Here is a 270,007-nt window from a genome sequence, read left to right on the forward strand (position 1 = left end):
AAACTTTAAAAAAAAGAGGAAAAACTAAACCAACTGAATTCCCACCATAGAGGTAATTTCTTCCCCCACCCCAAATTTATTTACTTATTTTAAGAGAGGGAGAGAGGGAGGGAGGATCCCCAGCAGCCTCTGAGCTGTCAGCACAGAGCCAGAAGAGGGGCTCAAACTCAAGAACTGTGAGATCATGACCCGAGCTGAGGTGGGAGGCTCAACCCGCTGAGCCCCCCAGGCACCCCCATTTCTAACTTAAAAATAGGTCTTTTGAATGTAAATGTATACTTGACACGCGCATGCATTTACACACACATCTGTTAGCCAAATAGGATCGTGTGATACATTCCATTTTTAGCCACGTATAAACTCACCATCCCTCGTGGCCATCGAGTGTTTCCTGGGGTGTCTGTGCCGGCGACCTAACCATGCCTTGCTCTGTGACCCCGGCTCTCACTCCAGGTGTCAGTCTCCCAAGCTGAGCTGGCTGGGTTTCCAGGCACACACTGCCCCCTGCTGGTCCGTGTGGGTGACCTCGGGGCCACCAGCAGGTGTTGCGACAGGGCTCCGCCACCCGCAGGGTCTTTTCCGGACCCCCCTTCCAGCGGTTTCTGAACAGGGACCTGATGTAGCCCTCCGGTGCGCTGACACCCACCACCCCCTTCCTGGCGCCTGGTAGGGGACCCTGGTGTCCACCTCCCACAATCTGATGGGCAATACGAGCATGTCCACGTGTGGGACTCCTCGCCCGTGACCTTCAGCCGGTCCACCCCATGGACAGGGTGCCTTACCTGGCCTCTGCGCTCGTCCTACCCGTCTGCAGGAGACTGTCATGCACTAAGGATGTTGACCTTGGGCCTGCGATTCATGCCACAGACACGCTCCCTCTGTTTACCCTTTAACTTTGCTGGCAGTGGGTTTATGGCTGCGGATACATCTGACACTTCCAGGCTCTCAGCCAGCAGTGCCCTTCTCTATACTTGGAAAGTCCCCTTGGGTCTCACGGGGGCTTTGCTGCATTTGATGCTTTTTGCATTTCCCTGTGTCGTCCGTCTGGGTTTCCTGTTGGTGTTTTGTGAGGAGAAGGCTGGGACCTGATCTTGCCCGTGGCCCCGAGGAGAGGCCACACGCCCCACGCTGGCTCCGTACCTCAGTCTCCTCTTGGATTCTTGCATGCCTTTGGTCACGGCCACCTCGTGAGACATCGTACATTGGTTAAGATTAATCCCCTTCTCCCAAAGTGTGGTAATAATAATGTCTGTGTGGCTTCCAGCCCCTCCCCCCCATGTCACATCCCCTGAGTGTGGCGGGAGGAGAGAGCAGGCGCCCATGGCTCCGGGGAGAACACGCAGGATGCTTTCTCAGGGACAGCCACACGGTGGTCCCTCCAGGTGGACTTAAATCGGCTTCTCCAGCTCCTTGCAAAAGTCTGGGCTCTCCAGAGACACGGAACCAACAGGATGTCCATATACAAGGAGATTTATGATGCAGTAGTGCGATGGGGCCCTGGCTGGGAGGAGCGCCAGGCCTGAGAAGTCCCACGACCTGCCGTCTGCCCGCTGGGGCCCTGGAGAGCCTGCGGTGTGACACAGCCCGAGTCCCGAGGCCTGAGAGCCAGGGGGAGATGATGGTGGAAGTCCGGGTCCTATGACAGGACGTGAGACAGGGACCCCCCCACACAACAGTGAGGCTGGGAAAGGGGATGAATCCCTCCTTCCTTCACCTTCAGTTCTATCTGGGCCTGGACTGGATGGGGCACCACACGGGGGCCGCCCCGGCTTCACCCGGCCACCAGCCACACGCCAGTCTCCCCGGGAACCCCCTGCACACACCCGGGGGGAGTGTCTGATCTGGGCGCCTGTGGCCGGTCACATGCATGCACGCAGGGACGGTCCCCCTCCCCTGTTGTCCTCTTTGGATCTATACGCGGTCGATCAGTACCCTCACTGAGAAACAACGTGTCACTGTCCACACACTCAAATATTCCTTCACAACACACGCACCTGCCCAGCTTCTGCTACAAGGCTAAGAAGGGGGCTTGCCCTTTTGGGGGGGGTCTTACCTCCAGCCCTAAGTCAAGGGCTCTGTCCCCACAGGAGAGGAGAGAACAGATATTGGGGCCATCCTGCTGTCTCTGCCCTGAGAGGTATTTTGTTTCATTGTTTGCCGTTTGGGGGATGGACCTTCCCTTGACGTCTCAGGACACACAACGGTCCCAGCTTTGGTTAGTCACAACACTATGGCAAGGGCTTTCTCTTGTGCTTTGTCAGGATATAACCAAATTCTATTCATGATGACAATATATGGGGCGCCTGGGGGCTCAGTCAGTTAGGCTCTTGACTCTTGACTTCGGCTCAGGCCATGATCTCACGGTTTGTGAGACGGAGCCCCACGCTGGGCTGTGTGCTGACAGTGCAGAGCCTGCTTGGGATTCTCTCTCGCTCTGCCCTTCCCCCGCTCACACTTGAGTTCTCTCTGTCTCTCTCAAAATAAATAAATAAGCTTAAAAAAAGTAATGGCAATATAATCTTTTCCTTCCCATAGTTCCTACTAATGTTTTAAGGATTAATGGACCATTTTAATGGGATGTTAGTAATGTTTTGCCAATACATGATGTTGGTCTAAATGCCCCAGATGGACAGCTGGGTAAACAGATTATAGTGTATCCACATCACAGAACACCAAAAGGCTATTGGAAACCACACTCCAGAAAAAACATTTAAGGTTGTAAAAAATGTTCATAGTGTGTTGTTAGGTGAGAAAAATATGCTATGTATATTTCAACCCAGATTTTGGAGAAACGTGTGTATGTATGCATAGATAAAGGGGCTGTAGGCCTCTCAGGACAGTGCTTATGACTCTGTCTCTCCCCTTTTACTATACTCTATGCCTCCAGTGCAGTGGGTGGGGTGCCCTGTGCCTCTGTAAACACGCTTCTGTGCCTTTGCATATGGCAGTCAGTTTCTGTTATCTATTGTTCAGTAAAAAAATGTTGCCCCAAAATGTAGTGGCTCAAAACAATGGCAGCATGTCATGGATTAGAAGAACAAATGTTGTTAAAATGTCTGTACTACCCAAAGCAATCTACAATGCAATGCAATCCCTATCAAAATAACACCAGCATTCTTCACAGAACTAGAACTAATAATCCCAGAATTTTCCTGAAACCAGAAAAGACCCCGAATAGCCAAAAAAAAATCTTGAAAAAGAAAGCCAAAGCAGGAGGCATCACAACCCCAGACTTCAAGCTGTATTACAAAGCTGTAATCATCAAGACAGTATGGTCCTGGCACAAAAACAGACACAGATCAATTGAACAGAATAGAGAACCCAGAAATGGACCGACAAACGTATGGCTAACTAATCTTTGACAAAACAGGAAAGAATATCCAATGGAATAAAGACAGTCTCTTCAGCAAGTGGTGCTGCGAAAACTGGACGGCGACATGCAGAAGAATGAACCTGGGCCGCTTTCTTACACCAGACACAAAAATAAACTCAAAATGGATGAAAGACCTAAACGTAAGACAGGAACCCACCAAAATCCTAGAGACGAAAGCAGGCAAAAACCCCTTTGACCTCAGCCACAGCAACTTCTTACTCGACACGTCTCCGGAGGCAAGGGAAACAAAAGCAAAAACGAACTACTGGGACCTCATCAAAATAAAAAGCTTCTGCACAGCAAAGGAAACCATCAGCAAAACTAAAAGGCAACAAACAGAATGGGAGAAGATATTTGCAAATGACACATCAGATTAAGGGTTAGTATCCAAAATCTATAAAGAATTTATCAAACTCAACACCCAAAAAACAAATAATCCAGTGAAGAAATGGGCAAAAGACATGAATAGACACTTCTCCAAAGAAGACATCCAGATGGCCAACTGACACATGAAAAAATGCTCCACATCACTCATCATCTGGGAAATACAAATCAAAACCACAGTGAGATACCACCTCACACCAGTCAGAATGGCTAACTCAGGCAACAATAGATGTTGGCGAGGATGCGGAGAAAGAGGAACGCTTTTGCACCGCTGGTGGGAATGCAAGCTGGTGCAGCCACTCTGGAAAACAGTACGGAGGTTCCTCAAAAAACTAAAAATAGAACTACCCTACGACCCAGCAATTGCACTATTAGGCATTTATCCACGGGATACAGGCATTCTGTTTCGAAGGGGCACATGCACCCCCATGTTTATAGCAGCCCTATCGACAATAGCCAAAGTACGGAAAGAGCCCACATGTCCATCGACGGATGAATGGATAAAGAAGATGTGGTCTATATATATAAGGGAGTATTACGCGGCAATCAAAAAGAATGAAATCTTGCCATTTGCAACTACGTGGATGGAACTGGAGGGTATTATGCCAAGTGAAATGAGTCAGTCAGAGAAAGACAAAAATCATATGACTTCACTCATGTGAGGACTTTAAGACACAGAACAGGTGAACGTAAGGGAAGGGAAGCAAAAATAATATAAAAACAGAGAGGGGAACAAAAACATGAGACTCTTAAATATGGAGAGCAAAGAGAGGGTTCCGGGAGGGGTTGTGGGAGGGGGGATGGGCTAAATGGGTCAGGGGCACTAAGGAAGCTACTACTGAAATCATTGTTGCACCATATGCTAACTTGGATGTAAATAAAAAAAAAATTAAAAACTCTTACAATTGAATAATAAAAATACAAACAACCCAGTTAAAAGATTTGAGTAGACATTTCACCAAAGAAGACGCAAAAATGGCCAATAAGCACATGAAAAGAGGCTCAAATCATTAGTCATCAGGGAAGTGCAAATCAAAGGACGATGAGATGCTATTTCACACCCACTAGTGCAAGGAAAAAGAAAAGCGTTGGTGAGAACGTGCAGAAACAGGAGCCTTCAGATGTTGTTGGTGAAAATGTGGTGAAGTCACCCTGGAAAAAGAGTCTGGCCGTTCCAGAAAGTCTTCTCAGGGTCTTTACCAATTTCTTTAAGAGTTTTAAGTTGTCAAGAGGTACCCTATTACACAGTTCTTCTCCTAGGAATCTGCCCACGAGAACGAAAAACCTAGGTCCCCACAAAGACTCGCTCACGATGTTCACGGAAGCACTATTCCTATGGCCCCGACTGGAAATGACGTGCACCCACCAGCGAGCGGACAGACAAAAAGCGGACAGCATCTCTGTACAAGGGAACGTTACTCGGCTGGCCCCGAGAGGAGCAAAGTACTCACGGGTGCTGCACAAAGGATCCTCAGAAACGTCGCGCTAAGTGGAAAAGGTCAGACACGAAAGATCACATCCGCTCTACCGCCGTCTACGTGAAATGTCCAGAAGAGGTCGGTCTGTAGAGGCAGAAAGCGGACAGTGGTTGACGGGGGCTGGAGGGAGAACAGGGGAAGTTTGGGGATGCTGAGACCGGCCTCCAGTTGTGTGGTGATGGTTGCACGACCTTACAAACGTACTAAAATCATTGAATCGGCTATGCTAAGTGGGGGGATTTTGTCGTGTGCTAATTCTACCTCAACAAAGCCGTTAGAAAATCCACCCGGGACACTTACGTGGTCCCGGAACGAGCACTTGATTAGGGCTTAGCAGGCCGGCTCCCTCTTCTCACGGCTCCAGGGTGGGAAGGGGGGGCTGGGCGCCTCCACCCGCTCACCCAGCCTGTACCAGTGCGGGGCGGGGCAGGTGGAGAGAGAGAACACGAGTCCACTGGATCCGCCTCAGCAAATCCCACAGACTGGCCGCCTTAAACAGTCGTCTGTCTCTTGAGGCTCTGGAGGCCAGAAACCTGAGGTCCGGGAGCCGGCCAGTTAGGTTCCCGGTGAGGACCCTCTTGCGATGCGCTCACAAGGCAGGAAGAGAGAGACAGACAGAGAAGGGAGGGAGGGAGGGAGAGCTGGGGGGCAGGGAGAGCGCCGGTGGAGCTGGGCGCCTGTTGTGACCCAGCCTCGAAAGCCACGTGGGCCACGTCCGTGGCAGCTGCCTCCTGGCTCAGAGGCGAGGACAGCGTGGGTGGCCATCGGTAGGAGGAGTCCAGGGGCCTTCAGGAAGGGGTGGGAGCCACAGCCGGTCCGAAGTCAGGAAGACCCGATGGGGGACCTGGTGCCGGACAGAAGCCACTGTCTGTGCACACGTAAAGTCTGGAGCGGCGGGCACGCCCCCCCATCCAGAGTGCCCTGTCCCTGTCCCTCGTTCCTGCCGTCATCCGAGGCCTTTTCTCTGTGACATGCAGGTAGGGCCCTGTGCACGTTTTCTGTCGGATCCCGGACCTCCGGTGGCGCCTTCGGAGCTGTGGGTTGGGTGTGATAATAACTCAGAGAGGGTGCTCGGAGCAGGAGGAGGGAATGAGCTCTTCTCCAGCAAACTTCGGGAAAAACCACAGTGCATGCCACGCACCCGGCTTTGTTTCAGAACCTTCGTCCCTGCTTTCGGGAAGTGGAGCATCGGCCACTGCGTCGAATGCTCTTTAAAAAATAATTTTCCTGGGCGCCTGGGGGGTCAGCAGGTTAAGTGTGCGACTCTTGGTTTCAGCTCAGGTCTTGATCTCACGGTTTCGTGGGTTTGAGCCCTGTGTCAGGGCCCGCTTGAGATTCTCTCTCTCCCTCTCTCTCTGCCCCTCCCCTGCTCACGCTGGCTGTCTCTCTCTCAAAAATAAATAAATAGACTTAAAAAAATTTTTTTTAACTTTCCTGACCCTGATGGAATTCCTTTGGAGGTGATAAACATCCAGAAAGTATGACATCACACACGCTGCAGGAACTGTGACAGTTGGTGCAAGTCGTGGTAGGCAAGTTTTTTTTTTAAGTTAATTTATTTGAGTTGCGGGGGGGAAGGGGTAGAGAGAGAGGGAGAGAGAGAATCCCAAGAAGGCCGAGTGCTGTCAGCGCAAAGCCTAACGCGGGGCTCAAACTCACAAACCTTGGGATCATGACCTGAGCTGAAATCAAGAGTCGGACGCTTAACCGACTGAGCCCCCCGCCCCAGGCGCCCCGAGAGGCAAGTTCTTGTGGGATGAGCTCCCTGGCTGATGCCTTCGAGAAGTCTGGCCACAAAGAGAGAAGGGACTCCAGCCCCGCGTGTCTGCCGGCGTCTGGGGTGTAAATGCTCCCACCACTGCCGACTTCTAGCTGCCCAGGTGCTGCCCTGACCGTGAGCCCGGCAAGAGGGACAAGTCGCATCTTCAGCGGCACCAATACAGCAGACACAGACAGCTCATGAGCAGAGAGCGTCCTCCAACGCATTCAACTTACCAGCAAGAGTACCGTGTGTTTATTGCCCTCGTTTTGCACAACAATTATTTGACTGTGAATTTATAGAATTTAATTTTTAGAAGGGGCCGCACAATGGGGTCGTATCTTTTGCAGATTTTTCTACCTGGGTCTTCTTTTTATTTACTGATCTGCGAGAGCTCTTTACGTGATAAAAACAAACAACAACGGTCTTTTGATAGATCTTTTGCGGAAAATAGACAAAGTTATGGATCTCATCTTTTACGGTTTGGTGGTTTGCTTGTAAAAGGCCTCTTCACTCCAAGATCAGAAACTTTTTTTCCAGTGTTTTTCTAGAGCCGTTAGAGTTTCATGTTTCACGATTAGATTCTTGCTCCATCTGGAATTTATTTTGGTGTAAAAAGTGAGGTAAAGACTACATTTTCGTTGTTTTTTTTTTTTTAGGTTCAGCCCGTTGTCCCGATACCATACTTTGGTGAATGCGGCCCCTCCTCCCTCTTCTCCGGAGAAAGCAGCCTGTCCCGGCCATATGCTCACACTCAGCATTGCACACACATCGGAGAATTAATTCGACCCTTTCCACGTCAGCGTTCTGGTGTGGATCACCATTCAGGCGCAAGTCAGGAGCGCGCCAGCCTCTCTTACTTTCCTCGATAGAACTTTAACACGTTCGAAAGTTACAAAGTTCGTTCCCAGGTATTTTATTTTTCTTTTGCTGTTCTAAACAGGACGCGAGCTTCCCTGTCATTTCCCACGTGCTGGTGGTTTGCGTGCAGGGTGCCACGCCCCAGCTCGCCCCCTGCCACGTGAGCTCCTCCTCACTCACCCCACCGTTCGACAGACTCACGTAGAGCTTCCCCTCTGACCAAGTGGGGCCACGAACGAACGGGCTCCCTTGTCTCCGGGCTTCCCGGTGGATCAGCCTTCTTGGGCTTGGTCAGGGCCCGCCATGCTGCTCCTTCCTTCCCGGTTTCTAGGACTTTCCTTGCCCTGCCTGGGTTTCCCTTACACCTGCCCTCAGGCAGAGGGTGCCACCTGTGCGCTGGAGGGACTTTTCTGGATACACTATGTTGTTATCAACATTGCATTCTAAACATGCCCACTAAGACCGTCATCACGTGCCTACCGGGTACAGCCTGTCTCCCCCTCCTCACGCCCCAGCCCTCCCCTCCCCTCCCCCTGCAGTGAGCAGCACAGTGACCACTGTCCTCATCTTCTTCGTCCAGTCTATTCGCCAACCCTGTTGACTCTTCCTTCAAAACCCTGGCCATCTACAGCCATGTCCTTCCTCTCCCCGCCTCCCCTCTGTCCATGTGCCCCAGCGTCTCACCCATCCACTTTTGCCCCCAGAGTGCTTTAGAAGCTGGAAGCAGGTGGCCCCTCCCTGCAGTGCTTTCCTGATGCACACTTAGGATAAGACGGGAGGGCGCCTGGAGGCTCACTCGGTTGGGCCTCTGACTCTTGGTCTCAGCTCAGGCCGTGACCTCTCTCTGGGGGAATGTAAGCTCCTTGAGGGCAGGAAAACTGTCTTTTCTTTCCTGTGTTCTCAGGGTTTGACGCTGGCTTACTCATCGTTTTTTTTTATTAAAATTTTTTTCTCAATGTTTATTATTTATTTTTGAGAGAGAGAGAAAGAGACAGAACATGAGCGGGGGAGCGGTAGAGAGAGAGGGAGACACAGAGGTAGAAAGGCTCCAGGCTCCGAGCTGTCAGCACAGAGCCTGACACGGGGCTCGAACTCACAAACCACGAGGGCATGACCTGAGCCCGGGCCACCCAGGCACCCCCAGGTCATCATTTATTAAGTGAACCAACACCTGAACGTCTGACTCACCTCTGTGAGGCTCACCTGGGATGTGTAACTTCTACAGCGGTGAGCCAGCAGCCGTGGTTAATGGGGTACGAACACCAACAGCCGGCTGTGCCCTTCCGGTGAGCCCACGCACCCCACGCACCCCACGCAGCGCGGCTGCCAAGTGCCCACGTCCCTGTTCCGATCCTCACGGAGCGTCTCAGCCGTGCCGCGGGGCCAGCCTTCCTATCCATCTCGGTGCCCACGCACCTGCCCTGTGCCAGGAGGCTGCCTGGGTCCCTGGGGACCGCTGTTCCTCTCCCCGTAAGAGACCTGCCTTCCTGGCCGCTCCCGGCCACCTGCCCTGCCTTCTGTGCAAAGTTTCTGCCCCTACCTCGGCACTGGGGGCTGGGACACACCACCGGCCCACCCAGGGGAGTGGGTGTGGCACAGGCCATCCGCCCCCTGCCAGGAGCAGAGGCTAGACAACGGCTCGTTCCACCCGGCTTCCCCGATCCGGCTCCGCGAGGAAGAGAAGGCCTGCGCAGCTGCAGGCTGGGGCCGGCTGAGGCCATCCAGCTGAGCGGTGCCCTGGCCGCGCACCCGACAGGCTGAGCCGCCCCAGACGGTGCACAGGAGCGGGCCAGCCTCTCCAGGTGAGCACAGCGGCACTCAGGCCCCAGCGTGCCCGCTGTGGCCCATCGTGCCCGTGACGCTGTGGCTCTCCTGGTGTGGGGATGCATAAGTGGTTCCTGGGCCAAGGGGAGCGCAGCAGTCCCCACACCTGCGGGGAACCTCTCGCCAGTGGGGCCACACCTGCCTGATGCCCTCATCGTGTCCCCTGCCTGGACACGGGTGTCCATCTAAAGTCAGGCTGAACAGATGAATGAGGTCCCGAAGTGCCAGAGGTCCAGACTGCCCAACTAGAAGGGCCGGAGCCCCGATCTGCAGGCAGAGGGGCTCTCGGTGACGATGGGTGGGACCCCGTAAAAGGGGCTTTGAGCTGGACCTCCTAGCACGTGCAGTACGACCGGATTCCATCGCACGGGTTGGAAACCCAAGGCTTTAATTCATCTGAAGAAAGGTGGCAGGCTAGGGTGCCCGTCAGATCCTCAGTACAGGTCTTCACCGAGTCCTTCTCCGCTCCAGGGTCTGAACAACCCCTCCTCAGGGGTCCCTGCCCCGCCACACCCAGGCCCCAGCTGTCCAGAGGAGTTCCTCTTCAGCTAAGTTCCTGCCTTAAAGAAACAGCCACCAGAAAGCAGACGTGCTACAAGCATCTGGGGGTGTCAAGCATGTGGGGGTGTGCACCGCCACGCCCAGCTTCCCTGGAGGGGCACGGCCCCGCCTCCCAGGCACTCATCCTGGGACAATCCACAGGTGGATCATGAACGAAGACTCGTTTTCAAGTACAGGGAATGACAATGCAAGTGAGAGGTCCCGGCCAGAAAGGTACCCCCATCACCAAAGTGTTACCTGTCGATCGTGGACAGTTTGGAAAATACAAAAGGCCACAACCTCATTACCACTAACACTCGTGTCCATATCGTCCCTGCTCGAAAAAACAAAACCAGCACAGACAGCATCACAGGTGTGGTGCTTGGCATCTTGCGCCTCTGCCTCCCCGACTTGAAGAGGTATTTAAGAACTTCCGCCGTGGGGGCCCACTTGGGGTGGCTCTGGGCCAGGCAGCGGGCACACACACCTGGGCACCTCCTCTCAGCCTCAGTTTCCTCAGCGGTAAAGCAGGGATGCGGACAGGACCGCCATGTCCGTGAAGGGCTCACCGGGGTGGCTGGTGCACGGGAGGTTTACAGCTCTGCTAGAGGGGGCAGCCGGTGTCCGGCCCCCATGTGCACTGCCTACTTGTCCCGCATTTCCTCACATGCCCCCCCCCCCAATCCTTGCCTGGGCGAGACGCTGGCGCACCCAGACACGAAGTGTCAGGCGGCCCACCCAGCTGACTGCACCCAAACCGCACGCTGCCCCACAGCACCGCACGCGACATGCCGAGGTCGATGGCTGTCAGTCTCCTGCCACCAAAGGGCCTGTCCTCACGCGAGGCTGCTGTGTCCTCTCTGAACAGTCCTGTCCCCATCCTCCACCTCACAGGTAGGAGGCCCACGGCGGGCACTGTGCCTGGCGGGAGCGGTCCCTCTAAGACAATACCCCGCCAGCTGGCTGAGGACACACAGACCCTCATGGCTTCGGACTGCGCCACCCCGAAGGGGCAGGAGCGGGGAAACACAGATTCTCTTGTTCTCTCCCGAGTGTGGCCTGGCTTTAAGCAGTCCCAGCTGTTCGTAGCTCCACAGAGGGCGCTCCAGCGGGAGGCGGGGCTCGCACAGAGGGGGAGTGGCCTGGGGTCCTCCGCAGGAGACACGGCACCGAGATGGTGAACCCCAAGGGCCAGGAAAGAAAGAGGGTTTGCTTGGCCTGGCCTTGTTTCAATAAAACTCTTTGTAGACAACAAAACAGGCAGGAACGGAAGGAAAAACCACTGTAATACCGTAGACACTGGGGGAACAGAACTGATGCCAGAGAAGCTTTTCCTTCATCCCAGGGCGGCATCTGGCCACTGACCCGGACCACCGCCAAAGGGACGGGGTGGGGACTCCTCCTTGGGCCCTGGAATCTGGACGTCCTTTCCCAGGGCCTTTCCCCACCCTGCCTGCCCCGTGGGCCGAGTGGGTAGCCCTGGGCATGGTCCCCTACCGGCCTGGGTCCCCAAGTCCACTGTGAGCTCCAGGGCCAAGAGCCGCCCCTGCCCCCAATTGTTCTCCATTGTCTCGCCTAAGGAACGCAGAGGGGCACCGGGGGGGGGGGGTAACAGGGGGTTCTGGGCACAAAGAGCACACTGCGGAGGGGCCTGGGGGCATCAGCTAGCTCCACACAGCGGGACAGACGCGGCGCCCCCCAGCGCCCCTGCAGGCAGGGCCCCCGGCGGGCTAGGGCAGGGCGACCGGCGGCCCCGGTCCGAGCGGCCCACCCGGCCCACCGCGCCCCGAGCCTGCCAGGTGGGGGGACCACGGAGAGTTCGCGGGGGGCGCGAGGAGCCCGGGGCCCACTGCGCAGGGGACACGGGAAGTGCGCGGAGGGCCCCCAGTGGGAGCGTGGGGACACGGGGCACGCGGGGCGACAGCGAGTGCCCCTGGGGGGCGCCGCGGACACGCGAGTGCGCGGGACTGCGGTGCTGGGCGGGTGCTGGCGGCCGGGGACGCGGGAGCGCGTGTGGCGGGCGGACCGGCGGGGTGCGTGTGTGGAGGCGACGGCGGTGCGGGGTGCGGGGTGCGGGGTGCGGAGTGGGGGGTGGGGGGTGGGGGGTGGGGGGTGGGGGGTGGGGTCCCACCCGGAGGCTCCCTGGGGGTGGGGCGGGGTGGGGCAGGCGGGGCGGGGCCTGTGCGCAGGCGCGGGCGCGCGCTCCCGAGGGTCGCGGGCCGGGGGACGCCTCTCGAGTCGGCGGCAGGGAGCGCGAGCGTCCCCGCACTTCCGGCCAGCGCTCCGCGGGCCTCGATTGGGCTCGAGGCGGTGAGCGCGCGCCCGCTCAGCCAATCGGCGGCAGCGGCGGGGCGGGGGCGGGGCGCGCGGCGGGGGCGCGCGGCGCGGGGAGGGGCGGGGCGCGCGGCGCGGGGCGGGGCGGCCGCAGCCTGGTTGCCGCCCGCGGGCCCGTCCGCCGCCCGCCCGGCCGTCCCCGCCGCCGGCAGCCATGTGACCGCGCCGCCGCCCTCCGCGCGCCCGGCCCGCCCGCCCGCCCGCCCGCCGCGCGTCCGCGGCCCGGCCGCAGCCCAGGCCGCCGAGGGAGCGGCGGGGCCGGCGCCATGGCCGAGCGGGGCCGCTTGGGCCTGGCCGGCGCGCCCGCCGCGCTCAACACGCCCGTGCCCATGAACCTGTTCGCCACCTGGGAGGTGGACGGCTCCAGCCCCAGCTGCGTGCCCAGGTACGCCGCCGCCCGGCCGCTTTGTTCCCGCGCGCACCTGCCGGACACCCGGGACCTGTTCCCGGGACCGCCTGCCCGGGGCTGTCCATCCGGGCCCTGCGCACCGCGCCGTCCCCACCCGGGACCGTCCGCCTCGCACCGTCCACTCGGGACCTGCGCCCTGGGCCGTCCCCACCCGAGACTGTCCATCCGGGACTCCACCCGGGACCTCGTGCTCGGGGCCGTCCCCCGGGTCCTCGTGCCCGGGGTCTCCACCCGAACCGCCCGTCCACCCGGGGCCCCCCACCCCGGGCCTCGCGTTTGCGCGCTTCACTCCGGCATGCGCATTCAATGGGAGCAATCTCTGACGCGTGGAGGGCCTCTGAGGTCCTGGCACCGCCGGGAGGGAGTGGCGCGGGTGTCTCAGGTCCCGCGGTCTTCTGAGGCTCACCTGGTTTCGCTCCCAGGCGGCATCATTGCACCTGTCCACTGATGCGGTGCTGGTGCTGGAGTTGACTCAGGGCGCCTCCTCTCTCCACTGCTGTCAGATTTCCTTTTGCGTGCAGCCACACTGTCAAGTCCGAGTGTCCTGGGAGTGACCCGCAGGGCGCACAGTGTCCAGAGGACACCTGAAGTTGGGACCGTGATTTTACTCTCTCATCCAGTGCACAGCTATTTTTATTGGTGGTCTTAGGGGCCTGGTGCTGCCGGCTCAGTCCTGCTGGCCCTTTACCTGTGTGCCCCGTGTTTCCTAGTTTAGAAACACCTTCGTGTCCATGAGCAGGGCGCTTTGCACCAGGCTGTTAGTTTTGCCATGGCAAAGGACTGCACCCCCCGCCTCGGTGGGGAAGTGGCTGGACCCCAGTGGGAACAGCTAGACCAGGTCTACCCACAGGCCAGTGCTGTAGCGAGGTCACCTCCACTCAGACTGGCAGCCTCCCTGTTTTTCTTGTCAGCTTGGCACTCTCTCAGTTTTTTCCAGACTCAGTGGTCCCTGACGATGAAGTTCTCAGGCTGGAGGGAAGAGGCAGACTTGCACTAGGGTCGGGCCTGGAGGGCTGCACTCCCTAGGGAGACCTCGTGGTGAGGACCTCAGGATTGCCATCCAGACATGGGGAGTGGGTGGTGTGTCGCTGAAGGGGACACAGCTCATTCTAGAGGTGTCGCAGAGCGAGGTGTTGGGGATGCCAGTCTGTGGGGTGTGCTCCCTGGGGGTGCAGAGCTGGGAGCTCAGGGCACTGGCTGTGCCAAGTGGAAAGGACAGGCCCTCCGTATACCTGCCAGATCTGCGTGGGGCCTCCTGGAAGACGCGGTGACCCTGTGAGACCTGAGGGTCGGTGTTAGCCGGGGTTGGGGGCCAATGACTTCAGACCCACCTGCTTACCTCTCCTTCTGGGAGGTCTCTGAGCCTCGCGGCCAAGCTGAGGAGCATCTCCTCACCCTTTCCCATCCTGGCATTTGCCCTAGGGTCGAGTCCCACAGCCAGGGGTCAATATGGGCAGCTCTGCCCCCCCGATGTGTCTGTCCCTCGGCACCGTCACCACCGCCACCAGCCCTTAGATCTCTCCTGCTGGCTGCCTTCCGTCAGTGCCCCCTTGCTACACCAGGTGCCCCCCGACAGAGTGCAGAGCGTGGCCTCTGTTTGCTGCACCTCTCCAGCTGCTTCCTGGGGCTCCCCAAAAGACCGCTGAAGTGTAACTGGAGGGTGGTGGGGGGAGGTTGCAGGAGAGGCCAGGAGGGTAGGAGCTGGATTTAGGGTCCTTGCAACACCTTGTGGAGATGGTCTGGGAAGCCCGCTCTGGTGAGCGTCAGGGGACGGGGGTGGGGCGTGCAGCCTGGGCCGAAGGGGAGGGGTGATGGCGGGTGGTGTTCTTTGGGGTGAGCACGACAGCCATCAGGAGAGGCAGGCAGAGTTCATGGGTTGAACATAGGGAACATGGGTTATAGCACACGCCCCCCACCTGTCCTGGTGAGTGTGGCCCCTCCCTGAGAGGCGGTGCCCGTCCCCTGCCCATACCTTCTGCGCAGGACTGTTTTTCGTACCTAAAGGGGTCATACTGTCTCTGTTCGTTTGCGTGTCTTGCTTTCACCCAGTCTTTAAGTTCCTGAGTGACAGCGTACCCGTGGCTGTCCCTGCAAGATGACAACATGGGTCTCTGCTCTTCAGGGGACCTTTCACCTGTTTCCAGCTTTTCAGCAATGTCGGACGTGCTGCTGTCGGCGTCGAGTCCCCGTCCTGTGCACGTGTGTGTCCGGGGGGCGGCCAGGCCGGCCGCAAGCACGTGCCCGTAGTAGGGTTTGGGGGTGTGTGCGCGGTGTTACTACCAGGAGGCTTCCCGCAGTGGCTGTGCCAACTCCAGCCCCCAGCGGCGGGGAGGAGAGTCCCCAGCGCTCCACATTCTTGCCAACACTTTGCCTGACTTTTAATTTTTGCCAGTCTGGTGGGTGTGAAACGGTCTCGTGGTTTTAATTCGAATTTCTCTGATTACTGACGCCGTTTGCGCTTCCTCGTCCGCAAAATTGCAGGCCACTTCTTCTGCCAGTTTTTCTTTCTCCTCCTTATTTTTATTTTGTCCCCCCTTGAGCCTGGGCAGTTTCTCGAGGGGACGGCAATCCTTCCCCAGCCACAAGCGTTAGGGCCGTCTTCTTCCAATGATGCGTGTTCCTTGGCGGTCTGCGAGGTGTGTACCTTTGCCTTTCTGGCTCCCGTCTCTCGCCCTTCCCTTCTTGGTCGTGGCGGAAGCTCCCTGCTCTCCCCGGGGCCTGTGCAAGGCGTGAGGCTGGAACTCCCGGGAGCCCTGAGTCGGTGGCTTTCCCCGAGGAGACCGTCACAGGTGCACTCTTCCCTGGTGGCCGTCAGCAGTGGTGTGGCGCCCTTCCCTGTCGCCTCCTGTCTGCGCCATGGCCGGGGTTCTGCGGGTGGCCCCTCCCCTACCCCTGGGCCCCAGCAGATTCTGGGTCACTTTATACCCTTGTGCGCCCCATTTACTTTTTCTTTCCTGTTCAGGTTATCGATTAGTTTTTAAATTTTGGGGGGCTGGTCATCCTTTCCCCTGCTTATTGTTCACTCCGATCTTTACCTCCGTGAACCCCTTGTTCGCATCCTTGGCCCATTTCGGGGACCGAATTGCAGTTTGGTTCACACGGTGGAGGGAGGAGGTTGTCCAGCTGGCAGGGGACGTCTGGTGGCTGTGTGCCCGTCGGCCACACCCCAGCAAGACGGGAGCGGCCGCTCGCACCTGCAGGCTAGTTCCGTTGTTCTGGGGCCTCCCTGCGGCGGGATCAGGCAGCAGGTGGCTCTTGGGCTCACACACGCCGAGTCCGTGTCCACGGCTCCCTCCTCTGGGTGTGCACGGTATCCCGCGGTGGGAGGAAACCGCGCCTTGTTTCTACCTGTCCTGTCGGCAGGCGTGTGGGTTGTTTCCAGGGTGAGGCTCTTGGGTTCACAGCTGCCATGGCCATTTGGGGCAGGGCTGTCACTTGTCCTTGGTGACAACTGGCCACGGTGGGGGGGGGGGGTGGCGTGTGCCAGTTTTCTGAAGTGGTGGCACTGTCTGCTGGTGCCACTAGCCGCGTCCTGTGTTCCGTCCTGTGTTCCGTCGTCTTGTGACTTCTAGCCATTCCGACAGCTGGGTGATGGCTTCTCCTGAGGGTCTTTTCTGGGATTATTGTGCCTGGATGTTGAATATAACCAAACAGGTTTTTTTTTTTTTTAAATTAAGAGCATCATCTGATTCTCCTTGACTTGCTGTTGTGGTACATTACGTTACGTAAATGGATTTTCTAGTATTAAACTAACCTTCTGTTCTTGGAAAAATTCCAGCCTGGTCGTGCAGTGTCACCCTTCTCGTTCATTGGCGGGTTTAGACGATGAAGATTTTGTTTAGGATCTGTGTGTGTGCGTGTGTGGTCTGCAGTCTCACCAGATTCTGATGCCAAGACACTTTGTAGAACACGCTTCAGAGTGTGTCTCCTTTTGCTGCTTTGTGGTGTCCTGTATGCAAGACTGGGGCTGCTTCATCGCGGAATGTTTGTGGGAAGCCACCCAGAAAGGACCCTCAGCATGGGATTGCTCTATAGGCACTGCCCAGATTCAGTGGCTTCCATAGCTGTAGGACACTTTCCCCCCTTTGAGTTGGCATTTTAAAATATGTTTTCCTGAGAATGTGTCCATTTTGTCCAGATGTTTGAGTTTATTGGCATATAGTCGCTCACAATATTCTCTTATTTTTATTTTCTAATGCCCGCAGGGTCTGTAGTGCTGTCCCCTCAGTTCGTCACACTGGCTGTCTGTGCAGGTGGACAAGAACGCTTGTCTCCGTCTCACCGAGGGCTCAGCAGTGGATGAAATGAATACTGGTTCTTTGTTTTCTGCCGTTTATGATTCTCAGGCTTACGTTGCTGTTCGTGTTGTAGTTTCTTCTGATAAATGTGTGGCTCCTCATTTTCCTCCTCGTTTCCTTTCACATAAGCATCTGTACTTTGGAAATCAGCTGTGCCTCACAGAGTCGTTCCACTTAAAATATTCTTCGTATTCTCCACTGTTCTCTCCGTAACCTGTCGGAATCGCAAGTTTCCAAGTTTCTTGATATGCAAACATACGGGTTTGTTTCCTAGTTTTCCATGATGCAGTTCGTCTCTCTTCTTCTGACGGTTCTTTTCTAACCTGATTATGTTGTGGTCAGAGAGAGTGGTCAGCATGACACCAGATCCATAATATTTTTTGTGACTTGCCTTATGGCTCAGTTTGAGGTCAGTTTTCATACATGCTCTGTTTGCACCGAAAAGGAATGCGTTTCTGGCAGGAATGCGTTGATGGCGTTTGATGTCTGTCCGCGCCCTTCAGGCTTGGTTCACTGCCGTCTTCAGATCTCTTCCCCTTTTTGTCTACCGGAGAAGTGTGTTAAAACCTTCTGATGGTGGATTGATCTGTTTCTCTTGGACTTGTGTCATTTTGAGACTAAGCTCTTAGGTACCTACGTGTTTGGATCATGATACCTTCCAGGGGTTTTGAACTTTGAGCACATATGACTGTCTGAACGTGGACTTTGGTGACAGGAAAGCTCTCTGAGCTTCTGGAAAGCACTCTGTGTTACTTCTTTTTCCACCTTTTTTCTTTAGACTTTCGTGTGTCCTTTCATGTGAGATGTATCTTTGGTTATTCGGCATGGATGTAGTTTCTGTTCACTCTGAGAATCTTTATTTTTTAACTGGAATAATTTAGGTCTTTTGCCTAAATTATTGACGTTTCGGTTCGCATCTACCTGTTTACGTTTTGTGCTCATCAGTTTTCTACTTTCTGTGTTTGTTTTTCTCTTTGGTCTTACCTTATTTTGAACGGGCTTTTTTCTCATTCTATTTCTCCATCATGTATTAGTTTGAGACTTACCACCGTTTCTGTGTCTCAGTGCTTACTGTGTACGTTGCAGTTTGCACACTGGCTGTATTTTCAAGTTAATTTACCTTTATTCTGTTCCTGGCAGACGCAAGGACGGACCTTACAACCTGTCACTCTGACCCAACCCTTTCGTGCTTACACGCTCCTGTTTGGTGTACGTCACTGTGCTCGTGAGCCCGGGAGGGGTTGTTCACTCCGCTCTTCTGTTAGCACTCGATTAACTGCAAAACTCACCACTTCCTTTCCTTTATTTCAGAACCCGGAATAGTTTTTCTCCTCTTTATGTCTGAGAAGGCATCTTCAGGATTTTCTTTAGCGAGGTAGTGTTGATAACTAACTACTTTTCTGTGTATCTGGAACGTTTGTCCTTTTTTCTGGAGGGTGTCCTGTGGGTGTGGACGTGCAGGTGGCATCTCCCCTCTGCACGTGGAGGGCGTATCTTCCTGACTTTGTGCTCAGTTTTGCTGTTGAGAAGTCGGCTGTCGGTCAGGTGAGACTCATTTGAAGGTCTGTCCTCCGCGATCGCCTCTCTGTCGCCTCCAGGTGTGGCTTTCTTCTGATACTGCCTGGTCATGGTTGGGGTTCTCCAACTTCGTGGGTCGGTGGTTTTGACCAGTTCTGGGAAGTGCCAGCCGCCCTCTCTTCAGCACCGTCCCTGCTGGCCTCTGGAGCCCCGTCCGGATGCGACCATCCCGCCGGGTGGTCACAGAGACCACCGCCGCGTAGGTTTTGCGTGTCCCCGTGACGGTGGCTGGTTCTCAGCTCTTCCTTCTACCTCTGCCCGCGTCCCACGGGGCAGCCGGTGGGCACTGTGCCGTCTTCCAACCAGGGCTCGGTGTGGACGTGGTGCGCCTGCTTGGAGAGCTCCCGGAGCTGAACGGGGGTGCTCTGCTCACGAGTGTGGGTTTTGTTTCGAGTGTGCGGGTGTGTGCTGGGGGAGCGGCGCAGGCCGGGCGCCGTGGACTTGGCTGGCGGCTGGGGCGGGGTGGATGTGTGCGCGGGTGGAGGGGGGGCCGCGGTGCTTGCCGCGAATGAAGGATGAAGGATGAAGTCGGCTCGGAGGGGAGACCGAGGAGGCTGGCCCTCTGTGGCCCGTGGGCTGGCATCTGTGGGGGGCACTTGGGCATCCAGTGCCTCTCGCTGCAGCCCACCCATGAGTGTGCACCTGGGCCGTGTGGTCTGCTTCCTGTGCAGAATTGGCCTTTGTGTGGCAGGAAGCAGCTGCCTTAAGGGAGCTCACAGCTGCTTTGCTGGGGGGTCGGGGGGGGGCAGGGTGGTCTCATGTGATGCTTGGGTGGGGACCCCTCGGCTGGGCTCCAGAAGCGGCTCTCTGCGCTCCTGCCCCACATGCTGGCCGTCCCGCCTGGGAGGGCCGGGTGAGGGCGGCTGTCCCTGGGGTAGGGAGACTGCTCCAGAGAGTGGCTGTTCAATTGGGAAAAATGATGTGTTTTTTTGACCCTGTGATGGGTCAGATCGCAAGGGTCCGTCGGGAGCCCAGGCAGCATGCGGCCCGGCCAGAGTGACCCATCACGGAGACGGGTGCTGCTATGCAGGCAGGGTGGGCAGACCGTGTGTGCCCAGAGCCCACGGGTTGAGCGTGCCCTCCCCGCGGGCACAGCCCAGTGTCATCCAGCATCGTGGCCGGCCCCAGGCTGCCATGCTCTGGGAACTGGCACATCCGTGCATCCCTGCTGGCGGTGCCGGGCAGCGTTTGGACTCGGTGCAGGGCGCGGCCAGCGCGCGGAACTGCCGGACCGCACCTGCGCCTCATCGGCTCCCGAGATTGCTAGGCGGCCTTGCAGTGGAAAGTCAGCCTTGGAGATGGTGTGGGCGTGTATTTAGAGGCCCGGCTCCCGTCTGCCCTCGAGGTGCCTCGGTCCAGGGGGACTGTACCCGAGCCGCACCGTCTGGACTTCCGTCTGGTGGAAGCGCTCTGTTTGTCCGTGTCTCCGGCCCCGTCTCCCTCTGGGGGAAGGGCAGCTGTGCACCTGACAGGCAGGGAGGCACGTGTACAAAGCCCAGCTGCTGCTCGCCTGGCGGTTGGCGCCCCATGGAGTCAAGGCCGCGGCTCCGGGTCTCCTGCTGCTCTGGCCAGGGTGGGTCCCCTGTGGCGGCGGGGGCACCAGGGACTGGCGCACCTGCCCCCTGGCCAGGCACAGGTAGCACCCAGCCGTGGTGCCGAGAGCCTGTGGGCGCTGTTGTCCCGATGGTGGGAGACGAGGGCCGGGGGCCGGGACAGGCGGTGGGCACACGCGGGGCTCTGCTGCCCCATCGGCAGGTGGGCTGGGAGGGGCTCGGGAGGAACCGGCCCAGCCTCTCCTCCCAGCTGGCTTGTGCTCCTGGCAGCAAGGGAGGTGCCTCGAGGGTCTCACGGCCGGCTGTCAGCTGGCTCCGTGTCTGCTTTCCACGTGGCAACACCACCGTTCCAGCATGCACCCCCCCCCCCCCACCGCACACACATCATGGGGTCTGGGGTGAACAGTGCAGTGTCTGTCCACAGTGTCACCCTCTGCCCTCTCTGTGGGTGGAGTCCTGCTGGCAGGGGGTTCAGCCCCTGTCTCTGCCCCCACCCCCGCCCCCACAGGCCCTCGTCCCTCCTCCACCACTGGGCAGGCCCTCGTCCCCTCCCTCCCCCCCGCCCCCCCCACCGGGCAGGCCCTCAGAGGCACCCCCTCTGCTCAGACGTGGTCGTACCCTTCACCGAAGTGCCGGCCCGGCTCTGCCCTGTGTGGGCTGCACGGTCTCTATCCTCGTGTGGCAACCACCTCCTTCCTGTCCCTGGTTGCTCAGCTCAATTCGTAGGGCACAAGGCAGGCCCTCAGGTGACCTCCGGGGTGACCTCTGTGAGTCAGAGCCTCGAACTGTGGACAGCTGGGGCGCCTGCCTCTTTCCCTGAGTTTTTTCTCCAGATAGTTTGTATTTCTTCTGATGTATTTGCTAGGATCCGTCATGTAATTTGAGTCTCGTGTTGCCGCGTGACTGTGGCAGATCTCGCACCCGTGACCGTACCTCCCGATTGTGTCCTGGAAGGTTGGGACCTCCCTGGTTTCGAGTGAGCGTCTGTGGCACGGCGTGCCCTCCCGGGTGGCAGGGGCTGCACGTGGAGCACGGCTCTGCAGGTGCCCCGGCCTCGCACTTCTGCCCTCAGCTGGGCGGTGCCTCCGTGCTCACACACTCATCCCTGCCCACCCGGGAGGGGACGTTGTGGGTCTCCAGGGCCCCCAGAAGTGCCTCAGGCAGGTGACCTGCCGAGGGCCGGCTCTGGTGACCTCGCCTGCGGCCGGCTCGCTGTCCTCTGGGGTCCCCGGGGGTCCTAGGCCATCGCAGAGGGTCCTTTAGGAGCGTGCAGGCTCTGGCTGGATCCTAGCTTAGGCTTCAGCCGGCCGTAGCGTAACTGGAGGTTAGTAGGGACAGATCGGCACACCCTCTTCTCTGGCTGGTTCTGCCAGGAAATGTGCGAGCGTGGGGACTGTGTTTACAAACATAGCACTTGTCCGATGGAGCATCCGGGGGCAGGACGATGAACTCATTTGTGGGTGTGGGGCCCCAGAGAGAGGGGTGAGGATGGGGGGCTGAGCAGGTGGCCGGGAGGGCGGACAGGGCCTGGTCAGGGCGAGCCCTTGGGAGGAAGGGAAGACGACGGGGCTTCCTGGGACAGAAGGGGCGTCGCGGGGGGTGACGGGCTGTTTGCACACAAGGGGCACCGGGTCCTGGCTCCCTACCAGGCTGCGCTGTGACGGTGGAGGCTGCCTTCCTGGTCTGAGTTCAGCATTGTGAGCACTGCAGCTGAGGGAGGGGCCCTGCTGGGGGGCCCCGGTGAGGAGGCAGGAGGCTGAGGCCTTGGGGTCTGGGCGGGGCGTCTGCCACCTTCGCCTCTGACTTGCCCGCGTGTGCCGGGAGGCATGGGCCAGACCCATCCGTGGGTTCTGGAAAGCCACCTGGCAGGTCATGGAAGGTTCCGGTTGTGTGTTTATTCGTGGTCTGGGTCTGGAGCAGAACTGTCGACAGCTGAGCCCCCTGAGGATCGCTGGTGGCATCGATCTCGGCAGATAAAAGCCGCGTGCAGCGGCAGGCCAGGCATGAGGGCCGCGGTGAGGGTTCTCCGGGAGAAGCCGGTGTGGACGCCGAGCCCTCTGCCCAGCGGTGAGGCCCTGCCTCTGCCTTCTTCTGAACCAGCAGAGTCGACCACAGCTGCGTTCCTCTTTCCTGCTTTGCCTCTTGGAGAATCACTTCCTCAAGAATAGGTGGTGACCACCCTGCCCGGGGCAGGCTGCTCCCATGGGCAGGAGGACATTCCATTCTGTGCCACCACGGCGGAGGCCCACCAGGGAGGGGACAGCTGCGTCACCAGCCGCCGCCGTGGGGGACGCAGGAAACTGCTGGCCTGGCCTCACGGTCACTTGAAAGCTGGGGTGTCCGCACGTGCCGTCCCTGAAATAGGAGCCCCGGGCGGGGTCTTCAGGCGGAGGAGGCCGGCCCGGTGGGTGAGAAAATACCACCCCGGGGACCTTCGTGGTCGCGCCCCAGCGCCTGTCTGCTCACAGGGAGCTCGCTGGGCAGTGATCTTCGTGTTGGGAACAAACAGAAAACGTGTCTGATTGGATTGGTTTAGGAGAGAGCTCCTGGTGAATTTGCTCCTTGGGGGTTTTCTGGTTCCCTCAAGAGGAGGGGAGGATGAGGTCCCTTCTCCCAAGAGCGCGGCCTGCGGCCCAAAGAGAAAGGCAGGCCAGCTCCTCGACCCAGAGTCCCACAGCAGGGGACTCGGCGGTGACCTTCAGGCCCCTCCCCCGGCTGACAGAGCCCTGAGCCGTGGTGCCGTAGGGCACGGTGAAGCCAGGGCGGGGGTCCTCGTCCTCACTGGCCGTGCGCTGTAGTGTAGAGGCCCTGGGCCCCCACGCGGCCCTGTCCCAACCCCCTGCTCCCTCCCGCCCGCTACTGACGCCCAGCTTGGCATTCTGGGCGTCATTTGAGATTTGCTCCCCAGCAGCTGTTGCCTTTCCTGCCTGGATGAGAAGCCCCTGGAACCAGGCCCAGCCTGCTGTCCCCTCCCTGTGGCCCCCCGCCCTCCAGCACCGTCCTGGGCACCGGGCTGGCTGATGCTTGTGGAGAGGACACGGGGTGGGAGTGTGGTGGCCTTCAGGAGCTCCAGGAGTTTCCGGGGCTGGGGTCCTCAGTGTCCTCTGGGCGGGGCGGGGGTGGGGGGGCGTTGCTGTGGTGTAAGCAGCCAGAGGGCCGCTTGAAACGGGAATGGCGGGGGATGTGGTGGGGCCCAGCGCTGTCCCCAGACCCGAGGCTCCCGGTGCCCAGCGGGTCCACAGCACACAGCAGGCTGCTTCGTCTGCAGAGCCGACAGGCGCGCCCGTGGCGCCCGTCTCCAGCCTGCCGGGCAGCGGACATCTGCAGCTGGAACTCGGGGCGGGTGCAGAGGAGGGGCGAGCGCCCACCGGCACCTGCATCCGCCTCACGCTGGCTCCACGTGGCACCCCACCTTGCCCTTTCCCTTTCGGGGTCTCGCAGCCCCTCCAGAGAGGAAGGGCCGTGAGGCAGGGCCCCCCTGAGCCAGCGCACCTGATCCCATGTGATGGCACCTTGGCTTTTTCATCCCGGCCACCCAGTGGGCTGTGGGCACGATCCTGGCTTGGCGCGGGGAGCTGGGGGCCCTGAGCGGTCACCGCTGTGCCCGCAGAGGGCGGTGGGAAGTGGCCGAGCCTGCAGGCCAGTCCGCCTGACCGTTGGCCTGACCTCGGTGTGACCCTGCCCCTCAGGTGACGGGGGCCCCGGCAAATCTGAGGCGGTCCCTCAGGGTGTGGCTGAGAAGAGGGGCCCAGCACGCACTGTCTGGAAGGGCGAGAACCTCCCTGGGTGCCAGAGACCAAGGAGGCTGCTACTGGGAAATGTGTGAGCACAGACCCTTGTTGGGACTATCCAGGAGTGTCTCTGGCTGGGGCTGAGCCTGCTGGGGTGCGGCCAGGAGACAGTGGGAGGGGTGGGCACCGTCTGGGAGAGGAGGGGGGTGGTGGCGGCTGGGGGGGGGCTTGGAGTCATTGGGAGGAAGGGGGTGAGGGGTGTGGCTTCTCCTGGATCGATCACCTGATTCTCAGACGTGGCAGAGCAGGGGGTGGTGAGACGGGGGCCCAGAGTGGGACGCAGACCCGGGAGCGCCAGAGCCCGCATGGCCTTGCCGTGGACCTGGGTGGGTAGTCCGTGGCCATGGCCAGCGTCTCAGGTGCACAGCTGCTGACCAAGTGGGTGTTCGCGGGTGGAACCAGTGGGGAGGAGGGGCTGCTGGGCTGGGGGCTGGCACGGGGTGAGGAAGGGGGTCCTGGTGCTGGCAGAGGCAGCGCGTGGTCTGTGTGTTGCTGGCAGCCTGGTGGCTCCTGGGCGGGGGGGGGGGGGGGGGGGGGCGCACAGCCCAGGTGGGCTGGATGTGCGAGAAGCCCAAGACAGGTTTGTGAGAGGGGTGGACGGGGCTTCCCGGAGACTTTGTCTCGTGTCCTTTTCCGGCCGGAGCCACGCGGCCTGCTCGTAGGCCTCTGGCGACGCGTCCCCCCCAGGGACCCTGGCCCACTTCCCAGGTCACCGCCGGGGCTGCGCCGCCTGCCGTCCTGCGCAGGTGGTCTGGCGTGGCTGGAGCTGGCCTCGGCTCGGCTTCCTGGTGACAGGCCCCTTGTCCTTTCTGTCCTCTGCTCGAATCCCACTCTGTCTTCAGCACCGCCTGGCCAGCTGTGTCCGCGGCAGCCCCCGCCCCGCCCGGGAGGGCCGCTCCCACGCACACACCCCCTTCTGACTCCCAGGTCTGTACTTCTGCAGCACGTGTCACACTTGCACTCTTGTTACGCTTTCTTCTCTTTGCTTTTTTGGTCATTTTTCTCCTAGGAAACCGATCAAGATTCATTTGCCTTCCTTTATTGGTGTCTCCAGGAAAGTTTTCTGTCCATTTGTCTGTTACTGGCTTGTACCGCCTTTGAGGGGAAAGCCGCCCCCTCCCCGCCACCCTGGCCCCAGCCAGACAGCCACAGGGGACGGCCTCGCCTCTGCCCCGCCCTCCCGGGGCCCTCGGACGCTTCTGTCTTCTGGCCTCTGCAGCGATTTTGAGAAGATGGGGAGAAGCCTGCTCGAGGTTCCTCGTGGGGAAGGAGTTCTCTCTGGTTGCTTGGAAGGGCTTCCTGTGGTTTTGGTGCGCACGGCGCGAATCCGCGGTCAGCGTCACCGCTGTCCCTCTCCTTGTCCCGGATCGGGCCAGCCTGTACATTACCGCCCTGCCACCCGGCCCCTGACGCAGCCGTCGCAGATGCAGCAGTCCTGGGGCACCTGGGCTTCCTTGGTGGAGGCTTCCCTAGGGACGCCTCACGGCACAAATGGAGCAGTGCCTGTGGGGGTCCTAGTCCGGCAGCCTGGGGTCCATCCCGCCCGGGCCTCACCACCCAGGTCCCACCTCCTACCGCCATGATGCCAGAGGTGGGGGGCCGTTTCAGCACAAATTTGGGGGGAAACAAAATTTAGTGTGTGGCACGCACTGCCCCCCCGGGGTTTTGGGGGGACGCCCGCAGCCGTGCACTCTCCTGCTCCCCGACACAGGCCTCCTGCAGGCGGCCTCGCGGCTCCTTATCTGCCTCGACCTGGGGCCCAGCAGAGCCCGGTGTGGGGGGTGCGGTGCCGGGGCTCTGTGCTGTGTGCTGGCAGGGGCTCCAGGTGGGAGCGCCCACTCGGCCTGGGGCTCTGCTGGGCCACCCCTGGTGTAAGGCGTCAGAGGTGCCGGGGCCACAGAAGCTCCTTTGCCTCATGACTCCCACCCACCCGCCGCCCCTCGGGGTCCCACGCCACCCTTCACCTCTGGGAGGTCGGGCTGCCCCGGGCGCACTGTTGTCATTAGACGAGCTGGAAGCACTCCATGCCCAGCAGGGCTGGTTCTGCCGCTCCACTGAGCCTGCCCGTGGGGGGGACAGCCTGTGGCACAGTGCCCCGCCGTCAGCGTGGGTCCCGCTCCTCTTGGCCTTCGTGGACACCCATCGCTCAGGGCGGTACTGTCCAACATGGGGCACTTGCCGTCCCCAGAGAGAAGGTTCCAGCTGCTTTCTGGGTTAGCCTGGGGACGTGCCTGGGGCAAGCCTGGCTGGGGGGTGTGAGCCCCTGGGGGAGCCTGAGGAGCTGGAAAGTGAGGCCGCCCCCTTCCAGGCTCGCCACCGAGTGTGCTCACACCCCTCCCTGCCCTTGTCAGGGAGGGGCAGGAAGCGGGTGGATTTTGGCCAGAGAAAGGCTGGCGCTTGACCCTGTCTGGACAGACCCTAGGGCCGGCAGCTGGCCGAGCATCACCTGCCTGGAGCAGGGCCACCCAGGACCATCATTGTGTCCCTGAAGTCCAGCCTGCAGGCCACTCTGGAGGGACACAGGGTTCAACCGAGGTGCCCTGGGGGCTCCCCAGCCTGCCGTCCCCACCCCATTGCCGGATGGCGTCCTTCTCTTCCCAGGCGCTGGCCGGGGCCGCCTCTGCTAAAGTAAAGGCCTCAGCAGGCGGGAGGGAGAGCGCTGGGGAGGGCCTCGCCTGCCGGAGACCATGTGGGGTTCCCCTCGTGCCTGAGGCTGCTGGGCTGGAGGATGAGGGGCCGAGGGTGACCTCTGGGGCATTTGGGTCACCCAGGTGGAGGACACTGGCCCAGGAGACCTCCCCGTGGCTGGTCCCAGAGCAGGCATTGGCCAACAGCCAATGCCCTCGTGTAACATGGTTGTATTGCTGGCTGGCTGGAGTTTTGGGGTCCCAGGCCCCCTTGAAGCTCTCCCTGACAGACACGCAGTGCTCTCTGCGAGTGCCCGGCTCCTCCCTGCAGGTGGCCACGCTGGCCTCTGACAGCAACACCTCGCTTGGGGACCGGCTCCTTCGCCCCTTCCTCCTGCGCCCTGGCCCCACCGTGGGCAGGCTGGCTGGGCTGGGGCCCGAAAGTGGGCTCACGGTGACCCAGCCGCTCCTCCTCCGTCCCCCTTGCAGGGCTTCCCAGCTTCAGTGACAAAGGCCACTCTGGCCCCACATGCCAGCCAGCAGAGACGCTGAGACGGCACCTCTGACCTTGCCTCTGGATTAGCAGGAAGCAGCCGTGTCCAGATAAGGCTCGGACAGCAGAGAAAGCTGAGCCGGGCCAGTGAGAGCGAGCGGCCACCCTGGGCTGCCAGGGGCAGGTGACCTATGCTCAGGACGTGGGTGGAACAGGAGCCCTTAGCGCTTTGCGGAGCTTGCTCTTGTAAACTGGCCACGGCTCGCCGTGGCTGGCACGTTTCTACAGGAAGCACGTTGGGCCAAACGCTAGGCTCCAGGCCTCCACGTGCCCCAGCCTTGCCCCGAGACTAGGCCGTGGTCCGGCTGCGTAGACCTGCGGCACGTTTGGAGCCCGCGTGGGGCAGGCTGGCCTTCCGCGCCCGCCCCGGCCCCGCTCCTGGGCTGGCTGCTCCCCGAGAGCTGGGCAGAGCGTGGGCGCCCCCGGCCAGCTGCCAGCACAGAGCCCCCGCTCCCACCAGGGCAGACGCGCGACCGCACAGGCGGGTCAGCTCCTGAAGACAAAGGGCCCCTTGGTTTTCCCTCCTGCCAAACGCAGAGTCGGCGCGTTTGGGACCCCGGAGGTGCGCCCCACGCGTGGCCGCGGTTTCATCCGTTCCCCCGGTGCCTGGAGGAAACCAGTGGAGGTCGCCTCCGCTCAGAGGGCCGGCCCGGCGCTGCTTGTTTTGCAGAAACCCATAAAGTGATCTCGTCCCTGCAGGCGCCGGGTGCCATCCAGAGGGCTGGGCCTGGCGGGGTCCCTGCTCGGCCACCCTGGAGCAGCGTGCAGGCCCTCAGAAGGTTGAGCAGAGTTACCACGTGGCCCAGCAAACCGATCTTTCCCGAGAGGGGCAGGGACTCCGGCCGAAGCCCGCCCAGCAGTCCGTCACGGGCGTCAGCCGCCACCTGGGGCAGGGTGGTGGTCCCCCCGACGGTGCTTGGAGGGCAGCGCTGTCTCACGCTTGGTCACAAGCCAGCGCCACTCACCTCACTCACCTCGTGCCTGGCATCTCATGTCCCCCGTCATCCCGGGCCGCAGGACACCACGGTCACGCGGCCTCCCTTGTGGCGTATCGCTAGGATTGTCCTGTTACGGCCGGCCACAGTCGTTGACCCCTTCCTGTGCCTGGTTTGTAAGTTCACCCTTATCCCGGCTGTGTGTGGAGAGGAGAAGCATGTGCGTCTGGGGGCCAGGACTGCCCGAGGATTCAGGGGGTCTCAGAGCGCGCCCCCCTCGGATAAGGGGGGACTCCTCCGAATGTTCACGGCACTACTCACAGTTGCCAGAAGGCGTGGACGACCCGCGCATCCATAGGTGGATGGTGCACAAACAAGACGTGCAGAGAGGGTTATCCTGCCCACGGAGGAATGTGGATGTAGCACGGACGAGTCTGGAAAAGGCTCTCGGTGGAGAACCAGGCACTGCGGCCGCCTGTTGTGTGGTTCCCTTTCTGTGAACCGTCCCAGCAGGGGGACCCTCAGGGGAGAGCAGACTGCTGGCCGCCAGGGGCTGGGGGAGGCCATGGGGGTGACGGCCGAGGGGCAGGGCTTTCTCTGCAGGCTGACGAGAATGTTCTGGAATTGGAGGCGGCGGCTGCTCAACGCTCTGCATGTACTAAGTGCCACCGACTCAAACACTTTAAAACGGTGATTCTGAGAGTGATTCTAAGACATGGGGCTCGGGTGGTCGTAGATCCGAGACCAGCAGCAGGTGAGCCCGTGTGACGCGTGGCCTGCCTGGACCCCGGCTGCCAGCGGGGGTGGGGGAGCCAGGCTCACGGCTCAGGAGCGGTGGCGGGCGGTGGGCTGCGGCGTGTGGCAGACGGGCGGGCGTGTGGACGTCTCGGGGGACAGCCCGCCACTCCTGGGGGCCACTCACTGGGGGCTGAGGGTCTTCTGCCCTGACTCATTTCACAAATCCGAGGTGCACACGGGAGGTGTCCCTCGCGGTGGGGGGTGAGAAGTACGAACTGCCGTGCCCTCGGGGCTCCGGGCAGCAAGGGGTGAGCAGAGCCCCGGAAGGTTCTGGAGCCTGAGGTCATTGGGGTCGTGGGTCTGCACTTCTGTGGGTCGCCTCTTCGTGGCCATCGCCCCCGTTCTGTGGATTGTTTGTCTCTTTGTTGTGCTTCTGTGAGAGGCTTTGTTCCCGGGACTTTGGCCCTTTGTGTGCTAGCAGCTGTCTTCCCGCATCTGTGGTCCATCTCTGACCTCTCTGTGCTGGCGTCCGCATTTCCCATCTCAGGAAGAGTTGGGGTCTTGCGCCTTCCTCCACGCGGCTTGGTGTCCCTGGCTCTCGTCTTCCTGGGCGAGGACCTGCCTGTGTGCGCGGGGTGCTGTTCTGGTTCCTGGGGCCAGTCCGGACGGTGGGAAGCGAACGTTTCCCAGCCCCGAGGGCCCTCGGTGAGGGGAGAAGAGGCAGTGACACGGCGGCAGGGCCCTGGTCGCCGCCCGGGGCGGGGGGTGGGGTGGTGGGGATCACGAGGCGGCTGAGCGCAGGCCGGCTCGGATCCTGGGCCGGCAGTGCAGGAAGTCTCGGTCGACGCTGCCCGTCGGGCCTGCCCAGAGGCCGGACGGGGGCAGGCACCAGGCTCTGGCAGCGAGGCATCTCCATACCAGCGGGCACCAGCAGGACCGCACGGGGCCACGGGGCAGATGCAGAGGAGGACAGAACGGAGGGCATCCAGGAGATGGAGAGAGGCAGGGGCAGGAGGCCTGGGCTTCACCCCTGGGTGGTCTGGAGGACACAGGCCACACATTGGAGAGAGGCTGCATTTTGGGAACTTTCCATCTTAGCGGGAAGGGTACAGAAGACCAGAGTGGGCACAGGTGCTGGTGTGCCCCCTCCTGAGGCCCGGCAGAGCCAAGGAGGGCTGGAGCCTCAGGAGGAGCCCTGGGAGGAGGACCAGGGCCACCAGGTCAACCAGTAGTGGGAGGGTGGAGCCGAGGCACAGACGCCCAGGGCAGAGGCTGGAGCCTGGTGGCCTCCTGGTCCCTGCTCTAGATTCTAGCAGCCACCGGCCTCCAGGCCCAGCAGAGCAAGGGAGAGTGGGTGGGCGGGGGGCAGAACTCAACAGTGGCACACGCCTTCATCTGTGAAATGGGGATGGGAGGGTCTGGTGAAAGAACATTCCAGAACATTCCGCCGTGGCTGCCGGAACTCCATGGCAGACGCAGAAGGCTCAGCACGAGGGGCCAGACGAAGCTGAGAAGAACTGGAGACTGGAGCTGAAACAGGTGGAAACAGACAAAAAAGAAACTGGAGGCCCCTTGGAGGAGCCCCGGTACCCCAGGAGTAGGCACAGCCTGTGGAGAAGACAGGGGTCTTGGTGCTCCTCCCGGCAGGATCCGTCATCTGGGCCCCTCCCCCGGCCATGCAGGCGCCGAGCTGCGGGCAGGGCCCAGGTGGGGACGCGGCCCCTGACATGTTGGCCCCTCCGCTCTGAGGGGTCAGTGTGTTCTCCACGCACTGTCTGCCCAGAGTCTGCAGCCAGTGAGTGAGCGGGTGAGCGAGCGAGCGAGTGAGTGTGGCACATGGGTGTCCCCACTCTCTGGACGGGCCTGGGGGTCACGTGGCGTTGTGGAGCCCTGTTTGTGGGAGAACCCTGCTGGCGAAAGTTTTTGACCAAACGTTAAAAACCAGAACCCCGTGCCCTGTTGGGGGAACGTGATTGGTGTAGCCTGGGGGTCACGGGGGGGTGCTGAGCACAGAGCCCCGAGCAGCCGCCGCTCCCGGCTGGGTGTCCCGAAGGAACTGGAAACAGCATGATGATGCACAGTAGCTGGGCCACGGAAGCGGCCCGTGTCCATCATGGGGTGAGTGAATAAACAAGCCTTAGAGACGGAGGAGATTCTGGCCCTGCTCACACATGGGTGAGCTGCGAGGACACTGCACTGAGGGACAAGCCAGTCCTAGATGACACAGATTCCACTCCTACGAGGTGCCTAGAGGAGTCAGGTCCGTACGGACACAGAGCAGGACAGAGGGGGGTGGTGGTGAGCGTTGAACGGGAACAGAGTTTCAGGTTGGGGACGATGGAAAGTTCTAGAGACAGACGGTGGTGATGGATGTGTGACAGTGAGAACGAGCTTAATGCCTCCCAACTGCACAATTAAAAATGGTAAATTTTATGTTACGTATGTTTTACTTCAATAAAGGGAACTGGACGTTGCCAAACTGTCCCCCAAAATAATGCTGTAGCGATTAATGCTCACAGAGGGAGGGGTCGGGACTTGAAACCGTGGTGTCGACCAGCTCTGACCCTCAGTGTCCGGCTGGACTCAGCTGGAGACCCAGAGGGGAGCCCACGAGACACGTGACAGGTCTGCCTGCAGACTGAGGTGTGGTCTCCAAAGCCCCAGGCCAACCAGACCCCCCACAGGTGGGGACTGACCTTCCTCTGTCCCTTGACCTCCTGGAGCCCGAGGGACCCCCGTGGTGCCCCACTCAGACCCCACCTTTGGAGAACTGTCCCCACGCAGCTCCTTGTGAGTAATTTGGTTAGTGGCACACATACCTCCTAGGCCACTGCATCTGCACGGGCTCCCGTCCCTGGTTTGTGTCACACGTGAGGATGTGTGTGTGTGTGGGGGGGGTCCCTCTTCCCTGTGCTGCTCCCAGCTCTGTGTCCCCCCCTTGGGGCTTTTCCTCCAGCTTGGAATTGAGGTGCTGGGGGGCGGGGATGCAGGTGCTGGCCCAGCAATGGGGAGCAGTGGGGCCAGCGTGTGGGTCCCAAAGGTCAGGACTGGGGGAGGGGCGGGTGGGCGTCCTCCCAGCCACCACAAGACGCTCTCCGGTGGAGGTGGAAAGGCCTTGCAGGCCTCGCGTGTATAAAATTTCTGCAAAATCAGGTTTCTGTGAAGTTTCTGTAATTTCACTTATTCTGCAACTCACTGAAACCAGGGGGCCTCGGGATCTTGTCCCCCACCTCGTGTCACCGCCCTGAGGGAACGGTGTTGGCCCCTGTCACCTGCCCTCCCCAGGGCACCTTACCTGACCCCAGGGCATAGCGCCTGACCCTGCCCCCCCCCCCGCCATGCGTGTTCTGGCCTGTGGGGCCATGTTGAGAGGCCCAGGGGGAGGCCCCTGCACCCCACTCTCACTTTCACAGGGTGCTCTGCTCCCCGCCCTGGCCTCCCTGCCAGCCTTCTGTCCCGGGGTCCCATGGCTCAGTTCACACTCACCCGGATCCCGCACTTGACTTGGTCCCCGCCCTCCAGGTCCTGTGCCCTTGCCAGTACAGGTCACCTCGAGTGGTCGTGTCCCACCCCCCCGCCCCGAGTCCCCTCTCCTGTGCAACCATCTCGCTTCCACCCTCGCCCCCAACTGCTGTCCCCTCTCACCTGCCGGTACCTTCCTCTTCCAGACGCCGGCCCTCACGACCCAGGTGTCCATCCTCCGCCCGGCGCCCAGGCCGGCCCTTCTGTTTGTGGCCTGGGCGTGGGGGGGCTCCCTGCAGCAGCCAGGAGGCCTGCCCTCGTTCCAGGGGCTCCGTCCTGTTGACCCCCTGGCCCCCCACGAAGACCACTGACCATAGAACACCCGGAAGCCGTAGCGCCCGGCGCTGGTGCAGAGACAGAGGCCCGGGGGCAGGGGGCCTGGCGCCTGCTCCAGCCCGATTACAGCCCGGCCCAGGCGTCCAGTTGTCCTGGGTCAGGGGAGCCTCTGCCGACTGCCTTGGCTGGCTGCCCTGTGGGTGGGCTCTTCCCTCATGGCGGGAACCAGAGACCCTGAGGAGCGAAGTGTGTGTTCAGGGCCTCGTACGCAGAGACACGGACTCCCCCTTGCCAGGAGCACGGGCGTCTCACGTTAACCGCCCCCTGCACACACACACCTAGGATGACCTTACCCGGGGCCAGGCCGGCTGCCTTGGAGAGAGAGGAGGAAACCGTTGTTGGGCGCACACCCACGCTTGAACAAACGCAAGGAGGTCCCCGGGAGGTCCACTTGCATGAGGGAGGCCCCAGGGCCGGGCTGGAGCCGGGGAGGGGGCCGGGGATGGCTGGTGGGCCCCAGCGGCACCTCCGTGGTGGGGTCGCAGGAAACGGGGGCCGCCCTCCCCAACCCCTCGCGGAGGTGGTGCGCGTGGGATGGTGGGGTCCAGAACCCCGTGTTGCTGCCCCCACGCCAGCGTCGCTCCCGAGCACTGACACCCCCACTCGGAGTGCAGATGTCGGGGACCTAGTGAGCGTCCCGTCACGGGCATGTGGAGAACAGCGTGAGTCTAAGACAGACAGAAAAATGGAGGTTGCAAAGAGCCAGCATCATGAGATAGAAACAATGGTGGCTTCACGAAGCCGGAGGCCCACTGCGGGGAAAGGCCGAGAACGTGGCCAGCCTTTGGCAAAAGGGGGGAAGAGTCGGAGAATGCACATACAGACGTGGTGGGGAGGAGCTGGCAGGGAAACGTCAGGGGTGCGGCAGACAACGCCGATTAATACGAAACCTGAGAGGGCAGTTGGTGAGACTATGACTGAGAAACTGACTTCGTGAAAGAGAAAACGTGAATTAACTACAGTTTAGTCAAGTTGCGTTAAAACCTCCTGTTCCCTAAACAGCATCGGATGGTTTTATTGGTGAATTTCACCAACTCTTTAGGAAGTAAGTCCTGTCTCCTACAAAGTGCTGCAGAGACTGGAAAGGCGTCCACTTTATAAGGGCAGTAGGACCCTGAAAACAGGAGTTCTGTAATGTTGATTGGTCCAAGATTAGCGTCCAGGGTCCGTGTCGAAATGCCTGCAGTAACAGCTGGAGTCACAAGAACAAGGGGTGTCTGTCTAGGAATCAAGTGGACGCGGGCTTTGAAGGCACGTGGCACTTGCCCCAGGACAGGAAACACCTGGGTGAGGGGTGCACAGACTCCACTGTCCAGACAGAAGTCAGCACACGAGGACCCAGGCAGGGAAAGACCCCTGCGAGCTAAGCCTACAGTTTACGTGGAACAGACCGGTGGCTTCAGGCAAGAGTGAAGGGTGTCCGTGTTGGCGGCATACCTTCCTTCCTCAGCAGACGGGTGTTTGTGTAAATAGGCTGTACTAATTAATACTGTGAATTTGGCGCAAGTACAGACGGATGAGCGCAGAATCACCCTTGGGACCACGGCAGGCTTCGGAGAGGGCCCGGGCGTCCGTAAGGACAGAACGAGCCCTTGAACTAGGGGACCGCCGTCTCTGCACACACAGCACGGCCCGGGGCGCCCGAATGCCCTGGGCGTCAAAGCAGGAGGAGCGGTTGGGAGGAGGGGGCCGGGCTCAGGCTCAAAGAACAGAGCGCGAGAGTGCGCCCCGAGGCCTGAACCACAAGACACGTTTATTAGGTAAGCACGCGGGAAACACCTTCGCGTGACCGCCTACGGCCAGGAGATGGTATCTGCTGTGAATGCCTCCAGAGTAGATGAGTCCTGGGCGGTAAGAAGACGCCACACGAGAGGGATGGGCGGAGGGCACGGACGGGCTGCAGGCCGTGCTCGTGGCCATGGGCACCTCCCGGCAGCAAGCGCAAGGGGGAAAACACAGACCCAGATGGAAAGACTGCTGCTTCGGGGTGTTGGTGAGCGTCCCGAGCCGCACTGCCTCCCCCTCGAATCACACGTCGAATCCCTAACTCCAGAAGCACCTCGGGGGCGAGTGTGGTCGGAGCCTTGCAGAGGTGGTAAGTTGAGACGGTGAGACCGTTCGTCAGGACATTTGGGAAACACGAGGCCGTTAGGCGGGTCCTAGCGCAGCACAGCCACGGACACGTGTGCAAAGGGAGGGGGTGTGAGGGCCACCGCCCGCGAGCCAAGGACAGAGGCCTGGGACGGACCCTTGTCCCAGGTGCGGTCCTGCCGGCGTCCTGGTCTTGGACTTCCTGCCTCTGGAAGCCGCCTGGGTCCTGGTGGCCGTCCCGGGCCCCCGAGTGTGTGTGCGGGTCAGCACCCCCCTGGGCCAGTAGGATGCGCGTTACTCCCGTAACCTGGGAGCCCTGGGCAGAGCCCGGACCACGCAGCCCCCTGCATGTGGCTGCCCCTTGGAGCACGTGTGGACCAGAGCATGTTGTGTGTCTGCAGGCACCCAGAGAGGGTGGACAGGCCACGTACTCGCGTGGTACGGGAGCACGCGTTTATCAGGTGGTCCAGCGCTGCCGCAGTCCGAGAGAAACCAGGTGTGGGGTGGAGAGGACACGTCACAGACATGTAGGCCGTGTGACGTGCGCCATGCCACCTCAGAAACCATGCCCTGCCGCGCGCGCGCGCGCGCGTGTGTGGTGACAACAGTGTGCCTGGCAGTCTGGCACCATCGGCGAACCAGAAACTGAGCCTCCCCACCCCCACCCCCCACCTGGGGTAGCCCCGCAGGTGTCTGTGGTCCAGGGACGGCACGTCGCGTCCATGTCTGGGTCAGGGTGGCTGCCTGGGCCCGGACACCGCGGCCTGGAGAAGGAACGAGCAAGGGGGGAGCCACACGTCACCCCTGCTCAGGTTCCACCACCTGGCTGTTCAGGGGCCTCACCTGGCTGCCTGCCAGGCAGGACTGTGGCCTCTGGGGGGAAAGGGTGGGGGGGGCCAGTTGGGGGACGGCTGGCCGACTCCTGGAAGGAGACCCCCCCCCATGGTGGCTCCCACAAAGGGGAAGGAGGGCCGGGGCAGGGAGGCACACGGCGGGCACACGGCGGGTGTCTGTGGTTCTGGCCGCGATCTCTTTAAAAAGATCTGAAGTCAACGCAGAGGGGTTATTGATTTCCGGCGTGGGGTGGGTGTTAGTGATGTCACTGCGGTGCTTCTGGAAGCCCCACGCTTCTGTGTCTCAGAAAGCCAGACAGCGCTCCTCCGGGGTTGGCTGTGCAGTGGGCTTTCCAGTCCCGAGCAGACGCCATCCCAGAGGGAGGAGAGGGCAGGCGGGGGGCCGGTGTCCCTCGGATGGGATGCCGGGTTTTCGCCCGTTGGGGGCACGGTGGGCGTACTGACAGCGCGGCCTCCTTTTCTGTCACTGCTGAGGCTGCTACGTTGCAGGGCGTCTGACACAGTAACAGCCCCAGCTTAGTGATGAATCATCGTTGGTGGGGTGTTTTCAGCGGATTTGCTCATGATTTCCTTGCGGGCCTGGTGTTATGCAATGAATCTCGTCCTTGGCTATAATCTATAACCCAGCCCTCAGGCCTTTCTCTCTGAACCCATCTTGTATAAAAACAAGTAATGTTTCTTCCATCTGGCTCAGTGTCTGTATGCAAATGACTCCTTGTATGCTTTTCATGTTGCTTGCACAAGTCGCATCAGCTCAAACGTATCTTAGAATTAAAAAAAAAAGAAAGAAAGAAAAAAGAGGGAAATCCAAACGGCTGTGATTGTCCTGCCCATCCGGAAGGCGTAACTCTGGAAGCAAGCCGGCCAGCGGCAGTGTGGACGGACCCTCCGACCGGCCACGAGTCGCCTGCAGAGGCTTCGAGAAGAGACACCCTTCCCTTCCCACAGAAAGCCCGAGGCTCTGTTCGTGGCCTCTCGAGGGGTCCCTGTGACGAGGACACGTCAGAGTGGGGTGCCACTGTACTCCCCAGACACAGTCGTCTCCGTCCCAGCTGTGGAAAGCAGATGCTGGGCCCGCCCCGGCCCCTGCCCAGTCTAACCAGTTGTCTAGAAACAGGCATCGTGAAAAGCCCCGAGGAGCTCGAGACCCAAAGAGGGGCTGTGTGGGCGTTTCAGATAATTCGTTTATTCGCAGCAGGACCCAGATAAGGCCTCCCTTGGGTCTCGTGGCACCTTTTAATTTTTGAAAACTTACTGTTTACAACTTACAGTGAAGCTCAGCCTGCCGCCGTGTTTGTCCACAGCTTTGAGGTCCCTGTTACCCCCTCAACCGGGCTCAGGACACTAGACAGTCCACCCAGAACCACCCCTGCAGCAGGGGTGGGGCAGGGACCTTGTTGGTTTTCATTTCCATCTTTTCATGGGCTGCTTTACTGTCTGTATGTCTTTTTTGCTGAAGCATCTGCAAATCTTTTGCCTGTTTTTTAATTGGATTCTTTCTTTTCCTACTGTTGAGTTTTGAGGGTTCTTTATATATTGTGGATTAAACCCTTGGTCAGATATGCAATGTGCAAGTATTTTCTGCCAGTCCTAGCCCCTTTCCATTTTTCACAAAATTTTGGTGAAGTCTAGCACAGTGGACTTCCTGTGTCTGTCCTGTACCTCCCTGCCTCTGCCCTGCGAGCAGCGTGCAAGTCCCTGCGGATCTGGACAGCCCTCACCTTCCTCGGTTCTCCTCTTCAGAGTCCTTTTTTTTTTTTTAATGTTTGTTTATTTTTGAGAGAGAGAGAGAGAGAGAGAGAGAGAGGGAGGGAGGGAGAGGGAGACACAGAATCCGAAGCAGGCTCCAGGTTCTGAGCTGCCAGCACAGAGCCGGACCCAGGGCTCAAAGTCAAGAACCTCAAGATCATGACCCGAGCCGAAGTTGGATACCCAACCGACGGAGCCACCCAGGAGCCCCTAGAGTCCTTTTGATTCCCCTAGTTCCTTTGCCATTCTGTGTGAACTTAAAAGCCAGCTTACTGGTAGCTACCAAAGAGTGGTGCTGGGATTTCACGGGTGCTAAGCCTGCAGGTCTAGTCTGGGGAACACTGATGCCCCATGCAGTGGCTCAGGTCCACTTGCTGAACCTTGGCTGGCCCCTTTCATTAGCTGGCACGTCCCACACTGGTCTTGTTACGTTTGGGTGTTTCCTTTTTGTTTTTGGAGTTCCTACAAATGGCAGTTTTAGGAAACTGACTTTCAGTTGTTCATTGCCAATATGTAGAAATGGGACTATTTATCTGTTGAACTTGTATCATATGATCTTGCTAGTGAGCTCATTAGTTCGGGGGCTTCCACATTTTCCCACATTCCTTGGGCTATTCTGCATAAACTATTGTGTTATGCAAACAAGAGCTGTGTTTTTCCTTTTCTTGCCTTATTGCATAGGCAGGCCTTCAGCTCTGTGCTGTGCTGCAGGGGACAGCCTACACCCGGTGAGGGGGAGGCCTGCCTCTCGGTCTCAGGTGCTGGCCCGTCCTGCCGCCAGCACGACATTGGCCACTCAGCATGTTCCCGTCTGCCCCTAGTTCGCCAAGAGTTTTGATCACAAATGGGATTGAATTTTGTCAATTTTTAAAATTCATTTGAGGAGATTTTATGGTTTTTCTTATTTAGCCTGTTGACGGGGTTAATTACACTGATTGGTTATAAATGTTGATAAGCCTTGCCTTCCTGGAACAGACCCAGGTAGTCGTGACATGTTATACTCGTTTCTTTCCATACAGGATGAATTCAGCGTGCTAATATTTTGTTGAAGATCTTTACGTCTGTGTTCATAAAGGAATAATGGTTTATAGGTTTCTTTTTTTGTATGTTTTTGTCTGGTGTTGGTATCAGGGTAATTGCTGACCTCATAAAATGAGTTGAGAAGTATTCCTTCCTCTTCTCTTTTCTGGAAGATACTACATGCAATTGGTGTTGTTTCATCTTTTGGTGTCTGGTTAAATCCACCTGGAGTTTTCTTTTTCAGGAGGTGTTTTGCTCTTCAGTTTCCCTAATGGATTAGGCTGTTGGGATGATCTGTTCATGGTCCGTGGCAGTTTGTAGGTTCGGGGTCGCGTCGCACACTGTTACGTATCGTTACGTCATGTGCAAGCCCCCAGACTTCCCGCTGTCTACCGGGGTCCTTGTCCCTGACACCCTGTGACCTTCTTTCATTTCTGGTATTGGTGGTTCTGTCCTCTTTTTTCTTTGTTAGGCTAGGGGTTTTATCAGTTCCGTTGCTCTTCCCAAAGAACCAGCTTTTCGTTTTGTTTTATCCTTTACTCTATGTTTTATTTCCGTATTGTTTTTCTATCTTCGATTTCTTGTTACTGCTTTTGTCTCCTTACTTCCTTGCCCGCTCGCTCTGGGTTCCGTTGGCTCCTTTCCCAAAATCTTGAGGTGGAGCCCAGCCTGGGCACTTGAGGCCTTTCTCACTGCCCAGTGTGAGCGAGCACAGGAGTGGCTGTAGCTGCCTCCCAGGGGTCTCCGCTCCCATCTCACTCACGACCCCCACAAGGTACTTCTGGTCTCCTCTGAGCTTTCCTCCTGGGTCCGAGCGCTGCCTGCTGTCCCCAGTGGTTGGCGTTTCCAGCCACCTGTCTACTGTTGATTTCTTTTTGTCTGTTTGGGTTTTTTGTTTTGGTTTTAAGTAGACTCCACGGCCAACGTGGGGCTCAAACTCACCACCTTGAGATCAAGAGTCTCGTGCTCCACCGACCAAGGAGGCCAGGTGCCCCTTTACTATTGATTTCTAGCTGAGTCTGTTGGTCAGAGAACACACTTTACGTGACTTCTGTTCTTTAAAGATGAAGCAATGACAGTTGTACGTGACGTCTTGGCAGTCTGTTTCCTGCAGACTCAGAGCTGCCAGCCGGGCAGAGCAGGCTGGGCTTCCCCAGGGCGCACGCGTGTCCGGGGCCGTCAGGGACACATCGCAGCCTGGAGCCCTCCTGCTGCCGAGTCACCTGCCTCGCTGCTGGGGAGGCCCTCACATCTGTCTCCTGGCCCCTGTGGGCTCAGTGGAGTGCAGTGCCGTCACCATCATCCGCCACGTGGCCCTGAGTGCCGCGTTGTGACAGGCTGGCGTTCGGCCCGGGATGGGAATGGGTGGCGTGTGCCGGTCTTAGCTTATCAGAGACGTGACTGCCGTTGAGAGGAGAGTTTACTGTCCTTCACCAGCCCCTGGAAACAGGAGGCAGCAGGTCCTGGGGGCTGGCCCTGGGTGCTTAGGGCACAGGGACATTAGGTTGCTGTTGAGGGTTGGTTAAGGAGGGGTTCAGAGTATGGGCTGTGGATTCAGGGGAGATGGAAGCGGTTCTGGCCAGGAGTTGGCCCCGTAATTAAAGGATGTCAGCTAGATAAATACAGAATCTAATGAAACACACAACAGCAGGGTCCTTCTTCATTTCATGCCCACAATGGCAGTGGGGTCTCAGCTCCATGCCCAGGACCATGGTGGCTATCTCTGCCCCGTGGGTGGTTGGCAAGTGCTCAGGGAGCCCACGGAACTTTCCAAGGCCACACCGTTGACCACACGCAGGCCTATATCCAGACCTGAACCCACCTGCCTCGCACGGTCGCTGCCTGCTGTCCAGATGTAGAAATGTGAGCAGGAAGAGTCTCCGAAGTCAGCAGATGGCCGCACCCATCGTCCTGGCCACGGCCGCACCTGTCCTGCCTCTTGGGGTTAGATGCACGCTTCGGGGACTGAGTGACGACTCAGCTGGGCACGGACAGAGTGCCTTTCCCAAATAGGGCCCGTGGGGTTCCGGCACAGGTGTCTGGGACTCGGCCGGCTCCCTGAGCTGTGTGGCCGGCTGCGGCAGCCCTGGCTGGTGGCGCTCCTGGGTGTGGTGCTGTCGCGTCAGCAGCCCACTGGCCTCTGGGGGGGAAACCGAGCCGGGGCTTCAGGGAGCTGTGGAGAGAGGTCCCGGCTGAGTTCCGTGATGCCCACCCCACCCCACCCCTGCCCCCGCCCCCGCCCCTCCCCGCAGCCCCGCTCCCCTGCCTGGACCCCCTGGTGGGGTTGTTCTGGGCAGGCCCCAATGCCTCCCGGGAGGAAAGGCTGCTTGGACGGGGTCCTGTAGTGTCAGGTGGGCGAGGCACATGCCGCAGCAACAGCAGAAGAAAGGGACCCCACTGACGGCGGGGCACAGTGCGGGCGTGCCCCCAGGCCACCCGGGCCCCGCTCTCGCGCCCCCCCCCCCCTTCCCAGTCCCCTGCTCTGGGGGTGGAAGGGTGAGTGGGGGAAGGGAGGGTTCCGGAAGCTCAGGGCCGCGGCCGGCAGGAGGCCTGGGGCGAGGGCGGGGTCGAGACGAGGGGGCGGGGCAGGGGGCGGGGCCTGCGGGGGCTGGAAGCTGGGACTGCAGGTGGGCGGCCGGTACCTGGGGGGGCTTCCCTGGTCTGCGCGCCCTTCTCGGGCTGCCCTGCCCCCAGACGTGCATCGAGCGCCCCCACAAGCAGGAGACCCGCCCCCTGCGACCCTCCGGAGCAAGGGGATGCCCAGTGGCACCCACCACCTGCAGGGAGCCTTGAGGGTGGCCCTGGGCCTAGCTGAGTTCCCTGGGGAGATTCGAGGGCCACATCTGGGGCTGGAGCTGCCCAGGGCAGGCCTTCCTAGGGCTCGAGGGGCTGTGGGAGGGCACTGGCCCTGCTGAGCAGCCCTTTGGCCCCTGCAGGTTGTGCAGCCTGACCTTGAAGAAGCTGGTGGTGTTCACGGAGCTGGAGAAGGAGCTGGTCTCGGTGGTGATTGCCGTCAAGATGCAGGTGAGGGCAGTCCACCCAGGGTGCCTGTGCCGTCCAGGAGATGGGGGCACGGCCACACCGCCAGCTCTCTGCCCCGGGTGCTTGACCTGGAGGAGGGTCCTGGCGCTCTGGCACGGTTGGACCCCACACAACCAGGGTGCAGTCCTGTCCGCGTGAAGGGCTGGCGGCTGGGGAGTGTGGAGGGACGCGAGCGTGTGTGTGCAGGTCACTTGCACAAGGGCCTTCCCAGAACAGAATTGTGCCACACACACCCTCACATGTGCGCCCAGTGCCCGCTGGCCCTTCTCTGCCAACCTCTGACCTGGGGCTGGTCTAGCTGTGCCCGCCTCTCGTCCTCAGGCCCCTCTCTGTCCCTCTGATCCTCACGGGATCTTGCCTTGAAACAAATCGCTCTTCCAGGAGGACCTGACCCGGGCCCCCACCCTGGGGGGCAGCGGCCCTCAGCACTGCCTTCACCCAGCCGCCAGCCGCCCTGAAGGAGGTGCCGTGTGTGCTTCCTTGACCCCTTCAGGGACACCAGTTCCTCGTCCACTCCCGAGTCAGGAGGGCTCTCAGCCCCCTGCTGCTCGTATGGTGCCTCCCGTGGCCCTTTGCGGACGTGTCCCCCCTACGGATGGGGTCCGCCCTGTAGGCACCTCCCTCCCCCAGTGGCCGTGCTCACAGGCAGCTGCGTGTGCTGGCTCCTCCTTCGAGTGGCCCCCTCAGCTGTGCCTGTCCTGTTGGGGCCCCAGACCGTCAGACGCCCCACGGGACGGAGTGCCTGCTGCACCCCCGTCCCAGGCTGCTAGAGCCCACGTTCACGGACCCCGTGAGCTCAGGCGACAGGGGTGCTGGTCCGCGTGCTCCGTAGCTCCGTGTGGGCTGGGAGCAGCCAATGCCATGTGGTCCACAGGCCGTCCGCCCCGACCCACAGCTGTGCCCAGGACCCCTCCCTCTCCGTCACTCCCGTCAGCTCACACGTCTGTTGTTTTTGTCCTGGACCCACACTCGCTGCTGCCCTCAGCTGCTTCTCTACACCCTCGTCTTGGTCAGACGCCACAGGAGCCCCTTCCCCCCGTAGCCGCAGTTCTCTCTTGTGGCTCTGAACCCACCTGCCCTTGGTGCCCCGCAGACGTGGGGCCACACCATGTCCGTCCCGTGGCTTCCTGCAATCAGCATTCAGCCTCCCGGTCTGTCCATGTTGGGACAGCTGTTTAAAAAAATTTTGGCGGGGGAGGGGGGCACCTGGGTGGCTCAGTCAGTTGAGCATCTGACTTCAGCTCAGGTCATGGTCTCCCGGTTCGTGGGTTAGAGCCCCATGTCAGGCTCTGCACTGACATTTCAGAGCCTGGAGCCTGCTTTAGATTCTGTGTCTCCCTCTCTCTCTGCTCTTCCCCTACTCGTGCTCTGTCTCTGTCTCTCTCTCAAACATAAATAAACATTTAAAAATAAATGAACTGTTAAAAAAAATTAAAGAAAACAATTTTTTTAATGTTTATTTGAGACGGGAGGGGGGGTGGGGAGGCACAGAATCCAAAGCAGGCTCCAGGCTCCAAGCTGTTGGCACAGAGCCCGACATGGGGCTTGAACTCACAAACCGTGAGATCACGACTTGAGCCGAAGTTGCTCGCTTAACCAGCTGAGCCACCAGGCGCCCCTAGGACAGTCACTTTTAAAATGGTTCTGTGAGAAACATCTTTAATGCCTTTGGGGTTTATTTTGGTAGAGGACTTGAGGTAAAGACCTGCATGTTTTGTGCAAATGACTTGTTATTTTCTTACCACAGGTATTTAGTGATTAGTTTTTCCTAGTGACCTGAGAGCTCATTATACACAGAGTTTGTGTTTTGTGCATCTATCTGTGCATTTTCGGTTGTGCTTCTAGACTTCTCATCTGGTCCCAGTGGCGGCGCTGCCGTGAGTTAATTATCACACCTTGTACCGCATTTTGCTTTCTGGGGAGGCGGTCACCCCTCAGAAATGCTTGGCGTCTGACACACCTGAACAGGTGCCGTCCGTTTACCCCCTGACCCCGCTGCGGCATTTTGGTAGTCACACGAGGTGTGGCAGGGACCATTCTTGGTCAGCTACAGGAGGACTTGGAGGGTCAAGGACATGGACGTTTTTAAGGCTCTTGAGAAGTCTCCCCAACGGTGCCTTTGGGAATCCCGTGAGCTTGTGCCTTCCCTCCTCCGACCTGTGGCTTTTCACCCCGATGTTTTCGGGGAGCCGACGTGATGTCCTTAGCCAGTTTCTCTTGTGAGTGAGAAGCTGTCCTGTTGTGTCCCAGGGCTCCAAACGGATCCTGCGGTCCCACGAGATCGTGCTGCCCCCCAGTGGACAAGTGGAGACCGACCTGGCGCTGACCTTCTCCCTGCAGGTGGGCCTGTCCTCCCCTCTGGCTCAGCCAGAGCCTTAGAAGATGCGTGTGCTTTGTTAGATGCGCTTTCCCTCCTGTTCCTGCCGTGAAGAGAACGTAGTGAGGCCTAGACTCACCCTCAAAAGGCCGTTTGGGGGGCCCCGGCTGGATCAGTCGGTGGAGGCTGTGCGTTCGAGCCCCACGCTGGGTGTAGAGATTCCTTAGATGAAGAAAGAAAAACGTTTTAAAAGGACTATTTCGTTCCGGTGTTTAGAAGAGGTGGGGGGAACATATGGACCCTCCGTGCTGCAAGTTCAGACCCCCGTGAAGTATGCTGGGTTTGGTGTGACCGCGGCACGGGCCCCCCCAGCGAGAACCAGAACCCCTGCCCTGGCGCCTCCCCCCACACCGAGGGCCGGCCTGCACAGCTGCTCTCCTGCCTTCCTCTATCTCTGGGGGGTTGTTTTAAGGGGGTGCTGCTGTCCTGTTAACACACTCGCTTTAAAGATGAATACCGTGTGGGCGTCAGCTCACGTCCCATTGAAAACCTCTCCTGGTGAGTGTGTCGCAGAGGGCTGTGGTTGAGCGAGGCCGGTGAGAATCCCGCTGACCCCTGCCTCCCGCCGGCCCCCCGGGCCTGCCTGGCTGTGCGCATGACCCTAATTCTGACGCCACCACAGGACTTCTGGGTTATGTGTTGAGTTTTTTCGGGGGCCAGTTTTATCAGAGAGCTGTTCACCCTCGTAAGTGCACGGCTCTGCGGTCTGGACAGCCGCGTGCAGGGGTGTGGCCTCTGCTCCTCGCACGTGAGCCCTGTTGTTGTTGCAGCCCTGGCGTGCTCTGCACGGCAGCCTGGACCGGCACCACTCACGGGCCCACGCCCTCTGCAGTCTGCGCCGTGGGCAGCTGTGCTGGGTGGCCACCGCCCCGCTGATTGCCCAGAGACCCTGGCTGTCCGCTCACATCTGCCAGCGGCGGCTTTTACCGTGTCCCGGACTGAGGCCCACGGAGGCCCAGCGAGGAGTGGCAGCTGGCACATAGGGCAGCCGTGACTTCCCTTCTCTGCAGTACCCTCATTTCTTGAAAAGAGAAGGCAACAAGCTCCAGATTATGCTGCAGCGGAGAAAGCGGTACAAAAACCGGACCATCTTGGGCTACAAGACGCTGGCGGCGGGCTCCATCAACATGGCCGAGGTGAGCGCGTCCCCGCTCAGCCGGCTGCCCCCCGCCCCGTGCGCCCCGACCCGACGGCCTGTGTGGCTGGGCTCTGCTGTGACGGCTGCTCTTTGGCCGAGGGTAGATCCTGGCCCGGCGTGGGTCCGTCCTGCGGCCTCCCGGAAAGAGCGTCCCTGCAGGGGCCCCCACCCCAGCTGCTCCCTCTCGGGACAGCCCCGTTCCCTTCTGCCGTCACTGCCGGGATGCTCTGGGTCAGGGGGTGACCTGAATGTCAGGAAGCTCCCTTGGAAACAAGCGCTGTTGGTCAGAATGGAACCCGACTGCCCGATGCCACCTTGTCCTGGGGGACCTGGTGTCCCAGGTGTGGCAGGTGTGGGGCTCAGGAGCCCGGGCCTCTGGGAGCTGTGGGGTGGGCCCTGGTGTCTCTTGTGTTGTGGGGCCTCCACCGTCATGGGGTGGCGGTTCGGGCTGTCCAGGCCACTTTGGTGCCCACACAGAGCTGTGCTGGTGCCCGCCTGGGGCAGGGCAGGGCAGGGCGCCACGTGTGAGTGGGTTGACCAGCCCGACCCCGTGCCCCTTGGCCTTTCTCATCTGGCCTGGGACCCCCATGCGGGGCTCGGACAGTGGCGGTACTGGGTTGAGGGACGGGTATGGGGCGCAGGCTTTCACCCGGGCTGGCGCATGGGGTGCGCGGAGGCGGTGCCCCTCTCCCTGGTCTACTGGAAATTTCTCCCGACTGGAATGGCTCTAAGGACTCACCGGCCAGGTGGGCCAGCCTGGCGGGCGTTGGCTTTGCCACACGAGACCCCCGGCCCACACTGCTGGCCGGTCCTCCTTGGTCCCCCACAGACACAGGCCCCTGGACTTGGGTCTCCGGGGTTGGTGGCCCACAGCCACAGCCTCACACGCTGTTCGCTGCGGCCAAGCCCCTCCCCTCTCTGACAGCCTCCAGTCCCCAGGGGCAGAGCCTAGTGCCGACCCCCCCCCCTGCCCCGTTCTTGGCCAGTGGCCTCCCGCGGCCCCCACACCCGTGTCCCGTGCCTCCCCTTGTCAGGCTGCCCCACGGTTGTGTCTCTTGCCTGCCGCGTGCCGTTGCTCACGTGCACCCAGAAGGTGGCGCTGCCCGGTGCGCTTTCTAGCGCCCAGCCCTGCCCCGCCCCCAGGTGATGCAGCACCCTTCCGAGGGCGGCCAGGTCCTGAGCCTCTGCAGCAGCGTCAAGGAGGCCTCCGTGAAGGTGGCCGAGATCTGGATCTTCTCCCTGTCCAGCCAGCCCATTGACCACGAGGACAGTGCCATGCAGGCTGGGCCCAAGGCCAAGTCCACAGGTGTGTCTGCCTTCCCGTCCTGCCGGGTTTGAGAAGCCGGGGCGGGGGGCTGAGAGGGTTTGTGGGTTTCCCTCTGGACTGCACCCTCACGGCAACATCGTGCCTGCTCTGGGAACCTAGGCTGGGGGTCCCATCCCCACGCCCTATATACCCCATCTCCCGCGTCCCGTCCCCATGCCCCGCACCCCGTGTCCCGCGTCCCGTCCCCGCGCCCCACACCCTGTGTCCCGCGTCCCGTCCCCGCGCCCCGCACCCCGTGTCCCGCGTCCCGTCCCCGCGCCCTGCACCCCGTGCGGCATGTCCCGTCCCTGCGCCCCACAGCTGCAAGCTCAGCAGGAGGTCACAGCGTTGGCCACGATGCCTTCCGGAGTCTGGCACAGATCCTGGCGTGGCTGTTGCCACCGTCATGATGGGGCCACTGTTCCCCTGAGGTGTGGGAGGGCACGTGGGGGAGCCAGTCAGGCACGAGATCCAGGCTGAATTGTCTGAGGCCCACGGGGGCCGCTGTGGGAGCCGGGAGGTGCGGCCCTGCCCCCACCTGGAAGTGCCCGTGGGGGCTGCGGGTGCCCAGGGCCCGGTCCTCCGGCTGCTGCCTCATTGCCGGGACACCGGTCGGAATCTCAAGGCGCTCCCTGTTCCATTTGCTCGTTCCGTAGATAACTACTCTGAGGAGGAGTATGAGAGCTTCTCCTCTGAGCAGGAGGCCAGTGACGATGCCGTGCAAGGGCAGGTAACCTGGGGTCTGGTGTGCGGGACGTGCGGCCACCTGGGAGATGTGGCCTCAGGGCTCCCCGCAGCCGCACAGCCCCCGGCAGACAGCCCTGGACCCTCCTGAGGCGCCCGCGTGCGGGAGGCACTGGGAGGGGAAGCAGAGGGGGGAGGGCAGTCCTCCCAGCCCGGGGCTCCGTGTCTCCCCAGGACTTGGACGAGGAGGACTTCGATGTGGGCAAGCCCAAGAAGCAGCGGCGATCGATAGTAAGAACGGCGTCCATGACCAGGGTCGGTGGAAACTGGTTTTACTAACACTGGGGCAGGGTGGGGGGGGGGTCGGGGTTGGGGGGGCCCTGGGTGGGGGATCGAGAGGTGAGGCGCCGTCCAGGTCCCCCCGATCTGGCTCTGCTGGCTTCCCCTGAGGCCCAGGCCACGACTCCAGGAGCCGCCGGCCATTGTTCTTTATTCTCTGGCAGGGGGTCCTAGAGCTCACCCCGGGGGGCCAGTGGCTCCTGGCCCTGGGGGGCAGGGGAGGAGGCGGGGCTACCCCCGTCCTGCTCAGGCCACTCCAAGAGCAGAGGAACAGAGCTGGGAGGCTGTCCCCTTCCCTGAGTGAGGCCCGTCCCTTGTTTCTGTTCAGCCTCTGGGCCCGCCCAGCACAGAGGCCCTGGGGCCTGGGCAGGCCTGTAGGCGGGTGGGGGGAGCTCCAGACCGAGGTGGAGGTCCATCACAGGACGCCCACCCCGGGGAGAGCTCCCAGAGCCAAGCCGCTGCTGCATGTGGGCTGAGGCCCCCCAGCACGGTGGGTGGACACGGGGTAAAAGGCCACGGGGCACAAGCCCAGACACCTCCCCACCTCCTCTGGAGGCCCCGGCTGGGGGCACGGCAGCACCTGTGTGAGCCTCTGTTTACACTGGGTGTCCGTGCAGGGGAGCGTGGCTCCCCTTGAGGGTGGCTGAGGGCGGCTGCCTCAGTCATGGCCAGAGCTCGGACTCTGAGGCCCAGCGCAGCGCTGGGCGCACAGGGAGCTTGGGGTCTCTGCGGAGCCCTCGCTGCCCCCCCTGCCCAGCCCGTGCCCACCCCTGGGTCCTACAGGAGGGAGGCGGTGCCGTGGCAAGGGGCCAGCCACAGGAGGCCGAGGGAAGAGCCATAGGGACGGCACACGCCCTCCCCGCGCCCCTCCTGGGTCTGTTACTAAGTCCGGTGCGGCTGTGGTTCTTAATGCTTGCGAAGGGTCAGCGCCGTTGGCGGGCGAGAGCCGCGCTCGCGGGAGCCCGTACAGACTGTGCGCCGGGCACCTCTCTCCTGCCGGCGGCTGCCCCTGGCGGCCCGCTGTGTCCTTCGCGGGGAACCCACCCCCTTCGGTTCTGATTCTGTCCCACTTGCCTTGCAGCAACAAAACTTCAAGCAGAAGGTCGTGGCCTTGCTGCGGAGGTTTAAAGTGTCAGATGAGGTGAGTGAGATCCTGCCTGCCCCCCAGGCCCACGGTGGGGTGTCCTGATGAGGCGAGGGCTCTGGGGGCACCCGGGCCACATCCTGGCTCTGCCTCTGACCGTCCTGTGGCCCCCTGGGCTCCCGTGATACCTCGGGGGTCGAGCAGCGGCTGCCTACGTGTCTCTCGAATCACAACCCAGGGAACAGACCAGGAGGGAGGCTGGACGTCATTCAGGCTGTGACCATGAGTTTCCTGTTGGTTCTAAGCCGACTGTATGTTTAGAGCAGCTTCAGGTTTGCGGAGTTGAGCAGAGACTAGCTTCTGTGGGCCCCATCGCCACACACCCACCCCCCACCACGGACGCGCCGTGGCACTGGAGCTCCCTCTCTTAGCTGTTTGCCACCCCAAGTGTGTGGTGATGGGTTTGCTCACTTTTATAACCAGAAGAAAAATGCTTTGGTTTTACCTTCCGTGTGGGCAGAGGAAAGCTAGTCCACAGGTTCTGGATCTCCCCGGGAGGGGTGGCAGGTAAGTGTCCCAGGTGTCACTGGCACACGTGGTTGTGACAGAACTGAGGGCGATGGCCACCCGTCCACACATGTGAAGCTCCGGGAGGTCAGCTGCTCTCCGACGCAGGCACTGGAATCGGGTTCTCCAGATCGCTCCACAGATTCGGGAGGGTCCCTGTCAAATCCCCAGCTGCCTGTTGGTAGACCAGCTAGTCCTAAAACTTACGTGGAAACGCAAGGGACCCAGAACAAACAGAATAAGCGATCGTTAGAAAGAACGAAATTGAAGCAATGATGCTTTCTAATTTCAAAACTCAGGAAGAGGTGTGGTAATCAAGACCGTATGATCAGCGAGACCGGAAGTGAATCCATTTAAATTTTTTTTAACATTTCTTTATTTTTGAGCGAGAGAAGGACAGAGCGTGAGTGGGGGAGGGGCAGAGAGAGAGAGGGAGACCCAGAATCCGAAGCGGACTCCAGGCTCCGAGCTGTCAGCACAGAGCCCGACGCGGGGCTCGAACTCACAGACCGGGAGATCGTGACCTGAGCCGAAGTCGGACGCTTAACCGACTGAGCCGCCCAGGCGCCCTGAATCCTTCTATTTGTGGTCAATTGATTTCTGGCAAGGATGCCAAGACCACCCGATGGGGGGGAAATAGGCTTTTCGGCAAATAGCGATGGTACCGCTAGATTCCAAGTGCTGAAGGGTGGAGCTGGACCCTTACCTCACACCATGTACAAACACCAACTCAAAATGGACCAAAGACCTAAATATAAGAACTTACACTGTGGAAGTCTTAGGAGAAAACAGAGGAGTGGTCTTGGCGGTAGGACACAGAAGCACGGGAGCCAAAGAGAAAACCAGGGGTCAGACCCCGTCAAAACATAAAACTCACGTGCTCCGAACAACCTTCCAGAAGATGAAATGGTGGCCGTGAGATGGAAGGGTTTTACAAATCGTAGATCCCATAAGAGACCAGTACCCGGAAGATGGAAAACGTACAACCCCAAATACGAAGACGACACGGGTAAGAAATTAGTCGTCCAGCGTAACAGCTGGTCAGAGGGTCTGACGAGACGTTTTCTCCGAAGAAGATACATAAACAGCCAGCAAACCCACGAGAAGGTGCCCGGCATCACGAGGCGTCCCGGAGGCGCAAGCGAGAACCTCACCGAGCCCCACGCGACGCCCGCCGGCAGCTGCGGCTTCGAGCGGAGCAGGGAGACGCTGGCGGGGGTGTGCAGCAGGCCCTCCTCCAGGCGATTCCACCAGTGATGGCATTCTTGGCGTTTACCTACGAGAGACCCGGGCGCGTCCACGCAGACTCAACGGTCACAGAGGCTTCGTCTACAGCGGCAAACCCCAGAACGTCCACCCCCTGGCGGTGGCTAGACCGTGGACGGGGCGGGCGGTGGCAGGGCCTCGCTGCGGGCAGACACAGCGCGCAGACGGGTCTTACCGCGCCGCGCCGAGTGGGAGGGCCGCAGAGGGCCGCTCTCCGTGCGGCTCCACCTCCTCGACGTTCCGGAAGAGAACGAACGCGCGGCACAGAAGTCGGTTCAGTGGGTGTCTGAGGAGGAGGAGAGGGGGCAGTGAGAGGCCAGGGAGGCCCTGGGGAGGGAACATCGCCCATGTGGCTGTGGTGCTGGCCTGTGCCAGCTGCGCGCTTCTGTGTGGAAGCCTGAGTCACAGGGGGAGGAGTGGCCCAGCCGTGCCGGCACCCCGTGACTGGAGGCCCCCGGGGTCACCCCAGCGTCTGGCACCTGCTGGACAAAGGGTGCTCGGTGGCTCTGCGTCCTTTTCCCACCTGTCCTGCCGAGGGGACCCCCACCCACCCCTCGTGCGTGCGCTCACATGTCCGACGTCATCGTAGGTCCTGGACTCAGAGCAGGACCCTGCGGAGCGTGTCCCCGAGGCGGAGGAGGACCTGGACCTTCTGTATGACACGCTGGACATGGAGAACCCCAGTGACAGCGGCCCTGACCTGGAGGATGATGACAGTGTCCTCAGCACCCCCAAACCAAAGCTCAGGTGAGCATCCCGTGGCTCCCAGATGTGGCAGGGGGCACAGGCTGTGGCGGAGGGGGGGGATGGGGAGGCTGTGTTCTGGAGGGATCTCTGTGGAACCCCAGGTGAGCACTCCGTGGCCCCCCACATGTGGCAGGGGACGCAGGCTGTGGCGGGGTGGGACGGGGAGCCTGTGTTCTGGAGGGATCTCTCTGGAATGCGCTTGGGAGCACGAAGACAGGAGACCAGTTTGGAGGTCTTGCAGGGTCAGGGATGGAGGGGCAGGGGCTCTGCGTGTGGAGGGTGCTCGGGGGTCTTCCTGAGGTCCCAGCCGGGCTGAGGCGACCATCACAGGAGAGGCCCTTCTGTGCAGTGGGGAGACGGGCTGCTGGGACCGCAGGGCCTCCCTGTGCGCAGGGGAGGGGAGCGGGCATGTCCCCAAGGAGCAGGGCATCTGCCTGGCCGGGGCAGGGGAGGGCAGGAGTGCGTGTGGCCCGTCTTGGGGGCATCACTGTGGGGTCCGGGCAGGCTGCCAAGAGGGGGCCACGTGGCAGTCCAGAGCCCCCGTGGCCTCCTGGTTTTGTTTTTCACATGGTGGTGGACGTGTGGTTGGATGGAGATGCGCGCGTGGGGGGAGGGTGGGCTTTCTGTGCAGCTGCTCAGCCTCTGGTGTCCTACTGTGGGGGCGCCTGTGGCATCTGCGGGCTCTGGTTCAGGTGTCCACCTCTGGCCTTCACTGTGGCTCCAGGGGCCCAGCTTCTTGCCTGCTGCCCACCCACCTCCCGAGGCCCCTTGGGCTTTGCCCCCGTCCACTGGGACAGGCCCTGCTCCTGTCGGCCGCTGGCTGACCCAGGCCACCTCCAGGTCACCGGCAGCTGGTGCTCACAGTTCTGGGAGTCTGCGTGGACGTCTCGGGCACTGTTTCTGCCCTCACTCCCACATTTCTCTCTCCCTGGTGGCTTTGGCACCAGACCGTGTGCCCCCTGTCCACCGTATCAGCTTGAAAGGCTTCTAAGTCTCTTCGAATCTATGAGTCCCCCACCCTCTCCCCAGCTGTCTGCTGGGGACAAGGTACTTGGCCTGGTCTGCCTAGGGTTGCTAGATCCTGCTGACCCCACCGTCATTGCACTGTTGAGCCTGTGTTCCTGCTAGCTGGCTGAGGAGCCTGAGGTCCCCTGGCTGGCCTGCTGGCCCCCCAACAGAACTGCTGGGTGCAACCCTGGGTGCAGGCCAGGAGGGGGCAGGGCAGGACCAGGGATGAGGTCCTGGACCGTGGGTGTCAGGCCAGGAGGGGGCGGGGCTCAGGGGTGAGGTCCTGGGCCGTGGGTGTCAGGCCAGGAGGGGGCGGGGCTCGGGGGTGAGGTCCTGGACCGTGGGTGTCAGGCCAGGAGGGGGCGGGGCTCGGGGGTAAGGTCCTGGGCCCTGCGTGTCAGGCCAGGAGGGGGTGGGGCCCGGGGGTGAGGTCCTGGGCTGTGGGTGTCAGAGCCAGTGGAGGAGCTGATGTGGGCCGCAGGGCAACCTCTCCTGGGCTGTGGTTCCCTTGCCCCATCCCAGCCCTGTGTGGCCACCAGACCCCAGGGCACAATGGCTGAGCCTTCAGCCTGGGGAGGGTCCTGGAGGGTGACCTGTCTCTGTCCCCACGCCCAGGCCCTACTTCGAAGGGCTGTCACACTCCAGCTCGCAGACGGAAATCGGGAGCGTCCACAGCGTCCGGAGCCACAAGGAGCCCCCGAGTCCGGTGAGCGGGCTGGACATGGCAGTGCCCACCCTTGATGGGAGCGCAGACCGCGGGTGGGCCTTCCAGGGTTTCCCGTCTCTGATCCCTCAGGGTGTTGCTTACACACCAGTGTCAGACCAGCCCAGAGCTAACCGTGCTCCTGGGTCTACGTGTGGCTGGACTCTCCCTGCCTGATGCCAGGTCACTGTCACGGGGTGACCTGAGCCTTCAGTCTAAGGAAGCCCTGGCTAGTCTTCCCAGGCTGCCCCCCAATCCCAGATCCCCCTGCCTGGAGGTGAGCCAGCCTCCGTGCCCACCATTAAATATGCCCTGATTCCCATCTGGTCCACACAGGCTGATGTGCCCGAGAAGACCCGGGCCCTGGGAGGCAAGCAGCCGAGCGACAGCGTCTCTGACACGGTGCCCCACGTGAGCAGGCCCAGAGCACGTTCGTTTGTGCAAGCACAGAGCCCACTAACACACTGTCTTAGGGGTCTGAGCCCGCGGGGCAGGGCTCGACACTCAGGTCCTTACCTTACACCCCTGGGTGTGGTCAGGGCCCCCTGGATTCACCCCCACCCTGGGGGATGGTCAGGGATCCCTGGATTTACCCCTACCCTGGGGGATGGCCAGGGTTCCCCTGGATTTTACCCCCTCCCTGGGGGATGGGTTAGGGTTCCCCTGGATTCACCCCCACCCCAGGGGATGGTCAGGGCCCCCTGGAATCACCCCCGCCCCGGGGGATGGTCAGGGCCCCCTGGATTCACCTCCACCCCGGGGGATGGTCAGGGCCCCCTGGATTCACCCCCACCCTGGGGGATGCTCAGGGATCCCCTGGATTCACCCCCATCTCAGGGGACTTTCAGGACTCTCCTGGATTTATCCCCAGGCAGAGGATCAGTCAGGGTTCCCCTGATTTGCTTCGATCCTGGGTGACAATCAGGGCCCCCTGGATTCACCCCTACCCTCAGGGCACGGTCAGGACCCCCCGGATCACTGGGGACAGTGGGTGTCCCCCTGCTTTGCTGTCAGCAAACACTGTCAGCAGACACTGTGAATGCTGGGCTCTGGCCGCTGTTCTCTCATGGAGGTTCTCAAGGAAGATGTCTGGGACCAGAGGGCAGGTTTTAGGGAGATTTGGAGGAGGTTTGGTGCTGGCCTCCCCAGCAGCTGACACCAGGAGCCCTGTGGTTGGATGTGGGGGTCAGCTCGGCTCCCCAGGCCAGCATGTCCATACCATGTGCAGAAAGTTGCGAACCCGAAAAAGGCCCAGACACCCCCACCCAAACCAGGGACTTGCCGGGTGTGAGGCCGGCCCTCGGGAGGCCCCCACAGGGTGCGCATTCCCAACGAGCCTCCTTCTCTGCACATCAGAGCACCCCCGCCCCTGGGGAGCAGCCTGCACAGCCGGAGGACAGCCCGGAGGTGGAGACCTCCGCCCTGGACATGTTCACCGAGAAGCTGCCGCCCAGTGGGCGGATCACCAAGACGGAATCCCTCGTCATCCCCTCCACCAGGTGACAGCATGCCCTGGGGAGGCTGTTGGCCGGGCATTGCCCACGTGGGCCGGTGTGGTGGGCAGGGCCCCGTCTGACCAGATGAGAGTCACTTAGAAGCACAGAGATCTCGGCCCACCTGGGGGTCCACAGTGGACCCCTTGCACCCTGTCTGCAGCCAGCAGGCCTGCTGGGGCTGAGGTGTGGTTCCTGTGGCCGTCTCACATTTTCCGCCACCTGTACCTTGTGGACCTGTGTGACACCAGATGCCGGTGTGGGAGGGGGTGCCCAGTGCCGTCAAGGTCAGGAGCCCCCAGACAGTGGCTCCAGGTCCAACACTGGAGCCCGGGGGGGGGGGGGCCTGGACCTGCCTCTCAGAGCCATCGAAGTGGGGGTCTGAGTTGCAGCTTTGCATGGGAAGATACTCTCAGAGGCTGTCTCACCTGCCCCCCCCCCACCATCTTGGTCAGTCTGGGGGTCGACTCTATGCCCCTCCCTGTGATGTGCCCTTCCTCACCTTGGGCACCTAGCCGAACTCCCAGCCGCGGTCGGCCTTGTGCCTGCACCACGGCCCAGAACCCCCGTTCCCACCCCAGGACGTCCCTCTGCAGGGCGGCCAGGTCCCGGAGGGACAGCGGGGCTGCTGTGGTGCCCCCACCCCTTCTCTGCTTGCACAAGTTTAATCGGGCCTCATGCCGGGTTTAAGGCACGTGCGTGTGTGCTCGTGGCCTCCACACTCACCCCACAGATGAGCCCCTCGCCCGCCACCCGCCCCACGTGAATCCACCACAGCCCCACCGCTGAGAGCCCCCTTCCCTGGGCAGTGAGCACGTGGGCCTGCCCCAGCCTGTCCTGGTCCCCCACAGGTCCGAGGGGAAGCAGGCTGGCCGCCGGGGCCGCAGCACATCCCTGAAGGAGCGGCAGCCGGCCCGGCCACAGAACGAGCGGGCCAACAGCCTGGACAACGAGCGCTGCCCGGACACGAGGAGCCAGCTGCAGGTACGTCTCCAGGAGAGGAGGCCACGGACACCTCCGACCCACCCGGCGGGGCAGCTCGGGGGTGGGATCTGACCGACCCACAGTGTCTACAGCCCAGTGACCTCTGTCCAAAGCAGAGCCAGGTTCCTGAGCAGGAACAGGACCGGGCTGTCCTTCCCCCCTCCCGGGTGGCTGCTGGGGCAGGGGTCGGCTGGGCGGGCGACGGGACGCGGCGCCCTTCCCACCTGGTGTGGACGGGCCTGTGTCTGCAGATCCCCAGGAAGACCGTGTACGACCAGCTAAACCACATCCTCATTTCTGACGACCAGCTACCTGAAAACATCATTCTCGTCAACACCTCCGACTGGCAGGGGCAGGTGGGGAGGGGGCTGTCCTTTCTGCGTGGGGGGGGGGGGTATCCTCCCTGCGGGGGCGGAGAGCACATGCCCCTCCTTGCGAGGCGTGGAGCTGACAGCGAGGCCGGGTGGAGCTTTGAGGCTCCGCCCGCCCCTCGCTCCCAGTTCCTGTCGGAAGTCCTGCAGAGACACGCGCTCCCCGTGGTGTGCACGTGCTCCGCGGCTGACGTGCAGGCGGCCTTCAGCACCATCGTCTCGCGGATACAGAGATAGTGAGTCCAGCTGCCACACGTGTGGCAGCCGGGTGTCTGTCGGGGTCCCTGCGCCCCAGCCTTGCCTGTGGCTCTGCCCTGGGGGCTGCGGGCGGGTTCCAGATGTGCCCGCCCACCGGCCCCCCACGGTCCCATCCTCTGTCCAGATCTGGGCGCTGGTGGGAGTTCCTGCGGTGCAGGGGGGCTCCTGGCAGAGACCCACCATCGGGGGCCTCCTGGGTGTGGGCAGCAGGCCCCCCCCCACCCAGGGGGCACGGTGCTCCTGCTGTCTGGGGGTCCTGGGTGTCGGCCCCCCCCCGGGGCGCAGGGGGCACGGTGCTCCCTTCGTCCTGAGCGGTGTGTGCCCGGGGCCCTGGGGACGCCCCTCGGGCGCAGTGGGGTGGTCCTGGCCTCAGGGACGGCGCCCTGAGGCCTCTGTCCCCTCTGTGTCCTGCCCTCGGGGCCTCAGCTGCAACTGCAACTCCCAGCCCCCGACCCCCGTGAAGATCGCTGTGGCGGGCGCGCAGCATTACCTCAGCGCCGTCCTGCGGCTCTTCGTGGAGCAGCTGTCCCACAAGACGCCCGACTGGCTGGGCTACATGCGCTTCCTCATCATCCCGCTGGGTGAGGGGCTCTCGGACGGGGTGGGTCCTCATCGTCCCGCTGGGTGGGGGGCTCGTGGACGCGGTGGGGGGCGATGCGCCACACGCGCCCCTCTCGTGCCGGCCCCGCACGCACCTCACGCGATGCTGTCGTCACAGATAGGGTGGGGGTGGTCACGAGCCCTTTTACGTCATCAAACCCTGGGTGACCGCACTCTTCGTTTTTGCTTACGCGATTCGTTTTATGACCAAATCCGTAAACGTCAGCGCGTCGGAAAGTGCTGGATCCTGGGGGGAGACTCATTGGTGCCCGAGCCCCGCTTGTGGTCTGCAGGACGCCCCCCGGCCCATGGGGAGGGCTCTGGCAGGGCCGCACAGCACGTCTGTCCGGGTGGACGCCGCGGACTCCGTGGCCTGACCTCCCCCCCCCCCGCCGTGCCTCGCAGGCTCCCACCCTGTGGCCAGGTACCTGGGCTCCGTGGACTACCGCTACAACAACTTCTTCCAGGACCTGGCCTGGAAAGACCTGTTCAACAAGCTGGAGGCCCAGAGCGCCGGTGAGGCCCGGGGTGAGCTGGCGGGTGAGGCCGCGAGGCTTCCCCGCCCCCGCCGCGCCTCTGTGAGAAGCAGCTGGGTGCCCTCCTCTGTCCACCGCGGGCCTCGGGGCTGGCCGCTGGGGCCCGGGGCGGGGGCTCCCGGGGACTCGGAGCGGCCTTGCTGCCCTTGCCCGGGAACCCTTGAGCGGGGAGGGCAGAGGGCCCCCTCTGGCGCCCTCAGCATGGCCACTGCTCCTGGGCTGGGCCCTGGGCAGACAGGTGGAGTGGGGGGAGAGGCGAGGCACCCCACGGACCCTGCCCGGCTTCCTCCTGCAGCGCAGGACACCCCGGACATCGTGTCGAGGATCACGCAGTACATCGCGGGTGCCAACTGCGCCCACCAGTTGCCCATCGCGGAGGCCATGCTGACCTACAAGCAGAAGAGGTACCTTGTTGGGCCCCGGGCTGGACAGGCCGTGGCCAGGGCTGGAGGGGGAGGGTGGGTACCGGTACACCCGGCTCCACGCCGCAGACACGGGCCACTGTGGCTGCGGCTCTCGGTCCCCTGGGCAGCACGCCGGGGGCTCCTCGGGGTGGCCTTCGGGGACAAACCCGGCTGGGCTTGGGGGAAGCCTCGGGTGGGCCTGGCAGCCCCAGGCCCTCCTCCGTATCGGTCAGAAGAAGGCAGTCTGGTGTTTTCCATTTCGTATGTTGGAATTTCTCACCGTGAAGGGTCAGAGGCAGCGGTCACACCGCCCAGCCCTAGCAGCGACCTGCTTGCTGGAACACAGGCACAGGCTCCTTCGACTGCCCGGCTTCCCGGCCGGCAGACAGTTCTCGCTCTGCCCCGGGGCAGGATGCCGGGCAGCAGCCGGCACTGGGGCTGAGGGCGGGCAGAGGTCTGGCTGCCAGGCCCAAGTGGGCGAGGGCCAGGGCCCGGGAGGTGGGGAGGTGGGCTGCAGGGTGGGCCCCGCAGACCTCAGCGTCTCTGCCGGTGTCCGAGGGGCGCGGGACGGCCCTCCCGAGGGGTCAGCCCGCAGCTCCGGCTCTTCCTGAGCGAGGGCCGTGCCGTCCCCAAGCTGCACCTGCAGGCACGTCCTGTCCCTCAGCACAGTAACGTGTCTGTGTTTTCTCTCTTGGTGGCTTTCTGAAAAGGAAAAAGAACTTTCATTTTGACTTTACCCTCAGGTACCGCTGTCCCTGGGTCTGCACCCCTGTCCCCTGTCCCCAGGCTGGTCTTTAGGGCTGTTTAGCAGCGTGAGCAGGTGGGGTGCGTCACTTACCCTCCAGCCACCTCTCTGTGGGCCGGGGAGGGGTGGCGCCTTGCCAGGCAGGGCCCCCCAGCTGGGCAGCAGGCAGGTGGCCACCCCCACCCCGGTCAGGACTTTGCTCTCGGGCCCCCACCCGGTTGAAGGAACCAAGACATCGGGCTGGACAGGCTTTCCTCTGTCCGTTTCAGTCCAGAGTCTGAGCCGAAGACGTGGCCACGTTTAGCTTCTCAGTGAGTGTCAGTGTTTCTGAAGCCACGCTGGCCCCACCTCTCAAATTAGAAGCAGGTGCATGGGGTACCACCACGAGACACTGTCCACTGATGCCACATCGGCCGCGTGCGGGCCTCCTTATCGGCTCAATGTGTTTGTGAACCTGGCTCGCGGGCTCCCCCCATCCCCCGCAAGGACAGCATGAATGCTGATCCTGCAGGCGGGGTATCCAGGCAGAAGGGTGGGGGGCCTGCCCTGGGGTGGCACGCACTCGGAGCCTCGCCCTGGCCTGGGCCCCGGGGCTGCGGACAGCAGCACAGAGGGTTTCCCAGCCGACTCTTGTGGCTGAACTGGACAGGTGGCCAGACCACTAAGACCCCCTATGTGCAGTGAAGGGCTTCCCCCCCACCCCCAGGTGGCTCCACCCTCTGAAAACCTGCACGTTGGGAACCAAACACCGGGACCTGCCTAGAGCTGCCGTTTCATTTGGGGCCCCCTTTCCTGTCCTGGCGGCCTGCCTGCCAGGTCCCTCCCCTGGGACCCTGTTCCCATCCCGGGTCTTGGGTTCTTTCTCTCCTGGGAAAGCCCAGCCAGGGCAGGGTCACCGGGCTCTAGGCAGTGCTCCTGCTGAACCCCGAGACAGACCAGGAGGAGGGGTCTGAGCCCCCACGTTGTCCTGCTAAACAAGCCTTTGTGACTAAAGAAAGGCCAGCCGCGGTGTGCCCGCCGACTGCCGCAGAAGCCCGCAGCCTGCTTCGCTGCCTGGCCACAGCGTCTCGTCTCTCCCACGCTGGCTCCTCTGAGCCTCAAGCCAGGGCTTTAGGGAACCCTGGCCCTCGTCCCGTGCCTCCTGCCCCCACCTGTGCGTCACAGTGGTGACACCGGCACCTGGGGTGGGGGCTCCAGACACCCTGGGTGGAGCCCCGTGAAGGCCCAGTGTGTTGGCCACCCTCAGAGCCCAGGACCAGGGGGTCAGCAGATGGTGACAGAGAACAGATGGGTCAGGAGACCAGCAGCAGGTGCGCGGTGGGCATGGCCCTCGGGGCCTGTCTCCACTTGCCCCTTGTGAGAACACCTGCACGGACGGGCTACACAGCACCCGGTCCGTGGCCTGTGGTCAGACCACAAAGGCTGTGTGTGGCCCAGGAGGCTCCCTCAGGGCACTGGGGTGGGGAACGCCCAGCGCCCCGTGTCCTCAGCACCCCTCAGCTCTGTGCCCCCAGTGTCCTGTTGAGGCACGTTTTGTGGCCTCATGAGCCAGACCCAGGGGCCCTCACCACGGAGGCACACGCGTGTTCGTCTGTGTCCCGAGTTTAGGCAAGCCGGTGTCACCCCTGTCGCGCTGGGCGCGTGTCGAGTGCTGAGTGTTGTCTGCATGGCCCGGCGGCTCAGCTTGGCTTCTCAGAGTCCAGCAACATCCCTGTGTGGCCGTGCTTCCTGTCTGCCCCTGCAGGCCTCTGTCTGCCTTCCCTGCGTGCTGCTCGTGGGGAGGGTCCTGGGGCCCTGTGGGGCGGAGCCTCCCCCACACTGGGCTGGGGACCCCCTGAGGACCCCGTCTTGCGCGATGGCATGCGAAAGCCGGCCGGGCACAGGGTGCGAATTGCTGTTCTCTGAAATGGATAAACTCTATTCCCCTTAGGTCAGAAAGGCTGGGGATTTGGTCATTTCAGTGGGACGGCCTGAATCTGTAGGTTCTTTTGTCCAGAGACGTCTGCCGGGCCTTCTTCGGAGGCATGATGGGCGATGCTGGGGCGGAGGCCCCCGTGTCCAGGTGGTGCCCAGGGGCCTGCCGGCTGCTGTCCCCTCACGCGGGTGCCAGGCCGCGGGGGGGGGGGGGGGCAGCAGCTCCTGCCGGGACCGCCTTGGGCGCCGTGCGTGCATTCCGTGCTGGCCCCTGTGCATGTCTAGTGGAGAGTGCTGGCCAGGCACGGACTTCTGTCCCCACAAGGGCGGGCTGGAGAGCCTGCCATCTGCAGGGACTTCTCCTGAATGGCCCTGTGCCCGGGGACCCCTTCCGGCCAGCGCCTCGGGCACAGCTTTCTGAGGGTGAGCTCTGAGGTTTGGGGACATGAGACTGAAGCAGAGCTGGGAGGATGGCCCGGAGAGGCAAGGAGGCTGCAGGAGGGACAGGAGGCCCGGGACTGGGCCTGCCCTGTGGGTCTTCCCCAGGCCAGGAGACGCTCTTAGAGACCAAGTGCACCTGGTGGCCAAGCCCTCTGGCTGCGGCCCAGGCCCCGAGGTGGAGGCCCATCATCCAAATGCCCGGTACAGAAATGGGCAGCAGGACGGGTGCCCGCCTGGGCCACGAAGACAGAAGGGGGTCCACATCCCCTTGGCTTCTGCCCTCCTCCCCCCGAGGGCCCTGGGACATGGCTGCCTTCACCGAGGATGGGCTGTGACCAGCGATCTCAGGGAAGCCGTGTGGCACCTTCTCTGCCACGAGTGCTGGCTAGCCTCCGACCACAGCATGGCCCTGAAGCCTCGGTCTCCCCTTCTGGCTGCTCTTGGGGTGTCGCTCTGTCAGAGCACGGTGTGTGCAGGCCAGAGGCCTGGGACCCGCCGCTGCCCCAGTCTCCTCTCTCTAGTTGCCCTGGACTTCACCCGGACTATCTGGAGAAAACCTAGACACCCCGGCTGTGGTCACCCCCAGTGTTGGAGAAAGACCAGTGTCCAGGGCGGGGTGGGGGGTGGTGTCCCGGGACACACGTGGGAAACCTCTGTCTGGGGGCCCAGCCGGAATGCAGGCCCTCAGGGCACCAGGCACCTGGGATGGACAAGAGATTCCCCCAGGAAGCTGGGCTCCCGTGGAGCTCCCTGCTGGCCTCTTGACCTTAGGTGCAGAGAGATGACCCTGGGGTCGGAGGTCGGGCCGCTGCAGGGACAGGTGTGGGTGTGGTGCGGGCACTGCCGGCCACACCGAGAGAGGAGTAACTGTGTGTTTCTTGTGTTCTTAGCCCTGACGAGGAATCTTCACAAAAGTTCATCCCCTTTGTAGGGGTGAGTACTTCTCTGCTGGGATGCTTGCACTACCTTTAAGTTCCAGAACCTTCTTCACCAATTTGAGCAGAAGATTCCTTAAAATCTGCCCCCCAGCCCTCTTTAAGCTTCTTGTTTTCTTCCTGTGTGGAGCAGGGCTGGGCCGTGAGCTCTCTGACCTGTGCACGCAGACAGCTCACCTAGAGGCGAGGAGGGGCCAATTCTCGGCCACTGACTGGGCACGAGGCCTGTGTCAGACTCGGCTGGGGGTGGGTGCCCCGGGAGGGGCAGAAGGATGCTTCTGTCCCTCAGGAGCTGTGGGACGGGGCTGCCTCCACGCCAGGCTGCTCAGTGGGGATTGCGGTGTGTGTGAATCGGGAAGTTCACTTCCTATGCGCCGGCCGGGCCATGCCACGCTTCACGGCCTCTTACCTCCCCATGTGGCCCCTGGCCCAGGCACCTGCTGCGAGAGCCAGGGGCAGACAGGGCCCAGGCGCAGCAGGCCAGCAGGCCGTGGTTTTACCCTGGCCAGGCGTCAGGGCCACTGCCGACCCTCCTGGGAGGGAAGGAGTCCAGCCGGTCTCGGGGAACCTTCTGTAGTGACGGGCAGGCCCCCCCGTGGACACTTAAAACACCGTTGTGTAACCGAGGCACGAGTCCCCGCTTAACGTGACTCCTGACTCCCGCGCTGGTTGGCCCACACGGCCGTCTGGAATGGCATCTGTCTGACCGGGCGCGCGGGGCAGGCCCCAGAGCCACCTCTGCCCCTCGCTGGGCAGGGGTTCCGCATACCAGTGCCCGGGTCTCACCAACCTCTGGGCCAGGCTGGCCACACATGCTCACGGTTTGCTGAGGGCCGGAGTGTGGAGCCTGTGCCCCCCACCCCCGGGTGGCGGGATGGCCACGGAGGGGTACCGCAGTTCTGTGGAGTCTCCCCAGCACACCCGTGCCGTGGGAGGGTCCTGTGCCACGGACGGGAAGCACTGGGTCACTGCCGCACCCCAGGAGCTCCCAGGGAGGGTGGGGCAAGACGCAGCGGCCGGGCGGCGGAGGGAGGACGTCACTGGGCCTGCGTCTGGAGCCCTGGCACTGACAGTCGGGTTGGCCGACGATCCAGTACCGCTGCCAGCCAGCGTCCCGTTGCCTTTTAGGTGGTGAAGGTTGGAATCGTGGAACCGTCCTCAGCCACATCAGGTGACCCCATGCTCCCTGCCCTCGGGGCCAGGAAGGGGAGGGACGCCCCACCGTGGGAGGCCCGGCGGCTCCTCTCCAGCTCGGGGTCTCCCACCTCCCCGCACGGGCCCTCTCCGGCCCCTGGGGCTGCCCTGGGGGCAGAGACACAGGGGCACTCAAGGCTGCCCAACTTCTTCCCAAAGGTGACTCGGATGACGCAGCCCCCTCAGGCTCCAGCGTGCTCTCGTCCACCCCGCCGTCCACGTCTCCCGCGGCCAAGGAGGCCTCACCTACCCCGCCTTCCTCCCCGTCAGTGAGCGGGGGCCTGTCCTCCCCCAGGTAAACGTGGCCGTGCCACACAGGTGCCCCGCCCCACCCGATCTGAGAGCACCCCCGATGGCCAGAGAATGAGGACAATCGCTCCCGGCCGCTGGCCGCACCTCCGGGATGCCAGGAAGCCCGAGGGTCTGGCCAGAGGGTGGGCTCAGAACAGCCTCTGGGAAGACACGGGCTTGCTTGGGATCGGGTGCCCCGTGAGGTAGGGGCAGCGCAGGCCCTGGCCTGGTGTGTCCCCCCCAGCCCTCATGGCGCCAGGGACCGAAACCACACCGAGTAAGTGAGTGGGGGGTGCTCCGCATGCACGGGGGCGGGGGGGGGGTTCAGGGAAGATGTGGCTGGATGTGGGTCCCTGTAGGGACCAGGGCGTGGGGTGTTCAGCAGCTCTCCCGGCCGCCCTGGGCTCTCTCTTGAGTAGAACTCACCCAAACAAAACTTGAGGGGTCTGAGGATGTCCTCACACCCACGTGGGTCACAGGGTCACAGGGCTGCTCCCAGATCCCACAGCTGGGGGGCGGGGGCACACCTCAGCTGAGGCTGGTTGGCCTCGGCCCTCTAGACTCAAAGGGGTGGCTTGAGAGGGCAGACGGGTGGCGACCCAGGCGCCCCTGGGTGACCTCAGCACGGCCGCTGTGCCCGCCCGCAAGGCCCAGACTGGGCTGTCCCAAGAGCCCAGGGAATGGACCACGGTGGGCTCCAGGACTGGGGCTCCACTCTGCTGGGCGCCCACTGCGGGTCGTCCCCCCTGCATTGAGCGGCACGGACGCCAGCTGGCACCTCCTCGCCCGTGCCGGCCACCGAGCCAGGACAGAGGAGTGAGGCCCCCTCTGCTTTCGCAGCCAGGGCGTCGGCGCCGAGCTGATGGGGCTGCAGGTGGATTACTGGACAGCAGCCCCGCCCGCAGACAGGAAGAGAGAGGTGGAGAAGAAGGACCTGCCGGCCACCAAAAACACGCTCAAGTGCACCTTCCGGTCTCTCCAGGTCAGCAGGCTGCCCGGCAGCGGCGAGGCTGTGGCCACGCCTGCCATGTCCATGACCGTGGTCACCAAGGAGAAGAACAAGAAGGGTGAGGTGGGGGTGGCAGGCTGACCGTCGGGGTAGTCGGAGGGGCGGCCCTGCAGGTCCCGAGGTCACCACAACCACAGCCACAGCCAGAGGCTACCTGGGCGGGTGGGAGGGCTGGCGGCCATGGCCACTGTGGAATGTGGGTGGCTCAGGGAGGCTGGGTTCCGAGGGCTGTGGCTGAGCCCGGCAGCCCTTTCCCTCCTAGTGATGTTTCTGCCCAAGAAAACCAAGGACAAGGATGTGGAGTCCAAGAGCCAGTGCATCGAGGGTATCAGCCGCCTGATCTGCACGGCCAAGCACCAGCAGAACATGCTGAGGGGTGAGTGCTTGGCGAGGGGGCGGGGCAGAGGGAGGCTCTCAGGACTCGTGAGAGGTCACCTGTCCACGTGTCCTTCCTTCAGAGGGGAACCCGTGGGGAGTCAGGTCCTTGACCCAAGGTCCCATCAGTCCTGTCTAAAGTATGAAAGCGAACCAGGGAAGGCTGAAGTGCTCTTGAAAATTCACCTCTGGAAACGCTTTCGTTTTGCCGTGAAATGCGTATCACACGTTTGGATAAAGCACTTGTGTGCGGAGAAGAGCTTTTTAAATTCTATTCTCGGAAGTAATTTCTCAGTCCTTTCTGTTCTCTTAAGAGATTGATTTGTGTATCTCAGACTTTTTATAGAAGATACTCTGCAGCTAATTAATTCAGCATATGGAGCCCGGAACGGTTTTCTCTCCAGGAGCTCCAGTCTGACGACCACTGTGGTCCAGAACTGCCCTGCCTTCCTCTGTTGCTTTTCTGCTTTAAGAGCACGGCGTCTTAATCCGTTTTGCAGACCCCAGCCAGGGCGGAGGGGCTGTGGAAGAGCAGGTCCTCGCGGTCAGGGAGAAGCTGGCCACCGCTGGTGGCTGGGAGCCGGGGGGGGGGGGGGCGGCTCCCCCAGCCCTGTCCTGGGGCGTGCTGGGCAGATGGGTCAGGCGGTCCTGTCCCCACAGTCCTCATCGACGGTGTGGAGTGGAATGACGTCAAGTTCTTCCAGCTGGCGGCCCAGTGGTCCTCCCATGTCAAGCACTTCCCTATCTGCATCTTCGGACACTCCAAGTCCGCCTGCTAGCCCCACCCCGGAGCCCTGGACGGCGCGCGCCAGGAGGGCCCAGCTGCTTTTCTGTTAACATTTCAGTTTACTACGGAGACACTTAAAAACACAAAGAGAAACAGTCTTAAGTATGAATGTGCTCTCAACCTGGAAACTCACGGGGAGGTTCCCCACCGGGGCCTGGTAACTGCCCTGCTCGATAACCAGATGTGCCGGCGGGGTGGGAGGTCAGGCGGACAGCGCTGAGCTCTGAGAATCACGAAAGGTGTGTTTTGGCCTCAGGACCTCCCGAGCCCCCCCCAGCGAGAAGGGTCCTCACCTTCGCGTCCTGTCCTTCCTGAAAGCCAGGACTGCTTCCTCAGGGAGCTGGGGTCAGGCGGGCAGCGCGCAGATCCACGGGCTGCCTACGGGCCCAGACACGGAGCTGGGTGGCCAGAGGCTGGAGGCCAGACAGCCCAGGCCTGGGCCCAGCCGCCCACCAGGCGGGAGACGCCCCAGCACCGCCCACTTGTGGTTCCCAATAAACTCCAGCCTCGCGGGCAGTGGGGGTTTTCTAGTAGCAGATATTTTTAATGCTTTTAAATACACGTTACAAGGTAGCTGCCAAAAGGACCTTGCTCTTCTGACGTCCCAGCGGCCCCCTGGGGCTGGGGCGGAGCCAGCCAGTGCTGTCATGGTCGCATGTCCTCGCCCCCCCACCAGAGCACCCGTCTCACCCCCCCCCGCCCCCGCCACTCTCCCTCTGGCTGCTCTCGAGCTGTCACTACGCTTCTGCTGGTTGCCTCTGCCCCAAACTCGGCAAGCACAGTGGCCCCGAAGTTGGCCCCAGCCCACTCAGCTGCCTCCTCCCGCCCAGCCCCCTGGGCCCACCTACCGGCTGAGGGGTGTCTGGGCCCACGCCCACTTCTGTGGCCAGCAAGAGCTCAGGTAGCACAGCCTGAGCACAGGCGCCAAGCCCACTGGAGCCGTAGGTACCGCTGGGAGTACCCCGAAGAGGCAGGGAGCCCTGGCTTCTCTGCGCCAAGCTCCCTAGAGTGAGGGTCTGGGTCTGGGTCCCACCCTGGGTGGTAGCCTTGCCCCCTGCCTTCCCGTGCAGCAGGAAAGGGACACCCTGACCTGCAGCCAGCGTCCAGCCCAGTGTCCACAGGAAGAGCCCACCAGTTCCCATCCTTTGGCAGCTGTGGCTCCGGGACCCTGCGGTAGCCCACCCACGGCGCCATGCAGGCTGTGCTGGGAAAACAGTGCCCGTGGCACAGGCAGGTATGACCCTGGGGGAGTGAGGTGGCCCACCCTCCTGACCTGTGACCTACCGGCTTCCTTCCTCCCCCGAGGCAGGAAGGGGTCCCTGGGCTAGCTAGGGAACGGGACAGGGCCTGACCTTGTGTGTGGCCCCGCCTCAGGGTTGCCTGCGGGCAGAGGACCTTCCCCAGGATGGCCTGAACTCCTTCTCTGACCGCACTGGGGACCGGGCCGACCCCTGGCTCAGAAGGACCAGGGTTGGAGGCTGGCCACGGAGCCCAGCACCTCAGGCAGCCTGTGCCTGTGCCAGATGTCTGCCAGCAGCCATCCTCAGAAGCAGGCCCTGGGACCGTGAGCCTCGCTGCTCTTGCTCCCACCACTGGGCCTCGGGGCCTTGGGTTCCTTCAGGTTCCTTTCCAAAGGTCAAACTCTGCAGGAAGGAGGTACAGGTGAGGCTCCTGACATAGCTTCTAGCCCCTAAAGCTTGCTTTGGAGGAAGGGACCAGAGAGAGCAGTCACATCCACCCTGTCGTGGGACCATCCTCCCCAAATGTGCCTCCCCATCCACTTCCGTAGCTGCGTCCTCGTGCACACGGGAGGGCACGCAGCGCCCCCACCCTATGCCCCTGGGCCTACAGAGCCCGCTTGCCGTCTGTCCTGTGCCTAAGTGCTATGGGGCTCACCCACCACACCGTCCCCAGGGCCCAGGAGGTCACACAGGCAGCCCCAGCCACCGTGACTCTCTCAGAGACCTGTGCCTCGGTTTTCCTATTGGTCACATGCGCCCTGCCTACCTCATGGAGCTGTTCTGAGGACCCACGTGAAAGCACTTTGTCCCTCAAAGGAAGATGACACAGAAGCCAAAGCCATCTGTGACCAAGTCAGTGCAGCTGCAAGCACACGGAGGGCGGTGTGGAGTGCGAGGCATGTGGGTCCTGGGCAGGAGCAGCCGCCAGTCACCACCGGGCAAGGCCAGGTGGGGGCCAGCCACCACCCTCCAGCCTGGCCCACTGCTTCCTCTCTTCTCCCACATCAGCAGCCCCGGGGGGCCATCTCCTCAGGGCTTGAGGGCCAGCATCCTGAGTCAGTGTCGTCGTGGCTGCAGCTCGGGGAGGGTCCCCGGTTGGCACTGTGCTCGCTCCCAGATGGGAAGACCTGGCCACTCTCCCGGGTCTGGCCTTTGCCCGCGGGCAGATTCCTCTTTAGGAGACAGGGCCACCTGCTTCTGTGGGCCAGCCGCCTGACCTGAGCTTGTCCCTCACCACCTTCCCCAGACCCACCCCCCATGGGTTGAGGGAGACCGCGTCCCCACATGTCACCTGCCTGGCCTTGGTTGCCACCGCAGGGTCCCAACCTGTAGGCCAAGGGGTGCCCCTCTACGTTTCTGCAGACCCCCATCCATCGTCGTGCATTGTTTAGTTTCTAGGATGTACGTGTTGCTAGGGTGTTTTTTTTTTTTTTTCTTTTTAAATGAAACACAGGATTAATGTAAATAACCTTTTTGGGGAATAGATTCTAATCTGTCACGTATGTGACCACGTGGACTATTTTAAGGTGCTGATGCAAAACACTAATAAACCTGGGGAGCAACCCCAGGCCTTCCCACGCCTGCTGTGTGATTCCTCCCGGGCCGCCCGCGCGCCCCAGGCCCCGTCCCGAGGGCCGCCAGGGAGGTGGGGGCGCCGCCTGGGACCCAGGAGGGGACAGAGCCTGTGGCCCGAACGGCCAGGGCCCGGGGAGGGCTCCGGACGAGGAGCCCCGAGCTCCGAGCGGCGCCTCGGACACGCCCCAGGGGCGGAGGAGGGCAGCATCTGCGAGACGACCCTCCCCCCCGCCCCCCCACGTCTGAGCGGCGCCAGGTCACACTCCAGACAGGCCTGGGAGAAGAGAAAAGATCCGCCCGCCCCGCGGCGGACCGCCGGGACCAGGGCGCAGGCGCGGCCCGGGGCGGAAGCGGAAACGGAAGCGGCAGGGCGGAGCCAGCCGCAGCAGAACTTCCGCTGGGCTCGGCTCCGCCCCCTCGGGGGCTCCCCGAACGACTGTGGGCTCCACCCCTATTCTTTGACGGCCCCCACGCGCGAGGGCGCGCCCTCCGCCCCCCACCCCCCGCCCCGCAGCGCACCCCATCCCAAGCTCTTGGTGTACCCGACGTCTGCCCGCCTCTGCTCCCGCAGCGAGCCCCACCTCTCCGCCTCCGTCACTCCTTGCGTACCTCACCGCGTGCCCCACCCCAAACCCCCAGAGTACGCACCCCTCCCCGCCTCCCTACCCCCAGCGTACCCCACCCTTCCCCGCCCCCTACACCCAGCGTACCCGGCCCCTCCCCCACCTCGCTACGCCCCACGTGCCCTGCCCCTCTCTGTCCCCTACCCCCAGCGTACACCACCCTTCCCCGTCCCCTACACCAAGCATACCCGGCCCCTCCCCCACCTCGCTACCCCCCCCCCCACGTACCCTGCTCCTCCACCAGTGACTGCTGCCTCCCTAATGGTCCCCCCCCCTCCCGACCTTCTATGCTGTGCCCTTCTGACCCCTGCCCTGATCCCCCCCCCCACCTCAGCCCACTCCGTGGTCCCCGCAGAGCCCCTGGAGGGTAGAGGGCCAGCCTTGGGGTGTGGTCCGGGCGGAGTCAAGGTGAGGTCACAGCGGGTGGGAGGAAGGAGGCAGGGAGAGCTGTGGGGCCCTTCATTCTGCGGTCGTTCCTGGCCTTCTCTGTAGGTCCCCAGAGGTCGGCTGTCGGCTGGGGGCACATACCCCACCCCCCCCACTGGGCTGGAGCCAAGGTGGGAAACCTGGGTGCCGGGAGAGGGGACAGGCAGGGCACTGTAGCTGCTCCAGCCAGTAGCATGTGGGGGGGGGGGAATGGCAGGAGGAGCTGAGGGACCCAGGTCACCCACTAGCCTGAGGCCTGCCCAGCACTGTCTGGCTGGTGGTGGGAAGGTGAGCCCAGCAGAGCCTGACGCTTTCTCCATCTGCTTGGGGGCCCAGGGAGCCCGGGAGGTGCAGACAAGCAGGCCGAGGGGCTGGACATGGACAGCCAGAAGCATTTGGCTAATGCCTCGCTGGGGAAGAAGTCGGGGCTGCCGCTGCCCCAAGAGCTCGGGCAGCCCCCTCCCCTTGTGAGTGCGACCACGGCTTGGGGCCAGCCCGGCGCCCAGAGTGGAGGGCAACAGGTACTGCAGACTCAGGACTGGGTAAGCGGGACCCCAGAACTGGCTTTGCAGGTGGGTTGGTCGCAGCGTGCGGTAGAAGGGGCTCCTCAAGCCTCACGGAGGGCTGAATCGCACCTGATGGGAGGCACACGGTATCCGCTGGGCGGGCACCATACTGTCTGTTTCTGCTGGGCTTGTCGGAGGGGCCTGCCTCAGTCCGCCCCAGCATCGCACCCTGGGCCGAGAGGGCGGCCCCCCGACAGCCACCCTGTGAGCAGGCAGGCAGGCAGGCAGTCAGCGGAGTTTGTCCCCAAACCGTAACCAAAATGTCGCTGGAGCCTCTGCCTGTGATGGCCCCAAACTGGAGGCATCTGTCTGTCCCCGACCTCATGCTGAGCAGGTGAGCAGCTGCCTGCCAGGTTCCAGGAGCCATGACGGGGGCCAGGGCGCTGCCACCTCAGCCCCAGGGGGTGCTTCAGGAGCAGAGGAGCCAGACCCCCGGAGGTTCTGTGTGGCTGCCTGTGCGCCAGGGTCGGACTCAGCAGGGTGCTTGCCAGGTGTGACCGGCTGGGCAGTGTGGTGAGCGGGAGCCTGTCAGGCTGTGCCCTTGGGTCTGTGTGCATGCGCACCTGCTGCGGTCGAAGGTTTACATAAAAAGTTGGCGGGAGAAGGGAAGCGGGCTTCCTCCCGGAGCTGCCGCCGTGGCCCCCACCGAGTGCCTGTGAGGGTCCTGGGGGGCAGGCAGGCAGACCCCCCGGTGTGGGGCTGACTCTCGGGACGGGCTGTCCGGGACTTAAACACACAGACGTGTCACTGTCACGAGGAGGGCGTGACTCGGGAGCCTGCGTCCCGAATAGGCGGTGGGGACTTGGGGGCACACTGGCAGCTCTTGGGCAGAGGCCACCGCTCGAGCGTGAGCTTCAGAGAGGTGGGCGGGCAGGGGCCGAGGGGGCAGCAGGGGAGCGGGAAAGAACTGTCCAGTGGGAGGTGGCCAGGAGAGAGGGAGTTGGGCAGAGGCCAGAAGAGGGCACAGATCCATCTCTGCGGACCTCCAGTTTTCTGGTTTGGGGGCACTGCCTCCCGCGTTGTCCTGCCGCTGCCCTCCTGTGCTCCAGCCCCTGGGGAACGTCAGCTGCCCACTGTGGTCTTGAGGGGCTACTCTGTGTCGATGTCTTGCCGGGTGTCCCTTCTCTTTGTTCCCCCCAGTGTGGAGTGCTCTTCCTCCAGACCTTCCCATGCCAGCCTCCCAGGGAGCCTCCCGCCTGGCAGACGTCAGTCAGCCTCAGCACTCCTCTCGTCCCTGTGTCATCCCCTCCCGAGCCCCACAGAACCGCCTTCATCCGCAGGGGTCAGCACGGTCCCCGTCGCCCCACATGGTAATGACATGCCCACAAGAGGTCATTGACCTCAAGTTGGGACCGAGGTCTAACGAGACTTCCCCTGATGGAGGGTCTGCCGCCACCCAGCCTCTCCCCGGGGGCTGGGCCGGCTGACGCATGCCTGCTTCCCAACAATCTCGCTGAAATGACCACCGAACAGAACAGGATGGGAGGGCTGGCCGACAGGAGTCACCTTGTGGTGGCGGATCACAGCTTGGGCAGAGAAAGAGCGTCCGCTCCGGGCTGTGAGATGGGAGGCAGCAGAAACAGGTCGCTGCCCCAGGCCCCAAGCCCTAGTCCACGTGTGCCCTGTGAAATAGAAGTAATGGCCAAGGGTACCGGGCATTTGAAGAAAACCTCTATGCCGCAGAAGGGCAGGACAGCTAGGGGAAAAAGGACCCAGAAGAGCCCCAGCAATAGCTGTGTCCCCATCCTCACGGTGACCTGTGCCATCTTGGAAGAATTAGTCCTGCAGCCAAACGAGAGGGACGTGAACGCGTCCGAGGTGACACCAGCACCAGGGGCGACGTGTGGTTGTGCCTGTTCGGTGCCGGAGAACTGGGGCCCGGGCAAGCGGAGAGGGCACACAGCTGTGTGCAGAGCCCGCGTGCTTATCGACAGGCTGTAGGAGATGAACGAGTGGGAAAGGAATACGCTGAACGGGAAACAGGCGAACCTGTTGGAGAGAAGCTTTAAAGCGCCCCAAAACATCACGGAGAAACTGACAGCAGGGAGACACCAGCACTGAGAGGCCTCCTTAGACATTTCACACTTCAGCATCATCAGCGATAAGCGTGCTAAATGTTTGGGGTGCTGGCTGGCTCAGCCAGTGGAGCCTGCAAGTTTTCATCTTGGGGTTGTGAGTTCGAGCCCTGGGTCGGGTGTAGAGATTACTGAAACGGATAAGCTGAAATAATGCTAAATTTTTGCCTGCTCTTTTTCGGTACGTCAAACTGGTCAAATGGAAAAATAAGCAAGAGTAGGTTCAGCCCCAGCAGATGTGAAATCATATTGCAAAGCGTTGGTTATCAAAGCAGTGGAGTCCTGGCGTGTGATGCATGGTTATCAGAACCAACTAGAAAGTCTGGAAATTGACTCAAATGCCCACAGACACCTAGTGTAGGGTTAAGATGGTGTCTCAAATCGGTGGGGGAGATGGGCTTTACGCTGAATCACGCTTGGCAGTGGCGTAGCTCTCCAGAAGACGGACAGTTGTAGCCACGTCTCATCCAACACCAGGGGCATAGGACGGCCTTTCTAACCTAGCCTCAAAGTCCCGGAGCCGTGAGGGAAACAACGGTTACACGTGACCACGTGTGGAAGACCGACAAAACTGAGGGGGGTAAAACGCACACCAGGAACAAAGGCAGAGATGGCTGATGGATGCGCCATGACACTCGGTGAGAAAGGGTGGGGGCGGTCTTGTCCTTGCTCGGCACCAGGAACGCTGGGTTTACACAAGCGAAAGAATGAACCCAGACTGTCGCCTAACACCACATGCAAAAGTTGGCTCAAAGTGGATCACACACCTACAACCGCAAAACTCCTAGGAGAAGACGGGGAAGCTTCATGTTGGACTTGGCAGTGATTTCTTGGATGCCGACAGCTCCAGCAACAAAAGTAAAAATAGCTAAATTAGGCGTCATCAAAATTAAAACCTTTTGGTCATCAGAGGACACGGAAAAGTCAACCTGTGGAATGGGAGAACATTTGCAAAGCACACATCTGATAAAGGATGAATGTCTAGAACGTCCGGAATGCATAACGAACTGCTGCAACTCTAAACAGAGCAGCGACCTGAAGCAAAAACGGGTAAAGGGCCTGGACATTTCTCCAAAGTTATACCGATGGTCAAGAAAGATGTAAAAAGCGCCCAACATCATCAGCCCTGGGCCGGCAGTGGAAAGGAAGACCACAGCACACAGCTCGTCACGCCCGCGAGGATGGCTGCCGCCAGAAGAAAATAAAGGAGTACCGGCGAGGTTGTGGGGAGATGGGAGCCGTGTGCATGCTGGTGGGAGTGTGGCGTGGCGCGGCCACCGTGGAAGCGGTGTGGAGTCCCTCACGAGACGAGGCATAGAACTACCCTGGAATCCAGCAAGCCCCGCTCTGGGCACGAATCCAAAAGAACCGAAAGGCAGGGACTCTAGCACACCCGTGTTCGCGGCGGCGTGATTCACACTTGCCACGAGGCGGAAGCAGCCTGGGTGTCCGTCCACGGGTGCATGCGAGGTATACTACCACGGAACGTTACTCAGCCAGATGTTACCATGTGGACGAACCAGCAAGACGTTATGCTTCAGACACGGGAGGACAGACACCGCATGATCCACATATTTGAGGTCCCTAGAGCGGTCAGACTCCCGGAGACAGAAAATAGGATGGGGGTGGGGAGTGAGTGGCGACGGACGGTGCTGGTGGGCTGAATGTGCTTCATGACGCTGCACCGTGCGCCGTAGGTGATGATGTTTGTGTGTCATTTACCACACAGAAGAAGGAAACGTAGACAGTTAGGAAGAAAGGGGAGCAGGCAGCTGCTCAAGGCCCCGGAAGGAAGTGCTGGTGAGCAACGTGCAAGTAACCGGCAGGCGGGCGGGCGCTCGAGAGCAGCGTGAGCCTGATGGAAGTTCTGGAAGGTCGGGAGAGAGACGGAGCGAGGCTGCCTGGGTCTTGGAGCCCCACCAGCTGCCCCTGCGGGGCTGGGGCCAGTCTGCACTGGACACTGAGGTCAGGAGATAACAGGAGCTGTCCCCAGGCCCTTCCTGCCCTGACTCCCAGCAGCTGGCAGAGGCACCAGGGGCGAGGCCCGAGGGACAGGGGCCAGACAGCAGCAACCTGCTCGGAAACCCAGTTGTCAGAACAGAGGGCTTCTTGCAGAGACGGGAGCTCCAGAGGCCAGAAAGAAAGGGAAAGGTTGGGGTGTCGGGCTCGTCGGTCAAGCATCCAACTCTGACACGCTGCACACAGCAGAGAATTGCCTTTTCCTCCCGTTGGACTTTAGGGAGTCAACAAGTAACAGCGCCCTCATCCCTCCTGAAGCCCTGACACAGGGCAAGAGTGGTGCTTGAGAAGGAGACGCCCCTGGGTCGGAGCCCCAGAGCGGCGGGAGCAGCCCAGGAGGAAAGTGGGAGGCAGCAGGTGACCAAGAGCTGACAGATGTCACAGTCACCTCTCTGCTGACGCCGTGCCCGACAGGCCGTGCCCCTTCTGCCGAGCTGCAAGCAGCAGCTGGCGAGGACTCCGAGGCAGGAGGGCCAGGCGGTTCAGGGAGCAGAAAGCTTCCAAAGTGTTCACGTGAAACCCTGGGATCTGGAAGAGAGACACTCCCTTCCGTGTAACTTGGAAAGGGTTCGGTTTTTTTTTGTTGTTTTTTTTTTTTAAATTTTTTTTTAACGTTTATTTGTTTTTGAGACAGAGGGAGACACAGCATGAACGGGGGAGGGGCAGAGAGAGAGGGAGACACAGAATCGGAAGCAGGCTCCAGGCTCCAAGCCATCAGCCCAGAGCCCGACGCGGGGCTCGAACCCACGGACCGCGAGATCGTGACCTGAGCTGAAGTCGGACGCTTAACCGACTGAGCCACCCAGGCGCCCCAAGGGTTCTGTTTTTTTAAAAATACACTTTCAGCAAATCATACAGAGCTCTTAATAAATAAACAACAGAATTGAAACGTTCGGCAGAAGGGTTGGAATATGAAATTGAGGAAATCGCCTGGAAAATCAGAGAGAGAGGTGGGAAGCGGGAGAGGAGAGAAGCCGAGGAGCCTTCCAGAAAGACCCGCATGCAGCTGAAAAGGAGTGAGGGCGGTGGCGGAAAGGCCGGGCCTGCGGCGCAGTGCTCGCGGGAAGGGCAGTTAGCGGTGAAACCTCACAGCGTCATTAAGCAAAGGTGAAAGCTGATCATCTGAATTTGCGTCACCCGAATTAACTCTTAAAAACCTGAAGACGGCAAAGAGAATTCTAGAGTTGTCCCAGAAATTCCCGAAATGAAGAGCGTAAGGGTGGGCAGTCCCCAGCGATTAGGAAAGGAGCTCTCCCCGGCGGTGAGGTTGAAAGCGTAGAAGCCACTTGTGCGCACAGAGCAGGCTGCACCCTGACGCCAGTGCCGCGGGAGAGCAGGGCTGGGACTGGGGCAGGCGGAGTGATGGGCCCGTCCGACTGTGGCGCAGGTGGAGAGCTCCTGAATGCGGGGTAGGTAAAGCCAGCAGCATCGGAAAGACCAACCTTCGCGACCGTGATGCCTCCCAGGCTTCCACCCTCCAGGAGACCAGGGACTTTGTGTCCTCACAGCCCTGCGCCCAGTGCCTAGGATGGTGTGGGGGGAGGGGGGCGGCAGAGTAGGTGCAAGACGACTACGTGTTGAGTAAACACAGTTGCGTGTGTACAAAAAATACCGTACCCCAAGGACAAAGGAATCTAGAAACCCGTTTGGTAAAATGGTCTACGTTGACCGAGAAGGAAGACCGTGGGATTACTTCAGTAGATACTGAAAAACAAATTCCAGTACCTTTTCTTTAAAACAAAACAAATATGACAATTAAAAACAATTTTGTAAAATTGGAGTGTAATGAGTACGCGGGGAAAAGCTGCTGATTCTTAGTAAGGTAGGGAGAGGTGGATAGGCCTACAACCCGCTAAAGCACGGCTATCAAGAGCCCTGAGTGGTCTTCACCAGAAGTGTTTCTCACAGGCGCGGGCAGCAGGCAGGAACGCAGGGCATCACCATGACGATGGGCACACCGGGAGCCCGGCCCGTATGGAAGTCAGGCAAATGAAAGCCATAAATACCTGAAAAGAAAAGATGAAACGGTCACTCTTTGCAGCTAACCCATTGTCTATCTAGGAAATCCGTGCAAGCCCCTTAAGAGAAAAGGCCACTAGTAAAAGAGGAAGCTTGGATACATGATCTCCGTCGAAAACTTAATGGTTTTTCCGCATACTAAAGATAACCAACCAGAAAATGTAAGCGGGAAAAAGGAGGCATTCCCTTTAACGACAGAAACTGCAAAGTCCCTGGGAATGAGTCCGTTCTTGGGATGAATCCCGTGGCACGAGACTGAGTAGCACAGAGGATACCTCACGGGAAGCTTCACCACCTTATTTGATGGGAAGAGTTAATGTTTTGAACCTGCCACGTTCCCCCAAAGTAACTAACCCAGTGCAATACTATTAAAAAAAAAACAAAAAGCTTCCCATGAATCTTGAAAATTTTACCCTAAATGTACCTATGTTTCCACTCATGTCTTAGTTACCTGTTGCTGTGTAACAAGCGTCCCTAAGACTTAGCAGCTTAAAACAACAATAAACATGTTTGTCCCAGTTTCTATAGGTCAGGGACTTGGGAACTGCTTGGCTGGGTGGCTTTGGCTCTGGTTACAGGCAAGACGTCAGAGCCATAGTCATCTGAAAGTTGAATAAGCCTGGAGAATCCACTTCCACAGTGGCTCATTCGCATGGCTGGTGAGTCAGTGCTGGCCGTGGGCAGGAGGTCTCAGCTCCTCACCATGTGCCCTCTTCCTGGGGCTGCTCGAGTCCTCGTGTCCCGAGGCTGGCTTCCCCCAGAGTGGATGGTTCAGGAGAGAACAAGGAGGAAGCTTCAGCGTCTTAGGACTGCCTTGGACTCACACTCCATCGTGTCTACAACTTCCTATTGGATACAAGGTCACCGCTACGTAACGTGGCAGGGAGGACACGGGGCCTGAGCACCAGGGGCACAAATCTCTGGATGCCACCATGGAGGCTGGCTAACACGGGCCGTCTAACGTAGTCACGTGCCCAGCAAACCAAGAGCAGGAGGAATGAGGGGAGTCTATACCAAGAGCCGCCATAGTGCGGCTGCAGGGCACCAGGGGCAAAGATAAGATGTCAGGAACGATCAAAGAGGAGACAGAGTCTGGAAGGGAGTGACAGCCTGGCATTAACAATATAGAAGCTTGACTCGGCGGAGCACATAACCGTCAATCTGGAATTTCGTGCCCAGCAAAAGCAATCTTTTAAGAAGAGGGGAAAATAAATAAATAAAAGGGTAGGCAAAATAGGAGAAAACAAATTTGCCCCAGCAGGACCTCACCCCGGTTGCGAAGAACAGAGCTCACAGAGCGGGAAGGTGATCTCAGACGGGAGGGGGTGCCAAGAAGCAAGAGACTCGGGGTGGGCGGATGTGCGCCCATGACGGCGCGAATGTCAGGGCGGCATCTGCAAGTGGCGCTGTGTATTCGGAAGTCCCCGCGGTGTCCCCCCGATGGGCCCATCCGTGAGCTTAGGGTTCGGTGAGTTTGCATGTGGGCGGTGAGTACACCGAGGGAGGGACAAGACAAAGCACAGGGTCCGGCAGCAGGTGTAATCGCCGATGTCGGTCCGGTCGATGGACGCACGGAGACCAGATGCCCCACTCACAAGGCAGCCGTTGTCAGATGGATTAAAAACAACCCGGTCCCTCGATGTGCGCATGAATGTGCATGGAGAGAAACGTGGGAACGTTCCAACCAAGTGGGACGGGGACCTCCCACGCACAGTCTCCCATCTGTTCGCGGCCTGCTTTGGTGCCAAACTGCCTTTCGGCCTGGAGTTAGAGCGGGTGGGTGCCTCTCCACGTGGCAGCAGGGTGACCCGGCAGACATGCTCGTGAGTGAAGGAAGCAAGTGGTGCCGTATGTGTGCAGCGTGGCTTCCTTTATTCAGGGTTCAGAAATATGCGTACATCACTGCATAGTAAAGATACTATTTGAAAAAATAAAGATGTTTTTCTGCAAATTTACTTGGAAAAGAAACCAGACATGAATTTTGAAACAGAAGAGCAGGCACCGCTTGTCTGCTCTAAGCTCCAGCAATTAAAATTGTACGCGTTGGGACAGACAGACCGCGCAAGTGGTCCACCATCCAGTGCCAATAGTCTGGAAACGGGCCCCTGTGTAAGTCTGGGGATTTGATCTGTGCTTCGCACGGATTGCAGAGCAGTGAGGAAACAGACTTTCCCACGAATGGTGTCGGGGTAACTGGCTGCCCATTGAGGAGATCATAAGGTAGACTCCTCACGTGTCCTCAAACGCACACCAAGTGTTGGGACCAAACCACGGATGTGCCAGGAGGGTGTGTGACAGCATTGTCAGAATCTCACGGAGGGGCGCCTGGGTGGCTCAGTCGGTTGGGTATCTGACTTTAGATCAGGTCGTGATCTTAAGGATCACGTGAGTTCGAGCCTCACGTCGGGCTCTGCACTGACAGCTCAGAGCCTGGAGCCTGCTTCGGATTCTGTGTTCCCTCTTTCCCTGCCCCTCCCCAGCTCTCTCTCTCTTCTCTCTCTCCCTCTCTGTCTCAAAAGTAAATAAACATTAAAAATTAAAAAAAAAAAGAACCTCTCAGTGGAAAATTCCTCCCTGGGGCCACGCACAGAACCCACGAGGGGAAATGCTGACAAATCTGACTGCAGTTTTTCAAGGCTTCAAAGACACACATTCTAAGACGTCTGGAAGGATTGCCTGTGGCACGTGTGACATTCCCAACCAGAGTCCACAGAGAGGCGCTTCGCAGCAGCAGGAGAGCCGTGTCCAGAACTGGGTAGGAGAGCGTCTGAAGTACGTGGACTTACAGTTCGTGGCAGGAGGAGATGGGCCGACATGACGGGGACCGTGCCTGGGGCCGGGGGGACTCAAGTCGCTCTGTCCTGCTGGGTTTTCAGAAAGCCAGCTGGTGATAATTGTCCCCTGTGGACTTATTCATTAATCTTTGCTCCTTCTGCCTTTCACTTGCAGTGAATTTCTTTTGTCGTTCTTTTCCTAGCTTCTTGAATTTCCTGCTTTGCAATCTGGTCTGTGGCTTTTTTTCTGACTTTCCAGCATTTGAAACTTCATCTTCACAGGACAGGAGTGCACCCTGGATCCTCGCTCGTTTCTAAGTGAGTCGGCATATAGTACGGATTTTCCTTTTCACTCGGGTGGATGAGAAGGGTGTTTTGGAAAGCCCACGCCAATATGCCTCTGCCACTAATTGTTAATTGCGTTGTGTGGCTTTGCGCTCGCCTACTGTGACCCGTACGAGTCCCGTGCTGGCGCATCTGCTTCGTCGGTGGCCTGAAACCAGGCTGATGTGTGCGGTGCTCCACTTGTTGGGTGAGAGCGTGCGTGGTTCTCTGTGGGTCAAAGTCATGCGCGCGTGTTCCGTGACTATTAGATCACTCGTCTTAATTACCGAAGTCTTTATTTTTAAGATTTTGTGCTACTTTTATTAATGCACACGCACGCGTAATTTGGAACAAGAGCCCTGCCTCAGCCCTTGGGGTCGCAAGTGGCACTGCCCTGCACCCGCTCTTCCAGCTCTCGTGGTTGCTCCCACAGTTTGAACGAGCATGCGGGCACTGTTGCTTCTTGCTTCCTCACTTTCTGATTCTGTTGCCTCCCAGAGACTGAGGGTACGCCCCCCCCCCCGCCCCCACTGTGTGGTTTCAGGCTTTTTCCCTAAATACGCTTGCAGTGTGTGCTGTCCAGTGACTACGTGGGCTTCACCCACGTAGCACATCCACTGAGCACAGAGCACCTTGACCAGCACGTACACACACACACACACACACACACACACACACACAGTGCTTCATTTCTCCCTGGAGTTAATCGTGGCACACACCCCCCTCATCTGCTACGCACAGGTTATTAACCCTTTCCCAAAATTCCCCCAACGCTGGATCCTTCCCACAAATACCCTGACACATCAGGCAGGGCCCCTCAGGGTGGCTGCGTAGTGCTGTCTCCCTCTGTCCCTCCCAGTGCTACCCATGACCTGAGAATCGGCCTCCCTGAATTGTGATTCCAGGATCGGGGATCCTGTCCTCACTATGCACACTCCTTGGGGACCCCAGCCACATCCAGAAGCTGCTGTGCCTGTGCTAATGAAGCTCACTCCTCCTCAGAGCCCCAGGCATGTGGACAACTGCCCGTGGCCGCTCCGGAGTCCCACAGGCCGCGCTTGGGGGAAGTCCGGAGGCCAGCTCTGTCCCCAGGGGAGGCTGCTCATCTGGGGCGCCCCGCCAGCCCCTCCTCTGCAGGACCCCTGTTCCTGGGCCCTCAGACTCCCCACTCACTGGTTTGCTCCCTTGTTTCGGTGGACTGCCTCATCTAACAGCTGCCCAGAAGCGTCCAGAAGATGTTTGAGTCCTCGACTATGAAGTTGTTAAACTGTCTTTATTTTGCCTCCACACTTGCGTGGCATTTCTCAGTGGGAAATCCTCCTTTCAGGATCTGTGAGGCATTGTCGTATTGCCTCTAAACTCTAGCGTTGCTGCCCAGCGCCCTAGACGGTGCGGGCCTCGGGTCCTTTGTATGTGCCCTGCCTTTCAGTCTCTGCGACTTTCTGAGCTCTTCCTCCACCGCCGCTGTTCTGATGGCACAGCTCTACCCCTGGTGCAGGTCGGTCTCCTCTCGTCCTGTGTGAGCCCTTCCAGCCTGGAGCCCCGTTCCTCTCGACTCTGGAAGTGCGTGCATGCACCTTCTTGTGGCACTCTCCTCCCGAGCCTTTGATTCACTGGATGTTGGCCCACACGGATGATCTAGTTTCCTCGGGATTTGTTACCTAGTTATGATCTCTTCGTTTTTGTTTTTTTAATCTTTTTTTTCTTTTAAGTTTATTTATTTTGAGAGAGAAAGAGAGCGTGCACACATGCACGTGTGTGCAGAGAAGGGGCAGAGAGGGAGAGAGAGAATCCCAAGCAGACTCCCCACTGTCAGCACAGAGCCCGACTTGGGACTCCATCCCACGAACTGTGAGATCGTGACCTGAGCCCAAACCAAGAGTTGGACGCTTAACCGACTGAGCCCCCAGGTGCCGGGTTTTTGGCGTCTTGCCAGTCCTGATTATCAGTCACATTTGCCATAACGACGCTCTGTAACGATTTCCTTGATCCACAGCGCGAACCCTCGCTCTCCACTCGGGGGTCTGAGGTCAGCAGGACCTGTGTGGCCTCTGCTTGCCTCCCAGTGTCAGGGGTCCCCCTGGGGGCGCCGCGCTCACAGCCGGTGGTGGGGACCCAAGGGGCGCCCTGGAGCACACAGGCATCCTCAGAGCAGGTGCTCTGCTGCGGACCTGCCCCCCCCACCCCCATCCTGGGGCAGCAGACCCTAGCAGGAACCGCCAAAGTGCTGTGGCCACAGGGAGGGAGGGGCAGCACCACCTGTCTGAGCCACGCCACATTTGCGCTGAGCTCCGCTTGCTGTCTGAGTGGTTCTTTCCCACACGCCGTCTTCCTCTTCCAGAACAAGGGGGGGGGGCTCTTTCCTGTCCCCCAGTCTCTCCTTATGATCACTCCAGAGGGACTTGAGAGGCAGCGGCCCATCTGTGGGTCCCATCTCTCCTGAGGCTCCCGCGGGCCAGCTCGGGAGGCCCCCCCGCCTCCCACCTCCAGGCACCAGTGGGGAGGGCCGGGGCCTTGGCTGTGCAGACTTCACGGTCCAGGGGCCGACCCTCGAGCAGGAAAGCAGGCAGGTGGTGGGGCCGGGCCCCAGGGGGCCTGAGGCCGCAGCGCGGACACCCTGAGGCTGAGCCCGAGCCCGGGGAGGAGCGAGCAGACTGCACCTCGGGCGCGCGAGGTGAGGGGCAGAGGGGTCGGCGGCCCGCAGGTGTGGCCCGCGCCCACCGCCTCCGTGTCCCCGCAGGTGTGCCAGCCGGCCGAGAGCGGGCGCCGGAGCCACCGCTGGAGCGTCAGCATCGACGAGCGCCGGCGACTGGCCGTGCAGGGCGGCCGGGAGAGGCCGGGGACCGCCGGGCCCCCCTCCCACTCCAGGGTGTGCGGGGGGGGGGCGCGGGGCGGGGGGACGGGAGGGGGCGGGAGGCGCGGGGCGGCGGTGGGGAGGGGACTGCAGGGGGCGGGCGGCACGGGCGCGAGACAGCCCTTGCCCAGCGACTCCTCTCCCTGGCTCGCTCCGCCCCCTGACCCCGCGGTTGCCCTCAGGACCTCTCGCGGCTCGTGGCCCAGCTGGTGTCCGAGGACGTGGACAAGGACGTGCTCCTCCCCCACGCTCCGAGGCCCTCCGAGGCCGCCAACGCCTTCCAAGCCTTCCTGGCCCCGAGCGCGCCCTTCTGGCAGACCGTGACTTTGGAGGCGCAGGTCTCGAGGTCCCCGCCCTCCTAAGAGCCCAGTGTCTCAGCCCAGTGTCTGTCTTTCAGCGCCTTTCCTGGGGGGCACGGGGAGGGGGGTGGCGGCGGCTGAGCTCTCTTCACACCCCACCAGGGGCTCATGAGTCTTCAGATGGGAGAACAGGTCCTCCTGGACCCTCTGGCTGCCCGAGGCCTTGGAGGCCATCTGTGGGAGGGGTGCCTTGCCCCAGCCCAGCCTCCAGGAGGCCACGGGGAGGGGCCTGGGGGACAGGGCAGAGTGGGGCCTTCCAGGATAGCCCCCCACACCTTCCTGGGGTCAAGCAGCTGCGAGTGGCTCCAGGGCAGGGGGGGTTGGGACGCGGAGTGGGGCATGTTGCCCTCACAGGCCCCACGTACAGAGCCTGGTCATGACCAAGTCCTCTGCCCAGCCCTGTCCTCCAGGAGGGTGGCATTTAATGTCATGAACTGCTGGGTACTGATGCCAGCCAGTTTGGGGACACCAGGTCTTATGTTGGGCCCTGTTCCCCCGGAAGGCCCAAAGGGGCACACATAACCCTGGGGGAGCAGAACACGGACCGGGTGCTGAACACAGAGGGAGGCTTCCTGGAGGAGGTGGTGCCTCCCCACCTCCATACAGTGCTTGGTGGGCAGAGGGCCCGGGGTGACCATGAAGAGCTGGCCCTGGACCCACTGTGGTCCATGGTGTCCGCTTCTGGAGGTTGGGGGGGGTGGGGAGTCCTGAGCCGGGGGTGACGAGGCAGAACCACATTCGGAGAGATCAAGCTGGAGAGGGCAGGAAGGAGGGAAGTGACCGCAGGCTCCCAGCCCTCGGGGGCACCCGACAGACAACAGTGGGTGGCGGGCACCATCCCCTGGATTTGGTGATGGACTCCCGGGCTGACCGGGCTTCTGTGTGGGGGCAGCTGGGGGGAGGGGACTGTGGACAAGATGAGGTGAAGAACCCCAGGCCTGGGCTCTGCACACACCGGCCTCCCTCCTGGAGCGTCCTGCCCCGATGCTGCTGCCCCACAGGACCCTGGGGTGAGGTCTAGGCAGGGCCTGGGGGACATCGTGATCCCCTCCCCCTCCTCCCTAGGGACCTCCGATGACGTGGTGGGGGGTGGGTGTCAGGCGCCAGGCTCCATGCTGGGCAGGAAGACCCCCACCCCCACCAGTGCTCACGGTCCAGAGTGGGAGTTGAAGTGTCAACAGCTAGGACAGAGTGACACGTACTTTGATGTTCTTTGCCGCCCAGTGACTTTAAAGGACTCCCATGTTGTCACTAGAGAGCCAGCAGTTCGCTGGGCTGAGCTACCAGCTCTGGTCTTGCCTGGGGAGCCTCTCAAGGCTGCAGTCAGCGGGTGGTGGGTCCAGGATGCTGGAAGAGCCAGCCCTTTGCCTTCCAGGTGGTGTCAGGGCCTCTCCCCTGCACGAGGTCTCCCCAGCTGGGAGCCAGGCACCCCACACTCCCCACCACAGCGGCGGAGCAGAGAGGTTGGGCGGCGGGGCAGGTGGGGACCTTCCCCAGGAGAGCGGGGCCCAGGACAGGGGTCACTCACCACCTGCAGACGGTTTTGCTGTCACTGGGACCGTTGGTTCCTACGGCCGCCCTGACAGACGGCCACAGACTTCACGTCCTCAAGCAGACGCAGGGACTGTGAGGTCTGCAGAGGCCAAAGCAGATCTCAGCCTGGGTGCCGGCAGGGCTGCCTTCCCTTTCGGAGGTCTTGGAGAGAATCTGTCTGGCCTTTTGCAGCTTCTAGAAGCTGCCTGCAACCCTTGGCCTGTGGCCCTTTCCTCCACCTTCAAAGCCAGCAGCATAGCGTCCCTCTGTCCCTGCCGCACGTCTTCTCGGGGGCTTCTACGTCTTCCAACTTCAGGCCCCCGTGCTGATGTCGGGCCCCTGGTCCTGCGGCTACTCTGAAGTCCTGGCTTGGCAGTCCCAGCCCCCCCCTCCACCACCCCGCTCCGTGGAACCTGGCATATGCAGGTTCAAGGCGAGGACGCGGATAGGCACACGCGCTGGTTCAGGGTGAGGACGCGGACATCTTTTGGGGGGCGCTCTGCTTTCCACAGGCGGCCCTGGCAGCGAGGGGGCAGAACCGGAGTGCTGTTTCAATTCCGCAGAGCACAGAACCCCCCCCCCCTGCAACCAAGAATGACGGGGCCCCAGGTGTCCACAGTGCCCCGGCCGAGCGTCCCTGGGAGGCAGGGGGGTCCATCCAGCAGATGGTGCACGGCAGTAGGCTGAGCGGGGAGGGAGAGTCCTGGGGCGGCATCCGTCTGGTGAGGGCATCCCCCGGGCCCCCCTGAGGGACACCGCAGTGCTCCCCACCGTATGTCCACTCTTACCGGCTCCTTCCCTTCCTTTCAGCCAGGCGGGTGTCTCTTCCAGCTCCAGTAGCGACAACGCGTCCCTCCCAGGACTCACGGGGAACCCCCCAGGTGGTGGGCCATCAAGGAACACCTCTGAGTTAGGGAAGACCTTTGGAGACATCCCTGGGCTGAGGGCATTGGGGTGCTCTGGCGGCAGGGGGGGGGACAGTGTCCCACACGCAGGCTTGCCCGTGCTGACCGCATGGTGTCCTAGCACCTGTCTGTGCTCACGAGGCAGGCCAGCTTGGGACAGAGAGCAGAGGCTGCTGTGGACGTGCCAGGTGGGAAGGGGGGGAACTTGCAGCGCCCCAGAACTGCTGTGTGCCTGGGACGTGTTGTTCTTGTCCTCCCAGGGCCAGCATTGCCCCTGCTGAGAAAAAGGACTTCGTTGGCTTTGCAAGAGCACGTGTGTTCACTGTTGAACAACCTGAGGATAAAGTTTTAAAATCTCACCCACAATTTCATCAAGATAAGGCCATCGATGTCAGGTGAAGGTCACCCGGGGGTTTCTAGAGGCCTAGGCAGAGGGCACGTGGGAATAGAGAGCTCCCCCTTGAAGATTAAAAAAAAATTAATTTAAAGGGAAAACATGATTGCTAAATTAGATGCGTCTTCACCCCAAGTTTAAAAGCTTCTCCTAAGTTTATTTTTAGAAATTGCAAAAATCAAGAGCCAGCGTCACGTGGCTTTGGCAGCGGGCTCCCCTCAGACAGCGCTGGCTGATGTCTGACTTCCAGTGCTGCGGAGCGGGCCCTGCCCCCACTGGGGGCTGGTGGGGGTCTCAGGTCTACACCAGCCTGAGCTCACCACCCCCACGTGGCCACTCAGGCTTTGTTTGGGTTCTGTCCTCATTGACTGCATTTAAGGTCCGGGTTTATGTGTCTGAAAACGTTTATTTCTTGGATTCTTCTAGGTTTACAGAGGTTTCCCTGAGGCCCTTAGACCCACACCAGAGCTGGCCGGGGACCCTTCCTTCCTGTCTTGGGTGACACCGTCTTTCCCTCAGGGCTGGGTCTTCCCGCTCTGAGTGTCACTGCAGAAGTGAGGGTCAACCTGGCTTTCTGTCCGAGTCTGCTGTGTCTGCGATCTGTGCTTCCCGATAAACAGTTCTACTGACCCCTGACGGCCGGGTTCAGGCGCGGTAGGCCTCAGTGCGGATCCTGCTGAGCACGGCCTGCAGGACCCTTGTCACTCTGGGACACCGATCTCTGCGCCCCCTCCGAGCCCTCTGCCACTGGAGCCTCTGCATCTTCTCAGCCCCCACCGGGTGCCACCGCCAGGGGTTCCCCGAAGAAAGGTCACTCTGAGCCCTCCAGTGGCGAAGCCCGCGCCCCGTGGGCCCTGAGGGGTGCCGCACCTGCGCAGGGCTGAGGGTCCCTCCTTCCCAACGTCCTGATCTCTCTCAACAATTGTCCCCCCCACCCTCTTCAGGACACGTGACCTCATCGTGTATTATCATCCCTGCCTTCCTCCCCACTGGGCTGTGTGCTCCCCGAGGGCAGAGATCGTGTGTCCTTACCCCCTGCCCCCCCCCCCCCCGCCCATCTAAACTGTGGCACCAAGCAGACGTTCCACAAGTAACGGTCGAACAAATAAATTCTTGTTTCTGTTGCTTTGTCTTGCCCGCAGATGGTCTCCAGCCTTTGCCCCATCGGTAATCTGACGTCGTGCCCCGTGCTGCTTCAGACTTATTCCAGAATGCTGTGATTGTGAGGAAGCGAGTTTCCTCGGCTGTTAATCTTGCTTCCAGTCTGCTGTTTTGTCATCCACTACTTGGGCTTCTGATTAGCGATCGCACGTTCCTCTCATGTTCGTTCGTGACTGGTGGCACTCCTGGGGAGTCGTCTTCTGCTTCAGGAGCATTCTCTACGGGGTTTGCGCTGGCCCCTCGCCTCCTCCCTCCCTCTTCCAGTTTGTCTGTTGTTGGATGTGTGGATTTAGCCGCACAGAACATCCCTGTGAACGTCTGTTTGCACTGCTAACTAATGGATGAAATCGTAGAATTTCTGCAGTTGACACTGAATTTCTGCAATTTACCCGGGATCTGTCGACCGCCTCAGGGCTGGTTTAGGGCAGGGCGCTGGATGTTAGTCTGGAAAGGGGAGAAAGCCGCGTGGAAGCTGGCGGGGGCTCGGTGGTGTCTCCTGAGGTCTTCTTAAATGCCACTCCGCTCTGTGAGGGGCGTATCCTTACCTTTTGTGGGGAAGCTCAGGATCTGGACGGCTTCCCTGAGATGCTGGCCTCTGGTGGCCCTGCCTCCCACTCGAGGGCCCTGCCCGCCCATCCCCAGCTGCGCCTCCCCACCCCTGTCCCCTTGCAGGGAGGTCAGCGTCCGCCTTCCCAGCTGGGGCAGGGCCTCGGTGCTCAGGATGAAGCCCTTCCTGCGTCTGGGACCGAGGCAGAGGCAGGCACTTTACAAGACACGATGGACGTTTTGGGCTCTCTCCACCCCCAATGGCCAGCTGGGCACTTTTTGGTAGTTGTGACTTTTTGGCCAATTTGTTCCGTATTGGAAGATTTCACGACGCGGCTTCGCCGTCCAGATGAGGTTCAGGCTAGGGCGTCGGGAAGGGGGCCTATGGTGGGGGAGGGACGCCACTCCACGACCACCTCCCCGGTCACGTTTGGGGAAACCACCTCGGCGTGTTTGCCCCGAGTCCTGCACCTGAACTCCTCCTTCCCCCCTCCTCCAGCTACCATAAACCCCCTGCCCCTCGGCTGCCCTCCTGGCTAACTTCCTCAGAGAGTGAGTGGGCATTTCCTCTTCTGGAGCCCTGGGCTGCACTACCCTCCTTGGAACCCCACCTGGCTCTGGGCTCCTGCCCACCTTCCTAGTCCCCTGCAGGGACCCTATGGGGTGGGGTTCCTATATGGCTCTGTCCCTGCCGCTCCCGCTCTCACTGCTGCGGAGACCTGTGCTCAGCCTGGGGGGGGGGGGTCCCTCGACTAAACTGCACCCCCCTGCTGCGTAAAGGGCAGGAATACACAATGTTGCTCAGACCACCAAGCTGGAGACCAGATACTTCCTTTTCCTTGCCCCTCAAGAGTGATGTCGCTCCTGGCTCCAAACTTCGGCTGGGACACCTGCTTCTCTCCCCCTGGGATGCCACCCCCTCCCCCTCACGCTCTTTCAGGCTGGGCCCACCAGCCTTGCATCCTCCACAATCCTTGGACCTTAAGTGACAAGCACACACGTGCCCAGTTAGGGTCCTGAGGGGGGCTGAGAAAGAGAAGCAGGTACCTTGTTCCACACAGAGGCGGTCCTTCCAGCCTCAGGGCCCACCTCCCCAACCTCATGGGCGGCGGACTGGGCTTGGCCTTTTCACGAGGCCACAGTTCAGGGAGGCCGCACCAGCCGGGGAACTTGCCCATGTGGATGGGGGCACCACCAGTGTCCAAGCATGGCCATGGGGGCTGGGCAGTGAGGGCAGAGACAAAGACCCCCCTGGGGTGGGTGGAGAGAGCCAGGCCCGGAAGGGAGGTGTGCAGCAGCAGGGCCATGTGGCTGAGGCTGGGCGGCTGGGATTCAGGGCAGGTGGGGGGGGGGGGCGGGGCGGGGGGACTTGGGAGAGCCACCTTCTCCGGGGAGGGGAGAGTGGGAGAGAGGGGGCTGGAGGCCCTGGGAGGGGCTCTGGACCAGCGTGGAGGCTGTGATGGCCATTGCGGGAAGGGGCGCCAGGGATGCTGGCAGGGCCCGGGTGTGGAGGCACGGGGAGGACCCACCTGGGGAGGGGGGAGCAGGTTGGGTGCAGGGGCAGGACCCACCCGGGTAACGGGCGCTGGGGATGCCAGGAAGACCCAGGCACAGGGAAGCCCCGGGGCGGGGGGGTGGGGGGGGCGGGCGGGTTGTGGGAGGACCCACCGAGCAGGGGGCGCGCGGGGAGGGCTCACCCTGGCCGGCGCGCCGGGGGCTGCCGGAAGGACGCGCCCGGGGCGGGGGGCGCGCGGCGGCGCGGGGAGGGCCGGCCGGGTAACGGCCGCGCGGTGGGCGGCGGCGCCCGAGGCCCCTCCCCTGCCCGCGGCCGCTCCTCCTCTTCCTCTCCCGCCCGCGCCGCGGCCCTCGGTCCCTGCGCGGCCTCGGCGGCCTCGGCGGCGGCGGCGGCGGCGGCCCCTTTAAACCGCCCGCCCCCCGCCCGCGCCCGCGCCCCGCGCCCCGCGCCTCCGCCTCCAGGCCCCGCGCCCCGCGCCCCCGCGCGCCCGGCCCTCCGCCGCCGCCGGCCCGGACATGGCCGCCAACATGTACAGGGTCGGAGGTAAGGCCGCCGCCGCCGCCCGCCGCCCGCCTTTATGCGCTTCGGGCCCGGGCTCGGCCCCCGGTCCCCGCCGGCCGCCCCCACCCCCCCGGCCCCGGGCCCCCCGGGCCTGCCCCCGGCCCCCCGGGCCTCCGGCCCCACACCGCCGTCCCGGGCCCGCGCCAGCACCACCTCCCCCCTCCCCCCCCCCCGGGCCCCCGTCACCCCTGCCCGGGCCCCCGTCTCGTCCCTCCCCTTCCCCCATTTTCCTCCATCCCCTCCCCCACCCGCTCCGCCCGCCGCGCCGGCCGCACGGCCCCCCCGCGGCCCACTTCTGGTCCCCTCCCTCCACCCCTGCACCCCTCCCCCACCGCAGGCCCGCCCCAGCGCCGACCATCCTTCCTCCCACCCCAGCGGGCCCCCCCCCACCCCGCTCCCCGCGGCACCCCCGCCCTCGCCGCCTTCCCCTTCCCACTCCATCTTTTCTGAGCGGCCTGCTCCTCCGCCGCCACCTCTGCCCTGGCCCCGCTCGCCCCAGTCCGCAACCCGAAATGGCCCCTGGGCCCGGCCCCGACGGGGGCCAGTGGGTGGTGGTGGCCGAGCGGGCTGCAGGGAGGCGGGGGCTCTGCCCACCTGTTGGGGGCCCAGCGGCTGGTCTGTTGGGCCCCGGGCACCGGAGACGCTGGGCAGCGCTGAGCATCCTTTGGGCCTGGTGGGCCTGAGAGCCTGCGGCTGGGGCTGGCTTGAGCCCCCCTCCCCCTGAGCCGGAGCACATGGTCTTGGGAGGTTCAGGCTGCCCCCCCCCCCCACCCACCGGACCAAGTTTCCGGGCCTTTGCGGTGTGGAGGGCCTTGGGGGTTGGTTGGCTCCAGTGCAGGGGTGGGGAGCCCCATACCGGGGCCACATTCCTCCCTGGGAGCCCAGGAGGGCCTGCTCTGTGCTTGGGGGCTTCCCCCAGCAGGATTCCCTCTGTGGGGCCCTCAGCAGGCTGCGCTTACCCTGAGCACACTTCTGATGCACCCCAAAACTTTTCACCGCCTCCTGTTGCCCCAGTCCAGCAAAGAGGTGCTTTGCAAGGGTTGGGGACAGGCAAGGAGCCCTGGGTGGGGATGGGGGTGGTGCTGAGTTGGCTGGGGCCCTGGGGGAGGCTTCCCCCACTTCCTCCCTTGGTTTGGGTCCTAGGAAGCCCCCAGCGTTGGGCCCCACTTTGTTCCTTGGGGTTCCGGGCTTGTCCTCGTTCGGCACTTCCACAGGGAGGCGGGGTGCCCTTCCTGCCCCCGCATTCCTTTGGTGCCCACCCTTCCCGAGACCTCCAGATGCTTGGTCGCCCTCCTTTGGTGGAGTGTGTCAGGATTGAGAACCTTCTGGGTGGACCCTGGCCCAGTCTCCCCTCCTCACTGACTGGCTGGCCCCCCTGGGGCCTGGGTCTCACGTCTCCCTCCAGCTGGGCCAGCCTTGTGACGACCTTGGGCTTGCCCTCATCTGTGCAGTGGGTCAGCACGGCACCTGCCTGGCCATCAGTACCCCACCCCACCCCCCACCCCCCAGTTCAGAGGCAGTCCTGGGAATGGGAGCCTACATCCTATTAGCAGCAGGGTGTGTGGGCAGCAGGCAGGGGTGCAGGGGCCTGGAACAGAGGGGCTGTTCATCTCCCACCTTGAGGGCAAGGCTGGAGTGTCACCCCAGAGGTTCTTCCTCATCACACTGCCAGCTAGGCACCTTGACAGGTGCCTGGCCCCCGGGGGCTGACTGGCCCTCCTCCATCCCAGGAGCCCCTGGCCCCTCCCTCAGCTGGCCCCCTCCGCCCCCGTCGCTGCGGCTCAGGGCTCCTCCCTGTGTTGTAGAGAAGTCTCTCCATCCTGCCCCCCCCCCCCGTACGTACCCTCCAGGCACCACCTTCCTGCAGTGCAGAACCCCCCTTCCTGGCTCAAGGCCCCCATGGCTCCCACTGACTAGTGACAAGGCCCTGTAGGCCCTGGCTTACACCTGGTTCCCACGCGCTGTCTGGGCCACAAGGGCCGTTGAATAAATGAAGACATGATCACAGGAACACAGGCACTGGCCCCTGGATGCAGACGAGAGAGGGGCAAGGTGGGGTGGTGGGCCGGGTGCCCCTGGGCATCGTCTCCCCTCTGCAGGGCTGGAGGCCCTCGACTGGCTTCTGCTGTGCCTTCAGCTCAGGCCTTCTGGGGTGGGGGGCTTTAGCAGAGCCCCCACCAGGCCACAGGCCCCTGGGACCCTTGGTGTGTGGGCGGGGCTGCTTGGCTTTTAGGCCTGTCTGGCTCCGAACTTGGTGGGGGCCTGGCCACCGCTCAGACCTTCCCGTGCCTCCGTTTCCCCCAGCGGACAAGGATCTCTGTGCTCCGCAGGTGTGACCACACGCTCCCACTCGAACCCCCTGTGGGTTCCCGCAGAAGTGGCGTTTGCTCGTGGTTTGCAGACGGGGTCTCGGGGTCACTGCTGCCTGGGTCCTGGCAGAGCTGGTGGTCACGGGGCGGGAGGGGGGGTTGTTGGCAGGTTGGTGTCCTGTCCTTCAGCACCGCTTGCTTAGGGAGGGGGCGTCTGGAAGACGTAGCCCCCTCTGGCCCCAAGCTGATGGCCCTGTCTGGGCGGCCCTGGTGTGGTGGGGGTTGCCGCAGGGACATTCTGAGAAGGGGACACCCCCCCGCCCCTTGTTATCTCCACTCAGGACCCTGGGAACAGAGCCTTTTCCTGAGATGCCGGATCCAGCAAGGAGAGAGTAGGACACCAGCTAGATTTGAATGTCACATAAGCAGTTTCTGACTCGAACCGTGTCCCAAATATTGCAGAGGACACATAGATGCTAGAAAATCCTCAGCAGAAACGCAGACTTATCTGGGTGTCCTGCATTTTACCTGGCAGGCTGCTCCGAGGCCCTGCCAGGAGGTCTGGGCGGGGCGAAGGCCGGGTGGCGGCTTTGTGCCAGCTGACCAGCTGGGTGGAGTGGGTCAGCCGGGGAGGGGACAGGGCCTGGCTCTTCCCAGGGAAGTGACCTGGCTGCCGACAGAGGCCTTCTGTTGGCGGCTACGAGTGTGGCAAGGCGGGGCCTGGCCGTGGGTGGCAGGGTCAGGGTCCATGACCTCTGCTCCTCCGGGGTCTGTCTTCCCAGGCCTCAGCAGGCTTCTGGAACGGGCCGTGGGCTGAGGGCACCTCGGGGCGATTCTTCTCTCTGCAACTTAAGGCAAAGGTGTCGAGTGAGGTTTGAGACATGAAGAGCCTAAGTCGGGACGTGAGCCACCTGACACCATGGTTAGCCTTTGGGGCATTTCTTTTTGATTGACAGAATATAAGCTTTTCCTTGGGGTTCCCCCCCCCCTTTCCTTTCTTTCATTGCAAGAAGCTAACACCCATTCTTTTGGGTAGTAATTGGCTTTTAAAAACGTACTTTCAAAAGGTGCCGGGATGTGCTGGCGCTCCTGACCGCTTGGCAGTGTTCCCTTGGGGCCGTGCTCTGGGCTCTGTGCCCCTCGGAACCCTGTCCTCCCGTCAGCCGTGCCTCTGCCGTTGTCCCTGCGCTTTAAGGTTCTGACCAGGTGGGGAGTCCGTACATCTGAGGATCCCAAACTTGCAGAGGCGGCGGGGAAGCGCTCGTGGCCCCTGTGTGTCCGCCGCCCCCGGTCTTGTCCCTCGGGTGGGCCCTCCGCGGCAGCCAGCCCTGCTTTGGCCTCCCAGGTCTCTTGAGAGAAGAATTTGGCCACGAAGCTGTGGCTTAATACAAAAGAAGCTGTTGATGAAGGATGTTGGAGTAAACGGTCCACGGAACGGAATCCCTCATGCCCAGGGCCCGAGGGACGGGCCGCCAGCTCAGGGCGGGCGCTGTGGTCTGGAGGTGTGGATGTGGGGCTGGTCACACCAGGCACAGTGGGCGCCCTGTGGCCCCCTGTCCGAGGGGAGGGCTGCCCCTGTTCCCTCTGCCCGGCCTGCCGGCTCTGCTGCCTGGGGTCCCAGTTTCCCTGGGACCCTTGTGTCCTCTCAGTCCCCCCACCGACCATCCAGGGCCAAGCGGGCCCAAATCAGACTCGGAATGCAGCTTTCTCAGGGCTCCCGAGGGCTCTGTGCACGGGTGGACCAGGGGTGCTGTCTTTGGGGGGCCGAGGGTCTGGGCTGGGCTCTGAGGACATCCCAGGGTCCCTCTAGTCCCCGCTGCCAATTCAGGCGCCCATGGGCACCACCTGCCTGCCCCACACGCACTGCGGCCCCCAGGCTGGCCCCCAGGTCTGTGGTCTGTGACCTGCCTTAGGAGATGATCCTTCTAAGCTGTCTCGCTGCTTAAAACTGCTTAACGGCTTCCGAGGAGCGGAGGGTCCAGTCCAAAGTCTTAGAGGGCTTGTAACCCACCCGCCTGGCCCTGTCCCAGCCCCGAGCCACAGGGCCCACCTGGCTGAACCCCCAGGTCAGGGTGCAGACAGCAGCACCTCCTCGCAGGGACCCCCGCCCTCTGCAGGGCCGGACTTCCCAGGAGGCCGCCTGTGACGTGGCCGTGGTGAGCCACCCTCTGCGCGACTCCCACTCACCTTTCATTTGAGGCGGCAGAACCAGCAGGATCTTCAAAGAAGAGGGAGGGGGTGGCAGAGGGGGATCTGGATGGTGATGTGTCCAGAGGAACATGGGGGACCCTGCCCACTCAGGCCCGGTGCCTGGGAGCCCTCCACCATCTGGCCACCTGCACGAAGTGGACATCAGCTGCTGCCCCTGTGTCATCGGTACCTCCCCCTCCAGGCAGGCTCTGGTCCCCAGACTGCCACGGGGACGGTGACGTGCTGCTGGCTATCCTTCCAGGGAAGGGACGGGAGAGGGATGCCTGCGTGAAGGTGGCCAGGCCGTCAGCTTGCAGGGCCCGTAGGGTTAGCAGGCGGGAGTCCTGGGACTCCTGTGCACTATTTGGGAGAGAGTCACACAGAGACGCGAGTCAGGTTCCACGTGGCGGCCGGGGCTCGAGGGCTCTGTGCCTGGCCGGCTACTGCTGGTTTCTCCTGATTCATCCCCACATTTGGAAAAAGTAAAATGCTGGGCTGGCAGGTGTCCCCAGTGTGGAGGGGCAGAGGGGGAGCCCGGGCCTAGGGGAGGGGTCCCCGGCCCCCACAGACCTGGTGGGAGCCACTTCTGGAGGGATTCTGACAATCATGGCGTGGAGGGCGGGCGGCGGGGCCTTCCGGTGATGTGCCGGGCACCGCTGGGTGTCCGTGTTCTTGTGGGACCTCCTTTTGCCACCCCCCCCCCCCGGCTGCCCATGGCCCCCGTCCCTGTGGGCTGGTCTCATTGCCAGGACCACCCTCTGCTTCTCTGGGTCTGCCCTCAGCGGGCACCGTCCCCACTGTCCCTGCTGGTCCCGCACCACTGCCTCCGCCTACTCCCCACGTTGGTCTGTGGCCCAGATCGGTCCTTGTGGCAGCCGTGCAGAGCTGTGAGAAGTGAGTGCCCGACGAGCAGGTCCCCAGCTGGGATCGAAGGAGGCGACGCCTTGCGCCCTGTAAACCGGGGTCCTTCTGGCCTGTTTGGTACCGTGGTTTCATACATCCTTGTTGTATCGTTTTGAGTGCCATCCGGTCTGGTGTTTGTACGTGCAGGGAGGCTGCGAGGTCCCTCGCGGGGAACACGCCTGCGTCAGGAAAGCCCCTTCGGTGCTGGTTACAGAGCCGCTGGCCCTGAGCTCAGTGAGTGAATCAGCAGCGGACACTGAAAGGAAGCAGACACGGAACCAGGTCTCGTGCTGATCAGGCTGGCGGCCCCTGACCCTGTGCCCCTTCGAAGCCGCTGGGTATTAGCAGACACCGTAGAGCGCAGTCACAGAGGGGCGTGCCCTGTGCATGGCATCCTAACGCTTAGAGTCAGGTTGGTAGGGGCGCCTGGTGGCTCATGACTCTTGATTGCAGCTCAGGTCATGACCTCACGGTTCGTGGGGTCAAGCCCTGCATCAGGCTCTGTGCTGATCGCTCGGAGCCTGCTTGGGATTCTCTCTCTCTCCTCTCTTTCTGATCCTCCCCTGCTCACTCTCTCTAAAGTCGGGCTTGTTGAGATCGGGCTTGTACGGAGTAAGTGCTTTGTCGGGGACAGTCTTTGACTCTGACAGATGGCAGGTGTGTGCCCACCTCAGCCCTTGAGAACATTTCCACGGCCCCACGAACTTCCTCCTCGTCTGTTTTCCGAGCCCTTGCTCCCCCCAGCTCGCGACAGCCACGGACCTGCGTCCATTCCTGCTAGTCTGTGTTGTGCGGCACGTCCCGGAAGTGGAGCCACACCGTACGCGGCGTTTTGAGCCTGGCTCCCCTCCCGGAGTGTAACGTGTCCGGCGTTCCTGCCCGTGTCAGCAGCCGGTGGACGGTTGGGCCTGTCTTCGTCCGCTCCGGCTGTGACACGGGTGGGGCCGCCTGTAATGGACACATTTATTTTTCGCGGCCCGGAGACTGGGCGTCCAAGGGCAAGGCTCCAGCAGGTCTGGTGTCTGGTGAGGTCGCTTTCCTGCCTGAGGGGACCCGCTCGTGACCTAGGCACCCCCGAAGGCCCACCTCTCGGCACCATCTCCCGGGGGGGGGGGGGTTTCCGCGTGAATTTTGGAGGCACGCAGACCCTGGCGGGGCCGTCCTCAGTTTTGGGCGACGATGAGTGTGCACTCCCGTGCTGAGTTCTGCGTGTGTCCTGACTTCCGGATGAAAGCGCCCAGGAGCGGGGCTGTGTGTTTGGACCGGGAGCGCGGATTTCACTTGGTGACACGCAGATGCTGCGTGGCGGGATGGCCGGGCCGTCTCGCGTCCCGCCGGCGGCGCTGCACCTCGGCTCCCCCAGGGCGCGCCGGGCCTGGGCTGGCAGCCTCCCCGCGCGGACCGGCCCTGAGCTTCTGCTCTCCGGGCGGGTGTGTGCGCGGGCCTTTGCCCCGGTTTAAAAATCGGGGTGCTTGTTTTTCTTCCTGTTGAATTGTGGGAGCTGCTTTCACGCTCTGGTTTTCAGGGGCGTGTCTTACAGGTTTTCTCTTTTACGATGTGTGTATTTGGCGCCTCCACAAAACCTGCCTGGCCCAGGCTCACAGATATTCTCGCCCTGTTTTCTCATAGAAGTTTCATAGTTTTGGGTTTACGTGTGAGTCTGTGATCCATTTTAGGTTAAGTTTTGTGTGAGGTCAGGGTTGGGACTCTCACTTTTTTTTTGGCACATGCGTGAGCGTCCATTATCGTTTGTTGACATTGTGAGTGTCGGAGCCTGGGCGGCTCAGTCGGTTGAGCATCCGACTTCGGCTCAGGTCGTGATCTCACGGTTCGTGGGTTCGAGCCCCACACGGGGCTCTGTGCTGTGGGATTCTCTCTCTCTGCCCTCTTGCACTCATTCTCTTAAAAATAAACATTAAAAAAATGATCTTCCTTTCTCACTGGACGTGCTGGCTCTGTTGTCACATCGGTTTGCCACGTGTCCACGGTTCCTGCCACTGGTCCACGTGGGCAGCCTCGGGGCCAGGACTGTGGGCTCCCGGGCTCGTCCCTCTCCCCGGCTGCCGAGCCTGTCGGGATAAGTCGGCTCTCCCGTAGATTTTCCCCACAGAAAAGCAGCAGCGGAGTGCGGGCCGGGTGGTGTCGAGCTGTTGTAGGTGGGTTCCGAGAGGGTCCACACTGCGGTGTCACTCGGACGCTGCCTGGCTGGCTCATTTGCGGGTAGCCTCTGGCTGCTTTTGAGCCACGCCGGCGGGCTGAGTGGCAGGGGCTGGGGTCACCCGCGGCCTGGGGTTGGGGTGAGTCACGCGGCTCTCCGTGCCGCACCGTTCCCTCGCGGGAACCGGGGGTCGGGGGGCAGGCAGCACCTGTGCATCGCGTCCCCACAGCTCAGCGCGGACAGTTGTCAGCAGAAGCGCAGGGTCTCCAAAGGAGCGGCTCCTCGCAGCCAGCTCCCCCACGGGACCAGCGGGGCTGCATGACCTCGGGACCCCGGTGCCTCCTCCCACCTGGTCCGCGCGTGCCCCCCCTCCCCCCCCAGTGCGTTTCTCTCGGGAACCCTGTCTGGGACCCGTGTCTCACATGTGACGTGACTATGCGGACGAGGCTCCAAGCCCCACTTGGTGACAAGTGTGAGTCCCTCCTGCCTCATCGAACCCATGCATCAGCGTGACCGTCCTCTGACCTCATGGACTTACACACCATCACTTCTGTGAATTATTATTTTTTTTAATTTTTATTTATTTTGAGAGTGTGCGAGAGCAGGGGTGGTGGGGGCAGAGAGAGACAGTTCTGAAAGTTTTCTCGCTATGCGCCCAACCGACACGGGACTTGACCTCGGACCCCAAGATCATGACCTGAGCCGACGGCCGGTCGGACACCTCTGGGCAGCCCGGTTCACAGAATTCTTGTCCGTCTGAAGTATAAGCTGGTGTCTTCCTTGCCCCGCCGGGCAGCTCCATGGCGCAGCCACAGTTAAATTTTTTTTTTTTAACGTTTATTCGTTTATTTTGAGGCAGAGATAGAGGAAGACAGAATCCCAAGCAGGCTTCGTGCTGTCAGCACAGAGCCTGATGCGGGGCTTGAACCTGCGAACTGTTGAGATCATGACCTGAGCCGAAACCAAGAAACAGATGCTTAACCAACTGAGTCACCCAGGCGCCCCCTGGTTGTTAAATTTTAATTTCTTTAAAAACGATATTTTTTTTTAACATTTATTTTTGAGAGAGACGGAGTGTGAGAGGGGGAGGGGCAGCTAGAGAGGGAGACAGAATCCGAAGCAGGCTCCGGGCTCTGAGACGTCAGCACAGAGCCCGACGTGGGGCTCGAACCCACGAACCGTGAGATCATGACCTGAGCTGAAGTCAGATGCTTAACTGACTGAGCCACCCAGGTGCTCCTTATTGTGACTTCTTAAATTCAGGGCCGAAACTGAAGTTTGGGGGGATGCGAAGGACTGCTCTGAACCACCGTTGTCACTGTGTGCCTTTGGAAACTACTTCTTGCCGCATACGTGGTCGGGGTCGTGAGGTCATCTGAAAATTATGTAAAATCGCACGTGTGCGAACTTCTGCTGGTAAAGCCATTTTGGTGACAACTCACGTCTGAAGCTCCGGCCTCTCTCGGTAGTCTCCTCAGCATCCTGGTTACGACGAGAGGCAGATCTCCGCCCCAGTCCCATGTACAGGGACCTCATCTAGGGCTCCGACAGTGCTTCCGGACCCCGTTCACGCCCCGAGGGACTTTCTGTGTTTCCAAGGCCTGACTGCCAGCAGCTCCCGCGTCCCCTGCTGTGGAGGGTCTCCTGCTGCGCCACTGTGGGCCCGAGGGCTCCTTGAGGCCTTCACACCCCTCCTTGCGGTTGGTTACGACAGAAGCATCCGCGCCAAAGTCAGCGGAAGTAATGAGCACGTCGGGCTTTCAGCCGGCCTCTCCCAGTGATCCACGGACAGTGCTTGGTTCTCTGGCCACCACCCGTGACCACGTGCCTGAAGCGTGCTCGCCCGACCTCGTGTGCGTGTGGCCGCGCATCCCCAGTGAGCCGTGGCTCACCAGGCGTGGGACTCCCAAGGGCTTGGGGTTATCCCCCAGGAGCAGGTTAGGGGCCATACTCTCCTTTGGGACATGCGGACATGCAGGGCATGGACAGTCCAGGCCTTCCTGTCTGCTGAAAGGAGAACGTCAAGGAGAAAAACCTGATGGGGCTTGGTGTAGGCTTTCCAAGCGGTGAATGTGTCCAGGAGAGCGTATGCTTGCCCGTAGATACCGAGCTTGGCCACACCCGCCGCGCCACACGTCAGCGTTTGACGGGCATCGCCGTCGGTCTGGATGGTGCTCGACGCTGACTCTGGACCGCGGGGAAGCAAAAGGTCCTCCCCCAAAACAGTTCAGTTCTTCTCATTAGTAGGCTTGTGTTGTTCTGAAAGATCGTGTTTGAGGGGTGCCTGGGCGGCTCAGGACCTGAGCGTCCGACTTCGGCTCGGGTCGTGATCCCATGGTTTATAGGTTCGAGCCCCGTGTCGGGCTCTGCGCTGACGGCTCGGAGCCCGGAGCCTGCTTCGGATTCTGTCTCTCTCTGTCAAAAATAAATAAAATAAACATTAAAAAGTTTCTAAAAAAATCATAAAAGACTGTGTCTGATTATTACCGTTTCATTTTAATTTCATCGATAAAGGTATGTGGGAGTGTTGCGTTCGTACCTACAAAATACTTCTGGTGCAGCGTCCTGCCCTGCAGGCCTCAGGTCTTTGCCACCTGGCCCTTGACCGCGTCTGCGTCCTAACCCGTGACCCCTTTTTTCGCTCATTTTCCTCCCCAGTGTTTTGTAGTTGCCAGATCCGTGCGCAGGGCTTCGATGTTTGAAGATCCGTAGGTCTTTTCTCAAATGGATACTTAGGTATTTAATGCTCCTCGGGCCTGTTGTAAATAGTAGCGTCCACGTGCTGTTTTCTGTTCTGGGAGCTGGCTAAACCCTCATTCGTTTCAATGGCTTTTGTGTGGACTCTGGGAATTTCCGTGTGGACAGCATGTCTTCTGCAGACGGAGGGCCCTTCCCGGTGTCTGTACTTCTCTTCCTCGCGGACTTTGGCGACGGAGTGTGCACAGCAGGGAGAGCCGATGTGCTCACGTCACTCCCGATTTTGGGGGGAAGGCGTGGTTCTTCATCGTCGGGTGTGACGTCAGCTCCAGATTTTCCACGTGCGCCTTTTATCGGGTCGACGCTTCCCCTGATGTCCAGTTTCCTGAGAGAGTTTTCGTCGGGAGCACGTGTCTGTCCTGCATCCACTGAGATGGCCGCACAGCCTTCCTTCCCTGCCCGGCTGCCGTGGGCTTCGGTGTTTTCAGGGGGATCCCGGTGGCTGCGACGCATCGTCCCCTCCGTGTACGCCTGGCCTGGGCGTGCTGCCGCTCCCTTGAGCCGCTTTGTTGTCCCGCGCTCTGTGGCCGCGAGGGCCGGTGGGGACCGTTCCCTCCGCGTCCCTCCGCGTCTGCTCTCTGGACGAGCTGGCGTCAGATCCCGCTCCTGCGTCTGGTGGGTTCCCCAGTGACGCCGTCTGGGCCTGGAGGGCCGTCTGTCTGTCTGTCGTCTCTTTTCACTCTCTTGGCTGACTTTGGAAGGTTTTATCTATGAGCCCGGTTCCTTTAGCAGACGTCAGGGTACCGGCTTCTCTGCAGAGAGCTCGGGGCTTCGTGTCTGTGAAGCGTTGCTCAGTCTTCCCCGGGCTCCGTTCCTGGCGCGAAGCCGTGCCCAGTGCCCATCGCACCCCGTCCCTCGCCTCCACCCCCGCCCCGGCGTCCCTAGCTCAGGTCTCTGGCTCCTTGGTCAGCCCACCCCGGGTGTGCCCGCTTACCGGTGTTACAGTGAAGCCGCGTCCTTCCTTTGCTTCCTCTCGCGCTTGTTTTCACTTGTCCTGCGTTTGGCTCGTTACCTGCGGTCTTGTGTCGCTCGGTTTCCCGTCACCCGCAGCGTAGCTGACGCGCAGCCACGCGCGCTCCTCGAGTGCGCGGTTCTGTGAGTTCTGGGGAGCGTGTGGGGCTCTGTGGCTCCTGCTCCCCGGGCCCCCTGCCCGCCACCCTGGGAGGCGCCCTCGGAGGGGTCGGCCGCTGGAATCGTGAGCGGCTGGGTTGTCTCCGGGTTGGAGTGCACGTGAATGACATTTTTGGTTTAATTCGTTCTTTAGTTTCTTAGAACAGAAGCTTAGAAGATCAACGTGAGACCGTCGTGTAAACAGTGCGTTTCCGAGGTGTAACTCGCACCTGGTAGAATCCACCCGTTCCGAGCGTGCAGTTCCCTGAAGTTTCCTCTTTTGCGAGCTGAGCAGCGGCGCCACGCTCCGCGTTCAGAGAATTTCCGTCTCCCTCAAAGCGGACCTCGTGCCCGTCCACGGCCCCTCCTTGACCCCTGTTTTCCCCTAACCCATGAGCATGCCCCTCTGGGTGGTTGGTGTCTTTGCCTTTTGGTCCCGTGGGGCTCTGGTGGGGGCACGGCCGCGTCTGATGCAGCCGTGTCCTCCGGCTGTGCCGGTGAGCCCCGCAGGCGACACGTGCTTGTTCAGGCCCCTCCTCGGGGTCCCAGGCCAGGTCCTTCCGCAGAATCTGTGCTCAGTGTGGGCATTGGGCCGTGTCCGGGCCTTAACCAGATTCCAGCTCAGGCGAGCCTCCCGACCAGCCGTCCCCCGCAGGCCTGCCCTGTGGGCACCGAGGGGCAGGCGGAGCCGTCCCCGGTGCCGAACCTCCCCCAGCTTGCCTAGGCGTCAGCCAGGGGGCCCCGCTGGCAACTCGGTGGTCTCGCGGCCATCCTGGGCTTTCCTTGTGAGCCTCCCAGGGCAGGTCTCCCCGAGATGGAGCCTGAGGGAAGCCCGTGCTGACCTGGCGTTTTGGGGGGCCCGCCGGGTGGTGGTCGCTCGTCTGGGCCTTGTTCCTCTGGCACCTGACACCATCCCCACCCCAGGCCCTGGCCTCCGCTCGCTGCCAGGGGCTCATCGGGGCAGGGGGAGGAGATGCAGGGGCCTGGTGGCCCCCCGCCCGGCACGCTGCCATGGTCTCTGGGGCTCGTGGTGGCCGTGCTTGGCTGTCCTGCCCGCCCAGCCTGTGTGACTCAGGGCCCACCTTTCAGGCAGCAGTGGCCCCTGGGAAGCTGTCCCCAGGGCAGAGCTGCAGTGTGGTACCCCTAGCCCCTCCTGGGAGGATAGAGCTCCCAGTGGGCGGCTGGTGTAGGGCCCCAGGGATGGGGGTTGGGGGTGGGCTCCTGTCTGGGGCGGCCCCCTCCCACCTCGTCTTGAGCCCGGGCCCAGCACCCGCTGACATGTCTCTGGTTACTTCCTCTCCCCGCTGGGATGGTGTGGACCCCATATTCTTTGTGTCCTCCTGTTCTCTGCTCCCCAGGGCTCAGTGCTGTGGGTGACACTCTCTCTTCCTGTTTGCAGACTACGTCTATTTCGAGAACTCTTCCAGCAACCCGTACCTGATCCGCAGAATCGAGGAACTCAACAAGGTAGTGTGAGCACGCGTGTGTGTGCGTGTGCGTGCGTGCATGCTGGGGGTCCTGCTGGCGGGGGGCTCTGGGGCTGGCCACAGACCCTCTGGTAGCTTTGTACCAAGGCTCACTTGCCTGGAACCGGTTCCTGTCCTTGGAGAGTCGGGCGGTGGCGCCCCCGTGGCCTTGTGACAGGTGTGCCTAGCAGGGGCTCAAACGGGACAGGAGCGTCCCAGCGGTGTCTGGGCTGGAGGTTCCGGAGGCCCCGCCGTAGAAGGAAGGAAGCTGCCTGGGCAGCCACGGTCCCCTGTGGGCCCTGCCCATACGTTGCCTCCTTCCTGCTCACGTGCACCGTCCTCCCCTCCATCCACGTCCCTGGAGCCTCCGGCAGGCCCTCCCAGGCTGGGCGGGCGTGGGGTGAGGCCGTGGCTGGGGCCGGGCGCTGGGCCCACGCCTCCCGCGTGTCCACTGTGGTCACGGCGCAGGGGCGTCGGGTCAGGGCACTCCCTGGCCCTGTGGGCCCTTGTCTCCCCTGGTTCCTGGGGGCAGGGCTGCGGCGGTCGCTTACTGGCCACGGAAGACCTTGCTGTGCTCTTCGAGGTCCTCCCTGGAGCTGCTTTCCTCAGTCTTGGTGGCAGTGTGGCTTGGGATGCTTGGCAGGAGGCAGGGAGGGGCGAGAAGGCCAGACTTAGGGGCACCTGTGCCCCCAAGAGCCTCCAGCAGTGGCAGCACCGCGGGAGCGGGGGGAGCCTGTGCCCTGAGGCCAGGTCCGCAGGTCTCAGGTCCGGGGCGGGCGACCAGGACGTGTTGAGGCCACTGTGCTGCCGGTCCCTGTGCCCCGCGGGCGCCTCGTTGGCAGGAACCTGCTCACAGCGGCCCCAGCGGCAGGGGCCCCAGAGGAGGGGCGGGCGGCATCCTTAGCCGGTCACCCACCCACACGTGTCAGCTTGTGCTGACTTGGGTCACAAGGAAGCAACAGAGAGAGGTTGCTCAGGGGGCAGTCGCGCGAAAGCGTGTGGCTGGGGGAGGCGGGGGTCCCCCCTCCCCCTCCCCCCCGTCCCCAGGCTGCCGGCCGGAGTTGCCACTGACAGTGGGTTTTGCAGCCCGGGGCAGGTGACTGTAGATGGCTGTAGGTGGCCTCGCTGAGCGGGCTGGCGCAGTCCCTGCCCCTGGCTTGGGCTGCGACATGGAGAGCCCGTTGTGTGACCGGGAGGCACTGACAAGAGCAGGGGCGGTTGCCGATGTTTGTCAGCTCTGAGCCTGGTCGGACCCCTGGGTTTGTGTGCCCTGTGGACCCCCTTACAGGTCAGGTCCGGGTGGGGACAGAGAGACCTTCCTGGGGTCACGTGTGAAAGGACAGGGGCCCCGATGGGGTGGGAGAACAGGTCAGGTCAAGGTGGGGGGGTGGCGAAGAGACTTGCCTGGGATCACATGTAAAAGGACGGGGTGGCCTGCAGGCTCGGACGCTGGCGGGCACATCTTCAGCCCCTGTCAGCCTCCCCCTGCCGCCCCACGGAACGTGGGACTCAGGCCTGACTGAAGTGGATTCTGGAGCCACTCAGAGTGGGGCCAGGCGAGTGGGTCCCAGCAGGGGCTGCAAGGGGGTCAGTTTGCAGGCCCTCCCTGGTGGTCCCACCCTGGCCACTGCCCCCCCCCCCGAGCCCTGGACCCCACAGCGGTGTCCCCCATGCGTCCCTGGTGTGTTCCCCACATTGTCCGTTGGGCGTGGTCACGGGGGAACGGCCCAGGGGAGTCAGGTGTTCAAGGAAGGCCTTGAATTTTAGTAAAAGCCCTGTCTGTACTGGGGGGGGGGGGGGGTAACATCCCTGTCCACAGAAAGGTGGAAGGTAAAACCTGGAGCTGTTGGCAATAAAGCCAGAGCCCAGGGTTAGGTGATGAGTTGAGGGTGAGCCCAGGCCCTGCCTGAGAGGTGGGACAACGGGTTGGGGCCCAGGCAGCACTGGCACCTGCAGACAAGAGTGGGTGAATCAGCAGGAGGGTGGTGGGGGGGGCAGGGGCAGCGCACTGCCCCCCCCACTTCTCTGTAAGTTGGAAATGATTCTAAAATGAGTTTTCTTTTAAAACCTGTCAAAAAAGCCACAGCAGTGGTCATACTGGTTCAGGGGTCTGCTCTTTGGGGACCTCTTCTTGGATATTACACCTCCTCCTATGAAGCCTAGCCTGTGTTGTGCGGTGGCGGGTGACAAAGGTCCCCACCCCTCCCAGGACTCTGGGCTTTTGTAAACCTTCAAAGTAATTGTCACATTTTCTTCTCAGAACCGTGCCTGAGTCTCTCTTGCGCTGGCTTTGTCTCCATGGGAAGTTAGGTCCCGAAGGGGCCGGAGGGGCTGAAGGAAACCTTGGGCTTGAAAGAAAAGGGGCGGGGCCTGGCGTCTGGGGTGTGGGAACCGGGGAGGGGTGGGGGGGGTCCTGGGGTCCTGGCGGGGAGGCCGTCCTGGAATTAGAAGCCAAATTTTGGAAGTTTGGCGTCTGGCTTTGTTGGGGTGTGTGGAAATGTCGGGCCAGCACAGCACAGAAGGTGGACGAAGAGGGGTCACGGACCCCAAGGGGGAGGGCCTGGGACCCACGCGGAGAGCCCCTGCCCCCCAGCTGCCAGCCATCCTCCTGGGCGTGTGGGGGAGAGGTGTGCACGTGCTGGGTCTCCAGGGTCGGGCCTGGGCCGGGCCACCAGGGCCACCACGAGTGGGGGCCGAGGGCTGCGCCCCACAGACCCTGCCAGGCGAGCTCCGTGGTGGACCTGGGCCCTGAAGACAGTGGGCCGCCCTCCGGCCCCACGGATGAGGGGGCGCCGCTCCCGAGCTCACAGGTCCGGTGGCTGTCGTGTCAGACTTCGCCCTTGACGCTGCCGCGGCCCTGACGACGGTCCTGGGGGGCGGTCCCCGTGAGGCGTCTCCTCACCTGGAGCCCAGCAGGCCATCCTGGGAACCATTTCTAGGAGACACTGTTCCACGTGGGCCCCGTGGCCGAGGCGGCTTTAAGCGTCTCCCAGCACTGAAGCCGTTTACGAGGGCGTGACTGCCGTGGGGCACGCGGCGCGCTCTGGACACCAGGGCGTCCGCGGGCTCCAGGGAGCGTTCGCCGCAGCTACCCTGCTTTCCTGGAAGGTGGTCGGTTCTCCTAGGCAGAGGGTGGTCTCCTAGCCTCGGGGAGCGCCCGGGGCGCAGTGTGTGACACATCACCAGACTTCCTAAGAGGCTGTTGGCTCCGTGGAATGAGCCGGACGGTCCACACTCGACCTAGAGACGACTTCGTTTCAGGATGTAAACGCTAGAATGCTGCACCCTGGGAAGGTTGGAGTGGTGGTCATGAGCCTGGTGTCATTGAAGGTTCTGGAAGCTCCCGTTAGTTGAGGAAGGGTCTGTTCCTAACCCTAACCCAGCAGACTCCCTCAGCGTCTTGCTCTCTTCCCGTGTTGGCCAAAGTCTTTGAAAGCCCTTGAAGGCGTCTCTGAGCCCTGGGATGGCAGCATTGTCCCCAGGGCACGCATCAGCTGCTCCCAGCCCCTTGGGGGCTGCTCCCTGGCACCGGGGTCAGTGGTCAGCTGGCCTTGGTCACACCCAGAGGGGTGCTGGAAAGGCAGGGTGTTCCAGGAGCCGAGGCACAGCTGCCTGTGGCCAAATGTCCACCAGTTGCTGGCCCTGAGCAAGCAAGGCCTGGGGGAGGGACACGGAGACCAGCAGAAGTGAGCCCCGGCTGGTGGGCTGGGGTCCACCTGTGTCCTGGAGACAGCACAGTGGGGAGAGAGGGAAGACAGACCTGGAGGGAAGGGGCACAGGGAGGGGATTGGCAGGGGAGACAGGTCTGGAGGGGAGGGGCACAGGGAGGGGGATGGGGGGGAAGACAGACCTGGAGGGGAGGGGCACAGGGAGGGGATTGGCAGGGGAGACAGATCTGGAAGGGAGGGGCACAGAGAGGGGGGTGGGGGGGAAACAGACCTGGAGGGGAGGGACACAGGCTGGGCTTAGGTCTGTGCAACCCGTCCCCGGCCGGCTGGAGGTGTCACTGCCCCGTATCTTCCCGGGCACGGCCCCTCCTGTGATGGGCCTGTTCCTGGTCACACTCAGGGTCCCATGTGAGAGTCGGCCCTGCTGGGGGCTGTCAGTTGGTGGGGGGTGGGGGGTGAGGGGTAGTCCTCAGACCCTGCCTTGCTGTTCCAGACCGCCAACGGGAACGTGGAGGCCAAGGTGGTGTGCTTCTACCGGAGGCGGGACATCTCCAGCACCCTCATCGCCCTGGCCGACAAGCACGCCAGTGAGTCTGGGCCTTTCCTGCAGGGCGCGGGGCCCACCTTCCCCGCCCCCTCCCCCGGGGCCCAGCCCCCACCTTCCCCTCCTGCTTCCCCCTGGGCTGGCCCCCACCTCCCCCGCCCCTCCCTGGGTCGGCTCGTGGGGTCCTGGGCTGGTGAGGCCACCTGTCCTGTAGCTGTAACCTGGGCTCTGGGTGCATGGGGTCTCTGTGCTCGTCCCCCCGGGGTCCCCTTCTCTGAAAGGTGGGCCTGCTGTGTGCTTGCTGCAGGACTTTTCCTGATACGATCGAGCCGTCCTGGGATGTTTCAGGGAGGCCAGGTGGGAGGGGGCTGCAGGGGGCGGGGGCGAGGACTCTGCTGGTCCCGCTACACCTCACTCCTTTCCACTTGGCCGGGAGGTTTACACTGGTGTCTGGAAAGTGCTTTTAGAACCAGAGTCTCTCTATTTGTAGTTCAAGCCTGAGTCTTGGAGTTACTGATGTTGGGGGTCTCCCAGCAGCCTGGCAGGAGCCCTGAGGTCTCCCTCCCCATCGGTGGCCAAGGCTCCTGATTGAAAACAGGCATCCACTGGGGCCCGGCCTGCGTCTGCTCCCACGTACGTGGGGGTGCGGCTGCCCGTGTGCACCTCCAGCCCCGGGTCCCGCACGGCCCCTCCCACCAGGCAGCGAGGGGAGGGGTCCCAGACTCTCCCTCCTGGGATGAGGGGGCACACCAGTGGTTGTGACTGTGACTGACCCTGGCTCCCAGGTGCTTGCCTACAGGGCCGTCCAGCCAGGGGACAGGAACCGTTCTTAGGGAGTTTACCGGGTATCGTTCCTGCATGGGTGAAGACCTCCCCTGTGGCCCCCCCCCCCCCCGCCCGATCGACCCTGGTTCCTCTGGGTAGAGGTCCAGACACGGGGGAGTCACGACTTCCTGGTCAGGCTCCAGGTCAGGGCAGCAGTCAGGCCAGGGACCCCCTCTGCCTGTGTCCCCAGCACGGTGCTGTGAGAGGCAGGACGCCCAGGCCAGGTTGGGCTCCTCCGTGGGTCCTGGAGGGGTCAGAGGGTGCTCCGGGACTGGGTCTCCCAAGGCTTCAGGGGTGAGGAGAGAAGCAGTGAGGTCTGGAATGGGGGGCCGCACCCTCACCAGGATCAGTGCAGCCCGTTCTGTGCTGGCCTCGCCTTGCCTGGCCTCCCAGGGGATGTCCACCGAGGGAACGTCTGTGGTCATGGGGAGGCCGCGGGTCCAGGCTTCGGGGCGTGTCCTATAACCGGTGGCCTTCTTGTGACACAGGTGGCTCTGTGTCTAATTGTGGACGATGAAGCGCCCCCGGGAAGCATACATTCTCGATCTTCAGCCCCAACGCCTGCACCCGCCACCCCTGCCCTCCTGGCTGTGGGTGTCGGGGCAGAGAGCCGGGGGTCTCGGGCCCACAGTCCGGAGGACGGGTCTGTTCGGTTGCTGGCCCTACAGGCATCAGCAGTGGTGGTCTCTGTTCCATGCCGCAGGGTGGGAGGGACTTTGAGGGGTGGGCTGGCCAGACCCCGGTGTCTGTGGCCCAGGTTGGGTGGAGTCACTGTTGACTTGCGGTGTTGATGCTTGAGGATCTCTTCACCCGTGTCCGCTGCCTCGCCCAGAGCGACCGCAGTCCTCACCCCCTCAGTACGTGGTGGCCCACCGTGGCCTCAGGGCCGGGCTTTCCTGCTGCCAGGCCCCCCAGAGGTCAGCTGGTGGCCAGGAGGGCTCTAGGAAGGACCTGGGGGGCGCCGTTGCCAGGACGACCACGTTGGAGCTGCTGGGAGGGCAGTGGCCTCCGAGGCTCCCCAGAGCGCTGTCCCGGGGTGCGTGTCATGTGTGACGGGGCCCAGTGAGGCCGGTGGCGTGGCCTTGTCAGGGCAGGGCCCTGCTGGTACTTTCTGGGAAGCCCCGTGCTTTGTGCCGGCCGCTCTGTCTTGCAGTGGTGTTCCCGGGAACCGTGTTGCATGGGGCTGTCTCTGCTCGTGTGTCCCTCCGTGCGCTCACTGTGGCCGGGGTGAGGCTGATCCACCCTTCTGCCCAGGCCCCAGCCCAGCATCGAGGGGAGGGTGTGAGGATACTCTGGGGTTTCCCGGGGACCCTTCTGGCGAAAGGGAGACACCCAGGGGGCCCGCTGCTTGGTCAGGCAGGCCCCTGGCCCTCATGGCCAGTCAGCTGCTGGGGTCTCTTCTGGGTCTGGGGGCCTGAGACAGAAGCCCTGCCCACCACTGCCAGGGCGTCCAGCCCCCAGCATGGGCCAGGTGTCCCAGGCCACGTGGGCGTCCCCGCAGCAGTGAAGCCCTTCCTGAGGTCTCCCAGCCACCTTTTGTTCAGCCCTTGCCCCTTGTGGGGAACCGCAACAACCTCCTCAGCCCATAGCGGACGTGGCCGCGGCCCCCTGCCCTGAGACCTGCGCGTGCACACACGCTCACACACATGCACACGCCCGCACGCACAGGGCTGTCCTGAGACAGCACCCTGTTGCCCTGGGAGAACGGCAGGCACGGGTGACAGAGTAGGCTGCAGGGGCTCACGGGGTGTGAGTCAGCCCCAGGGGTGCGGTGGGAGTGCAGGGCCTGCCTGTGCCTGGGAGGGCCGGCCCCCGACGCGGCCCGGGACCAGGACGCACTGGATCCCAGAGCAGGGTTTTCTGCACCACAGGCGGCCTTCCCCCACCTTGACCCCCTGGGTTCCTCGAGACCGAGTGCCCCAGTGCCACCCACACCCAGGGGTCCACCAGGCGCGAAGGAAGGCTTGGAGCACAGGGGCTGTGGGAAGCTCGCTCTCTCCCCGTCTCCTCAGGTGCTGATGTGGCCCAAGCCGTGGCCACTCCTGGGGCCCCTCCTTGCCACTGCTGATGGTGGCCGCGATGGGTGGGGGTCTCCCGGCCACTGTGGGGAGGGTCCCAGGATGATGGTCTCTGGCCCCGTTCCTAGCCATGCTGCCTGGGCCCACGGTGCCATCACAGGACTGCCGTGAGCGTAAGGTGGGCTGGTTGGCGGGTGTCTGGACAACGGCAGTGTCCCCGGCTGGGGGTGCATTGTGCCTGTGGGTCTGCGGGAGTGGGCGGGGCAGGCAGGGGAAGACGAAGCCAGTAGTGGGCACTCGGACTCTGGTGGCCCACACGCCTGGAGCAAACACAGGACCACCTCCCCTGGTGTCCCTAGCCCGGGCTTCTGTCTGAGCCGGGCGGGGGGGGGGGGGGGGGAGGGGGGGGAGGGGGGAGGCTGGGGACTCCGTGCAGTCACCACAGGGGGGCAGCAGAGGGCTGTGGTGGGTGGGGGGGCGGGGGCGGAGGGAGGGCCCAAGATGGAGAATGGGGTTCCCAGATGTTGCCCGAGTGCAGCAGCCCCTGTGGGGTGGCCAACCTCTGCGTGTCCCTGCCCCGGCCCCCTCGTCCCCCGCACCGCCCCAGACTTCCACCGTGTCTCCGAGGTCCCCTGACCCCTGGTACCGTGTGCTTCCTGTGGGCACCGATGTGCCAGCTCCGGAGGGGTGGCTGAGGGCGCCTGGGTCAGCACTCTGGGAACAGCAGGTGCACTGCCGACCTGACCTGGGGCTGCCCCGGGCCGTGGGTGGCCGGGTGGGCCAGCAGTGCTCCGTTGCTAACCTGTCGTCTGGGTACTGTCTGTCTGTCTGTCTGTCTGCCACGTAGCTCTGTCAGTCTGCTATAGAACCGGACCGGGGGCCGACAGCGGCGAGGAAGGTGAGAGCTGCCTGTGCGGGAGGGTCCTCACGAGCCGGCTGGGCGGGTGCCGGGCTGGGGGCCCTGGGGCGGCGAGCTCACGGGAAACCCTCGCCCCTCAGGGGAGACGGAGGAGGAGGTGGAGAACCCCGAAACGGCGGACCTGCCTGAGAAGCTCAAGCACCAGCTGCGGCACCGCGAGCTGTTCCTCTCGCGGCAGCTGGAGTCGCTGCCCGCCACTCACATCAGGTACCCAGCGGCCCGGCGGGTGCCCGGGGTCCACCCTGCCCCTCTGACGCCTGCCCTTCTCTTGCAGAGGGAAATGCAGCGTCACCCTGCTCAACGAGACGGAGTCGCTCAAGTCCTACCTGGAGCGGGAGGTGAGGCTGGCCGCCCCCGCCCCCTGCCAGCCCGCAGCCACCCCGCGGGGGCTCAGCCAGGGGTGTGTGCCCCTGCAGGCCACCCGCTCACACCGTCCCTGGGCCGAGCCGGAGCCAAGGCGGCCAGGCCACGGAAGGGTTCCTGAGTCTGTAATATCAGCATCGTCAGTGTTGCCAGCAGTTGGGGCCATGGGACCGCCTCCTGGTCCCACAGACACGCATGGGGACCTCATGCGCTCGTGGGATGGTCCCCACTGATGCCACCCCCAAGTTGTGACAGGTGAAAATGTTCCCAGACAACGGGTTTGTCCCTGGGGAGCTGCATGGCCTGGGCAGAGCCGGCACTGAGGACGTGGAGAAGGGGTCTGGAGGGGCTGGGACGCTATGAGAAGGACAGGTTGGGGCAGGTGGCCGTGCAAGGAGATCCTGGGGCAGGTGAGGGGGCTGGCCCGAGGCGACCCGCTTGTTCTCAGCCCTGGTCCCTTCCCGCCATGCAGAGCCCGGCTCGTTGGGGAGCTCAGGTCTGCGGCGGCTGGGGGACAGGGTGCAGACGCGAGGACGGTGGTGCGGCCGCTCTCAGGCTCCTCGCCGGGAGTCAGGGAAGCCACCGGGGGGGACAAGGCCCCAGGTCAATCCTGCCGAGCGGGCAGGGAGCCACCAGCCCAGGGGGACAAGCCCCAGGTCGGTCCTGCTGAGTGAGCCAGGAGCCGGTGGCGGGTGAGAGCCGTCCGGAGGGAGCTGTGGTGTCAGAGTCTCACAGGATGATCTGCTGTGGGCTGTGGCCCGCGTGTGTCCCCGGGGCGGGGGCCTGGCCCCTTGCTGGTGTCCCCTCGCCTGCTTGGGGAGCACGTTGCCCTCAAAAGTGTGAGGACTGGCCGCTGAGCTGGGGCAGAAACGAGCCATGTCTGCACACGGCCCCTCAGGCGTCAGGGAAGTAGAGCAGGCAGGGTGGCTACAGGGGGCCCTACAGAGTTGGGGGCCTAGGGCAGCAGAGGGTCACCGGAACACCGCAGGGTGAGCCCCGAGGGTGGGCCGGTCAGGCCTCTGAACTCGCTGGAAATGAGCAAAGCGGCTCGGCACGGTTCCTGAGAAGCACGGCCCTAGGCACGGAGTCCAGAACCTTCTGTGGCCCCGTGGTGCATCCGCGGTGACGGCTGCACGTGAAGTGGGCTGGACGCTCCCCGGCCACGGCCTTCCAGCCTGTGCCGCGTGGGGTTTTGTGTGTCCTGCTTCCTCACGGGCCCGCGGCGGCGGGCTCCGGGTGAGGCCTCTCTGGCGCCCTGCTGACGCGGTCTTGTGTGCTGTTTTTCAGGATTTCTTCTTCTATTCTCTAGTCTACGACCCCCAGCAGAAGACCCTGCTGGCAGATAAGGGAGAGATCCGCGTGGGGAACCGGTACCAGGCGGACATCACTGACCTGCTGAAGGAAGGTAGGGCTCTGGGCCGCCAGCAGGGCGTCCGCGCACCAGCTGCGTTTCCTTTGCGCGGCTCTTGGAGCTTTTTTTTCCAAAAAACTTGGTTGGATGAATGGGCTCACCTTGCCTCTGCCGGTGGGCAGTGCCTTCCGGGACTCCGTGCGCCCCGCAGCGACCAGAGGGGCCGTGTGTCCTGTCTCGGCAGGAGGTCTGTCTAGCGGCTGAGAAGCAGCTGTGGGCGGCTAGGGTGCTGGTGGCCGGGGCTCACGGGCGTGGAGCCCACGCAGCCCTGCGTACTCTGTGCCCCTTGAGTCTAATGGGCCGTCCGTGGCCGCCATCCACTGGGGAACCACCCCGTCGGCCTCCCCGGCCCCACCCCTGCTCGCGGGTGCCCCTACCGGACTGACAGCTAACCCCAGGGCCCGTAGGCCGTGATGATCTCCTTGGGGGTTTTCCTCACTTGAGCTCCTCCTGTGGGGCCAGCCCGGCCTCGGTCCTGTGTCCCGTCCCCCCCCCCCCCCCACTCGAGGCGCGGTCTTGGATCTCCCGGCCCTCAGTGAGCTCCTCGGGACCGGTGTGTGCTCTGTATGCAGCGAGCTGTGTGTTGGGCCAGCGGGTCTGGGGTCCTCGGGCCCCTTTCTCTCCTCCTTCTCTCTCTGCTGCTCTCAGGACCTCTCTCTGCGGACGTAACGGGCTATTTCTCTGAGGCCGATTTAGTTTTTTAAAAACGTCTGGTCTCGCCTCGCGTGTGTTCTTTTCTTTTATGCGCATACGCGCCCCGCCCCCCACGTACATGCCCATGTGACATACGACACGCGTGCACACGCATGCTCACACGCATGTGCTCACAGACACGTGTGGACGCGTGCACACACATCCGTGCATACACGCTCACACACACGCGCTCGCACGCTGGCTTCCCCTTGGCTGGCGGTGCGTCCGGGAGGACCCTGCCGGTCGGAGGTGAGGCGGCCTGTGGCGGGGGACCTACGCCGGGAAGCGCACGGGTGCCCTCCGCCCTGTGTCCCGCTCTCTGGTCCTTGGCCGCTTCTGGGGGCTGCCCGGAGCCGCACGCTCCCCACCTCCTGCCCACCCGTACTGTCCCGCTGCTTGCCACGTGACGGTGTCCCCGTGGCAGCCCCTGTCTGCTAGCCTGACCGCGGCTGTTGCCGGGTCCCGCCTCCCCGGCCCAGCTGAGGGAGCCGCGTCTGGTGGTAACTGGAGAAGGACCCCGAGCGGGCGGCTCGAGTGTCAGCCAGCCTCAGTTTCCTGGGCCGTGACCCGGGTGCCGGGCAGGAGACGACCTCGGCCCCGGACCCGCAGGCCCGAGAAGGCCGTGAGGGCTGCCCCGGGGGTGCCGGGCCTGGGTCGAGCGGCACGGGGCCCCCGCCCCCCAGCTCCTGGGTGCCGCGGCGAGGCGGGCACAGAGTGAATGAAGGCACACGCTCTCCCCTAGCACGTTAAAAGTCTAACGCGGGTGCGCAGTGGCACCCAGCAGGTGCCGGTTGCAGGTCGTGGCCCTCAAACCATGGAGGCCAGGAAGCGTCGGACCCCAGATATTGGGGGGGGGGTGTCTCAAGGGGAGTCCCCCTAGGAAGGGCACTGCCTACAACATCAGGAACATCCCACCCGTGCTCCGCCTGTGCCTCACAGCAGCCCGCGGGCCCCAGCCACATGTTCACCCAGGCTCCCCGGTGGGCTCCCTGGGCACCGACTTCGTGGGATGTGCTCGCGAGGGCTCCTGCGCGTGGTAGGGAGCCCATCGCCGCCACAGTCAAGGGGAGCGAGTGCGTCTCCTGCACGCGTGCAGCCTGAGGGCCTGAGCTGGTTGCGGACGTGGCCTCGGCCAGGGAGCCGGACGGGAATGGCTGTGAGGTGTTCACCCACAAGGGCTGGGCACGTTGGGACGCCAGCTGTTCCCGGGCGTCTCCCGCAGCCTCCGCTCTGTTCTCCGTGAGTGAGTGTACTTCCCGCGAAGCGGCTGTGCCTGCTGGGTCCAGGAGCTCTGCCCTCGCGTCTGCACAGGACGCGGCCCCCCAGAGACGCCCCGACCCTGGAGTCTGCAGTGTTGGGAGCGGCCAGGGGGGCAGGGGGTCACGTAGAAGGAGGATAAACTGAAATGCAGCCTTTTGGGTACTGTGAGGGGCCCTTGGGTGGCAGACGCCAGCACTGGACGAGGCCACGTCAGAGTCCCCCGACCTGGCCATTGAGTAGACCGTGTGGCCCCGTGGCGTCTCGGGATCAGGAGCTTGATTAGACCCAAAGCAAGCCTCCTCTGCCTTGTCCCCACACCTGGTTGCTTCGGGCCACAGGCGCTCCCCCGGCCCCCGGGCGCCTCCTCGGGCGCCTCCTCAGCCTCCTCCAGAGCCGGGCTGGGATGCGCTGTGTTTGCAGAGGTGAAAACCCATTGTGTGCTGAGCAGACCTGGAAGTTTGGGCCGACAGCAGTGTGAACGTGTGCTGCAGCCTTGCACCCCGGGCTCAATGAGCCCTCCCGAGTCCCAGCAGAGGCAAGGGTGTGTGTGGCCCTGCGGCCGGCAGGCTGATCCCCCAGGACCCTTGGCTCCAAAAGGCTGCAAGCCACCGGCTCTTCTTAGGGTCCTGCTGGCAGCCTATCACGCGTTTCTCGTAGGTGAGGAGGATGGCCGAGACCAGTCCCGACTGGAGACCAAGGTGTGGGAGGCCCACAACCCCCTCATAGACAAGCAGATCGACCAGTTCCTGGTGGTGGCCCGGTGAGTGGGCCTCAGGGGCACTCGGGGTTCTGCCTGGACCCCAGGCACAGGGGCTGAACGGCTCCCCTGCCCCTGCTGGCCGGGCCCTTTGTGGAGACACCCCCTTCCCCAGTTCCAGACAGGTCCGGGCAGCCTTTCTCGTCCCTGCTGCTCTTAGGGGCTGCCTGGGCTTCTGCGGGGGCCCTGAGGGTCCTGGGGGCAGCTCTGGCTTTGAGGGGCTGGCCCCGTGCACCTGCCTGCTTACCTCGGGGCCTTGCAGGCCAGGCACGGACAGGGCTGGTCCCCAGGACTGAAGGACTGGATGGAGTCGCTAGGCCTGTGTCTGGATGGGCTGTGGGCTGTTGTCCTGGAGACGGGGGGGGGGGGGTAGCTGAGAAGGGAGGACATGGCCCTTAAGACCTGGGCCTTAGAGCCACAAGGGAGGCAGTGCTCCAAGAAGCAGCCTTTGCTCCAGCAGACCCCCTGGTGGAGCCCTGGGGCTGGGCCAGCGGGAGGGGAGGCCCTGTGAGGACACAGGTAGCCACACGCCCAGAAGGCTCCCATGTGTCTCCTCTGGACCCTGCGCCTTCACTGTGGAGGGAGGGCCCTGTAGTGAGCTGGGGAGGTGGAGCCCCAGGCAGTGGTGGCCAGCGGCAGGCTCTGTCCCTGGTACCTGGGGCCTCCTAGCCAGCCGTGTCCTCTTATCTTGGTGTGCTCCGGGTTTGGCCAGGGTGCCCTCTGTACGTCGGGCTCCCGTGGTCAGTGTCTCTCTGCCCCCACCCCCCCAGCTCTGTGGGCACCTTCGCAAGAGCTCTGGACTGCAGCAGCTCCGTCCGACAGCCCAGCCTGCACATGAGCGCCGCGGCCGCCTCCCGGGACATCACCTTGGTGAGGGGGCTGCATGCTGGGGCGTCTGCACAGGACCCCGTCCGGTTGTTGCCGGGGCCAGCTGTGTCCGGGCTCCCGGCAGGTGGCTCCATGAGGCTGGGGTCGTCCATCCATCCCGTGCCCTCCCGGAGAGCCCACCGGGCTAGGCGTGGGAGCGAGCCCCCCTCCATCTCTCCTGTGCCCCCGCTGCCTCCTGCGACTGTTCTCATCTCTTCCCGGGTGGGTGGGCTGGCCAGCCCTGCCTGGGGCGTCTGCGGGTCCTCGCAGCAGCTGGGACACGACCCGGGTGACCTCCGCGTGTCCTGCTACAGTTCCATGCCATGGACACGCTGCACAAGAGCGTGTACGACGTTGCCAAGGCCATCTCGGCGCTGGTGCCACAGGGCGGGCCCGTGCTCTGCAGGGACGAGATGGAAGAGTGGTCCGCCTCAGAGGCCAGCCTTTTCGAGGAGGCCCTGGAGAAGTACGGGAAGGACTTCACGGACATTCAGCAAGACTTTGTGAGTGCCACATGGTGGGCTCGGGGCCCCACTCCCCAGGGCCACCGTGTGTCAGCCCCACCGTGTGTTTGCGGCTCCCGGAAGGCGGGGCCAAGAGCTGCACCTGCTGCCAGGTCCAAGGTCAGCGGCGCTGGGCATCACGCTGGGCGTCACCCCGGGCTCCCGGCACTGACCTCTGTGCTTGTGTGAGTTGTTGGCTGCTGTTAATCAGCTGAGCTCGTCTTTAGGCGTCTTTGTATTGTGTCCCTGGAGAGTGTCCCTCCTGGGAATGACTGTCCGAGCAGGGCCCGTGCCCTCGGGGACCCCTCCCAGCCCTTATGACCTGTGAAAACACACACTCGTCTAAAAGGAGATCAGCCTCCACCACAGCGAACCCAGTGGGTCGCCGGCAGGACCTCCAGGTGGGGCTGGGACACACAGGCAGGCCAGTATCTGATTTAGCGTCACAGGTGGGCTGGCTTCTGGGAAGTCTCCAGAGGGCAGAAGGGACCCGCCAAAGGTGGAGGGGCCCAGCGGAGGGGAGAGCCGCTGTCCTGACTCGCCCAGAGTCTGACAGGAGTAACTCAGAGTCCCAGATACAGGGAGCAAGGCCCTCTCAGGAAACAGCAGCCGCTAGAAGACGGGGCCGCAGATAACGCCCAGCCAGGCTCCCATGGCGGCCACAGGACGGGGGCCCCAACTTAGAGACCACGCGGCCACCTCCGTGACAGGTTGAGTGGACGCAGCACAGACGGGTTTCGTAGCTAAATCCATGCCACGGACACGCTTCCTCTGCGTTCAGAGGACACTGTTTCCGTAGGCAGAGCAGGAAGGGCTGGCCCGACAGGAGCCCCTGGGCTTCAAAGCTGGTGCCGGAAGCAGCGGTGCGAACAGAACTCGGGAGTTGTGTTGCTGACGCTTCGGGAACTTGGAGTCCTTAGGAGGGGCACCGCTAGGCCGCGTGTGCAGGGGAAAGGGACTCCGGGGGGGGGGGGGGGTGGAGGGTAGGGAGGGGCCCTGGCCGGGGAGGGGCCCTCTGCGGCCTCACGCCCCGCCCTCTCGTGCAGCTGCCATGGAAGTCGCTCACCAGCATCATCGAGTACTACTACATGTGGAAGACCACGGACAGATACGTGCAGCAGGTGGGTGCCCGTGGGGACGCTGGGGGCTGGGGACACGGGGCCAGTGGGCCGCCCTCCCCCACCTGCATCCCCTCACACGTGGCTCCTGTTTCCAGAAACGCTTGAAAGCAGCGGAGGCGGAGAGCAAGTTAAAGCAAGTGTATATTCCCAACTAGTGAGTGCGCCCTCCACCTGTCCACGTGTCCACGTGTCCTCACCACCCTTGGGGCTGCAGACTGGGCAGGCCCCTGTCATCCCTTCGGCCGCTGGGGCGGGTGTGGAGCGGCTCTCAGGAAGCACGGGCTCCAGGACTCGAGCCCACCCGGCCTGGGGCTCCACTTGGAGCTGAGCACAGCTCTGGTGGCCAAGAGACCGCCTGCCCTGGGCGTGGACGGGGGCTGCCAGTGCCTGACAGCCTCAGTTTCCGGGGAGCTGCACACAGGCGGCATGGCACTCCCATGACGTCCTCCCTCTCTCCCTTACCCTAAGTAACAAGCCAAACCCGAACCAGATCAGCGTCAATAACGTCAAGGCAGGCGTGGTGAATGGGGCCGGGGCGCCAGGCCAGAGCCCTGGGGCCGGCCGAGCCTGCGAGAGCTGTTACAGTAAGTGCCCGCCGCCTGGCATCGGGGCCCACCCCCAGCGCTGGGCGCCCTGCACCGTCCTGGGGTCCTGGCCAGGGCGGGGGGCGGGGGTCACTCCCTGCCCGGGGAAGCCCTCGTCTCGGGTCGGTGGGGCGGCTCGGCGGGGGGCGGGCGACACTGTGGAATGCTCTCTGCCGTCACTGGTTCTGCTTAAGGACCCGTCTATTTCCAACTTTGTTGTTCGTAGCCGCCCAGTCTTACCAGTGGTATTCTTGGGGTCCCCCTAACATGCAGTGTCGCCTCTGCGCCTCTTGCTGGACATATTGGAAGAAATATGGTGGCTTGAAAATGCCAACCCGGTTAGATGGAGAGAGGCCAGGACCAAACCGCAGCAACATGGTAAGTGGGCGCCCCTCCCCGCCCCCGCGCGTGGCCGTGCGCCCGGCCCGCGGTCATGGCGCTGTGTCGGGGCGGCGCGCCCCCTTCCGCAGAGCCCCCATGGCATCCCAGCGCGGAGCAGCGGGAGCCCCAAGTTCGCCATGAAGACGAGACAGGCCTTCTACCTGCACACCACCAAGCTCACACGCATCGCCCGGCGCCTGTGCCGAGAGATCCTGCGCCCATGGCACGCGGCCCGACACCCCTACATGCCCATCAACAGCGCGGCCATCAAGGCTGAGTGTGAGTGGCGCCCTCCCCCTCCGTCCCGAGCCCTGTGCCCTGTGCCCTGTGCCCTGTCCCCGCAGGAGGGGCGTGCCGGTGCTCTGGGGGTGCCCCATTGGGAGCTCTGGCCCCGGGCCCCTCTCACGTATGCCGGGCCCCCACACACAGGCACAGCCCGGCTGCCCGAAGCCTCCCAGAGCCCACTGGTGCTGAAGCAGGCCGTGCGGAAGCCTCTGGAAGCTGTGCTCCGGTACCTAGGTAAGCCTGCCCCAGCCCCGCACGGCCAGCGAGGCCAGCCAGCGGCCGCCTGTGGGGGAGGGGGCATGCCTTCCCACAGCCCCCCGACCGCTGCCCAGGCCCCTGAGCTGCCTGTGTGTTGCTGCAGCCTGTAGGGGCCTGGGGGTCCTGGGTTTGGGTTGGACACACCCAGGACAGGCGCCCCCTGCAGACACCCACCAGGGTTCTCCACCGCCCGTCCCTGAGGGAAGGCCCACTGCGGGGTGAGCTGAACCGAAGCACCTGGCCAGCAGCTCCCAGCACGGGCTCTGGCGGCCTGGGGACCCTCAACACCTTGGCCAGTGCCCTTTGCCTCCGCTTTGCCCACCACTCTGCCAGCCGTAGGCGGCTTGTCCTGGGGGCTCAGCCAGCGAGCTTGGGCAGGAGGGAACAGAGCCAGCCACCTCTCTGGGCTCGGGGCGGGGTCACGAGTCAGTCCCTCCCAGCACGGAGGTGTCTGACCTTCTGGGAAGGACATTCCAGAACCGTGAGCTAAGTGTGTCCCGTGTAGACACGAGAGCGTTTGGCGTCATCGGATGTCTAGGGTCTGGGTCTTGGGGCTGGGCCTCAGCCCCCCTGAAAGCCAGGAAGGGCTGGGAGGCCTTGGCAGGTATGAGCCTGAGCCTGCCGTGGCCAGCTCTCAGTGGGGCGTGTCCTTTGGCTGGGCCAACCCCGGCCGTTAATTCATCGTCTGGCCAGCGGCCAGCCCTCTGCCATCAGCTCCGGTGGCCTGGACCTGGACGCCTCTGATGGGCCTGCTTGTTTACGGGCCTGTGTCTGGAGCCTGCGAGCTGCTGGCAGTTACCCAGTGACCCGCGGGGCCCAGCCCTGCTTGCGGGACGCCCAGGGGTGTGGGATGGGGGGTGTCCCCCCGGTGGGCCCTGTGGTCGTCCTCCGCCGGGACGGGCCAGGGGTGCTGCCGTGTGCGTTCGCTGCCCGCAGACCGGGCCCCTCCCGTGTTGCTCCCGACAGAGACCCACCCCCGCCCCCCCAAGCCCGACCCCGTGAAGAGCGTGTCCGGCGTGCTCAGCGGCCTGACCCCTGCCAAGTCGGCCCCCGTCATCAACAACGGCTCCCCCACCATCTTGGGCAAGAGGAGCTACGAGCAGCACAACGGGGTGGACGGTGAGTCCCCGGCGGGGCGGCCGGCGCGGCCTGCCGGCCCTGGGGTGCCCGGCCCCGCCCCCGCCGCACCCCTGCGTGCTGACCGTGTTCTCTCTCCCTCTCTCTCCCGTCGCCGGGCGCTGGCAGGCAACATGAAGAAGCGCCTCTTGATGCCCAGTAGGGGTAAGGCCCGGGGCGGCCGCGGCGCGGCTGCTGTGCTCTCGCGTGCATGGTGCACGGCGGGCGGCTCAGGGCACGCCCGCGGGGCAGTCCACGTGGGCTGGGCCGCACCCTGCTCCCCGTGCTCCCCCCCCCCCCCCCACTCGCCCAGACGCCGCCTCCCGCCCCGGGGCCTCTGGCTGGTGGGCCGTCCCCTCCCTCCCGGCCCGGTGCCCGGTCGGTGGACTGTCCTCTCGTGTGGCCCTGGCGCCCCCGCCGCCTGCCTGTACTGTCTGCCATCGCGCTGTGACCACCCGCATGCCGTCAGCCTCAGCTCGCGTGGCTGCCCGTGCTGTGCCTACGACCCTCTTGTGCGCCCTGCCCGTTTTTGGGGGGGGTGTGGGGGGCTTTGGGACCCTGGCCTCCCCAGCGGGGCAGATAGGACCGAGCTGTGGGCTGCACGTGGTCCGCACGGCACAGGGAGGTGCCCCCAAGGGAAGAGGTCCCACAGCCGAGGCAGCGACACCCTCTCCCGAGTGGGGTGGGACACCCAGGGGAAGGGGACTGAGGTCGGCGGAGGGGGGGTGCGGGGCGGGAGGGGCAGGTGCATTGAGACCCTGCCACCACAAGCACCCAGGTTGGCAGTGCCTGGGGGAGCAGGACTCTGGGTTGTCCGGGCCCGTCTGTGGTCGCTCCCCCAGTGACTCGGGGCCTTGCTTTGCTCCCTTAGCTGGGCAGGGGGCACCCACGGTCTCTTCGGCTGCTCCCAAAGGAGGTGCTAGGAGAGGGATGGCCACGGTGGCAGGGAGGGGCCGCTGGGCCCTGGAGGGTTGGCCCTCAGCAGGATCCGTGTGGGAGGGAGGCAGAGGGGGGCCAGGAGGGGCGATCTTGGGAGGATTGGGGTCTCGGCGTGGGCACTCCACGCTGTGGGCCGGCAAGCGTGGTCATGCCCGGAGCCCTTGCCCGGGCTCAGGACCGACGGGCTGCTTCTCGGGGTGCCGGCCGCGGTGCTGGGCCAGGCATGGGGACCTGTGGGTGGCAGCAGGCGGCGCCCATCCAGCCCGGCCTTGTCCTTGCCTCTCGGCCGCACCAGGAGCCCCGGCAGGCGCGTCCCGTGGGGTCAGCCTGTGGCCCTGGTGCCGGCTCCTGCCCTCGCACTCCCTGTGGCCTGCCCTGGGTCCCCGGTGCCCCTGCCGTCACTCCTGGCCCGCCCACCCTTCTCTCCACGGCCAGCCCCCACCCCGTGCCCGTCTCCGCAGTGGGGGCTGGCCGGCTTGCTCTCTGCTAGATACCCGTGAATGATCTCATTCCACAGAAGTCAGCGGGCGTCTTGGGGGCTTCCTTTTTAAAAAGCGCTTCATGAGCAGGGTGGATAAAGTGAATTACTTCTGTCGGTTTATCCAAATCGGTGTGCTTCTGTGTCTCCCTCAGTCTTAGCATGTGGTGGTGTGGTCGGGAGACCACAGGCTGGCCACCTGAGGCACCACCGGGCAGCCTAGGCCCGGGGGCATTGCCAGACTGTTGGGCAGGCACGAGCTGAGCTCTGGGCCAGGGCCTGGACCCGGGTGCCCTCGGGGCCTTAACTCACTAACCCAGCCCACCAGGCACATGCGCTCCGCACCCACCGCCCTCGGCCCCCGGCAGCGCGCACGCTTGTTGTCTAACTAACGCTAACCGTGTGTTCTCTTCCCTCTGCGCCCATCGCTCTGATAGGCACTTACCTGGGTAAGTAGTGCCGGGTCTCGGGGCTGCAGGCCACGTGCCGGAGCCCCTCCCTCTGCCCTGCCTAGGGCTCCCCCAGCGAGGAGGGGGTTTGCAGGGGGGTGGGCCGGGCAGCTGCTCGGGAAATGGACCTTGGCCAAGAAGCATATCTGGGAAGAGCTGGTTCTGGGGGGCCTCTGGCAGGACTCGCTCACACACGGGCACACTCACGTCCGTGCGCACGCTCACTGGGCACAGGTGGAGCGGGGGAGACAGTGGCAGGCCTGGGCTCCCCCGGCTTCTCCGCCCAGGTCTTCACCGGCATGCGTTCGCAAGTCGGGAGCCTCGCGTGCCCGTGGCAGGGGCCTGGGGGGACCGTGACCTAGGACGGTGACTTCTCCAAGTCACGGGCCGAGGCCTGCAGCCCCAGACCCTCAGCCCGTGGGGTGGAAGCGCCTGCGTCCTGGCCACTGCTAGAAGCTCCCGTCTGCTCCTCCAGGGCAGCTAGCCCCAGGGTCGGCGAGGGATGCTTGGAGCCCCTGGGGAAGAAGCCCAGTGGGGCCCGAGGAGAGGCCGCCTTGGAGAGGGGGTCCTGGTGCCGCTGTGTTTTATCGCTGTGCTAGGCGTTGCCTGGCTGCCGTGTAAACCAGGCTCCCACCGTCTTGGCCCCATCCAGGGCAGGCAGCCCGCGTGTCAGGGACTGTGCCGTCAGAACCGAGACTCCTGGCCTTCCGCCTAGAGCCCGAGCCAGTGCCGCCCTCACTGGCTGGGCCAGAGGTGGCCCTCAGAGCCCCCCCAAGAGCTGTGGGATCGTGTGGGGGCTGCTTGGGCTAGGCTGGGACCATGGGAGGACGTGGCCCCAGGTTTCCCGCCCTTTGGCTGAGGGGGCTCACGTTCTCTTCTCCCCGTTGTCAGGTCTGGCGAACCACGGGCAGACCAGGCACATGGTAAGAGCAAGGCCGGGCCCCAGCGGGACCCCTGCCCCCGCCCCCGCCCTGGCAGGACCCCCCGCCCCAGTGCGCAAGCACAACGCGTGTCCGCGCACGGCTCCCTGGGCTGGTGGCGGGGAGGCCTGGGTGGCCCTGTCGGGCCCTGTGTCAGGAGCATCAGGGAGGCTCAGCGGGACCGGGAGGGGGCCGGCTCCAGGGTGCCCCTGGCCCTCAGTGGGTCCCCTGCCTGCCCAGTGGGCCAGGCCTGCATGCCTCCTGCTGGGACTGCTGCCTTGGGGGTTTCGCGGTGCAGCGTGGAGGCCCCCAGGGCGTCGTCCTCAGGCCTCCCCTTGCCACAGGGACCAAGCCGGAACCTCCTGCTCAATGGGAAGTCCTACCCCACCAAAGTGCGCCTGATCCGGGGGGGCTCCCTGCCCCCTGTCAAGCGGCGGAGGATGAACTGGATCGATGCTCCTGACGATGTGTTCTACATGGCCACCGAGGAAACCAGGTGGGGGCCTCCCCGAGGCTGGCAGCGTGGGGGGTCCAGGGGACCTCCCTGAGGCTGGGAGGGGGCCGGGTTGCCTCCCCGAGGGTGGCGGAGTGGGGCATCCAGGGGGGCCTCCGCTCCCTGGTCACCTGCCGGCGTCGCTGCGTTCACAGGAAGATCCGCAAGCTGCTATCGTCCTCGGAGACCAAGCGTGCCGCCCGTAGGCCCTACAAGCCCATCGCCCTGCGCCAGAGCCAGGCCCTGCCCCTGCGGCCGCCCCCACCGGCCCCTGTCAACGACGAGCCCATCGTCATCGAGGACTAGGTGCCCCGCTGCCCGGCGAGGCCACTCCGACCACAGCCCACGCCCCCGCCCGCCCGCCCGCCCACCCCTGCCCGGTTTTGGTAGTGCTCCCCTCCCGCCCCCCCCCCCCCCCCCCCCCCTGCAGAGAAACTGCTCCTCCGGGCGCCTCGGGGGCAAGTGCCCTTTCACTTACTCCCAGAAAGCCCGGGAGTCGTTTTTAGCTTTGTGTTTACTTTTTGGCCGGAGCGGAGCTGAGGAGCCGCCCGGGAGCCCGCACCACCCCGTGGGCCTCGCGTGCGGCCGCAAGTTTTGTTGTGTTCTGTTGAAGGTGCCATTTTAAATTTTATTTTTATTACTTTTTTTGTAGATGAACTTAAGCTCTGTAAACTTACATCTGGAATGTTAGGATCGGCATGGCCAGCGGCCGCCGAGCTGCCTGGTGGGGTTGGCCCCTGGTCTTTTCAAGTAATTTTCATATTAAAAAAAAACAAAGAAAAAAAAAGTTATAAAAAGAAAAAACCAACTGGCCCTTCCCGTGTCTTTTGTCCCCCTGTCCCTCTCCTTGCCTTGAGCCTTGGGGCTGTCCCTTCCCCCCCAGCACCCCAGGGCACAGCTCACTTACCAGGGTTGGGTCAAGGGTGGCCTGGCAGTGTGCCAGGCAGGTGGGCACCTCAAGGCCAGAGATACCGTCCATAGGCAGGAGGACCCTTGAGAAAAAGCCCCAGCGAGCAGCATGTGGCCCCTGGCTTTCCTGGCCTCTAGGCTGGGCTGGGGTTTTGTCCTTCCCTCACCTCTACCCCCACACCTGTCTCCTGCAGGGCCTGGCCCAGTGACCCCCTGTTTCCCATGGAGGAGCTGAGACCCCTCCACCTCCCCCCCCCCCCCCCCCGGCCACAACCATGTCTGGCTGAGGCAGGGAGTGGCCTGGACCTGGCCTTGGACCCAGACTGGCAGGTGCCTGGCTCCCGTGGCCGAATGGCTCCCCTCCCAGCAGGGCAAGCCAGCACAGCTGGGTCAGGCCAGCCCACCGCCCTCTCCTGGCAGAGCCCTGCCCCAGCTGTCTGAGGATTTCTGCCCAGACCTGCAGGGTCAGCCCCCAGCAGGTGTGGAGTTTCCAGAGTGAGAATTTGCTCAGATTTCAGCAAGTACGTTGTTTTCAGAAATTCTACCTGTGGCCATTCCTCGGCACCCACCTTTGCAGGCCAGCAAGACAGGTGCGAGCCGTCTAACCACTGAGGAGAGGGGTCTGGGGGCGGAGGACACCTCTCTGCCACCCCAGCTGGCCCAGAGAAGGGTGAGCTGGGCCCTCCTGGGGCGGGGCTCCCACCTCCTTCCTCCCGGAGCCCCGCCTCCTGCTCTCCCAGCCCTGCTGTGACAGGGTGCACATCTCAGCCAGGAATTCAAATAGAAACTACTTGTGCTCCCCCGCGGGAGACAGATAAGGGAGTCCTGGCTGCCCACCTCGAGCCCGTGATGGGGCCCCGTAAGGTGACAGGCCGGGGTGTTGAAGAAGTGGCCCCACCCAGCCACTTCAATCCGCAGCCTGGCGCCCCTGCCCTGCCCGCTCCGAGACTCAGATGTGGCGTCTGTGGCGGGCGCCAGGCTGACAAAACTGAGCTTCCTGGGAGCCTCTTCCCAACCTGGGGGTCTGAGGAAGGGGCAGGGAGCTTCCTGAGGCCCCCTTCCCTCCTCCTCAGACGGGGGGGTGGGCATTTCAGGCGAGCAGGAGTCGTCCCCATGGGGGCCCCGGCCTGCACACCTCCAAGCCCCCTGTCCTTCCCGGGCTTCCTGCCACCTACCACCGAGCCCAGCCCCGGGGTCCCCACAGCAGAGCCAAGATGTCCCCCGGGTGCTATTTGCCAACGTCGCCAGGACGCCGTGCCACTGTGGCCCCGGGGGAGGGACCTGTGCTCACGCCTGGCTGGCTAGCTGCTTTCCTGGACACCCGCTGTCCTCATCCATCCCACTGCCCGGTCCCTGCCCCCATCTAGCCTTCTGTGGTCTCAGAGGTGGACACTGCTGTTCGGTGTCCATCGACCCAGAATAACCCCGTCACTTCAGGGAGCCTCCGGTCAGGCCCAGGACTGTAGTTGGGTGCGGGGCACCTGTCCCCCAACCTGCCCCCCCCCCCCCCGTCCCTGGGGTGTCTGGCCAGTTCCAACATAGTTTCCTTTGCTATGCCTGCTCACTCTCCAGGCAGGGCTGGGCCCTGGGCCCTGGGCCCCTCCCACACAGCCTCCTTACAGAAGACACCTGATACCTGATGCTGAGCCTCAGCAAGCAAGGGGCTGTGAATGCCTGACTTGTGGGGAGCCCCATCGCGGGCCGCCCTATCGGGAAGAGGACCGCGGAGGCCTCCCCACCCCCCTTGCCTGCCTCGCCTGGCAAGAGGCCAGAGTCAGGGTGCAGACGGGAAAGGGGCTGGTCAGGCTGGTCAGTCAGGCTTGGGACCACATGTTTCTAGGCTGCTGTCCTCACAGTAACAGCAGTGGATAGAGTGTGAGTGCAGGGCATGGGCGGGGAGGGGAGGGCAGGAGCTGGCCAAGGCAGGACTGCCACGAAAGTCCGGGTTCTGGAGGGCCTGGTTCTAAGGGCCATGGGACACTGGCTTGCTCACTCCTCTAGTGTGCAAATACGCCTGGCACCAGGGGCCCGGCGGGTGCCTCCGGCAGAGGATGGGGGGTGGGGGTGGGGAGGCAGACCTTGGTGTCCAGCACAGAACCTCCAAGATACACAGTGGGGGGCCCAGGGGCCTGGAGGGAGCTGCCCAGACTGGATGGGGTCATTTGGGCTTGGGGTTCTGTCCACTTGCCAGGCTGGAGGCCCAGGGAAGGGCTTATTGGGAGGTAGAGCCCCAAGGGAGGAGACCAGGGGGTCCTCCTGGGCCCCACGGGAAGGGTAGGACCCGGTTTTTCAGACTCCATGATGGGGGCAAGGAGGGTTGGGAGGGATCAGGCAGGCCCCTGTTGGGAGGGGGACCTTGAGGGGATCCCTAGCTCTCCGGCTTTGGGGCCAGGAGGCTGGAGGTCAGAGGCCCCTGGGCACAGAGCTAGTGGGTCCAGAGGAGGGATGCAGGAGGCATCCTGCAGTGGTGGTGGGGGCGCAGGCGGATGGCAGTGCCAGCCCGCTGGGCACCTGCACGGAGAGCACGCCGGGGGGGGGGGGGTGTCACGCCTCTTCTCTCCCATTTCTACTGTCCCTGGGTGGAGAGCCTGGGGAGAGTGCCTCCCAAGCCGGCAGCACGCCCAGGTCCCCTGCTGCCCGGCGCCCTCCCCCTCTTTCGCTTCCAGCAGTTTCTCTCCCGCTGTTTTTGGAAGCGTCGGGCGCCCTGCCTTCCACCCACTGCGCTTCAGCACCGTCGACGGTGTCAGGCGGGGGCGGGCGGTGGGGCAGGACCAGGGCCCGGCCAGGTGGCCGCGCCCCGCGGGGGAGCCGGCTCCGGTCCCGCCGCGCGGCCATCGCTATAGAAACCGAGCAACAAAGGGACTCGGGGCGGGGGGCGCGCGGCGGGGTGGGTGGGGTCCTCCGGGGGCGGGACGGGGGGGGAGCACCCGGCGCCGAGGGCCGCCGTCCGTCTGCGTGTCCAGGGGCCGGCCTTCCGGGCCGAGGCCCTAAACAGCCAGGAATGCCCCCGAGCCGAGGGGGCTCCGGACCCCCGCCCGCCCCGCCCCTGCCCCGGCGTTGCCATGGACACGAGCGAGGCACCGGCGTCGGGGCGCCGGGCGGGTCTGGCCGCCCTCGCGGCCCCGGCAGGTGCGCCCCCGCCCCCGCGGCGCCCCCCGCCGGACCCGGGGAGCGGGCTCCCGAGGCCCCGCCCCGGCCGCGGAGCCAATGGGTGCGCGGGCAGCCGGCGGGCGGGGCGGGGCGGCGGCGCGGTGGCGGCGGCGCGGAGAGGGCGCGGGCTGAGGGCCGACGGGCGCACCGACCATGGCCTCCAAGTGTCCCAAGTGCGACAAGACGGTGTACTTCGGTGAGTGCTGGGCCGGACCAGCGCCCGCCGCACTTCGCGGTCAGCCCCGGGCTGCGCGCCCCGCCTCGGGATGCGCGGCCCCGGGATGCGCGGCCCCGAGGCCGGCTAGGCGCGCTGCCCACGCGGGTGCGGCCGGAGGGTGGAGCTGGACGAGGTGGGGGCAGCCACGCCCGAACCCCGCAGCGGCCGGTGGGCCCCGCGGGAGTGCGTGATCCTCCCAGGATGAGGCCGGGCTGTGGGGGGACGTTCGGGGTTCGCGGGCGCCGAGCGGGGCGGGGTCGGGGTCGGCGGGGCGCACGCTCTGGGAGCCTCCCGTGCGCTCCTGCCTTTCACGGCCCTTCCCGTGGACACGTGGCTGGCCCCCAGCAGTGACCACCCCCCAACCTCCACCTCGACCTCTGACCACAGCGGGCCCGGGTCAGATATGGGCTCTGTCTGGACTCGGTCCACGCGGGGGCGACCTTGGCCTCCCAACTCCTGCGTGTCCCAACGTGCTCCCTCCCTTGGCGCGAGTTCCCTCAGGACTTTGCTGCGCGTGAAGTGGGATGACAAACGGGTCCCCACAAGCATGAGAGGACACTGGAGCCCGGGTGGCCAAGTGCCCCTGCCTCCTCAAGGTCAGAAGAGCCCTAGACGGGAGGGTGTGGCGGGTCTTCGCCAGGATGGCCCCCCAGGGTATGCGGCAGCCCCTGGCGCTCACCCACTCTCTGGCGATCACACCCGCCTGTCTGGCTTACTCAGCCACTCTCCCTTCTCTTGGCTGATCCTGTCCCGACTTTGCCAGGGTGGCAAAGTCCCTGCCCCCGGATCCTTCCACTAACACCCTCCTGGAGCCACAGACAGGGGGCCCTTCCCTGGTCATTGTGGGGACAGTGGTCGGGGTCTGGAATGTGGACAGGCCAAGGTGAAGGAAGCCACTTGGCTTCCCCGCTGAGGGAGGTGGATGGTTGTTTGCTCTTCCCAGAGGGGAGGGACCGGATTTGGCCTGGAGTGCTTCTGGCCTGGCTGGGAGCCCAGGGGCTTCCGGCCGACTCCCCAGTAGCTGGCCCAGTCCTCCGTCCCCATCCCAGAGGGGGCTCATCCCCGTAAGGCTCGCGGTGGGGGACAGCCCTGGGGTCCTCCTGCCAGGCTCGCTGCCCACTACTTGGCCCCGACCAGGCCAGCTCAGGGCTCTCCAGGGCTGGGGCAGACAGTTCTGTGGACAGCCGCGAAAGCGTCTCTGCCTGCCTGCCTGGGCGGTCACTGGCTCCCAGCAGAAAACAAAGGCTGCTCAGACCCGCCTGGCTTCTGTCCTGGGCGGGAGGCGCTGGTGGAAGGAGGGGGGGCCTTTGGCCTGGGATCCTGCCCATCCCCCAGTCAGGCACCCCACCCCACCCCTGCCCCAGCAGCCCACACCCTTGAGCAGAGTGAAACCTGGGCCAGGACACCCCAGAGTGGCCTCAGAATGCTTTGCCTTTGTGTCCTTAACAATGGTGCCGCCCGTGGGGAGCCCGGTCCCTTCCATGCCAAGAGACCCGATCAATTCTGTCTTCCCAACGGGGTTGGCAGTATGTGGCCATCTCCCCGCCCAGTGGGGTCTGAGGGTCATTCCCCTGCCCCCGCATAGCCGTATGCTAGTGCTGGCCCGTGCGGCGTGGCTTTGGCAGCCCTGAGTGCAGCTGCCACGGCCGCTGCTGGCCAGCAGGAGGACTGGGAGAGGGTGCCGGGCTGGCGTGGCACCCGACTGCCCCAGCATGGACACGGGAGGGGTGGCTGGCCAGCCTGTCCCAGCATCCTCGGGTAGAGTGGCCGTGGGGATCCAAGCCCCAGCTGCCTCCAGGAAGGGGTGGGTGTGGGCAGCGGTCCAGCAGGTCCTGCCAGGGCTACGGGGAGCCAGCACCCAGGGCCCCAAACCTGGGCCACCAGCAGCAGCACCCATGGGCCTCTGGGTGTGGGGAGTGACCCGGCCGGGCCCTCTCTCTCTTCACTCTGCCAGGGCCCTGGGGGAGGCCTGGCCTGCACAGCAACCTCGCTGCGAGGGGGCCAAAAGATCCGTTGGTCCTGGGGCTCGGCCAGCGTGGCAGGGGCCCGGTCCGCCTGACCTCCGCCCCCCCCCCCCCTCGCCTGCCCTCCATGCTTCTGCTTAGACCCCTTCCCTTCCCTTCCCTTCGGAATTCCGGCTTGGCTCCAGCCTTTCTTCCTGCCCTCTCCTCCACCACCCTTTTCCTGCCGCGCTCTCCTGGGGAGGCCCCCCACACTTCCGGCCTTTAGGAGGTGGCCCAGTGGGCAGGGGGTGGGGTGGGGGTGACTGGGCCCTTAGCAGCTGGTCTCTGACCTTGAGTGTGGAAGCAGCAGCTGGAGGCAGTACCTTATCATGGGGAAACCAAATATAGACAGGTAGGCATTCTGTCCCATGGGGTGCAGGGGGCGCGGCACAGCCATGGAGGGTCCACGGCCGTGGAGGGTCCGGAGGCTGGGGTTGGCCCCTCCGCAGGGGGCTCTGCCCACCCCTTCGGGGCCCAATTGGGAGCGTTCAGGAGTCTGTGAGGGATGGAAAGGTGTATGAGTGGGAGGCCACCGTTTGAGGGAGGGGCAGGTGCGTCGTTGAGAGGGTTCCCAGGGGTGTGAGGGTGACCGAGAGGGACCCAGCAGGGGCTCTGAGGGGCAGAAGGTGGTTCCGGCGTGTGGTGGGGGCTCGGAGGTTCCTTGTGTGGGGCTGGAGGGAGGGCTGAGGACTCTGCCCGCGCCAGGGCCCTGGCCACTGGCGCTGACCTCCCGTCCTGCCCCCAGCTGAGAAGGTGAGCTCTCTGGGCAAGGACTGGCACAAGTTCTGTCTCAAGTGTGAGCGCTGCAGCAAGACACTGACCCCCGGGGGCCACGCTGAGGTGAGCCCCCTTCCCCGGGCCGGGCGGGGGTGGGAGGCAAGCCTGGGCCGTGGCCGGGTGCCAGCCCTCACGCCACACCCCTCTGCCTAGCACGACGGGAGGCCGTTCTGCCACAAGCCCTGCTATGCCACGCTGTTCGGACCCAAAGGTGAGCTTGGGTCCCCGCCCCCAGCCTGGGAGCCGTTCTGGCCCCGGAAGGGGCGGCCGGTGTGCCTCCTGGACCCGGCACAGACTTGGGCCTGGGAGACACCAGCAGCCCCGGGGTCCCCTGGCCCCCTTCTCCCCTTGCCCATTCTGGGCCCTCCCCCGACAGTCTCTTCCGTCCTGGTAATTCTAGCGTCCCCCACGCCCCTCCCAGAAGTCTGCCCCGGCCGGCTGGCACCCTCTGGTGGGGTGGGGGGAGGGTCCCAACCCCACGGAGTGGGCGGTGGAGAGAAGTGCAGTGGGGTGTGGGGGCTGGGGGTGGGCGAGGCCCCTCGCCCTACAGTGTCTGCCACTCCGCAGGGGTGAATATCGGAGGGGCCGGCTCCTACATCTACGAGAAACCCTCTGCCGAGGGCCCCCAGGTCACCGGCCCCATCGAGGTGCCCGTGGTCCGGGCTGAGGAGCGCAAGGCCAGCGGCCCCCCGAGGGGGCCCAGCAAAGGTGGGCTGGGCTCCGTGTCTGGGCGGAGGGGTGTCCCAGCGGCCAGGCCGTGCCCGGCCCTGACTCCTCCTTCCCTCAGCCTCCAGCGTCACCACGTTCACGGGGGAGCCCAACGTGTGTCCTCGCTGCAACAAGAGGGTCTACTTCGGTGAGTGAGAGCGCCAGCGGCAGCCTCTGGGGGTGCCCGAGGAGGGCCCCTCAGCATCACCGTCTGTCTCCCCTCCCAGCCGAGAAGGTGACCTCTCTGGGCAAGGACTGGCACCGCCCGTGCCTGCGCTGTGAGCGCTGTGGGAAGACGCTAACTCCAGGCGGGCACGCGGAGGTGAGGGGGTAGGGCCTGCGGAAGAGGGGGGCGGGTTTGCGGAGGAGGGGGGCGGGTTTGCGGAGGAGGGGGGGCGGGTTTGCGGAGGAGGGGGGGCGGGTTTGCGGAGGGGGGGCGGGCCTGCGGAGGGGGGGGGCGGGTTTGCGGAGGGGGGGGCGGGTTTGCGGAGGGGGGGGAGTGTTTGCAGAGGTGGGCGGCACATGGAGGTGACGCCCGGGGTGGCCTGGGGGTGGGGTTGGGGTTGGGGGTGAGCCAGCGGTGGGTGCTATCCCCCGGTGGCCAGAGTGGAGGCCTACGGGTGCACCGATGCTCCCAGGCATCCGCACGGCCATCCCCCCATCCATCAGGTGAGTGGAACCTGGCATGGCTTAGGGGTCCTTGAAGGCTGTAAGGGAGGGCGGGGTGTGTGGACAACGAGGAAGCCAGGTGGGGGTGTGGGGAGAGGAAGGCAGAAATCTCAGCTCTGTGCCTGTTCCGCCCCCAGCATGATGGCCAGCCCTATTGCCACAAGCCCTGCTACGGAATCCTCTTTGGACCGAAAGGTGAGTGCCGCCAGGAGGCCTGGGATTCTGGTGCCCTCCTCCCCACTCCTCCCTACCGCCTTTGTGCCCTTTTCTGCAGGAGTGAATACCGGAGCCGTGGGCAGCTACATCTATGACAGAGACCCAGAGGGCAAAGCTCAGCCCTAGGGACGCAGCCCGTCCAAGGAGCCGGGGCCTTCTCCTCTGCCGGCCCTGCTCCAGAGCCTACTGCTTGGCCCTATGGGGGAGAGCGGCCAGCCGTCCCGTCCTCCCCCTGCACGTCCAGGGCCCGGGTGTTGTGCGGGAGGAGGCCCGCCTGCCTATCCCCGTTTCTCTCCCCTGCCCGTGGTCCCCTTTTGTGTCCACGTGGTCCCACACGGCGCCGCGTGTCTCCTGGCCCTCCGTGGGTCTGTCTGAGGTGGGCGTCCCGCTCTCCCCCTCCTACTGCCCCAGGCCTGCCTCACAGTGTTATTTCTGCTCCCCTTGCCGGTGACGCTGCCCCGCTCTTCACGGTGTTCCCAGGGCGGACCCAGGGCGTCCCTGCCAGGAGCCCTCTGCCCATCGCCCCCACCGCCTTGCAGTGCTTGCCTGACACCCTCACGCGGCTCACATGTAACTGCTGAGATTGCCGTCAATAAAGGTTTGAGGATTGGGGGACCCCGCCGTGCCTCTGGTTGGGGGATGGACGTACGTTGGGACTGTAACCCCTTGTCCCATCCACAGACGGTCCCCACACCCGCGGGCTGGCTTCTGGTGGGAGTGGGGTCCTAGTCCCAAGGCTGGTAGGGGCGGGTGGGGAGGCAGGCAGCTCCACTGTGGGCCGTGGTGCCAGCACCGAGGTGGAAAAGGCAGCTGAGACAGGGACCGGAGCAGGTGGAGGTGGGAGCATGGGAAGCATCCTGGGTTTGGGGTCCTGGTCCCCAGAAACGTCAGCAGTGGGCACTAGAGCCAGGAGATGCCTCCATCCATCAGGGCGGGGTCTGCCTTGGGACAGAGAGCCAAGGGCATGGCACATGGGGGAAAGAGGGCAGGTGACGGGAGGCGGTCCTCTCTAGGAGTGCAGGAGCTGGGGAGTAGGCAGAGGCAAGGTGGGCCTTCAGGACCCAGCCTGGAAGTGTGGTGGCTTGGATGGGGAAGGGGTGTGGTCAGCATCAGTGGAGGCCAAGGGACAGAACGGGGGCAGTCTGAAGGCCAGGGCTTGAGGGCTTGAGTCCCCCTGTTTGGGTGCTCCTTCCCAGCCGGTGTCCCTGTGTCCGGGTTTGCAGTGTTAGTGGGGTCACCCCTGGCCTCCCCAGGCAGCCCGGTCTCTGCCCTTTGAACCTGTCAGGAGCCCTCCCTCCTGTCTTCCTTTTTCCGCCGCTTCTGGACAGCCCAGCAGAGGGCGCACCTTCTGTTCCACTCCAGGCTCCGGCGGAAACCAGGCCAATCTACCCTGACCTGCCCCTAGCACCACAGCCCCAGAAGCTTTGACCTCCTCAAAGCCGGGGCATCTGGGCCCATGTGCCCTGCACCCCAGGACCGGCTCTCTTTCCCTCAACCCTTGGCACAGGGCCCCTCCCCGGCTCTCCCTGCAGTCCACCAGCTCAGACACAGCTGAGCCTGCGTGCATGCCATAGCCATTGTCCTTGGAGCGGCCATGCGTGTCCCTGGGGGTGGATCGGCCGGCTCGGGTGTCCAGCGATGCCAGGCCGTCCCATCGCACTGTGGGCAGCAGTGTCTCCTCTCACCTGGCTACCCCTGGAATGCAGCCAGAGTGTGCAGGGCAGGTGGCCTGGGGGGGGTGAGGGGTGGGGGGAGGGGCCGCTGGAGCAGGCACCCCAGGGGCAGCCGGTGTCCCCCCCCCCCGGCCCCCCCAGGGCAGAGCAAGTACCACCGGGGCACTGGTGCAAGCTGGGCGGAAGGCCCCCACCTGCCCCAGGCTGTGGCTCCATGGTTGGGGGGACCTTTGGGGGGAGAATCCAGACTTTCTGAGCAGCACACACCCGCCCTGGCTGCGGTGTGGGATGGGAAATTCCTGCCCTCTGCCGGGCGGGGAGCTGCTAAGGGCGCAACTTGGGCCCTCCCTCGGGAGCCTCCAGTGGAAACTATGTGGGGAGGAGAGGGGGTGGGCGGCGCGCCCTTTCCCCAAACCCGGGGCGGAGGGGGCTCTGGGTGGGTGAAAGCCCGCCTGGCAGCGCGGGGGCGAGGGTGCCGGGACCGCCTCGGGGAAGGTCGGCTCCGGCCCGCCTTGGGACGCAGCGGCCCCCAGCTCCCGGGGCCGGCCGGGAAAGCGCGTCCCATTTCCTGCGGGCGGAGCAGGACTCGCCGCCTTGTTTGTTTCCAAGGGGTTGCCATGGAAACCGGGCGGTGCCGCTACCACTGGTCTCCGCGCGCGTCGCTAGGCGCGTCGTTGTGACAACGGTGTGACGGCGGTGCGCCCGCGCGGCTGCGGCCTTCTCGTTGGCACCGGCTCCAGGAAGCCCCCCAGCAAGTCAGGTGCTTCCTCCGTCGCCCACAGCCCCGGACGCTCCGGCAAGATGCGGGAGAGGCGGCAATGGGCCTGTGTGCCGGGGTGTGCCGCCTTCTCCACTTCCCCTTGCCTGACCTCCACCGCCGCCCCTCCCTCCATTCGGTGCTGGCCAGGGAGGCGGCCCTGAGATGCCATCTAACAGCCTCCTTCCCCGTCCAGAGCCCAGGGCTGCGCATGGCGCGGGGGCCTCCTTCACCATCCTCCTCCCCAGGTGCACCCCACCTCCTACCAGCCCAGTCTTCCCCGGCTTGGGAAGGCTAGGCCCCTGCGAGGTCGCATGCCTTCCACCCCCGACGTGAGCCAGTGTGGCCCTGGCTGCTGTCACCAGGCAGGCATCCCGGGGTGGGGCGGGGGGCGGGGGGCTGCTCTGCCTGCACCTCCCTCTGTCCCCACTTCGCTGAGGTCCAGACCCTAGGTTCCCATGTCCTGGATGCCCAGCACCTCTCCCTCCAGGCCCTGCCCAGCTTCCCCCCGGGCCAGTGACCCCAGCATCAGCCCTAGGCAGCCCTTCCCCTGCTAGAGGCTCCCTGAGAGCCCCACCCAGCCCAGGCCAGCCTCCCTGAATTTCTTAGGACTGGCGGAGGGGGGACTGACTCCCTCCCATCCCTGGGTCCAAGCAGCAGCTCACTGACCACCAGCTGTGGCTCCAGGGGCTGAGTGTCAAGAAATCAGCAAGGGCGATGACCCTGGCTCTGGGCTGCTGGGGGCTGGGCCAGGTGAAGACTGGCGGGGGACCAGGGCAGCCAGGTGTGGACAGCACATTTTCCCAGGGCTTGGCTGCCCTCTGGCAGTGGGGAGGAGGGGCTCGGCCGGCTGCCGGACCTGAGAGGCTGGAATTTGAGGCGGTTCTGCATGGTCTTTGGCTCCCGGACATAGATTCTTGGAACAAGGCTCAGCCTTCGGGGGAAGGGAGGGTCACCCCATCTGTCCAGACTGTCGACTCCAGGTAGGGCTGACTGAGGGAGCTCAAGGCCACGTGTGCCCCCCATCCTCTCTGCATGCCACCTCTGCTTCCAGGAGAGGAGGACAGGAGCTGCCCTCTCACCTGGTCTGGGGGGTCCTGGGTGGACAGGAGCCAAGTCCTGGGAAAGTGCAGTGTCTGATCCCTTCTCTTGCCTCGGGGCAAGGAAGGTCCCTCGAAGGCCCAGCAGGCCCACTCTGGGGCAGAACCTCAGAGCAGAGTGGGGGGTCCCGGGGGACAAGCTGCTGAAAATAGGCCCTGGGAACGTCTGAGTGTCCGTGACTCAGCTGAGCCTGGGGGAGGGGGGAGACCCTGGAGAGGGAGCCAGCAGTTGCCCTGGGGCATTTGGCCCTTCAGCCCTAGGAGGGGACATCCTTGTCCATATTGAGGCAGGGGCCTGGAGGCCAGGGCACGGGGTGGGGGCTTCAAGGATGGTGGGGGGAGGCCAGAGCAAGTGCCACAGAAAACAGTGGGAGAGAGTGCAGGGGTGCTGTCCAGCTTGAGGGGCAGAGCTTTCCCAGTGGGTGAGGGTGGCTGGCCCCAGGCAGGGACTCCTCAGTGGTCACTGGCTCTCAGGTGCCTGGAGCCCAGCACTGCTGTGGAGGTACCTCGGGGCCCTCTTGGGAATCGTCCTGCAGGGCAACGTCCCTCCTGGTTCCCATCTGGGTCCCCAGCCAGGCTTGGGTGGTGCATGAACAGCCAAGGGCATGGGGGTGTGCAGACAGAAGGGTGAACATGGCCTCAGCCGATGCACCCAGAACCCCACAGCCACCTACCCCAGGTCTTTGGGCCCCGGGGTGCCCTCATGCTGTCCCTGTGCCAGGCAGGATGTTGTGGGCACAGAGGCAGCCTGGGGCAAGTGGCTGGGTTGCTCTGTGTTCCTGTCCTGGCCGCTTTGTCCCTCATGCTCCAGACACAGCCCCTGTGCCTGCTGGTAGCACTAGGGGGCAAAGTGGGGGAAGGCTACACCTTGGGGTGTATTAGGGGGCTTACTGTGTCCTCCATTTGTTTGGGCAACAAATGCAAACAGCACCCCCAAAACAGTGGGGCAAGGGGTAGGCGGCCGAGCAAGGCAGATTTGGGTCTGGAACTGGCCCCTGGGCCAGGTCAGTGCCCCTCGCCCACAGGTGCCCCCTGAGCCAGGTGAGCTGATGGAAGTAGGACGTCTTGCACCTGGTGGGGCCCAGGTCTCCGGCGAAGCTGTCGGGGCCCTGACCGGTACCCAGCCGAGCCTCAGACGGAGGCGGGCTTGGATACAGACTCTGGGGGGAGGCACGATCTCCTCCAGGAGGTGGGGGCTGCAGCTGGTGCGGGGCTCCCATCCCCTCAGGTGGGCAAGATGGGTAGGGAGCCCAAGGGAATTGGAGGAGCATTGCCAGCCTGTGGCTGAAGATTTGAGAGGGTTCCAGCGAGCGTGTGTGTGTGTGTGTGTGTGTGTGTGTGTGTCTGATGTCTGGAAAAACTGCTGTGTACCAGTTAGAGGGCGAGGCACATGGCCCTTGGCTACTTTTGGCATTCCCCCCCCCGCCCCCACCCCCACCCCCTCAGCCCTGTGACCATGGCAACAGGAAATAACAGCAGAGAAAGCTAGCCGGAACCTCACCACCCCAGGGATGGTACTCTCTCATGCTCCCCCATGGTGGGAGGGGCTGGAGTCACAGAGTGTGGGTGGGGGGCATCCCAGGGGCAGGGTGGGTGGACAGGTGGGCAGAGCTGGCTCCTGGCCCCACCTGCCTGGAGCCTTAAGGTGGTGCTGTGGGCCGGACAGAAACCTGGGGAGGCAGCTGGGGTACCCGGACAAATGCACTCACACAGTGATGCCCGTGGGCACCAGGACAGAGGTGGGTGCTTCCGGGCTCCCTGTGGGGCTCACTGCACCCCTCTAGCACATCACCCTGGTAGGGGTGGAGGCAGCCCTGCCCTGGAGCCCCAGGCCTTCACCCAGCACATGCTGCACATCCATGCAGGGCAGTCTTCTCAGGAAGCTGCTGGTGCTACGAGCAACGTGTGTGTGACCAGAGCCCCATGACCCACTGTGACAGCCCCCCCCCCCCCCGCCCCAACCAGTGGGCCTCGGGCCCTTCCCGCGGCCCCTGCCTCTCTGGGCCTCTCTGGCCTGTCTACATTTCTGTCCCCTGCTGTGTGTGTTTCTGTGCGCCCATCCCCCCCACCCTTGCTCTTCCCCATCCAGGCCTCTTTCCAGATCCCGGAGCCAGGAGACGAGGGAAGTCAGGATCCACCCTAGTGACCCTATCTGTCTGCAGCAGCATCGCGCACAGGCCAGGGAGACACCAAAGGATGGGAAGGGGGGGTGGAGGAGGTCGGGCTGGTGGCCTTACCTCTGGAAACCGTGCCCAAGTGCCGCAGCGCTGGGCAGGGAGGGCCACGGGCCCGGACGTGACAGTGAGTGTGGAGGCTTCAAGGCTGGAGCAGGCCGGCGTCGATGGGTGGGAGTCCAGGGCTCCGGTGGCCCGTGGTGCGTGCCCCCACTCCTGGGGGCAGTGGGCAGCCAGCCGCTGAGCGTTTAGCGATGTGGTGCAAGCCTTGCAGACCCCAGGGCTCGCAGAGTCCCAGCCAGGGGCAGAACTGTGGTCTCAGAAAGGGGGTCTCAGGGAGGAGGGGGCGACGCAGGGAAGCATGAGGGGCAGGACGTGAGGGTGTGGGAGCTAGTGTGCCCTCCTCACCGAGGGCTCACTCTGGAGGTGGCCTCTGTGGCCCTGCATCCCTGGCCGCGGCCACCCTTACCCCAAGCCAGGCCTCTTTTGGGGCACAGAGGGCGGGCCCTGTGGGGGTGCGTGTGGGGGCACCCATGGTTTCCCTCCCCCCTCCCAGTGCCAGGCCGGAGGCCTATGGTGGGGAGGTGGGATTCAGGGAGGGTGAGGTTGGAGTCGCTGGGTGCCTGTGGGGAGGCCAGGAGCCCCTGGGTCCTGTCAGAGGATGGTCTCCAGCACCTTCCAAGAAGATGGGGCCTGGATAGGCCCAGGGTGGTTTGGTGTTGAGAGATGGGTGTGTCAGCAGATGAGGAGGAGGGTGGGAGGCTAAGGGAGGGACATGGGCAACCCGGAGGAAGGGTGGGGCACTGGGGGGCCCGGGCGGGGGGAGGGGCTGGGGCGCTGGGGGTCCTGAGGTCTGGGACGTTGGGGCCAAGCGGGGGAGGGGGCTGCGGCGCTGGGGGGCCAAGGGGCTGGGGCCTCGACAGGGGGCTGGAGCTTAGCTGAGGAGCCAAGAAACTGGGTGTGGCCAGGGGAGGATCGGTTGAGCAGGCAGAGGGAGAGGGGACAGCCCCCCTTCCCTCCCCCCCCCCCCCCCCCCCCCCCCCCCCCCCCCCCCCCGCTCCCAGCAGAGAGGACTGTGGCCAGGAGGGAATGGCCTAGCGGGCAGGGACTTCCTAAGGGGACATGGAGGCCGGGACCCCAGCCAGGCTGAAGCCTAGGTCTGGGCTGAAAGGCGGCTGGGAGACCCCGCCAGCCCCCTGGACACTTCCCACTCCCAGGGTGGGTGGAGTAGGACGGTCTCCACCTGGCACCGGCCCGCACTTGTCCTGGGCGTCGGACTTGAGCTACTCCCGTCCTGTGCTCTCGTGCTCTTCCCGCAGAGATGCCGTGTGCGTGGCCGCGCCCACCCCCGCGCTCACACTGGTCACTGTTACCGCGGAGGGGAGGGAGGGGACGTCCCGTCTCGAAGTCCCCTCTTCCAAATTTCCCTGGCTGCTGTCCAATGGACTTCCCAGACAGCGGCGGGGGTGGAGGGCTCGCAGAGGCCGGGATGTCCCTTGGGGGTGGGGGGCTGGGAGGGGTGGGCGTCCTAGCTCCGCGTGTGATGAAGGCCGGAGGGGAGATTCACGGGGGGAGGGGCTACAAGGCTGAGACGTCGCTGGTCCCCAGCCCTCTGTCTGGGAGAGGGTCGGGTCAAAATGTGTGGGGAGAAGGAAGTTCGCACACGCTGGTTTGCATCTATTTGCATTTTATCGGTGACTCCCTGGATCCCAGCTATCTGGGGCTCGGAGGACTGGTGTCGGAGGACTGGGGACAGGGGCTGGGGCGCTGGGGGGCCGGGGCTTCCTGGCCCTGGGGAGCCCCTTCCCTAGATCCCGGACCCTAGGCAAGGGGCGGGGCAGTAGCCCCCGGAGGAGCCCCGCCCCTTCAGCGCATCCCCAGGGATCCCGTGCGCTCCTTGAACCGCCCCCCTACCCCGTCGTCGGTTAGGCCCGATGCTGCCTGAAGGCGGGGGTGGACCAGATGACCTTTCTTGGCTGGTTGGCCTGGAATCCAAGTCCGCGGGTCCAAATCCTGGACTCAGGGGGCGGGGCTCGAGGGGCGGGTCCCAAAGGGGCGGGGTCTTGGGGTCCCTGAAAGGCGCACACCCCGCGGGACCCACCCAGTCCGGCTCTCCTGTCTGCTCCTGACCGGTCGTTCACGCCTGACCCCTTGCCGCCATGCCCAAGTGCCCCAAGTGCGACAAGGAAGTGTACTTTGGTGAGCGCACCCCTCCCGCCCCCCGCCCCCCTCCCCGGCCCACTCCCGGCCGGGACCGCGGTGCACCCAGGGACTACGAACAGGGCTTCTCCGGAGGGCTGGGCGCGCTGGGGACCCTGGGGCAGCGTGCCGGGAGCCGACACTTCAGCCCTGCCGGCGACGGCTTGGGTATGCGGATCAGGACCCCTGTGTGGGGTGGCCCGAGGTCTCTGCTGATTCGACGTCTCTGGCCCGCTCTCTCTCCTTCGGTCCCGCTGGGTCTCCCCGATTCTGGGTTCCCCCTTCTCTGGGTCTCCTTGACTCTGGGACTCCCCGTCGCTGGATCTCCCCAACTGTCCCGTTCCCCCTCGGCGCGCCCTGGGCGGGGACCGCGCGGCCAAGGAAGAAACGCTGCGCTCTGGCCGCCCCTCCCATAGCTAAGTAGAAACAGACGCGGAAACCGGCGCCCGGGGCGCGATCCCGGGCGCGCTCACACCCCGGGTGCCGCCTCCCTGCCCCGCGCCCCGGGGCCCACCCAGGAGAGAGGCGGGAGGAAGTGGGAAGGGTCTCCCCCGCCTTCGCCCCGGAGAAGGGCGCCTGCAGGCCCCATCTCCGACCACCCCCGCAGGTCACCCAGGCCCCCCACCCTGGCCCTCGAGGCCTCTTCCTGCAGCTCCACGCAGCGCCCCCTGCCGTTTGTTTGGCTGGACACGCCTAGGGGACTGGGGGTGCCCCTCCCCACCCACGGGCACGGAGGCCAGCTGAGACCCTGGGTGGGCCACCAGGCGGGCGTGGGTGAGACCATGCGCAGAAGGAGCTGGAGAAGGCTGTTACTTTATGTTGTTATGTTAGCAGACGGGTGTGCCCTGTGGCCCCAGAGCAATGTCTTACAGTAGGGGAGGGGTGTGTGTACCTTTGCAGCTGAGCGGGTGACCTCTCTGGGGAAGGACTGGCACCGGCCTTGCCTGAAGTGTGAGAAATGCGGAAAGACGCTGACATCAGGGGGCCACGCTGAGGTAGGTGGGGCCCGGAGGGCAGTGGCGGGCGCGGGGTGAGGGGTGACAGCCCCTCATGGCCCTTGTCTCTGCAGCATGAAGGCAAGCCCTACTGCAACCACCCCTGCTACGCCGCCATGTTCGGGCCCAAAGGTACGCTTCCTACGCATGGCCCCTGAGCTGCCTTCCTCCTCCCCCCAGCCTCCCCAGCACCTCCCCCACCCCTCAACCCGGTAACCTGCCTACTCTTTTCTCTGCAGGCTTTGGGCGGGGTGGCGCTGAGAGTCACACTTTCAAATAAACCCAGGTACACCCCCATCCCCCAGCGCAGACCCTCAGGCCTTCAGGATGGTCCGTGCCCTCCCGGGTGAGGCCTGACTGCTCACTGGACCTGCACTCACTTCTGTCCTCTGACCTCTCTGCGCAGGTCGTGGAAACGCCGTCCCTGGTTGTCCACCGGGCCACTGCCCTTCCAGGCTGATTCCAGGCCTTATCCCCAGGCACCCGGGGCTTCCCTGTAGTCTCCCTGGCCCTCAATAAAGCTGAGCACTCAGAAGCCCTGCCTCTGTGTGTGTGTGTGTGTGCGTGTGTGTGTGTGTGTGTGTGTGTGTGTGTGTGTGTGTGTGTATACATGCCCGCTGAGTGCACTGACAGGGTGACAGGGGGATGGTTCAAGGGAGCCGCCACTGGGGGTTCTGACTCCTGGCCCTGCCAGGAGCCCTGCTCTTCCTGCTGTGCTGTTCCCCGGGGCTGCCACAAGGCTGAAGCTTCCTCTGCAAGGCAGGCGGCTGGCCCCCCTGGAAGGCCCTGTGGTGGCTCAGCTCCCCAGCTCCCTAATGCCCCCTCGGTTCAGGGATGGGGCTAAGGGTGGGTCAACAGGTCAGCGGGAACATGAGGCCTGGTAGTCGGTTGATGGTGGCCACAGGGTGAATCAGCTGTGCTCAAGCTGGTTCCGTTTTTTGAGAAGCTTTCGGGGCCTTGTGGTGGGGAGTCCTCGCCTGCTCTCTCCACTTCCTGCCCACCCTTGTCTCCATTCCCCACCTGCCTTGGTGGACCAGGCCAGCCACGTTCCTGCAGGGGCATCTGCCTGGACAGCACCGCCCCTCTTTTTGTACACCCTCCCTCCAGAGTAGCAAGTAGCCAGCGGCCAAGTGGGGAATTTGAGGACTAGCTGGGCAGTGGATAGTTGGGGGCTTTCTGGAAATGCCCATGTCAGTTCTGGCAGCAGCTGCAGACTGGACCACACTCATTACCCCCACTGGCCATTCAGTCTCCAGTCCTGGCAGAGGGCCACCGCTCCCAGGCCTTGGCCCTACCCAGGCCTTGCAGGGCTGAGCTGGACGGGCTGTTGGGGGCCTCAAGGGCTGTGTGTAGGGTGTGTGTGTGTGTGGGGGGGGGGTTGTTGGGTGGCTCACAGAGCTCCAAAGGGTGGGAGCCATAGTGCACCTGGTGGGGAGGGGGTGGGAGAGAACAGATGGTGCTAAGGTGAGGCGGGGTTTCTCAGCACCGTGGAAGGGTGGGGGCTGGGGCTGAATCTGAGATTCAGCAGTGTCTTGTGCCACAGTGAGGAGTGGGGGTACCCCGGAAAATCTGGGCCAAGTGCTGGGGGGGGGCAGCGCTGCCCCCGTGTAGCCCACAGCCAGGTGGGACAGTTGAAGGGATGAGGTCTGCCGCCAGAGGGGGCCTGACCAGGCCAGGACGCAGGAGAGCACTTCAGGTGGCACACTCAGAGAGAAGACCCGCTGGGCTGGGCGGGTGGCTCAGGGGTGTGGTCTTTATTTTGATGGCCGCAGGGCGCTACGCCTAGCTCAGCAGAGTGGCCTGCCTGCGGGACCCGGCACGGCGAAGCTGGGGGCCTGGCAGTAGTGTCCCCTGCCCGCGGGGCAGGTGACCGGCCCCGCGACGGTGTGTGGGGTGGGGATGGGGGTGGAACACAGGCCTAGGAGCGGGCCGCGCGGGAGAGAGGGAGGAGGCCAAAGGTGGGGACCTGGGGCGCCGGGACCCGCCGCCGACGCACTTCCTGCGGGCGTGGCCCCCGCCGGGGGGGGGGCGGTGGAGGAAGCGTAGGAGGGTGGCGTGGGCAGGGCGAGGGTCGGAGGGCTGGTGGCTCTGTCCTCCCGACCTCTTCGCTGAGGTGTAATTCACGTGCCACACGTACAAAATTCGCCCGTGCCGTCCGTCAGCTCTAACCGACGTGCAGGGTTCTACAGCCGCCCCGCGTGCCCGCGCGCGCCACCTGCTGTGTGGGGCGTTTCCTACGCGCACCGTGGACACGCAACGGCGCTGCGCGCCCGGCGCCTTTCACGAGCCGGGGCGTCCGTGCGCACTGCCGGGCTCTGGGACCGCGGGCGAGCGTTTCGCTGCCCTCCCTGGCACCGCGTCCTCGGCCGCTCCTATGCGGCGGCGGAAGGAGACTTCCTGGGTGCAGAACAGCGAGGCCGGGAGGACCGGGCCGGGGTCCGGGTGTAGGTTTGGGGTGGGAAGGGGGCCGCCCGCATCCCGCGGGAACCCCTGGTGAGCGGGCCGGCCGGGCTCGCGGAGGCACAGGGACACCCGCGAGGGTCGGCGGCGCCTGGCTGCGTTGCGCTCCCGGCCGCAGGGGGCGCCCGGAGCGCGGACCAAAGCCCTCCGCGGGTTGCTAGGCTGCCGTTTGGCGCTAAGATGGGTGAGGCGCTGATTGGTGGGGTCTGGACGAGGCGGCTGTCGGGTGTCGCAGCGACTGGGCCACAAAAAGCGTACCCCGGAGCTGTCGTCGCCAATTGGCCCCGAGAGCACCGGAAATGCCTGCGCACTGGACAGAAGAGACTGCACTCAAAGGCCGGGGGCACCGCTCATTGGGCCGACGCTGGAGGCGTGTCTCGACCCGTTCGGTGATTGGGCGTGGGCCTAGCAGAGACGGCACGGGCGCGGTGATTGGACGCTGGGACCCAGCGGCCGCGGCGCGCAATCCGAGGAAAGTCAGTGCAAGCTGCATGGGGCGGCGGCGGCGCAGGGTGGACCGGGGAGCCGCGGTCGGGGCCTTGCCCGAGGCCATCGCCGCGCTGAGTCGGACGCTGCCCGCTGGGCCCAGCCCCGAGATCTTCCGCCGCGCCAAGTTCGACCGTCCGGAGGCGGTGAGGCCCGCGGGGCAGGGGGCCGGGTCGGCAGGAGCCGGGGAGGACGCAGGGTGGCGGCCGGCCCAGCTGACTGTCGCTCTTCGATCCCCGCAGGCCCCGGCGCTCTGGCAGCTGCTCTTTCGCGTGCTCTCGCCGCTGTCAGCCAACGGCGCCTCGGCGCCCCCAGCCCAGGGTAAGCCCCGCTCCGGGGAGGCCCTGGCTCCGCCCACTCACGCAAGTCCCGCCCCGTTAATCACTCCCCAGAGTGAGCCTTGCCCCGTGGGCCCTGGCTCCTCCCACTCGCCTCGCTGGGTCCCTCTCCTGTAAGGCCCCCTGAACGGCTAGCCCCGCGCCCTGCAAGCCCCGCCCAGGTGGGCCATTGCCCCGCCCACCCACCAGGGGCCGTCCAACTGACGCCGTCCAACTGAAGCCCCTCCCCGGTCGAGCACGTCCCAACAGTAAGCCACGCCCTGTTGGCTTTCGCTCCTCCCACTCACATCACGAGGTCCGCCTCCTGCAAAGTCCCAAACTGGTTAGCCCCGCCCCCCTGGCAAGCCCCGCCTCAGGCGGGTCCAGGCTTCACCCAGTCCACCACGCTCCCAGCTCTGGCAAAGCCCCGCCCACCTCATAAGCCGTGTCCCCATTAGCCTTGGCTCTCTCATCCTGTAAGTCCCCCGATTGTCCCCTCCTAAACCTGGCCTCTGCTTGGGGGTCATGCGGGAGTCCCTAGAAGGTCTGGTGGCGCACTCCTAATGGGTGGCTCCCTGAGCAGGCGAACCCCCATCTACAGAGGCCCAAGTCCGAGTGGTGAAGTCGGAGCTGCACTCCCAGGGCTACCCCAGGCGGGCGCTGGCACAGCTCCCTGAGGACGGCTCCCAGGGCAGTCGCGAGCTTCTGCTGGCCTTGGCCTGGCTCCTGGCCCGCGGGCCCCTGCTCGAGCGGCTGCTGGCCCAGACCCGCGTGCGGCTGGGCGACGAGATACCCCTGTGCGAGGTGGGTGTGGGGTGAGAGGGAGTGGGGCCGGGTCCTGGCTGGGACCCTGGATGCGGCCTGGGACAGCCCTGTGGGGTGGGTGTCGCCCTCTCCACTGCTCTCTCCTCCTCCCCTGCCCTTCCCTTGGGGGCAGTGTTGGGTGTGTGCTCACTGGACGTGGGTGTGTGGCACCCTGAGGACCATGGCACTCATTCCAGGGGCCTCTTTTCCTGGGGTCTCCGCTGGGGGTGTGGGAGCAGGGCGTGACCCTTGTCCCTCTCTAGTGTGAAGCCCTGGCCAGCCCTGGCCCCCCTGTACCCCGTGTGGAAGCAGATGGCCCTGTGGACATACGCCACTTGCAGTGGCTGATGGGAAAGCTGCGGTTCCAGTGGCGGAAGCTGATCACCAGTCAGCAGGAGCAGTGTGCCCTCCTGGGCAAGGTACTGTCACTGGGGACTGTCCCCCAGGGACACTTACTGTCCATACTATAGGCTGGAGCCTGGCCTTTGACTGGATGTGGCCCTTCCCGAGCCTGGCTGGGAGCTGACCGGTTGGCCGCTGCCCTGTGGTGGCCCAGAGCCTGAGCCCAGGGCTCCAGGTGGTCCAGGAGGGGTCATAGGGCAGGTGGAGCTGGGCATCACTGGGGCCAGGAGCCTGTGGGGTTGACTTTCCTGTTCCCGGAAGTCATCAGAGGCCTCAGACTCTGTCTCTGAGCCACGAAGTAGGCTCTGGGTGCTGTGGGAGCCGCTGCTGCCTGGGCATGTTTTGGGAAGGAAGGTACCCCCTCCTTCTGCCACATCCTGGGTGGAGGCTGATGGGCAGCGGGCGGCTTCTGTAGAGTTCCCGAAGGCCAGTAAGGCTCAGCTGTGGGGCACAGGTCACAGCAAAACCTGGGCTGAGAGGGGGTTGGGCGGGGGGCCTCAGACTCCCACCGATGTAGGGCTCCTTGATGCTGGGACCCCCCCACCCTGCACATCTGCCCCTGCAGGGGACCTGTTCATCCCTCAGCTCTTCTCCGGAGCTCTGTCGCTCCGGCTCAGACTGGGCTCCTGTCACTCCTCCTGCTTGGGACATGGCCACCAGTGACCTCCGTGATGCCTTGAGGCCGGACCTTGCTGGGAAGCCTTCCCTGTCCCCCAGGTCCAGACAGTCACTCTGTGTCCTTGCCATTGTCTTCGCTGGATCTCCTAGCCTGTCCAGGGGCTGTTTCTCCCACCACACGGACCTGGCAGTCAGTGAGCTTAGAAGCAGGGATGCCCGATTCCAGTTCCACCACCCCCCTGGGAACTGGGCCGGATGGGGAAGCTGTAGGCGGCACTGCCCATACCCCACCCTCTGCAGGAGCCTCCTTCAGGGCCCAGGGCCAGCTCCCCAGCGGTGCTGACTATTGTCCTGAGCCTGACCCTGGCCTGCCCTGACCACCTTGGCCAGGCATGGCCCATTTTCCTCGTCTGCAAGGCAGGCCCCCAAAGCCTCACCTGGAGCTGGGAGAGCCGCCCCTTCCTACTCAACCTGGGGTTCACGCTGCCTGTTTCAGATCCACTCATACACCCGCGGCTGCCACAGTGACCGCAGCCTTGGCCACCTGTCTGTTGCTGAGACCGAGCTGCTCAGGGACGCGGAGGGCGGCCGGCAGGTGAGGGCTGCTGCGTGTCGGTGCCATAGGACTGCAGACGGCGTGAGGTGGTGGGGGTCGAGGTGGGGAGGGTCCTGGGAGGGCGGACCCAGGCGACCGGCTTTGAGCTGTGGGTGACTGCCCAACTCACCATCTTGCTGGTGGGGGGTCCCAGACATGTCCTCAGGGCCTCCCCCAGCTCCCAGACCATCCGGTGTTGCAGAAATCCAGGCCACGTGGCCGTGTGTGTGCGTGTGGCTGGGCACAGTTAGCGAGGTGGGGGGGTTGGTCTAGCATGCCCCGTCCTTCGCTGACTTTCTTTTCGGGACGCCCCCGTCTGTCATTATTGTTTCCTTCCCTCAGGCTGGCATGGCCAGGACGTCCTGGGACAGGCCCAGGGCTGGCTGTCACTTGACGGTTGGGCTCTGGCTGGTCCAGAGTGTGAGGCTGGCACTGTCCAGCCTGGGGGGCACTTGGCCAGGCAGGTGGGCTGAGGCTCAGGGCTGGTGTGGCCCCTCTTTCCAGGCCCAGCGGACCCCAGCTCAGGAGGTGTGTGCTTTCAGAGAGTTGTGCCTCCCTTTGTGGGGCAGCCACCGGGGGGGCGCTTGCCAGACCTGCAGTCCTGGCCAGCACCTGGCCAGCCCTCCCAGGCAGGGCTGTGCGCATTCTCTGGAAGTGCTGAGGCGGTATCTTGGCGACCTGAGGTGCCCTCGGCCAGGTCCCCTTTTACGGGTGACTCAGCGAGGCCCAGGCTTCCTGCCCTTGGTCCCTCTGGGTTGGAGCAGGGCTGAGGCTGCGCCGGCTTCAGCCAGATGTGGCCTGGGGTCGCGGTCTCTGTGGTGGTGGTGGGTGGGAGCCCGTGGTGCCCCCCCCCCCCCCGAAGCTGGGGCGTGCGGGCGCCTCCGGACTGCAGACGGCGTGAGGTCGTTGGGGGTCACGGTTGGCTTCCTCCCAAGGTTTCTGGAGGGGTTGCTGGCAGAAGCCCGGATCGGTGTACCCAAAGAGCCCGCACTCTTGGGATGGGTCCCAGAAGCTTCTGGAGTGATCTATGGTTGCTGTGTGAGTGGCCAGGCGTGCTGCAGAGTAGCTGGACAGTGAGCGGCTTGGTTACTGGCCGGGCCTGCAGCCCTTCTCATGTCCCCGTGCCTCCCCGCCTGCCCTGGCCACAGCGCAGTGGGGTGCGGCGGGGAGGTGGCTGCTTCAGGAAACTCCAGCACGGGGCCTGCACGTGGGGGGACAGTGGGGGCGTGTTGCCTCTTCCTGCTGTGCCTGCCCTCCTTCCCATAGCCTGGGAGGTGGGGAGCACCTGGGGACCGTTCCACATTCACTGTGCGTATGCGTACAGGGACGTGGGTGCACCTGGCACCCTCCGGGCTCCAGGCCGTGCTCCCCTGGGCCCACAGAGTGGTTCTCTCTGTGCCTGGCTTTACAGCGATGGGCTGGGTCCTTGGCTTGGCATTCAAGGCTGCTCCCCACCTGGCCTCCAGACCCCTGGAGCCCCAGGTTCCTGCTGCAGCAGCAAGCAGGCCCCTGGTGGCTCGGCTGGCAGCCTGTTTGCTGTTGGCAGGGGCAGAGCAGGGGTCCCTTCCCGGCCAGGGGAGACCCTGGGTCACGGGTGCCTGTCGTACAGGGCCTGTGCACTGGCCCTCCGTGAGCGGTGGCTTGTCAGAGCTCTTGTGTGGCCACCGTGCTCTGGCCCTTTGTCCTGGCCTCAGAGCATGCTGCTGCGTTCCCAGGAAGCCCGGCGCACCTGTTTTCCAGAAGGAGCAGTGCCTGTGGCCTGGATGGCAGGCTGGTGGCTGCCTTCAGAGAGGGGCCACAGCAGGTGCAGGCCTGTGGCTTCCTGAGGGGGCAGCGGGGAAGGGATGGAGCGGGTTGGGGGGGGGGGAGGCCTCAACAGCACCTCCCCAGTTGGTGGGCCCCCTGGTGGTGGAGGCCGAGGCTGGGGCAGGTGCTGCTGCGCTCCAGCGCGCGGCCACATGTTCCTGCGGGGTCTGCAGGTTTGGGGCTGCGTGAGCCGGGCAGGGGTCTGTGCGGGGTGCAGCTGGGCCCTGCATGCCGGTGCCCAGGCCCAGCCTCCGCCCTGCCTTCCTGAGGTCATACAGAGGGTTTCCCGCCCCGAGAGCCTGGCAGGCTGCCCCTCTGGGACCTCCTCATCTGCCTACAGTCTCCCGGGTGCAGCCCCCCAGTCAGTGAGGGATGTGGGGCAGAGGTCCCGAGTTGGCGCTTGGGCTCAGCCCCTGACCCTGTGGGGACGGTGGGTGTCTCTGAGGCCCCAGCCTGGAGGTGGGGCTGCCGTATCCTGCCCGCAGGGGGGTGGCTCTGCCATTGCGGGGCCAGGGGGACTGGTGAGCACGGTGGTCGGGTGCTCGGTGCTGGGGGTCCCAGGTGGGGTTCTGACCCGGCCACGGTTTATGGTCTGCTTTGCAGCTGCTTCGGAGGCTGGAGAGCGAGAATGTGTGCCTGGAGGCAGCCCTGCATTGGAGGCGCCAGGAGCTGGTCTTCTGGCGGTGGATGGTGTGACTGGCTCCCCTCCCTGTCCCGGCCTTGACCACGGCAGCCCCGGGGTGGGGGCATCTTCCTAGTTCTCGGACAGGAAGAGGAGGTTGGGGGAGGCCACAGACACACCCAGCCACCAAGCTGGCTTTGCAGGCCAGCTGGCTCTGAGTCTCTGCCTCTTTGCGGATGTCTGTCTGTCCGTCGCCTACCCTGCCCAGCTGCTGGGGAGCCCAGACTCCTCAGGGGTCCACAAGTCTGGGTGCCTCCCTGGCTTCCAGCTCACTGTGCCACCGGGGGGGGGGGTGGCCGCTGCCCCTGGGCCTCTATGCCCTCTGTCCCTGTTGGCTGAGGGGTTGGACCTGTGGTCGAGGCCCGGACAAGCGGCCTGCCACTCACTCGGTCTCTCTCCGCAGGACACAGTCCTGGGCACCTGCCCTCCAGAGGCCTCGCAGCCCACGTTTGTGCCGCGGATCCCCGAGAAGGGGGCTGGCGAGTGGGAGCTGGTGGCCCGCGAGCTGCAGGCCCTACAGGAGGAGTTGCGGGGAGCCGCGGAGCCCCGGCGGGCAGCCTGGGAGGCCAGGGTGAGAGGGCTGGGGGCTGGTGTTGGGGCCGAGGGGGCCCGAAGGCCGTGTCCTGGGCAGGATGTGGCCGCCCCTGGTTCACGAGCTGCCGTCTGCCCCGTGCAGGTTGGAGGCTGGGGGCCCGAATGGAGTGCGGTGCAGCGGGCCTCACGGGAGGCCGTGGGACTCGAGCTGGCAGCTCTTCAGCGGGCCTGGGAGCGAGGTGGGGCCGCAGCCCAGCCCCACGGGCCCTGCCGGCTGGTGAAGAGTGACGCCGGAGCCTCGGGGGGCCCAGGCCTGCGGGCGGCCCAGGTGATTGAGGTGCTGAGGAGCCGGGAGGCCTGCCTGGAGGCAGTGCTGTGCCAGCTGCAGAGACAGTGTCGGCAGGAACTGGCCAGGCTGGCGGGAGCCCTGCCCGGCCTCATCTGGATCTTGCCACCCGGTCGTTGAGGCCCTGTGCCCGCCTCGAGGGGGACCTGCCCTGACCCGCCCTGGTTGGGCCTCGGAGGGGCAGATTTCAGGGTGGTGGCAGGGACGACGCAGACACAGGGCCCCAGGCATGGTCTCCCTGAGCCCTGGGGCTGTCCCCACCTGGGGCAGAGCCCAGCCCCTTGGCTAGTAATACTGGGGGCAGGCATGACAGGCTCAGTGTGGAGTCCATGGGCCTTCAGGACCAAGAGAGGACCCAGAAATAAGTCGTAGAGACCTCCCTGCAGGGGTGAGGCTCTATTCTGGCCCTCCCTCTGCCACCCTTCCAGGTTCCTATCTGGGGCAGGTTGGGGAGGGTCCGGTCTGTGCTCAGGCCCAGGGGAAAGGGACCCTGGGGGGTGGTTGCCGAAGCTGGGCTGGTCCAGCGCTGCCCAGGTGCTGGCGGGTCAGGCATGGCCTGCAACACGGCGTGGGGATCGGGGTCCTTCGGGGGATTGCCCCGCATGCCCCCTACACACTGTGCCCCGGGCCCCTAGTGCACACCCCGCCCTGTGGGTGCCTGGTGTGTGTGTGGGGGGCAGGGACGCCGGCTGGGAGCCTGGGGGTAGGGGGCTCTGCTCCTCTTCTGGGAGCGGTGCTGGGGGTGAGGGGGGGACCACTGTGGACAGAGGGGGCTTTGTTCCCAAGACCGGTCGGGGAGCTGGGCTCGGCCCTGACAAAGAGCCATCTGTGTCTGGGGGATGCGCCCCCAGCTTGCCGGAACAGGCCCCCTCCATCCTGGGGGCTCAGCCTCTCGGCACCCCTCACCCAGCAGGCGCAGACAGCCGCGTCCCTGCCTCCCTCGCCAGGCTCCCCTGTCCTAGGGCGGTTGAACCCCAGGCTGCTGCTGGGCGGGCCTAGGGGCCTGTCCGCGGCCTCCTGCTGCCAGCCAGTTCAGGCCCGAGGACACTTCCACGCCTGGGCCCCGCAAGAACATTCTCTCACTGGCTCTTCCTGCCTGGCTGGCGTGTTGCTGGTGTTGCCTGGTCTCGGCCAGCCTGCCCCCACCCCGACCCCCGTCCCTTGGGGGCGTCGAGTTCTCCCCTCCCCACACGGCCCCCTCCCAGCTCCTCACATGCTCCAGCTGTGGCCCAGGGCCCGCGGGGCCCCGGCCCTCCACCTGCCGCCTCGGTGTGTGAAGTCACTTCTAGAACCCCTGCCTGCTGGGCCCTCCGCCATCCTCCTAGCCGCTGGACAGGACCCTTCCTGGAAACAAGTCATTCAAAGTTCCCTGTCCTCTGTGAGTGCCATTGAGTCAGGACACCCACTGGCCCCCGAGAACGAATTTTAGAAACCAAATGCAAACTCGGTGTTCTGGAGCTGTCTCTTCTCAAACTGCTCTGTGGATCCAATACAGCCCACTCGAGACCCCACGTGTGTCTGTGTGTCTGTGGGAGTTCGGCGCGGATTCTGAGAGACACGAGGTGCCACAGGCCAAGTCGGGGGGAAGCGAGGCACACTCGGTGGTCCAGGGAGCAGGCTGGGCTCTGACATTGGCTCCTACTGTTGCCGCCACGTTAGCACGCGCTTAGTGGCTCAGAAGCACAGAAGCATGGCCGCCTTCCTGTAGGCGGGGGCGCAGCCATCACGGTCCCCGGCCCCCAGCCCCGGTCAGGGACCTTAGTCCTCTTCTGCACGTGACATGGCAGGTCCGCAGGCCTGCGGCAGGGCCTGGGCGCCACCCAGCCCCCTGCGGCCCCACGGAACAGATGCAGGCCTGGGCCAGCTAGCTCAAGTACGCGGGTTCTGCCTGGGACAGGCCCGTGCTGCGGGGGCCCAGGGTTCCCCATGGAGATGTGAAGGCAGAGCAGCCTGTGGGGGCCCAGGACCCCATACTCCACTGGCCCCCATGGATGCCAGAAACTTCTGCTTATCGGAGACCCCGTAAAGACCGGGAAAGACAGGCCACGGGAGAATCCGTTGGCGACACTTGTAACCTGTGAAGAGAGGGTAGAGGAAACGGTTTTGAGGAAGACAGAGCGGGCCTGGGGCAGGCACCGCGGGGAGGAGGAGACGGGGTGGTGATGTGCCCGCAAGCCGCTGGGTGGGTGCAGGGCCTGCGCAGGGCAGGGGCTGGCGGGCCTGGGCCAACGCTGGGGACGGCCGTCCGGCAGCCGAGCCAGGAACAGCAGACTGTGGGCGATGCCGTGGCCAGGACTGGGAAGGTGAGGGGAAGTACAGAAGGTGACGCACGGGGAGGCCGTGGGGAAGAGCCCAGCGACCATCACAGCAGGGCAGGGCTGCGGTCTGTGTCCCCTGCTCCTCGGGCCTGTGTTCACAGGGATCCGCATCACCTGTGCTGGCCTCCTCCCATGTTTTATCCACTGCGGCACTGACAGGACCTCTGGCGAAGCCCCGCCCATGAGCGCGTCCGCACTTGGCCTCTCGCGGTCACGGCATCCTGTCCTTGCTCCAGCGCCTGGGTCCTTCTGGCCCTGACCTCACCGCCCAGGGCTGGCTTTCTCTCCCTTCAGGGCATGGCCTCCTCACCCTCATTGGTCGACCTTGGCCGGGCCTGGGCTTGGGGCACAGCGACTGGACCAGGCCCTCCAGGACCCTTTGTGGCTCGTGTCTCTAGGGGGACACTCGCGGGGTGTTCCCGGGATGGGGTACTTCTCAGCGGCACTTATGGGGGAAGTTGGGTCCGAGGGGCACAGCTGGTGACCTGGTCCACACACACCCCCCCCCCCGGTCCTCGCCTGTGGTCGTGGCCTCCAGCCCTGCACCTGCCCCACGCTCCTGTGTCCCCCCAGGGTCTTGGGTACTGAATGTGGCCAGCTGCCCTCCTCCCCTCTCTGTCCCTTCTTGGCTGAGCTCACCGTTGGTGAGCAAGGAGTCACTTGGTGCCTGAAGTGTGCCTGCCCTGGGGTGGGGGCCAGAGACCTGGACGAGGGGCACCTAGTGTCCCAGGAGGGTGGTGAGACAGAGGAAACGGGGTGCATTGGGGGCAGCACAGGCACTCGGAGGGGGCAGGGAGGGGTGGGGGCTGTAGACTCCTGTGGCCCAGTCAGGCTTTGCTGGGACGCGGGGCTCAGGGCTTCGTTCCCACAGGCCCCCTCCGCTGCTGGGGCTCAGCAATGAGGCGGGCGGGGAGTGGGGGTGCCAGGCTGGGGCCAGGCCAGTGGCAGTTTTGGGGTCTGGGTCTGTGGCTGTCTTGGTTGTGGGGCCTGTGAGCTGATGGCTGATGTTTTGCCTTCTGGTTTGTTTAGATTCTTTATTTATAATACCCAAGATTTTTCCCCCTCCTTTTTGGGGGACAATTTTTATTTTTCTTTCTCTTTTTTCTTTCTTGGTGGCGAAAAGCTAATGTTAAATGTATGATCTTAACCATTTTTAAGTGTATGGGTCAGCAGTGTTATGTGCATTCACACTGCTGTGCAACAGATCCCCAGAACCTTCTCCTCTCCCCTCTGTGCAACTCTGTCTCCATTAAACACTCACCCCCACCCCTCCCCAGCCCCAGGCACCCCCATCGACTTTCTGTCTGTATGGATTTGACTCCTCTACGGACCTCTGATGTGTAGATTACACGGTGTTTGTGTCGCTCAGGAAAATGTGCTCATGGTTCATCCACGTGGTAGCAGGTGTCAGAATTCCCTTCCTCAGAATAACGCGCGGTAAGATTCCATTTATCGAGACACCACGTTTTCTTTATCCATTTTCTTCCTGCTGTTGGCCGCAGTGAACAGGGGTGTGCAAATATCCCTCCTTCTGGTGCTGGAGGCGCCCGCGCAGCCCCAGAGACACTGGCACGTGAGCCGGGTGCAGGGAGCAGATGGGCATGGGGCTCGTCGCCCTGGGGGGACTCGACTCGGCAGCGGCGGGCGGTTGTCCCCGGAAGTCAACGTCCCGGAGTTTCCCACCTCACACCGGACCCTGCCGTCCGAACCGGCTGAGCCACTGATTTCGGCCTGGCATTCGCTCTCTTTTCACCACAGCAGCTGCTGTAAAACCAGCTTTGCAGAGACACCGCAGAAAGGAAAGCGGGGCGGTCCGGCCCGCGACCCACCAGGGGGTGTCCGGCTCGTGGCGCTCACCCGTCCCCCTCAAAATTCACGACACCTTGTGCTGCCCCTGAGGATTCGCCGTGGCACCTGGGGGCGCCTAGACCCACGGTTGGGGAACTGCGGCCCCCACCAACGCCGGTGTCTGTGGCCTGCATTCCGTTTCTCTCCACGTGGTGCGGGTTGAAAGCCTAGTGCGCAACTCACCACCGCTTCTGGCTCTTGTTTCCACTCGATGGCTCGGCCAGAGGAGCAGAGCCGGGAGGAGATTCGACGGAAGCATTCTGAGACGGCTGCAGTTTCATCGTGGCCCCGGCGTTAACGCCTCACCCCTCGGCAGCGGGGAGGGGCAGGTGTCCTTATTTCTCCCGCCGCGAGGGTGCAAACCCAAGGTTTCTCCATCAGCCGCTGCTTTCCGTGCACGGAGTTTGGTAACATTTAATTAACTCATTTAGAGCAAGTGCATTAGTGGGGGAGGGGCAGAGAGGGAGGGAGAGAATCCCAAGCAGGCTCCGCGCTGTCTGCTCAGAGCCCAACGCGGGGCTCGATCCCACAACAGCGAGATCATGACCTGAGCCGAGATCAAGCGTCTGACGCGCAACCAACAGCCACCCAGGCGCCCCTGGTTTTCTAACGTTCAGAAAGTTTTCTTCCCCTCTTAATTTCCTAAGAGCTTTTTCAGCATCATGAACTTCACTCATCAAGACAATCTTACGATTTTCTCCTTCACCCGTTTGTAATGAAATACATTAACTACACCACACGCTTTCCCAAGTTGAGCCATCCTTGTATTCCTGTAAGTAGCCCTGTTTGATCACGACGTTTACCTTTTTTTTTTTAATGTTTATTTATTTATTTTTTGAGAGAGAGGGAGAGAGAGAGAGCGAGCTCAAGCAGGGGAGGGACAGAGAGAGAGGGGGAAGGAGGACCCAAAGCAGGCTCTGCACTGACAGCATGAGCCTGATGCGGGGCTCGAATTCACAAACGGGGAGATCATGACCTGAGCTGAAGTCTGACGCTCAACCGACTGAGCCACCCAGGCGCCTGTGATCGTGTAACTTTTTAATATCCAGCTGGTTTCGCTTCGCTAAAATCTTAGGGAGTTCGTTGTCTACGTTCAAAATGAAACCCGGCTGCATTTTCCCCTTTTTCTCGTTGCACTTCCCTTACTATGTTTTGGAATCCAGATCACGTTGGCCTCGTCACAGCCTTTGTGCTCTGTTTTCTGGAACAGCCTGTGAAGGTAGCAACCACTGTTCCTTGAAAATTTAGGAGAACCATCTGGAACTTGGGGTTGTCAGAAGGAAAGATTTTGGTTATTATTTCAATTTCTTTAATATTTACCTGCCCAGGAATAAACTGCCCACATTTAAATACAATTTTGGTACTTTATATGAAAAACCTAAATAATGGTTTATCTGCTTTCCCTGGTCATTCTGTTAATTATTGCTTGGCATACTTTGAGGCTACATTGTTAGGTATTTATATATTTATAAGAGATAAATCTTGTTTTATTGTTCCTTTTTACCAGCACATAATTTCATTTGCGTGCTTTACGCTATTTTTCTGCTCTAAAGTATATTTGGTTGTATCCCGAGATGATGTTGGAGCCCTCTATTGGTTCATATTTGCATGGTATAGGCTGGTCTGTCCTTTATTTTCTAACCTTACTGTGTCTTAAAACAAAACATGTGTTGTTTTTTTTTAACGTTTATTTATTTTTGAGACAGAGAGAGACAGAGCATGAGCAGGGGAGGGTCAGAGAGAGAGGGAGACACAGAATCTGAAACGGGCTCCAGGCTCTGAGCTGTCAGCACAGAGCCCGACATGGGGCTCGAACCAATGAACAATGAGATCATGACCTGAACTGAAGTCAGATGCTCAACCGACTGAGCCACCCAGGTGCTGCCTTCTTCTTCTTCTCCTTCTCCCCCTCCTTCTTCTTCTTCCTCTCCTTCCCTTTCTTTCTTTTCTTCTTCTTCTTCTTCTTCTTCTTCTTCTTCTTCTTCTTCTTCTTCCTCTTCTTCTTCTTCAATTTTATTTTTGAGGGGGAGAGACAGAGAGACAGAGAGACAGAGAGACAGAGAGACAGAGAGAATGAGCAGGGGAGGGGCAGACAGACAGGGAGACACAGAATCCGAAGCAGGCTCCAGGCAGTCGGTTAAGCGTCCGACTTTGGCTCAGGTCACGATCTCCATGGCTTTTTGGTTTGAGCCCCAGGTTGGGCTCTGTGCTGACAGCTCAGAGCCGGGAGCTGCTTCAGCTTCTGTGTCTCCTCTCTCTGCCCCTCCCCCGCTTGCCCTCTGTCTCTGTCTCTCAAAAGTAAAAAGTATTAAAAAAAAAAAATTTTTTTTTTTTTCCAACTCCAGAGTCAGAAAGTTATTCTCTTGCATCTTGCCCTCTACTAGGGCTCCCTTCCTGACTTTGCCCCTGGAATGACAAGTCACGTGGGACTGCTTTTCACCTTTTAAAAATATGTGATTTAGAGTGACGTCACTCTTCAGAGCACAGCTGTAGGAATTTTGGCTCTTCCCCCCTCCCACCGTGTGGACAGCCCCTGTCCTGGTACCGTCTGCAGGGAGGTCACCTGTCCCCGCCGCTGCGCGGTGCCCCTTCCAGACGGTGCCCCTCTGTTCCCCGGGCCCCGCGGCGCTGACTCCTCCAGCCTCACAGTGGGCGGCGTGCTGGGTGAGTTTGCCACCCTGGTCTACTGCACGAAGGCTTGGGCTCTCCTTGGCTCTCTGCATTTCCATACACATCTCACAGCGAGTTCGTCAAATAGCAGTGAAACCTGTTGAGATTTTGCTTGCGATTACATCGTGTGTATTGACCCGTTTGAGGAGATGTGTTATCTCTATAAACGCGGATTCTTCCTGTTTGTGAGCACATCTCCATCTACTTAGGGGTAATTTATCTCATGATGTTTTCTTGTTTTCTGCACAGAGGTGTTCTTCCTTTATTAGACATATTACTTGTATTATGAACGGTATGCATAAATGCATATATGTACATCCGTTAAACGTTATATATGCATATATATACACACATACCTGATATATGTTACATATACACACACATATAAATTTCATTTTCTAACTGTTGAAAACTATAGAAATGTAAATGACTTATTTAAAAGAGGTTTTAAAAAGTTTTATTCATTTTGAAATGTTTTTTAACGTTGATTGAGTTTTGAGAGAGAGAGAGCGAGTGGGAAGGGCAGAGAGAGAGGGAGACAGAATCCGAAGCAGGCTCCAGGCTCTGAGCTGTCAGCACAGAGCCCGACGCGGGGGCTCAGACTCACAAACTGCGAGATCCTGACCCGAGCTGAAGTTGGACACTTAACCAACTGAGCCACCTGGGCGCCCCCACGACTGACTGCTACCTACTGCCCTGGTACAAACAATCTTGCTAAACTCACTTATTAATTGCAAACATTTGTTCTCTCGGTTCTATAGACTTCTCCAAGCACAAATCATATCACCTGCTCAAACTAATGACAGCTTCGTTTCCTTATCTCCAGCTCTTACTTCTTCTGTTTTGCTTCCTTGCTTCTTGGAAGAAGCTCCTGTGTCTGGAGCTTTGGGGACAGAGAGCCCAGCCGCGCCAGTAGCTGTCTGCTCTGTCTCAAAGAGGATGTTTCCAACTCTTCATTAGAAAGATTGCTCTTCGCGAGGGATCCTTCTCGATGCATTTTATCAGATTAAAAAATCCCCTTCCATTCTTAATCTACTGAAGGCTTTTAAAAAATACATCACGAACAGCTTATTGACTTCTATTAAATGTTTCTTGATTCTACTGATGTGATCTTATTTTTTCACTTAATCGTTCATGTGAAGAACGGTTTGATTTTTTAAGCCTTTCATTTAAGAAATGATTTCAAATAAAGAGCCTGCAGAAATAGCACGCACATTCCCCAAATGTCAACACTTCGCGGCTCTGCTCTGTCTCCGCATTCACAGGACACACACGCACACACACACACACGTAATATGTGTGGTGCACATACACTCACCTATATTCGTACGTGTAGATCTCCTGTGCACCTTTGGGGACGCGCTGCAGACACACCACCTATTTCCCTTACACCTCAGAGGGTTCCGGAAGCAAAGGACTTTCTCCTACATAACCTCGGTTCTACCTCCAAAATCAGGAAACCACCCCTGATCCGACATCCCCATGTCATTGGCAGATGCCATGCAAACTTCCTCACTGTCCTGGTGACGTCCTTCATGGGGCTACGACCGGTCCTGGCTCATGTGTGCATCTGGCCGTCACCTCTCCCTTGTCTTCTTTCATCTGGAATGTTCTTCTGTGTGTTCCTGACTTCCATGACCAGTATGTAGAACACCCCTCAATCATGTCTCCCCTGACTGTTGGGCACAGATATCACACAAGAGATGCTGTGCCTTCTCAGCACATCAGCCCAGGAAGCCCCACTATTTGTGCCATTAATTTTTTTAATGTTTATTTATTTTTGAGAGAGAGAGAGAGAGAGAGAGAGAGAGAGAGAGAGAGAGAGAGAGAATGAGTGGGGGAGGAGCAGAGAGAGAGGGAGACACAGAATCCGAAACGGGCTCCAGGCTCTGAGCTGTCAGCACAGAGCCCGATGCGGGGCTTGAACTCACAAATCACGAGATCATGACCTGAGCTGAAGTCGGCCGCTTAACTGACTGAGCCACCCTGGCACCCCTGGTGCCATTAATTTTTATTGCTCAGTCAGAACGGCATGGGCCAGATTACTGTAAAATGACCTAAAAGTATGTTGTTAATTAATATGTAATGAAGGCAAACATCCAGTCCTTCGGGACTAAGTATTTCAGTTTTGTCTGTTTGTTTCTGTTTTTGCCCTTTGTAGGTACCCTTCGTTAGAGTCAGTAAATGCCCTTCTATCTCTTGTTTGCTCAGAGTATTTATCGTGGATGGATGTTGAATTCTGCCAAATGCTTTCTCTGCATCAGTTGACATGATCGTGTGGTTTCTTCTTTAGACTGTGAATATGGTGGCTCGCACGGATTTGTTTTCCTGACTTGAGCCAGCCTTGCATTCCTGGGATACCCTCTGTGTGGCTGTGGTGCCTTGGAGATATTATTTGCTAATATTTTGTTGAGGGTTTTGTGTCATGTTTGCCCTGGGGCTTTGGTTTTCTTCTCTCTTGTGCGTTGGATGTGCTGGTTCCTCACACGCAGGATAATTCTAGATAGTATCCTGCACGCTCAGAGATTATGTTATGAATACCTGCTCTTCTAAAAATCCCACTGAGAGTGTTGACATTTTTTTTTAGCACGCCATTGGCCCAGCCCTCTGTGAGTTGTGGTTTCAATGCCAGCGGTTTTCAAAGCCTTTACAGTGTTACCTGGATCCGTCCTGTGCGGGCACTACCCCCGGTGGCCGGTATGGGACTCGGCTGTGGTCTGTCCTGTAGCTCAGTGCACAGACCTGGGAGGCACACACAGCTTGGGGTGAGCCCAGAAGGCACGAACGTCATGGGGATGCTTTCTGGATACTTTCTGGCTCCCCGGGGCTCCCCTTTGCAGTCCTCTGGCAGAGTCTGCGGCTTTGGTCACCCCGCCTCCTGCACACTCCCTGTGACGGCGCCTGCGACTTGGACAGAGGGCAGCGCTTGGCTCTCTCCCCTTCCCGCCCTCTGGGGACCACGTCTCCTCCCACGGGAGAGGAAGGTTTTCTCCCTCGCAAGGCACATGTGAACTGGTGCCTCCACTGCAGGCTGGGTGGGGGGTCGCCTGGGGGCAGGTGTGAGGGAGAAGAGAACCACCCCCACTCCGACACTCTGCCCGGAGCTCCCCCAGCCTCAGGGAGCATCAGGACGCCCCTTTCTCTCCTGCCCCCTGAGCCTGAACTAGAGGGCTCCCCTGGAGCTTTCTCTGTCCACGTCCCCAGCCCCATTTCTAGCTTTCAGGCTGGGGTGAGTCCAGGCCAGGGGGTGTGGAGGGAGGGCCCGAGACCCACCCCCACTTCGGTAGTGCTTCAAATTCTGGCTCTTCCCACAGTCGGCCCGTTACGACTTTGCTGGGTCCTCGCGTGAGCCATGCACGGTCCTCCTTTAATTGCTGCGTCCAGTGGGAGAGACAGAGTCCGCCACGTCTGCTCTGTCTCGCCCCAAAAGGGGACCCAGGACATGAAAAGAAGAAGGCAACGAACAAACGTAAGACGCTGGGCTCGACTCGGCAACTCTTCCTGTGTAGCCACGTTGGGTGGATCTCTGCCGGGGTGTGGGTGTAAACACACACTTGCCCTAGGCCGCTGGCAGGTGCCAGCAGGCACCGTGATGACTCAGCCTGAGCACCCCCCGCGCAGCACTCCAGGGTGGGAGCACGTACCTGCGCAGCGACCCACCGCGGCTGCTCTGGAACCGCATTGCTTCCGGGGCGTATTTCCAGACCGCGTCTCTTCCTTTCCTTTCTCATGGCTTTTCTGTGTTCCTTGTAAACAAGGTCTGTTTCGTCGCTTTGCTTTGTTTTCTTTTTTGAAAAAATCAGAGCGATCGTCTTGGCCTTTCGATGGGAAAGTTTAGTCCATTTACATTTGGTGTGACTACTGATTCGACGGTGTTTAAATCTGCCTTTTAAAAAAGCTTCCTCATTTCTGCAGCTGCTCTGTTTCCACGCCCCACCCCCCTTTTGTTTTGTTTTGGGTTGACTCTTAGAGCCGGCTTGGGGAGCTTCTCCCTACAGCGTGTTCCTGTCCCTTGGTGCTTCAGCTTGGTGCTTCTGCAGTTCATCGACGCTGTCTTCTGTTTCCTTCCTGCTTTATACGTTGTCGGTTCACATTTCGACGTTGCGTTTTCTACACGTCACTACGTCTCAGCATTTTTACCACTATGACAGACACCTTCTCTGCTCTCCTCTCCTCCTGCCCTTATTTTCTTCGCCTAAAGGGCAACTTTTACACTGTTTTTGCTGCAGGCCTGCTCCAAACTCTCTCGGTTCTCGTTTGTCTGAGTAAAGAGTGATTTCAGGCCAGCAACTTACTCCTTCCTTCCCTATTGCTGCTGTAACGCGCCCCCACGCACTGCAAGCAACGCCCGTCTACTACCTTACAGCTGTGGAAGGTGGCGGTCTCAGTTGCTAAAATCGAGGACGGCTCCTTCTGGAGGCTCTGTCATCCCGCTTCCCCAGCTTCTAGGGGCCGCCGGCACTCCTGGGCTCACGGCCCCTCCTCCGTCATCCCTGCCCGGGCTTGGGGCCTCACAGTGTCTCTCTGACTCTCCCGCCACCCCCTCCCCCCACCTCCTTGTGATGACACCGGACCCACCGATGACCCTGGACAACCTCCCCTGTCAGGCCCGTAATGTCATCACACCTGCAAAATCCCAGTTGCCTAAGGTAACGTGATCACAGGTTTGGGGGATTAGGACGTGGACCTCTCTGGGGCCATTCCTCTGCCGACCACAGCCGGCACTTTCCTGCGGTGGGTCAAAGTCACCGTCCCGTTGTCTCCTGGGTCGTGCTGTTGCAGCTGAGAAGTCGGCTGTCGCGCAACTCTCAGGCTTCTGCCATCTGACTGCCTTTCAGATTTTCTCTCCGGTTTTCACCAAAGACAAAGATTATGTGACGTGTGTACAGGTGTGGGGTTTATTGTGATGATGCTACGGTTGGTTGGGCCACTTGGACTCAGGCTTTGGCATCTTTCAGCAGAGACAGAAACTCCTCAGAGTACTGCTGTGTCTTGCTCCGGCCCTGGGCTTCCAGCCGTGCACGGAGCAGAACTTCCCGCCCGGGGGGGCCCCGCCCCGGGCTCCATGCTTCAGAAAGCACAGCTCCTCCTGCCTTCCCGTCCTTAGGTCTTCCCCAGTGCGTCCACTCTGCCGTTCACACTCCCTTTGACTCTTAATTTCGGTTATTGTGTTTCTTAGCCCTACAATTTCTGTTTGGTGCTTTCCCCCCGTCTCGTCCGTCACATCGTTTCCAGGGCCGCCGTGCTGGACCACGCCTGATCCCTCCAGCCTCTCGGGTGTCTGGGGTTCGTCTCTGTGGGGTTCAGTCTGTGTTTCTGCCGGCTGGCTCCTGGAGTCCAGTCTGGCAGCCTGCGGTGTTTTTGAAAAATCACTTGTGGGATAACTGAGGCCTTCAACGGAGACGCTGCTCTCTCCGTGGGGTTTCACGTGCTTCCGCCGGGCACGGGAGGTGAGGCCTGCCCGGTCACCGGCAGCCAAGTTCAGAGCCGGAGATGGGCAGCCCCCCCGCCGGGCTGTGACCCCACCCACTCTGGGCCTCCAGGAGCCTGATGATCAGCACACAGTTCACCTGGCACAGGTGTCAGAGACGTGAAGTTGCTCTCGCTCCTGAGGGACCCCAGGCACCCATGAGCCCCCCACGGTCCCTCTGTGGATCTGGTGCAGCTCCGTCAGCCTTCCAGGCAGGTGGGGGGCATGGAGCCCATCCTCATGGATGACTGCCCGTGGCGAGGGGCTGCGGCTAAGGCGGGCGGCCAGACCCCAGTGCGGCAGGACGGCTGGATGGAGGCCAGGCCTGGAGTGAAGTGCACGGTGTTGGGGATGCCACCCCGATTCAGGGCAGTGGTGTTCCAGCCAGGGGAGCCTCTGAGACGGTGTACCTGGGGGAGGGGGGGAAACAAGCCCGGCAAGGCCGTGAGGGGCTGTCTTGAGAGATATGGCTGGGGGGCCGGCAGGGCCAGGCTGGGGGCAGCTCTACAGCCAGGCCCGGGAGCTTGGTCCTCTTGTCAAGGCCATGGGGACGCCTTGTGAGGGGGTCGCAGTCAGACTGGCAAGTTGGGAAGGTCCATCACGGGTGAAACTATGTCTCCCCAAAGATATGTTTAAGTCCTGACCCCTGGAACGTCCAAATGCGACCTCATTTGGAAACGAGAACTTTGCAGATGCCATCAAGTTAGGATGAGGTCACTGGGTGGGCCTTTCCAACATCACATGTTTTCACGAGAAGAAGACAGACGCACAGGGAAAGCCCGCGTGATGTCCGAGGCGGATGGGAGTGGTGCGTCCACAAGCCAAGGAAGGGGAGGGGTTGCTGGCGGCCACCAGAAGCCGAGGTGCCACCCTGGTGTCCTGGTCCTAACCGTCCTCACCCTCTCTGGGCCCACCCTGGAGGGCCACGCCTCCATGCCCAGGCGATGTTAACACAAAGGGGAGAGCCAGGAGGGGGAGCGCTGTGAGGTCAGCGCAGAGTCGCCAGGGCGCTGGGGGTGGGGCAGGAGGTGTGCAGAGCCCCGGAGCAGATTTGCAGGTTTGAGGCTAAGGACTGGGCTTTTAGAGCACTTGGGTGAGGTGGGCAGGGCAGAGGGGTGAGGTGGGCGAGGTGGGCAGGGTGAGGGTGAGGTGGGCAGGGCAGAGGGGAGAGGCTGCAGGGGCTGAGGGGGCAGCTCCTTCCCGACAGTGGAGGCCACAGGGAGGTGCTTCTGGTCTCTTCCTATGCAGCCCGTCCCTCCTCTGTCTCCTGGGGCTGCCAGGGTGCAGCTGGTGCTCCCTGGGGCGGAGGCGGTGGGGGTCGTGTGCCCTGGGCCTTCTCCCCACCTCCCTCCGTATTGCCTTTTGTGCCTTGAGGCAGGGGGCTTCTGGAGGCCTCTGGGGGAGAGGATCCACCCCGAGGGGTCTGGGGCCCCTCCCTGGGTTTTGTACCCAGACAGCTTCAGGGTCCTGACCACACAGGTTCCTGCCAGTGAAAGCAGATGTGGGGGCTGCTATCTCCCAAGCAGCCACCCCGAGGGGTTCACCGCAGTAAGTTCTCACGGCACCTCATCTGTGCTTCTTGTGCGTCGGTGGCCTGGGCAGCCGGGGGTCCTGGCTTCCCTTGGGCCAGAGACTTCCCCGCCCCCGGTGCCGAGGGAGGGTGGCAGTCCCGTAGTCTCCTGCACAGACCGCATCACCCGTGTGGACCCAAGCACAGCTCAGGGCCTCAGTGTAAGCAGACCTGGTGTGAGTCGTGCCTCACCCCTTTGCCTCAGGGGGATGCCCGGTGCCCCTGCACCTCTCTGACGCTTCTCTCCTCCTCTGTCGGAGGGACGTGGGACGTGGGAGAGCAGGCATTAGGTGGGCTCCCCTCCTCCACCCTAAGTGCGTGTGGAGGCTCCGTGAGGACACAGTGGTGACCGGGGTTGGAGGAAGGAAGCCTGAGCCTCCAAACCCGAGCGAGCGCCTGGACGGCTGAAGACGAAGGCCACCGGCTGCTCTTGTCTCCCACCTTCCGAAGGAAGCCAGGAAGGCTGGAGAGATCCGGGACCCGGGGCTCTTTGGGACGCGGCACCGACACCCACCGCACTGTCCCCACAGGCCGCTTGCACAGGGCCGGTGGTCAGCCCGGCCCCGCGTCCGGACCAGCTCCGCGGCAGGGAACGGGGTCCTCGGGCTGCCTGTCGAGGGCGAGTGGGGTCACCCTGGTGGGCGGCCTGGGTGGGGCCGCGGCGGGATTTCAGGGCGTGAGCGGGACTGAAGACCCGGCTGTGGGGTGAAGCAGGGTGCAGGGGCTTCCCGGGGATGGCGCGCGGGTCCGGCGGTGTCCAGCTCCCCGGGGCCAGCGGTCGCCGGCACCGCTGCGGCGCCGGGCTGTCGCCGTGGCAACCGGTGCTGCGGGGGGGGGGGGGGGGGGGCGGGGCGCCGGGACCCCCACCGCGCGGGGCGGGGCCTCGGGCGGGGGCGGGGCCTCGGCGGGGGCCGCGCCGAGAGCCGCGAGGGGAGCGAGCACGGCGCAGGGAGCGCGGCCTCGGCCCGGCGCGGAGGCTCGGCGGGCCGGCGGTGGGTAGGCGCGGGGCCGGGGGGTGCGAGCGGGGCGAGCGGGGGGTCGGGCGCAGGGGCTGGGATGCGCAGCGGCGCTGCAGGGCCGGGCCCGGCTTGGGCAGAAGGGCGGAGACGCAGCCTGTCTGGGGCAGCCTGGGTCTGGTCGGCGCTGGCGGCCCCTTCCTGTCCGCCCCCATCGGTGGGCACCGAAGGGGCGGCTCGGGGAGGGGGCGGGCAGGCAGCACGCGGGGGACCGCAGGGCCGGCCCAGGACAAGCCAGGGCAGGAGGGTCTGGGGCCACCTCCCCAGGGAGAGGCCGGGCAGGGTGTGCGGGAGCGGTGGTCAGGCCCTGGCTCCGGCTTTCTGGGGGCGGGGGCGGGGGATCCCCCTGCGAGCTCTCGTGGGGATGGGGTCTGTCCTGGCATCGTCAACCCGGGTTTGATGAGTGGCTGAGAGAGGGAACGAGAAGGCCAAGCAGTAGATGGGGAGGGGTGAGCGGTGCAGCGGCTCTCTGGCTATCTGGCCTGGCCAAGGGCTGGGAGGAAGGCCATTCCCAGGCCGCTGCTGGAGCCAGAGGAGGCAGGGTGGGAGGAGGCCCCTTGGGTCACGCGTGCCCACCTGGTGGCTGAAAATGGGGTGAGGGTGTGGTGTGGGTGGGGAGCAGGGGCTCCAGACACTGTTTTGGTAGGGACATGGTGCTATGACCCCTCCCCCCCCCCTCAAGGAACCCTGCGCTTGAGGTGTCTGAGCTCACAGTGTGGGGGGTCCTGTGTGTGGCTGCAGGGACCCCTGGGTGGGGCAGCAGCCGTGTTGAGGTCAGGAGTGGGGGTGCGGATTTGGAGGAGGGCCTCCTTCCTCAGTCTTGAGGGCGGTGGTGTCACTAGGGGCAGGCTTCACAGGCACGGGGGACATTAAATTTTATGTCCTTGTCTAGACAGGGCAGTAAACAGAGCCCAGGGCCAGGGGTGCTGCAGAGGGGAGAGGAGGGCTGAGGGGGCCTGGCTGGAAGTGAGTGGAAGTGTCTGCAAAGTGACTTTCAGTGGGTGACGGGTGCGGGCCCAGGTGTGGGGACCCAGTCTGGTGTGGGACTCTGACCAGCACAGTCACGACAATGCCAAGGGTGTGAGAAGTATAGGGGTCTGCAGAGCGCAAAGAAGGTCCCCGTGGGCGAGAGCGCAGGGCGGGCTTCCTGAGACGGCCCCAAAGGTGAGGGGGCGGGGGGGGGGGGGAGTGGCAGAGGGCCACCCCTTCGCGGGGAGCAGGACAGCGTACGTGGCGGGACAGGCGGCCACTGGCACGAGCCTCCGTAGGCAATGGGAGGCCTGGTGAGACGGGGCAGGGAATGGTCCACGGCCTGTGGACGGGCGTGTGGGGGCACCGAGTCCGCCGAGGTAGGGGTGGCGATGCTTGTGGGAGGGGATCCTCAGCACTTGGATGACCCTCAGTCCTGGACCAGAAAACACGCCCGGAACGCCGGCGCAGCGCCCAGGGAAGGGGCCTGGGCCTCCGCGGGCCTCGGGGGCTCCGGGAGCGCACAGGACTGAGGCCGCAGGCCCGCTTCCCGCCCAGCAAGGCGCCCGGGGGCGAGAGGACGCCGGAGGGCCGACGGCGTGGGCCCAGCGGGGGCAAACCGCCGGGGCCCGGGGATGCGCGCGGCCGGGAGAAACCACTTCCGTTCCATTTCTTTCCCGGCGGCCGCGGGAACCCGGTCTCGGGTCTCAGGCAGGGCTGCAGCGCCCCCTGGAGGCCCCGCTCCCGGCTCCGGGTCCCCGCGAGCGCACCGGCGCGTGCGTGCGACAGAAGCCCCCGGCGCCCCCGCGCGGGGACAGCGCCCCGCGCAGGAAGCGCGTCGCGGGGGCGGGGGGGAGGGGAGGGGAGGGCGGAGGCTGTCCCCCGGGCTGCGCCCTTACCGTCCCCTCTGGTCTTCCCCAGGTTCCGAGCTCGCCGGCCGGCAGCGGTGGCGCCCTCAGAGCGGCTGGACGGGTCCCGTCGCGCCATGCCCGCGGGCTGAGCGCCGCCGCCGCCGCCTCCGCCGCCGCAGGGCCTCGTCCCGCCTCGCGTGGGGGCCACGCGCGCCCAGGCCGGGGCCCCGGCGGCCGACCATGGTGCTGCCGCCCCCGGACCGGCGCCACGTGTGCCTGACCACGCTGGTGATCATGGGCAGCATGGCGGTCATGGACGCGTACCTGGTGGAGCAGAACCAGGGCCCGCGCAAGATCGGCGTGTGCATCATCGTGCTGGTGGGCGACGTGTGCTTCCTGCTGGTGCTGCGCTACGTGGCCGTGTGGGTGGGCGCCGAGGTGCGCACGGCCAAGCGCGGCTACGCCATGATCCTCTGGTTCCTGTACATCTTCGTGCTGGAGATCAAGCTCTACTTCATCTTCCAGAACTACAAGGCGGCGCGGCGGGGCGCGGCCGACCCGGTGGCGCGCAAGGCACTGACGCTGCTGCTGTCGGTGTGCGTGCCCGGCCTGTTCCTGCTGCTGGTGGCGCTCGACCGCATGGAGTACGTGCGCACCTTCCGCAAGCGCGAGGACCTGCGCGGCCGCCTCTTCTGGGTGGCGCTGGACCTGCTGGACCTGCTGGACATGCAGGCCAATCTGTGGGAGCCGCCGCGCACCGGGCTGCCGCTGTGGGCCGAGGGCCTCACCTTCTTCTACTGCTACATGCTGCTGCTGGTGCTGCCGTGCGTGGCGCTCAGCGAGGTCAGCATGCAGGGCGAGCACATCGCGCCGCAGAAGATGATGCTCTACCCCGTGCTCAGCCTCGCCACGGTCAACGTGGTGGCCGTGCTGGCGCGTGCCGCCAACATGGCGCTCTTCCGCGACAGTCGCGTCTCGGCCATCTTCGTGGGCAAGAACGTGGTGGCTCTGGCCACCAAGGCCTGCACCTTCCTCGAGTACCGCCGCCAGGTGCGGGACTTCCCGCCGCCCGCGCTCGCGCTGGAGCTGCAGCCGCCGCAGCGCAACTCGGTGCCGCCGCCCCCGCCGCTGCACGGCCCGCCCGGCCGCCCCCACGGGCCCTCGCCCACGCGCGACGCCCTGGGCACGTGACGGGGCCCGCGCGGCTTGCATGGGATGGGGTGGGGGCGGGCTCCCCCCAGGGCCGGGTTTGGCGAGTGCCCCGGCCGGGGCGGGGGTGGGGGGGTGGGGGCGCCGCGGGCCGCTTCTTCATCTCAGGAATCCCCTCGGACCACGGACTCGCAGCCCAGCGCCCCAGCCGGCCCCCAGCGCGCCCAGCCTGCCCCCAGCGCCCAGTGCGCCGGCCGGTGGGGGGCGGGGGGCGGCTGGGAAGGGAGGACAGAGTGGGCGGAGGTGCGGTCCCTTGGGGTCCCTTGGTGGGGGCCTCTGGCTCAGAGTTTGGGGCCACGGAGGCCTCTGTCATTTTAAAGACTCGTGTTTACAGTTTTGTATCCAAAGCCGCCCGGCCCTGTTTCCTGAGTCCAGTGTCTGACAGCGGGGCGTGGTGGGAGGAGGGATGTGAGTGTGAGCGGGAGGTGAGGGGTCTGGGCCAGCCCCCTTCCGAGGAGCCCCCTCCGGAGGTGGACTCTCAGGAGCTCCAGCTGTCACAGAGGCACTCTCCGCTCCAGCTTCACTGTCCCCACCTGCAACTCTGTGCTTCCTGGAGTACCTCACCCAGGTCTCTGCATACCTGAGGCCCTGCAATGCCCCCAAGCCTCTGGTTCTGTCCTCAGTGCGGGAGTGGGAGGTGGGGTGAAAGGTGGGGTGGAGGGGTGGGGGGGGGTGGAGGGGTGGAGGTGGGGTGGAGGGGTGAAGGTGGGAGGTGGGATGGAGGGATGGAGGTGGAAGGTGGGGTGGAGGGGTGGAGGTGGAAGGTGGGGTGGAGGGGTGGAGGTGGGAGGTAGGAGGTGGGGTGGGTGGAGGGTGAGAGTGGGGTGGAGGGTGGAGTGGAGAGGTGAAGGTGGGATGGAGGGGTGGAGGTGGAAGGTGGGGTGGAGGGGTGGAGGTGGGAGGTGGGGTGGAGGGGTGGAGGTGGGAGGTAGGAGGTGGGGTGGGTGGAGGGTGAGAGTGGGGTGGAGGGTGGAGTGGAGAGGTGAAGGTGGGATGGAGGGGTGGAGGTGGAAGGTGGGGTGGAGGGGTGGAGGTGGGAGGTGGGGTGGAGGGGTGGAGGTGGGAGGTAGGAGGTGGGGTGGGTGGAGGGTGAGAGTGGGGTGGAGGGTGGAGTGGAGAGGTGAAGGTGGGATGGAGGGGTGGAGGTGGAAGGTGGGGTGGAGGGGTGGAGGTGGGAGGTGGGGTGGAGGGGTGGAGGTGGGAGGTAGGAGGTGGGGTGGGTGGAGGGTGAGAGTGGGGTGGAGGGTGGAGTGGAGAGGTGAAGGTGGGATGGAGGGGTGGAGGTGGAAGGTGGGGTGGAGGGGTGGAGGGGTGAAGGTGGGGTGGAGGAGTGGAGGTGGGAGGTAGGAGGTGGGGTGCAGGGTGAGAGTGGGGTGGAGGGTGGAGTGCAGGGGTGAAGGTGGGATGGAGGAGTGGAGGTGGAGGGTGGGGTGGAGGTTGGAGATGAGGTGGGGTGGAGGGGTAGTTGAGGGGTGGAAGTGGGGTGGAGGTGGGGTGGAGGGGTGAAGGTGGGAGGTGGAGTGGAGGAGTGGAGGTGGGAGGTAGGAGGTGGGGTGGAGGGTGAGTGTGGGGTGGAGGGTGGAGTGGAGGGGTGAAGGTGGGATGGAGGGGTGGAGATGGAGGATGGGGTGGAGGTCGGAGGTGAGGTGGGGTGGAGGAGTAGTGGAGGGCTGGAGGGATAGTGGAGGAGTGGAGGTGGGGTGGTGGGGTGGAGGGGTGGAGGTGGAGGGTGGGATGGAGTAGTGGAGGTGGAGGGTGGGGTGGAGGGGTAGTTGAGGGATGGAGGGTGGGGTGGAGGTGAGGTGGAGGGGTGAAGGTGGGAGGTGGAGTGGAGGAGTGGAGGTGGGAGGTAGGAGGTGGGGTGGAGGGTGAGAGTGGGGTGGAGGGTGGAGTGGAGGGGTGAAGGTGGGATGGAGGGGTGGAGGTGGAGGGTGGGGTGGAGGGGTAGTTGAGGAATGGAGGGTGGGGTGGAGGTGAGGTGGAGGGGTGAAGGTGGGAGGTGGAGTGGAGGAGTGGAGGTGGGAGGTAGGAGGTGGGGTGGAGGGTGAGAGTGGGGTGGAGGGTAGAGTGGAGGTGTGAAGGTGGGATGGAGGTGTGGAGGTGGAGGGTGGGGTGGAGGTTGGAGGTGAGGTGGGGTGGAGGAGTAGTGGAGGGGTGGAGGGGTAGTGGAGCGGTGGAGGTGGAGGGTGGGGTGGAGGTCAGAGGTGAGGTGGGGTGGAGGGGTAGTGGAGGGGTGGAGGGGTAGTGGAGGGGTGGAGGGGGGGTTGAGGGGTGAAGGCGGGAGGTGGGGTGGAGGGGCAGGATGTGGGATCAGGTAGACACTGGAGCCTGAGGCCAGGAGCATGGAGCCTGGCCCCACCTCCCCTGGGCCCGGTGGGGACAGACACCCATGGAGCCCCCAGCAGCCGGGCCCAAGCAGCATGGCGCCCTGGTGGGGCGGAGAGGACGCTTGAGGCTGCCCGACCTGTCACTTGAGAGCACACGACACCATCCGCAGGTGGCCTCTCACCTGGCCTCTGCCCGGTGCCATGTGCTTGTGATGTGGCCCTGGGCACCCACGGGCCAAGGAGGGGAGGGAACCCTTTGCCTTGGGCCACACGGGGCTGCTGGCGAGGCTCTTGGAGGACACCTGGCTGTGGCTACAGGGGCTGTGTTAGGGGGCACGTCTGGTCGGCCAGTCCTCATCGTGGAGCCATGTGGCGGGCCAGACTCGTGCTCAGTGCGTTTCACCTGTGCTGCCTGATGACAAGGTCCACTGTCCCTGTCTGTGACCAACAGCTCCCAGAAGGGCCCTGAGCTGGCGGTGCAGAGCAGGGACCTCTCTGTGCCCCCTTCCTGCCAACCGCAGTTCAGGCGGGGCTGGCAGACCACTGGGCCCCTCCCCATCTCTCCTCTCCCCCAGCCTGCGGTTGCCTGGGGTCTGGCTTTTGGAGTTGAATGCTTCCCAGTCAGCTGGCCTTGGGGACCAGTGTCCCCAGATGCCATCACACCCGGACTACAGCCCTGCCCTCGGCTCCCAGAATGGCCACTTCCACACCCCCTCCCCCTGCACAACCTTGGCAGCCTCTCTCTGAGCCCGGGGAGCCCAGGTGTGGAGCAGGGGGGAGGCTCTCTCCTCCCGTGTTGGAGTCGAGCAGGGAGGAGGGGGGGGCGCTGCAGGGGGAGCTGTCCCAGAAAGGCCACGGGCCGGGTGTGGGGGGCTCGAGGGGCTGCAAGGGGTACAGCCCGCAGGTGGGGCGGGGTGTGCGTGCAGTCTTGGGGGGGTGTGGTCTGGGGTGGGGCGACAGGTGAGGCTGAGGGCTAGGTGCTCCCCCCACCCCAGCCAGTGTTGGCCCATCCCGTCCCCACTGGTGTCTCTGGGCGTGTCCTCGGTGCCTCCTGTGGAGCCAGGTAGGTAGGGACGGCGTGAGGGGTGTGCAGGAGAGGGCTTCTGACAGGCTCCAGGTTCCCCCGGCTTCTCTCCACCACCCGCACTGGGTTCCCACCTGCGTCATCTCTTATCCTCGGAGCCTGTTCTCAGAGGAACCCCTGCTGGCCCTCGGGTGGGGGGGACAGTGATGGGGATCATTCTGTGGGGTCGGCTTTGCTGTGAGGCCCCTACATCCGGTGTCAGAGGTGGGAAGCAGTCCCCGCAGCACCACCTCGGCCTCAGTTGGCCTCCCCAGACCATTTAGTGCCGAGGACGCTGGCCCCACACTGTCCTGACTTGGTTTAGTGGCCCACGTGCCCTTCCTATGTCTGTGAGGGCATCTGGACAGATGTGGGACCTGTGGTGAGGCCTGTGGCTGCTTTCCTGACTGCTCGGCCTCGGCTGCAGCCGGGCTGGGAGCTGGGGCGTCAGGTGGGCTCGTGGCCTGGGGTGTCCGTCCTCTGGAGTCTTCCTTGGCGACAAGATGCAGACCCAGCGACATTCCAGCCTACCTTTTCTCTGGCTCCTGAGGTGGCCTGTGATGGCCGGATGCAGAGGAGGCAGCCACTGGCCCTTTGTCCTCTGCTCTCTCAGAGCTCGCAGGTCCCGATGCAGCGTCTGCTGTGGCTCTGTGTGGGCCCCGATGCTGAGCCCAGGCAGACACCGTCCCTGTGTGTGTGTCGGGGGGGGGGGCGGACTTGTGGGGCCGCCAGGCTCTGGGGGAGGAGCAGGGAGGGCTTGGGCCTGGGCGGAGCAGGGAGGCCTTCCTCACAGTTGGTGGAGTGGCCTGGGGGCAGCGTGGTGGGCACTAGGCCAGCAGGGCAGGGGCAGCCCACAGGGCTGGGGGGCACGGGGTGGACTGAGATGCCCATGGGCCACCTGGGAGGCCACCGGGGACTTGACAACATCAGCATCCACAGACTGTGGCCGGTGGCTGGGCTGGACAGCTCATGGCGGGACAGCATGGCGGGAAGAGAGTGAAGAGGGCCCGGCTCTCGGGGGGAGGGCAGCTGGAGGGGGAGGGGAGGGGAGGGGGCGGAGCCGTGGAGGACCCCTGCAGCCAGGTCCATAGAAGAGGTGTCTCCGGGAGCCAGGCCCCTCCTGCACCCCTTCCTCCCAGGTCAGGTCAGATGCCCCGTCCTCCTCCATATTCTGCCGGCGGGAAATTCAGTTGGGGGTCGTAGGAGTAAACCCTGATATGATAACAGCTGGACGGTGACTTGTGTCAAACCCCAGAGTCGGGAGTGCCCTTCTCCCAACTTGGGCCGTCCTGGCCAGAGAGACCCCCGTTTCCAGTTGCCTGGGAAGCTGGCCCCGCCAGGATGTGAGGTGCTGACCCACGCCTACCGTGTGCCGCAGGTCTGGACACCTGTGAGGTCCCCAGCTGGGGCGGTGCTCCAGCCCTAGCTGTGCCGTCACCCGGGAAATCAGGTGCCTGAAGCCCTGTTCTAAGAAGGCCCCAGCCTGGTCACCTCCTCCAAAGAGCTCAGTGTTAGCTCGTTCCTAGGTGGGCCTCGAGGACGTTTGTCACCGTGCACGGGTCTGAGGCAAGCCCTGCCAGGTTGGCTACATCATGTAGGACGAGGCTCCGTCCTTCTGTGTCTGCCATCTTGGAGCGTTGGCGATGTCTCCCTGCGTGGTCCCAAGGGTTCACAGCATCCAAGTGCAGGGAGAGAAGGCCTGGGGCCCCTCCTATTGGCAGGAAAACGTTTCTCTGAAGTCCTCGGCACGGGTACGCCCGGGCCCTGCGGTCCAGATCTGGCTCCCGCGACAGCCCCTCTACTGATGGCTGGCCGTGGGGCGTGGGGGACCGTGCCTGGTCGGGTCGGGGCTTTGCACCCTGGGTCTGAGACACGGGGGGAGCTCCCGCATGCCGCCTGGTTCCTCTGCCCGCAAGCCCGTGGGGAAGATGGGGAGGGCGGGCGGGTGCGGCACACACGGCTGGTGGGCGCCCGCCCCTTTGGCGTGACCCACGAGTCCGCCGGGGCATCCGAGGCATTGCCGCGTGGGCCCAGCTCCCCTCAGAAGCCGTCTGCGCACACTGCCTTTGACGGGGTCGACGCCGCAATTATCATCAGTCCCGCTGCTGAGAACCCTGGTGCACATCCATGTCCCCCGAACAGAAATATACGGTGAAACCCTCTGGGCCACTCGCCTTCCTGGTCTGCAGCGTCCTGCGAACCACACCCTTCCCGGGGGGTCCCGATGGCAAGACTCAGGCCGCTCCTGAGCCGTTGGGAAGGCCTGTGGTGTCCCTCAGCTCAGGGCCAGCCCTGGCCGGGCCCCCGCCCACCCTCCTATACCCGAGAGCCGGGGACCCCTTCCTCCCCTGGGGCACTGGGGTCAGCCCACCTTCTCCTGCCTGTGGGGAGCTCAGACACCGACCAGATGCAGACTCGGAAAGACGAAGCATTTGAACTTCGGACCCTGAATCTTTCAGCCCAAAGCACGCTCACGTTTTCTGCAGCAAAATGGCCTCATAATAACAGGAACTCAATTTAGCCAGATGACCCCCACTCATTTTCATGACACCTAACGCGTCACAGGATCGGAATCCTTTTGTCTGGAGGGTAACGGCACAGGAAGAGAAGCCGGCACCACCCGTCCCGCTTCCCCAGGAGTCCGCTGACGGCCCCCGCTGACGGCCCCACTCCTGGGGGAATCAAGGTAACCACCTCCTAACCGGAGAAAGACCGAGAAGGCAGCCGGATCAGAGGACCCGGGCTGAGTGCTGCCCGAGGGGCTCGGCTGGGGTGGGGGTCTGAAGCTCGAGCAGCCGTGTCAGGCTCAGGCAGGTGCACCTGGCGGCAGGGCCGTCCGGCCCCCGGCAGGCGGGCAGGCAGGGCTGCGGCCGGAGGCTGAGAGCGGAGGGCCCGAGGGCGGTGGGCCGCCAGACGTGGTTCTGCAGGGAAACAGAGCCAGTAGGACAGACAGACAGGCACAGAAAGAGATGCGTGCCGAGGACCCGGGGCCTGGGAAGCCGCACCCTCCGTGTCCGCAGGGTGTGGCCCAGGGCAGCCCGGGGCTCCATTCGGGCCAAGCCCAAAGGTCCGGGAACCAAGAGCGCCCACGTCTGTCTGAGGGCAGAAGACGGGCGAGCCTTCCAGTCCTTCCAGGCCCATGCTGGGTGGGGGTGGGGGTGGGGGGCGCCCGCTTCGGTCTGTCCACCGGCTCGGTGCCTATCTCCTCTGGAGACCCCTGACGGACACCCAGAGGGAATGTCCGACGTGCCACCGTCATGTCCCGTGGCCCCATCAGGGCAGTAAAGCTCACAGGTGTCGGGGGAGGATGCCAGGGTTGGCAGTCGTGGCGCGGGAAGGGGGAGGACGCCCACTGGGTTGTGAGGCCCCGTGGTCACCCCTGCGTGGCGACAAGAACCGGATTTCCTTTGGGGTCACCCCGTACCCTCCCTGGCCCAGTGGTCAGTGTGGGATGGACCCCATCCCCTCTGGCGGGCCTGTCAGTCACTGGGGACGATGTGCCAGCCTCTCTGATCTGTGTCCCCACGATGACGGTGGCTGGGTGGCGTGGACCCTCATGCTGCTCTCAAGGTGAGTCTGGCAGGCTGTCCAGGCTGCTGGTCTGCCCCAGCCTGTCAAGGACGCGCTCCTCTGTGCGAGTTCACCTTGAAAGGGGACACCGGTGGGATGTCTGCATGGCTCTCGGAAGTTGGGCTGAGGCACCCGGCATGCCCCCCGCTGTCCCGAACCCGGACGCGTGGGTACGCCGAGGCGCCCGGGTGTCCCCGCGAAATCTTGCCTCTTGGAGGGAGGTCTCGGAAAGACCAGCACCTTGGAATTCGAGTAGAGTTTTTAGTCTTTTCCTCCAAAACCTTTGCCCTGTTTGCGTCCTTGGCGGGAGAGGTTCGGCAGGTCTGCCTCCCCACCCCCACCCCCACCCCCGCTTCGAGTCCCGATAACAACCAGGTGGAGCGAGGCCTCGTGCACCCGGGACAGCCTCCCCTGAGGCCGGGGGCTTCTTCCCATCCGCGCAGCCCTGACGTGTCGGCTTCTAGCTTCAGAGAGGGGCTCGTGCTCTGACGGCGCTCCTGTGGCTTGTTTCTTCTCTCCGTATTGTACTAAGATTCGCCCGTGTCGCCTTGTGTGTGGGTTCATCCCGCCGTGTGAACGTCTCCCTCTGGTCCACTCCGGCCCCATCGATGGATCTGAGGATCTTCCCGGACTTTGGCTGCGTGAGCATCGCTGGCGACGGTACCTGTGCACAGCCCTCCTCCGCGGGCAGGTTTTCTTGGGCAGCGTGTTTAGCGGTAAAACTGCCAGGATGCAGGGAAGGGGCCGTTAACCTTCACAGGGTGATGCCAAGTGGTCTCCCAAGAGGCCTATGCCAAGCGACCCCGGCGAGCGCGAGCGCCTGTGGGCCCCAGCCCGTGCCGTGCGTCCATACTTGGGATCCCGGCGTCCAGTGCCGCTGATGGAAAATCTCGGTCCGAGTCGAGACTTCATACGTGAGCCCTGCTTTTCCCCGCGGGTTTGTGGACTCCGCCTGCGATATCCTCGAACGCACCGTGCTGTGTCCAGCAGTGGACTTTGGCTTCTGTCCCTTTGTTGGGCCCGTGAGCTGTGGCGTCTGGTCTGGGAATCGAGCAGACGTGTGAGGTCTGAAAGCCATCGACACAGGTCTCGGTTTTGTTGAAAGCTCTTGCGTGACCGTGTTTGTCGTACCCGTGCACATTTTCGCGAAAGATTCAGGTTCCTGTGAGTCGGCGACGGGTTTGGTCTCCGTGGTCCCATTGCTCCCGCGTGAGTTTATGGCTGCCCAGCTTTGCACCCTGCTTCCACTTCCGCCTCCTGGACTTTCCCCCAAGCGCACGTGTGTTCCCCCCTTCCCCTCAAACGTTCTGCTCTGGGTGGGGTGTGTGTGTCCCCCAGAAGCTGTACGTCGGAGCCCCAGCCCCCAGTGTGATGGGGTTCAGAGGCGAAGCCTTTAGCGGGTGGCTGGAGTCAGATGGGGCCTTGCGGTCCCCGCGAGGGGTCAGCGCCCCCGAGGAGGACGGCAGGGCTCCCGCTGTCCACCCCGTAGGGACGCAGTGAGAAACCGCCACCCACAAGCTGGGAACCTGCCGTGTGGTGCCCCGATCCCGGGCCTCCAGCATCCAGGACCGGGAGGAAGCCCCAGGCTGTGGTGTTTGTTACTCGCCGTCCGCGGTCTGTTCCCCACGCGCACTTCATTGTTAGTCCGCGTGGGGATCTGCGTTTGAAAAGGCAAGCGTGATCGTGTGCATTTATTGTGAATCCCGGTCTGTCCGGGCGGACCTCCTCCTACAGTCTCGTTAGATTTGTCGTCTTTTTCTCTGCTCCCCCCCTCCCATCCACGGGCTCCGTCCTTTTTCCGTTGTCCTTTTTGTCCTCTGCTGGTTTAGAAACTAGAGTCAAAAAATTCTTTTGCAATTTGCCAGAGTTTTTTTGAGGATGACAGATTTTATTCATTAATTTTTCTGTTGTGGGAAAGTATACGTTAACATAAAACTTACATCGTAACCGTTTTTAGGCGAACAACTTGGAGGCGTCACAGTTTACACAGCTGTGTGATCGCCACCACCGTCCGTCACCAGAACTTTTCCATCCCCCCAGAATGAAGCTCGGTCCTCTGAACACTGACCCCCGGGGACCCCCGTCTACTTTCTGCCTCTATGGATGTGACCCCTCTCGGGACCTCGCGTGAGTGGATCATGTGGTGTGTGTCCCTCTGAGACTGGCCTCTGTCACTCAGGGCAGTGTCCTCAAGCTTCATCCGCGCAGTAGCAGGAACCAGGATTTCCTTTTAAAGGCTGAGCAGGATTCTGCTGTGTGGACAGACCCCACACCACTCAGCTGTCTCTCTCACACTTAACGGCAAGGTTTTCTAACCAGGTTTATGGTTAGTCGGTGTCCCAACCCTCCCGTCTGGCCCACCAAGGCTCGTAGACACTTTAGTTCCTGTTGGGTCCCACTCGCCACAACCAATTGTTTAGATTTTTGGTTTACTTCAAAGATGCAGAATTCAGCTCTTTTCCTGTGAATCGCCTGATGAAATTTATTAAGTAGCGTGGCGCATTTCGGTTCCCTCTTTGTCCCGTGCCTGGGGCCCTGCGCCCTCTCCCAGGGCCCAGAGCCTCCTGCAGAAGGTTCTGCGTGCTTCTCTGCAAGGCCACCAGCCCTTACCGTGATTTTAGCTCGACGCCCGGCTCCTGAATAAAGACCCCATTTCTGAGGCTTCTCCGTCGGGGTGCGTGGTGGTACAGCCACCGGCCGGCCCGTGCTGAGGATGGGGCCCAGCCCTCGCGCTGCCCCACGCCCTGACCCGCTTTCCCTCAAGTGTGCACCTCCCTCCTGTTCCAGCCCACGTGGCGAGTGTTTCTGCCACTGTTTCTGCCAGCTGAGTCGTGTTTGGATTGACCCAGGAGGGTTTGTGGGTTGAGTGCTCAGGCCTTGTGGTCTGCATCCCGGGTGACGCCTCATGGCCGTTATGGAATCGGCCTGCTCCCGGGCTCTGTCCTCACAAGGCTGGAACACAAAATGCCCCAAAGCCGGGCCCCGCTGATCATGTGACCTCTCTGGCCAAAGCGGTGGGGCTGCCTCAGACGTGGGCTTTTACCTGGACCACCCCGCCTCTGCCTGCAGATCCCAAGCTCTTGTTGGCCCCGCCTCCTCCCCCATCCCCACCAGTCGGCTTAGTGTGCTGGTTCCGCGCCCCTGGGCCCAGGTTCGGGTCTCGCTCCACCGCCCCCAGCACCGCTCCTTGTGGGACCACCGGAGGCGCCCCCGGTGCTCGCTGAACGCAGCCTTTGCCTTCTGGCCAGTACTTGTGTTTTCGTGGGGTTGGGGACAGAACACCCATAACACACGTTCGACCCTTTCCGTTTCGCTGGGAGTCTCAAAAAGCAAACGTTGAACCTTTTATTAAACAGAGAAAGAATATCATGTGTGAAATGATAACTGGCGGAGGGTAAGACGGCCCGTGGTAGCGTTTGCTTCCGCCAACCTCGGCAGGGAAAAGCCAAAACAAACGCCCTTCTCAAAATTCGGTTCTGCGAGGTTTCCGCGAAGGAAAGTTGCACGTGACAGCCACCATGGCCAGGAAAGAAAACTCGCAGGACAGAAGCCTTGGATCAGTGAGATTGGACGTGAATGGACACTGCAAGCCTTCACTGTACAATTTATGAGGAAAAGGTATTTATGACTTTTAATGAAATATGGATGAGGGCATCGCGAATGGTGGGAGACCGGCGTAGGGGGGAATGGGTGAGGGCAGCGGAGAGAGCTGGGGGGGGGGGAGGCTTTGCCCCAGGAAACGCCTCCTCTGAAGAGTCTGTCTTTGCCCTGTGACAGGCTGAGCAGCCAGGGGCCACTGCAGAGGACCCCTCACCCAGGGGGCTGTGCACAGGAAGCCCAGCCCGTGTGCCCTGAGCGCTCAGATCCCGCCCGGACCTACCGCAGGGCCCGCGTCGGTGAGCCGCACGCACGGATGCGCATTCCCCACCCCCGGTTCTCTCTGGGTGTTGAGGTTGTGACGTCACTTCCGGGTGAGGGTCTGCACCTGTGGGGAGACAGGTATTGTGCAGATGGTCAGCCCGATGCAGGGGAGAGCAGGGCGGTGGGGCTGTCAGGGTCGGCCTCCCTACCAGGTGACTTTTGCGGGGGCAGGGTGACTGGGGGAGGGGAGGGACTTTTTCCTGGCAGGGGGGACTGCCCACAAAGTTCACACCTGCCCCAGAGTCCCACCTGGCTGGGGCGCAGCTGGCAGGACATGCAATGGCCCACTATGGCCACCAGAGGGCGCCCGAGCTTCACCTCTGCCAGGCTGGCCAGGGAGACCACCGCGCACCTGGAGGCCTGCACAGGTGCACCTGCCTGCCGGTGAGACCTTGACTCTGGTCTGGTAGGGGTGGGGGTGGTCGCCCACCCCCGTCTGCAGGGCTGGGCTTCAGAGAGGCCCCGGCCGATGGGCTGAGGACAGGGTGGCTTGTGTGTCACATCTGGGCTGAAGCGTAAGCCATCGGCCGTCTCGTGGTGACCGGCGATGCTGTGGGCTTGGGGGTCAGCTAAGGAAGGGGACGTCCTCATCCTCGCCCTTGAGTGGCCACGAGCTGACCCTGTGGGACCATATCGGACACAAGGGCAGGAGTACACCTTTGTTGCTTCCGCCTCCCAGTTTTGGGGGTGCTTGTCACAGCCACACAGCCTCGTTCTGCCTGACCCTCCTCATCGCAGACCGAGCCCCTGAGCTCAGTTCCCCGTGAACTTGGTGCCATCATCCCTGAGCCGGAGCCCTGGCCCAGGACATGGCATTCGTCAGCCTGCCGTGTCCCTGGCAGTGTGGCAGCCATGCTCCGCAAAGCGGAGCCACGTAGCCATAACCTGGGGCAGAGCCACGGGGCGGAGCGTGTCCAGGGTGGAGGGTTTGGGTGCAGGCACATGAGGCGGGTGTCTGACTGGTGGCTCGATCGGGGCTGGCCCGGCCACAGTTCATTTACACTCCGTGTGTCATGATGTCAGCGCTTAGCGGGTCTAATACTGGCCTATCTCAATTTCACGGTGAAGAGCGATGTGCCAGGACGTGTGTAACACGATGGACACAGGTGACACACACACAGTTTGGGGCGTGGTAGTGGAGTGACCGCCCAGGGACTGTAGCCTGGCTCAAGGGCCTTCCGGTCCTGCCCCCCATGTCCATGCTGCAGGAAGTCTGCACGCAGGGACGCAGTTCACTCTGTGTGCGGGCCGCCTGGGAAGGCAGAGGGCATCCTCACCACTGTCCTGACCCTCTCCTGGTGGGTCCTGGTGGGAGCGGCAGGGCCCTGCCAGTCCTGGGTCATTGCCCAGCCGAGGCCGGCTGGGCAGAGTTGCTGGAAACGGTGGGCTGACCAGAGGTGCAGTCGGCCGGCTCCGGGGTGGCGGGGCCCTCTCCAGGCGACCGTGTGCACTCCTGCGCCCTAGCTCAGTCCACATCCTGAGACGCGGGGACTGGATTGCTCGGGGGCGTGAGTCATGGCCACCGCAGGATGGATGGCGCCCTAAAGGCACGTGGGGTCTGGGCAGGAGTGTTGGCCCAGCCGGATGCCAAGGACAGGGGTAAGTGTGGTGGTGTCGCCGAGGGTGAGGGATGGCCTGAGCAGTGCCGGATGGGACGAGGCGGAAACACGGGGCGTGAAAACATGACAATGGAAGAAACGACATAGGGAGGCTGTGCCGGATGGACACGGAAGGGAGGAGGCAGGCCGGATGCCAGGAAAACCCGCCAGGAAGCGGGAGCCCACAGGAGGCAGGCGTGGCCGCCATGGCCGTGACAGGGCGCAGAGAGGACGCGGTTTACGTGACTTGGATTCATGAATTGGGAAATGGCAAAGAGCCCCACACGAGGCGCCCCTGCCGCTAGCATGTTGTGTCACATTCACGGACAGGAATTGATAGATTGTCAGTAATTGAAACCTGGCCCTTGCTCCCATTTGCTTACTTTCTAGCAGGGTCATTTGCTCCCTGTTCCAGGACCCCGTCCAGGGCCCGCATCATATCTGTCATCACTTGGGCTCCTCTGGTTGTGACAGTTTCTCAGATGCTCCTTGTTGCTGGCGGCCACGGTGACTGGAAGACACGTGCCCAGCTATTTTGTGGGACGTCGCCTCCCGGATTTGTGTGTTTTCCCATCACACTAGGTTCTGACCAGATGGCGGTTTGCTGTGCGTGTTGATTTGGTTGTCTGGCCACCTGTGTTTGCCAGGACCCCCCCTCCCCAAGGGGGGCTCTCCGCCCGGTCCCGCTGTCTGCTGGAGGGTGCCCCTCCTCCGAGCCCGCACGCCCCGCCCCCCACCCCGGCAGGGCGGCCGCCCACAGACAGTATCTGGATTCTCCGCACAGGAGGTTTATCTCCCCCTCAGTTACTTTTGGTTCCAGATTCACCTCCGTCAGTGTGGGCGCAGGGCACTCGCACACCCTGGGTTATGACCCGGCGTGACCGAAGCAGTGCTCGGTGCGTCCAGCTCTGGCCAAGGGAGCTCCCGGCTGGGCCTGGGGCCCAGGGCACGTGTACAACGGGGTGCATCCACCGCCGCGACCCTCGCCCCCTCCCCCCCGGCCAGGAAGCCCGTCTGCCACGTGAATGTCCCTCCTGGGCGCGCCCACGGTTTGCTCAGTGCTGTGCTGTCCGGCCCGGGACCCTGTCCTCGCTGTTGCTGGCCTAGATCCTCTGCTGCTTGGTCTGCACGGCTTCCTTCGGGACCATTTTCCTGGCTCCGGACGCCCCTCGTGTGGTGTGAAATGTCGCAGTTTGCGCTGGTTCCCGTAGGTGGCCCTGCGGGGCGTGGGCGGTGATGGCCCTGTGACCTCTCTCCCTCCCTGGTCCTGGAAACCCTCCCGGTTGGGGGCACGTGCGGTGGCGCGGGGTGGCCACCAGGCGGCGCGCGAGCTCCACGGTGTGGCCGCTGTGGCGGCACTGGTCGACCGGGGCAGCGGCCACAGGGCTAGTGCTGCCACATGTTCTCTGCGGGGATACCTGGCGACCACCGCCTGCCGGGAGCCTGCTGCACCTGGTCGTGGCACGGGCATGGCCAATGGAGCCTGGGAGGCCACGTTGTGGGGCAGAGGGGCCTACGGGGGACGTCCCCCCAGCTGCGGTGATGGAGGCAGCACCCCCACCCCACCAGGGGGCTGAGCACCAGCCCTCAGGCCTCACCCCTCAGGCTGGGCGGGGCCGGGAGCCCTCAGGACTGCTTCACACCTGCCGTGTGCACACCTGACCGTGAGGTGCAGGCACAGCCCCCCCCCCCCCTCCCGGGGTGGCACCTCCAAGAAAAGGGTGTGGGGCCAGCCGTGGACTCCCGATGGAACCCAACACAACTCCCAGGTGGTGCTGGGCGTGCCCCTGCCCCTTGCCCTCTGATCTACACCCCCTTGGCCCTACCCCATTTCCCCTGCTCCCTGCTTCCTGTTCCCTGCCCTGTGCCCCCACCTGTTGCTGCCCCAGGCCTGGGAACAGCCTCTTGTTGGCAGCGCGCATGCAATGCTGCTGACGGCCACATGGGGGCGGCAGAGACTGGCGTGTGCAGGAGCCTGAAGTCCAGCTCCTGGGGGCTGTGCTGGGCGCCCAGGCTGGGAGGGGTCAGGGGGGAGGCCTGCACTGGGGCCAGCGTCACCCCACGTCAGCCCCAGCTGACCCAACCCAGGCCCCAGGCCCAGGCTCACCGGGCCCGGGCCCCAGGCTCAGCTGAAGGAGACCCCAGGGTCACCTGACCCAGGTCCCAGGTCACCAGACCCAGGCCCCAGGCTCATGAGACCCAGGCCATAGGAACCCACCAGACTCAGGCCCAGGCTTACACCACTCAGGCCCCACCTTCATGAGACCCAGGTTCCAGGTTGACCTGACTCAGGAGCCAGGCTTACCAGGCCCCAGGCCCAGCAGACTCAGGCCCAGGCTCAACAGTCCCAGGTTTCAGGCTCACCTGACAGAGGCTCAGCTAACCTGACCCAGGCCCCAGGTTAACCTGCTAAAGACCCCAGACTCGTAATATCCATGTCCCAGCTCACCTGACTGAGACCCTAGGCTCATGAGATCCAGGCCCCAGGCTCATCCTACTTATGCCTGAGACTCACCAAACACAGGCCTCAGGCTCACTCCACACAGGCCCCGGACCCAGGCTCATGACACCCAGGACCCAGGCTCACCCCACCTGGGACCTATGATCACCTCACCTAGGCCCTAGGCTCACCCTACATAGGCCCAGGTTTATGAGATCTAAGCCTAGGCTCACCTCACAGAGACCTCAAGCTCACCCCATCCAGTCACCAGGCTGATGAGACTCAGGCTCCAGGCTAAACCCACCCAGGCCTCAGAATCATGAGATCTAGACCCCAGGCTCACCCTACCCAGGCCCCAGGCTCAAAATACACAGGCCCCAGTCTCACCCCAGGCAGACCCCAGGCTGACCAGACCCAAGCCCCAGGCTTACCCCACCCAGGCCCCAGGCTTAGCCCCGATAGGCCCCAGGCCCAGCCACCTAGGCCCAAGTTTCACCAAACCCAGGCCCCAGGCTAACCCCACACAGGCTCCAAACTCACCACACACAGGCCACAGACTCACCAGATGCAGGCCCCACGTTTACTCCACCCAGGCCTGAGAATCATGAGATCCAGGCCCCAGGCTCACCAGACCCAAGCCCCAGGGTTACCCCACCCAGGCCTGAATTCATGAGACACAAGCCCCTGGCTCACCCTACCCAGGCCCCTGCTCACCAGACCCAGGCCCCAGGCTCAGGAGATCCAGGCCCCAGGCTCACCCACCCTAGGACCCCAGCTCACCAGACCAGGACCAGGACCAGTCTCACGAGGCCCAGGCTTCAGGCTCATGAGATCCAGACCCCAGGCCTAGCCCAACCAGGCCCAAGACTCACCAGATTCAGGCCCCAGGCCTACCCCACCCAGGCCCCAGGCTCATGAGATCCAGGCCCCAGGCTCACTCCACCCAGGCCCCTGCTCACCAGACCCAGGCCCCAGCTCAGGAGATCCAGGCCCCAGGCTCACCCCACCTAGGCTCCCTGCTCACCAGACCCAAGCCCCAGGCTCAGGAGATCCAGGCCCCAGGCTCACCCACGTAGGACCCCCACTCACCAGACCAGGACCCAGTCTCATGAGGCCCAGGCTTTAGGCTCACCAGACTCAGGCCCCAGGCTTACCAGACCAGGCCCCAGGTTCACCTTACCCAGGCCCCAGGTTAACCAGACCCAGGCCCCAGGCTCACCCAACCTAGGACTCCTGCTCACCAGACCAGGACCCAGTCTCATGAGGCCCAGGCTTCAGGTTCACCAGACCCAGGCCCCAGGATCACCCCAGCAAGACCCCAGGCTCACCAGACCCAGGCCCCAGGCTCACCCAACCTAGGACCCCTGCTCACCAGACCAGGACCCAGTCTCATGAGACCCAGGCTTCAGGCTCACCAGATCAGGCTCCAGGCCTACCCCACCCAGGCCCCCTGCTCACCAGACCCAGGCCCCAGGCTCACCCCACCCAGGCCTCCTGATCACCAGACCCAGGCCCCAGGCTCATGAGATCCAGGCCCCAGGCCCAACAGACACAGGCCCGGGCTCATGAGATCCAGGCCCCAAGCTCACCCCACCCAGACCCCAGGCTCATAACCCAGGCCCCAGACTCACCCAACCTAGGACCCCCGCTCAGCAGACCAACACCCAGTCTCACGAGGCCCAGGCTTCAGGCTCACCCCACCCAGGCCCCAGGTTCACCAGACTCATGGCCCAGGCCTAGCCCAACCAGCCAAAGACTCACCAGACTCAGGCCCCAGGCCTACCCCACCCAGGCCCCAGGCTCACCCCACCCAGGCCCCTGCTCACCAGACCCAAGCCCCAGGCTCAGGAGATCCAGGCCCTAGGCTCACCCCACCTATCCCAGGCTCACCAGACCAAGGTCCCAGGTTCACCCAACCTAGGACCCCTGCTCACCAGACCAGGACTCACGAGGACAAGGCCCCAGGCTCACCAGACTCAGGCCCCAGGCTCACCAGACTCAGTCCCCAGACTCACCAGAATCAGGCCCCGTTCTTACCCCACCCAGGCCCCAGGCCCAACAGATCCAGGCCCCAGGCTCACCCCACCCAGGCCCCACGCTCATGAGATCCAGGCCCCAGGCCCAACAGACCCAGGCCCCTGGCTCATGAGATCCAGGCCCTAGCTTACTCCACCCAGGTCCAAGGCTCACCAGTCTCAGACCCCAGGCCTGCCCCACCCAGGCCCAGGGCTCATGAGATTCAGGCCCCAGGCCCAACAGACACAGGCTCTGGGCTCATGAGATCCAGTCCCCAGGCTCACCCCACCCAAACCCCAGGCTCATAACCCAGGCCCCAGTCTCACCCAACCTAGAAACCCTGCTCACCAGACCAGGACCCAGTCTCACGAGGCCCAGGCTTCAGGCTCACCAGACTCAGGCCCCAGGCTCACCAAACTCATGCCCCAGGCCTAGTCCAACCAGGCCCAAGATTGGCCAGACTCAGGCCCCAGGCCTGTCCCACCCAGGCCCCAGGATCATGAGATCCAGGACCCAGGCCCAACAGACCCAGGCCCCAGGCTCACCAGAATCAGGCCCCAGGCCTCCCCAACCCAGGCCCCAGGATCATGAGATCCAGGCCCCAGGCTCACTCCACCCAGGCCCCTGCTCACCAGACCCAGGCCCCAGGCTCATGAGATCCAGGCCTCAGGCTCACCCCTTCTATCCCAGACTTACCAGACTCAGGCCCCAGGCTCATGAGATCCAGGCCCTGGCCCAACAGACACAGACCCCAGGTTCATGAGATCCAGGCCCCAGGCCCAACAGACACAGGCCCGGGCTCATGAGATCCAGGCCCCAAGCTCACCCCACCCAGACACCAGGCTCATAACCCAGGCCCCAGACTCACCCAACCTAGGACCCCCGCTTACCAGACCAGGACCCAGTCTCACGAGGCCCAGGCTTCAGGCTCACCAGACTCAGGCCCTAGGCTCACCAGACTCAGGCCCAGGCTCACCCCACCCAGGCCCCAGGCTCACCAGACTCATGCCTCAGGCTTAGCCCAACCAGCCAAGGACTCACCAGACTCAGGCCCCAGGCCTACCCCACCCAGGCCCCAGGCTCACCCCACCCAGGCCCCAGGCTCACCAGACTCATGCCCCAGGCCTAGCCCAACCAGCCAAGGACTCACCAGACTCAGGCCCCAGGCCTACCCCACCCAGGCCCCAGGCTCACCCCACCCAGGCCCCTGCTCACCAGACTCAAGCCCCAGGCTCAGGAGATCCAGGCCCCAGGCTCACCCACCTAGGACCCCCGCTTACCAGACTAGGACTCAGTCTCATGAGGCCTAGGCTTTAGGCTCACCAGACCAGGCGTCAGGCCTACCCCACCCAGGCCCCGGCTCATGAGATCTAGTCCCTAGGCTCACCCCACCCATACCCCAGGCTCATAAGACACAGGTCCCAGGCTCACCCAACCCAGGCCTCCTGCTCACCAGACCTAGGCCCCAGGCTCAGGAGATCCAGGCCCTAGGCTCACCCCACCTACCCCAGGCTCACCAGACCAAGGCCCCAGGTTAACCCAACCTAGGATCCCTGCTCACCAGACCAGGACTCACGAGGCCCAGGCCCGAGGCTCACCAGACTCAGGCCCCAGACTCACCAGAATCAGGCCCCAGTCCTACTCCCCCCAGGCCCCAGGCCCAACAGATCCAGGCCCCAGGCTCACCCCACCCAGGCCCCAGGCTCATAAGACCCAGGCCCTAGGCTTATTCCACCCAGGTCCAAGGCTCACCAGTCTCAGACCCCAGGCCTATCCCACCCAGGCCCCATGCTCATGAGACTCAGACCTCAGGCCCAACAGACACAGGCTCCGGGCTCATGAGATCCAGGCCCCAGGCTCACCCCACCCAGACCCCAGGCTCATAACCCAGGCCCCAGTCTCACCCAACCTAGAAACCCCGCTCACCAGACCAAGACCCAGTCTCACGAGGCCCAGGCTTCAGGCTCACCAGACTCAGGCCCTAGGCTCACCAGACTCAGGCCCCAGGCTCACCCCACCCAGGCCCCAGGCTCACCAGACTCATGGCCCAGGCCTAGTCCAACCAGGCCCCAGGATCATGAGATCTAGGACCCAGGCCTGACAGAGCCAGGCCCCAGGCTCATGAGATCCAGGCCCCTGGCCTAGCCCAACCAGGCCCAGGACTCACCAAATTCAGGCCCCAGGCCTACCCCACCCAGGCCCCAGGCTCACCCCACCCAGGCCCCTGCTCACCAGACCCAGGTCCCAGGTTCAGGAGATCCAGGCCCCAGGCTCACCCCATCTCTCCCAGGTTACCAGACTTAGGCCCCAGGCTCACCCCACCTAGGCTCCCTGCTCACCAGACCCAAGCCCCAGGCTCAGGAGATCCAGGCCCCAGGCTCACCCACGTAGGACCCCCACTCACCAGACCAGGACCCAGTCTCATGAGGCCCAGGCTTTAGGCTCACCAGACCCAGGTCCCAGGCTTACCAGACCAGGCCCCAGGCTCACTCTACCCAGGCCCCCTGCTCACCAGACCCAGGCCCCAAGCTCACCCAACCTAGGACCCCTGCTCACCAGACCAGGACCCAGTCTCACGAGGCCCAGGCTTCAGGCTCACCAGATCAGGCTCCAGGCTCACCAGAATCAGGCCCCAGTCCTAACCCAGCCAGGCCCCAGGCCCAACAGATCCAGGCCCCAGGCTCACCCCACCCAGGCCCCAGGCTCATGAGATCCAGGCCCTAGGCTTACTCCACCCAGGTCCAAGGCTCACCAGTCTCAGACCCCAGGCCTATCCCACCCAGGCCCCATGCTCATGAGACTCAGGCCTCAGGCCCAACAGACACAGGCTCCGGGCTCATGAGATCCAGGCCCCAGGCTCACCCCACCCAGACCCCAGGCTCATAACCCAGGCCCCAGACTCACCCAACCTAGGACCCCCACTCACCAGACCAAGACCCAGTCTCACGAGGCCCAGGCTTCAGGCTCACCAGACTCAGGCCCTAGGCTCACCAGACTCAGGCCCCAGGCTCACCCCACCCAGGCCCCAGGCTCATAACCCAGGCCCCAGTCTCAACCAACCTAGAAACCCCGCTCACCAGACCAGGACCCAGTCTCACGAGGCCCAGGCCTCAGGCTCATCAGACTCATGCCCCAGGCCTAGCCCAACCAGGCCCAAGATTCGCCAGACTCAGGCCCCAGGCCTGTCCCACCCAGGCCCCAGGATCATGAGATCCAGGATCCAGGCCCAACAGACCCAGGCCCCAGGCTCACCAGATTCAGGCCCCAGGCCTACCCCACCCAGGCCCCAGGCTCATGAGATCCAGGCCCCAGGCTCACCAGAATCAGGCCCCAGGCCTCCCCAACCCAGGCCCCAGAATCATGAGATCCAGGCCCCAGGCTCACTCCACCCAGGCCCCTGCTCACCAGACCCAGGCCCCAGGCTCAGGAGATCCAGGCCCCAGGCCCAACAGACACAGGCCTGGGGTCATAAGATCCAGGCCCCAAGCTCACCCCACCCAGACCCCAGGCTCATAACCCAGGCCCCAGACTCACCCAACCTAGGACCCCCGCTCACCAGACCAGGACCCAGTTTCACGAGGCCCAGGCTTCAGGCTCACCAGACTCATGCCCCAGGCCTAGCCCAACCAGGCCCAAGATTCACCAGACTCAGGCCCCAGGCTTAGCCCACCCAGGCCCCAGGATCATGAGATCCAGGACCCAGGCCCAACAGACCCAGGCCCCAGGCTCATGAGATCCAGGCCCCAGGCCTAGCCCAACCAGGCCCAGGACTCACCAAATTCAGGCCCCAAGCCTACCCCACCCAGGCCCCAGGCTCACCCCACCCAGGCCCCTGCTCACCAGACCCAGGCCCCAGGCTCAGGAGATCCAGGCCCCAGGCTCACCCCATCTACCCCAGGTCACCAGACTCAGGCCCCAGGCTCACCCCACCTAGGCTCCCTGCTCACCAGACCCAAGCTCCAGGCTCAGGAGATCCAGGCCCCAGGCTCACCCACGTAGGACCCCCACTCACCAGACCAGGACCCAGTCTCATGAGGCCCAGGCTTTAGGCTCACCAGACCCAGGTCCCAGGCTTACCAGACCAGGCCCCAGGCTCACCTTACCCAGGCCCCCTGCTCACCAGACCCAGGCCCCAGGCTCACCCAACCTAGGACTCCTGCTCACCAGACCAGGACCCAGTCTCATGAGGCCCAGGCTTCAGGCTCACCAGACTCAGGTCCCTGGCTCACCCCATCCAGGACCCAGGATCACTCCACCCAGGCCTCCTGCTCACCAGACCCAGGCCCCAGGCTCACCCCACCTACCCCAGGCTCAACAGACCAAGTCCCTAGGTTCACCCAACCTAGGACCCGTGCTCACCAGACCAGGACTCACGAGGACCAGGCTTCAGGCTCACCAGACTCAGGCCCCAGGCTCACCAGACTCAGGCCCCAGACTCACCAGAATCAGGCCCCAGTCCTACCCCACCCAGGCCCCAGGCCCAACAGATCCAGGCCCCAGGCTCACCCCACCCAGGCCCTAAGCTCATGAGATCCAGGCCCCAGGTCCAACAGACCCAGGTCCCAGGCTCATGAGATCCAGGTCCCAGGCTCACCCTACCCAGGCCCCAGGCTCATGAGATCCTGGCCCCAGGCTCACCCCACCGAGGCCCTAGTCTCACCAGACTCAGGGCCCGGGCCTAGGCCAACCAGCCCAGGACTCACCAGACTCAGGCCCAGGCCTACCCCACCCAGACCCCAGAATTATGAGATCCAGACCCAGGCCCAACAGACCAAGGCCTTAGGCTCATGAGATCCAGGCCCCAGGCCTGACAGACACAGGCCTCAGGCTCACAAGATCCAGGCCCCAGGCCCACTGGACAAAGGCCCCAGGCTCATGAGATCCAGGTCCCCTGCTCACCAGACCCAGGCCCCAGGCTCAGGAGATCCAGGCCCCAGGTCAACAGACCTAGGCCCTAGGCTCACCCCACCCTGGCCCCAGGGTCACTCCACCCAGGCCCCTGCTCACCAGACCCAGGCTCCAGTCTCACTCAACCTAGGACTCCTGCTCGCCAGACCAGGACCCAGTCTCATGAGGCCCAGGCTTCAGGCTCACCAGACCCAGGCCCCAGGATCACCCCAGCAAGACCCCAGGCTCACCAGACCCAGGCCCCAGGCTCACCCAACCTAGGACTCCTGCTCACCAGACCAGGACCCAGTCTCATGAGGCCCAGGCTTCAGGCTCACCAGATCAGGCTCTAGGCCTACCCCACCCAGGCCCCAGGATCATGAGATCCAGGCCCCAGGCTCACCCCACCCAGGCCTCCTGCTCACCAGACCCAGGCCCCAGGCTCAGGAGATCCAGGCCCTAGGCTCACCCCACCTACCCCAGGCTCACCAGACCAAGGCCCCAGGTTCACCCAACCTAGGACCCCTGCTCACCAGACCAGGACCCAGTCTCACGAGGCCCAGGCTTCAGGCTCACCAGACTCAGGCCCTAGGCTCACCAGACTCAGGCCCTAGGCTCACCAGACTCAGGCCCCAGGCTCACCCCACCCAGGCCCCAGGCTCACCAGACTCATGGCCCAGGCCTAACCCAACCAGCCCAGGACTCACCAGACTCAAGCCCCAGGCCTAGCCCACCGAGGCCCCATGATCATGAGATCTAGAACCCAGGCCCAACAGACCCAGGCCCCAGGCTCATGAGATCCAGGCCCCAGGCTCACCCCACCCAGGCCCCAGACTCACCAGACTCATGCCCCAGGCCTAACCCAACCAGGCCCAAGACTCACCAGATTCAGGCCCCAGGCCTACCCCACCCAGACCCCAGGCTCACCCCACCTAGGCCCCTGCTCACCAGACCCAGGCCCCAGGCTCAGGGGATCCAGGCCCCAGGCTCACCCCATCTACCCCAGGTCACCAGACTCAGGCCCCAGGCTCACCCCACCTAGGCTCCCTGCTCACCAGACCCAAGCCCCAGGCTCAGGAGATCCAGGCCCCAGGCTCACCCACATAGGACCCCCACTCACCAGACCAGGACCCAGTCTCATGAGGCCCAGGCTTTAGGCTCATCAGACTCAGGCCCCAGGCTTACCAGACCAGGCCCCAGGCTCACTCTACCCAGGCCCCCTGCTCACCAGACCCAGGCCCCAGGCTCACCCAACCTAGGACTCCTGCTCACCAGACCAGGACCCAGTCTCACGAGGCCCAGGCTTCAGGCTCACCAGATCAGGCTCCAGGCTTACCTCACCTAGGCCCCAGGATCATGAGATCCAGGCCCTAGGCTCACCCCACCCAGGCCCAAGCTTAAGAGATCCAGGCCCCAAGCTTAGGCGATCCAGGCCCCAAGCTTAGGAGATCCAGGTCCCAGGCTTACCCCACCTACTCCAGGCTCACCAGACCCAGATCCCCAGGCTCACCCAACCTAGGACTCCTGCTCACCAGACCAGGACCCAGTCTCACGAGGCCCAGGCTTCAAGCTCACCAGACTCAGGTCCCAGGCTCACCCCACCCAGGCCCCAGGCTCACCAGACTCATGCCCCAGGCCTAGCCCAACCAACCCAGGACTCACCAGACTCAAGCCCCAGGCCTAGCCCACCCAGGCCCCAGGATCATGAGATCTAGGACCCAGGCCCAACAGACCCAGGCCCCACGCTCATCAGACTCAGGCCCCAGGCCTAGACCAACAAGGCCCCAGACTCACTGGACTCAGGCCCCAGGCCTACACCACCCAGGCCCCAGCTCATGAGATCTAGTCCCCAGGCTCACCCCACCCAGGCCCCCTGCTCACCAGACCCAGGCCCCAGGCTCATGAGATCTAGTCCCCAGGCTCACCCCACCCAGACCCCAAGCTCATAAGACCCAGGCCCCAGGCTCACCCCACCCAGGCCTCTTGCTCGCCAGACCCAGGCCCCAGGCTCAGGAGATCCAGGCCCTAGTCTCACCCCACCTACCCCAGGCTCACCAGACCAAGGGCCCAGGTTCACCCAACCTAGGACCCCTGCTAACCAGACCAGGACCCTGTCTCACGAGGCCCAGGCTTCAGGCTCATCAGACCCAGGCTCCAGTCTCACCCCAAGCAGACCCCAGACTCACCAGACCCAAGCCCCAGGCTTACCCCACCCAGGCCCCAGGCTTATCAGATTTAGGCCCCAGGGTCACCCCACCCAGGCCCCCTCTCACCACACCCAGGCCCCAGGCTCACCCAACCTAGGATCCCCACTAACCAGACCAGGCCTCAGTCTCACCAGACTCAGGCCCCAGGTTTACCCCATCCAGGCCCAGGCTCATGAGAACCATGCACTAGGTCAAGTAGACACAGGCCCCAGGCTCACCCCATGCAAGCCCTAAACTCACCAGATTTAGGCCCCAGGTTCATGAGACCCATGCCCCAGGCTCACCCTATTTAGGCCCTCTGCTCACACCCAGGCCCCAGGCTCATGAGAATCAGGCCTCAGGCTCACCTTACTTAGGCCTCCCCTCACCCCCAATCATCAGACCAGGCCCCAGGCTCACCCCACCCAGACCCCAGGCTCATAGGACCCAGGCCCCAGGCTCACCCCACCCAGGCCCCCTGCTCACCAGTCCAGGCCCCAGGCCCAGGTGATCCAGGCCCCAGGCTCACCTACCCAGGCCCCAGTTTCACCAAACCTAGGCCCCACGCTAACCCTGCAAAGGCCCAAGGCTCACCAGACACAGGCCCCAGGCTCAGCTGACCCAGGGCCAGGCTCATGAGAACCAGGCCCCAGGTTCACCAGACCCAGACCCCAGGCTGACCCCACAGAGGCCCCAGGCTACCCCACCTAGGCCCCAGCCTCATGAGACCCAGGCTCCAGGCTCACAAGTCTCAGGCCCCAGGCTTACTCCACAAGGGCCTCAGGTTCACCAGACCAAGCCCCAGGCTCATGATCCAGGCCCCAGTTTCACCTCACCCAGGCCCCCTTGTCACCAGACCCAATCCCCAGGCTCATGAGACCCAGGCCCCAGGCTCACCAGACTTAGGCCCCAGGATCACCCCACCCAGGCCCCAGGCTCATCAGATCTAGGCCCAGGCTTACCCCACATAGGCCCCAGGCTTACCAGGCCCATGCTCCCCAGACTCAGGCCGAGCTATGTTGATCCAGGGCTCAGCCTCATGAGATCCAGGCCCAAGCTCACCCCACCCAGCCCTCAGGGTTGTGAGAACCAGGCCCAAGGTTCACCAGACCCAGGCCCCAACTCACCAGAACCAAGCCCCAGGCTCACCACAGTTAGGCCCCAGGCTCACCCCACCTAGGCCCCAAGCCCACCAGGCTCAAGCCCCGGCTCCTAAGACCCAGGCCCCAGGCCTCTAAGACCCAGACCCCAGGCTCCTGAGACCCGTGACTCGAGCTCACACAGTCAGGGCCCTGGGAGGACAGCCCTTAGCTCATGGCGTGCTGGGGTTGGGCAAGTTCAGAGACGCTGCTGGAGACATAATGTTATCCCCGGAGTGTAGTTATAGTTGGAAAGGTAACACAGTTGACCTGTTGAAATGGCTGGAGGTGGCCGCTCTGTGTCCGTGGGCCCTCCTCAGTGAGGACATGCATGAAGGGCCTGGCCGGGGGGGAGGGGACTCATCCCCCTTTTACTCAGGAGAATCTGATCACAGAGTGTGCGTGTGTTTGCCACACAGGATATGGTTTCTGAAGTTTATGAGAGCAGTATTAGAAATTAATGTTGAAAATATTTATTTTGAGAGAGTGCATGCGCCCCAGTGGGGAGGGGCAGAGACAGAAGGAGATACAGAATTGGAAGCAGGCTCCAGGCTCCCAGCTGTCAGCACAGAGCCTGACGTGGGGCTCGAATTCACGAACCATGAGATCATGACCTGAGCCGAAGTCAGACGCTCAATCGATGGAGCCACCCAGGTGCCCTGAAGTTAACATTTTTAACACAGAAAAGTACAAAGAACATAATTGTTCTAACTGTGCAGGGAGAGCCTGGGGTGAGGCCAGGTGAGGGATCCCCTTTTATTTGGAGGCTGGTGTTCCCTCCTCCCGCCTGTCCTGGGGGTGTCAGAGTGGTCCTGCCCAGCATGCAACCCCTCACTCTCCCTGGCGGGGCCCGGCCTGAGGGTAGAAGGTGCAGGATGGAGCGCCGTCCACCCTGCGGGGGACCCAGAACCTCCTTCTCATCAGCCCAGCCACAAGTGGGGAAGGCCTGAGGGGGGGCGGGGCGGAGAGTGGAGCCTTCTGGAGGGTGCGCTGACCTGCCGTCCCCATGGGACCCGTCTGAGGCCCCCTGGGACCCCCGCCCCTCCCTGTGGGTCTCTCCTGGGCCCCCTGGAGCTCTCTCACCACCTGCTCTTCCCTTTTCTTTGGACCAAAGTCGCTGAAGGGCACCCAGGCTGGCTGCCCCCTCCTGCTCTGCTCACGATGGGCTTGTCTTCCTTTTCTGTTAAAGAAAACACAATCCTTTTTTATTGTGAAATGTCACATTACGACAGCAAAGTGCCCCAAACCAAGACGCACAGCCGGAGAGCTGTACCGGCCCCAGGCCCAGCCATAGCAGCCCCCTCCTCCCAAAGCCACCCGAGCCTTTGTGCCTCCCTTTCCCAGGGGGACTTGTATCCCCTGGAGCCTGGGGGGCACAGTCCCAGTGGGGCAAACTCAGCCTCTGTCTGTGTCGTAGCATCTGGTCATTAGGAGTCTTCCCCAGGGCTCAGCAGGAGGGGGCGGTTATCACGCCTGCGTGTGCCCTTGGGCTGGGGTCCTCGTGGCTCTGTGCACAGACCTTATCCCACAGACCCTTCCAGAGCTGGTGTGGGGAACCAGGGCCTGGGGGGCTGCAGAGGAGGTCAGGGCTTGGCCAGGATTCACCCCAAGAGCGCTGGGGGCCATGGTCAACTGTGGATTCCAGAACAGTCCCCAGGGTAGCAGATGGGAGTCAAGCGGGGGGGGGAGGCTGCACGTTGAGAGACGTGCAGGAGAAGGGTCAGTGTGGGCCCATCAGGAGGCGCAGGGCCTGGCGGTGGGTAGGCACTCAAGGGCCAGCTCAGGACGGCGGGACCGTGAGTCCCAGACACCTCATGCCTCGCGGCCGGTGGGGGGTCTCAGAGGGGCTGTCAGCCAGCCGCCAGGGCTGTGTGTGTGCGGAGTGGGTGTATGTTCCCAGCCTGAGCCGTCGGCCGCCCTCCTGGCCTGGACACCCTGCTGGTAGATGTGGGCCGAGGGGCTCTGGGTGTGGGGTTTGCACTCTGGGAGTCTGGGTGTGGGCCTGGGGCGTGGGTGCGTCCCTTTCCAGAAGCTCAGAACCGGGGTCCCCGTGTTCCCAGGATGCAGCCCCGGCCCCAGGGAGGGTGTTTCAGCACAGGCCTGGGGGTCTCTGGGCTCAGAGCTTCTCCCGCAGGCTCCTCAGGAAGCCGTGTGAGCCCGTGTTTGTGTGAATGTGTGAGCCCCTGGACCGTGTGTGCCTGCGTGTGTGTGCGTGCATGCAGCGCCCACATGGCTGTAGCTGAGTGTGAGCCTCTGAGCGTGTGTGAGTGGCCGGGAGGGTGCCTGTGTCTGTGTCTCTGAATCTGCGTGTCTCTATCCATGTGTCTGTGTCCCTGAGTGTGTGTGTGTGTGTGTGTCTGTACCTCCATGTGGCTGTGATTCTCGTGACGCTATGTGTGTGGGAGACCGTGTGAGGAAGGGCCACCCTGCTGACCCCTGTCGTCTAGGCCACCCTCGTGGAGCACTCTCCCTTCAAACTGAAGTCTCCTCTGGGGGGTTCTGGCCTGGCTGGGGAGGTGGGTGCCGGCAGAGATCCCCGCTCCTGGGAGGCCACCTGGCCAGGACGCCGCCGTGCCATGTCCCAGATGGGGGCACTCCCAGGGTGTCCCTCACCATGGTCATCATGCCCTCGCTGGTCCTCAGGGCTCCTCAGCCTGGGGCGTTGGAGCCACAGGCAGCTTGCTGTGTGCAGGGTGGAGGCTCCCAGGGGCCTCCACAGCCCGCTAGGAACAAGGGGCAGGTCTGCATCCAGGGTGGCCGTTTGGGGCAGGCCCTGAGGGTCTCTGGGCTGGGTAGGGGTGGCCCCACCGGGGAGCCGGAGCCTGAAAGTGTACATGTGGGCCATGGAGGGGGCAGCCCCTATTCTGGGCACAGCAGGGACAAGGGTTGGGGGCAGGATGGGCCCTGAGGGGCAGTGCAGGCTGGAGCTGAGGGGTGGGTGGGACCTGGTTGTGGGCCGGGGGCTTTGTCCCCGGGTGGCCTGCAAGTCCTACAAGAGGCCCCTTCCACGAGGCAGTCCTCTGGGAGGCGGCCTGGGGGCCTGGCCACTCTGGACCTGTCCACCTGGCAGGATGGCCAGGGCAGGGGGGGAGAATGGTCAGGAATCCTCCCACCCAGCAGCTGGCCCCGCACCAGCCTCCCCTCCCCCCAGTGCAGATGCTGGAGAGTTCTGGCTGGACTGCTCTGGTCTCAGGGGCCAGTGGGGCTTTCCACCCCGGCCCCCACCTGCTCTGTGGTTCCCGTCCTTGGTGTTTTTAGAAATATTTGCAAGTGTATGTTTGTGCCTGTGTAGGGTGGGGGCGGGAGCCGCACCGGTGCCCACGGGGTCATGTTTTCCATACTGAGCTGGGGGGCGGGGAGCTGTGTGTGCAGCCTCCCCGGCGAGGGCAGCGAGGGTCCTGGTGGGGCTCCAGGGTGTGCGCCTGCACTCTGGACGGCATGTGGAGCCCCGGCCTGGGTGGTGTCCTCGGTGGGGAGGCCCCCAGTGGCCAAGAGGCCTGTCCTGAGTGTGGCCCAGGGTCCCGCTGTCTAGAGCGTTCCAGAAACACAGTCTCCCTGGCTTGAGGAGACAGATGGGGAGTGGGCCTCGGTGACAGGGAGGTCCCACCCCACACTCACGCCCCACGTGTGTGTCCACACTCACTGCTGCCCCAGCACTGGCCTCCCCGGGTGTCCTCGTGGGTGACAAGACCCGGCACTTGCTCCGTGTGCCACAGCCTCCCCTCCGTGGCCTCACAGCTCCGACCTTGCCTGTGACTGTGGAGGCCCGGGGAGGCCAAAGTGCCCGTGCCGGCAGACTTCCTGCCCCACGGACCGAGCGCAGCTCCAGGGCGGCTCATGCGAGTGTGTGTGAGAGGAGTGGGGTGATCGGGGCCCGTTGGTGTGCACGTGCCCTGCTGCCTGCACAGGCGTGCACAGATGTGTACAGGGTATATTATGTACATGCGTGCACGCAGATATACACAGGTGTGTGCAGTGTGTGTGGGTATGTACAGGTGTGCACAGGCAAGCAGTGGCCGTCCCCAGGAGACCCGGCCGTCTCCTCTCGCTTTCTAGGCCTGGCTCGTCATCCCCTCCAGCCACGATCTGGGTCTCTCCTGCTTCTCAAGCCCCCTGAGCCCCGTGGGCAGTGACAGGGCCCGGCTGGCGGTCAGGGTGTGGTAGGCCGGCCCCAGCGGGGAGCAGGGGCGCTCGGTGAGCTGAGGAGCCCCTGGGGGTCGGGGCCGGGCCTGCTCCCGGGCAGGGCGAGTGGCAAGGGCGAGGACCCCTGTGATTCAGCCTCATGGAGGCGCCTGCGCTTCAGGGTGGGTGGCCCCGACCTACACAGAGATGGACGCGTGGAACCCACTCGTGCACGGCACGCCCGTGGAACACGCACGGCATGCAGAAGGGCAGAGGAACGACTCCGTCGCACACACTGAACAGCATGGGGCCCACACCCGGCTACAGACTCCCACGGACCAAAACACACACTCAGCCCTCCTTTTACACACTCAGAACACGTGCACACTCACACTCTCCTGCCTCCCTACACACGCACTCAGAGACGTGCCCATGAACGCACACTGACCTCCTCGGTCTCCAGCTCACACACTCACTCATGTCCAGAGGGGGACATTCAGACCCCCACATGCACACTCACACTCTCACACCCATTCTCCTCCCTCCAGGCCCTGGGGGCTCAGGGAGTCCCACTGAGGCTCACGCAGGCCCACCACTCCCTGTGGGGCTGAGCAACGTACCCGGGTGTCTGGGTCCCGGCCTCACCACTCACTAGACCTGTGCCTCCCGGCCCGCCTTGGGGGTCCCATCTGTGAGGTGGGCACATGCCCTCCGCTCAGGGAAGGCCCCCACACGAACGGTGCAGGAACATGTGGGCAGAGGTCAGCCAGCAGCTGGGAGCAGCCGAGCAAGTCCTGGGCCAGAGCCAGGGGGCTGTGTGCAGGTGGGGACAGAGCAGCCTGGGGACCCCTGTGCCCCTCCGGGGTCTGGCCCCTCGGCCGGTGGGGAGCCCACCCAGCCCTGTGCACCGTGCACCGTCACTGTGCTGGCCGCAGCGGGGCCTCTGGGCCTCGGGGAGAAACCCGCAGGCCTGCCTGGGTCCCCAACAGGGGGCCGGGAAGTGGGGGCCCCCGTGCCGGGGGAGGCAGGAGACTCAGGCCTGGGGCCGGCGCAGGGTCCCCCACGAGGGCGCTGACAGCCAGGGCCGTGGGCCAGAGAGCAAGACAGCCACACGGCACAGCCTGAGGACAGGGATGGACACCTGGAGGTCGTCAGGACAGAGGGCAGGGTGAACTTCCAGAGTGCTGGGGGCCCTGGCAGGGAGCACTGGGTAATGCACAGGTGCCCCATCACCGTGCTCCACACCCGAAGCCACCAGAGCACTGCGTGCCGACCACGCTCAGCAGCAAGAACGGAAAACGGTCTCAGCCCAGGTCCCACCACACGTCTGTGTCCCGTGTGTCCGTGTCCCTCCAGCCCCTCCTCTCCTCCTCTGCACATTCGAAGGCCCATCTGAAGACCCTTGCTGAGGAGGGCATGGGGGGGGGCTGAGGGGCAGGGTACGCCCGGGCTGACCCCCAGGCCTCCTGGCGATCCTCACTCAGCATGTGCCTCTAAAGACCAGGGGCCTTGCAGACGGCCATGCCATCCTTGCCATTCCAAGGGAGGACTCCTGACTTCTCGGGGTCCCCCGGACCCACACACATCCCCTCGCCCCCGCACCGTGTCCCCTGTTCTCGGGGCTCCCACCCGGACCCCCCGCCCTGTTCCCCTGGCCCTGCCCTGCGGTTCCAGCAGCGGGTCTGGGCACGGGGGCGGCCCCTGCTCCTTGGACCCTCGATCCCAGGCGGTGAGCCCCAGCCCTCTCTGGAGCTTACGGAGCCGCAGGTCTGGGCTTGGCGGCCCCTGGCAGTCACTGCCCCGTTATGGCCCCCAGACTCGCCCACAGGGTGGGGCAGCATCGTGACTCTCTAGAGAGTCACAGGTCAGGACCACTGGCCTCGGACATGCTTTCACTGAGGGTCACAAGATGCCTTGGGGCCCCCGTCCCCTGGCTGCCGTGTGCAGTAGGGGCCCGGGGTCCAGGCAGAGGTGGGGGCACCGGGGTGAGAGCCGTGCTTTCACTGAGGGTCACAAGATGGGGTCTCCTGCTTCTTCATTCCCCCTCCATGTGTTAGCTGGGACACCCCCTCCCCCCACCTCCTCAAAGGAGAAGTTCCCTCATGTGCCATTAGCTGGTGATTGTGGAGCAGGGATCATTCTGGAATGAGCACCGCTGCCTTCCCCTTACTCCTGTTTTCAGAATAAGGACCTGAATCAGTTCCCCAGTGTCAAGGGATCTCACTGGAACACGAACCGCATGGCGCCCCTTCATGCTGCCATGCTTTCCCCGCCCCCCATCACCCTCCCTGGGCATCTCCCTCCATTTGCCCTGGTGACACACTGCAGTCCCCAGGGGACCGGCCCTGGCTGGTGTCCTGCAAACACCAGTTGGGGGGGGGGTGTCATGGCAGTCCTGGGCCTCCTGGCCTGCTGGCTCCAGCAGCGTGCCGACGGGCACACCCCCCCCTCGGCACCCTCACTGAGATCCCGGTGGGGGGGAGCAGGGGTCTGGTGGCAGCTCCCTCCCCCTGCCTCTGGGGCCCAACTCCAGGGCCTGACACTGTGCTCTCTCCCGCCACCCCACCCCCACCAGGACAGGTGTGACAGGCTCCAGGCTCTGTCTCTGCCCCAGTTACTCATTTTGGGCAAACCAGGCCCTAGATGTGACATGCAAATGGCTGTCTGTTCCAAACTGAGAAACGTCTTTCTCACCCTCTGGGGCTGTTCCCCAAAATAGCTTGCATCGGTCCCCACCTGCAGCCACAGCCACCGCCCCCACAGCATGGCCAGGTTGGCCTAGGCCTTGGGTTCGGGGGACCCTCCACCCCTGCCAGCTGGCAGAGGCCCACCTCGGGTCAGTGACAGAGTCACTGCCCTGCCAATGGGGACTTCAGCTTGTCCTCCTTGTCCCATCTTTGTGATCGGGGTCCCCAGGGAGGCCACCCTGTAGGCTAGCCTGCGAGGATCCAAGCCCCAGGGCTAGTGGGTGTAGGGGGACCATGAGGGAGCAGAGGAGAAGGTGTGCAGTCCCCACCCTACACACCGGGGCAGCGAGGCTCAGCAGGGCCAGGGGGCTGGCCCCAGGTCACATGGGGATGGGCACTGCTGTCCCAGGCTGTGGCTGTGGGTGACCACAGCACCTGAGCCCCTGTCAGCCTGCGGCCCCCCTGCCCTGCCCAGGCCTGTCCTTGTCCCCACCCTACCTGTCCTCCACCTCCCTTTGTCCCTCTGTCTCCTTCCCTGTTTGTCTGTCTGTCCCTGTCTCTTTCTACCTCTGTGTCTCCCTGTCTCCCTCTTTCTCACTGTCTCTCTTCTTGTCTCTGTCTTTCTGTCTCTCTCTCTCCACTTGTGTCTCTTCATGTCTCAATCTGGCATGTAAGGGGAAGGCAGCGGTGCCCATTCCAGAATGATCCCTGCTCCACAATCACCAGCTAAAGGCACATGAGGGAACTTCTCCTTTGAGGAGGTGGGGGGAGGGGGTGTCCCAGCTAACACATGGAGGGGGAATGAAGAAGCAGGAGACCCCATCTTGTGACCCTCAGTGAAAGCACGGCTCTCACCCCGGTGCCCCCACCTCTGCCTGGACCCCGGGCCCCTACTGCACACGGCAGCCAGGGGACGGGGGCCCCAAGGCATCTTGTGACCCTCAGTGAAAGCATGTCCGAGGCCAGTGGTCCTGACCTGTGACTCTCTAGAGAGTCACGATGCTGCCCCACCCTGTGGGCGAGTCTGGGGGCCATAACGGGGCAGTGACTGCCAGGGGCCGCCAAGCCCAGACCTGCGGCTCCGTAAGCTCCAGAGAGGGCTGGGGCTCACCGCCTGGGATCGAGGGTCCAAGGAGCAGGGGCCGCCCCCGTGCCCAGACCCGCTGCTGGAACCGCAGGGCAGGGCCAGGGGAACAGGGCGGGGGGTCCGGGTGGGAGCCCCGAGAACAGGGGACACGGTGCGGGGGCGAGGGGATGTGTGTGGGTCCGGGGGACCCCGAGAAGTCAGGAGTCCTCCCTTGGAATGGCAAGGATGGCATGGCCGTCTGCAAGGCCCCTGGTCTTTAGAGGCACATGCTGAGTGAGGATCGCCAGGAGGCCTGGGGGTCAGCCCGGGCGTACCCTGCCCCTCAGCCCCCCCCCCCATGCCCTCCTCAGCAAGGGTCTTCAGATGGGCCTTCGAATGTGCAGAGGAGGAGAGGAGGGGCTGGAGGGACACGGACACACGGGACACAGACGTGTGGTGGGACCTGGGCTGAGACCGTTTTCCGTTCTTGCTGCTGAGCGTGGTCGGCACGCAGTGCTCTGGTGGCTTCGGGTGTGGAGCACGGTGATGGGGCACCTGTGCATTACCCAGTGCTCCCTGCCAGGGCCCCCAGCACTCTGGAAGTTCACCCTGCCCTCTGTCCTGACGACCTCCAGGTGTCCATCCCTGTCCTCAGGCTGTGCCGTGTGGCTGTCTTGCTCTCTGGCCCACGGCCCTGGCTGTCAGCGCCCTCGTGGGGGACCCTGCGCCGGCCCCAGGCCTGAGTCTCCTGCCTCCCCCGGCACGGGGGCCCCCACTTCCCGGCCCCCTGTTGGGGACCCAGGCAGGCCTGCGGGTTTCTCCCCGAGGCCCAGAGGCCCCGCTGCGGCCAGCACAGTGACGGTGCACGGTGCACAGGGCTGGGTGGGCTCCCCACCGGCCGAGGGGCCAGACCCCGGAGGGGCACAGGGGTCCCCAGGCTGCTCTGTCCCCACCTGCACACAGCCCCCTGGCTCTGGCCCAGGACTTGCTCGGCTGCTCCCAGCTGCTGGCTGACCTCTGCCCACATGTTCCTGCACCGTTCGTGTGGGGGCCTTCCCTGAGCGGAGGGCATGTGCCCACCTCACAGATGGGACCCCCAAGGCGGGCCGGGAGGCACAGGTCTAGTGAGTGGTGAGGCCGGGACCCAGACACCCGGGTACGTTGCTCAGCCCCACAGGGAGTGGTGGGCCTGCGTGAGCCTCAGTGGGACTCCCTGAGCCCCCAGGGCCTGGAGGGAGGAGAATGGGTGTGAGAGTGTGAGTGTGCATGTGGGGGTCTGAATGTCCCCCTCTGGACATGAGTGAGTGTGTGAGCTGGAGACCGAGGAGGTCAGTGTGCGTTCATGGGCACGTCTCTGAGTGCGTGTGTAGGGAGGCAGGAGTGTGTGAGTGTGCATGGGTGTGCAGGTGCATGTGTGAGGGGCTTATCTCCAGCGCCTGCCCCGTGTCCTGCCCCGTCTCTGTGTCTTTGCCTTGACCTTCTCTCTGCAGCTCTCTCTGTTCCTTTCTCCTGTCCATTGTCTTCACCTCCCCCTGTCTGTCTGTCTCCCCTCTTGTCTTTGTCTCTCTCTCTGTCTCTCTCACTGACCCTGGTGTGGTCTGCCCTTCCTGGACCCTCAGTGTCCCCCGGTGTGGGATATGGGTCCTGCCCTGAGCCCTGTGGAATGTACCTGTCCTGGTCCACAGCCCAGGGGGATGCCTGCTGGAGTCCTGGGGCTGTGCCCACAGTCTATCGCTGCCTGTGGGGTCTAACACAGAGGAAGCACGACAGAAGGAGGGGTGTGTGGGTGCAGGGCCAGCAGAGGTCAATGTCAGACTCTAAGGTCAGACTCTAATGTCAAACTCTAATGTCAGGTCCCACCTGGCCTGGCTGTTTTGTGGGCCCAACCCTCAGAAGCCTTAGAGGCTGCATGCCGCTGAGTCCTGTGGCCGGTGAGAGCCCTATTGACCTGTGGATGTCAGAAGAACCTGTGTAGATCCTGCCAACACCTAGGCTGACCCCGGGCTGACCCTGTTTGACCCTGGCTGATCCTGGCTGATCCTAGACTGACATTGGCTGTCCAAGGTGATCCCAGCTGACCCTGGATAGACCCTGACTGATCCTGGCCTGATGCGGGCCCACGTGTGGTGGGGGCTGGAGTGTTCTGCAGGTCTTGGGGACTTCTCTGCCACCACAGCCTCCAGACCCTTGCCCAGGCCCCGGGCCCCAACGCCATCTGGCCAGATCTCTGTTTTCGGGCCTGATTCTCAGAATAGCAGTCTCTGGCTGGGACACCTGGGCTGGGCCGCACTCACAATGACTCAGCCTCCCCTAGGACTATTTTGGGTGTTCAGCAGGTGAAGCCTGAGAAGAAAGAGAAAAACAAGAGAACACAAACACCATCGCCTCCTCCCTTCCCCTGTATCGGGGACCCTCATGGATGGGGGCTCTGCCTCATGCCATCTGGGCCCTGGAAAAGATGAGGCCAGACATGGGGTCATCACTTCGCCCTCCATCTAGTGCCCAGACCAAGAGGGTCTTGGATCACCTGGGAAGCTCCCCCTCTACCATGCAGGCACTCTGATGAGGGTCGGGACTAAGAACCCAAAGCATGGGAATAGAACTCAGGATCTAAGTGTGATGCAAGCCATGAACAAGGGCTCCAACTCAGAATAAATGGCCACTAACTCAGGACCTGACCATGTAATGAACACTAGGACTCAGTTTTTATGCCCAGGGCTCAGTGACCCAGAATTGGGATTAGTGACAGGATCAGGGCAGAGTGACCAGGAGCAGGGTCAGTGACCAGGAATTGGAATTAGTGACCAGGACCAGGCTCAGGGACCAGGACCAGGGCAGAGTGACCAGGCCCAGGCTCAGTGACCAGGCCCAGGCTCAGTGACCAAAACCAGGGCTCAGTGACCAGGACCAGGGCTCAGTGATCAGGATGAGGGCTCAGTGACCAGACAAGACTAAGTGACCAGGACCAGGGCTCAGTGGTATGGAACAGGCTCACTGACCAGGACCAGACTCAGTGACCAAGACCAAGGCTCAGTGATCAGGATGAGGGCTCAGTGACCAGACAAGACTCAGTGACTAGGACCAGGGCTCAGTGACCACACCAGGGCTCAGTGATCAGGACCAGGCTCAGTGACCAAGGCCAGGGCTCAGTGACCAGGACCAGGGCAGAGTGACAAGGCCCAGGCTCAGTGACCAGGCCCAGGCTCAGTGACCAAGACCAGGGCTCAGTGACCAGTACCAGGGCTCAGTGATCAGGACCAGGGCTCAGTGATCAGGATGAGGGCTCAGTGACCAGACAAGACTCAGTGACCAGGACCAGGGCTTAGTGGTATGGAACAGGCTCTGTGACCAGGACCAGACTCAGTGACCAAGACCAAGGCTCAGTGATCAAGACCAGGCTCAGTGATCAGGATGAGGGCTCAGTGACCAGACAAGACTCAGTGACTAGGACCAGGGCTCAGTGACCAGGCCCAGGCTCAGTGACCAAGACCAGGGCTCAGTGACCAGTACCAGGGCTCAGTGATCAGGACCAGGGCTCAGTGATCAGGATGAGGGCTCAGTGACCAGACAAGACTCAGTGACCAGGACCAGGGCTTAGTGGTATGGAACAGGCTCTGTGACCAGGACCAGACTCAGTGACCAAGACCAAGGCTCAGTGATCAAGACCAGGCTCAGTGATCAGGATGAGGGCTCAGTGACCAGACAAGACTCAGTGACTAGGACCAGGGCTCAGTGATCAAGACCAGGGCTCAGTGACCAGGATGAGGGCTTGGTGACTAGGACAAAGCTCAGGCTTAGTGACCAAGACCAGGCTCAGCGATCAGGACCAGGCTCAGTGACCAAGGCCAGGGTTCAGTGACCAGGACCAGGGCTCAGTAATCAGGACCAGGCTCAGTGACCAAGAAGACCAGGCTCAGTGACCAGGACCAGGCTTAGTGACCAGGACCAGGGCTCAGTGACCAAGACCAGGGTTCAGTGACCAGGACCAGGGCTCAGTGATCAGGACCAGGCTCAGTGACCAGGCTCAGTGACCAGGCTCAGTGACCAAGAAGACCAGGCTCAGTGATCAGGACTAGAGCTCAGTCATCAGACCAGGGACCAGTGATCAGGAACAGGGTTCAGTGTTGAGGACCATGGATAAGTGATCAGAATAAAATAATCATGACAGGGACACGGTGATTAGATCAGGCCACAGTGACTAGACCAGGGCTGAGTGATGAGTACCAGGGTACAATGTCAGGACCAGGGCTCAGTGACAAGGGCCAGGCACAATGATTAGGACCCAGGCTCAGTGGCCAGGACCATGGCTTAGTGGTTAGGTCCAAGGCTCAGTGACCAGAATCAGGGCCCAGTGACCAGGACCAGGACCCAGTGACAGGGACCAAAGCTCAGTCACAAGGACTAGGGGTCAGAGATCAGGACCAGAGCTCAGTGAGCAAGACCAGGTCTCAGTGATCAGGACCAAGGCCCAGTGATCATAGCCAGGTCTCAGTGACCAGGACTAGGGCTTAGTGACCAGGACTAGGGACCAGTGATCATAACCAGGGCTCAGTGACCAGAACCAGGGCTCAGTGACCAGGACCAGGTCACAGTGATCGGGACTAGGGCCCAATGATGAGGACCAGGTCTTAGTGATGAGGACCAGGGCTCAGTCACAAGGACCCTATAGGGGCCAGTGATCAGGACTAGAGCTCAGTGACCAGGACCAGGGCTCAGTGATGAGGACCAGGGCCTCAGTGATCATGACCAGGTCTCAGTGAATCATGACTTGGGCTCAGTGACCAGGACAAGGGCCCAGTGACCAAGACCAGGGTTCTGGGTGCTGTTCTTGGCAGGGGTCTTGCTTCATACTGTCCTTGGTGAAGGACAGTTCTTGTCTTGTGCCTGTGCCTTATGGAGGATCAGATCAGGTGGGTTCTAGGTGAAGGACCCTCACCCTGGGCCTTGAGTGAGGTGTCCCCTTATCCCAAACCTCCGTCCCTCTCTTTTCCCTCCTCTCATTCAGAGTCTGAGAACCTTTGCCTTTGGGATCAGTTTATTGTGCCAGCACGGCCTGTGTGTGGGGGTGGGCGGGCAGTTTCTGAGCAGCGCTGAGCTCTGACATCCAGCTGGGCTTCCCAGAAGCTCCTCCAGCCTCCTCCCTGCAAACACAGTGGGGTCAGGGTCCAGGGGAGTTCCTTGCCAGTGCCCTGTCCCCAGCCCTGGCCTGCCTCAGGGGAGACGGATTGAATCCTACAATGACTTCACCCAGGGAACCTAACTCCCAGAGCCTGCTGGGGGACATTGAAGCCCCGGCCCCAGGACCGCCCACATCCTCAGTGTCTGTGAGGGGATCACCTCCCTGGGAGGCCAGACCCCTCCCCCCCCAACCCCAAGGGTGTGGAGTAGGCAGATGCTCTGGTGGCCGAGGCCCCTGTCCCCGTCAGCCCACCCCTCTGCCTCCTCACCCCACCTGTGTGCCTGGCTGGCTTCTGCTCAGTACTGGGGGCCCTCTCTGCTGTCGGCTGGGCCCCGCACACTTGTCACGGTCAGCGCTGTGCTGTAGAAGAGACTCAGTAGGAAGAGGGTGAGCAAGGTGACCGTGGTGGGCCACAGGCTGGCTCCTGGGGCGTCTTCCTCCAGGTCCTCCTGCGGTAGGTCCAGCACCAGCCAGGGAAGTGGCTCCCGGCAATCTGCAAGACACTGAGAGTCTGCCAGACCCACGCCTGCACAGGTGGGGCGCGAGCCCAGGCCTTCCCTTCCACGCGCCCTCGGGGTCGGGACAGCGGGGTGCCCTCTCGCAGGACTGGGGCTGCCTCAGGGAGGATGAGGTGACAGGTGCCCAGGGAAGGGGCTGGGACCCTTGCAGTTTTTCAGATGCCCAAGGCCCCCCATGTCTGAGGGAGTCCTGGCAGGACCTTGGGGAGAGAGACCTGGCAGGGCCAGAGTTCTGCTGCTCTAAATGGAGCTCAAGCCCAAGGCCTCCTGGACGCCCGCCCCGTCTGTGTGCTCAGCAAGCCCTCAGCAAGCCCTATGTTCTTGGCTTGGCCTGGGCCTGGGCCCTGGGTGGGGTCAGAGAGGACCAGACATGCCACCCTCGGACGCTCCGGGGTGAGACAGGGCTCTGGGTCTGAGGGCACGCTGCCTTCCCAGGGAATGTGGCTGATAGGCTACAAGGAGTTTGAGGGAGGCCCAGGCGAAGGCCACCAGCATGGGCTGTCTTCAGGGTCTTAGGGCACAGACCTTCTGTGTTAAGTGGGATTTGGATCTGCTTGTCACATGCTGACACATCCAGTCATCCATCCTTCCATCCGTCGGTCCGTCCCTCTCCTTCCTACCATCCACCTGTCTGTCCATCCTTCCTTCCGTTACATGTCCTGTGTTGTGTCTGCCTGACTGTCTGCTGTCCGTCTGCTGTCCCCCTCAGCTATTGACTCTTCCTCTCCCCCATCTCTTTAGGAAGCTCTTTCTCTGGGCCAGGCACTGGCTCCCTTGGTGGCCAGACTTTTGAGAGGGGAGCAGTGGCCATGTGGGTGGCGTCCCCAGCTCACTTTGGCTCTGGGAGCAGTGGCAGGAGGCCAGAGGCCAGGTCCCGTGGGGAAGCCCAGCAGGTGTCTGAGATGAGAGCAGGGGCCCCGCTGCCCCCTTGTGGGAGCTATACCTCCAGGTGTCCCACGGTGGCCACAGTAGGGCCTCTAAGCTCTGTCTTCCTGCCGGGGCCTCCCGCAGCAGCAGCTGCAGAGGGGCCCTGGTGGGAGCTGTCTCTCCTCACCCCTCCCCGGCCTGCCCTTGCCATATCCATACTCGGGTCCAGGAAGAGATGGGAGACCTGAATCCGGGGGTCAGGCAGGGAGCAGGGGCTGCCTGGGAGGGTCTGTGGAACTGGGCCCTGAGCTGTGCCCGGGGAGCACACAGGCAAGGTGGGGAATCTTGGGCAGGGAACACCCCCCCCCCCCCGCCTTGCCTTCGTGGACCCGGGTCTGGGCTGTGAGCTTCCTGCATCTAGACGCGTGTGCGTGCGCGTGAGTGTGAGCCTGGGGCGTGTGTGTGCTGCCTACAGAGTCGTTTGGTGCAGGGTGGCTCCCTCGCTAGGTGCATCAGTGAGGCCGTCCCACAACCGTGTGCGTTTCACCACCCGTGGCGCGAGCCCCTAGAATCCTGCCCTCCCCTCATTCCTGCCGTGGCCCCTGACGGTGACACCAGCCTCCTCACCGGCCACCTGCTCTCCTGCCTCCCTCTCGTCCCTCACAGCTGCCCCTAGAGGCATTTTCTGAGATCCAAGACCACGTCACCTGCCCACTGAGGACTTGCGTGGTGCCCGCTGCTCAGGACCCACTGGGCTGTGCCCACCTCGCTGACTGTCGAGCTCAGGTTTGGCTCCCAGCTTGCCTTGCTGTGCACCACGTGCTCACACACGCACACGCACACACACACACGGGTGTGAAGGCCGAGCAAGGAAAGTGAGGCCCCAAAGGGTCAGGGCAGCAGTCGCCCTCCCCCCTGCGGGCCCTGCCGTGCCCCGGCCGCAGACCCTGAATATGGACAGACAGGCAGCCTGAGGGAAGCGTGGGGCTGCTTTGGGCCAGTACGGAGTTTATTCAGGGAGGGGCAGGTGGGCAGTTCAGTAGCAGACGCCTTCCACATCCGACATGACCACAGACACGTTGACGTGGGTGGGTTTACCCGCCAGGCGGTCGATGGTCTTCTGGGTGAAGGCCAGGGGCAGGGCCTCGTGACCCACCATGCAGGAGAACTTCTCCCCCTGCTTCCAGTCCTCGGCCGACACTCGCAGCACGCTGGTCGTGGCGAAGGTGGGGACGCTCTGGTCGGGCTCCTGCAGGGGGCCCCAGGTCAGGTACTTCTCCCGGGACAGCTCCTGGGATCCTTGCAGCCACCGTACCAGCACGTCCTTGGGGCTGAAGCCTCGCACGAGGCACGTCAGCGACACCAGCTCATTGAGGGCCAGCTCTTCCGACGGCGGCGGCAGCAGGTGGACCTGGGGCCGGAAAGTGTTCTCTGGAGGGCAGAAAGCTAGGTTAAGGGTCTGGGCACCCCAAGCCTCAGTGTCCTCGGGAAAGTGTTCCCCGCAGGGCAGAGAGCCGGGTGGGGGGTCTGGGCACCCCCAGCCTCAGTGTCCTCGGGAAAGTGTTCCCCGCAGGGCAGAGAGCCGGGTGGGGGGTCTGGGCACCCCCAGCCTCAGTGTCCTCGGGAAAGTGTTCCCCGCAGGGCAGAGAGCCGGGTGGGGGGTCTGGGCACCCCATGCCTCAGGGTCCTCTAGTAAAATGTGGGTGGGAGCCTCTAAGCCCAGGGGCTCGAGGGAGGAGGCAGGCCAAGGAGTTGCCCAACGGCACCTCACGGTCAGGGTCTGGGCCCACCTAGGACTTTGGAGATGGTGTCAGTTTTTGGCGTCTTGAGCTCAGGATGGCTGGCGGTGCAGGAGAAGTTCTCCCCGCGGTTCCATGGCTCAGCGCAGCCTGGAAGGACACTGGACACACTGTAGCAGCCGCAGGAGTCACGCTCTGGGGGCTTCTGGATGGCCTCCTTCTTCCCTGAGGGTGTCCAGGAGAACAGGGCACCCTCGGGGTTTTTCAGGCCGCTCAGTGTGCACGTGATGCTGGCATTGGAGCCCAGAAGCAGGTCCTCAAGGGCGGGCTTGTGTAGTGACAGGCGGGGTTCATTGCACGGGGAACAAGGAGGAGGGGGGTCAGCTGGAACCAGGGGGGAAGGTTGAGCAGGTCAGTGAGCCCCTCTGCCACCTCCCCTCCCCCTCCCTCCAGCTCCTTCCCGGGTGCCTCTCTCGGCCACTCGCTGGGAGCTGGGCCTGGCAGCCCACTCTCCTCCCAGGGGAGTTCCAGGTGGTGGGTCAGGGTGAGAATGTGGTGGCCCCTGCCCCGCCCCAGCCTGCCCTCTGACCTCTGCAGGGCACAGACACGGCCGGGCTGGTGCTGGAATAGTGCTCCACTTGGCATTGCAGGGACGTGCCATCGGGGCACTGGCTAGCCGGCAGGGTCAGCTGGCTGCTCGTGGTGTACAGGTTCCCGGAAGCAGACTTCACTACGGGGAAGTTCCGGATGGACGCGCCTTCCTTGCTGGGGCTCCAAGTCACTCTCACGGGCTCCGGCGGGAAGAACCCTTGCACCAGGCAGGCAATGACCACTTGCCCGGCTGGGTCACTGGTCCTGAGGCTCAGCGGGAAGACACGGGGGCTGGTTTTGGACTCTGCAACACAGGACGCTCTGTGAGGTGGTGGGCCCGCATGCTGCCCGGACCTGTGACGGCCTCACAAGCCCAGGATGATGCCCGTTTCTCCTTTACACTGGAGGAATCTGGCACAGAGAGGGTTAGTGACAGCCCCGAGGTCATTCAGCTCACATGCCATGGACCCGGGGTTGGAACCGGCTGCCTGGGTCCTCTTGCACTGTTTCTGAACGTGCTTGTCAGGGTTCTAGCACGAGGACCTGGACATGTTCCTGGGAGAAGGCCTCGGGCACAGGCCGCTCCCAGACGGGATTCGTGGTTATTGAACACGGCTCTCCCACTCACTGGCTGAGTCCGCACGTGCTGCTGGACTTTCAGCTTCCCATCTGTGCAGTGGGCACAGATATGCTCTCTGCTGGGCTTTGGGGATCATGACAGGTGGTCCCAGAGCGGGGGCACAGGCAGAGCAGTCCAGGCTTGAAGCGAGTCTGCACCAGGGCCTGTTGCCAGGTAAGAGGTGGCACAGGGCAGGAGACGAGGTCTGTTCCTCCGGGACCCCCTTCCCACCAACCAGTCAGGGTCCCCATCCACCCACCCACCCGCAGCCTCCAGATCAGTGACAGTTGACCTCTGTGGCCTATGAAGTTTTGGAGGTCAGAGGCCTAATTCCAACTCAGTCCTGGGATATCCCTGCTGGAAAAGTCAAGAACACAAGGCATGATCTGCTCATACAGGACCAATTTCCTTCAAGGACTGGTGAGGAGAGAGGGGATCATGGCTGCAAAGGAAGTAGCATGGCCCTCATGCATCCCCGAGGAACACAGGGGCCAGCCTGGCTGGAGACCAGATCTCTGGGGGCTGACACTAACCCAAACAACACCTTCCCTTGCACCCTAGCCCAGCCCAGTTCAGGCTAGCTCAGCCCAGTTCAGCCCAGGTCAGCCCAGCTCAGCCGAGCTCAGCCGAGCTCAGCCCAGCTCAACCCAGCTAAGCCCAGCTCAGCCCAGGTCAGCTCAGTTCAACTCAGCTCAGCCCAGGTCAGCTTAGTTCAGCCCAGTTCAGTCCAGTTCAGCCAAGTTCAGCCCAGCTCAGCCCAGTTCAACTCAGCTGAGCTCAGCTGAGCCCAGCTCAGCTCAGTTCAGCCCAGTTCAACTCAGCTCAGCCCAGCTCAGCCCAGCTCGGCCCAGGTCATCTCAGTTCAGCCCAGTTCAGCCCAGCCCAGCCCAGCTCAGCTCAGTTCAGTCCAGTTCAGCCCAGCTCAGCCCAGGTCAGCTCAGTTCAGCCCAGTTCAGCCCAGCCCAGCCCAGCTCAGCTTAGCCCAGCCCAGCTCAGCCCAGTTAAGCCCAGCTCAGCGCAGCTCAGCTCAGCCCAGCCCAGCCCAGCCCAGCTCAGCCCAGTTCAACTCAGCACAGCTCAGCCCAGCTCAGCCCAGTGCAGCCTGGCTCAGCTCAGCCCAGTGCAATCCAGCTCAGCTCAGTTTAGCTCAGCCCAACCCAGCTCAGCCCAGGGCAAGCCAGCTAAGCTCAGCCCAGCCCAGCCCGGTTTAGCTCAGTCCAGTTCAGCCCAGCTCGGCCCAGGTCAGCTCAGTTCAGCCCAGATCAGCCCAGCTCAGCCCCGGTCAGCTCAGCTCAGCCCAGCTCAGCTCAGCCCAGTTAAGCCCAGCCCAGCCCAGCCCAGCCCAGCTCAGCCCAGTTCAACTCAGCACAGCTCAGCCCAGCTCAGCCCAGCTCAGCCCAGTTCAGCCTGGCTCAGCTCAGCCCAGTGCAATCCAGCTCAGCTCAGTTTAGCTCAGCCCAACCCAGCTCAGCCCAGGGCAAGCCAGCTAAGCTCAGCCCAGCCCAGCCCGGTTTAGCTCAGTCCAGTTCAGCCCAGCTCGGCCCAGGTCAGCTCAGTTCAGCCCAGATCAGCCCAGCTCAGCCCCGGTCAGCTCAGCTCAGCCCAGCTCAGCTCAGCCCTGCTCAGCTCAGCCCAGTTAAGCCCAGCCCAGCCCAGCCCAGCCCAGCTCAGCCCAGTTCAACTCAGCACAGCTCAGCTCAGCTTAGCCCAGCCCAGCTCAGCCCAGCTCAGCCCAGCTCAGCCCAGTTCAGCCTGGCTCAGCTCAGCCCAGTGCAATCCAGCTCAGCTCAGCTTAGCTCAGCCCAACCCAGCTCAGCCCAGGGCAAGCCAGCTAAGCTCAGCCCAGCCCAGCCTGGTTTAGCTCAGCCCAGTTCAGCCCAGCTCGGCCCAGGTCAGCTCAGTTCAGCCCAGATCAGCCCAGCTCAGCCCCGGTCAGCTCAGCTCAGCCCAGCTCAGCTCAGCCCAGCTCAGCTCAGCCCAGTTAAGCCCAGCCCAGCCCAGCCCAGCTCAGTCCAGTTCAACTCAGCGCAGCTCAGCTCAGCTCACCTTAGCCCAGCCTAGCTCAGCCCAGCTCAGCCCAGGTCAGCCCAGCTCAGCCCAGCTCAGCCCAGCTCAGCCCAGTTCAGCCTGGCTCAGCTCAGCCCAGTGCAATCCAGCTCAGCTCAGCTTAGCTCAGCCCAACCCAGCTCAGCCCAGGGCAAGCCAGCTAAGCTCAGTCCAGCCCAGCCCGGTTTAGCTCAGCCCAGTTCAGCCCAGCTCGGCCCAGGTCAGCCCAGTTCAGCCCAGCCCAGCTCAGCTCAGCCCAGCTCAGCTCAGCCCAGTTAAGCCCAGCCCAGCCCAGCCCAGCCCAACTCAGTCCAGTTCAACTCAGCGCAGCTCAGCTCAGCTCAGCTTAGCCCAGCCCAGCTCAGCCCAGCTCAGCCCAACTCAGCCCAGTTCAGCCTGGCTCAGCTCAGCCCAGTGCAATCCAGCTCAGCTCAGCTTAGCTCAGCCCAACCCAGCTCAGCCCAGGGCAAGCCAGCTAAGCTCAGCCCAGCCCAGCCCGGTTTAGCTCAGCCCAGTTCAGCCCAGCTCAGCCCAGCTCAGCTCAGCTCAGCCCAGTTCAACTCAGCTCAGCTCAGCTTAGTCCAGCTCAGCCCAGCTCAGCCCAGTTCAGCCCAGTTCAGCCTGGCTCAGCTCAGCTCAGCTCAGCCCAGCCCAGCTCAGCCCAGTGCAACCCAGCTAAGCTCAGCCCAGCCCAGCCTGGTTTAGCTCAGCCTAGCCCAGCTCAGCTCAGCCCAGCTCAGCTCAGCCCAGTTAAGCCCAGCTCAGCCCAGCTCAGCTCAGCCCAGCCCAGCCCAGCTCAGTCCAGTTCAACTCAGCGCAGCTCAGCTCAGCTCAGCTTAGCCCAGCCCAGCCCAGCTCAGCCCAGCTCAGCCTAGCTCAGCTTAGCCCAGCCCAGCCCAGCTCAGCCCAGCTCAGCCCAGCTCAGCTCAGCCCAGAACAGTTCAGCTCAGCCCAACCCAGCTCAGCCCAGGGCAAACCAGCTCAGCTCAGCTCAGCCCCAGCCCAGCCTGGTTTAGCTCAGCCAAGTTCAGCCCAGTCCAGCCCAGCTCAGCCCAGCTCAGCCCAGCCCAGCTCAGCCCAGTGCAACCCAGCTAAGCTCAGCCCAGCCCAGCCCGGTTTAGCTCAACCTAGCCCAACTCAGCTCAGCCCAGCTCAGCTCAGCCTGGTTCAGCTCAGCCTAGTTAAGCCCAGCTCAGCCCAGGTAAGCCCAGCCCAGCCCAGCCCAACTCAGTCCAGTTCAACTCAGCGCAGCTCAGCTGAGCTCAGCTTAGCCCAGCCCAGCTCAGCCCAGCTCAGCTCAGCCCAGAACAGTTCAGCTCAGCCCAATCGAGCTCAGCCCAGGGCAAACCAGCTCAGCTCAGCCCAGCCCAGCCCATCCTGCTTTAGCTCAGCCAAGTTCAGCCCAGTTCAGCCCAGCTCAGCACAGCTTAGCTCAGCCCAGCTCAGCTCAGCTCAGCCCAGAACAGTTTAGCCCAGTCCATCCCAGCTCAGCCCAGCTCAGCCCAGCCCAGCTCAGCCCAGTGCAACCCAGCTAAGCTCAGACTAGCCCAGCCCGGTTTAGCTCAACCTAGCCCAGCCCAGCCCAGCCCAGCTCAGCCCATTTCAGCCCAGTTCATCCCAGCTCAGCCCAGTTCAACTCAGCCCAGCCCAGACCGGTTTAGCTCAACCTAGCCCAGCCCAGCCCAGCCCAGCCCAGCCCAGCTCAGCCCAGCTCAGCCCAGTTCAACTCAGCTCAGCCCAGCTCAGCCCAGTTCAATTCAGCTCAGCCCAGCCTGGTTTAGCTCAACCTAGCCCAGCCCAGCCCAGCTCAGCCCAGTTCAATTCAGCTCAGCCCAGCCCGGTTTAGCTCAACCTAGCCCAGCCTAGCCCAGCTCAGCCCAGTTCAACTCAGCTCAGCCCAGCCTGGTTTAGCTCAACCTAGCCCAGCCCAGCCCAGCCCAGCTCAGCCCAGTTCAGCCCAGTTTAACTCAGCTCAGCCCAGTTCAGCCCAGCTCAGCCCAGTTCAACTCAGCTCAGCCCAGCTCAGCCCAGCTCAGCCCAGTTCAGCCCAGCTCAGCCCAGGTCAGCTCAGTTCAGCCCAGTTTAGCCCAGCCCACCTCAGCCCAGGTCAGCTCAGTTCAGCCCAGTTCAGCCCAGCCCAGATCAGCCCAGTCCAGCCCAGCTCAGCCCAGGTCAGCTCAGTTCAGCCCAGTTCAGCCCAGCCCAGCTTAGCCCAGGTCAGCTCAGTTTAGCCCAGTTCAGCCCAGCCCAGCTCAGCCCAGCTCAGCCCAGCCCAGCTCAGCCCCGTTCAACTCAGCTCAGCCCAGCTCAGCCCAGCTCAGCCCAGGTCAGCTCAGTTCAGCCCAGTTCAACTCAGCTCAGCCCAGCTCAGCTCAGCTCAGTTCAGCCCAATTCAGCCCAGTTCAACTCAGCTCAGCCCATTCCAGCCCAGTTCAGCCCAGTTCAGCCCAGCCAAGCCCAGCTCAGTTCAGCCCAGTTCAGTCCAGAACAGACCAGCTCAGCCCAGTTCAGTCCAGAACAGACCAGCTCAGACCAGTTCAGCCCAGTGCAGCCCAGTGCAGCCCAGTACAGCCCAGCCCAGCCCAGTTCAGCCCAGTTCAGTCCAGAACAGCCCAGTTCAGCCCAGCCCAGCCCACATTCACCTAGCTAGCTGCCTGTTACAGCTCGGCCCTGTGATCTGGGGCGTCATGCCGACCCTCCTTTCTCCATCTGCTCTCTGTCCTGGTGCCTGTTCTCCATCCTCTAGGGCACAGCAGCGTTCAGGACGGGCTGACTGAAGAGAGGAGGCCTGAGCCACATCTGGACCCACATGCTCAAGGCTGCTGGAGGGTCCACTGCATCTGAGAGGCTCAGGCTTCCCTCAGCCAGGTGGCCCAGGGCTGTATGTCCATCTGCCTCCCAAGAGCATTGAAGTTGAGGATGAAGGCCTGGGTCTCCTGCATTTCCACCTGATGGCCGCAGGGTCTCAGCAACCACCTGTCCTCCTCTGGGCCATTAGTGTTGTCGGTGGGCTGAGGCTGTGAGGGGTGGGCTGGGAGGGGCTGCGTGACTGTGTCTGGCCCACAGATGGGGTCACTTGCCCACTTCCTGTCCCACCAGTGGTGGCTGCTCGCCTCCACGTCATGTCTGGTCTGTGGTCTGGCTGTGGTGGAGCCAGGTGTGTGCGGCCTGGCCGGTACGACCCCCGGGAGGCTGACTCTGGCCTGGGGTCATGTGGGTGCAAAGTCGGGTGCCCTGGTGGGGTCACGGCTCTATGTGGCTGTCTGGGGGCTGAGAGGCAAGGAGGCAAAGGCTGCAATAGATACAGGGAGGGCTCAGGGACACTGGGGTAGAGATGGTCTCAGAAGTGGAGGTGGAGTGAAGGCCTGCAGGGGTGGGGCCTGGAGGGACAGGGCTTTCCCAGAGTAACCCCTGGCAAGCCAGCAGGCCTCGGCAGACCTTCTGGCCACAGGGGAGGGTATGAGCGTGAAGAGCCACTCCAGCCTGGCTGTGATTGTGGCCACCCTTCTTAGAACAGCCCTCAAACAGCTGGGGCCTCAGGGTATGGCTGGTGTGAGGGCATGGGGGCTGTCCCTGTCTGGGAGCCTGGAGTTCTGTGGGTAGGGCCAGCTCCCCAGCCCACCCTCCAGAGCCAGGGCTCTCCTGCCGCTGTCTGAGCTCCTGAGTTGCCTCTTCTGTGCATCCTGACTGGCCCTCCCTGGTGCAGGTTGGGCCCAGCTTGTGTCTGTGCCCGTTTGATCATTCACTTCTTCATGCACAGAAGGTTCTGGAGCCACACACAGGAACCAATGGTCCACTCCCAGGAAGGACACCACCAGGGGGAGTGGCAGCAAGCTTCAGGCTCGATGGAGATGTCTGCCAATGTTTCTTCCCCCTGGTGGGCTCTGATGGCCCAAGGAAGGGGGAGTCAGGGCAGGCCAGGAGGCAGAGGAGAGACAGGTGCAGGGAGGGGAGCCCAGGATGGCACAGACACACAGTGGCCTGGCTCCAGGGAGCTCTGGGGGTTTCGTTATGAACCCCAGGATCCCCCAGAATCACCCATAAGGGATAATTCATCCCGCCAGCCCTGCATACCCTTGTGAGCAGGGGACTGTCCCTGAGGCAGGTGCCCATGAGTCCCTGGACTCTGCACCCTCTGAGGGTCCAAAGCACTGGGGTTCCCCCCCCCGAGCAGCCCTTGCCCCAGAGAGCAGGGAAAGTGAGAGACGGGTCGGGTAGACTCGGTGGGCCACCTTCTCCTTCAGCCTCCCTGCTCCTCAACTTGGGCACCCACACGTGGGCAGCATGCACACAGACAACCTGGGACACAGGGCAGAAGAGGTGTCCCTGGACCTGAGATGCGACATCAGGGTCTTGTCCATCCGTGGGTGGAAGCACCTGGACTCAGGAAAGAGGTCTGAAATGCACTCTGTGAAGACTGACCAAGCACCTGCCATGTGTCAGGGGCTGTGCCCAGCGTAAGGGTCCTATTGGGGGTGGAAAGAGCCAGGGAATACTCCTTGGGCTTTTTTTTATTATTTGTTTATTTTTTAAATATGAAATTTACTGTCAAATTGGTTTCCATACAACACCCAGTGTTCCTCCCAACAGGTGCCCTCCTCCATGCCCATCACCCGCCCTCCCCTCCCTCCCACCCCCTATCAACCCTCAGTTTGTTCTCAGTTTTTAAGAGTCTCTTATGTTTTGGCTCCCTCCCTCTCTTTTTTTTCCCTTCCCCTCCCCCCCCCCTGCATGGTCTTCTGTTAAGTGTCTCAGGATCCACATAAGAGTAAAAACATATGGTATCTGCCTTTCTCTGTATGACTTATTTCACTTAGCATCACACTCTCCAGTTCCATCCACGTTGCTACAAAAGGCCATATTTCATTCTTTCTCATTGCCACATAGTATTCCATTGTGTATATAAACCACGATTTCTTTCTCCGTTCATCAGTGGATAGACACTTAGGCTCTTTCCATAATTTGGCTATTGTTGAAAGTGCTGCTGTAAACATTGGTGTACAAGTGCCCCTATGCATCAGCACTCCTGTATCCCTTGGGTAAATTCCTAGCAGTGCTATTGCTGCGTCATAGGGTAGATCTATTTTTAATTTTTTGAGGAACCTCCACACTGTTTCCCAGAGCGGCTGCACCAGTTTGCATTCCCACCAACAGTGCAAGGGGGTTCCTGTTTCTCCACATCCTCACCAGCATCTATAGTCTCCCGATTTGTTCATTTTAGCCACTCTGGCGTGAGGTGATATCTGAGTGTGGTTTTGATTTGTATTTCCCTGATGAGGAGCGACGTTGAGCATCTTTTCATGTGCCTGTTGGCCATCCAGATGTCTTCTTTAGAGAAGTGTCTATTCATGCTTTCTGCCCATTTCTTCATTGGATTATTTATTTTTCAGGTGTGGAGTTTGGTGAGTTCTTTATAGATTTTGGATACTAGCCTCCTTGGGCTTTTCTTGAAGGAGGAGGGACTTCCTCTTGGCTGAGGCCTGCTGGCTGGGCATCTGGGCATCCCGTGGCTGCTGTGACCAAGGACCACGGACTGAGGGTCTTCAAACAACAGAAATTTACTCTCCCAGCTCTGGAGATCCAGGCGGTGTTCTTCGTGTCTCTTCCAGCTCCTGGGGCCCCAAGCACCCCTTGGGTTGTGGCTGTGTCCTTCCGTCTCTGCTTCCGTCTTCACGTGGCTTCTCTACGTCTGTCTCTGCATCTGTCTCTCCTCTTCTGCCTCTTGTAAAGTCACCTGCCATCAGGTTTGGGGCCTGGACGATCTCATCTTAAGGTCCTTAACTTTAATCACATCTGCAAAGACCCTTTTCCCAAAGTCACATTCACAGGTTCCAGGGATTAGGCCGTGGGCAGAGCTTTGGGGGGCCACTGTTCAGCCTGCTGTGGTGGATTCATAAGAGAAGGAAAGAAGGAGGGACAGAGGGGACCCTGAGAACGCAACCTCTTGCTGCTGGCACCATCCTCTCCTACCCTGCTCTCAGACTGTGCTCCCAGTGCAACTGGCCTCTGCAGGCCTCTCTTGACTGGTGACCAGCACTCCGTCCTCCCAAGCTTGGGGGACACGCATTCTGCCCATGAGCACTGGGGGCCCGTGTGAGCCGAGCCCTTGTTGTCCTCGTTCTGGGGTCCATAGGGTGGGTCTCAGGATCTGGGCCACAAGTCAGAGAAAGAAGACAGCTCTGCCCTCAGGGGCCCTCCAGCCCAGGAGGTGGGAGGAAGGACCTAGGCTGTGGCATGTGAGAAACTTGCAGGTGAGGGTGGGTCTTGGTGCAAAATAGCAAAACTTTCTTAAAATTTTACTCTATCATCACCTATCAGTTTACCTATCATCTATCTATCTATCTATCCATCCATCTATCATCTATCTAATCTATCATCTATCAGTCCATCTTCAGTCTATCAATTATCTATCATCTATCTATCATCATCTATCAGTCTGTCATCTATCTACCATCTATCAGTCTATCATCAATCTATCATCTATCAATCTATCTCCCTATCTTATCTATCATCTATCAGTCTATCTATCCATCCATCATCCATCTAATCTATCATCTATTAGTCTATCTTCAGTCTATCTATCTATCTATCTATCTATCTATCTATCTATCATCATCATCTATCAGTCTATCTATCTGCCTTATCTATCTATCTATCTATCTATCTATCATCAGTCTATCAATTATCTATCATCTATCTATCATCATCTATCAGTCTGTCATCTATCTATCATCTATCAGTCTATCTATCATCAATCTATCATCTATCAATCTATCTCCCTATCTTATCTATCATCTATCAGTCTATCTATCCATCCATCATCCATCTAATCTATCATCTATTAGTCTATCTTCAGTCTATCTATCTATCTATCATCATCATCTATCAGTCTATCTATCTGCCTTATCTATCTATCTATCTATCTATCTATCTATCTATCTATCATCTATCTGCATGCCTGCCTACCTACCTACCTTTATCTATCTATCATCTATCTATCTATCTATCTATCTATCTATCTATCTACCTACCTATCTATACCAGCCTATTTATCATCATCATCATCATCATCATCATCATGTATCAGTCTATCATCTATCTGTCAACTATCATCTATCAATCATCTATCTACCTACCTTATCTATCTATCTATCTATCTATCTATCTAATCTATCTATCTAATCTATCTATCTATACCAGCCTATCTATCTACCATCATCTATCAGTCTATCATCTATCTACCTATCGTCTATCTACCCACCTTTATCTATCTATCTATCTATCTATCTAATCTACCTATCATCTATCTATCTATCTTTCTATCTATAATCTATCTGTAATTTTGCATGCTATCCCAGTGCCATGGCCTCGGTATTTCCTCCCACACTTGGTGTGCCCTCTACTGCATCCTGGAACCTGCATATAAAATACAGGGCACGTACCACCCTGCACCCCTTTTATACAATTTTAGAGGAAAAGGAGAAAGGATTTACTGGAGGCTACGTGAGGCAGCTGCTGGGACCCACACTCGCTCCAGAAGCAACCTTTAGTGTGGGGGTTTCTCACACGAAGAGCTACAGATACTCATGACGAAGAACATTCCAGAAAGTCACAGACTCATGTCCTGTTTTCAGTATGTGCAAGGCTGCAGGCTCCAACCTTATGGGAACGTGGGGAGGTCTTACTCTTATCTTCCTGTTTGCAATGTTTCCTGCAGGTTATTTGCCGCTGAAGTAGATGTATGGCATGTGCTCAGGGCAGAGAAGGAGCCCCTGCTGGGAAGTCTGGTCATGTCCTTCTGGCCTTGGTCAAAGTAGAGCCTTCCTGGGCACTCAGGAAGAGCCTTAAAGCTGAATATCTCCTGTATTTAATCAGTGTGGGGCCTGGTTTCCTGGGACTGTGTGTGTCTGCATGTGAGTGTCAGGTGGGCTGTGGTGTGGCCTTGACCTGTTTTAGCCCCCGCCCCCGGCTTCCCTGATGCTCCATTTAGACCAAATCCTCTGTGTCTCTGAACGGACCTCAGAGTTGCCCAATCCTGGGTTTTCTGCCCCCAGGCTGCACACTTGCTGTCCCTCATTTCCATTCCTGGTTTGTGTCAGAGCCCGTAGGACATGGGACAGGGATGGGAGGCTTTCTGTGGAAGGCCACCTCCACGAGCAGAATCTCTTTTTCCAGAGGGTCTGGGCATTCGGGCGCTGGGAATGCGGCCATGGGCCCTGAGCGATGGTCCTAACAAATCACACCCCCTCAGACAGGGCTGAGAGGGCTGTGCCCCTCTGGCTTCCTCCTTAGTGTAACTTCTGTAGTTATTGAAACATTGTCTTCTCATTGGCCATTTGGTTTTTCCTCTCTGTGAAGGATCCACTGCTCACTTTCTTTCCTTTTATTGGTTCCCAAACATTTTGTATATGAAGGAATCCTACTTTTCATTGTGTGTGTTCACGTATTCTCCCCCAATTTCCAGTGCGCTTCATAGAGACCCTTGTGGGAAGGTCTCTCCACCCAGGGAAACCACCTCTTTATTCTCAGGAGCGGGGCACAGCCTCATGCCCACCACTGTCCTTGGTCAGCTGGCTGTCTCACCGGCATCTTGGCTCCTGCCTTCCAGACTCATCAGGTTTCTTCTCGAAGATGGCGGTGGCCAGCCCCAGACAGCTCGTTTGCTTTTGTGTCTTGCTCAGCTCACTGGGACATCCAGGCTGGCTGGTGGGATGGGGGCCGAGGATTGGCCTGTCTGTGTGTGCTCAGTGGGTGGACAGATTGGGGTGGGTGACTGGTGGTCCCTGGAGGCTGATGCTGGCTCTGACCTTGGTGATTGTGCTGCTGTGTTCCTGTGGACTTCTGCGCAGACCAGAGAGGTAGCTACTGCGAGTTTGTCACGGGCAGACTGTTGCGTTCACATTAGCATGGGAAGGGGCAGTGAGTCTTGACGTCGGCAGAGCGGGCGTGATGGGGACCGAGCTGGGGTGTCTGGGGCGTCAGAGGGATTCTTGCAGGGAGCCGCTGGCTGGCCACCTGGGCCTTCAGGCCCAGAACTGCCCCCTGCCCGTTCCCTCTGGCCCCTTGTCTACATCCTTGAGCAGACCTGCCTCCCACCACCCCCGCAGGACAGCAGGCACCTCTCCCAAAAAGTGTTCAGGTGACAGGGATTTGTAAGAAGGCACTTTACTAAGAAACTCAAAATGAAGTTAACAGGGCAAGAGGGTTGCCAAGCCAGGAGTGAGAGGTCACATGGGGCCTGGGTGGACAGGGTGGGAGCTGCTGGCCCAGGACCCGTGGGCAGTTCCTTCTGCTGCGAGACCCCTCCTCCCACCGGGAGCCCTGCCCGCAGACCTGCATTCTGCAGGGGCAGGTGCTGCGAGTGGCCGGTGGGAAGGCTGGGCCCAGGGGCAGGCACTTGGACCTGGTGGCAGGGAGGTCGGGCTGAGTCTGGGCTTGGGCTCTGAGTCTTTTTTGGCTCAGAACTCAGCGGTGGGCGGGGCCATGGGCTTCCCCCTCAGCGTGCTTTGGGGGTTGTTCGGTCAGAACAGGAGTGGCCCTGACCCCAGGTCACTTTGCCGAGGGACCGATGATCTTCTGTGGCTTGTCCCAAAGTGGGCGGGGTAGGGGCTGTGATTGGCAGGTCCCATCGGTGCCTTGGACCTTGGGGCTGAGCTGGAACCTTCTGGATGCCTGTGTGCTGCGCTTCCCCCCACCTCCAGGGCAGGCAGACTGCCTCAGACATGGGGAGGGGGAGGGGGAAGCGAGCCCTCGTTGCTCTGGCTCCCGGCTACTTCGCCGCCTGTACGTTTGCGTAGTCCTGGAAGGTCTGCGGCTTCTGCAGGACGGTGGCAAGTACCGACTTCACCTGGGGGAGGGCGCGCATGAGGACAGCGTGAGGGAGCAGGCCTCCCCCCACCTCGCCCCGCCCCCTCCCTGGCACAGGGACCTCTGTGCTCCCACCTTGAAGAGGGTGATGGCGGCTCCGTAGCTCACGCTGAGCAGGAAGAGGGTGATGAAGACCAGCAGGCTGGTCCATAGCTCGTCCAGCTCGTAGCTCTCAGCGGCGTCCGCACACAGGTCCTGGAGCTCCAGCTCTGCAGGCACCGGCCAGTCAGCCTTCCCCGCCCAGCCTCTGCACTTGCCGGGGAGGGCGGAGCCATGGCAGGCCCGGCCCCCCGAGGAGGCGGACACAAGACCCACGCCCAGCCTCCGCACGTGCCGGGGGGCGGGACCATGGCAGGCCCGTCCCTCCTCCCCCCTCCCCCACCTGCCCCAGGAGGGGGACACTGTACGGAAGCCTTGGCCTCGGCTGCTGCTGGTGTGCTGGTGGCTGGAAGGCAGACCGCCTTGTCCCGCCTGCTCTGCAGCTGCCCCTCTGGGGCGGGGGGGGGGGGGGCAGAAGCCCCCCAAGTTGGCCAGTGGCTGTGTGGGAGTGGCCTTCCCTCCCTTGACTCCTACCCCCAGCAGCTCTGTTGCCCACTGCATGGCCTGCGGCCACCCGCCAGGCCTCCCCAGCCCCGTCCCCACTGGGCTTCGCCAGTGCTGGCCCACGAGGACCTTTCGGAACTGTACACGGATGGCCACCTGCCCCAAGCCCTGAGGGGTCTGAGCTCTGTAGCCCAGCTCACGGGACCTGGGGTAGCCCCAGGAGTCAATGAAGCTGGTGCTTTAAGGGGCTGGCTCGGTGCTGTGGACTTTGTTCAGGCCTGAGGGTGCCCAGAGCTGCTACCTGGTCCTACACTGGGCCCAGTCTCCCGGCTCCTCCTGCCCTGGCCCCACTCTCCCCTGACAGGCTCTGCAGAGTGAGGCTGTTGTGCATGGCCCTCAGGCTCCCGTGTGCACTGCACAAGCCAGTGCTTCCGGGCTTGTGTCAGCAGCGTGTGGGCCAGATGGGTATGGTGGGTGTTTGTGTGTGTGTGAGCATGACGGGAGCAGGGGGTCTAGGGCTGTATGGGCTTAGACCCTGGCTCGGACCCCCTCGGCCTCCAGCCCTGGGATAGGGCCAGCAGCCTGTTCTGGGACGTGGTCCAGCGGGAGCGGGGGACGCGGCCCGCACTGTAGGTGTGCGCGTGTCCGTGTGTCAGTGTGTGTGTTCGTCTGTGGGGTGCAGCTGATGGAGGGGCTGGGCTGAGGAGGCCCGGGCCACGAGAGGAGTTTGGGGTGGGAGGCCTCTCCACATCCACGTTGGATCCAGTGGTCCAGGTATGACAGAGAAGGGCTTGGGTGCGGCCCGGGCGAGAGAGCAGACCGTGGGAGGCCACGTGTCAGCATGTGGGACACGTCCGCCACGTGGGGTGCCTGTGGCCGGTGGTGCTGTTGGAGCTGCTGTGGACTCGCTGTGAGGCTCACGGGAACGTGCCTGCGAGTCTGGGTGGGTGCATCCCCGGCACGGATCCAGGGTGGAGCGAGGCCGAGAGGCAACATGGGGCACTCGTGTTGACGCTGGCCTGTCGTGACCGTGTGTGCAGGCAGGGCAGGGGCGGTTAGAGGTCGGGTGTGCGAGCGGTCCGGGCCCTGGTTCTCGTGTGTGAGGAGGTGGCAGTGAAGGGGCTGTTCTGAGTGTAGGTACCTGAGTGGGGGTTTGACTTGGCCCATTTCTCCATCAAAGGGCCTGTGTGTGTGCAGCTGGCCTGGGGATCCAGGGGCTTGTCTGTGTCCAGAGGGCCCGGCAGGAGGCTGGGGGTGGAGGCTGAGACCTCTGTGGCCTCCAGCAGAGGGAGGGGCCATGGGCTCCCTGAGGTGTCTGTGGTCCTTCCCCTGGGACCATCCTGTGGCTTTTGGGACCCCTTTGAGTGAGCAGGACCCGTAGTGGCAGGGAGGGGCCTGTGGCATGGATGATGATGGTGGACAGACCACCCCCATCTGCCCCCTCCTCGGGGGGGTCCCTTCCTCTGTGCCAAGACACCCCTGCCTGGCAGCCCCACCCACCCCCAAGAATGGGTGCCCTCAGGACTCTGAGGCAGGCACTGCAGTGTTTATTGACAACAACAGACCGGCAGGTCCGGCCGGCCCCTCCCCCGCCCCAGCAGGATGGAGCTCTGGGGGGAGGGGTGGGCATCATTTACCAGGGTTTTTGGACACGGATTTCTTGAGCGTCCTAGAGCCAGGCAGCGCCTCGTGCACCACTTGGCAGGTGAACACATCCCTCTGCTCCCAGTCTGCCCGGCTGACCTCAAGGCGACTGAAGACAAAGAAGGCTGGGCTGGGGCCGGTGGCCTTGTGGGGCCACGTGGTGGCCTGCTGTTCCGTCCGAACAGGGCTGTCGTTGTGAAGCCATTGCACCGAGATGTCCGGGGGAAAGAAGTTCTGGATCAGGCACGTGAGAGTGACTTTGTCCTTGGTCTTCGGCTCCCCCTCGGGCGGCAGGAACACGTACACCTCCGGGGGGAAACGCCGGCCTGTGGACAGGTGTGGGGTCAGCCCAGGCTGCAGCTCGGGAGGCCCACTTGCCCCCCCTCCCCTCCCCGGGGCCTGCGTGGCTCACCGGGGGCTTTGGCAATGGAGCGCACGATGTCCTTGGGCAGGTCCGGATGGGTCACCTTGCATTGGTAGGTCTCCCCCTCAACCCAGTCAGTGGCATCCACAGGCAGGGTGGAAGTGACGGTGATTGTCCCGTTGTACTGAGTCTTCTTGACCATCGGGTCTGGGTGCACAGACTCCCCATTCTCCCGCGACCAGGTCAGGATCATGCCGTCTGTGTTGGCCAGGTCCACCACCAGGCAGGTGATCTTGGGCGACTTGTGGACGTACAGGTCAAGAGGGCTGGGCGGGCTCAGGTAGGTGCTCACACCTCGGGGGTCAGACTCTGCAGGGGTGTGTGTGGGAGGTGCTGCGTGAGGGTGTGGCTTGGCCCTCCTCTGAGCCCAGGTGTCTGGGTGTTGGAGGGGATGCGGAGCCATACCTGTGCACTTGCGAGCGTGGTCCTCAAAGGTGAAGCCTTGATAGGTGACCTGGCAAGTGTAGGTCTTTTGGGACACCCACTCACCCTGCGTGATGTTGAGCTCGCTGTGGGTGGAGGTCACCTTGCCCTCCTGCTTGCCGGGGGCAGTGTATGGGAATATGTTCGTGGCCTTCTGCCCATCCACCAGCCAGGTGACCTCCATGTCACCTGGGACGTAGCCGGAGATGAGGCACAGGAGCTGGATGGTGCTACCGGTGTCACCGAGGGGGTTACACGAGGAGTGGAAGAGCTTCACGGTGGGGGGAATGAAGTTCATGGTACACGCTAGGGGTGAAGGTGGCAGCGTGGCGTCAGCCCCCTGAGCCCACGACACCCACGTGCCCGCCCAGGCGCCTTCCTCCTCTCCTAGCCGCTCCCGCCACGCCTGCCCCCCTCCTCCAGCCCGACCCTGGCTCACCACTGACGGTCTTGTTGATGGTGGGGGACTCCGCGTGAGCCACACTGCAGGTGAACTTCTGTTTGGCCCACTCGCCCGAGACGGTCACGTGGCTGGTGGTGGTGTAGAGGCCAGAGGTCTCCTGGAGGGTGGCGGGGAGGGTCACGACGCTCTTGTTCAGGGACCCTGCATCCCAGGTCACAGTCACCGGCATCGGGAAGTAGCCCGTGACCAGGCAGCCCAGTGTCACGGATGGGGCAGTGGCGATGGTGCCTTTGCAGCAGGTGGCCAAGGGGAAGACGAGGGGGGCCTGGATGGAGGCTGTGGGGGCAGAGGCAGTGTCAGTGCCGACCGGCGGAGTCTGAGGGGGAGAAGTGTGGGGCAGAGCGGGGTGGTCGGGTGGAGGGGCGCACGGGGACCCCTTCTCCAGCCTCAGGGGCAGATGCTCATTTTGGACTCTTGTTCCCCGAGTCTGCTAGGAACGCCCTCCCATGAACCCCTGTGTCCCTGCCAGAAGCAGGGGTGTTCTTACCTTTGGCCAGGACACCCTGCCCGCAGCCCTGAGTGGCAGGAACGGGGGGTTCTTGGGGAGCAGAGGTGTCTGACTCGTGTCCTGACCTGCGGAGGCTCCAGGGAGCCCGACTACAGGCCCCATTCATAGCAGAGCCCAGATCAGTCCTCCCCCACTCCCCCAGGTGGTGACTCCTGCCCGGAGCCCAGACCCCAGCTCATCGTCCACGCTGCCCACTCAGTCCAGTGAGACCGACCAGTCCACGTGGCCTCGCGTCAGGACGGCTGAGAGCAGTGATACAAACCCGCTCCACACCCAGCGTCACTAGGTCTGCTGATTCAGACCAGCTCAGGTCACGGGAGTCCGCCTTGGTCCGGCCTGGCCCACGTCAGCCCAGGAGACCCGATCTCAAGCAGGCTAACTCATCTGAGTTCAGTCCACAAATGCCACCAAAATCCTTCAGCTCCGTTTGGCTCAGCCTGCCAGCCAGGCTTGTCGTACCTGCTCAGTCCCACTCAATGTAGCCTCACTGACCTTGGCCACTGGACCTAGCAAAACAGTACACCCTGCTTGACTCGCTGAAGCCTGATTCAGCCAGACCAAACCAACTAGCTGAGCCCACTTTAGCCCAACCCAACCCAGTACAGGCCGACTCAGCCCAGCACAGTTCAGCTGAGGCCAGCTCAGTCCAGCTTAGCCTAGCTCAGTTCAACCTAGTACAGCCGAGCCCAGCCCAGTTTAGCCCAGCTTAGCCCATCCCCGCTGAACTCAGCCCAGTTCAGCCCATCCCAGTTCAGCTCAGGCCGGTTCAGTCCAGCCTAGCTCAGCACAATTCAGCCCAGCCCAGCTCAGCCTAGCTCAGCCCAGCTCAGCTCAGCTCAGCCCAGTTCAGCCCAGCTCAGCCCAGGTCAGCTCAGCTCAGCCCAGCTCAGCCCAGCCCAGCCCAGCTTAGCCTAGTTCAGCTCAACCTAGTTCAGCCCAGCTCAGCCCAGCCCAGCCCAGCCAGCCCAGTTTAGCCCAGCTTAGCCCATCCCAGATGAACTCAGCCCAGCTCAGCCCAGCTCAGCCTAGCTCAGCCCAGCCCAGCTCAGCTCAGCCCAGTTCAACTCAGCCCAGCCCAGCTTAGCCTAGTTCAGCTCAACCTAGTTCAGCCCAGCCCAGCCCAGTCCAGCTGAACTCAGCCCAGATCAGTCCAGCCTAGTCCAGCTCAGCTCAGCCGAGCTCAGCTCAGCTCAGCCCAGCCCGGTCCACCTCAGACCAGTTCAACTCAGCCCAGCTCAGCCCAACTCAGCACAATTCAGTCCAGCCCAGCTCAGCTCAGCCCAGCTCAGTCCCACTCAGGCAAACCCAGCTCAGCCCAACCCAGCCCAGCTAATCCCAGTTCAGCCCAGCTCAGCCCATCCTAGCTGAGTTTAGCCCAGTTCAGCCCAACCAAACTCAGCCCTATTCAGCTCAGCCCAGCCCAACCCAATTCAGCCCAGTTCAGCCCAGCTCAGCCCAATTCAGCCTAGTTCAGCATAGTCTTGCCCAGCTCAGCCCAATTCAGTCCAGCCCAGCTCAGCCTGCCCAGCTTAGCCTAGCTTAGCTCAAGCCAGCCCAGTTCAGCCCAGCTCAGCCCAGCACAGCCACCTTGGCCTGGTTCAACCCAGCAGCCCAGCCCAGCCCAGTTCAGCTCAGCCCAGCTCAGCCCAGCCCAGATCAGACCAGCCAGTTTGGCCCAGTCGAACTCAGCTCAACCTAGCCCAGTGTAGTTCAGTTCAGCCCACCCAGCCTAGCCCAGTTCAGCTCAGCTCCACTCAGCTCAGCTGAGTTCAGCCCAGTTCAGCTCGGCCCAGTTAAGCCCCATCCAACTCAGTTCAGCCCAGCCCAGCCAAATCCAGTTCATTTCAGCCCAGCCCAGCCCAGTTCAGCCCAGCTCAATTCAGATCAGCTCAACCCAGCCCAGCTAAGTCAAGTTCAGCTGAGCTCCACTCAGCCAAGCCCAACCCACTTAGCTAGCTCATTCCAGTTCAGCCCAGTTCAGCTCAACCCAGTTCAGTCCAGCTCAGCTCAGCCCAGCCCAGCTAATCCCAGTTCAGCCCAGCTAATCCCAGTTCAGCCCAGCTCAGCCCATCCTAGCTGAGTTTAGCCCAGTTCAGCCCAACCAAACTCAGCCCTATTCAGCTCAGCCCAGCCCAGCCCAACCCAATTCAGCCCAGTTCAGCCCAGTTCAGCCTAGTTCAGCATAGTCTTGCCCAGCTCAGCCCAGTTCAGTCCAGCCCAGCTCAGCCTGCCCAGCTTAGCCTAGCTTAGCTCAAGCCAGCCCAGTTCAGCCCAGCTCAGCCCAGCACAGCCACCTTAGCCTGGTTCAACCCAGCAGCCCAGACTAGACCAGTTCAGCTCAGTCCAGCTTAGCCTACCACAGCCCAGTTCAGCCTGGTTCAACCCAGTTCAGCACAGCTCAGTCCAGTTCAGTTCAGACCAGTTCAGGTTAGCTCAGCCCAGCCCAGCTCAGCCTAGCCAAGCTTAGTTTGGCTCAGCTCAGCCCATTCCAGCCCAGTTCAGCCCAGTTCAGCCTAGCTCAGCTTTGCTCAGTTTGGCTCAGTCCAGCCCAGCCTGGTTCAGCCCAATCCAGCTCAGTTCAGCCCAGTTTAGCCAAGTTCAGCCCAGCCCAGCACAGTCCAGCTCATCCCAGCCCAGCTCAGCTCAGCCCAGCTCAGCCCAGCTCAGCCCAGCTAAGCCCAGTTCAGCTACCTCAGTTGAGATCAGCCCAGCTCAACCCAGCTCATTCCAGTTCAGCCCAGCCCAGCCCAGCACAGCCCAGTTCAGCTCAGCTCAGCCCAGTTCAGCCCAGCCCAGCCCAGCCCAGCCCAGCTCAGCCCAGCCCAACTCAGCTCAGCCCAGCCCAGCTTAGCCCAGTTAAGCTCAGCCTAGTTCAGCCCAGCTAAGTCCAGCTCAGCCCAGCCCAGCCCAGCTCAGCTTGGTTCAGCCCAGGCCAGCCCAGCCCAGTTCAGCCCAACTTGGCCAAGTTCAGCCTAGACCAGACCATTCAGCTCAGCTTGGTTCAGCCCAGCTAAGACCACTTCAGCCCAGCCTAGACCAGCCCAGCTTTGCACACATCAGACAAGCTCAGCTAGGTGAGCCACGGTGAGCCAACCCAAGACAGTCCCACCCAGGCTGCATCAGATGTGCTCATTAGACCTGCCTGCCCAAGCCCTGTCCATCCAGGTCTGCCCAGCCCAGCCCAGGACAGGACAGCCCCCACTGAGGACAGCATTTCATCAGACCCAGGTCTTCCTGCCTCCGTACCACCACCACCACCCCCCCCACCCCGCCCCAAGCTTGGTCAGATCCCCTTGGCTCAGGATAGCCCAGCTCAACCACAAGTGCCTAGCTTGGCCAAGCCTGTCCTATGCAAGGGCAGGGTCGCCCCCCAAACCCCTGCCTGTGGTACTTGCGCACCAAGGTCAGCCCAGGTTAGCTCTCCCCAGCTTCCCCCAGCCCACCTACTCCTGCAAAATCAGCCCAGCCTGGCCCATCTCAGTCTACTCAGTGCCACACAGGTGAGCGGAGCCAGAGGGACCAGTCTGGCCCGGCCGAGACTGGGATAGTTGGACCCTTTCCACATAACTCCGACCACTCAAGCTGCGCTGGGCCTGGCCCAGCTAGCCTGGCCCACCTTATTCAGGCTGGCTCAGGCCGCCCAGCTCGCATATGTGTGGACGTGGGAAGGCCTGCCCACCACCTGATCCAGCATGGACACAGCTCCCTGTTGCTCTCCCTGGACCCTGGGCTAGCGGTCACTGCCCTGGTTCGTTGCAGGAAGATCCACACCCAGGCCACTGTCCACGCCCTCTGCGTGGTCCTTGACCCTGTCAGGCCTGGGTGCTGCCCTAGGCCTGTTGTGCCTGAGGTTCTCAGCCCCTTGTCTTCCTCGAGTTGGTCCTGGGCAGTCTCTGGCTCCCGTGTGTCCCTGTGCGGGGAAGGGATGGCTGGCAGACGAGCAGCGGTCGGGAGGCTCTGTCCCTGCTGGGTGGGCAGTGGCCCGGACCCGCCTGCCGTTGCTGCGTTTGGGCCAGTGCCAGCGGCTGGGATACCTGAGGCGGCCGCTCCTGCGTCAGGGGCCCGTCCTGGCCTCGGCAGCTTCCTGGACAGGCTCCCGGACAGATGAGGCGAATCATTAGTAACCGTGGGTGTTACATTTGCCATCAGACAATAGGGCCTGGGGGGAGGAGAGCTCTGCCTCAGTGCTCTGGCTAAAAATGGGGTGGGAACCCCCAGGGGCCTCAGCAGCCTGGAAGTTCCCTTTATGTTCTTGGGAAGTCCGTCTCGCACCATCGGGGTCGCTGGTGAGGCCCCTGCGCCATGGAAGAAGTGTGCTCCTCTCCACAGCCCCTGCTGCCCAGCTCGTGGCCTGTCTCCCTCGATGTGGGAGATGTCGACTTGCTGTGCGGCAACCCTCTGGTGGGCGCCGTGAGGCCCCAGGAAGTGGGGAGCGCTGGGCGCCAGCACCGCTGCTCTAGAGGCAGACCTTCAAGGAAAGGGTCGCCCCGTTCTGTGCTCGAGCAGTTGAGGCCCGCGTAGCCACGTGCCCGAGGCGTGGATGCAGGGCTTCCCGGTGGCGTGCCACCCTTGTTCCTGTGTCCCACGGCTCGGAGGAGAGGGCTGGGGGCTGGTCCGGTGGGAGAAGCTCCGGGGGGGAGTGAGCGGGGGCCATGTCCATCTGGGGACAGCAGGCCCTGGTCCCCCACTGGCCGCCCTGGGCTCCCTGCCGGCAGGTGACCTCCCGCATTGCCCGCACGCTTGCTCCATGCTACTGTCCTGCAGCTGGGCTCTTCCTGGGGAGGCACCTGCTGGGCACGGCCCCTGAGGACCAGCGGGGACCTGGGGTGGAGGCTGGACATGGCTGTGAGGTTGGCCGGTGGCTCTGCAAGACCTCTGCAGCCTCTGGAGCCTGGGGTGGACTGTGCCGTGGATCTGTTCTGCGGTGCCCACTGAGGATGTGAGACCACAGCGTGGCTTTGGTGGCCTCTGATTCTGGGCTGTTGGGGCAGCTGGCCCACTGCTGACACAGCACTGATGTGTGCGGGGCCGTGACAGGCTGGGTCTGGGCTTTACCTTCACCCTGTGGTCGTTTCCTGCAGGCCGTGTGTCCCAAAACCGAAGGCACCCTGAGCGCACAAGTAAGGGAGGCCGTGGGAGTCTTCCAGCCTAGCTGGTCAGAGTGGGCTCCTGGGAGACACTGCACTGTCTTGGAGAGAGAGAGAGAGAGAGAGAGAGATCAGGATCCCACCCTGTGGCCCACAGTCCCCGCAGGAAGGCTGCGTGAAGGTGGCCTCTGTCAGGACTGGCGCCCTCGGGGAGACATCCAGGCTCATTTGGGAGACCCAGAGAGGCTGCTGCATGGGGCAGAGCCAGGGCCCCGGAGGGCCTGAACGTGAGCCCGGGGGAGACAGGGCCCCTGCGCCCCTACATGCATCATGGGAGGCGGAGGGGGAGTGCCCAGTTCCTTGGAAGGGCCCGTGCTTCTGAGAGAAACCACAGGGCTGGCAGAGCACCCCCAGGAGCCTACTGCCCCTGCGGGCCCAGGGCAGGTGGTGCCAGCCCTGGGGCCCGCACATGTGTGAGTGCTGGACTCTGGCCTCCGCTGCCAGACCCCCTCCCCCCCCAGCCCCTACTCATTCACCCCAGGCTGTGGGCATTTGGGGCGGGGCTTCAGTGCCCAGCCAGTGTCCTGGCTCTACCCTGACATCACAGGACGTGCTGCTGGTGCTGGGCCGCCGCCCTTGGGGTCCCTTGGTGTCGGAGAGAAAGGCTCTCATCTCTCCCCAGTTCCCACCGGGGGGGCTCAGCTCTGAGTATACACGTTTGCCTGGGGCTGCGGCCCTGCCACACGGCTGCCCCCACCCGCCAGGCTGCCCCGCTCTGGCCTCTGCCTGCGTCCTGCCTGCAGACAGGAGACAGGCGACCCTGCTGCGTCTCGACTGTGGGTGTGTGCCCGGGTGTGTGCTGGGGGAGCAGGGGGAAGGTGACCCCCGCCCAGCCCTTGGAAGGCCCTGCTGACGGTGGAGGGCTGGGTGCGGGGGCAGTGTGGGCAGGGCGGGCAGGTGTGGCGTGGCATCCACAGTGCCGGCCCGCCCCCGAAGGCGGTTTTCTCCAGACACTCGGAGCCCTTTCAGGTCCGTTGCCGGAGTTGCCGTTTCTTGGGCTTGCTTTCTTCGGAAAGTCCTTGGATTGCTGTGAATCGTGCCTCGTTTTCGATGACGCGTTCTTAGCAGGTTTTTGCTGACACAGCGGAACACGACTGCTTCCTGCGTTTGTTTGGAGCCCCTGCGGCTGTTCTTGCTGGTTCGAAGGGCTGTCTGGATTCCGCTGCCTTTTCATCGTACGTGCTTGTGTCGTCTGCATTAGTGACAGTTTGACATCTGTCCTTTCAGTCTCAGCAGCTCGTTTTCATCCTTTGTCACACAGCATTGGCCAGGACCATCTCCAAACTGTTTGACCGCACTGCTCACAGGGAAAACATTTGTACTGTAATCTAACACCCATACATATGTTATGAGCAGGTGGCACACACATGTTACCCTTCCATACATACGTTGTGTGTGTTCTCACGTGGCTGAAACATCTTCACACACAACACTTACTTGGTACGTTCAGCGCATTACGATTTCTGTCCCCACCTGGCTGATTTCAGTCTGCGGGCTGGCCCGACATACGTTGTATAAAGGTCATGACGCGGCACCCTGGCCTCGTCGCTGGTCTGCACTGTCTGAGGTGGGGCCCCGAACCCCACGACCTGCCCCTGTGCCTGGACGCCTGCCCGCTCCCCTGCATTCTAGGTGCGGCTGTGGCAAGGACTGGGCTTTGCGCTCAGACCAGTCTCTCCAGGGCACAGTCTTCCCCGGAGTCTGCCCGGTTCTGCTTGTCCTCTGATGCCTTCAAATCACTGTCTGCCGGGCAGTTTTTCCACTTTGTACTTGTGCCTGCAAAGGTTTAGTCTGAGACAAGGCACCGCACTGACCGCCGTTGGAATCAGAACCACTTTCTCTCCTGTGGCTTTTCAGAAATTTTCAGTTCCCTGTCACGGGTGGAGCGCAGCGTCCTTTCTGTATGTTTGAGGGCTATTTGGATAGCCTCTGTGGAACATCTGTTCAATTCTCGTGTCCATTTCTCTACCGAATTGTGCGATTTTCCCAACTGATTTGCCGGAGTGCCCTGCACATTCTGGATACCCTGAGAGCGAAATATGTTTACAGGAAATATTTTGCAAGACTTTGAAATGCACCAAAAGATTACTCCTTACAGGGGGCGCCTGGATGGCTCACTCGGATGAGTGTCTGACTCTTACTTTTGGCTCAGGTCTGATCGCGGGGTCCCGGGATCGAGCCCTGCATGGGGGTCTGTGCTGAGTGTGGGGCCTGCTTGGGATCCTCTCTGTCTCTGTCTCTGTCCCTCCCCTGCACCCTCTCTCCCTCTAAAAAGGAAAAGATGACTTCTCACGTCTCCAGTGGAAATAAAGGTATCGTCTTGTATGCCTTTCCAGGGAATCTGACTCCATGTGGACTCTGAGGTTGTCGTGGCCTTTGAGCTGTTTTACAATCAACTTCTCTCCTTTTGGAGGAGAGCGGATTCTCCCCTGCCTCCATGGAAAAAGCCAGGTGCGTTGGAAATGCGGCTCTTTAGAAACTCTTTTTGGCATTCTTCGTTCAACTACATAAAACGAGTTAGATAGAAATCTTTGAAAGGTGTCCGTTACATGTCCACATGGGGGTCACGATCATAGCATGTTTTGGACACCGTCCCTTAATGTGGCACCAGTGTGTTCTCCCACGTGGCCCCACTTATCCCAGGCGCAGGAAGCTCCGCGGCCTGGGCGGGCAGGAGACCGGGTGCCAGGCAGCGGGACCCAGGCAGCCACGCGGTTCCTGCAGCGCTGTGCTACGGGGTGAAGCTTCCCCTCCCCCATAGATCGGGCTTTGCTGTTGTGGGACCTCAGGCCCCTCGATGCTTTCCACTGCCAGCACTTGCCACAGCGGTCCTTACTTGTTTGTGGAATGGCTTACGTGATGTGTGCCTTGGTCCCGGTCCGGAACTCCCTTGTGGTCAGAGGCCACGTCTGTCTCATTTAGCACGGTGTGCTGGCTGTCTGGCGGTGACGGCCCGGTCACCCTGTGCTAAATCGTTCTCCAGCAGGTAAAGGGAGGGCATGTTCACACACCTTCCAGGGCTCCTGTGCTCTCTGCACATCTCTGGGCTGGAGGGACCGTCTCCTGTGACCTGTCCCCAAAGGCAGGGCTTGGATCTGGAGGATGTTCTAGAGTCTCTGCAGGAGGGAGTGTGGACAGTGGACAGAACAAGAGCTTTGGGGTTAGAAGGCACGGGTGCGTCCTCCCTGCAGGCGGGGGGCTGTAGGCTCACCAAGGCATCAGCTTTGTCACTGGTAGGACCGTGGCAGTGACCCCTCGTCTTGTGCTGTGAGCACGATGTAACAGGAGGTCCCTGTGGCTGTCGGTCTTGCGTGCTCCCTCAGCTGGGCTGTTCAGACAGCAGGCCACCTGTGCAGGTAACTCCGGGGACTGTAAGGAAGGGAGATTATCCTCCTTTGCGTGGGTGGGCCTCACACAACCGGTCGAAGGACTGAAGAACAAAACCTGAGGTTTCCTGGAGAACACGAATTCTGCCCCAAGACTGCAGCATTAGGTCCCGGCTGAGCTTCCGGCCCCCAGGCCGACCCCCCACCGCTCAAGAGCCAGTTCCTCGAAAGAATCCCGCTTTGCGTGTCTCTAGCTCTGCTTTTCCGTCTTTGTAGCTGTGCCCACGTCTCCCCTCCACTGTCTACGTCCTCCTGGTTCTGTCACTCGTGGGAAGCGTGACCCATCGTCTCTGAAAACTGCAAAGTCAAAGCACCGTGTGCGTGTCAGACCGTGTGGCTGTTCCCACCTTTCGCGCCTCTTTGTGGGTTTTCTTCACGAGGTAGCATTTTGACGGCCACCGGGTATCGGTCAGCTTCTGCCCGGATTGCCGTAAGAAAACAGCCCCTGGGGGCCAGGCCCGCGGCCTCCTTGGCTTTCTAGTCCAGCACCGCTGTGTGTGCTGCAGTGTGACTGGCTTCTCCGGTCTGGGATCCACAGGAGCAGGAGTGTTCTGGAACACGCGTTGCCAGTCAGAGGAACCGGGCAACGGTGGCCCCGGCGCATGGTCCTTTGGCCAAGGCAGGGGCCACTGGGCTAGTGAGAGTCCTTGTCTCAGGACCGCAGGGCCCCGAGGGGTGGGGGCAGGATGCGGACACACTCTAGGAGCCTGGAGCCAGCGGCCCGCCCGTCTCTGTGTCGCCGGAGGCCACATCCTGCTGTGGGCAAGCCGCCTTCCCCACCTGGTCCTTTCCCCCTGGCCTGGCCCTCTGCAGCCTGCATTTGAGCAGAGCCTGGGGATGGCCAGGTGGGGCTCACCCAGCCCACATCCACCAGGGCGAGTGGGCCTCGCTGCCTGGACGGCAGGTGCTTCAGGGATGCCCCTGGATGATGGGGGAGGGGCCGGCACAGGCGGGGGCGGGGGCAGGGACGATGTGCAGGGCCCGAGGCACAGAGCTACTAAGGGCTGAAGGAAGGGGCTGGGCTTGGCCGGGTGCAGCGGGGAGGGGGCAGTGTGAGCCCAGACGTGGGGTCCGAGGCAGCCCGAGGGACCGGGCGGTCAGTACCCTAGTGCCTGCGGATGGGGCGCCGGGTGCGGCAGCTCAGGCAGCGGGGTGGGCGGGGCTCTGGCGCCTCGGAAGCTCTGGGCGTGTCTCTACCGGCCCAGCTCCCTGCAGACTCAGATGCCCTGGTTCCCCAGGCAGTGTCTGAGCGTGGGGTGTAGGGGGTGTAGGGGGCCCTCCCCTGTGCAGTGACCGAGCCGCCATCTGGGTGCCTCTAATAGTCCACTGCCTGCTGCGTGTGGTCCGGGAGCCCGGGGCTGATGTCCCTGCCCCACGCAGGCTGGGGCTTCAGCAGCACCCGGGGGTGGTCTCGTGGCCCTGTACCCCACTGATGGCCGGCCGACCTGGGTCCCGGGGGTAGGGGGTTGGGCCAGGGCGCCTGGGGGACCCCGTTCCTCCAGGCCCGCCCGTCCAGGTGGCTCCTGTCCAGTCGTCTGGCTGGCCCGACAGAGACCACAGACACTCCTCACGGGTGTGGAGGCTGGATGCCCACATCAGGTACCAGCAGGCGTGGTGTCTGGGGGGTCCCCACTGCCTGGCTCACGGACGGCGTCTTCTCTCTGCCCCTTCACGTGCCGGAAGCGGGGAGGCAGCTCGCTTTTTCATAAGGGCACTAACCCCAGTCGTGGGGGCTCCACCCTGACGACCTCTGGTGCCCCGAAGCCCCGCCTCCTAACACCATGACACTTAGAGCTAGGATTCCAACACACGCAATGTGGGGACACAGTTGCATCCTCCCCTTCCCGCCCCCACCCACGCTGATGTTGTGCGTCTTGGGGCCCCCGTGGGGACAGGGTTCAGGCGCCAGCTGGTTCCCTCCCAGCGCTAGTGGGTGGAGGGCGGGACCAGGTGGGTCCCAGGAACAGGAGTGAGGCCAGCCCGCTGGCCGTGTGTGTGTGTGTGTGTGTGTGTGTGTGTGTGTGAGGCACAGGTGGCGGTGTGAACACGGGCAAAGGGAGATGCGCACAGGCCTGTGTCTGAGCGGAAGCCCAGGGTAGGGGGCCCCTGAGGAGTGGCAGGCAGCAGGAGGCCGACCTCAGGGCTCACACAGGAGCAGCCTGCAGGACCTTAGGGGGTCTGAGGGGTTGCATGGAGAGGCACGTAGGTGTGTGTGGGTCCCTGGGGAAACGTGGAGAGGGGGGCACGTGGTATGGCGTTATTGGAAGGTCACAGGTGGGGGCCTCAGGGCCTGCTGGGAGATTGCTCTCAAAGAGCGGGCATTCCTGGGGCGCCTGGGTGGCGCAGTCGGTTAAGCGTCCGACTTCAGCCAGGTCACGATCTCGCGGTCCGTGAGTTCGAGCCCCGCGTCAGGCTCTGGGCTGATGGCTCAGAGCCTGGAGCCTGTTTCCGATTCTGTGTCTCCCTCTCTCTCTGCCCCTCTCCCGTTCATGCTCTGTCTCTCTCTGTCCCAAAAATAAATAAACGTTGAAAAAAAAAAATTTAAAAAAAAAAAAAAAAAAAAAAAAAAAAAAAAAAAAGAGCGGGCATTCCTGCCCTGAGAGTGGAGGGTACGGTCATGCCCCGTGTTCCCGCGGAGGCCATGGGGTCAACCAGCTGCTGCAGACCCCGGCGTTCTGGTGGGAGGGTGGGAAGGATGGAGACTGATCACTGGTCCAGGGGATGGAGCGGGGGCCCAGGGCCCGGGGACCGAGAGGGAGGGGGTGCTGGGCAAGCTGTGTGGACGGTGTGGTCGCCTGGAGCCCCCAGGGTCCCTGGGGGCCGGGACGTTCTCCCCACGGGCGCCCTGTATTTGGTGCGGCCCCCACTGGTGAGGCAGCCCCTGCCCACGGGGAGGTGGGAGGTGCTCCCTGAGCGGTCCTGAGGCACCGCGGCCGCGCTGGCCATGACTCTCTGCCCGCCCTGGGCCTCGGGCCGGGCTGTTGACCTGCAGACTCAGAGCCCACGCCCCACTCCCACTGCGTCCCCAGAAGACCGCAGCCCCTCGTGCTGGCCTCCCTTCCCCAGGGCCCTTACTGGGAAGGGCTGGCAGGTGTGGTCCCGCCTCTGCCCTCGAGGTGCACGTGTCTCCTACAACCCGGGGCACCTCCGGGACCCGAGACCCCCAGGCACTGCAAGGACAGAATCCCGACTCCATCGCTGCTGGCCAGGGACCCCATGGCCTCCTGACGCCAATGGACTGCCCGCCCCCACTTGGCATTCTTCCTGTAGAACTTGGTCTTTTCTGCCCCCCACCCCCACCCCCACCCTCGGGTGGTGGTGTTCTCGCTGGGCCTCCCCCCGACTGAGTGTCCTGACCCCTCGGGCTGGTGTCCAGCTTCGCTTACCTGGGACAGTGCTGTCCCCCCGGGCCTCACCCGACCTGGCCTTCACTGGTGCTCCCACCTGGACCCAACTCTCCTGAAATGCGTTCCCCAAATTCAAATCTTGAAGCCCTGACCCCCAGGACCCCAGAATGTGACTGTATTGGGAGATGGGGTCTTTCGAGAGGTAATAGGTTAAAGTGAGGTCACTAGGGTGAGTCCTGATCCAGTGTGACTGGTCCTCACCATGGACTCCTCCTCTTGTAAGAGGAGGTCGGGGCACAGACACGCATAGCGGGCCGGATGTGTGAGGACACGGCGTCTACATGCTGAGGGGCCACCGGCCCCATGACACCCGGGTCTGCCTGCCAGCTTCCAGAATCGTGGAAACATCAGTGCATGTTGTCCACACCACGGGACTGTCGTGCTTTGCTAGCAGCCCATGCTAATACACACCCAATAGGTGCCTCTTGCGGTGCCCTTGGCCAGGTCAGGATGCTCCCCCTGCGCCCCACAAGGCGTCACGTGACCCCTCGCGCCTGCAGCGCACCTCACCCCCCGGGAACCCCAGGGGCCGGGGGTCCTGCTCCCACGGCTGGAGGGACCGACACACGGCACGGCCAGTCTGTGGATCTCACGGGGCGCGTCAACAGAGGAAGACTTTCCCCAGCCGGTTATGGAGTTTTTAAGGATATTTTATTGTCATTAAAAAAACAAAGAAAAGAAAAGAAAAAGAAATGCTAAAGGAATTCAACGAGCTCCAGACATTTAAAATAATAAAACAAGCTAGCCAAGCTTCGGCAGTGGCTTTCCCATATGGGACCCCCGGGCTCTCTGTCCCTGGGGCTGGGGGCTCTGCTTCTCCTCCCCTGCGTGGCCATCTCTTCCCATGTGGGGGCCCCGACTTCGCACCCACCCAGAGCCAGGGCGGAGAGCCAGTCCTGGGGGTCCGCCCGGCTGTGGGCTTCTCTCTCTCTCCCACCCCCCGCGTGAGCCTGGTGGGACTCAGGCCCCGGCCATGGCGGGGGGCGGGGGGCGGGCTGGGCCTGCCGCCCTGGCCTCCTGGCACCTTCCACCTGTGTCCACCGAGGCTGTGTCCCACTGGCCCGGGGACCAGGTCACCAGACCCCTCTGCAGGAGGCCTGTCTGGCTGGATGTCACTCTGTCCCCGGCATCCACGGGGCTCCTGCAGCAGCCACAGGCCCAGGCCCTTGTCTGCGCGGTCTCCTCCGGCGCAGAAGATCTGACTGACCGTTAGTGACACGTCGGAAGCTTCCTCAGGATCTGGGCCGACGTGGCTGCTCTGGGGAAACCCTGCGTCCTGGAGCCTGGCCTGGACGGGGTTCGCACAGAGGCCGGTCCCTGCCAGACAGACACTGGGATCGCCAGCCGCCCGCCTCCTCCAGGATGAGCGTGCCCGCTGACCGTGCGCGGCCACAGCGGTAGCCTGGCGGCCGCCGTGGAGGAGCCAGCGGGCGTCCACCCGCTCAGGTTGGGGCACAACCTGCCGTCCACGCGATTCTCCAAACGGGGGGGGGGGGTCAGGGCGCAGGATGCAGCTCACAGGGGCCGCGGGGCCAGAGGGCGAGGGCGCAGGCCCAGGGTGGCTGTGAGGTCAGAGGGTGGCGAGGTCAGAGGGCGGGAGAGCAGGCCTGGCAGCAGGCTGATGCACCGGGATCCTGTGCAGGGTCGGGGCAACGCTGACATCCGCCCAGGAGGGCTGGCCCTAGGCCCCCTGCCCGATCATGTTCCTGTAGTCGGGGACGATCGTGCGCTTCAGCTCCACCACCGAGGAGAAGATCCACTTCACCTGCAGCAGGAGGGCAGGAGGCGACGTGGCTGGGACCCCCGAGGACAGCCCCCCTTCTAGGCCCCCCCCCCGGGACCACTTGAGCGAGTGGGAGTCTTATGGGGATGGCATGGGTACTGGGAGGGGACAGAGGGGATAGCGTGGGGGTCCGTGTGGGAACAGCCTGTAGTCAGTTTGGGAACAGCATGGGGACAGCATAGTGACAGTGGGTCCACAGCTTGGGGTCAGCGTGGGGTCTGTAAGGGGTCACTGTAGGGACAGTGTGGGGACAGCATTGGGTCACTGTGGGGTCAGCATGGGGTCAGTCTCATGTGGACAGTGGGTCAACAGTATAGATCAGCATGGGGTTAGTGTGGGTTCAGCATCGGCTCATGGTGGGGACAGGGTGAGGTTAGTTGGGGACAGTGTGAGGTTACTTTGGGGTCAGTGTGGGGTCAGCATCAGGTCACAGTGGGGACAGCATGGGGTGAGTGTGTGGACAGTGTGGGGTCAGTGTGGGAATAGTATGGGGACATCATGGTGACAGTGGGTCCACAGCGGGGGGTCAGCATGGGTCATTTTGGGGACAGCAAGGGGATGGCATGGGGACAGAGGGGATAGCGTGGGGGTCAGTGTGGGAATGGTGTGGGGACAGCATGGTGACAGTGGGACCACAGCATGGGGTCAGCGTGGGGTCAGCATTGGGTCACGGTTAGGACAGCATGGGGTTAGTGTGGGCACGGTGTGAGGTCAGCATGGGGTCAGTGTGGGGTCACAAGGGTCAGCATGGTGACAGTGGGTCACAGCATGGGGTCAACATGGGGTCATTTGGGGACAGCATGGGAAGAATATGGGAACAGGGTGGGGTCAGCATCGGGGTCACAGTCAGGACAGTGTGGGGTCAGTGTGGGGGGGATAGGGGAGACAGCATGGTGACAGTGGGTCCACAGCGTGGGGTCAGTATGGGGTCAGTGTGGGGGCAGCATTGGGTCATGGTGGGGTCAGTGTGAGGCAGAGGAGATCAGCATCGGGTCAGCGTGGGGATAGCGTGGTTCCAGTGGGTCCCCAGTGTGGGGGCAACATGGGGGCAGCATGGGGTCAGCATTGGTGTAGTGTGGAGTCAGTGTGGGGGCAGTGTGGGGTCAGCGTGGGATCAGCACGGGGTCAGCATGGGGGCAGCATGGTGATAGTGGGTCCACAGCGTGGGGTCTGCATGGGGTCACTGTAGGGACAGCGTGGGGTCAGCATGATGGGGACAGTGGGTCCACAGCATAGGTCAGTGTAGGGTCAGTGTGAGGTCAGCATCGGGTCGTGGTGGGGACACCATGGGGTTAGTGTGGGGACAATGTGAGGTCAGGATGGGGTCACTGTGGGGACAAGGTGGGGTCAGTGTGGGAACAGCATGGGGACAGCATGGGGACAGCATGGTGACAGTGGGTCCATAGCATGGAGTCAGCATGAGGTCATTTCGGGGACAGCATGGGGATGACATGGGGTAGAGGGGAGAGCGTGGGGGTCAGTGTGGGAACAGCGTGGGGATACCATGGTGACAGTGGGACCACAGCATGGGGTCAGTGTGGGGTCAGCATCGGGTCACGGTTGGGACATGTGGGGTTAGTGTGGGGACAGTGTGAGGTCAACATGGAGTCAGTGTGGGGACAGCGTGGGGTCATTACGGGGACAGCATGGGAATAGCACGGGGACAGGCTGGGGTCAGCATGGGGGTCAAAGGCAGGACAGCATGGGGTCAGTGTGGGATCACAGGGGAGACGGCATGGTAACAGTAGGTCCACAGCATGGGGTCAGTGTGGGGTCAGTGTAGGGTCATGGTGGGGACAGCGTGGGATCAGCACGGGGTCAGCATGAGGGAGCATGGGGTCAGCGTGGGAACAGCATCGGGACAGCATTGTGACAGTGGGTCCACAGCATGGGATCAGCATGAGTTCTTTTCGGGGATAGCATGGGGATGGTGTGGGAGTCAGTGTGGGAACAGCGTGGGACAGCATGGTGACAGTGGGACCTCAGTGTGGGGTCAGTGTGGGGTCAGTATTGGGTCACGGTTAGGACAGCATGGGGTCAGCATGAGGTCATTTCGTGGATAGCATGGGGATGGAATGGGGAGAGAGGGGATAGCGTGGGAGTCAGTGTGGGAACAGTGTGGGGACAGCATGGTGACAGTGGGACCACAACATGTGGTCAGCGTGGGGTCAGTATTGGGTCACGGTTAGGACAGCATGGGGTCAGTTGGGGGCAGCACGGGGTTAGTGTAGGGACTGCATGGGAATAGCATGCGTTCAGTGTGGGATCAAAGGGGAGACAGCATGGTGACAGTGGGTCCACAGCATGGTGTCAGTATGGGGTCACGGTGGGGACAGCATAGGGTTAGTGTGGGGACAGTTGAGGTCAGCATGGGGTCAGTATGGGGACAGCATGGGGTCACTGCAGGGACAGCTAGGGAATAGCATGGGGACAGCATGGGGAAAGTATGGGGTCACAGTGGGGTCAGCATGGTGAGAGTGGGTCCACATCATTGGGTCAGTATGGGGTGACAGGGGAGACAGCATGTTGACAGTGGGTCCACAGTATGGGGTCAGTGTGGGGGCAGCATGGGGTCAGCGTGGGGATAGCGTGGGGTTAGTGTGGGGACAGTGTAGTGTCAGTGTGGGGACAGCCTGGGGTCATTGCGGGGACAGCATGGGAATAGTATGGGGACAGGCTGGGGTCAGCATGGGGGTCACAGGCAGGACAGCATGGGGTCAGTGTGAGGTCACAGAGGAAACAGCATGGTAACAGTAGGTCCACAGCATGGGGTCAGCATGGGGTCACGGTGGGGTCAGCGAGGGGTCAGCGTGGGAACAGCATGGGGACAGCATGGTGACAGTGGGTCCACAGCATGGGATAAGCATGAGTTCCTTTCGGGGATAGCATGGGGATGGCGTGGGAGTCAGTGTGGGAACAGCGTGAGGACAGCATGGTGACAGTGGGATTGCAGCATGGGGTCAGCGTGGGTCAGTATCAGGTCACGGTTAGGAGAGCATGGGGTCCGTGTGGGGACAGCATTGAGTTGCAGTGGGGACAGCGTGGGGTCATGGTGGGGTCAGTGTGGGGGCAGCACGAGGTCAGCGTCTGGTCAGTGTGGGGATAGCGTGGTTCAAGTGGGTCACCAGTGTGGGGGCAGCGTGGGGGCAGGGTGGGGTCTGCGTGGGGTCAGTGTGGGGGTAGCCTGGGGGCAGTGTGGGGGCAACATGGGGTCAGTGTCGAGTCAGTCTGGGGTCAGCGTGGGGTCAGTCTGGGGGTAGCCTGGGGGCAGTGTAGGGTCAGCACGGGGTCAGAGTCGGGGCAGCGTGGGGTCAGCGTGGGGTCAGCGTGGGGTCAGTGTGGCGGCAGCGTGCGGTCAGCATGGGGTCAGCGTGGGGTCAGTGTGGTGGCAGCGTGGAGTCAGCGTGCGGGCAGCGTGGTGTCAGCGTGGGGTCAGGGTGGGGGCAGCGTGGGGTCAGCGTGGGGGCAGCGTGGGGTCAGCGTGGGGGCAACATGGGGTCAGCGTCGAGTCAGTGTGGGGATGGCATGGTTCCAGCGGGTCCCCAGCGCTGGGACAGCGGGCCACAGTGCGGGAAGGTGCGGGGACACCCACCTTGAAGAGGGTGACAGTGGCGCTGTAGCACACGCTGAGCAGGAAGAGCGTGATGAAGATGGAGATGGTGGTCCACAGCCCATCCAGCTCCCCGTCCTGGTCCTCCGCACAGCTGTCGTCCAGGAGCAGCTCTGGACAGGAAGGGAGTGGTCAGTGCCATGCCTGCCCATAGGAGTGGTTCCCGGGGTGACGGTCGCGGCCCTCCGTAGCCTCGGGGCACCGGCCTCGGTGCCCCCATCCTCCCGCCTGGGCCTGGCCCTGGCCCGTGGGGACGTGCTCCCTCTCTGCTCTGCGCTGTGCTGGGGCTGTCTGGGGGGAAGACAGCCTGACCACCACACCCGTTCTCCTGGGGACCCGGCCTGGAGGGCGGGAGGGTCAGCAGAGCCCAGGGAAGGGTCGAGAGGGTGGCAGGGAGTGACCCTAGCGAACGAGTGGGTGCGAGTGTCGGGGCCAGCTGGGGGTGGGGGTTGGTGTGTGTTGGGAGGGGCCCCAGTGTCCTGGGGAGAAGAAGGGCTGGTCAGTGTGGTCGGCGTGTGGATGGGCTGCTGAGCGGCCGATGGGTGTGGGAGGGGGTGGGGACCAGGCTGGGGCCCACGGTGAGGGTTCCCAAGCCTGGTTCCGGTCTGGGCCCTGGCACATTGTCCCGTGTGAGGCCCGGTGGGTCAGGTGTGCGTGTGTGCGTGTGTGTGTGCGTGTGTGTGTGTTTGTGAAGGTGGCCCTGCTCAGTGGGAGGGGCTTGTTTTCAGCGTCCATGTGGGTGTCTGGGATGGTCCCTCCCCTGGGCACTCAGGACTGCTTGCCTCTGCCCGTTTGGGACACCGGGGTGAGTGTCCCCACGAGTGGACAGGCCTGGCCCCAGGCAGGATGAAGCCAGGCGGGGCCGCCTCATCTGAGAGAGGGTGAGGGCCTGTCCTCACAGCATGGGTCAGGCCTGGCTACTGCACTGGCACAGAGCTACCGCTCAGAGCTGTCAAGAGGTCCAGGGGACGGGGGGAGCAGCGGAAGAGGACAGGCCAGCGTCCCACAGCTTGGGCGGGTCCAGACGTGGGAAAGACCGTGCGCCCGTTCCCTGAGGGGCTCTGGAGGGCTTCTCCGTTCCCTGTCGCCCCCCTCCGGGCTTGAGTAGCCCCTGGCCAAGCCCTCTCTCTGTCCCAGGTGGCTTCCGGCCATGAGTTTCGCCCGCCTGTGCAGACCTGCCCACTCAGGTCCCGGCCCCTGGTGGGACCCACGCTCTCCCGTGAATGGTGACCCCTGAGCCTCGGAGCCTGGCCTGCCCGCACCTCCCAGAGGCCCGGGTGTCCTGAGCTCTGCCTCGGAAAGACGCACGACAGTGTCACAGGTCCCAGGGCAGTGCTGGGTGCTTTATTTCACGCAGGGTGCCTGCCCGGGGTGGGGGATGTACACAGGGATGGGCGCTCAGAGCCCGCGGGGGCCTGCTGGGGGGCCGGGCGCTCTGCTCATTTACCCGGAGACTGGGTGAGGGATTTCTGTGTGTGGTGGCTGTGCAGAGCTTCGTGTGACACCGAGCAGGTGTAGGTGTTTCCACTCTGCCAGCGGGACTTGTCCACCGAGAGCCTGCTGTACACGAAGTAGGTCCCGTCGCTGTCCAGCTGGGGCGGGGTCGTCTGGTAGTTGTTCTCTGGCTCTGCCTGTCCGGTGATCTCCCACTCGACGGCAATGTCAGGCGGGTAGAAGTTTTCAATCAGGCAGGTCACACTGACTTTGTTCCTGCTGAGCTCCTCCTGGGTTGGAGGCAGGACGTACACCTGGGGCTCGTGGGGCTGTCCTGTGGGGTCAGAGGTCAGCACAGATGGTCACTCCCAGGGTGGAGGGCTGACCTGGGTCCGCCAGGCCCCACTCGACCTCCCTGTGCCCCATCTGTCCCGTTGCCCACCTTTGGCCTTGGAGATGGTCCTCTCGATGGCAGAGGGGAGGGCTTTGCTGTTGACCTTGCACTTGAACTCCTTCCCCTTGAGCCAGTCCTGGTGTAGGATGGGGAGGACACTGACCACACGGTAGGTGCTGTTGAACTGCTCCTCACGCGGCCTCGTCTTGGCTGTGTGCATCTCGGTGTTATCCACAAACCATGTGATCTGGACATCGGAGTCATCTGGGCCCAAGTCCACCACCAAGCATGTGACCTCGGGCGTCCGGGAAATCGAGAGGGTGTCCTTGGGTTTTGGGGGGAAGATGAAGACGGACGGTGCTCCAGGAATCTCAGGAACTGGTGTGGGAGACACAATGCAGGGGTCAGCATTTGGGGGGGATCCTCTTGAACATTCCTCCCACCAGGCAGTGCCTGGATACGGGCCATGGCCTTGGTGTGCAGGGTGGTGCCCTGCTGACTCACCTGGGCATTTGGGACCTTCCCGGGATTTGGGCTCTATTGTGGACGCTGTTTTGGGTACTGCAGAGAGACCAGACCGGAGGTTAGTGGGGGCCAGGGGTGGGGACAGCTCTTGGGGTGGGCTAGGTCAGGGCAGGTCAGGGGGGCGTCCCAGACTGGTGCCTGCCAGTGGAGATGAAGTATGGTGGGGCTGTGCAGCCTGTGCTCACACTGGACCAGGCAGCCAGGCCCAGAGGCCCTCCTCCCCGAGCTTGGGGGACAGAGGTGCCTCTCCTGTGCCCCGGGGTCCAGGTGGACCGGCTGACCTGGCCTGTCTCCCAGTGGACACCCTCTTACCGGTCTTGTCCACCTTGGTGTTGCTGGGCGGGTGGGCCACGTTGCAGGTGAAGGTCTCACTGAGCCACCTGCTGGAGGGCACTGTCACCATGCTGCTGAGAGAGTACAGCCCCGAGGCCTGCAGGACGGCCGGGAAGGTGTGCACACCGCTGGTCAGGGCGCCGGAGTTCCAGGACACGGTCACCGGCTCAGGGAAGTAGCCCAACACCAGGCAGGCCAGGGCCACGGTGGCGCCAGATGTGGTCCCGCAGCTGGGGGCCAGTGGGAACACCGATGGGGCCGTGGTGGAGGCTGCAAGAGAGGAGGCTGTGTGACCACCAGGGCCTCACTCCTGGGAGGGTCCGGGCAGGGTATCAGGTGCCCGGGCTTGGGGTGGCCCTCCAGGAAGTCTGCAGACCAGCCGCCCGGCGTAGCTCTCTGCCGCCCCAGGGCCTTGTGTTTCTGCGGCTGCACGTGCTGGCCCCATGGGCCTGGTCGGTGCTGGGTGACCTCCTGCTGGATTAGAGTCTCCTGGGCCCAGCCCCTGGGTCCCCACTCGGGCTTCCTGTGGGTGCTCGGCCTGAGCGAGCCATCTGTCTGAGCTCTGACCGGTGGCCCCTGCTCCCAACGGGCCTCTGCTGAGGCCCTGAGCCCACTGCCCTGTCGTCCCAGCCTGAATCTGCCCTGGGCCAGCGGGACCTTTCTTGAACACAGCAGGCCTCTGCCACCCGCTGCCCGTGCCCCTCAGCCCGGAGTCCTTGTCGTGGCCTGCTGTCTGCCCTCCAGGCCTCACATCTTCTGGGTCAGCTCTGCAGCTAAAGCGCCGGGCGCCGGATCCCGTCCCTGCCCCGAGCCCCTCCTCAGGCCTTCCTGGGCTCACTCAGTGCCCGTGCCCTGGGGCCTGTCCAGCTCCTCCCTGTCCCCAGAGCCCTCTTTCAGCCGAGGTCTTTCCTGAGCCTGCCTGCCCCTCAGTGCCGGTGGGAGCCTTGCCCCGCCCTGGCTGTCATCTGGTGCACGGTGCCAGCACCTCAGAGCCCACGTCCCCAGCCAGACCCGACCCCTCTGCCAAGTCTGATGGCCCTGCCTGGCCTCCCCTCCCACCCACACTCTAGGCTGGCGGCCCTGCTTCAAACTCCCAGGCTCCCCCCTTCCCTGCACCGGGTCCACTGCCCTGAGCCACCCCTCCTGGCTTTGTCATGTGCAGCCTTCTGTCCCCCATCCCCACGAGCCTCCAGAGCGGGGTCAGCACCCCTGAGCCTAAGACTGTGGCCACCCTTGTCCCTTCAGCCCCGGAGACCTTCCTACCCAGGCTCGCCTCTCCCCCCTACCTTGTCCACCGGGCCTCAGGCGGCTCATGCCCTCCCGTGTCCAGGGAGGCTCTCCTGGGCCCGCGCCCTCGTGGTCTCTGTGTGCCGTACCGCTCAGCTCCCACCTAGTCCAGGGCTGCTCTTAGCTCAGTCCCTCTGCCCTTCACCCCTGAGGCTCCTGGGGCAGCCTTGCTCCTCCTGCTTCCCCCCTGCCCCTGTTCACCCTCACATGCCCTGCCTGCTCCCCTGAGCTCCTGGTGCATCCCTGCTCCTCCTGCCCTCTCCCTGCCCCTCCTGCTCTCCCCCTGCTCCTCCTGCCCTCCCAACCCCCTGCTCACCCTCACAGGCTCTGCCTGCTCCCTTGAGCTCCTGGTGCAGCCCTGCCTCTCCTGCCTTCCGCTTGCCCCTCCTGCCCTCTCCCTGCCCCTCCTGCTCTCCCCCTGCTCCTCCTGCCCTCCCAACCCCCTGCTCACCCTCACAGGCTCTGCCTGCTCCCTTGAGCTCCTGGTGCAGCCCTGCCTCTCCTGCCCTCTCCCTGCCCCTCTTGCCCTCCCCCTGCTCCACCTGCCCTCCTAACCCCCTACTCACTGTCATAACCCCTGCCTGCTCCCCAGAAGTCCTGGGGGTGTCCCTGCTCCTCCTGCCCTCCGCCGTGCCCCTCCTGCCTTCCCCCTGCCCCTGCTCACCTGCACAAGCTCTCTTGCTCCCCTGAGCTCCTGGCCTGGTGGTAGCTCCGAGCTGTCTGTGCTCCCCATAGGTTCACCTCCTTCTAGCAGCTCTTCCACCTGCCCCCACCCCTTTGCCTGGCCCCTCATGCTGAGCCCAGGCCTTGGATCCTTCTAGCTTCTTGCCTCTGCATGTCTGAGACCTGGTCCTGCCAGTTCAGGCCTCAGCTCCCCCTGCCCTGCAGCACTCCTAACCTCCCCTGCCCTGCAGCCCTCAGCACCTCCTGGCCAGAACTCCCACCCCCAAGCCCCTGCAGACTCCAGACCTCACCAGAACCCTGCCTGCTGCAAGAAGCTCTCTCAGCTCAGGTCCCTGGGGACAGTCCAGGGTCACTGTGTCCTCCTGCCTACAGCTTGTCTGAAGCAAACCTGCCCCACAGCAGCCCCTGTCCCTCTTGCTGTCCCCCCTGCCTCTGCTCACCCTCACAAGCTCTGCCTGCTCCCCTGAGCTTGTGGTGCAGCCCTGCCTCTCCTGCCCTCCCCCCTGCCCTTCTTGCCCTGCCCCCTGCCCCTACTCACCTGTAGCAGCTCTGTGTGCTCCCAGGGAGTTCCTGGGGCAGCCCTTCATGTCTTTCTCTCCCCGTGCCCCTCCTGCCTTCCCCCTGCCCCTCCTGCCCACTGTCCAGCTCCTCTTGTCCTCCCTCTTCCCCTTTTGCCCTCTCCATGCCCCTCTTGCTCTCTCCCTGCTCCTCCTTCCCTCCCAACCCCTGCTCACCCTCACATGCTCTGCCTGCTCCCTGAGCTCCTGGGGCAATCCTGCCCCTCCTGCCCTCCACCTGCCCCTCCTGCCCTGCCCCTGCCCCTGCTCTCCTGTACTGACTCTGTGTGCTCCCTGGGAGCTCCTGGGGCAGCCCTGCCCCTCTTGTTCTCCCTCTGCCCCTCCTGCCTTCCTAACCCCCTGCTCATCCTCACAAGCTCTGCCTGCTCCCCTGAGCTCCTGGTGCAGCCCTGCCTCTCCTGCTCTCCCCCTGCCCCTCTTGCCCTGCCCCCTGCCCCTGCGCACCTGTACCACGTCTGTCTGCTCCCTGGGAACTCCTGGGGCAACCCTGTCCCTCCTGCTCTCCCCTTGCTCCTCCTGCTCTCTCTCAACCCCTCCTGCTCTCCTCCTGCCCCTCTGTTCTCCCCCCTGCCCCTCCTACCCTGCCCCCTGCCTCTGCTCCCTATGCCAGCTTTGTGTGCTGCCTGGGAGGTCCTGGGGCAGCCCCCTGTCCCTCCTATTCTTCCCCTGCCTCTTCCGTTCTCCCCCTGCCTCTCATGACGTCCCCCTGCCCCTCCTGCCCTCTCCCTGGCCCTGCTCACCCTCACAAGCTCTGCCTGCTCCCCTGAGCTCCTGGGGCAACCTTGCCTCTCCTGCCCTCCGCCCTGCCCCTCCTGCCTTGCCCCCTGCCTCTGCTCACCTGTACCAGCTCTGTGTGCTCCCTGGAGCTCCTGTGGCAGCTGTCTGACCCTTCTGCTCTCCCCCTGCCCCTGCTGTCCTTCCCCTGCCTCTGCTCACCTGTACCAGTTCTGTGTGCTCCCTGGGAGCTCCGGGGACAACACTGCCCATCCTGCCCTCGCTCCTGCCCTCCTGCCCTCCCCCTGCCCCTTCTGTCCTGCCCCCTGCCCCTGCTCACCTGTACAGCTCTGTGTGCTCCCTGGGAGTTCCTGAGGCAACCCCCTGCATCTCCTGCCCCTCCCCTGCACCTGCTTACCCTCACAAGCTCTGCCTGCTCCCTGAGCCTCTGGGGCAGTCCTGCCTCTCTTGCCCTCTACCCTGCTCCTCCTGCCCTGCCCCCTGCCCCCGCTCACCTGTACCAGCTCTGTGTCTCCCAGGGAGCTCCTGGGACAGCCCTACCCCTCTTGCTCTCCCCCTGCCCCTGCTGCCCTCCCAGGAACCCTGCTCACTGGCAGAAGCTCTGCTGGCTCCCCTAAGCTCCTGGGGGAGTCCTGACTCTCCTGTCCTTCCCCCAGCCCCTCCTGCCCTGCCCCTACCCTCCTGCTCTCCCCTGCCCCTCCTGTTCTTCCCCTGCCCCTCTTGCTCTCCCCTGCTCCTCCTTCTCTCCCAACCCCTACTCATCCTCACAAGCTCTGCCTGGTCCCCTGATCTCCTGGGGGTAGCCCTACCTCTCCTGCTCTCCCCCTGCCACTCTTGCCCTGCCTCCTGCCCCTGTTCACCTGACAAGCTCTGTGTGTTCTCTCCTCTCCCCTTGCCCATCCTGCTCTCCCCCTTCCTCTCCTAATCTCCCCCTGCCCCTCTTGCTCTCTCCCTGCCTCTCCTGCTCTCCCCTGCCCCTCCTGCCTTGCCCCCTGCCCCTGCTCCCTGTACAAGTTTTGTGTTCTCCCTGGAGCTCCTGGGGCAGCCCCCTGTCCCTCCTGCTCTCCCCCTGCCCCTTCTGCTCTCCCCCTTCCCCTGCTCACCTACACAAACTCCACCGCTGGTCTTTGGAGCTAATGGACTACAGCTGCTTTCTGCCCTTGCTGCCCCATGACTTGTCCCCCACAGGCGAGCTCAGCCCGCTACCACTGTGTGTTCTTAGGGCTGCCCCGGTCTCAGCTGCCCATCCTAGACTCCTTAGCCCAGGTTTGGCTCCTGACCGTCTGCCCCTGTGCTACTGTCTGGGTTCTGAGCACACGGGAGCCCCTGCCAGCCCCTCGTGCTCTGGCCCTGCTCATGTGCTGCAGTCCAGGACCCCATGGCCAGCACCTCTGACCCTGGCCTGGGGCCAGAGCCAGCCCCAGTGTCCTGGACAGGACCCTCGGGCCATCTGGGGTCCTCTTCTTCCCCTGTGCTGGGCCGGCCTCTCCCTGTGCCCTCACCTTAGGCCTTTCTGTCCATGTCGGCCTTGGTCGTGCAATAGCTCAGTCCAGCCCAGCCCTGGGCTCCCAGCACAGATGGCAAAGGGCAGGCCTCAGGCCCACCATGGCCATCATGTTCCTTGAAGGCCCACTTGCCACGTCCGGTGCGTCCAGCAATGTTGGCGTGGGCGCTCCTGCCCATGCCTCCCTCGTCCCTGCCCTGGCCGGTGCCCTGGCCCCCAGGCAGCCTGTGTCCCCCATGCTGGCTGCTCCGGCCCGTCCGTGGGGCCCCGTCTCTCCTTGGCTCCTGAGCTGCTTCTGCTGCCCCCACGCCGCCCTCTCTCCGTGCGGAGCCTACTCACCAAGGGCTGGGGCGACGGAAGGCTGGCCCCAGCACCTCGGCCCTCCTCGCTCTGCCCCAGGCACATGTGGCTCCTTGTGGCTGAGCTCTGTGCCCATAGCCCCCTTCCTAGCCCCCAGGCAGCCGTGGGAAGACTAAGAACAGGATTGAAACTAGGTGGCTCAGCGACACGCTTCCTGAAGTTCCCTTTTCTTCTGGGTACTTTCTGTCTCAAGGGCCTGAGTGTGCGGGGGTGGGCTGTGGGGGGTGGCAGGGGTCCCAAAAGAGGGCACAGGAACCCCACTCTCACCTGGGCGCATGGTGTGGGCACAGGTTGACCCACCCATAGCCTGAGGCCCCGCCCTGGGCCTTGTCCCGTCCACTCAGCAGTGTGGCCTCCCTGGTGGGACGCTGTCTTCCTCTGGCTTCAGCCACGGTCACGGTCTTCTGCCCATGGTCAGAGGGAAGCTACTACCCTAGAGGACAGACAGAAGCCTGATGTGCAGGGACAGAGTTCGTGGTGGTCACCGGACCTGAAAATGTCCCTGCAGCTGAGAGACCCTGTGTGGTCCCTGTGCTGCCCGTGCAAGGGGACCGTGACCCCTCAGCCCCTGTGTTTGGACAACCACAGAGTGCACCCCAGGCTGCCACTTCCTGCGGTGTTAGGCCTCGATGGGAACGCCTCCGCACCACGTCCAAGTCCCAATCCGGGCCTGCTGGGCTGTGGGTGTGCCTGGAGCCCTCGGCCTGTGGTGCGAGGCTCTCTGCCCTGCTCACCTCCATGTGAGCGAGGGCTCTGGGCTCCTCCTGGGGTCTGGGGCCTTGGCTGGGTGGGTCCGGCCCGCTTGGTCCCCGAGGCTCCCCAGAATGGCACCTTGGCCGTAGCTGGACGGCTGCACTGGGCCCAGGGCCTGACTCCCACGAGAAGCCACGTCTCCTTAGGTCCTGATCTTAGGAATCCAGCAATGGCTCTTCTGTGCCCCCATCCCCACGGAGTTCACAGAGACCCTTGGGCTTCTGGGGAGGGGAGCAGACCCCGCCCCCTGCATGGGGCAGGGCAAGGTGATGGAGGAGCCCGTGGTCCTGGAAACACTGCAGTGGCCACTTTGCAAATGCCATCGGTCACAGCCTCGGTGAAGGGAGTGTGCACCCCACACTCCGGGCTCCCGCAGCCCGGCCCCCTCTCGCGGTGCCCGGCAGTTAGGGTCCTCTGCACACTGTGGGCCCCTGGTTGCTCAAGAAGCACATCCATCTACACAACTCTGGTCAGATCACGGGAACCGATGAGTTTGGCAAAACCCTCGAGGGTGTCCCGGCTACCGTGCGTTAGGGACATGGGGCCCCAGGCACCTCTAAAGGCAGGGTTTTGGCAAGACAAAGTGGCACATCGTACTTCCCTTGGACAGCTAATTCCCTCCCCTGGTCCCCATGCAGTGCCCCTGGCGTGGTGCCGGGTCGCTGTCCCTCGTGGGGTCATCACGGGGCTCTGGGGCACCTGCTGTGCCGGATCAGTGTGGGGGAGGGCTGCCTTGGCTGCCGAGGGCGTGGCAGTGGGATGTGGGCCGTCAGGCACTGGGTTTTGTCGGAGACCACACACCTGTCCCAGCCTAGGTTTGCAAGGCCCGTCCTTTCCAGAATAATCCTTTCACAGAAAAGTTGGTGAGGCGATGAAATTACCTAGTGTTGACGCTTTTCAACCATCATGCTGAACTCTGGGTTTGGCTTTCAGAAACATTCACCCTGTGGTTACAAGAACAAAGAGATGCTTTGGAGGTGTTCACGGATGTCCCTTCCAGGGGCCTCTCCCCGACCCGCGGCGTCAGAGCCTGCGGTGGTGGTCGTCCAGGGCAGCCGTGAGACACCAGCCTGGCCCGGGGCCTGGCTCATTCCAGCCTGACTTGTTGCCACAGCGTCTCAGCAACCCCTCCCCTCCCCTTATGGGCACCTGCTTCCGGGTACCTGCAGATGTTTACTGTGTATATGTAATATTTTGTGCAGGCATATGAGGTAGTTGTGTAGTACCCTCACCTGGATGGTGCGGACCGTCTCCCCCCGCCGGGGGTGGCTCTTTCAAGCAAAGTGACCTTGGATGACATGATATCTTTCTTACAGAAGGCGGAGGAGGGCTCGGGCTGCCAGGCCAGCACACACACCTGCCCTCCTCGTGGCAGGGCCACCGGAAGGTCTGTTCGTGCCGAGAAGCCCTATAGTCAGCGCCCCGTGGGCACATGTGGGCCGCGTGCCGGCCCGTGTGCCCTGAGGGGAGGGAGCCAGCTGGAGAAGGCTACACGCTGTACCATCGGCGCTGCGTGATGTGGGGGACAGCACATGTAGTGTGACGGTGCGAAGGTCAGCGGTTGCCGGGCGTTTGGGGGGAGGGAGGAAGGAATAGGTGGGGCGGAGGGGATCTTCGGGCCGGGCGATTCTTCTGTAGGAAACGGTAGTGGGGGAAACGGGAGGACAGCAGCCTGAACAGCAGGCTGACCGGGGCAGCACCGCGGACAGGGTGCAGGCTCACAGAACTCTACTAGGGGTGGACCTTACTGTGAACTCCGGACTTTACTCGGCTGCAATCAGTTCACATTGGCTCAGCGTACACAACAAACGTGGCTCAGTCCATCCTGGTCCACCTCAGACCAGTTCAACTCAGCCCAGCCCAGCTCAGCTCAGCTCAGCTCAGCTTAGCCCAGCTCAGCCCCACTCAGCACAATTCAGGCCAGCCCAGCTCAGCCTGCCGAGCTCAGCCTAGGTTAGCTCAAGCCGGCCCAGCTCAGTCTAGCTCAGCCCAGCTCAGCCCAGCTCAGCCCAACCAAGCCCAGCTAATCCCAGTTCAGCCCAGCTCAGCCCATCCTAACTGAGTTTAGCCCAGTTCAGCCCAACCAAACTCAGCCCTATTCGGCTCAGCCCAGCACAGCCCATCCCAATTCAGCCCAGTTCAGCCTAGTTCAGCATAGTCTTGCCCAGCTCAGCCCAATTCAGTCCAGCCCAGCTCAGCCTGCCCAGCTCAGCTTAGTTTACCTCAAGCCAACCCAGTTCAGCCCAGCTCAGCCCACCTTAGTCTGGTTCAACCCAGCAGCTCAGCCCAGACTAGTTCAGCTCAGGCCAGCTCAGCCCAGCCCAGCCCAGATCAGACCAGTTTGGCCCAGTCGAACTCAGCTCAACCTAGCCCAGTGTAGTTCAGTTCAGCCCACCCAGCCTAGCCCAGTTCAGCTCAGCTCCACTCAGCTCAGCTGAGTTCAGCCCAGTTCAGCTCGGCCCAGTTAAGCCCCATCCAACTCAGTTCAGCCCAACCCAGCCCAGCCAAATCCAGTTCGTTTCAGCCCAGCCCAGCCCAGTTCAGCCCAGCTCAGTTCAGATCAGCTCAACCCAGCCCAGCTAAGTCAAGTTCAGCTGAGCTCCACTCAGCCGAGCCCAACCCACTTAGCTAGCTCATTCCAGTTCAGCCCAGTTCAGTCCAGCTGAGCTCAGCCCAGCCCAGCTCAGCCCAACTCAGCCCAGTTAAGCTCATTCGAGGGCAGCTCCGCTCTGGCCTCTGCCTGCGTCCTGCCTGCAGACAGGAGACAGGCGACCCTGCTGCGTCTCGACTGTGGGTGTGTGCCCGGGTGTGTGTTGGGGGAGCAGGGGGAAGGTGACCCCCGCCCAGCCCTTGGAAGGCCCTGCTGACGGTGGAGGGCTGGGTGCGGGGGCAGTGTGGGCAGGGCGGGCAGGTGTGGCGTGGCATCCACAGTGCCGGCCCGCCCCCGAAGGCGGTTTTCTCCAGACACTCGGAGCCCTTTCAGGTCCGTTGCCGGAGTTGCCGTTTCTTGGGCTTGCTTTCTTCGGAAAGTCCTTGGATTGCTGTGAATCGTGCCTCGTTTTCGATGACGCGTTCTTAGCAGGTTTTTGCTGACACAGCGGAACACGACTGCTTCCTGCGTTTGTTTGGAGCCCCTGCGGCTGTTCTTGCTGGTTCGAAGGGCTGTCTGGATTCCGCTGCCTTTTCATCGTACGTGCTTGTGTCGTCTGCATTAGTGACAGTTTGACATCTGTCCTTTCAGTCTCAGCAGCTCGTTTTCATCCTTTGTCACACAGCATTGGCCAGGACCATCTCCAAACTGTTTGACCGCACTGCTCACAGGGAAAACATTTGTACTGTAATCTAACACCCATACATATGTTATGAGCAGGTGGCACACACATGTTACCCTTCCATACATACGTTGTGTGTGTTCTCACGTGGCTGAAACATCTTCACACACAACACTTACTTGGTACGTTCAGCGCATTACGATTTCTGTCCCCACCTGGCTGATTTCAGTCTGCGGGCTGGCCCGACATACGTTGTATAAAGGTCATGACGCGGCACCCTGGCCTCGTCGCTGGTCTGCACTGTCTGAGGTGGGGCCCCGAACCCCACGACCTGCCCCTGTGCCTGGACGCCTGCCCGCTCCCCTGCATTCTAGCTGCACCTGTCAGAGGTGGGACCTTGAACCCCACAACCTGCCCCTGTGCCTGGACGCCTGCCCGCTCCCCTGCATTCTAGGTGCGGCTGTGGCAAGGACTGGGCTTTGCGCTCAGACCAGTCTCTCCAGGGCACAGTCTTCCCCGGAGTCTGCCCGGTTCTGCTTGTCCTCTGATGCCTTCAAATCACTGTCTGCCGGGCAGTTTTTCCACTTTATACTTGTGCCTGCAAAGGTTTAGTCTGAGACAAGGCACCGCACCGACCGCTGTTGGAATCAGGACCACTTTCTCTCCTGTGGCTTTTCAGAAATTTTCACTTCCCTGTCACGGGTGGAGCGCAGCGTCCTTTCTGTATGTTTGAGGGCTATTTGAATAGCCTCTGTGGAACATCTGTTCAATTCTCGTGTCCATTTCTCTACCGAATTGTGCGATTTTCCCAACTGATTTGCCGGAGTGCCCTGCACATTCTGGATACTCTGAGAGCGAAATATGCTTACAGGAAATATTTTGCAAGACTTTGAAATGCACCAAAAGATTACTCCTTACAGGGGGCGCCTGGATGGCTCACTCGGATGAGTGTCTGACTCTTACTTTTGGCTCAGGTCTGATCGCGGGGTCCCGGGATCGAGCCCTGCATGGGGGTGTGTGCTGAGTGTGGGGCCTGCTTGGGATCCTCTCTGTCTCTGTCTCTGTCCCTCCCCTGCACCCTCTCTCCCTCTAAAAAGAAAAAGATGACTTCCCCGAGGGACCGGGCGGTCAGCACCCTAGTGCCTGCGGATGGGGCGCCGGGTGCGGCAGCTCAGGCAGCGGGGTGGGCGGGGCTTGGGCGCCTCTGAGGCTCTGGGCGTGTCTGTACTGGCCCAATTCCCTGCAGATGCCCTGGTTCCCGGGGCAGTGTCTGAGCGTGGGGCGTAGGGGGTGTGGGGGCCCTCCCCTGTGCAGTGACCGAGCCGCCATCTGGGTGCCTCTAATAGTCCACTGCCTGCTGCGTGTGGTCCGGGAGCCCGGGGCTGATGTCCCTGCCCCACGCAGGCTGGGGCTTCAGCAGCACCCGGGGGCGGTCTTGTGGCCCTGTACCCCGCTGATGGCCGGCCGACCTGGGTCCTGGGGGTAGGGGGTTGGGCCAGGGCGCCTGGGGGACCCCGTTCCTCCAGGTCCGCCCGTCCAGGTGGCTCTTGTCCAGCCGTCTGGCTGGCCCGACAGAGACCGCAGACACTCCTCACGGGTGTGGAGGCTGGATGCCCACATCAGGTACCAGCAGGCATGGTGTCTGGGGGGTCCCCACTGCCTGGCTCACGGACGGCGTCTTCTCTCTGCCCCTTCACGTGCCGGAAGCGGGGAGGCAGCTCGCTTTTTCATAAGGGCACTAACCCCAGTCGTGGGGGCTCCACCCTGACGACCTCTGGTGCCCCGAAGCCCCGCCTCCTAACACCATGACACTTAGAGCTAGGATTCCAACACACACAATGTGGGGACACAGTTGCATCCTCCCCTTCCCGCCCCCACCCACGCTGACGTTGTGCGTCTTGGGGCCCCCGTGGGGACAGGGTTCAGGCGCCAGCTGGTTCCCTCCCAGCGCGAGTCGGTGGAGGGCGGGACCAGGTGGGTCCCAGGAGCAGGAGTGAGGCCAGCCCGCTGGCCGTGTGTGTGTGTGTGGGGGGGGGGGGCACAGGTGGCGGTGTGAACACGGGCAAAGGGAGATGCGCACAGGCCTGTGTCTGAGCGGAAGCCCAGGGTAGGGGGCCCCTGAGGAGTGGCAGGCAGCAGGAGGCCGACCTCAGGGCTCACACAGGAGCAGCCTGCAGGACCTTAGGGGGTCTGAGGGGTTGCATGGAGAGGCACGTAGGTGTGTGTGGGTCCCTGGGGGAACGTGGAGGGGGGGGCCACGTGGTATGGCGTTATTGGAAGGTCACAGGTGGGGGCCTCAGGGCCTGCTGGGAGATTGCTCTCAAAGAGCGGGCGTTACTGCCCTGAGAGTGGAGGGTACGGTCATGCCCCGTGTTCCCGCGGAGGCCATGGGGTCAACCAGCTGCCGCAGACCCCGGCGTTCCGGTGGGAGGGTGGGAAGGATGGAGACTGATCTCTGGTCCAGGGGATGGAGCGGGGGCCCAGGGCCCGGGGACCGAGAGGGAGGGGGTGCTGGGCAAGCTGTGTGGACGGTGTGGTCACCTGGAGCCCCCAGGGTCCCTGGGGGCCGGGACGTTCTCCCCACGGGCGCCCTGTATTTGGTGCGGCCCCCACTGGTGAGGCAGCCCCTGCCCACGGGGAGGTGGGAGGTGCTCCCTGAGCGGTCCTGAGGCACCGCGGCCGCGCTGGCCATGACTCTCTGCCCGCCCTGGGCCTCGGGCCGGGCTGTTGACCTGCAGACTCAGAGCCCACGCCCCACTCCCACTGCGTCCCCAGAAGACCGCAGCCCCTCGTGCTGGCCTCCCTTCCCCAGGGCCCTTACTGGGAAGGGCTGGCAGGTGTGGTCCCGCCTCTGCCCTCGAGGTGCACGTGTCTCCTACAACCCGGGGCACCTCCGGGACCCGAGACCCCCAGGCACTGCAAGGACAGAATCCCGACTCCATCGCTGCTGGCCAGGGACCCCATGGCCTCCTGACGCCAATGGACTGCCCGCCCCCACTTGGCATTCTTCCTGTAGAACTTGGTCTTTTCTGCCCCCCACCCCCACCCCCACCCCCGGGTGGTGGTGTTCTCTCTGGGCCTCCCCCCGACTGAGTGTCCTGACCCCTCGGGCTGGTGTCCAGCTTCGCTTACCTGGGTCAGTGCTGTCCCCCCGGGCCTCACCCGACCTGGCCTTCACTGGTGCTCCCACCTGGACCCAACTCTCCTGAAATGCGTTCCCCAAATTCAAATCTTGAAGCCCTGACCCCCAGGACCCCAGAATGTGACTGTATTGGGAGATGGGGTCTTTCGAGAGGTAATAGGTTAAAGTGAGGTCACTAGGGTGAGTCCTGATCCAGTGTGACTGGTCCTCACCATGGACTCCTCCTCTTGTAAGAGGAGGTCGGGGCACAGACACGCATAGCGGGCCGGATGTGTGAGGACACGGCGTCTACATGCTGAGGGGTCACCGGCCCCATGACACCCGGGTCTGCCTGCCGGCTTCCAGAATCGTGGAAACATCAGTGCACGTTGTCCACACCACGGGACTGTCGTGCTTTGCTAGCAGCCCATGCTAATACACACCCAATAGGTGCCTCTTGCGGTGCCTTTGGCCAGGTCAGGATGCTCCCCCTGCGCCCCACAAGGCGTCACGTGACCCCTCGCGCCTGCAGCGCACCTCACCCCCCGGGAACCCCAGGGGCCGGGGGTCCTTCTCCCACGGCTGGAGGGACCGACACACGGCACGGCCAGTCTGTGGATCTCATGGGGCGCGTCAACAGAGGAAGACTTTCCCCAGCTGGTTATGGAGTTTTTAAGGATATTTTATTGTCATTAAAAAAAAAAAAAAAAAGAAAAAGAGAAAAAAAAAAAGAAAGAAATGCAAATGGGAATCAAGGAGCTCCAGACATTTAAAAAGAATAAAACAAGCTAGCCAAGCTTCAGCAGTGGCTTTCCCATGTGTGGGAGCCCTGGGCGTCTGTCCCTGGGGCTGGGGGCTCTGCTTCTCCTCCCCTGCGTGGCCATCTCTTCCCATGTGGGGGCCCCGACTTCGCACCCACCCAGAGCCAGGGCGGAGAGCCAGTCCTGGGGGTCCGCCCGGCTGTGGGCTTCTCTCTCTCTCCCACCCCCCGCGTGAGCCTGGTGGGACTCAGGCCCCGGCCATGGCGGGGGGCGGGGGGCGGGCTGGGCCTGCCGCCCTGGCCTCCTGGCACCTTCCACCTGTGTCCACCGAGGCTGTGTCCCACTGGCCCGGGGACCAGGTCACCAGACCCCTCTGCAGGAGGCCTGTCTGGCTGGATGTCACTCTGTCCCCGGCATCCACGGGGCTCCTGCAGCAGCCACAGGCCCAGGCCCTTGTCTGCGCGGTCTCCTCCGGCGCAGAAGATCTGACTGACCGTTAGTGACACGTCGGAAGCTTCCTCAGGATCTGGGCCGACGTGGCTGCTCTGGGGAAACCCTGCGTCCTGGAGCCTGGCCTGGACGGGGTTCGCACAGAGGCCGGTCCCTGCCAGACAGACACTGGGATCGCCAGCCGCCCGCCTCCTCCAGGATGAGCGTGCCCGCTGACCGAGCGCGGCCACAGCGGTAGCCTGGCGGCCGCCGTGGAGGAGCCAGCGGGCGTCCACCCGCTCAGGTTGGGGCACAACCTGCCGTCCACGCGATTCTCCAAACGGGGGGGGGGGTCAGGGCGCAGGATGCAGCTCACAGGGGCCGCGGGGCCAGAGGGCGAGGGCGCGGGCCCAGGGTGGCTGTGAGGTCAGAGGGTGGCGAGGTCAGAGGGCGGGAGAGCAGGCCTGGCAGCAGGCTGATGCACCGGGATCCTGTGCAGGGTCGGGGCAGCGCTGACACCCGCCCAGGAGGGCTGGCCCTAGGCCCCCTGCCCGATCATGTTCCTGTAGTCGGGGACGATCGTGCGTTTCAGCTCCACCACCGAGGAGAAGATCCACTTCACCTGCAGCAGGAGGGCAGGAGGTGACGTGGCTGGGACCTCCGAGGACAGCCCCCCTTCTAGGCCCCCCCCTCCCCGGGACCACTTGAGCGAGAGGGAGTCTTATGGGGATGGCATGGGTACTGGGAGGGGACAGAGGTGATAGCGTGGGGGTCAGTGTGGGAACAGCCTGGGGTCAGTTTGGGAACAGTGTGGGGACAGCATGGTGACAGTGAGACCACAGCTTGAGGTCAACATGGGATCTGCAAGGGGTCACTGTAGGGACAGTGTGGGGACAGCATCGGGTCACTGTGGGGTCAGCATGGGGTCAGCATGATGAGGACAGTGGGTCTACAGCATAGGTCAGCGTGGGGTCAGTGTGAGGTCAGCATCGGGTCACGGTGGGGACATATGTGGTTAGTGTTGGGACAGTGTGGGGACAGTGTGGGGTCACTGCAGGGACAGCTTAGGAATATTATGGGGACAGCGTGGGGAAAGTATGGGGTCACAGTGGGTCAACATGGTGACAGTGGGTCCACATCATCGGGTCAGTATGGGGTGACAGGGGAGACAGCATGTTGACAGTGGGTCCACAGTATGGGGTCAGTGCGGGGGCAGCATGGGGTCATCGTGGGGATAGCGTGGGGTTAGTGTGGGGACAGTGTAGGGTCTGGTATCATTGTGGGGACAGCATGGGAATAGCACGGGGAAAGGCTGGTGTCAGCATGGGGGTCACAGGCAGGACAGCATGGGGTCAGTGTGGGGTCACAGGGGAGACAGCATGGTGACAGTGGGTCCACAGCATGGGGTCAGTATGGGGTCACTGTGGGGACAGCATTGGGTCACAGTGGGGACAGGGTGGGGTCATGGTGGGGTCAGTGTGGGGGCAGCATGAGGTCAGCGTCTGGTCAGTGTGGGGATAGCGTGGTTCCAGTGGGTCCCCAGTGTAGGGGCAGCATGGGGTCAGCATTGGGGTAGCCTGGGGGCATTGTGGGGTCAGCACGGGGTCAGCGTGGGGTCAGTCTGGGGGCAGCATGGGGGTCAGTCTGGGGGTAGCCCGGGGGCAGTGTAGGGTCAGCACGGGGTCAGACGCGGGGCAGCGTGGGGTCATTGTGGGGGCAGCGTGGAGTTTGTGGGGACAGGGTGAGGTCTGCGTGGGGTCAGTGTGGGGGTAGCCTGGGGGCAGTGTGGGGACAGCGTGGGGTCAGTGTGGGGACAGTATTGGGTCACAGTGGGGACAGCGTGGGGTCATGGTGGGGTCAGTGTGGGGCAGCATAAGGTCAGTGTCTGGTCAGTGTGGGGATAGCATGGTTCCAGTTGGTCCCCAGTGTGGGTCAGTGTGGGGTCAGCACAGGGTCAGCGTGGGGGCAGTGTGGGAGCAGCGTGGAGTCAGTGTGGGGGCAGCGGGGGGTCAGCGTGGGGGCAGAATGGGTTCAGCGTCGAGTCAGTGTGGGGATAGCGTGGTTCCAGTGGGTCCCCAGTGTGGGGACAGCGTGGGGTCAGCGTGCGGACAGCGTGGTGTCAGCGTGGGGTCAGTGTGGCGGCAGCGTGGAGTCAGCGTGCGGGCAGCGTGCGGTCAGCGTGGGGTCAGCGTGGGGTCTTGTGGCGGCAGCGTGGAGTCAGCGTGCGGGCAGTGTGGTGTCAGCGTGGGGTCAGCGTGGGGGCAGCATTGGGTCACAGTGGGGACAGCATGGGGTCATGGTGGGGTCAGTGTGGGGGCAGCATGAAGTCAGTGTCTGGACAGTGTGGGGATAGCATGGTTGCAGTGGGTCCCCAGTGTGGGGTCAGTGTGGGGTCAGCACAGGGTCAGCGTAGAGTCAGTGTGGGGGCAGCATGGGGTCAGCGTGGGGGCAGAATGGGTTCAGCGTCGAGTCAGTGTGGGGATAGCGTGGTTCCAGTGGGTCCCCAGTGTGGGGGCAGCGTGGGGGCAGTGTGGGGGCAGCGTGGGGGCAGTGTGGGGGCAGGGTGGGGTCTGTGTGGGGACAGTGTGGGGGTAGCCTGGGGGCAGTGTGGGGGCAACATGGGGTCAGTGTCGAGTCAGTCTGGGGTCAGCGTGGGGTCAGTCTGGGGGTAGCCTGGGGGCAGTGTAGGGTCAGCACGAGGTCAGCATGTGGACAGCGTGGGGTCAGCGTGGGGGCAACATGGGGTCAGCGTCGAGTCATTGTGGGGATGGCATGGTTCCAGCGGGTCCCCAACGCTGGGACAGCAGGCCACAGTGCGGGACGGTGCGGGGACACCCACCTTGAAGAGGGTGACAGTGGCGCTGTAGCACACGCTGAGCAGGAAGAGCGTGATGAAGATGGAGATGGTGGTCCACAGCCCATCCAGCTCCCCGTCCTGGTCCTCCGCACAGCTGTCGTCCAGGAGCAGCTCTGGACAGGAAGGGAGTGGTCAGTGCCATGCCTGCCCATAGGAGTGGTTCCCGGGGTGACGGTCGCGGCCCTCCGTAGCCTCAGGGCACCGGCCTCGGTGCCCCCATCCTCCCGCCTGGGCCTGGCCCGTGGGGACGCGCTCCCTCTCTGCTCTGCGCTGTGCTGGGGCTGTCTGGGGGGAAGGCAGCCTGACCACCACACCCGTTCTCCTGGGGACCCGGCCCGGAGGGCGGGAGGGTCAGCAGAGCCCAGGGAAGGGTCGAGAGGGTGGCAGGGAGTGACCCTAGCGAACGAGTGGGTGCGAGTGTCGGGGCCAGCTGGGGGTGGGGGTTGGTGTGTGTTGGGAGGGGCCCCAGTGTCCTGGGGAGAAGAAGGGCTGGTCAGTGTGGTCGGCGTGTAGATGGGCTGCTGAGCGGCCGATGGGTGTGGGAGGGGGTGGGGACCAGGCTGGGGCCCACGGTGAGGGTTCCCAAGCCTGGTTCCGGTCTGGGCCCTGGCACATTGTCCCGTGTGAGGCCCGGTGGGTCAGGTGTGCGTGTGTGCGTGTGTGTGTGTGTTTGTGAAGGTGGCCCTGCTCAGTGGGAGGGGCTTGTTTTCAGCGTCCATGTGGGTGTCTGGGATGGTCCCTCCCCTGGGCACTCAGGACTGCTTGCCTCTGCCCGTTTGGGACACCGGGGTGAGTGTCCCCACGAGTGGACAGGCCTGGCCCCAGGCAGGATGAAGCCAGGCGGGGCCACCTCATCTGAGGGAGGGTGAGGGCCTGTCCTCACAGCATGGGTCAGGCCTGGCTACTGCACTGGCACAGAGCTACCGCTCAGAGCTGTCAAGAGGTCCAGGGGACGGCGGGAGCAGCGGAAGAGGACAGGCCAGCGTCCCACAGCTTGGGCGGGTCCAGACGTGGGAAAGACCGTGCGCCCGTTCCCTGAGGGGCTCTGGAGGGCTTCTCCGTTCCCTGTCGCCCCCCTCCGGGCTTGAGTAGCCCCTGGCCAAGCCCTCTCTCTGTCCCAGGCGGCTTCCGGCCATGAGTTTCGCCCGCCTGTGCAGACCTGCCCACTCAGGTCCCGGCCCCTGGTGGGACCCACGCTCTCCCGTGAATGGTGACCCCTGAGCCTCGGAGCCTGGCCTGCCCGCACCTCCCAGAGGCCCGGGTGTCCTGAGCTCTGCCTCGGAAAGACGCACGACAGTGTCACAGGTCCCAGGGCAGTGCTGGGTGCTTTATTTCACGCAGGGTGCCTGCCCGGGGTGGGGGATGTACACAGGGGTGGGCGCTCAGAGCCCGCGGGGGCCTGCTGGGGGGCCGGGCGAGCTGCTCATTTACCCGGAGACTGGGTGAGGGATTTCTGTGTGTGGTGGCTGTGCAGAGCTTCGTGTGACACCGAGCAGGTGTAGGTGTTTCCACTCTGCCAGCGGGACTTGTCCACCGAGAGCCTGCTGTACACGAAGTAGGTCCCGTCGCTGTCCAGCTGGGGCGGGGTCGTCTGGTAGTTGTTCTCTGGCTCTGCCTGTCCGGTGATCTCCCACTCGACGGCAATGTCAGGCGGGTAGAAGTTTTCAATCAGGCAGGTCACACTGACTTTGTTCTCGCTGAGCTCCTCCTGGGCTGGAGGCAGGACGTACACCTGGGGCTCGTGGGGCTGTCCTGTGGGGTCAGAGGTCAGCACAGATGGTCACTCCCAGGGTGGAGGGCTGACCTGGGTCCGCCAGGCCCCACTCGACCTCCCTGTGCCCCATCTGTCCTGTTGCCCACCTTTGGCCTTGGAGATGGTCCTCTCGATGGCAGAGGGGAGGGCTTTGCTGTTGACCTTGCACTTGAACTCCTTCCCCGTGAGCCAGTCCTGGTGCACGATGGGGAGGACACTGACCACACGGTAGGTGCTGTTGAACTGCTCCTCACGCGGCCTCGTCTTGGCTGTGTGCATCTCGGTGTTATCCACAAACCATGTGATCTGGACATCGGAGTCATCTGGGCCCAAGTCCACCACCAAGCACGTGACCTCGGGCGTCCGGGAAATCGAGAGGGTGTCCTTGGGTTTTGGGGGGAAGATGAAGACGGACGGTCCTCCGGGAATCTCAGGTACTGGTGTGGGAGACACAATGCAGGGGTCAGCATTTGGGGGGGATCCTCTTGAACATTCCCCCCACCAGGCAGTGCCTGGATACGGGCCATGGCCTTGGTGTGCAGGGTGGTGCCCTGCTGACTCACCTGGGCATTTGGGACACTTGCAGGGTGGGAGCACTGCAGAGAGATCAGACTGGAGGTTAGTGGGGGCCAGGGGTGGGGACAGCTCTTGGGGTGGGCTAGGTCAGGGCAGGTCAGGGGGGCGTCCCAGACTGGTGCCTGCCAGTGGAGATGAAGTATGGTGGGGCTGTGCAGCCTGTGCTCACACTGGACCAGGCAGCCAGGCCCAGAGGCCCTCCTCCCCGAGCTTGGGGGACAGAGGTGCCTCTCCTGTGCCCCAGGGTCCAGGTGGACCGGCTGACCTGGCCTGTCTCCCAGTGGACACCCTCTTACCGATCTTTTCCACCTTGGTGTTGCTGGGCGGGTGGGCCACGTTGCAGGTGAAGGTCTCACTGAGCCAGCTGCTGGTGGGCACTGTCACCGTGCTGCTGAGAGAGTAGAGCCCCGAGGCCTGCAGGACGGCCGGGAAGGTGTGCACACCGCTGGTCAGGCCGCCGGGCTTCCAGGACACGGTCACCGGCTCAGGGAAGTAGCCTAACACCAGGCAGATCAGGGCCACGGTGGCGCCAGATATGGTCCCACAGCTGGGGGCCCGTGGGAACACCGATGGGGCCGTGGGGGAGGCTGCAAGAGAGGAGGCCGTGTGACCACCAGGGCCTCGCTCCTGGGAGGGTCCGGGCAGGGTGTCAGGTGCCCGGGCTTGGGGTGGCCCTCCAGGAAGTCTGCAGACCAGCCGCCCGGTGTAGCTCTCTGCCGCCCCAGGGCCTCGTGTTTCTGCGGCTGCACGTGCTGGCCCCATGGGCCTGGTCGGTGCTGGGTGACCTCCTGCTGGATTAGAGTCTCCTGGGCCCAGCCCCTGGGTCCCCACTCGGGCTTCCTGTGGGTGCTCGGCCTGAGCGAGCCATCTGTCTGAGCTCTGACCGGTGGCCCCTGCTCCCAACGGGCCTCTGCTGAGGCCCTGAGCCCACTGCCCTGTCGTCCCAGCCTGAATCTGCCCTGGGCCAGCGGGACCTTTCTTGAACACAGCAGGCCTCTGCCACCCGCTGCCCGTGCCCCTCAGCCCGGAGTCCTCGTCGTGGCCTGCTGTCTGCCCTCCAGGCCTCACATCTTCTGGGTCAGCTCTGCAGCTAAAGCGCCGGGCGCCGGATCCCGTCCCTGCCCCGAGCCCCTCCTCAGGCCTTCCTGGGCTCACTCAGTGCCCGTGCCCTGGGGTCTGTCCAGCTCCTCCCTGTCCCCAGAGCCCTCCTTCAGCAGAGGTCTTTCCTGAGCCTGCCTGCCCCTCAATGCCAGTGGGAGCCTTGCCCCACCCTGGCTGTCATCTCGTGCACGGTGCCAACACCTCAGAGCCCACGTCCCCAGCCAGACCCGACCCCTCTGCCAAGTCTGATGGCCCTGCCTGGCCTCCCCTCCCACCCACACTCCAGGCTGGCGGCCCTGCCTCAAACTCCCAGGCTCCCCCCTTCCCTGCACCGGGTCCACTGCCCTGGCCAGCCCTCCTGGCTTTGTCATGTCCAGCCCTCTGTCCCCCATCCCCACGAGCCTCCAGAGCGGGGTCAGCGCCCCTGAGCCTAAGACTGTGGCCACCCCTGTCCCTTCAGCCCCGGAGACCTTCCTACCCAGGCTCGCCTCTCCCCCCTACCTTGTCCACCGGGCCTCAGGCGGCTCATGCCCTCCCGTGTCCAGGGAGGCTCTCCTGGGCCCGCGCCCTCGTGGTCTCTGTGTGCCGTACCGCTCAGCTCCCATCTAGTCCAGGGCTGCTCTTAGCTCAGTCCCTCTGCCCTTCACCCCTGAGGCTCCTGGGGCAGCCTTGCTCCTCCTGCCTCCCCCCTGCCCCTGCTCACCCTCACATGCCCTGCCTGCTCCCCTGAGCTCCTGGTGCAGCCCTGCCTCTCCTGCCCTCCCCTCTGCCCTTCTTGCCCTGCCCCCTGCCCCTACTCACCTGTACCAGCTCTGTGTGCTCCCAGGGAGTTCCTGGGGCAGCCCTTCATGTCTTTCTCTCCCCCTGCCCCTCCTGCCCTCCCCCCTTGCCCCTCCTGCCCACTCCCCAGCCCCTCTTGTCCTCCCCCTGCCCCGCCTGCCCTCCCCCTGCTCCTCCTGCCCACTCCCCAGCCCCTCTTGTCCTCCCCCTGCCCCTCCTGCCCTCCCCCCTGCCCTTCTTGCCCTGCCCCGTGCCCCTCCTCACCTGTACCAGCTCCTTGTGCTCCCAGGGAGTTCCTGGGACAGCCCTACTCCTCTTTCTCTCCCAGTTGCCCCTCCTGCCCACTCTCCAGCCCCTCTTGTCCTCCCTCTTCCCCTTTTGCCCTCTCCATGCCCCTCTTGCTCTCTCCCTGCTCCTCCTTCCCTCCCAACCCCTGCTCACCCTCACATGCTCTGCCTGCTCCCCTGAGCTCCAGGCAATCCTGCCCCTCCTGCCCTCCACCTGCCCCTCCTGCCCTGCCCCTGCCCCTACTCTCCTGTACTGACTCTGTGTGCTCCCTGGGAGCTCCTGGGGCAGCCCTGCCCCTCTTGTTCTCCCTCTGCCCCTCCTGCCCTGCCCCTGCCCCTGCTCTCCTGTACTGACTCTGTGTGCTCCCTGGGAACTCCTGGGGCAACCCTGTCCCTCCTGCTCTCCCCTTGCTCCTCCTGCTCTCAACCCCTCCTGCTCTCCTCCTGCCCCTCTGTTCTCCCCCCTGCCCCTCCTACCCTGCCCCCTGCCTCTGCTCCCTATGCCAGCTTTGTGTGCTGCCTGGGAGGTCCTGGGGCAGCCCCCTGTCCCTCCTATTCTTCCCCTGCCTCTTCCGTTCTCCCCCTGCCTCTCATGACGTCCCCCTGCCCCTCCTGCCCTCTCCCTGGCCCTGCTCACCCTCACAAGCTCTGCCTGCTCCCCTGAGCTCCTGGGGCAACCTTGCCTCTCCTGCCCTCCGCCCTGCCCCTCCTGCCTTGCCCCCTGCCTCTGCTCACCTGTACCAGCTCTGTGTGCTCCCTGGAGCTCCTGTGGCAGCTGTCTGACCCTTCTGCTCTCCCCCTGCCCCTGCTGTCCTTCCCCTGCCTCTGCTCACCTGTACCAGTTCTGTGTGCTCCCTGGGAGCTCCGGGGACAACACTGCCCATCCTGCCCTCGCTCCTGCCCTCCTGCCCTCCCCCTGCCCCTTCTGTCCTGCCCCCTGCCCCTGCTCACCTGTACAGCTCTGTGTGCTCCCTGGGAGTTCCTGAGGCAACCCCCTGCATCTCCTGCCCCTCCCCTGCACCTGCTTACCCTCACAAGCTCTGCCTGCTCCCTGAGCCTCTGGGGCAGTCCTGCCTCTCTTGCCCTCTACCCTGCTCCTCCTGCCCTGCCCCCTGCCCCCGCTCACCTGTACCAGCTCTGTGTCTCCCAGGGAGCTCCTGGGACAGCCCTACCCCTCTTGCTCTCCCCCTGCCCCTGCTGCCCTCCCAGGAACCCTGCTCACTGGCAGAAGCTCTGCTGGCTCCCCTAAGCTCCTGGGGGAGTCCTGACTCTCCTGTCCTTCCCCCAGCCCCTCCTGCCCTGCCCCTACCCTCCTGCTCTCCCCTGCCCCTCCTGCTCTCCCCCCTGCTCCTCCTCTCCCCCCTGCTCCTCGTCTCCCAACCCCCTACTCATCCTCACAAGCTCTGCCTGGTCCCCTGATCTCCTGGGGGTAGCCCTGCCTCTCCTGCTCTCCCCCTGCCACTCTTGCCCTGCCCCCTGCCCCTGCTCACCTGACAAGCTCTGTGTGTTCTCTCCTCTCCCCTTGCCCATCCTGCTCTCCCCCTTCCTCTCCTGATCTCCCCTGCCCCTCTTGCTCTCTCCCTGCCTCTCCTGCTCTCCCCTGCCCCTCCTGCCTTGCCCCCTGCCCCTGCTCCCTGCACAAGTTTTGTGTTCTCCCTGGAGCTCCTGGGGCAGCCCCCTGTCCCTCCTGTTCTCTCCCTACCCCTTCTGCTGCCCCCTCTCCCCCTGTTCTTCCCCTGCCCCTCCTACCCTGCCCATCTGACCCTGCTCCCTATGCCAGTTTTGTGTGCTGTCTGGGAGCTTGTGGGGCAACCCTCTGTCTCTCCTATTCTTCCGTTGCCTCTTCTGCCCTCCCCCTGCCTCCTATGCCTTCCCCCTGCCCCTCCTGCCCTCCCCTTCCCTACTCACCCTCATAAGCTCTGCCTGCTCCCCTGAACTCCTGGGGGTAGCCCTGCCCCTCCTGCGCAGCCCCCTGTACCTACTGCCCTGCCCCCTGCCCCTGCTCACCTGTACCAGCTCTGTGTGCCCCCAGGAGCTCCTGGGGCAGCTGCCTGTCCCTTGTGCTGTCCTCCTGCCCCTCCTGACCTCACCCTGCTGCTCCTGCTGACCTCCACAAGCTCTGGTGCCTCCCCTTTCCTCCCCCTGCGTCTCCTGCCATGCCACTACACTCCTGCCCTCCCCCTGCCCCTCCTGGTCTCCCCTGCTCCTCCTGCTCTCCACCCCCTGCCTACCTTCACAAGTTCTGCCTGCTCCCCTGAGGTCCTGGGGCAACCTTGCCTCTCCTGCCCTCCCCCAGTCCCTCCTGACTTGCCCCCTGCCCCTGCTCACCTGTACCAGCTCTGTGTGCTCCCTGGGAGCTCCCGGGGTAGCCCCCTACCTCTCCTGCTCTTCCCCTGCCCCTCCTGCCCTGCCCACAATCTGCTCACCTGTACCAGCTCTGTATGCTCCCTGGGAGCTCATGGGGCAGTGCCTGTGCCTTCTGCTCTCCCCCTACCCCTCCTGCCCTCCCAATCCTCTACTTACCCTCATAAGCTCTGCCTGCTCCCCTGAACTCCTGGGGGTGGCTCTGCACCTCTTGCTCTCCCCTGCCACTCTTGCCCTGCCCCCTGCCCCTGCTCACCTGATCAGCTCTGTGTGCTCTCTGCTCTCCCCTTGCCCCTCCTGCTCTCTCCCCACCTCTCCTGATCTCCCCCTGCCCCTCTTGCTCTCTCCATGCCTCTTCTGCTCTCCCTCTTCCCTGTCTGGTCTCCCCTTGCCCCTCCTGCCCTGCCTCCTGCCCCTGCTCCCTGTGCCAGTTTTGTGTGCTTCCTGGGAGCTCCTGGGGCAGCCCCATGTCCCTCTTGTTCTCCCCTGCTTCTTCTGCTCTCTCCCTGCCTGTCATGCCCTCCCCCTGCCCCTCCTGTCCTCTCCCTGCCCCTGCTCACCCTTTCAAGATCTGCCTGCTCCCCTGTGCTCGTAGACAGCCTTGGTTCTCTTTCCCCCACCCCCCTACCCCTGCTGCCCCGCCCCCTGCCGCTGCTCACCTGTACCAGTTCTGTGTGCTCTCTGGGAGATCCTGGGGCAAGCCTCATGTCCTTTCTGTTTTCCCCCTGCCTCTTCCCACTGCCTCTTCCCACTGCCCCTGCTCACCCCCACAAGCTCTGCTGGCTCTCCTGAGCTCCTGGGGTAGCTCTGTCTCTCCTGTCCCCACCCCCCTACCCCTGCTGCCCTGCCCCTTGCTGCTACTCACCTGTACCAGCTCTGTGTGCACCTTGGGAGCTCCTGGGGCAGCCCCTCCCCCTCCTGGCCTCCCCTGCCCCTGCTCACCTACACAAACTCCACCGCTGGTCCTTGGAGCTAATGGACCACAGCTGCTTTCTGCCCTTGCTGCCCCATGACTTGTCCCCCACAGGCGAGCTCAGCCCGCTACCACTGTGTGTTCTTAGGGCTGCCCCGGTCTCAGCTGCCCATCCCAGACTCCTTAGCCCAGGTTTGGCTCCTGACCGTCTGCCCCTGTGCTACTGTCTGGGTTCTGAGCACACGGGAGCCCCTGCCAGCCCCTCGTGCTCTGGCCCTGCTCATGTGCTGCAGTCCAGGACCCCATGGCCAGCACCTCTGACCCTGGCCTGGGGCCAGAGCCAGCCCCAGTGTCCTGGACAGGACCCTCGGGCCATCTGGGGTCCTCTTCTTCCCCTGTGCTGGGCCGGCCTCTCCCTGTGCCCTCACCTTAGGCCTTTCTGTCCATGTCGGCCTTGGTCGTGCAATAGCTCAGTCCAGCC

The 270,007-nt window shown here is 63.0% G+C and overlaps 9 protein-coding genes, 2 long non-coding RNA genes and 3 gene segments (V, D, J or C); 8 read left to right on the forward strand and 6 right to left on the reverse strand.

Annotated features, from left to right (window-relative positions):
* The first annotated feature begins 12,767 nt into the window (after positions 1-12,767).
* Positions 12,768-68,025, forward strand: PACS2 (phosphofurin acidic cluster sorting protein 2). 7 transcript variants are annotated; one of them, XM_023256143.2, is made up of 25 exons: positions 12,768-12,938; positions 41,544-41,631; positions 43,900-43,989; positions 45,037-45,162; positions 46,308-46,470; positions 47,127-47,200; positions 47,389-47,445; positions 48,575-48,634; positions 51,000-51,157; positions 52,781-52,871; positions 53,205-53,279; positions 54,225-54,367; positions 55,213-55,345; positions 55,597-55,701; positions 55,846-55,952; positions 56,401-56,555; positions 56,980-57,102; positions 57,406-57,514; positions 58,225-58,257; positions 61,505-61,547; positions 62,678-62,720; positions 62,903-63,038; positions 63,875-64,101; positions 64,306-64,419; positions 65,079-68,025. In XM_023256143.2, the coding sequence occupies exons 1-25, from the start codon at positions 12,820-12,822 to the stop codon at positions 65,195-65,197; spliced, it is 2,691 nt and encodes an 896-aa protein (XP_023111911.2). In that variant the 5' UTR covers positions 12,768-12,819; the 3' UTR covers positions 65,198-68,025. The 7 variants fall into 7 exon arrangements, with proteins under 7 accessions (XP_023111911.2, XP_023111915.2, XP_023111909.2 ...); XM_023256141.2 differs by having other exon boundaries at positions 12,770-12,938; positions 47,389-47,469; XM_023256142.2 differs by having other exon boundaries at positions 12,771-12,938; positions 47,389-47,469; positions 56,980-57,090.
* LOC109501066 (serine/arginine repetitive matrix protein 1-like) lies at positions 26,120-30,436 on the reverse strand. The gene is made up of 2 exons (XM_019833734.3): positions 28,619-30,436; positions 26,120-28,494 (listed from the first exon to the last, which is right to left on the reverse strand). The coding sequence occupies exon 1, from the start codon at positions 30,094-30,096 to the stop codon at positions 29,116-29,118; it is 981 nt and encodes a 326-aa protein (XP_019689293.3). The 5' UTR covers positions 30,097-30,436; the 3' UTR covers positions 26,120-28,494; positions 28,619-29,115.
* Positions 68,026-68,390: 365 nt separating the features above from the next.
* Positions 68,391-86,416, forward strand: TEX22 (testis expressed 22). Of its 9 annotated transcripts, XR_006600053.1 has the most exons (8): positions 68,848-69,052; positions 69,407-69,612; positions 81,588-81,716; positions 81,884-82,039; positions 84,408-84,502; positions 84,759-84,893; positions 85,319-85,446; positions 86,035-86,416. XR_006600053.1 is itself a non-coding variant. In XM_045060642.1 (7 exons), exons 2-7 carry the CDS (start codon positions 69,448-69,450, stop codon positions 85,392-85,394), a joined length of 756 nt encoding a protein of 251 aa, XP_044916577.1. In that variant the 5' UTR covers positions 68,848-69,052; positions 69,407-69,447; the 3' UTR covers positions 85,395-86,416. The 9 variants fall into 9 exon arrangements, 2 of the variants coding, with proteins under 2 accessions (XP_044916577.1, XP_044916578.1); XM_045060642.1 differs by having other exon boundaries at positions 85,319-86,416; XM_045060643.1 differs by having other exon boundaries at positions 84,408-84,474; positions 85,319-86,416.
* Positions 74,488-80,123, forward strand: LOC123386224. The gene is made up of 2 exons (XR_006600055.1): positions 74,488-78,841; positions 79,753-80,123. It is a non-coding gene; the product is annotated as an uncharacterized LOC123386224 (long non-coding RNA).
* LOC123386225 lies at positions 85,279-88,243 on the reverse strand. Its single transcript, XR_006600056.1, has 2 exons — positions 87,647-88,243; positions 85,279-86,497 (listed from the first exon to the last, which is right to left on the reverse strand). It is a non-coding gene; the product is annotated as an uncharacterized LOC123386225 (long non-coding RNA).
* A 270-nt stretch (positions 88,244-88,513) lies between these two features.
* On the forward strand, positions 88,514-123,229 carry MTA1 (metastasis associated 1). 4 transcript variants are annotated; one of them, XM_023256149.2, is made up of 22 exons: positions 88,514-88,658; positions 101,503-101,570; positions 105,731-105,824; positions 109,472-109,522; positions 109,624-109,750; positions 109,818-109,881; positions 111,194-111,311; positions 113,928-114,030; positions 114,798-114,897; positions 115,209-115,397; positions 116,444-116,518; positions 116,614-116,672; positions 116,987-117,102; positions 117,329-117,480; positions 117,573-117,762; positions 117,913-118,002; positions 118,993-119,145; positions 119,272-119,307; positions 120,997-121,008; positions 121,900-121,931; positions 122,273-122,424; positions 122,577-123,229. In XM_023256149.2, exons 1-22 carry the CDS (start codon positions 88,631-88,633, stop codon positions 122,725-122,727), a joined length of 2,160 nt encoding a protein of 719 aa, XP_023111917.1. In that variant the 5' UTR covers positions 88,514-88,630; the 3' UTR covers positions 122,728-123,229. The 4 variants fall into 4 exon arrangements, 3 of the variants coding, with proteins under 3 accessions (XP_023111917.1, XP_023111918.1, XP_023111919.1); XM_023256150.2 differs by lacking the exon at positions 120,997-121,008; XM_023256151.2 differs by lacking the exons at positions 119,272-119,307; positions 120,997-121,008.
* A 3,296-nt stretch (positions 123,230-126,525) lies between these two features.
* CRIP2 (cysteine rich protein 2) lies at positions 126,526-131,685 on the forward strand. Of its 3 annotated transcripts, none has more exons than XM_023256153.2 (8): positions 126,526-126,676; positions 129,446-129,540; positions 129,631-129,688; positions 130,045-130,185; positions 130,265-130,333; positions 130,413-130,507; positions 130,992-131,049; positions 131,129-131,685. In XM_023256153.2, the coding sequence occupies exons 1-8, from the start codon at positions 126,634-126,636 to the stop codon at positions 131,194-131,196; spliced, it is 627 nt and encodes a 208-aa protein (XP_023111921.1). In that variant the 5' UTR covers positions 126,526-126,633; the 3' UTR covers positions 131,197-131,685. The 3 variants fall into 3 exon arrangements, with proteins under 3 accessions (XP_023111921.1, XP_023111920.1, XP_044916580.1); XM_023256152.2 differs by lacking the exon at positions 126,526-126,676 and adding an exon at positions 127,031-127,293; XM_045060645.1 differs by lacking the exon at positions 126,526-126,676 and adding an exon at positions 129,059-129,213.
* A 7,137-nt stretch (positions 131,686-138,822) lies between these two features.
* Positions 138,823-140,503, forward strand: CRIP1 (cysteine rich protein 1). Its single transcript, XM_006933168.3, has 5 exons — positions 138,823-138,973; positions 139,874-139,968; positions 140,043-140,100; positions 140,208-140,254; positions 140,375-140,503. The coding sequence occupies exons 1-4, from the start codon at positions 138,934-138,936 to the stop codon at positions 140,246-140,248; spliced, it is 234 nt and encodes a 77-aa protein (XP_006933230.1). The 5' UTR covers positions 138,823-138,933; the 3' UTR covers positions 140,249-140,254; positions 140,375-140,503.
* A 1,503-nt stretch (positions 140,504-142,006) lies between these two features.
* On the forward strand, positions 142,007-150,529 carry TEDC1 (tubulin epsilon and delta complex 1). Of its 5 annotated transcripts, none has more exons than XM_023256154.2 (8): positions 142,017-143,060; positions 143,157-143,235; positions 143,815-144,035; positions 144,299-144,454; positions 145,552-145,650; positions 148,060-148,146; positions 148,542-148,709; positions 148,815-150,529. In XM_023256154.2, exons 1-8 carry the CDS (start codon positions 142,728-142,730, stop codon positions 149,136-149,138), a joined length of 1,467 nt encoding a protein of 488 aa, XP_023111922.2. In that variant the 5' UTR covers positions 142,017-142,727; the 3' UTR covers positions 149,139-150,529. The 5 variants fall into 5 exon arrangements, with proteins under 5 accessions (XP_044916579.1, XP_023111926.2, XP_023111925.2 ...); XM_023256155.2 differs by having other exon boundaries at positions 143,833-144,035; XM_023256158.2 differs by lacking the exon at positions 144,299-144,454 and having other exon boundaries at positions 142,009-143,060.
* An 11,715-nt stretch (positions 150,530-162,244) lies between these two features.
* Positions 162,245-167,286, forward strand: TMEM121 (transmembrane protein 121). 3 transcript variants are annotated; one of them, XM_023256159.2, is made up of 2 exons: positions 162,245-162,381; positions 165,801-167,286. In XM_023256159.2, exon 2 carries the CDS (start codon positions 165,971-165,973, stop codon positions 166,919-166,921), a length of 951 nt encoding a protein of 316 aa, XP_023111927.2. In that variant the 5' UTR covers positions 162,245-162,381; positions 165,801-165,970; the 3' UTR covers positions 166,922-167,286. The 3 variants fall into 3 exon arrangements, with proteins under 3 accessions (XP_023111927.2, XP_044916582.1, XP_044916581.1); XM_045060647.1 differs by lacking the exon at positions 162,245-162,381 and adding an exon at positions 163,803-163,890; XM_045060646.1 differs by lacking the exon at positions 162,245-162,381 and adding an exon at positions 163,803-163,886.
* A 37,692-nt stretch (positions 167,287-204,978) lies between these two features.
* LOC109501218 (translation initiation factor IF-2-like) lies at positions 204,979-207,207 on the reverse strand. The gene is made up of 4 exons (XM_045060681.1): positions 207,153-207,207; positions 206,492-206,555; positions 205,414-205,942; positions 204,979-205,102 (listed from the first exon to the last, which is right to left on the reverse strand). The coding sequence occupies exons 1-4, from the start codon at positions 207,205-207,207 to the stop codon at positions 204,992-204,994; spliced, it is 759 nt and encodes a 252-aa protein (XP_044916616.1). The 3' UTR covers positions 204,979-204,991.
* A 306-nt stretch (positions 207,208-207,513) lies between these two features.
* LOC101090949 lies at positions 207,514-209,711 on the reverse strand. The segment is given in 4 exon segments: positions 207,514-207,956; positions 208,316-208,648; positions 208,854-209,159; positions 209,484-209,711. Coding segments are annotated over 4 exon segments (1,122 nt in total).
* Positions 209,712-223,455: 13,744 nt separating this feature from the next.
* LOC101091208 lies at positions 223,456-225,020 on the reverse strand (the record flags this gene model as incomplete). The annotated part of the segment is given in 4 exon segments: positions 223,456-223,900; positions 223,987-224,307; positions 224,404-224,727; positions 224,861-225,020. Coding segments are annotated over 4 exon segments (1,146 nt in total), but the record flags the coding sequence as incomplete, so codon positions are not given.
* A 13,891-nt stretch (positions 225,021-238,911) lies between these two features.
* LOC123378954 overlaps positions 238,912-270,007 on the reverse strand; it is a 31,466-nt gene continuing 370 nt past the window's right edge. The window contains 6 exon segments of the C gene segment in view: positions 238,912-239,097; positions 242,708-242,838; positions 244,173-244,493; positions 244,602-244,931; positions 245,058-245,114; positions 245,391-245,681. Of these exon segments, the coding sequence occupies positions 239,014-239,097; positions 242,708-242,838; positions 244,173-244,493; positions 244,602-244,931; positions 245,058-245,114; positions 245,391-245,681 (1,214 nt within the window).

The sequence above is a fragment of the Felis catus genome, chromosome B3, assembly GCF_018350175.1.
Source record: "Felis catus isolate Fca126 chromosome B3, F.catus_Fca126_mat1.0, whole genome shotgun sequence".
NCBI classification, from domain to species: domain Eukaryota; kingdom Metazoa; phylum Chordata; class Mammalia; order Carnivora; family Felidae; genus Felis; species Felis catus.

Excerpts from the sequence above, each read along its gene's own strand:
- PACS2 (XM_023256141.2), top strand. The coding sequence starts at position 12,820 with ATGGCCGAGCGGGGCCGCTTGGGCCTGGCCGGCGCGCCCGCCGCGCTC. Across the intron at positions 41,632-43,899 it reads TGATTGCCGTCAAGATGCAG|GGCTCCAAACGGATCCTGCG; the intron begins GTGAGGGCAGTC and ends GTTGTGTCCCAG. Across the intron at positions 53,280-54,224 it reads TCTCTGACACGGTGCCCCAC|AGCACCCCCGCCCCTGGGGA; the intron begins GTGAGCAGGCCC and ends TCTGCACATCAG.
- CRIP1 (XM_006933168.3), top strand. The coding sequence starts at position 138,934 with ATGCCCAAGTGCCCCAAGTGCGACAAGGAAGTGTACTTTG. Across the intron at positions 138,974-139,873 it reads CGACAAGGAAGTGTACTTTG|CTGAGCGGGTGACCTCTCTG; the intron begins GTGAGCGCACCC and ends GTACCTTTGCAG. Across the intron at positions 140,101-140,207 it reads CGCCATGTTCGGGCCCAAAG|GCTTTGGGCGGGGTGGCGCT; the intron begins GTACGCTTCCTA and ends TTTTCTCTGCAG.
- TMEM121 (XM_023256159.2), top strand. The coding sequence starts at position 165,971 with ATGGTGCTGCCGCCCCCGGACCGGCGCCACGTGTGCCTGACCACGCTG.
- LOC109501066 (XM_019833734.3), bottom strand. The coding sequence starts at position 30,096 with ATGTGTGGCCTGTGTCCTCCAGACCACCCAGGGGTGAAGCCCAGGCCT.
- TEX22 (XM_045060642.1), top strand. The coding sequence starts at position 69,448 with ATGGACAGCCAGAAGCATTTGGCTAATGCCTCGCTGGGGAAGAAGTCG. Across the intron at positions 81,717-81,883 it reads GGCCCCCCTCCCACTCCAGG|GACCTCTCGCGGCTCGTGGC; the intron begins GTGTGCGGGGGG and ends GGTTGCCCTCAG. Across the intron at positions 82,040-84,407 it reads CCGTGACTTTGGAGGCGCAG|GCGGGTGTCTCTTCCAGCTC; the intron begins GTCTCGAGGTCC and ends CCTTTCAGCCAG.
- CRIP2 (XM_023256152.2), top strand. The coding sequence starts at position 127,101 with ATGGGCTCTGTCTGGACTCGGTCCACGCGGGGGCGACCTTGGCCTCCC. Across the intron at positions 129,689-130,044 it reads CACGCTGTTCGGACCCAAAG|GGGTGAATATCGGAGGGGCC; the intron begins GTGAGCTTGGGT and ends GCCACTCCGCAG. Across the intron at positions 130,334-130,412 it reads CAACAAGAGGGTCTACTTCG|CCGAGAAGGTGACCTCTCTG; the intron begins GTGAGTGAGAGC and ends CTCCCCTCCCAG.
- MTA1 (XM_023256149.2), top strand. The coding sequence starts at position 88,631 with ATGGCCGCCAACATGTACAGGGTCGGAG. Across the intron at positions 117,103-117,328 it reads AGCCTGCGAGAGCTGTTACA|CCGCCCAGTCTTACCAGTGG; the intron begins GTAAGTGCCCGC and ends TGTTGTTCGTAG. Across the intron at positions 121,932-122,272 it reads ACGGGCAGACCAGGCACATG|GGACCAAGCCGGAACCTCCT; the intron begins GTAAGAGCAAGG and ends CCCTTGCCACAG.
- LOC109501218 (XM_045060681.1), bottom strand. The coding sequence starts at position 207,207 with ATGCCTCTAGGGGCAGCTGTGAGGGACGAGAGGGAGGCAGGAGAGCAG. Across the intron at positions 205,943-206,491 it reads CCACTGCTCCCAGAGCCAAA|ACGGGGCGGGCGTCCAGGAG; the intron begins GTGAGCTGGGGA and ends CTGAGCACACAG. Across the intron at positions 205,103-205,413 it reads GAAGCCAGCCAGGCACACAG|GGAGGAGGCTGGAGGAGCTT; the intron begins GTGGGGTGAGGA and ends CTGTGTTTGCAG.
- TEDC1 (XM_023256154.2), top strand. The coding sequence starts at position 142,728 with ATGCCTGCGCACTGGACAGAAGAGACTGCACTCAAAGGCCGGGGGCAC. Across the intron at positions 143,236-143,814 it reads CTCGGCGCCCCCAGCCCAGG|GCGAACCCCCATCTACAGAG; the intron begins GTAAGCCCCGCT and ends CTCCCTGAGCAG. Across the intron at positions 144,036-144,298 it reads ACGAGATACCCCTGTGCGAG|TGTGAAGCCCTGGCCAGCCC; the intron begins GTGGGTGTGGGG and ends GTCCCTCTCTAG.